Source organism: Onychostoma macrolepis, chromosome 07 (assembly GCF_012432095.1).
Source record: "Onychostoma macrolepis isolate SWU-2019 chromosome 07, ASM1243209v1, whole genome shotgun sequence".
Lineage (NCBI taxonomy): Eukaryota > Metazoa > Chordata > Actinopteri > Cypriniformes > Cyprinidae > Onychostoma > Onychostoma macrolepis.
The window spans coordinates 42123828-42412185 of record NC_081161.1 but is presented as its reverse complement, the minus strand read 5'-3'; the positions used below and the strand labels follow the sequence as shown (position 1 = coordinate 42412185).

General features: G+C 36.7%; 6 protein-coding genes and 4 non-coding genes across 13 annotated transcripts in view; 8 read left to right on the top strand and 2 right to left on the bottom strand.

Annotated features, from left to right (window-relative positions):
• Positions 1 to 16356, bottom strand: part of vax2 (ventral anterior homeobox 2) — a 19721-nt gene extending 3365 nt beyond the window's left edge. Inside the window, exons 1-3 of the mRNA XM_058783169.1 lie at positions 16223 to 16356; positions 14693 to 15159; positions 11086 to 11273 (exon numbers count right to left, since the gene is read on the bottom strand). Of these exons, the coding sequence (XP_058639152.1) occupies positions 11086 to 11273; positions 14693 to 14942 (438 nt within the window). The 5' untranslated portion in view covers positions 14943 to 15159; positions 16223 to 16356. The remainder of the gene's footprint in view (positions 1 to 11085; positions 11274 to 14692; positions 15160 to 16222) is intronic.
• Positions 16357 to 18229: 1873 nt separating this feature from the next.
• LOC131544757 (adipose secreted signaling protein) lies at positions 18230 to 38531 on the bottom strand. The gene is made up of 6 exons (XM_058783175.1): positions 38297 to 38531; positions 34752 to 34850; positions 26850 to 26989; positions 23606 to 23744; positions 21088 to 21213; positions 18230 to 19867 (listed from the first exon to the last, which is right to left on the bottom strand). Exons 2-6 carry the CDS (start codon positions 34768 to 34770, stop codon positions 19767 to 19769), a joined length of 525 nt encoding a protein of 174 aa, XP_058639158.1. The 5' UTR covers positions 34771 to 34850; positions 38297 to 38531; the 3' UTR covers positions 18230 to 19766.
• Positions 38532 to 49715: 11184 nt separating this feature from the next.
• On the top strand, positions 49716 to 49788 carry trnak-cuu (transfer RNA lysine (anticodon CUU)). The gene has a single exon. It is a non-coding gene; the product is annotated as a tRNA-Lys (tRNA).
• Positions 49789 to 49867: 79 nt separating this feature from the next.
• trnan-guu (transfer RNA asparagine (anticodon GUU)) lies at positions 49868 to 49941 on the top strand. Its single transcript has one exon. It is a non-coding gene; the product is annotated as a tRNA-Asn (tRNA).
• A 131-nt stretch (positions 49942 to 50072) lies between these two features.
• trnan-guu (transfer RNA asparagine (anticodon GUU)) lies at positions 50073 to 50146 on the top strand. Its single transcript has one exon. It is a non-coding gene; the product is annotated as a tRNA-Asn (tRNA).
• Positions 50147 to 64964: 14818 nt separating this feature from the next.
• Positions 64965 to 65037, top strand: trnak-cuu (transfer RNA lysine (anticodon CUU)). The gene has a single exon. It is a non-coding gene; the product is annotated as a tRNA-Lys (tRNA).
• A 662-nt stretch (positions 65038 to 65699) lies between these two features.
• helz2c (helicase with zinc finger 2c) lies at positions 65700 to 86556 on the top strand. 4 transcript variants are annotated; one of them, XM_058783166.1, is made up of 13 exons: positions 65700 to 66122; positions 72603 to 75687; positions 75764 to 75855; positions 78293 to 78421; positions 78723 to 78884; positions 79223 to 79367; positions 80144 to 80245; positions 80430 to 80622; positions 81563 to 81697; positions 81817 to 82029; positions 83113 to 83269; positions 83522 to 83692; positions 84761 to 86556. In XM_058783166.1, exons 2-13 carry the CDS (start codon positions 72626 to 72628, stop codon positions 84874 to 84876), a joined length of 4677 nt encoding a protein of 1558 aa, XP_058639149.1. In that variant the 5' UTR covers positions 65700 to 66122; positions 72603 to 72625; the 3' UTR covers positions 84877 to 86556. The 4 variants fall into 4 exon arrangements, with proteins under 4 accessions (XP_058639149.1, XP_058639148.1, XP_058639150.1 ...); XM_058783165.1 differs by lacking the exon at positions 65700 to 66122 and adding an exon at positions 71741 to 71877; XM_058783167.1 differs by lacking the exon at positions 65700 to 66122 and having other exon boundaries at positions 72307 to 75687; positions 83582 to 83692.
• Positions 86557 to 94624: 8068 nt separating this feature from the next.
• On the top strand, positions 94625 to 186363 carry pcsk6 (proprotein convertase subtilisin/kexin type 6). Its single transcript, XM_058781537.1, has 21 exons — positions 94625 to 95151; positions 101583 to 101687; positions 106884 to 106994; positions 109669 to 109812; positions 111137 to 111213; positions 116130 to 116218; positions 120909 to 121081; positions 121742 to 121954; positions 127017 to 127117; positions 128112 to 128215; positions 128978 to 129095; positions 145275 to 145463; positions 151608 to 151744; positions 152757 to 152939; positions 153981 to 154083; positions 155160 to 155356; positions 164565 to 164652; positions 166154 to 166257; positions 175258 to 175387; positions 180074 to 180186; positions 185716 to 186363. Exons 1-21 carry the CDS (start codon positions 94996 to 94998, stop codon positions 185814 to 185816), a joined length of 2736 nt encoding a protein of 911 aa, XP_058637520.1. The 5' UTR covers positions 94625 to 94995; the 3' UTR covers positions 185817 to 186363.
• Positions 186364 to 190436: 4073 nt separating this feature from the next.
• Positions 190437 to 198462, top strand: snrpa1 (small nuclear ribonucleoprotein polypeptide A'). The gene is made up of 9 exons (XM_058780475.1): positions 190437 to 190679; positions 190762 to 190909; positions 191545 to 191623; positions 191738 to 191784; positions 191872 to 191974; positions 193020 to 193099; positions 193407 to 193479; positions 197801 to 197894; positions 198216 to 198462. Exons 1-9 carry the CDS (start codon positions 190598 to 190600, stop codon positions 198359 to 198361), a joined length of 852 nt encoding a protein of 283 aa, XP_058636458.1. The 5' UTR covers positions 190437 to 190597; the 3' UTR covers positions 198362 to 198462.
• Positions 198463 to 201814: 3352 nt separating this feature from the next.
• On the top strand, positions 201815 to 275255 carry chsy1 (chondroitin sulfate synthase 1). Its single transcript, XM_058782004.1, has 3 exons — positions 201815 to 202564; positions 207143 to 207638; positions 272446 to 275255. The coding sequence occupies exons 1-3, from the start codon at positions 202251 to 202253 to the stop codon at positions 274042 to 274044; spliced, it is 2409 nt and encodes an 802-aa protein (XP_058637987.1). The 5' UTR covers positions 201815 to 202250; the 3' UTR covers positions 274045 to 275255.
• Positions 275256 to 288358: the final 13103 nt, after the last annotated feature.

The following is a 288358-nucleotide window of genomic DNA, read 5'->3' as shown; positions in this document are numbered from 1 at the left end:
CGACTGCATCTCTGGAGCTCAGCCACAGTGATCTTTGGGTTCTTCTTTACCTCTCTCACCAAGGCTCTTCTCCCCGATAGCTCAGTTTGGCGGACGGCCAGCTCTAGGAAGGGTTCTGGTCGTCCCAAACGTCTTCCATTTAAGGATTATGGAGGCCACTGTGCTCTTAGGAACCTTAAGTGCAGCAGAAATTTTTTTGTAACCTTGGCCAGATCTGTGCCTTGCCACAATTCTGTCTCTGAGCTCTTCAGGCAGTTCCTTTGACCTCATGATTCTCATTTGCTCTGACATGCACTGTGAGCTGTAAGGTCTTATATAGACAGGTGTGTGGCTTTCCTAATCAAGTCCAATCAGTATAATCAAACACAGCTGGACTCAAATAAAGGTGTAGAACCATCTCAAGGATGAGCAGAAGAAATGGACAGCAGCTGAGTTAAATATATGAGTGTCACAGCAAAGGGTCTGAATACTTAGGACCATGTGATATTTCAGTTTTCTTTTTAATAAATCTGCAAAATGTCAACAATTCTGTGTTTTTCTGTCAATATGGGGTGCTGTGTGTACATTAATGAGGGAAAAAAATGAACTTAAATGATTTTAGCAAATGGATGCAATATAACAAAGAGTGAAAAATTTAAGGGGGTCTGAATACTTTCCGTACCCACTGTATAGGTCAAGCTCTACTCATAAACATAAGAAGGTTGTTTCACCGTTTCAAGGATATTTAAAGTCCGTCACACAGTTTCAGTCCCTCTCATGGGAACAACATCTATTCATTAGGAGTCTCTAAGAACGTGTGACCCGGGACCTGTATTGTTTACGGGGATATGATGACCTCCATGACGACAGAAGCTTACAAACACACTCCAGAAATGAATTTCCGTCGTAAACCCAGTAAGACGCTAACAGCTGAATAAAACCTGGGTCAAACAATTTTGCAAGCTGAGGTCTGTAACACAGATCATGGACTCAACGTGGCCATTAGTGTGAGGATAATGAGATTGTGGAGTGATACCATGAAGCTTACGTGAGCATGCTGATGCTGTGTGTTCATGAACAGTATGTGTACAAAAGTATGCAAAGGATGTATTTACATGCTCAATATATTTAACACTTTTTTTTTTTAATACTTTAAGGCTGTAATCTATGTATTCATATTTCAGATTTTTTTACAGACCCTATAGTGGGCGGGGCTTACGGTTTTAGATTACAAAACTCAGCCATATTTCGACTTTACAGAAAGTAAAAGGGGGGAAAAAAATGAAAATATGGGAGTGAAAAGACGAAAGCAAATCTCTTCCATCGTACATCTACACTATTGGGATGAAATCCTCTTTAATGAGATCGAGGGTTCACCACTGGGGCAGAGATTACTAAACGCTGGATCTGCATGACCTGGATTTGCTCCCTGGCCCGCGGCATCCCAATCCACTCCGCTCTCGTTCTTCAGTGAACTCAGAATCAGCACAATGCACTGGTGCAGAACGAACTCCAGTACATCAATTCATCAGATACTTTTGCTATCCTACTGAAATTGTATCCGTTCTGCTGTAATTGGAGCCCCTATATTCTCCACCATAATCTTCTCTGTTTATGTAGTTTTTCTGTGCATGTAGTTATGAATGATGATGATGTAATGGTCTGTAGTCAAGGTAAATGGCAATTTGACATGACAATTAATTTGACAATTAAATTTGACATGAATGAAAATTAGGTTGCAAGTTTGTTTAGTGGGGTTCATTAAACGAGCGGAATGAACTTTCTAGAGCAAAGTTTGTCGAGACAATCTGTGAGTGTTCATTTGACAGTCTTTTTGGAAAGTGCTGGAAAAAAGACTTGCTAGCTAGAGATAGAGATAGATGGGTAAAATGATGGAAGGATAAACAATGAAGGATGGATGAATAGATGATAAAGATGGATGGATAGATGATAGAATGATGGAATAATGGATGGATGAATAGATGGATAAAAAGAACGAATGATGGAGGGACAGATGGATACATTTATAAATGAATGAATAGATATGATAAAGATGGATAATTGATGGATAGATGATAGAATAGTGAATAGAATGATGAAGAGAGATGGATAAATAGATGAAGAGGAAGATTGATAAATAGATCGCTAATAGAAACATGGATGATGGATGAATGGAATGATATATAAATAGATGATAGAACGATGGAAGGATGATAGATAGATAGATATATAGGCATTTGTCAATTCAGAATTGTGCACAACCCTAAACAACAAATTCTAGTGTGAGATGCTCGAGCACCTGACTTGTCTGCTGATCTTTTTGACACCTTTATTGACCCCGTCCAGAAGTAACATGGCCCGCTAGCTGCCATCTTGATCGCACACATGTGATAACACTGTTCAGCGCAATAAGGCATTCTGCTTATTCGGAGACCCCTCTGTGATCTCTCTTCTTTAAAGAGCTTGTCGGTCAATAATCTCATGCATCTTTCCTGAGGGATATTTGATTTAGCCGAGGCCCGAGTTGATGTCTTTAGAACCTCTCTAGGCGCACATGCCACAACATATGGTTTGATGTGAACATACTTGTGCTGTTATGTCCGGTCAGATGTTGTACACACATTCTGTAACACGCAGCTCACCTGTATTGTAATGTGTAAGGGAAAAGAGGGGAAGAAAGACCAGCGTTGCATGCATGCATGCATATGCAAATATAAAATTCTTTCTTTCTATTCCTATTACCTGATGATCAACTTACCCAATTACACCTGTTTATCCACTTTTCCTCATACCCTGACCCTTGTTCCTAGTTTTACCGAAGCACATGTTTGCGCAGGTTCAGCCAACGGTCAACCCTGTCTTACCGATGGCTGGTAGATAGGGCTCTATAATCCTCCTAACAGCAAAAGCATTTGGACTATTATTAGTTCCCTTCCCCCAGCACTACTGGATGACGCAGCCCATGTGCATATGTGATCGGGCAATTAGGCTTACAGTGTGTGGGCAGATACCAAGAAATTGTATCCTCCCATTGGATTAAAAGGCATCCCTGCTGAACCACAGCGCCTCTAGTGGTCGACATTCAACAGCACAGTCTCATAGAGATCTTCACTTTGATGATGCATTTCCACCTTCTGTATTTATTTATATATATATATATATATATATATATATATATATATATATATATATATAGATTTAAATTATTTAATGTACATTTATATACTAATATAATATTGCTATATTTGTTTTTGTTAGTAAATTATGTAAAGTACATCTAAAACTATGCCGTTTTATATATTAACATTGTTATTTATATATATTTTAAATATTTAATTTATATTTAAACACTATACATTGTTATATGGATATAATAATATTGTTATATTAATAAAAGGAAAGAAATCATCACTGATGTGAGGGGATTTCTAATACAGATGCTGAAGGAGGACTGTAAATATCTTTTTTTTTTTTTTTTTTCCACAGTCGTAATTCATCTCTGTTTTGTACCTCGTTTTAGTCAGTGTTCAGATCTGGGACTCTTAAAGCAGAGTTAAGTGTAGTAGTTTTCTGTTCTCTCTGATCCTATCAGATAATTGTATTACAATCTGGCTGACGAATTACAAACTGCAGATTTACATGCAAACACCACCCTTCAATCTCATCAACGTTTCCGCTCCTCTGAGGCCTGAAGTCCTGACTCATACTTTCTGCTCCTAAAGTTGTTTTCTCACATACGGCTGTCAGCAAAGCAAACTATAAGCTGCAAAATGAAAATGAAATTGACCTACTAACATTGTCCATTCTAAGTGCTCAGATTGTCTAAACTGGTGCCTTTCTTTCTTTGCCTCTTCTAGATCTCATCTCTTCTTTTCGTGTCAGACGTTACGTTTCTTTACACGCTGTCTGGGTGTAGAAGAGAACAATGAACAACGAAAGCGTTCGTTAGGTCACCAGCTCAGTGGCGGATGTACAGCAAGACACGATTATCTGTGAGTAAAAAGCAACCAGACGTTCTGTCTGTCTGTCTATATTTCACAGATATAACGATGTTACTAGGTTTTTCCTTCTAAAACTCTTGCTTCAATCACTTACACTTCCTATTTATTCATGGCTTACACAATCTTTCATCCGTTAAATCCATGGCTTTCTCATAGATGAACCGAAAGCAACAAAAGAATGGTACAATGTGTTAAGCAAAGCCCAGAAATCTTGGGAATAAAGACCACACAGCGGAGCCACCAGTTGCTACATTTAAGCGCATAATATTCAGACAAATAAAAGCCGCATTCAGCTCGTAAATGTTCATCTATACATTCTTAGGTGTTTTAATAATATCAAACACAAGTACATCAAATGCTTTCTCTGAATTGGCTACACAGTTAAGGTAATTACTCATTGGTCGTTCTCCTGTGTAAACAGAAAATAAAAAGTTGTCACATTATGCTGATCGGCATTGGTCTATTCTTCACCAAACAATGCATTCCCATTTTAAAACCAAGCAAAGCAGAATCTTTCTGTCCTTGACTGAGGTATTTCATTAAAAAAAAAAAAGACAAAGAAAAGAAAATTTAAAGACCCTGCTTGATTAACACAAAACCACTGAGAAAGACTTTGGAAAGTGTTGAAGTCAAAGACATCCCACTTTAATTAATGCAATATATTTCTAAGTGAAACAGGATGATTTTGTACCCAAAACATTACTATAAACCTTAAGGGAAAAGCACAAAAGGCTCAAAAGAATTAAAGTTCAACTCTAACAAAATTAACAAAAAAAAAAAAAATATATATATATATATATATATATATATGTATATATATATATATATATATATATATATATATATATATATATATATATATATAAAGGGTATTCTTATATCATAAGCTTTGTGTGTGTGTTTGAGTATGTCTGCTCATTGTGCTTTGCAACAACATGCAAAATAATTTCATATGTGGCAAGTAAGTGTCTTTCTGTCCTTGACAGAGATAGTTATTTAAGAAAGACAAAGAATCGAAAAATTGCAAGGCTTTTGCTTGTTTGACACAAAACCAGTAAAGAAGATATGGCCAGTGTTGAAGTCAACATCCTCAACTCACTTTAAATAAATGAACATATTTCTAGATGAAACAGGATGTTGGATATTTTGAGTCCAATCGACCCAAAACATTACTGTAAACCCGAATTTAATGGCATATTTTTTAAAAAAAGCTTCCATTAGGGGGTTTTCACAGCAATGCATTAAAAGAACCATTTTCTTTGAAAAACATTCTAAAAATCTGTAGAACCTTTTGTGGAATGGAAAGATTCCATGTATGTTAAAGGTTCTTCATGGAACCATAGACACCAATAAAGAACCTTTATTTTAAAGAGTGTAGAGACAAACACAAAAAAGTGAAACAGGATGTTTCTTCACCTGAAATATAACTGTAAACTCCAATTTCAAGGTAAAGAGAAACACAAACGACTCAAGAGTGAAAGATAAACTCTAACAAACAAAAAAATGACAAAAATGGAGTTAATGACATAAGAACACAAGACTTTGTGTGTATGAGATTCCGTCTGTGTGTCGTGCTTTGTGGCAACATGCTGCTGGCTGAATGGATAAAAAAGATTGCGCACACTGACTCACTCAAGGCTTTCAGAACTGCCCATTTAATTCTATTAAAGCTGCTTTTTATCACCACGAGGACCTGCGAATTCAGGAACTTTCAGATTTAATGTTTGCCAGCTTTGTTTGTATGTCAACCTCACCCCAAAACCCAAATATTTATACAATCAAACATATTTGTGGCCTGAAACTTGCTGTGAGAACCTTATAAATCATAATCTGACTGATGCCTTTCATCAAAGGGTCTAGGTTGAAGTCAAACCCTGCGTTCTGCTTATGTATGTTAAGGTCACACTGATAGAAGAGACTCATTGTGCTCAAATAGAGAAATGCTGAGGTGAACTGTCACTCACTCGGCTAATAAAAAGCTCTCACTTCAATAAACACAAGGAAACAAAGTGCTGCACAAAACCTGTTTATTTCCTCATGCTTTAAGCAAACAGGTCAGGAGACTGCGTCTCAAGATGTTCTTCAATTTATTTTTCCACGAGCCTTTATTTTGTGGTCTCTCATTCAGTGATGCCAAGCCATCAAAGCACAATTGAAATAAGGTTAACAGTTAAATCAAACCTGAATAAAGACTCCCGATTCAGTCTGTATATAAATTAACAGCAGTATCTCAGATAATAAATATCTAGCAGACATCGGATCTGCTTCACGATCAATGAGCCTCCGGGGCCTGAATACCCCATACAGTCATGTGCGGTTCGGATCCCTGCTGTGTTACGCTGGAGCGGGGAGCCATCTGCTGGGGACAGGGTCTGAGGAAAAACCCTTATTTTGATGTAAACAAACAGGGAAATCCTATAACTTTGAAATACTTCACATTTAGCCAATCATTTCCCCCATGCTTACACTCCAACCCAGACTAAACGGATCCTCTGAGAAGCTGCAGGGAAAAAAGTTGAGCTGCTTTTAAACCTCACAAGGTGAGTCATCTTCATCCATGACACTGAAATGCAGTTTATCAAAAGTAAAAATTTAATAATTGAATAAACTTCTTAACAGTTCATGATTGACCCCCATAAGAGTGGTTACCTATATACCATTACAAAAAAGTGCTATGGTAGTAAAGTGATGGTGTCATATGGTAATACTATGGTACAAAATTATTATAATATTCATGCAACATGCCATCCTGTCCAAACATCATTAAAATCTCCATCTATATCTATCTGTCTGTCTATCTGTCTATCTATCTGTCTATCTATCTATCTATCTATCTATCTATCTATCTATCTGTCTGTCTGTCTGTCTGTCTGTCTGTCCGTCTGTCTAATGCATTATTGTGAGAAAAATCTGTCTTACTATGGCTACTTCTCATTAATGTTACAGTTATTTCTTTGAAATTCAAGGGGAAAACGCTCAATCTCATGCCTTATCGTTAAATTCGATCCAATTTGAAGATAATTTAAAGCTCTATTCTCTGCTTTCAGAGACTGACCACTTTCTTTATTCTCATTAAATCTTCATGAGAGAACAAAATCAATTCTGCGTTGTATGATAGAGGTTGGACTTAATTATTTATTTCTAATTAAATCCGCAATTGACGTAAGAAATCACTGCAAAAAAAAAAAAGTCCTTGAGTCCATTTAGAACCACATTGATTGGGTTTGAAGCCAAGACGATCAAATACAGCCCTCTTCGTTTATTTTCGATAGATGTGAGTGTTTTTACCATGGACATTTTTATGATGTCTGTCATGACAAAGTTTCTTACGCGCACTTTGTCTCTCTGGAGAGAAGCACAAACGCAAAGACTGAAAAGTTAAAGATAAGGCTCTGGTCGTGTTATATGCCGAAATTCATAGGGAGTTCATAGCCATTGCAAATGTTGAGGCGCAACAAGTCGCGTGCGCGCGCCTGACGGGAGATGGGTTTTTTCCCCCAATTTTAACGCATATGTGTTTCTTGACTAGTATCAGATATACAAAGCAAGTCCAAAACTCGGGAGCGCGCGACTACATATTTATCAGTACAATAATAAATAATTAGTATTATTAGCTACTCTATGTTGAGCTAAATGGATTTCGATTAAGCTGCATAATATTGGAATAAATGATTGAATAGTGTAAAGTCTTTCAATAATATATTGTACCCGTAGAAACTTAGAAAAACCTACAGATGCCATAAAAAATGGCGCTTTAATTATATAAAAAAAAATGATTTAATTTCTATAGACACGTGATTATCCAAAGGTTTAAACCACTGCATGTGCATAACTGAAGACTCACTGGGTTAGGTTAGGTTAGCTCAATCTTGTGTTATTTTGCTTTCACATATATATAATTATATCAATAGATAAGCCTATATATTTACATAAATATTGCAGTGGAATAAACTGAAATGCACATATTTTCCAATCGCAATTTGCACGTCGCAATGGAAGCTGCTGCACCAAGATAATTGGTATGAGAATAAATGAATATGAATAAGTATTAGCACCCAATCTGTGTTATATATGTACATTTTAAAAGCAATTTCATTAAAGTGAAAATGGAAACGCTTTTTGTATTGAACATGATTTATTGTCTCCAAAGCCATCTTTTTTTTTTTTTTTCACTTTGGTGACCAGGTGGCTCACAGTTTTATAGATACAACGGATATGATTGCAGGAAAACTATCTTTTATTTAAGCTGTTTTGTTTTTTGAAGTTCCATTAAAACTTAATTAAAGTGGAATATGCGGATTATTTTTTAATAATGAAATCTTATACTGCGTCTGATGGTTTTTGGCTCTTTATTCATAAATTGGATTCGTCATATTTAAATGAAGAGTTTATGCTTCCTTAACAGAACATTTGACATGATTTAAAGACTTTGACCGCAAGTTCTTCAGACAAGCACGCATGGGGTTTTCAGGAAATTTCTTTTAGTTTTAATTTCAGTGTAGAAAAATATAGCCTAGTGCTCACAAGAAGTCTATAGAAAGATTACATACAATTATTTTGTTTCTATATGTAGCCTACTTTTACGAGAGCCAGTAAAATACACGGTTCAAAGCTGACTGAAAATTTCATTAATTGCATTCAGTTTTTAAATTGACGTATATCGTATTCATATTTTTTTTTTAATTCATCATCAAGATTAGGCTAATGCTTATCTAACTGGTCACTATTTCTCTTACGTTTTTCACCATTTTAATGACCTAGTTAATTTTGAATGGTCCTGCAATGTGGGGAAAAAACATGATTTAAGTACAAATATTTAATGTAATGGAATCTTAATTAATGAGCTAAAAAAAAAAAAAAAAAAAAAACCTGAATGCACGAGTTGTAGATGCTCTAGCAAGTCACACAGGCTTCAATCGTAGGCTTTTTCAAGTCAAATACCATTGTGTACTCGTCCAAAACTCAGAGAGCGCTCCTTTTATTTGTTGTAAGCATAATGGATCTTTAAAATTCTATGCGTGTATGGAAATATAACATCGTATCTTACAATTTCACTTATAATTGCAGCTGACATCAGTACAGCGCCCCTAGCGTCACATTCCTGCCACCAAACTATATATTTAAACTAAGATCATGTACACTGGTGGATTTTTTTTGTAATTTTTTTTAGGAAAACAGATTTAAATGTACATTATGCCGCTATGCAGATCTACAATAATTTGAAACAGGTGTATTATTAATTTATTAATTCGTTTCATTAATTCCTGAATTTCTAATTGGGTAGGCTAACAATAATATTTTATTTGGATTAGATTAAAGCAAAATATAACAGACGGTAGAGGCAAGGTTTGAAAACATGACTGCAAACATCAAAAATGGCTCCATTAACCTTTTAAAATTGGTTCGTTTTAATAAACCCTTGCAGGTGCCAGAAATGTGATGAAACCATTGTTTGAATCAAACCATGCCAATTTATTATTTACATTGCATTGAATCATCTTTTTCAGATGCAAGTTTATGGCGATCTAAGACCCGTGGTCTGTGCAGATAATATATTAAAATTGCTTTGAAATTACTACATCATTGTCTGCTATTTATAAAAAATACAGCATTAAACCAAAATTGAGTGTTTTGAAAATTGAGCTCTGAAGCAATCATGGATGTCCACATAATACCGTGCGTCTGAACACGATTCGGTGTGATTTATAGGATATTCACTGTGTGATAGTCTATTTTGAGAGCACGCGTCTGGTAAAGTTAGCCTGACCAATAGGTGGATCCGCGAGTAACGGATGAATTTTATAGTTGTTATTCGTTTTTTTTTTTTTTTAATCACTTGGATGATACCATTTAACTAAATCAAACTTTTAAATAAATAAAGTATTTTAAATTCCGACTACTTAGAAAATACAATAAATCTGAAGACGCAGTGCATGAATGACGACTGGACAATTGGGGCCCCCGGTTTTTTTTTTTTTTTTTTTTCTTACGTCTGAATAAAGAAATGCTCCTCCCACTAACGCCCACTGTGCGAATACTAATTATGAGTATTGTGTTTATAACAATGGAGGCTGACATGCAGCATTTGCAGACAGGAGATTGGCAACTCTAGCGCTCGATTTGACGTCTATACGTTACATTTTTGCCAGTTTGCTATACCATCTGACCAACCATTGACTGCTTTGACAAAACATTTATTTATTTATCCATTCGTTCATTAATTATTTTATTTATATTTACTTATTTCCTATTTTAGATCGATACATTCTCACTTTCAGATTCAAAGACATAACAGGTCAACGAAAACAGGTCGTTTTTATATTAGTTTTGTTGGGATACGAATAACTAACTAATTTAATTATTTATTTTCTATATCTATCTATCTATCTAGATCTATCTATCTATTTTTTTACATTTATTTATTTGTGTTAAAACGTTTTTATTTAAATAGGGTAATTTTATTTAAATTTAATAGGGTATTTAGTTGGCTATTTATTGTATTTTTGCATGGTATTATCATTGAGGATATTACATACGATTTCTTTAATTTTATAACCCAGTAAACATGTCTTGTACACTATAAAAATCAAGAAGAAGATCAATTTTAAAATAACAAGCAGTCACTAAATGAAATGTTTGGGTATTTTCGCGGACTTTTGCGGGGGGGAAAATGCATATCTGACGTAAATATGTATTTTTGACACTGCACTACACTTAATCTAATCGAATCTAATCTCCTTTACCGCGCTATACGACATGCACAGTGCCATAATAAAAATCAAACACTTGAAAGATCGAAGAAATAACTACGATGTCATCAAAACATATAACATGAAGAGGAATTCTGGAGAATTTACAGGGACAATCAAATTGCAAACAGAAATGTAATCAATATAATTTTAAAAATAGCCTATATATTGTTGTTTTGTATACAAAAAGTATAATAATAATAATGATAATAAGTACACCTACCATGCAACAAAATATTTTATAGGCAATTAAAATAGATATTTATATAGCTAGCCTATTGCATTGAAAAGCAGCATCTCATTCAAAAGCGAAGCTCACTATTATCATGTCTAACAAGCATGAATGCGTTGGGTACCTGAGTTTCTGAAAGATTGAGCTGCCTGGCGAGCTCCGTGCGCTCGCGTCCGACCACATACTGACATCGCTGGAACTCGAGCTCCAGCCGGTAGAGCTGCTCCGCCGTGAACGAGGTCCGCGTGCGCTTCGGCCGGTCGAGATCCAGGCCTTTTGGCAGAACAATCTCCCGAATAGTGCCCTTGGCGTCTGTTTAGCACACACATGCATTACACGATTTACCATTTGTTTGGAAATAAGCCAATTATCTTACATTATTAGGAGTGGGAGAAAACCTGACTGATTAATACGTTGTAACATATTTTAAAATACGGATATATGACAATAAGAGTGTGTACATGTACTTTAGATCATTTTGCATCACAGAAATAAAACTGAAAGAATTTGTACACATTGCCAGTTAAACAAACTATGAATTTAGCTCAATATAAAGATGCGTATTGCTTTCGATTTCTAAAGACGTTTGATTATTGATAGTGCCAGCTAGAAATGATTAATTTAGTGGCCTAATTGTTGAAAATTTGGCCACTGAGTAGTTTAATCGAGATTTGATTTTGTTTCACCATTACAGTATGCGAAATCTATATAGTACACAACACAAGTTTCCAAATGAGTTGCCCAAGAGGAGCTTTAATCCAGTATCCTGTCATTTTCCTTGATTGGTAATGAGATCTGCTTAAGTTGTGTTTAGTAGAAAACTCTCCAAAGGTGAGCACGCTTTTGGTCTATTTGTTGGATCAAATCATGAAAACATATTTACATTACAACATTTGTGTTCGTGTTCGTCCAGGCAGACCAAAGCAGCATAACAAGAATGTGCATATTGTAGTTTGCAGTCACTTGAAGATTATTTTTGTCAACATGAAACATGATTATCAACACGGTAAAACATTTTATTGATATCACGAATGGCATGCAACATCAAAAAACATAATATCAGATAATTATGTGATAAATATGGCATTATGTTAAACTCCATTATGCAACATCTGTCACCAAGATATGTCTTGGCTAATACATTTTGTAATCAAATGTAATAAATGTTTTGTTGTTAAAATGCAACATTTTTATTGAGCATTATATTTTTGATCTATACAATTCATTTTCCTGTCACTTTCTAAATAAATATCCAAGCGGTTTTGAGTCTTTGTGCTCAGTAAACAGCGCAAAAGTATTGATTAATTTCAATGTGTAGTAATTGAATTATACACAATTCTTCCTAGCATTGTCAGTTCTTATTCCACATTTCCCCAGAAACCAAACACACAGATATGATTGACAGATAATAAACAGAAATGTATATATTTGAACTCATTTTAAACTGGCCTGAAACTGAATATTACAACATACGCTGCAATTTTAATTTTTCATGTTGAGTGATGTCACCATCATTATACATTAGACAACATTTATTAGTAGATAAAAGTAAAGAAATACTAAGACTTGTGTCCCAAACCAAAATGTGCTCTATTTAAAAAAAAAAAAAAATGCTTTGGGGAAATAGTCATATTGCAGTGAGTCATATCTGTCAGGTTGTGACAACAAGAATATACTTAAATCCTAGCTGTGCTGATTTTTTTTTTTTTTTTTTCCCAGAACTTCAAAAATGGTAACGTTAAATCATATTAATGTGATATGTTATTAGAATGGGTTTAATTAGCTCTGTGTTAAAATTCTGTGGTAAAGTATTAATATTGAACATGACATTCTGTACGTCTATAGCTCCGCCTATTTTAATGTCTGCCTGGCAACCAAGCTCAGTATCTTATGATCACACTTGGTTGAACTATAATATCACAATACAATAATGGTATTTGTTGATACAAAGAGGTAGAATGTTAATGGCGAACCCTTCTTTAATTGCTTTTTCCTCATTGTTTCAAATCAACGCGAGCCTTTGGGCCTATGACACAGACCTGCTGACCTTTCAGTGACCCCGGTTCTCTCGAGGACTCGGGCGCATTCAATCGTCAGCTTTAAAAACAAATAGTGACACCGGGGATTGTGGGCTTACTGCGCCAAAACCACTCAGATCCCCTACAGCTGGTCCAATCACAACCCAAATAGTAGCTCGGCTTTCACTGCCACTATTGCAGGACTGCTCGGACAGTTTTGTGCATTGAATTTCATAAACCATATAGTGAAAGGGCATCTAAATGAAAAGCCTGGGTAGCATTTGAAATATTATAATTAAACAAGTATTTTCCTGTTGTATATATTACAACAAAATAAAACTCATAAAATAGTTATATTGAAAATATATAAATGCTTTGAATAGTGTTATAAGCATTGCAGATTCTAATTCGGCCAAAGATTGTCATTTTAAAATGTAATACAATGTTACATGGTGCAAACAATTCAGATGGTTGTCAAATATTTAGTGGATTGATATCTGTATTATTATAAAATCTGTATTATTATAGAAATATTAATGTCGTTTTTATTTTCAATTTTTGGCTACATTTTGGCTCGTGTTTTCCTCTTGTTTTTAAAAACGGAAATGGGAACACGAAAAATATGCATAGTAAACCTGAATTGTAATTTAAATCTTTTATATATCATGAGGTCGAATGGCTTTCACCTCCTGGTAGTAAATACCCTATATCACAAGAAATTTATTTCATTTTTCAACCACGTATTCCCTAAATTATGACTTTAAAAAATGGTATTTGCATGGACCTTATTTTTTACTTTTTGTTTTAACAGTTATTCCCTTTTCTCGTTTTTATAATGTGTTTATAAAGACTTTACCTCTGTAAATAAAGGGTGTTCTGCCAAAGAAAGTATATAGATTGTGTTTTGTTTTTTTTTGTTTGTTTTTTTTTTGTTTTTAAATAACCTACATTTAGAAGTGGGCTACGTTTTTAGATATTTTTCATAGATTTAAAGAACCGCTTTCGATTATGCCTAATGTTTGCATGTGGTGTTGTTTTACCTTTCTTAAACACTAACATTTAATGATACACACAAAATAAGCTCAACACTCATGTTTGATGGTTGTAGTTTGTATGACATGAAATACATAGTACCTTTCATAAATTGCAAACAATATAAAAAGACACGTCTCGAAAACACTTTTATTTCTCTCTCTCTCTCTCTCTCTCTCTATATATATACATATATATAAATTGCAACTATGCTGTTTTAAATATTTGTAAAGTGTCATTGATGATTTTTGCGTTGGTTTAATGAGCATCATTTTACGATTTTGTGTTGGCCTATTTGGAGCATACCTACAATTTTGTACATCTATTTTTGTAATAATGTTTGTCATGAATTGTCAATTGTAAATATTGTGAACTAATCTCAGCTATTTGTGGTGTGCATATTATAATAATCACGACCACTAGCTACAAGAACAAAATACACTAAACGAAGCAGAAAATATCGTGTAAAATGAAAGGGTGTCTGTTTGAGATATTAGTAAATTATTTTAGTTTTTTTTATTGAATGCCAATGAACTGAAAATGAAAGTGAGTCTGTTTGTGACATTAGTAAAATATTTTAGTTTCTAACTGAATTTTTTTTTACCAAATAGTTAATGAGAGTATTACTAAGAGTTAATTTTTTAGCTCCAGCACATTTACGATAAATATTCGCTCACTCACCTCTGACCAGAATCCTTCGGCAATAGTCCGGATCGACTCCTAAAAGTTTATCGTGTCCATCCTCGCTAGAGGAAGTCGGTGTGGACGCAGAAGTCCCCGGTGTGTCGGTAGAACTTTGCACAGGTGACCGGTTTCCCACTTCCGTCCGGCTTTTGGAATCTCTGCCGCGGCCACGGCACAACGAATTGGATCCACAGTGGTTTCGGTCTTCGGCGATTCCATCGCCCATACTCGTGGCTTGATCAAACATCTAATAATTTAACTGTTTTGTGTGTTCACTTAGTTTTCTTGAGCTGTTTCTGAGCTTGAATAAATAGTCAGCGTAAGTTCTTTCCTGTCAGAAATGGGGAGATTATTCCCAGCAAAACATCAAATTAGAATCCAGCCACAGACTGCAGCGAAGGAACCGAGCTTCTGCCCAAATATTTTAGCATGTTCCGGCATCGGGCGTCCATGTAGGAGGAGATCTATAAAGAAGGGAAGGAAGGTTGAGGTGGAGGGGGCCCTGTGGGCAAGTGGAAGGACCCTCCTCAGCTATAGGATCGCGCTCAACCCAAAATGCATTCTGCATATATGCGCTGGGTTTCAAGGTCTATGACCGAGGCACTGGGAGGCGCTTCACTGCTTAACCACGTATAAGTAATTCCACACAACAAACATGGATCCGAGCGGCGCAAACTTTCCCTTTTCTCCCCTTTTATGACTTGTTCAGTCGATTTACTCGTTGTCTACACTGGGTGTTTTTGTATCTGCTCTGTGCTTTACAGAAGCTCTGGAGAAAGAGCCAACGGATTTCAGGATTTCTTCGGGAGGAGGGGGAGGTCAGTTTTTACGCGGGACCAATTTAGGAGTATCCCATAATAGACAATAAAATACAAATGTGTGGGCATAATGTGGGTGCGATTAGAATATTTTGAACATAATCTGAAGGCTGCGGCCGTCATAATAACATATAATTTCCAGAGTTGAGTATGCATTTGTTACGTTGACTGACAGAAGCGACGTCACTTCCGGACTGTAATCCATCAATCGATTGGTAAACAGAAACGAGTAAAAGCACGAGGTGGTTTAAACGCCCTTTGGCGTTCAGCGAAATAAACAATAGCCTAAATAAATGTAATAGCCGAACGGCCAAGGCGAATGTGAACGGATGCGTTGTGATTAAATAGTAAGCGCCCAAAACTATAGACTAAAACACGATTATTTTATAGTTTTAAAAGTCTTTTTAACTAAATCTAAAAGTAGAGGAAACAACTAGGGTGTTTATTTTGTAGAAATAAGCGTAGATCAATCAACTATTCAATAATCGCTTTCGAACTAAACAAATTGTTAAGAAAAAGATTTTTAATAGCTTGACTTTTGCCCATTTTCCCTATTGCTTTGACACCGTTGTTTAATTCTTTACGTTTTTTAGACTCAATATTGATAAATGCTCAGCCAACTCCAGCACAACAAAGATGTAGGCTATTGTAGCCTACACATTCTGTGCGTTATTGTGTAAATATGAACGAGAGATTTATTTGTGTTTACCTTATAGTGCACGAACCGCAGGTGTTCATCTCATCATTGAACCGCTGCCATAATACACAACAACAAAATTAAAATCTTTTATCTGAGTGCGCAATCCCATTACGGAGGCCGCAATGACATAATTGCAGTTTTGCCACTTTCAGCAGTGTTTATCATTCAGTGCCGAAATGGCTCATTATTGAATTCAGCTGCTCAGCACAGATTAAACCGTGAACGGGATGAATGGAGCTGTCAGTCACTTCCTCAAACCAACAGTACAGTCAAGAGAGGTTTAATTGCCTCCACTGCTCTCTGGCCCCACAGTCTCACGCACGGGCCCTTTCCTCCAACACATCGCAAAACAGCAGATATACCATAAACACACCCTTCCCCCTCGATTTTTAGCTGACGTAACCCAGAACATCACGTCAATCAAAAAATAAATTCAGATTTAATTTGAACAAATGTTCAGTTACACAAATAGTAGCCCATGTTTTTACTGTAGCCGATAACTCTCATGAAGACAGATTGTAGTTTTTTATTTATTTATTTTTTTTCACACAAAAAAATAAAACCAGTATCATATTTTTGTAATAGGTGTAAGTAAACAACAAAAATAATCAAAATGTTGAGTTCTTGAGTGTAAAGCTAAAAGTTTATTAATTTGTTTATTAATGTATTTATTAACAGTCAATGCTTTAAGATTTGTGTCTACAGAAATGGACTTTCAAAAATAAAATCACCAGTCTAAAAAGTGGAACTAGCCCTGGTCTCCCGTTCTGCTTCTAAAAAAAAGTTCTGAAAAGTTAGTTGGATATTTTACCAGACATGTTTTGTGAAGTAAGATCAAATGAGGCTTCATTTGATTCAAGTCATAAATATCGTTTAATGTTACTCAACCTGGGCACATTAAGTTACAGTGCATTTAATTAATTTTTTGAGTCAAATCAAGACGTAACAATGTCAATATTATTCAATTACATTTTTCCTTATTAGTTGATGAGACACCATATATAGAAACAACCTTGAACGTTAGGCTATTTAAAAATGTGATCTTCCAATTGAACAATAATACAACTACGAAAACGTTTAAACCGGAACGACAAATCAAATAGAAAACTTTACATTAAAACATGGAAACTGCAATAAACTCGCAACAATTTAAGACGTCGTGAAAACTACTCAGACAGAACAGACTCAGTATCAAAAACAGAAATTAACGTATTTTATCGAAATAATAGGTTTCGTAAAAATGTAAGCTAATAGTAACTAATATATAACATATAATAGCTACACAAACACATAGCTTATTACAGTAATTTACAAATCAAACAGTTATAATAAAAACAATATCGATGCGACTTTGTGAATTTTACACGAAATAGCCTACACAGACGCGGTTTTTGCGATCTTATTTTCGCAAACACATTTAAGTAACCAAGAATAGCATGTTAATTAATGTAATGGACATTTATTTGCTTTTTTTTTTTTTTTTTTAAATCACTTTTTTTTTCCCCGACCGCAGCAATTTTCCATACCAACTTCCGTGGAAACTTGTTGTGTGCATCTGTTAAAGTTGTTAGTTTTGTGTTTTGTATCAATAAGAGTTTGAAAACACGCTGGCAGCTCAGTCAAACCAGCTGTAGAGCAGCTGCATCGCATGCTCTCACCATCTGTGAAGATGTGGCATTGTCATGAGGAAGCTGCCACATCTTCATAAAACTAAAATTATAGGAGTGTTCATTTGGCTTTGAGCAGAGTTTCCTGCTTCAGTCCATCAGTGTCAGATGTCGCAGTGACACACAAAGGTAGTGACACTCAGGCATAGAGACAATACTCTGCCCGGAGGAGGAGATCCTGACAATGAATGACTGACACACTAAACACAAACCGTGATGTGCTGATTTGGGATCGCTATAAAGTATGGAGCGCACTTTATCATTAAACAAGTGAAAATGAGATAGAACACGAGACAGAAGACAATACAATCTGTATTCAGATAGACTACGTTTATTTTCCTTGTATAATTAGGGTGTCAGATTTGCATAGCATGATAAAAAGAAAAAAAAAAATGACTACAACCACCTCTAGAAAGGCAGTAACCTTAAATTAATTTTGTGTTGTTACAGAAAAATTAAACTACCGCAAGATATGGATGAGGAATGCATGATGCATTTACATGTTTCATTTCATATACATTATGTAAATGCATGATGCTACATTTCAGAATTTGAAAATAGTTAGTTTCTTTAGAAATAATGTAAGATTTTGAACTACCTTTATAAAGAAATGAAATCTCACCTGTCAGATTACAATCACAAGGAAAACAAAAGTCAAACGTTTTTCTAAATTTCACCTCTTCTGCAAACACCTGTATTTTCTGTAGGAAAATGCATGAGTGGACCTTAATACATTTGTATATTCACAATTTACTTGATTATCAGGCATTATCAAACTCTGGTTTTATTGTACATTCATCAATATCCAACCCTTTATATTTCTGAAACTGTAAAGAGGTTCATTATTTTAGAGTACACTGACCACTAGTGGCTGTTCAATGCAATGATTCATAATTACTTTATGACACACAAATTACTATAAAAGCATTTTGAATCAACAAGTGAATTTTATTTGCTCGAGTAAAAAAATGTACAGTAAGAGACAAACAAACCGTCAACGGTGAAAACCGCGCTCTGGGAGATATTATTTTGAAATTCCGTTTGAAAAGACATATGAACTTTTAAGAGATCCAGACTTTGTAAAAGCAGTTATATGGACTTATGAATAGACATTCAATACTATGCTGGAATAAGGCTGCCAACATTCAATATGTAATGGCTCGATTTACATGCTGGCATCAATCAAATAAACTAACAATGTATATGATTTCAGGCACTTTGGCTCAACAAAACAGACCAATGTTACACACAGATGATGACTGAACAGCCCTTAAGGTGATAATCTCGTTAAAAAAAATCTATCAGGGCAGTCAAAATCTCCAACATTTGCTGGATCTAAAATGATTTTGAGTAAATTACTAATCAAATTCATTTCAGTAAACAAATCAAAACATTCAAACTTTAAAGCCAAGTTGCCAACAAAGTTCATGGTGAAACATGTAAGATTGATTTTGTGGTCAGCAGTGCCTCCTACTGGTACAAATAAGAGGCTGATTCACAGTGAGCACAAGAATCACTCATAGAATTAGTTTAAAAACCTTAGAATCACATTGCAGAAACACAGACATAAGAGCATATTCTATTTGTTTTTATCTAAAAGAAACATTGTCATAACACTGGAATTCAGTTAGAGCAAACACACACTATTTGATTGTTTTTTTTAACCAAACCTGAAAAACGACAAGTAACAGAGAGCTACAGTAAACGACAGATCATTCCTGCATTCCATTGTAACAGTACAAACAAGCTAGTAACCACAGTTTGTTTCCAAACGCTGCGAGCAGAAAGCAGAGACATTGACAACAGAATTCCAGAATCTGGAATATTCTGTCGCTGCCGACACGAGATATGTGGCACTGATTGGGAAGTCTGTGACGTTCAGGCGTTTAGTCAAAGCCTTGCCAGTCGCTTTGCTCGGAGTCGTACTCGAGTTCTGCTCCTATGCAGCGAACGCCTTCCAGCAGCATGGGAGTCCCGTGATGACGGTCTGACAGAGGAGAGGAGTCATTTACAGGACTATACACTCTATATGGACAGCACAGCATCGTCAGTACACAAAACACACTGTTTTAAAAGAATACTTCACCCAAAAATGAAAATTTGCTGAAAATGCACTCACCCTCAGACCATCCAAGATGAGTTTGCTTCTTATCGGGAACAGATTTAGAGAAATGTAGCATACATCACTTACTCACCAATGGAACCTCTGCAATGAATGGATCCACACCACTCCAGTCCATTAGTCAACATCTTATGAATCGTAAAGCTGTGTGTTTGTAAGAAACAAATCCATCAAGGCATTTTTAACCATCGCCTCTGGTCCATAATCCATAACAATGCTTTCTCCATTAAAAAAAGTGCATCCCCTGTTGTCAAAATCCGCCGAAATATTTGTTTAGAACTGTTTTGGACAGTTTTCATATGTAAATGGTGCTTGATCTGTGAATATTTCTCTCCTGATCCAGACAAGATTACTCACTGTAGAAAGCAATATTATACATAGAGGACTCATATTTAGCCAGAAGCAATTGTTTAAAGTTAAAAACATCTTAATGATGGATTTTGTTCTTACAAAAATGCAACTTTTCGCTTCACAGGACATTGATGTAATGGAGTGGTGTGGATTACTGTGTTTTTATCAGCTGTTTGGACTCTCATTCTGACGGCACCCATTCACTGCAGAGCATCCATTGGGGAGCAAGTGATGTAATGCTACACTTCTCCAAATCGGACATAGAAACAAACTCATCAACATCTTGGATGGCCTGAGGGCGAGTCAATTTTCAGCACATTTTCTTGCTTGGATGAACTATTCTTTTAACTTTTAAAATGCCATGATCAGTACAAGATCATCTAATGTCTATTACCACAAAATATTGTCTCTTTTCTTCCTTTTCTTTAAAAATTGCAAAAATCTGGGTTACAGTGAGATACTTATACAGTGGGACTGAAAAGAAACGAGGGACAAGTTGAAATTATTTTTGCAGGGATGAACATTATGCCACATGCTGCAGATGAGCTTACCTGAAATATTACTTTAAATCAGTTTTTACATAAGAACACCAGTGGAGGGCAGCAAATAACTTCACATCTGACTTCCTTAATTCCACATATCATTTAAAAGTGTACCTTAAACATTGCCCCCAAAATGTCTCAACTGTAACTCTCAGAAACCGCCAGGATAATGATAAATATGCTGTCACTTACCCATGACACGAGCATGGACTTTAACCTTCACACTTGCGTCCTCTTTGCTCTCACTAAGAATCTGCACCTCCTCACACATCACTCCCTCCTGATGGGCCATATATTCACAGGTCACCCTCAGACCTCCTGAAGACAGACGTAGTCAACAACAAAATGTATTTTATACCATCATCAACAGATTCATCAACAGCCATTATGAAAAAGTTAAAAAGAAGTCTTTATCTAACAGACAGAACGTTTGTTTAGCTGTAGGTCACACCAGTTTAGGAATGGACTCACACTCATGAGTTCAGCTAGACGTGAATCCATTCATGGGCACATCTCCTGTTTGATGCCTATATTTATCCAGAGTACATGCACGCAATCTATCACGGCAATGGAAAATGCCTTAAAGCTATTGTGAGCTATGTCACGAGTGAGTGGCATTATAATCGCAAACAGGTATAGCCCAGTCTCCAAACTAATGCTACTGAGCCAGAAGTTAATATATTGGGAGACACACAGTATGTAAACACCGTATTTAAACAATTCAGGGTGTCAAAGTAGGCTACCAATGGTTTAGCGGCCGTCCACGAAGAACACTTTCTGCATTCTATTGCGCTGCTTTCCTTTCTTTCTCCAACGTAAATTGAAGTAGATGAATATTGCTGATCGTGCGTTCGTGTCTCAGCGTCTGGACATGAGCGTTGCGTTTTTTTGAACGCCGTGAGAAGTTCAACCTCAAACGCGTTTGAGACTCCACTGCCTAGCGTTTTTAAACGCACAAACGCGTCCACTGTGTATTAAACGACAACATAAAATATTCACTGGAAATTACGCATTAAATTCCCCAGATGTCTCACAGAATGCATATAATAAGCCATTCAACTACGCACTGAATAATTCAAAAATGCTTTATTATTTTAATATATGTTAATAAACGAAACATGCATCAAAGCGGTTTAATTTCAGCACCACAAGTGGCATCATAAATAAATGCAATCAGCCCGGTCTCCAAACTAACGGTAGGCTATTGAGACATAACATGTTGGGAGTGGGACACTCACAGTGTAGTTAACATTAAATGAAGTCAACTTATTTAGCAAAGAACGCTTTTCTCATTCTACTGCGGTGCTCTTATATATGCGCTAGATAAAATTTGCTAATGCTGAGCTCGCATTTCAGCGCTGCGTTTCTTGAACACACAAGTTCAACATTTAAAAACGCGTCTTGAGAATCCAGTGCCATGTTTCTCGCATTTTTAAACCACTGATCTATATATCTAGGCCAGGGGCGTCAAACTCAGTTCCTGGAGGGCCGCAGCATTGCAGAGTTCTGTTCCAACCCTGCTCCACCACACAAACCATGCAGTTTTCAAATAAGCCTGAAGGACTTGATTAGTTGAATCAGGTGTGTTTAATTAGGGTCGGAGCTAAACTCTGCAGGGCTCCGTCCCTCCAGGAACTGAGTTTGACACCCCTGATCTAGGCTATATAGCCTATAATGTTCTTTATTATAGATCAGTGTTTTAAATGCACAAGCGCCTTCTCTGTACTTCGAGAACGGTATTCACTGAAAAATGACAAACTTAACCTTTAGATTCACTAGATGTCTCACAGAACACATAAACTACTCATCTGCACGTTAAATAAACCTTAAATCCTCTGTTATTTTAATGCACGTAAATAAATACCATATATGTATCTGTTTGTTTACTTGATCACGCCAATACTCTCAAATGAGCATCAGTTTAAAGAGTAAAGAGTGCTTTTTGTCAGCAGAGCCACAGCATTCAAAACGTCAGTGATTTGCGTATTCAGTAGCACTATGCGATGATTCACGCACGTTGAAGAAGCTTTTGTAAACCGGTGATCATTGAGCACGCGTTCATTTTTTCCACATTAAATAAACTCATAGAAATAACAGGTGGAAACCGGTTCACTGGAATATGCTGTATGGCTCTCAGAGGAGTTTTATTCTTAGGAGCACGTGAGGCTCGGCCATATTTGTGATCTGTATGTGCGAATGCCATTGTAACAGTCTCTTATAAAGAAAGTTTCCAAAAGGGGGTTTTCGCAACAACGCCAGGGGTAGCCTAGAACAGGGGTAGGCAACGTCGGTCCTGGAGTGCCGCTGTCCTGTAGAGTTTAGCTCCAACCCTAATCAAACACACCTGAACAAGCTAATCAAGGTCTTATAGGGCTACAGGCAGGTGAGGTTTTTTTCAGGGTTGGAGCTAAACTCTGCAGGACATCAGCACTCCAGGACCGATGTTCCCTACCCCTGGCCTAGAAGAACCATTTTCCATTTCTGTTCAACATCATTGCTAGAATAAACATCAACTAATTTCTACAATAGTATGTAATAGCAGCTAATATAAGGGTTTCAATATGACTAAAGGATTTGAACAGTTAAGGCAAACTTAAAAATGGGAAAGGAAATATTGTAGGTCAAAGGTGTTTGGCCGACAAAAAAACATTTGGGAATCACTGCAACAAGTCACACAACAGAGGGCTGAACCTCGAGCGATGGGACGTACCGTCTGAGGACGGCGTTATGTTAGTGATACGGAGGTGTGGATTGGGGATGGGGGCTGGACACACGTCTTTCCCGAGCTCTGGCACCTCTGGCAGTGTGAACACGATCTCATATCGGTGCTGTGTTTTCAGGAAGCCCACCTGAGGAGATGGAGAGAAGCAGAGAGTTCATGGTTGGGTGGTCAGCAGGTCTATGATGATATGAAATTTATGAGACACCAGAACTATGAGTCAATCTGTTGTTTGCACTTGATCTGAGATTATGTTTACTGTGATAAATGATGTTAATTTTAATGAAATATTATCTGAGATTAAATCATTGTATGAATTAGTTTACTTATGAATCCCTTGTTGACTTTAATTTATGAATCATAGTTCAAGATATCATGGTTAGCTGATTTCATTAATAAAATCAGCCTTGACTGACCAATGATGAAATCATAGTCAACTTAAATCAATGAATTTAGAGCCAAACAATAATTTATACAATCATAGTTGGCTTATTAACCCTCTAAAGCCTGACAAATGAAATAATATACATCTTTTTTTAAATAGAACAGTTGAACGTTTAAAGAAAATCTATCCAGAGGCCCAAACCGAGCAAAAATATGCAATGTGGTGCAGATGCTGATGTTAATATAAGATGAAACCCTGATAGCTTGTAATGTAAATAAATGACAATTTTAGGAGCATGAAAGACACGTTTTATAATCCATTATATGATGTAACTGGATGAAACTGCTTCACAGCCCTAAAAAAATCTGTCAGATATAATGTTCATTACTTAAAGATCTTACTAACCATAGAAAGGAAATCAGGGTGATATTTTGATACAATGGGAACTGGAAAAGTGGGAAAACAGTGACAGAACTCATGCCAGGAAACCGTCAAACTGCATCTGGGTCTCAGTGAAGGATGACAGAATCAAACATCTTATCTGACCGGAGCCCTCATCAAAAACACAATAATCAAACAGAACAGACACAGGTGTTTATATACTGCTCGACGGCGCTGCAGCTTGTCTCCATAGCAACACGGAGCAGTAACAGGGCAGTTTGAGAGAGACATCTGCAATGAAGAGTCAGAGAATATGACACCCGCTGCAGAGTGAACGCAAGCATGATTGTGTATCTTGTCTCTTAGATATTTGCGAGTAGGAGGATCGCAAACACTGAGACTCTGTGTGATCAAATATGTTCAAAAAGTCACTGTTCTCACAACAACAACAAGCAACTTGTGAGAGTGGAGCCTCAGTAAACTATTAAAAACATGTTAAGAATTGACATGATACGTATCAAAATAGACTCGGTTTACTTTCATAATACACATTCCTTTTTTTAATGAAAAACAAACACTGCTACAAACAATAACATTCTAGTAAACAAACAAAAAAAAAGATAGCAAATCAGAAAATACTAAATTAAAAAAAAAACTAACTAACTAAATACATAGTACATAAATTAAACTTTAAATGACTTATTTACTATAAGATTTATATTTGGAAGCTTAAAGCATAATGCTTAGATTACGCAATATGTTATAATTCTTTTAATTAATTATTTTTATTACTTTTTCCCCTATCGATCTATGCATGCATCCATCCATTCATCTATCGGTTTTATGGTTTAAGTTGTTGATTTAATTTGTTTTACTATTTTTTTATATGAGTGTCATCTTTTTATTGCGTTATTGAAGCACCTTGGTCAGTTGTTTTAGGGTGCTATGTGTGACCCTGGAGCACAAAACCAGTCATGCACCGGTATATTTGTAATAATAGCCGAAAATACATTGTATGGGTCAAAATTATCCATTTTTCTTTTATGCCAAAAATCATTAGGATATTAAGTAAAGATCATGTTCCATGAAGACATATTGTACATTTCCTAACATAAATATCAAAACATGTTTGATTATTAATATGCATTGCTGGCTTCATTTGGACAACTTTAAAGGCGATTTTCTCGATATTTTGATTTTCTTGCACCCTCAGATTCCAGATTTTCAAATAGTTGAATCTCAGCCAAATATTGTCCGATCCTAACAAACCATACATTAATGGAAAACGTATTTATTCAGCTCTCAGATGATGTATAAATCTCAATGTATAAAACTTCGCGGAGGCAACCACCCTCCGCTGCGTGTCGGGTGGTTCTTCGCCTCCACGTCGTGCATTCAAATCGTTTAATGCACAGCTAGCCGTTGATTATCCCTTACATATATCATCATTCTATCCTTCTATTGTTTTGTTCTATCCATCATCATATCCAGCCATCATTCTATCTATCCATCCATCCAACTATCTACCAGTCGTTTGTTCATCACATCCATCCATCTTTCGTTCGTTCGTTCATTCCATCCATCCATCGTTTGAACCATCCATCCAACATTCTATCCATCATCCATTGCTCGTTCCATTATATCCATCCATCGTTCCATCAATCCTTTGTTCTATCATCATTCTATACATTTAATCATCTATCATTCTTTGTGCATCCATTGTTCTATCATCGTTCCATCATCTATCCATCATTCTATCCATCCATCCTTCATTCTATTCATCAATCGTTTGTTCGTCACATCCATCCATCTTTCATTCATTCCATCCATCCATCCATCCATCCATCCATCCATCCACACACCCATCCTTCATTCTATCCATTGTTCCATCCATCCAGTGTTTGTTCGTCACATCCATCTATCCGTCTTTTGTTCATTCCATCCATCCATCCATCCTTCATTCTATCCATCCATCCTACTATTAATCAATCATTTGTTCGTCACATCCATCCATCCACCTTTCGTTCATGCCATTCATCCATCCATCCATCATTTGTTCTATCCATTGTTCCATCCACTCTTCCATCTATGCAAGGTGTTCTAAAAAAACTAAGCCTGATCACTTGGAAAAGTAACACCGCACCGCACATGCTCTGACATATTGACCTGTGCTGCTCATATGTAGGCGATGCAGTTCAAATCTGGCTTGTGTCGTTTCCTGATCCTGTTTATCCTCTTCAAATCCCAGATACAGCTGGAACGGCTCCTGGCATGAGTTCTGTCACTGTCTTTTCACATAATAACAAAGCTAGAAGTCAAGTAGAACATGCTGACCAAAGGAAAGAAGCTGAAGCCTTGATGTTATTGAGAAATACAATTATTTTCTTCCTGTAATATGAACTCATATTCATGATTGAAGACCTTCAAATGAAGCTAATGAATGACCCCAGCTATTTAATTCGCTCTCACCTTAACCAGGAAGTTCCCGTTTGATTCGGGTATCACCATGACGACGGAGTCGTGCAGTTTCTCGTCAAAATGCACATGAGAGTGAGCGACGGCCGCAGCGGGTTCCTCAGCGAAGCGAACGCCCCCCGTCTTAGACGCTGCTGCAGGAGGAACAAAAGCAAAGCGCTTACAGCTGTGCTAATTACACACCAACCGCAGGTTTACAGACATCCTGATTGTGAGTCGCTGAATGATAATATTCTGCAAGAAGCTTTTTAAGTTGAAATTATTCAAATCAATCTTGCCATCTGACACCTGAAAACTCTGAAAGACCTTCAGTCTAATATATCAGAGATCTATTCATTTCTTCATTACAAGAAAGTTATAGCAAAAGTGGGCTTTAGTCAGGTTGTGCATTGAATTTACCAGCTTAAATTTAAAAGGCATAAACTGCATTTAAGTCGATGAATATAAAAACAGATCAGTTTAAAACACTTAGATCAGTAGGAATAAAATTGATGTGTATAATCCCAATGTCTTCAAGGTCTTACATGCTTAAAAAAATCTGTTTTTAATTTAAAGGAATAGTTCAACCAAAAATTTAAATTTGCTGAAAATTTACTGACCCTCAGTCCATCCAAGAGGAGTTTGTTTCTTTGTCAGAACAGATTTGGAGAAATGTGGCATTGCATCACTTGCTCACCAGTGGATGCTCTGCAGTGAATGGGTGCCGTCAGAATGAGAGTCCAAACAGCTAATAAAAACATCACAATAATCTACAAGTAATCCACAAGACCCTAGTTCATCAGTTAAAGGGTTACTCCACCCCAAAATGAAAATTGTCATTAATCACTTACATCCATGTTGTTCCAAAGCCGTAAAAGCTTCGTTCATCTTCAGAACACAATTTAAGATATTTTGGATGAAAACAGGGAGGTTTGTGACTGTCCCATTGGCTGCCAAGTAAATACCACTGTCAAGGCCCAGAAAAGTATGAAAAGCATCGTCAGAATAGTCCATCTGCCATCAGTGGTTCAATCTGAATTTAATGAAGCAACGAGAACACTTTTTCTGCGCAGAGAAAAACAAAACAACGACTTTATTCAACAATTCGTCTCCTCTGGTTCAGCGTAGCGCCATTTTGGAGAATATCCGCTGGACACATACCGATACCGCATACGCTGTTTTCATTCAAATCAAAGTGTAAACAAACTTAGAAGATGTATCCTTGTGGCACGGCTGACACAGAAGAGCGTACGCTGCTTGTGTCCAGTGCATATTCTCCAGAATGGCGCCACGCTGAACCAGAGGAGACGAATTGTTGAATAAAGTCGTTGTTTTGTTTTCTTTGCGCAGAAAAAGTGTTCTCATCTCTTCATTAAATTCAGATTGAACCACTGATGGCAGATGGACTATTCTGACGATACTTTTCATACTTGACAGTGTTATTTACTTGGCAGTCAATGGGACAGTCACAAGCCTCCCGGTTTTCATCCAAAATATCTTAAACTGTGTTCCGAAGACGAACAAAGCTTTTACAGGTTTGGAACGACATGGGGGTAAGTGATTAATGACAAAATTTTAATTTTGGGGTGGAGTAACCCTTTAACATCATGTGAAGTGAAAAGCTGAGTGTTTGTTAGAATTAAATCCATCATTAAGGTGTTTTTAATTTCAATCTGTTGTTTCCTGCTAAAATACATGTCCTCTATAGATAATATTGCTTCCTCCAGTGAAAAAGTAATTTCATCTGAATCAGGAGAGAAATCTGCACAGATCAAGCACCATTTACAAGCCAAAACATACCAAAATAGCTCTAAACAAATATGTGGGTGCATTTTGATGTGAGAGACAGCAGATGATGGACTTTTTCACTGGAGGAAGCATAATTATGGATTATAGACTCATATTTTAGCCAAAACTGATGATTTGAACTTAAAAATGTCTTGATGCATTTAGTTCTTACAAACACACAGATGTTTACTTCACAAAACACTAACTGATGGACTGGAGTGGTGTGGATTCCTTGTGGATTATTGTGATGTTTTTATCAGGTGTTTGGACTCTCATTCTGACGGCACCCATTCACTGCAGAGGATCCGTTGCTGAGCAAGTGATGTAATGCTACATTTCTCCAAATCTGTTCTGATGAAGAACTCATCTTGGGTGGCCTGAGGGTCAGTACATTTTCATTTTTAAATGAACTATTCCTTTAAGCTTTGGATCAAAATGCATCTAAAAAAGAATAAAAAACTATGCAGACAACAGGATATGACCTTATGACTCAAGTATGCAGATATGAATGCTTGGCTAATGCAGAGCATGTTTTGGGCCTAACAAAACTGATATGGCTGTTTTATTTTTATAGTTTTCAAGTTTGTCTCAGTCTTTCTTTCCCACCGGATTTATTAGGACTGAAAAACTTGTTTTAGGTTCACTTGATGTGGATTTAGGGAAAGTTTATGTAAGATGTATTCAAAAACAACACAATAGAGCACAACAAAATGGAACAGGAATATAGGAGCCTTTTAAAAGTGGAATTATTTATTAAAAGATTGTATAGATTTTACTGTGAAAGCTGTCTTAACACCTACAATACATCCAAAGTGCTAAATAATGCACCGGCACTAAAAATATCAAAAACAAATAAATAAATAAAAGAAAGAATCTCTTGCAAATGTTCTTCCAGGCTCTTCTCTTTAACAGTCAGATTTAATAAAGCAAGTAATAAGGCCCTCAGGGGTACATTTCTCAGACACAGATCAAACCCCGTCTTGAACTAAAGTGCACGATCAATGCTAATTCTTCATTTAAAATCCATTTGTGGTGCAGGATCAGGGTACGTCTGTTAGAGAAACCACATATTAAGAGAGTACAGCTCTCAGTCTTCACGCACATACTCTACCCTTCAAAAGTTTGGGGATGTTTTTGAAACAAGTATCTTCTGCTCCCCAAGGCTGCATTTATTTGATGAAAAATACAATAAAAACAGTCATATTGTGAAATATTATTACAATTTCAAATAACTGTTTTGTGTGTGAATATACTGTAAAATTAAATGTATTTCTGTGATCAAAGCTGAATTTTGAGGGTCATTACTCCAGTCTTCAGCGTCACATGATCTTTCAGAAATCAATTCTAATATGCAGATTTGCTGCTAAAGAAACATTTCTGATTATTATCAATGCTGAAAAACAGTTGTGCTGCTTCATATGTTTGTGAAAACCTTGATATCTTTTTAACAAATAGAAAGTTCAAACAGCATTTATTTGAAATAGAAGTCTTACTGACCCCAAACATTTGAACAGTATCTAATCACTCACATCTGGACCAACGGAGCAAGTCCACTGTAATGAACATCAGCTGTGGTGATTTGTCCTTCATTTTCACTCTAAAATCCTCCATGTCTGATCAAAGCCTCTGCAAAAAACCCTGCTTTTATTGCATTTTGGAGATAAGATGTCACAAATAATTTCCCTTTTTGTGTGAACTTTTTCTTCTTCTTTAAATCTAAATTAAATGAGCATATAAAGATTTTACATTTTCTGAAGAAAACGTTCATGCTGATCGCTCACGCTAACTTTCATACAAGTGGAGGGCATTTGAGCTCCAGGCTTATCACCCTTCAAAGTCAAAAACTCATTTCCATGATATTCTAATATCTAGATATGACTCAAATAGTAATGTAACAGCTTGCCAAAAAGCCACATGATTGCACAGACACAACTGGTGCAGGATATGTGTTGAGAGTTTAGTCAGATCACTAAACCAAAATATAAACAACAATAACAGCGGCCAATGGCAGCCACAATAAGATTGTTATATTACAGACATTAGTTATAATGTTTTATCACTTATGCCTATCGCACTGTGTGTGTCAAATAAAGTCTGCTAATCCAGGGCGCAGCTTCGGCCCTGGGGACCAATCGCTTGAAATGAGCAGCCACTGACAGAACGACAGACTGCAGATTACATCAGGGACTCTTTAGATCCCTGCGCTATGAATAAAAATAAATGACATTTGAAATTCAGAGAACATTGTGTGAAAAGAACAAGTTATAAAAACAAATAAAAGATGAGAGTATTGCCAAGATATTTCATATTCACACTCAAAACTAGCTGCAATAAACATTGCATTTATTCATTTAGCAGATGCTTTCATCTAAAGCGTCCTTCAAATGAGGAGCATTACATTATAAAAGCCAACTATTTTTGCATTGTGCAATGCCAAGTGTAAATCATAAACTAGATTAGCGCATGCAATTTTAGGAATAGATTTTACAAATATGAGAATGATATGAGTCTGGATGGTCAGTGGTGACCCTGTTCGCCTGCAGCTCTATGTCATGTGGCACAGAGATAAAATTACACATAACGTAACACAAGCTGGGATGGGACGGCATTTGTAGCAGGAGTGTCTACATTATTGGCCTCATCGCAGAGGTTATGGGACTCCAACTGTTTGGCCAATTTAGAGCACTATAAACACTCTCACGCGTGACAGATAGACCTGCCAACCAGAGTCTCATGGTCTGGATGACCAACACAGAGACATCTGTACACTGTTAAAATACTCTCTGTCCTGGAGCAGATTGAACAGATTATTTATCACCACGCCAGCAGGGCCTGAAGAGTTTATGTATTTATGTTCATGACTTTCGGGTCTTTATGACACTCGCCTGAGCCCCAAACGCCTGAGAAATGCCACGAAAAGGCGCCACAAGACCGTAGACGTTTCACTAGTGATTATCCTGATATGCAATGTCAAAACAACATAATAAATAATAAGAAATATTGTATTACATGTTTTACCAGTGCCAGATTATTTGGCAAAAAGCATAATAATAAACTGTTTTTAAAGCAAGCTTCTCAGTGTGCTTACAGAGAAAACAAGAATATAAAAACATAACTAAATAATATAAAAATCTAAAATAAATAAATATGTAACTGATCAAAAAAGGAAATAATAAAGGCTCCAGCATCCTTGCAACTCTGCATAAGCCAATAGGCTAGAAAAACAAATGAAATTATTATTATTGCTATTATTATTATTATTATTATATATCCTTTTGCTTTAATTACTGCCTCAATTCGGCGTGGCATGGAGATGATCAGTTTGTGGCACTGCTGAGGTGGTATGGAAGCCCAGGTTTCTTTGACAGTGGCCTTCAGCTCATCTGCATTTTTTGGTCTCTTGTTTCTCATCTTCCTCTTGACAATACCCCATAGATTCTCAATGGGGTTCAGGTCTGGTGAGTTTGCTGGCCAGTCAAGCACACCAACACCATGGTCATTGAACCAGCTTTTGGCAAATTTCTTGGTAAACGGGTGCAGTGACTTTGGTTTTCAAAAAAACACAATGGACACAATGGCTATGAGCTTCTCCACCCTTCCTCCAGACTCTAGGACCTTGGTTTCCAAATGAAATACAAAACTTGCTCTCATCTGAAAAGAGGACTTTGGACCACTGGGCAACAGTCCAGTTCTTCTTCTCCTTAGCCCAGGTAAGATGCCTCTGACGTTGTCTGTGGTTCAGGAGTGGATTAACAAGAGGAATAAGACAACTGTAGCCAAATTCCTTGACATGTCTGTGTGTGGTGACTTTTGATGCCTTGACCCCAGCCTCAGTCCATTCCTTGTGAAGTTCACCCAAATTCTTGAATCGATTTTGCTTGACAATCCTCATAAGGCTGCGGTTCTCTCGGTTGGTTGTGCATCTTTTTCTTCTGTTAACATGCTTGGATACAGCACTCTGTGAACAGCCAGCTTCTTTGGCAATGAATGTTTGTGGCTTACCCTCCTTGTGAAGGGTGTCAATGATTGTCTTCTGGACAACTGTCAGATCAGCAGTCTTCCCATGATTGTGTAGCCTAGTGAACCAAACTGAGAGACCATTTTGAAGGCTCAGGAAACCTTTGCAGGTGTTTTGAGTTGATTAGCTGATTGGCATGTCACCATATTCTAATTTGTCGAGATTATTATCGTGAATTGGTGGGTTTTTGTTAAATGTGAGACAAAATCATCACAATTAAAAGAACCAAAGACTTAAACTACTTCAGTCTGTGTGCATTGAATTTATTTAATACACGAGTTTCACAATTTGAGTTGAATTACTGAAATAAATGAACTTTTCCACGACATTCTAATTTGAGATGCACCTGTATATATAATCAAGCTGATGTAAAGCTGCTTTGACACAATTTGCATTGTTAAAAGCGCTATACAAATAATAGTGACTTGACATTTATTTAGCCCTATATTAAATATATAATATTAAAAACAGCATATACAAACATACATATCAAAATAGCTAAATATTATCAAATAAAAGCTATCCTGAAAAAAATAAGATTAATATAAGATCTTAATTTAATATCTTTTTTTTTTTTTTTGACAAACTGTGTTTCTCTAACATCAGAGTGATCCAAAGTAAATTGCAAGTAAATTGAGTCATTAATATTTTCCATATGTGACTAGGATCTCCCCACCTCTTTGAGCTGAATCACATCTGAACCCAAAGCTGTTCTTTGTGTCGTTGTTCTATGAAACCAATCAGAAATGCTGCAATCTGGCTGGGACCAGAGATGGACGGGCTCTCTATTAAACGAATGCCCGGCGGTGCTGTAGAGGCACCGCATTTTATGAACCTCATCTAAAACTTCACACAGTCACCATGGCAACAACGAGAAATCTGGCCCTAAGAACTGGCCTATGGAAAGGAGCATTTCCAAAAAGCTGTTCTGGGGTCAGTTTCGTGCTTTAATATTCAAAGACAAAGCCAGTGATGGCAAGATGCTTTGTGAATGTTGCACAGCTGTCTGAGCTGAAGAAACCGTAGATGTTCTGGAGCTGCTGCAACAATACGCAGCATGACAACAGACCCTCTGCCTTCATCCAAAATGAAACTTTATCGCATTCGTAAGCAAAAACAAAATGGAGGCCATCTTTGTTCCTCCAGACAATAACTAGAGTTGCGAGAGACAGATTGATTACCACAATAAATAGTGGAATGAAAGAAGACAGACTATCTTACGGGAGTTTTTCCGACGTCTCTGGAAAGGCTTTTCAGACAGATGTGAAAACAGACACAAGCTCTTGCACATTTCCGGATGATAAAAAACAGCCCACTTGTTTTGCAACTGCTGAGTCACCACCGACTGAGCAAGAATTCATTATTGTTTTAGCTTTATTAAAATCACTCGAAGTCTCATTCCTGAGAATGAAAAAGCAGTTGGTTGTCAAAATTCATGATAAGCAGATTGACGTTCAAAGTCAGCGTGGTGGGATTATTATTAAAAAAAAAACAACAGCTTTATGTTTTGTTTTTTTTTTTTAAAGTTTGGGGTTGGTACGATTTTCTGATGTTTTTAAAAGTCTCTTCTGTTCACCGATGGTGCATTTATTTGTTTACAAATACAGTAAAAAGAGTAACATTGAACATATACAAAATCATTCTAATATGCTGATCTGCTCAGAAAAATATCTGATTATTATCAATGTTGAAAACAGTTGTGCTGCTTCATATTTTTGTGGAAACACTATAAATGTATAAATGTCTTTACTGTCACTTTTGATCAATTTAATGCATCCTCTCTGAATAAAAACAATCATTTCCATCAAAAAAATCTTACTGACCTTGGGGAAATAAATATATATATATATATATGATTTTCGGTAAGGTCAGTAGAACAATAGTAGTAAGTGATATTTGCCATATAAGCACCACAAATTATTAATGATAATATTCATGTCTATTATTCTGCAATAGTACAGTATATTGTATGGCATACAAAAGAAGCATGTTTCTTTACACAAAAAAGAAAAAGGAAACACTCACAGTTCATATTTCGACAATTATGCATCCAAAACCCCTACAAAATTATACACTTTTTTTTGTGAAGGGTGGAAAAGAGAGAAACGTACCTTTCTTAGCAGTGGCCATTCTGGCAACAATCAGGACCAAACTCAAGAAACGCTTCAGTTACGGCCTCATCGTAGATATCATCTGACCTCAAAACAACCCTGAGAAACAGAAAGAGAACCACAAAAAAGGAATCAATAAACAGAAGCTGAGAAGTGTGAGAAATACAGAGAGAGCGGATATAGAAAGAAAACAAGAATTGTAGAGAGGGGGAATATCATACTCTTTTAACACAGTTAAGAGGCTTTCATTGTTTTTGTTAAACCTGCCACATGTTGCCATGACACACAGTGAACAGAGCCAGCTGTACTGACCATAATGCAACAGGACAGAGAATTATGAAGAAGAAACACTCTGAAAGAGAGCTGGATTAAAATATCACTGAGTTTTTCTCAGGATTCTTCATCCATTTCTAAGTAACTTCTTTCATCAAAGCTGAAGTCAAGATGAGACCCTTATAGACCAATGCAAAACCCGGGCTATAGACCAATTGAGGCACAAGCAAAATAAGCATGAAAAGTGAATTATGAGTGCAACTTTCAAATTAAAGATATTTTGTCTTACACAAATGGTAAAAATTTTTACCTTTTGCAATATGTCCCCTCAAAATAAATAAATCCTATCTTGTTCTCTTTCTCTCTATGCATACAAATGCAATAACATTATTCCATAATAATAATAAAAAAAAAAAAACATTTGTGCACCAAATTCATCAACCCATTTTTTTGTGCACCAAATAGCTATTTTTGTGCATTAAATGCAATAGCTATTTTTCGTGCATCAAATGCAATAACTAATTGTTTATGCACCAAATAACTATTTTTGTGCATTAAATGCAATAGCTATTTTTCGTGCGTCAAATGCAATAACTAACTGTTGTGCACCAAATGCTATAACTATTTTATAACTATAACTATTTTTGTGCACCAAAAGAAATAACTATTTTTTGTGAATGAAAAGCAATAATTAATTTTTGTGCACCAAATGCTGCAACTAATTTTTTGTGCTTCAGATGTTAGAACAAATTTTTAGAACAGGCCTTGAGGTTTTATACACAATATAGGGAGATTCCTGCAAATGTTCTATAATGCTGAAGATAACATGCATGCAAGTGTTTGAGGTCATTATCAGCTTTAGTACACTGGAAATAGTGTCATAGACTATAAGCCGAGACCCAGATCCACAACAGGACACTGAGTAATGAGACCCACCAATACTAGACCCCATGAGACCAGACTAAGCCCAAGATTAGTCCGCTCAGGGCTCAAATCCAGACCTCAAACACTGCCCAGATGAAGGCATCTCAGTAGACGGGATGTTATGCATTCAGTGGATTCGGATATGCCTTAATGACTTCCAACTTTCAGGTGCTGTTTGAACAGTCAGCATTTTTAAGTTTCAGTCTTTGTCTTTTTATCACTCTCCCTTCTTCCTCTGGATGGTGACTGTACTTTTATCTGATCTCATCTTTCTGCAACTCATTAGAGAAGCGCTGACACTAGGATGAACGAATATGGAGGGACTTTCTAATTCACTCTGGAGCTAAAAAACACACATTCATACATGGGGCTCGCCTAATTACCAGCACCTACTGCAAGAGAGAGAGTCAATACGGTCTAGTATTGTTCAGTAAAGCCCATCCACTCTACTGTCAAATTAAAAATGAACTGCAAGAGCAGGGTGTCAGATGTTAAATGCACATCGGCGAGGAGAAAGCTTGATGACGTAATTAAGCGGCAGAGGGCTCAGATCATAGTCACAGCAGACATTCAGCACTGCAACATATAAGCAAAACATTCTCATTGCTATTCTGATTTCAACAGAACACTCAATAGTAGCTATTTGAGAACGATTGTCCCTGCCTGTTTATCCCAATAATGAAAGATAAGGAAAGTGCAGAATATATGCAGTACAACAGTCATAAGTGGTGCTTTAAAAGAGCATCACAATTTCTTTTGCTCGTGCTAGGGTTAGTGATCTGACGAACCCCTAATTGTAAGCATCAAGTCATGTGTATTGCTTTTCTAAGCAGTCAGACTTGCATACAGAAAGACAAAACCATCATAGAGACTTGTGGAAGGGCTCTTAATTTTGCACAGCAAGTAACCACCTAGCAACCACTCAGAATACCCTAGCAACACCCTGGTTCTATAGCAGTGGGTTTTGCACAGCCAAACACAATCACATTTTCTTCTGAACATATTCAAATTCAGTTAATGCATTGGTGCACACCCATAGATAAACTGTGTGCACTATAGGTGATTTTTTGCAATATGCAATAACTATATTTTATGCACTAATTGCCTAACTAAATTTGTGCACCAATAACTAATTTGCCCATTAAATGATATTACTATTTTTGTGTGCCAAATAAAAAAATAAAAAAAAAACATTTCTGCAATAAATAAATTGTGCACTGAATGCTACAACTATTTTTGTGCACCAAATGCAACAACGACTTTTTTTTGTGCTAAATGCATTTTTGTGCACCAAATGCAACTGCTGTGCATTAACTAATTTTGTGCACCAAATGCTATAACTAATATTTTGTGCATTAAATGTGGTTGAAAATTCCAAGTTGCACAAATACACTCAGTCCATTTTCTTTAATATTATACATTATAGCAGGAGTAACTGAAGCTTAAGATGTGAAGACTCAGGGGACAGTTGTAAAAAATATCCTGTTAATTTTACAGTAAAAACCTTGCAGCTGTGGTTGGGTGTGCCCTGAAAAACCCACACTTTCATTCTCTTTCTCAGTTCTGTTTACTTCCACAAAAGACTAAATACATTCAGAGTGGGAAGGGCGGAAATAATGCACAGATTCTCATGTAATAAATAATCCCTTCGTTTTTTCACTACATCATGACCAGAAATCGAATCTCTGTCAAACCACACAGATTCCCCTCCATCTCTACATCACACAGTTTGGCTGAAGTGACAACCGAAGTGGCGCAACAGATATGAACCAGTTCCAGTCTGTACTAACATGGCACAGAGAGAGATAAATCTGGGTCAACAAGGACATTTATGCTCATGTCATAATCCTGAAAACCACCTGGAAAAAACACAAATAATCTGCTGTGGCTTGTTGTCTTGCATTCTTCACTAATTGTACACTGTGATTTTCCTGAGGCAAGTGACTTGGAGAGGCATGAGCCCTAACCTGGATTGACAGATATTTCCCATGCAAGTGTTCTCATTTTAAATGCATCCTGTAAAGCTCTTTCCAGCTCCTTTACAGCCAATGCCATTCAGTCTGTTGCATTAAAAAGCGCTTGATGAAGCCTTCAAATCCTGCCTGGTGTTGAGAAAGCAATGCCTGCAGACTCTTCTATGGGATTTTAGACATGAGCGACTGTAGATCTATATTCCACAGACATTAAAACAATGAAATGCCGACTTCTAACGCGTTTAAAGCAGAGCCGGTGAAAAGAGACAGACAGAATGACACAATGCATTGATCTTCTCGAGTCCTCTTCTAACAGTCGTGCACAAACTTATGTAACATCGATCATTTTCAAAAGCAATGGCTTGAAATACTCACCTATTCGCACTGATAATGCGCTTCTGCTGTTGTAGATTTCAGTCTAGAATCGCGCGTTGAACCTCCCAAGTTGCTACAGAAATGAACCAGAACCAGAACCAGAAGCGCAAAACCTAAACCTCCAGTCAGAACAAGCCAGACGCTGCTCTGCGAGAGACTGCTGGACTTCACGTTCACTTAAGGGCTACAACTTCCGCGTTAATCACGTGGTTTCTGTTGCTGCACTACAACTGCATGTTTACAGCGCCTGCAAGGATCTTTTGAGTGTGTGGTTGGGACTTTTGATTCATCCCAGTAACTCGAGTCATTTGAGTCAGTTCACCAAAATGATTCGTTCACTGATTCTTCCTTTCGTTCAGTGGTCTTTTCTGCAGGATCCACCAGTGAGTGAATCATGATGAATTAGTCGTATCCTTTTTATTTTGCATGAATATAAATCGAGTAAGCATACGCGTTTTCCAGATAAATTACAACAAATACGTTTTGTTTGATTAAAAATAGTGTATAGTGTAAACTGTGGTGGCAGTGTTAGCCCTTTACACTAATATAACGTTAATGTTAAAACGCCTTTGTTTATATTTTCAAACTTTTCGGCAAGAGAAAGTCGCTGATGTCTGTATCTGTTCTCTTCTCAGCCATAAAGTGTCCCAATATAAGCAAAAATACTGTGTCTGAATGAACTCATAAATTACTGCGGTCAAGCCAGGGGCACTTTTTTATGTTTTTATTGCGCGTCTAATCGTGCACTTACGGTACGGGTGCTGAGCGCGGTCAGAATGGATGTAAAGCTGTCATACCGGCGTTTCCTTTACACTTTTGCTTTATTTAACTTTTATTTTGCCTTTATTTATTTTTATTTTGAGTACATAAACGTTTGTTGTGTACATTAAGTATCATAAATAATTTTTTTTAATGTTTTGTTTTATAATTTTAATGTTTGTCTGTGTGTGTGTGTGTGTGTGTGTGTGTGTGTGTGTGTATATGTATATATATGTATATGTATCTGTATGTGTATGTATGTATGTATGTGTGTCCCATTTTCAAACACTCATAAAAAGCTTTCCTTTATAGGTTAGGTCTGGTCTTTCTTTCAATTAATATTTGTTCAGAGTGATCCTGACTATCAATGTATTCATTTTACAGTCATTTTACTGTATAGTTTCAGAGAAAATTAAAGGCAACATCACCCCAAACAACAAAATGAGTCCTAGCACTTGCACTGTGTCCCATTTTCCAACACTCGTACAAAGTGTTCCTTTATAGGTTATCTCATTCTTTCAATTGATATGTATTCAGAGTGACCCTGAATATTACTGTATACATTTTCAAGGCATTTTACTGAATAGTTTTGGAGAAAACTAAAATCTGTTGCTCTTGAGTGAAGTCAGTTTTATTTTATATAGCTTTTTTTCAAAACACGTTTCATATGTTAAAAATAAAATTAAAAATGTCATTAAGATAACATTACAGAGGTAACAGTGTAAACATGAGTTAACTTTTATTTGACAATATATTTAAGACTGATCATGGCAATGCAATGCTTTTAACACTAAACCATGTGACTGCTTTAAAGCATTGAATAATAATACAATTATTGTTCTAATTGATTTAGAACAATATTTTATGTAGTGTAGTTGTATACTGTACATAGAAACTTTTTCCTGAGACATGATTCCTAAGCATGAATCAAATGTATGGTGGTTCCTCCTCGTAGCCCATACTGGCTCACTGGCTTGTTCACATCCAGCCATTTTCCTGAAGATAAATAAGGTTAGCAATTAATGATTTGCAGGCCCACTCATGGAACTACATAAAAGTTGTTAGTTGTTGCTTTTGTGGTTCATATTTCCATGTCAATCCATTTCATGACTCATTACAAATGACATGGCCTGCATCAGGTCAACCTCAAGAACAATGAATGAATGCTTTGTTTACCTTCATAAACCAGCGACATTTTCTCTGGTTTCTTCCCTGCCCTGTCACAGGCCTCCTTTAGTAAAACTGAGATGCTTTCCAGGGGGAACATGTCCACTTCCATGGTCTTTCCAGCACATTTTACAATGATGTTGATCTTGGAAATTTCATCAGGATCACTGAATGAGTTTGAGTACTGTGGCGGCATGTGTGGATGATCTGAAATAAGAGAGCAAAACAATGATTAAATAACATCAAGATCACAATCCAATGGGAACTGATTTTATAGGGTTAGAGTTATAAAGTAGGGGTTTCATACCATAATGACCTGAATGTGAGTTTACAGTGGTTTGTACAGGACTGCTCCCCTCCTGGACCTCAGACACCCGTGTTTGAGGAGGATTTGTGACTGGGATGTCATCTGAAAAGAGCAAGTGAATGCTTTTTGATTAAAGCCAAACTTGTTTTATGTGCATTAAAATACACTGGTGATTTGTGCACAGCATGACCATGAGTATTAACAAAGTAAAGAGTCAATTACAATTCCATGTTGACTAACTTCAATATTAAAGTTTCAGACTGCAATAAATGATAGATTGATTTCATACACTACTATTCAAAATCAAAAGATCTAAGGGTAATTTAATGAGAACAAATTCAGTTAAGTATCACCAAACATTTGACTGTATGAACAAAATAACCACTAAACATAATGAGCTAAGTGGATGAACTGGTATAAGTTGCATATTCACCATACTTTTGTTTGAGCTTTTTGATGGCTCTGTCTGACTCTGATTGGCTGTCGAACTGTTTGCAGGTGTTGAACTGCTGCTTGTCCACCATGAGATGATATTCTCCACCTTTGAAGCACATTACCAGTCAAAGATTTTTTTTTTAAGTAATATTACATTTACATTTACATTTAGTCATTTTGCAGGCGCTTTTATCCAAAGCGACTTACAATTTGGGGAACACATGAAGCGATTCATCTTGAAGAGGCAATTCGACAAAGGAAGTGCTTGTAACACCAAGTCTCAGGCATTGTTTAAATAAGTACAAGCTAGCAAGGGAAGGAATAAGTAAGGAGAAAGATTTTTTTTTTTTTTTTTTTATGTGTAGGTTGAAGTCAAGTAGTGTCGAAAGAGATGAGTTTTCAGCTGTTGCTTGAAGATTGACAGGGATCCAGTACTCCGAATATGGGTGGGAAGATCATTCCACCAGCCAGGAATGGTGAACGAGAATGTTCTGGAGAGTGATTTTGAGCCTCTTTGTGATGGTACCACGAGGCGTCGCTCACTAGCAGATCTCAGACTTCTGGAGGGATGTAGATTCTTAATAGTGAGTGCATGTAGGCGGGTGCTGAGCCTGTGGTTGTTCTATGAGCAAGCATCAGTGTCTTGAACTTGATGCGAGCTGCGATTGGTAGCCAATGCAATGAGATAAAGAGAGGTGTAACATGGGCTCTTTTGGGTTCCTTGAAGACCAGTCGTGCCGCGCATTCTGAATCATTTGTAGAGGTTTGACTGTGTTTGATGGAAGTCCAGCCAGAAGAGCATTGCAGTAGTCCAGCCTAGAAATGACAAGGGCCTGGACAAGAAGTTGTGCAGCATGCTCCGTCAGAAAGGGCCTGATCTTTCTGATGTTGTGTAGTGCAAACCTGCAAGATCGAGCAGTCTTTGCAATGTGGTCTTTGAAGGTCAGCTGGTCATCAAAGATTACACCAAGATTTCTGACCGAAGTTGATGGGGTAATTGTTGATGAACCTAACTGGATCGTGATGTCATGCTGTAGAGTTGGAGCGGCAGGAAAGACAAGAAGCTCAGTCTTTGCCAGGTTGAGCTGGAGGTGATGTTCTTTCATCCATGCCGAGATGTCTGACAGGCAACCTGAGATCCTTGCAGCTACCGTTGGATCATCTGGTTGAAAAGAGAGATAGAGCTGTGTGTCATCAGCATAGCAGTGGTAGGAGAATCCATGTGCCTGTATGATGGGACCCAGTGATGTAGTGTATGTGGAGAAGAGGAGAGGTCCAAGAACCGATCCCTGAGGAACCCCAGTGACCAGTGTATGTGCTTTGGATACCTCCCCTCCCCAGGCCACCCTGAAAGACCTACCAGTGAGATAGGATTCAAACCAGCGAAGTGGAATTCCAGCGATGCCCAGTGATGAGAGAGTGGAGAGGAGTATCTGATGATTGACAGTGTCAAAGCGGCAGATAGATCCAGCAGAATGAGGACTGATGATTTGGAATGGGCTTTTGCAATTCGCAGGGCTTCAGTGACCGAGAGAAGCGCAGTCTCAGTTGAATGGCCACTCCTGAAACCTGACTGTTTAGTGTCCAGTTTGTTGTTCTGTGAAAGAAACAATGAGACCTGGTTGAAGACAACACGTTCAAGTGTTTTCGCTATGAATGGAAGGAGAGAGACAGGTCTATAGTTTTCTATAAGAGAAGTGTTTAATGTAGGTTTTTTGAGCAGTGGGGTTACCCGAGCCTGCTTGAACGCAGTGGGGAAGATGCCTGTGAGGAGGGATGTGTTGATGATGTGTGTGAGTGTCGGTAAGAGCGTGGGAGAGATTGCTTGCAGAAGGTGCGAGGGGATTGGGTCAAGAGGACATGTTGTAGGATGGTTGGAGAGGAGAAGTTTGGATACTTCAGCCTCCGTCAGGGGACAGAAGGAGAAAATGGGAGGTTTAGCAGTGGAAGTGGTTGGTTGGGGGTCCTGTGTGCGTGGAGATGAGAACTGATTACTGATCGATCTAGTTTTGTCTGTAAAAAAAGTAGCAAAGTCATCAGCTGTAATAGAAGTGGTGGGAGGTGGTGGAGGAGGACAGAGGAGAGAATTAAATGTTCTGAAGAGATTACGCATGTCTGGAGCGCTGTTGATCTTGTTGTGGAAATGTGAGGATTTGGCAGTGTGGACATCAGCAGAGAAAGATGAGAGCAGAGACTGATACCTACTCAGGTCCGACGGGTTGTTTGATTTGTGCCATTTTCTCTCTGCCGCTCTGAGTTTAGTCCGATGTTCACGAAGAACATCAGATAACCAGGGGTTAGAAGGGGCAGTCCGTGCTGACCTAGAGGAGAGAGGACAAATGTCGTCTAGACAAGAAGTTAAGGTAGAGCATAAAGTTTCAGTAGCTGTGTTTACATCCAGAGATGAGAAATGGGTAGGTGAGGGAAGAGAGGAGGATACTACAGAGGAAAGATGGGAAGGAGAAAGGGAGCGCAGGTTTCGTCTAAAAGTAACCGGTAGGGGTTGGTGGCACACGGGTAGCAAAATGTAGTGTAAATGTAATGAAGAAATGGTCCGAGATATGTAGCGGTTGTACCAGAATGTTATCTGCAGTACAATTGCGTGTGTAAATTAAATCAAGTTGGTTGCCTGATTTGTGCGTGCTAGTAGTGGTAAGGCATTCATATTAATATGAATGAAAATGGTTCTAATCTAGCATAAAACAGGTTCATCACATCTTATTGGAGAAAGTACCGTATTGACCCGAATATAAGACGATGTTTTTTCCTTGGAAATACATCTGAAAAAACGCGGTCGTCTTATATTCAGGGTCTAGACATTGACATGTCAATAATACACCCACAACAATAGGTGGCGCCAAAAACGCATAAAACGAGTGTGCCATGAAATATGTAATGTTAATGTGTGTTGTAAAGATCGCGAATGAAAACAAATGAAAAAGAAAAGCTTACAGGAGTCGTGACTGTCATGTTAGCCTGATGGGACCAAACTTCCTCTGTAAGTGATTTTAAAACAGAAGACAGTACCCAGATTTGAAGACTACAATAAGATTTCACGTCTACTGATAATAACATTTTGGTAGGCTACTATGAGATGGATAGCCTAATTGTTATATAATTCAGATGGGCTACCTGTTATTTCAATGGTATATCAAAATTTTCAAATGTCATTGTTGGTACATTTTACCAGTATTTACCATACTTTCAAAACAAAAATTAGAATTGGAAAAATATGCAATATGAAAATATTGCATATATTGCAAAAAAAAAAAAAAAAGATTTGGTTTGGTTTTCAAAAAGCCTTTTTCCAACAGGTACATCTGGAAAAAGGGGGGTCGTCTTATAATCAGGGTCGTCTTATATTCGGGACAATACGGTATTACATTTACATTACATTTAGTCATTTTGCAGATGATTTTATCCAAAGCGACTTACAATTGGGGAAGTAATAACAGCACTTACAGCGATATCTATGGACTTTTAAGGTAATCATGTAACCTAGTCGTTTTCATTGTTGGCATTTTATTCAGTTTTAATATCAATATCTTTTAGTTATCAATCTGCATATGGACATCGGTTATGCGCATAACCCCAATTGTAGTATAGCGTTCATTAAATTCTATACATTCCCACAACTTGTGCATGCGACCTGTATTTATTTTTCCTTATTATACTGTAATTGCTGTAAGTTTGAAGATGTTTAAATATGGTTTTCATATTCTGTCATTTTCAATACTATTCACTATTAACTAGTTGCTTAGTAGTATGCATATAGCATATTGGCTGTTTATTAGTACTTATAAAGCACATATTAATGCCTTATTTGACTACCTTATTAATATCAATAAGCAGTTATTTGGAGTTTCCCTAATCTAAAGTGTTATGACTGTTGTTCCTCCAATATAGGTGTTATCACCTTAAGTTTGTTTTATTTTGTAAGTAAAAGGTCAAATGTTGTTGGCGCCGCCTCATCGGCAGCTACAAACCTTTCCCGATTCCATGCCTCTCTCTCTCCCACTTCCCTCCCTGTTCTCTCTACACTGTCCTATCAAGTTAAAGGCCCGAAATAAATCTTAAAATAAAAAGGTAAAATGTTAATATTTTTAGCTAATCTGATACCAATACATACTCTCAGTGCTGTTTTACACATTTTGCCATAGTTAAATCCAGTACAAAGAATACAGCACATTTTCAAGATTCAATTGGAGTAACTTACCAGAGGAGTGAAATACGCTAGAATGTCCATGTCTTGTCAGTAGTTTCCACAGTTGGCTTCTGATGCTCACTGCTTTGCATCTGCTGAATTATATACACTCTGCAGTTTACTTTTGCTTTCTTTCTCTCTCTCTGCACTTTCTCTTATATCAGCCAGTCACGTGCTTTCCCGTAAATACCCTACTTTGCACTAATAAAAACATATTTGAAGCAACGCTAAATCCCTAACAAACATATTGCACATATGCCCTAAAGAAAAGTCACTTGCTTGTATTTGTAGTTAGTTTTATTCATGCAGATCACATGTAAATGTCTTAAAGGAGTAGTTTGTCCGATATGATGCAATTTTAATTATAGGTTTCAAATGTGTCTGTATTCAATCTATAGGTTTGTCTGAGGAACAGGCCGACATTTTTTGTTGTAATTGTAATGAAGTCATTTCCAAATAATGCAGCTTTTACTAATAACTTGTATGCTTCACCTCCAGACATGCAGCAGCCATTTCCATTTCAATACATCACAGCCTGTTGCTTCTGTACAATCTCAGAAATAAAGGTACAAAAGCTGTCACTGGGGCGGTACCTTTTCAAAAGGTACACTTTTGTACCTATTAGGTTCAAATATGTACACTTTAAAGTACTAATATGTGCCTTTAAGGTACCAAAATGGACACTTTAGGTACAAACATGTACCTTTTGAAAAGGTACCGCCCCAGTGACAGCTTTTGTACCTTTATTTCTAAGAGTGTACCATAATATTGATCTTTTTGTTTTGTTATTTTAAACTTTAATGTTTGTTAAATGTTAATTGACAGCTTTAGGTGGTTGACCTGTATTTACTATAAGTATATACAACATAAAGTATATATATATTTACCTTAAAAACAGTCATTCTCTTTGATTTCCTTTCCTTTGACATGCTTTCTGCAGCAAAACGTTGATTCTTTCCAGTGTGAATATGTTGGCCTCCATGATTTTCCCATTAAATATCACAGATGTATCTTTTCATGTCGAGAATGATGTTGTCTAACCATGTATGGTGTCCCGTTGAAGAGTGTCTGAAATAAAGGATGATTAGAAACAGTTTTGTAATGTTTGAATGTCTTCACCCTTTTTTTATGTATTAAACATGAAGTTCTTAAACTGGAAGGTGTGTAAGGGTTTTTATATGTTAATATTTCTGTATATATATATATATATATATATATATATATATATATATATTGTAATATTTTAAATTCGTACAATGCCACCATGATAAAGAAGCTAATTTCTTTTGGTAAATTCATAATTCCTGTTTCAAAGGCTCTTGATGTGTGATATACGGAGACGTTGTGCCACTCACACGCAGTTGTCAAATAACGTGTATTTATACATTATTAAAATACAACAAAAACTTCAAAACATTATTCAACCTGTTTAACTGGGAGGGCATGACAGTCCTTTGGAAATCACCTGAGGTTTTGCTGGGAAAACACCTCAGGGGCCAGTCTTAAAACTACTGATTACTCATTTGGAAGACTAAGCCTTTTATGCAGCCAACAGCTTTTACTTTTACTTTTACTTTTACTTTGTTTTCTATGTGTTTTTAATAGCACTTCGGGGGCCGGTCTTAAAACAATAGGTTGTTTGTAATCACATGATTCTGATGACGCGCGAAATGCAGCTGGAAGTGATTATTCTCCATAGTAGCAGAAACTCAAAATTCCTGTGTTTTGCGTTGTTTAAGGACGCTTAAATCGGCCAAACCGAGAAACCACAAGGAGCTTTTATCGTGTAAGAAATTGTGTTGTTCGTAAAGAGGGGAAAAGTCAAGAAATTGACTGAAAAACATGAAAAAGTGGCTTGTAAAGCTGCGTCTGCGGTCGGGAGGAGCGAGTCGGATAATGCTCGTGTGTGCAAATGGTTAATATAATAAGATATAATAATATATTAAAATATTAATAAATATATAAATAGATTGGACTGCCACCTCTCGCGCATTCAGCGTGAGACGGTCAGAATTCACTCTGAACGCCACACACAGACACGAAGTAAATAAGATATCATTTGCAGTTGTAAGAGCTTCATATCACAGAACATCGTGGGATTGCGATAAATTGAAGTGAGTGACAGCTTTTTAGTGATTAACGTTATATATTAAAGCGCTATTTGCTCGCTTTCTAGGCTATAATTTATTCAGAATTTAAATAAGTTGTTTTAAGTGCTGCTAATAGGACCAACAGCCACATCCCAGATAGCAAAATACACTCGGGCCAGCTCCGGTTAGATTCTCACCTGCCGGAGACTTACCCCTCGGCCCAACTCCGTCTGCCGCACTCGGGCCGAGTTCACACCGCGCCATCAGAATCATGTGATTGCAAACAACCTATTGTTTTAAGACCGGCAGTTAAGAAGAAATTTCTTCTTAAGAATGTTTTGTGAATCCGGCCCCAGGACACCCAAGACTCTGTCTGTGTCAAGTTTCATGAGATTTTACTGTAGAATTTGGGAGAAAATGAATGCCAGTCTGACACAATGCATTATAGCACACCTTCACATTTAGACAGGCATTATTCAAATTCCTTCAGAGTTAACATGAAATTTTGAATGCATTCTTATTCGGGACACCCAGTACCAGCGTAATATTAACACCAAAATGTCAAGGGTCCAGAGCTCAACAAAAGGAAACACTGATCTCTTTGATGGTGATTTCAAACAAAACAATAAAGCATCTAAACCTCTGTTAATTCTCAATAAGAGCTTCTCTAGAAGTCTGACAGAAATAAAGTCAGTCTGGTCAATCTGATGCTGTTTGTGAAGCTGTTTAATCAGATCTTGAGAGATTTAATGTCTTCTTTTTTTTCAGTTGATTTCATCTTCGGCTGTGGCTGAAGTCAGTTGTAGTTCTTGTGTTTCTCTTTCCTTCGGTGATTCTTCTTGATAACAGCAGGTGTTCATCATTAATGATCAATCATCACATAATTATCTCCTTAACTCCAGCACTGCTTCAATTCTACTTGAACACTGTAGTGTGGAAACACATGAACACTGAGCAGTGTGGGGACTTTGCTGTGAATTATTACATAAATCGTACCTGTTTCATTCACGTATGACTGATGCATATGACTCACATTAAGTTTATTGATTTGTTTATGTTAAAACTATGTAATCTAAATGGATGGAAAATTGTTATGCAATTGAATTACATAAAATGTAAATTTAGACCCAATCATTTTTTTGAGTGTATACATCTCAAAGCTCATAAGGTCAGGCAGTTATAGCTGAGACAGCTTGCTGTTAAATAGAATAAATGATTAATAATGCATTATGCATATACATTTGAAATAAGTCAGAAATAATGAAATGTGCTTTTCAGTATGATGTCGGGACCACACAGATCATGGATAATTTCAGAACAACAATGAAGAGTGCACCACTTGACCTTAATGGTGATTCCAACACTTACTGCACACCAACATTCATTTCCCGTTTGACCAAATACTTCCTCCCGCATGCCGTTCTGTGGTCTGGAATGATGTTAGGTAGGTTTAAGTCAAGTTTAATTGATTCAAGAGAACTATTTATTAAACAATACATCAATACAGTATTTGTGTCCAGTACTTTTACAATGTTCTAATTGTCTTTAGGGGATCTAGAACGTCATGGGACAAGGCAAGCATACCAGAATTTGAGTAAGCTCTATAACAAAGTCAAACAATCAAAGAAACAGGTAAAGTGTTGCAAGAAGCATCTCATTTTTTCTAATTAAAGCATACTTTTTGATGGCCCTTATAATTTCAACAGATTACAGATGTACTTTAAATTTTCAGAACTTCACTGAAGATAACCGAACACAAGGCATCACGGAGAAGAGTCAGTGGGACCTAAAGCGAATTCGGCTCCAAAGAAGGCAGTTTACAAGACTGGATGACTTTGTTAGAGTATACCAAAAGATGCATGATGCACTGCTCCTTGAATATGGAGACATGGAAAGATGCAGGAAGAAAGTATGGGATACTTGTTTTTAATAAAGTCACTTCAGTGGCAGTATCTAAGTACCAAATAAGATGGCTGCTTTTTGCCTGATCACGTTTTAAAAACAATAGGCCTGTGTTTAACTTTGTATGTTTTTTCAAGTCCTTTCAAGTGGAAGAGGAAGTATGGCGAAAAACTCAGAAGCGTACAGGACTGTACGTGTCCCCTTTAGTGCTGGACCTGTCATTGAAAGTAATTATGAATGATTATTATTAAGAGGTTAATTATTATTAAGGGGTTTATTATTATTAAGAGGTTTGAAGTTACACTGAAGTACACTTGCATTTTGTAATTTTTACTATTGCTACATCCTATTGTAGTGCTTAGAATTTTTTTAAAGCAAATGTAACTAATTGAAACTGAAACTGATTAATGAACGACAGCATTCGTTTGGATGTTTACGTGCATTAGAAATGTAGACGTACGTTGAATGTTATAGGCTATAATAAGTCGGAGTAACGTAACGGTAAAAGTGTGCGATTTTTTTTTAACCATTTATTAACTTACTTGCGTGTCGCGAGCCCGGCTAGCTCAGTCGGTAGAGCATGAGACTCTTAATCTCAGGGTCGTGGGTTCGAGCCCCACGTTGGGCGCGCTTTTTTCCCACTTCATAACGCCTGAGCTGCAACATAAAGCATAAAAGGCTATGACGTCAGAGTGGTGCACAACTCCGTCTCTGTGGCGCAATCGGTTAGCGCGTTCGGCTGTTAACCGAAAGGTTGGTGGTTCGAGCCCACCCAGGGACGCGTATATTTATGCTTTATACCACTGCCACCTAGCGGCGTGAACCGACACAGAGACGAAAATCTGTACGCTTTATGCCACCGCCACCTAGTGGTATAATAAATGGACTACAATAAAAGCCCACGTCATCATCGTCTCTGTGGCGCAATCGGTTAGCGCGTTCGGCTGTTAACCGAAAGGTTGGTGGTTCGAGCCCACCCAGGGACGAAAAGAGCTTTTGCATTTACTTAAAAATTCAAGAATCGTTTTGGAAGCCCAAGTCTGTAAATGCTGTGAACAGCGATTCACAGGGCAAGTGATCCTAATCAAATAAACGTGCAAATCATCTAAACCCATTTGCTCTTAAATTTTGAAATATATATAAAAAGAATGCATGAGAGAAAATATTTGTTTACGGCAAATGTACATGTCACTGACTTGTTTTTCATGATGCTCACAAAGATGGATGGAGCAGAATAACAAAAAGGTAACAATATTAATAATAAACTGCTAACCATATTAAATGGAAATATTTCAGAATCTTCTTAAGCCAATATAACATTTAATGCTAACTAACTGCTATTATAATCCAGAAATATAACGTTCTGTTAAAATTATACAGTCAAAAGTTCAAAAGAGAAAGCGCTCTGAAATATTAGCACTCTGTGATATGTTTATGTTTCTGTCAACAATTTGCTTTCTCGCGTCACTAGTTTTAAATATGCAACTTTGCTGGCTAACCAACGCATAAACGCGACCAGCTTTATATAAACTAATGTAAATAGATGGAAACAATCGTGACATTAAACATTTGTGTCGGACCTGCGTATGTTTTTGTCACATCGGTCTAATGCTTGAGATGCTTCTAATGTTCGCGTCCTCTCAGCCTTGACCTACTGTTGTTCTAATCAACAACTTTATAATGATATGTAAACATATAATGTAATGTATACATGCCGTTTCGCTGGCGCATCTGAAGTTTCCAGCTCATTGCAGTACGTAGTCTCCTGCGTCATAACAAAAAACCCGAGGCGTGAGTGATTCGGCCTCTAGACGGCGCTCTCACACTGTATAATGACACCAGAGCCTTCTCAGCCGCTCCAGCAATGACATAAAACCCGGAAAAACTGTCTATCACCTCCAAATCTGAGGTGCTTACGTTATATAGTTTATTAAAGTACACTTGTAAAAGCTTGAAAAGTCCTTGAAAAGCCTTAAGACTTGAAAAGTCAAGTAAAAAGTCATTTAATTGTGCATTGTGCCAGTTAAAATGCTTTCCAAAAAACAAAAAAACACTGAGAAGGGGCATTTATTATTTTGTAAACAACAAACACAGGGTCACAACTAATACTTTGTTACTTTATGCGACTACTGCGTGGGCTCGAACCACCAACCTTTCGGTTAACAGCCCGTCCTTGGATCAGGATCGGCTGTCAATGTGAGATTGGACGAGAGCCAATCGCTGAGCTCGCTCTCCAATGGGAGATTGGACGAGAGCCAATCGCTGAGCTCGCTCTCCACTGAGAGATTGGACGAGAGCCAATCGCTGAGCTCGCTCTCCACTGAGAGATTGGACGAGAGCCAATCGCTGAGCTCGCTCTCCACTGAGAGATTGGACGAGAGCCAATCGCTGAGCTCGCTCTCCACTGAGAGATTGGACGAGAGCCAATCGCTGAGCTCGCTCTCCAATGGGAGATTGGATGACTGGTGAAGGAATCATTTCTAATCAGCGTGCAATAAAATCTAATCGAGCAATGTAAGTAATTTTTTTTTTTCGTTTACTTTGTACTTAATTGGTTGTTGTGCTGGGCAATATGATCTCGATGACTGTCCTTAGAGATGTAGCTTTATTGTTTATTTCGCTGTATGTATCATTACTACTAGGCCTAACCTAACTACTTAAAGCTACCTTACTGTGAACATGTAAGTTGTGAATGAATACAAATAAAGAGCGGAATATGCTTGATGTCAAATAAAGTTAAGCACATTAAGCACAGTATGCAGGGAATAAGAACACAGCTGAAGCACAGACAGCTTGTGATTGCAAATTCAGTTCTCTGTGGTAACATTAGTTTATTGCGCTTGAATGGTCAAATACACACACAGTTACGCCAAAATGCCCAACTGTGTTTACATGTATTTATGACTTTAAAAAAAAACAGTTGGGTGAAACCCAGATGTGTATCAGTATATTGGGTCTGTGCATTCAGTGCAAATTTACTCGCTGCTAACTGTCATTAATATTAATTAAACAACAAAACAGAGGAAAAAACACTCACTGCCGAATCAGTTTTGTATGTTTAAAAAGAAACAGTTCATATCTGAGACTGTGAAGACTATGCAGTGTTTTTACACTTTATGCGATTTCTGAAGTATTTGCCTTCTTAAAACGTATTTAAAACTGAAAAACGTATTTAATCTTTGTTCTACTGTATTTGTCCTATTGTTCGTAATTTACTTCTTTGTTCTCATTTGAATAAAAATAAAATAACAAAAATAACTATATTGAGATAAATATTATTGTGAAATAATTTAGAAAAACATTGTGAAATTTCTCAAACCATGAAATTAGATTTTGATCATAACACCCACCCTTTGAGTGACTTTTTTTTAAACAATCACTAATGCTAATCTAACATTACGTACATTTATTTATTTTAAAGTAGATTTTTGAATGAAGTCCATGTTTTTTCCATGTTATGTGTAGATGAGCACTATAAGCCAAAGAACCACAAGGCCGTGGGAGATGGCCAGGGCTTTGGCCTTCTGGAGGAGGTGATAGACCAGCCCCAAGGCAGCGGAAGTGGTATGACCTCTATCAGAAGGTAATGCAAAGTTACCTCTCATTATATACAACCCGAATTCCGGAAATGTTGGGACGTTTTTTTTAATAAAATGAAAACTAAAATAATTTCAAATGAGCCAATATTTTATTCACAATAGAACATACATAACATAACAAATGTTTAAACTGAGAAATGTAACAATTTTATGCACAAAATGATCTCATTTCATATTTGATTCCTGCTACGGGTATCAAAAAAGTTGGGACGGGGGCATGTTTACCATGGTGTATCATCTCTTCTTTTCAAAACAGTTTGAAGACGTCTGGGCATCGAGGTTATGAGCTTCTGGAGGTTTGGTGTTGGAATTTGGTCCCATTCTTGCCTGATATAGGTTTCCAGCTGCTGAAGAGTTCGTGGTCGTCTTTGATGTATTTTTCGTTTAATGATGCGCCAGATGTTTTCTATAGGTCTACTACGAAGCCATGCTGTAGTAATAGCTGCAGTATGTGGTTTTGCATTGTCCTGCTGAAATACACAAGGCCTTCCCTGTGCATATGTTGCTCTAAAACCTTTATATACCTTTCAGCATTCATAGTGCCTCCCAAAACATGCAAGCTGCCCATACCGTATGCACTTATGCACCCCCATACCATCAGAGATGCTGGCTTTTGAACTGTACGCTGATAACATGCTGGAAAGTCTCCCTCCTCTTTATCCCAGAGGACACGGCATCCGTGATTTCCAACAAGAATGTAAAATTTGGACTCGTCTGACCATAGAACACTCTTCCACTTTGAAACAGTCCATTTTAAATGAGCCTTGGCCCACAGGACACGACGGCGCTTCTGGACCATGTTCACATATGGCTTCCTTTTTGCATGATAGAGCTTTATTTGGCATCTGCAGATGGCACGGCGGATTGTGTTTACCAACAGTGGTTTCTGGAAGTATTCCTGGGCCTATTTAGTAATGTCAATAATAGAAACATGCCAATGAGTGATGCAGTGTCGTCTGAGGGCCCGAGGACCACGGGCATCCAACAAAGGTCTTCGGCCTTGTCCCGTACGTACAGAGATTTCTCCAGTTTCTCTGAATCTTTTGATGATGTTATGCACTGTAGATGATGAGATTTGCAAAGCCTTCGCAATTTGACATTGAGGAACGTTGATTTTAAAGTATTCCACAATCTTTTTACGAACTCTTTCACTCTTTTACTTCTGAGAGACTCTGCCTCTCTAAGACATCCCTTTTATAGCTAATCACGTTACAGACCTGATGTCAATTAACTTAATTAGTTGCTAGATGTTCTCCCAGCTGAATCTTTTTCAAAATGTCTTGCCCCCGTGCCTGTAGCAGGCATCAAATTTGAAATGAGCTCATTTAGTGGATAAAAGTGTAAAATTTATTATGTTCTCTGTTCTACTGTGAATAAAATATTGGCTCATGTGATTTGAAAGTCTTTTAGTTTTAATTTAATTCAAATTTTAAAAAATGTAGCAAAATTTCCGGAAATCAGGTTGTAGTGTGTAGTATGCAGGTCACCTGACCATGGTGCAGATAATATAATTAAACAATGATTCTTATCTTTTTAGATTGAGAAATGCCCCATGCAGGCCCATGAACAGACCACCCTCTTTGGAAGCTCCATGGCCTGCAATTGTTGATTCCACACCAATAAGGTAATCTATTTGAAAATGACATTTAATGTAGCATCACATGTCTGTTAAAATGCTGCTTCACTATATTTTATGCCCTTCAGTGATTTTTTTAACAGCCTGCCACTGCCACACAGTCTCCTGCTGCTTCTGCCCCACACTCATTCCTGAGGCCCCTTCTAAGTTTGTCTGTGGTGTATATTTTCTCTATAATTAATGTCTACTTGTTTGGTAGGTGCACAACAGATTTATACTCAGTGTAATATAAAATTTTGAAATGAAAATGCTGTATGTAACTTCCAATTTGCTTTTATGTATGCTTTAAATGTTGTATGTAACTTTTCCAACTTGCAATTAACTTTGTTTCTCTTTTTAGTTCACTAAGTCATGCTTTGGCGGGTCCAAGTCGACTTTGATAAAACTTTGGAGGACCTCCAGCCCCTCTCCTCCACAGTCTGCATCCTCTCCTTCTCTTCCCAGCCGCTCCTCCTTCCTCTGTGAGGACTCCATCCATGGCCTCTGTGAGGACACCCACCCCAGACACCAACACTTGACCGGTTCTTCACCCATCGGTTGATGGTGTGGATGCCCTACCACCTGTAAAAGGTGAGGGTACTGCTTGTGGCAAGAACCTGACAGGCTATGGTGTCCATGAGAGCTCGGAAGGTCTTGGACATCGACAGATATTATCTGATGGTGACAGAGACACTCAGGTGCACTGTGTGTTTGTTTAACTAGCTTGACCTGCCTTACCAGAAAATATTCTGGCTGATCCTGACCCACAAGTGAGTAAAACAGTGATTGTGAACCACTAGGGGTCGCTGTAATACGCTGTATAAGCATCAACTATGTTTATATAAACATCAACAATGTTTTTGTCTTAAAATAATGAGCAAAAATAATTCACCACACTGCATAGGATATATAATGCAATGACAAATTAATGTGCACAGTTTCACCTAATTACTTATTAATTTGTTTATTTAGATCATTTACAATTTGAATAAGAGAACAACACCAAAAAACCTGGGGTAATCATAAAAATGGTTTTATTCATTACATCATAAAACATTTTAATTTTTTTTTTTTTTGAAAATGAGCAGACTGGAATAAATAGCAACACAGTAGCGAACAATAAATTTACAAAAATGAATAATGCAAAGTTTGAACATTTTTAAAATGTAGGCTAAAACAAACTTTTTCAGTGCTTATTGTTCACTACTATGTTGCTATTTATTCTAGTCTGCCTGTTTCCTGGAAAAACAGACAAGCAGCTAGGCAGTTGCAGCCCCTGCATCACTACTGCATTGTCCTGCATTTTCACCCTCTTATTGTTCCACTGAAGCAGGGTGGTATGGCTCAGGTCCACCAGCTGCAGGATGGTCTGCTGCATAACAGTTGCATTGGCTAGAATGCACCGCCTAATCTTCTTGTAGTCCTCTAGGATAAGGTCCCATCTGGACACTGTGCCAGTCCCCTTCTTCTTGGGACTCTGGTGGATTACACAGAGCCTGACAAAAATGGTCTCAATCAGGCGACAATAATCTGGCTACTGGGCATGATATGTATGACAGGTTAAAGAGGGAAAGCAGAGAAAGCTGAATGTTCCTGACCTGCTGGTTGGTGACGGCCAGAGAGGGCTGGTTCCTAAGCTCCACAAGATACTCTGCAGGCTGTCCACTCTGTCCATGCCTGGCACACCAGTGTTGTCCACAGCCTGAAAAGAAAAATAGATAAGCAACAATATGGGGACAATCAAGACACAGATACATATAATAAGGTATTTACATACTGCAGACTCGTGAGGACATACTGAGGCACCTGAATGCAACAAGGAGCCAGGGAGGAGAAGAGAGGCTCAGAGGAGGGTAGAAAGCAGGAGGAGACAGAGAAGCTTGGGTCATCAGAGAGACTTGACACAGTAATGTCATGGTCTTCCCCGAAGCCCTCGTCTTATTCATCTTCGCCTTCATTTAAGTCCTCCAGCATGTGCTCTGTCTCCTCTGAGTCGGGGTCCACCGTCAGGGTCTGTTCAGTCAGACTCAGGAGGCAGTCAACACCAAGCAGAAAAAAACACATACATACACACATATAAATGACTAATTATATTCATAGATGCAACTGTAATCAGACTTTTATATTTGCAACTTAGTGTAATGGGAATAAAAGTGATGATTCACTCAACTCACATGATACTGGTTTTACAATATGATATTTTCACAATTTTTGTAACAATGAGATTTAAGACGGATTATAAAAAGTGTCCTTTTATTATTTCTCAGACAAAATGCTGCCGAGTTCTCTGAAATTTAAATATCTTTTATATAACTTTTTTTGTATCTTTTAAATAACTAAAATTGGAATTTTACAACAATTCACAATAATTAAATAAATGAATGATACAAATAAAATAAATATCTTCATATAGACAAACTAAGGCTTTGCCTCTGCTCTTTCGTAGCCTGGATTATTATTTTTATTTTTTTATTTACTTTTTTAAATTTTTTTATTTGACACAAAGACAGAATGGTCTGACTTAAGCTTTGTGAAATTGTAAGACATACAAGGTGTATTCAGCAGGTGGCCTGAAAGTTGGCACAAAAGCCCTGCCAAGCAATGCCAGGCTGTTAGTGTTGACACAGTGGGCCATGTCCCCAGAGTAGGTAAGAACAGATGCTGGCGTGCTGGTCACTACCGCAGTCCCCCGATCCTGATTCCACCAGTTCAATCAATCCAGGAGGTAGAGCTGGAAATTCAGTGCATTGGCACTGGTTCCTAGGAAAATAAAATTAAAATAAAAGGCTTATACCAATAAAATACAGATGCAGATGCAAAAAGATGCAGTTGCACTGAATATTATTTCCATTATCAACAGTTCCTTACAGACAAATTTAGTTCCATCCTATTTTAAACATGCAGTGGTTCATCCGCTGCTTAAGAAAGTAAATCTGGATCCAGCTGATTTTAACAATTATAGACCTATTTCGAAATTGCCATTCTTGTCAAAAGTATTGGAGAAAGCTGTTTTGAATCAGTTATCACCTTACCTAATTGAGAATAATATATTGGATCCCTTTCAGTCAGGTTTTAGATCTAAGCATAGTACTGAATCTGCTTTGTTAAGAGTGGTGAACGACTTGTTATTATTTGTGGATTCTGGAAATTGTGCAGTTTTGGTACTGTTGGATTTAAGTGCGGCTTTCGACACAGTAGATCACAATATTCTTTTAAACAGGTTAAAAACCGAGGTTGGTATTTGTGATTCAGCCTTAGCTTGGTTTGAATCCTATTTTACTGCAAGGAGTTTCTCTGTGGAGTTAGGTCAGTCTTATTCATCAACTGCTTCTGTTACTGGTGGGGTGCCACAGGGCACTATCTTGGGCCCTATTTTGTTTGCTTTATATATGCTCCCTCTTCGCTACATTTCTGAGTTTCACAAGGTCCCATATCACATTTATGCGGATGATACCCAGTTGTACATGTCAATCAAACCTGCTTCTAAGTCCTTATCAGCGTTGTTTGCTTGCGTACATGACATCAAAAGCTGGATGGGTGATAATTTTCTTCAGTTAAATGAGAACAAGACTGAAGCCGTTCTATTTGGCTCCCCTCATTTGGTTAACGCCCTGTCCTCTAGTTTAGGACCCTTGCAACCAAATATCCGTACTCACGTAAAGAACCTGGGTGTTGTTTTTGATTCAGAGTTGAAGTTCGACAAACAAATAAACTCTGTTGTGAGTGCTAGTTTTTTCCAGCTTAGGGGTTTACGTAAATTGAAATCTTTTCTATCTTTTGGTGATCTAGAGACAGTTATTCATGCCTTTGTTTCTACAAGGCTTGATTATTGTAATGCTTTATATGCTGGTGTCAACCAGTTTTCCCTTTCACTTTTGCAACTGATTCAAAATGCTGCAGCCCGTTTCTTAATGGGGAGGAAGAAGAGGGAGCATATCACCCCTATTTTAGTACATCTGCATTGGCTACCAGTTAAATTTAGAATTGAGTATAAGGTTTTAACTTTTGTATTTAAAGCTTTGCATGGTCTGGCTCCAGTTTACATCTCAGACCTTATTTGCCCATATTCACCTCGGAGATCTCTTAGATCTTCCTCTGATAATCTATTAACTGTTCCATTATCTCGCTTAAAATCTAAAGGTGACAGAGCCTTTTCTGTTTTTGCCCCTAAGCTGTGGAATTCATTACCTCAATCTGTTAGGTTATCTTCTTCCTTGTCTGGATTTAAATCATCATTGAAAATGCATCTTTTTTCTCAGGCCTATTCATAGTTGTTGGATTTGTTGGTCTTAGTGATGAAATTTCTTATTCTTGTTTTTTACTAGGTTTTATGTTGTTCTTTGAATTTTGATACTTTGTATTTGTTTCATCATTGTGCTTTGTTACTGTGAAACACCTTGGTCAGCATTTAATGTTGTTTAAAGATGCTATATAAATAAAAATGACCTTGAAAAAAGACATGCCTTTAAATCTGAATAATGCATAGAAATTATTTTTTAAAAATCACACGTGATACATCAACTTGGAATGAACCTGTTTAAGTGGCAATGGAAAGATTCCAGGGATGTGGACCCCCCGGCTCAGCGATACCTGGTCAGGATGACCCCCGCCTTCGTGGTGGTGCCTACCTCAGTGTAGAGAGGCACACCCGGCACGTCCTGGATGCACCTGACATGGCGTTTCTGTACATGCCAGATGTGCTCCATGCGCACCTCATCCAGAAGTGGAACACTCATAAGGTCCCTCCCATTCGTCCCCCCAAGCTCCTGGAGCAGTCTCTTAAAAGAGGCGTATGGTCACCTCCTCACTGCACATCAGTAAAGGCTCGGCTCCTTTTTACTGATGTTTCTGTCCACCAGGAGATCAGTAATTGCTGGTACACCCTCATGCATCAGCTGTTGCCTTTTTGCCTGCTGCAGCAGCCTGCTTTATTTGACATCAAGCATATTCCGCTCTTTATTTGTTTACTCTTACATTATGTGTCAATAACTTTAAGTAATGCTGATACATAAAGCATGTAGCTGACGCTGATAGGTCAGTTATGGGTTATGAATGACATTTTTGTGATTTCAAGGATTAATGTTTATATTGTTTGTATTTTCATGATTTCACGATTTAAGTGTGTATTTCTGTGTATGTGTCAATTTCATAATTTTGTTGGTATTGTATTTTATTTTCGTTGTACTCCCAGTTTGACTAAAATTAATGTCATGTGACCCTTCCTGATTAATTTAACCTGGAAGTATTGACTGAATGGCGAGATGTGAATTCAGAGACACATGTTAAAGCTCCTTACTATTCTACTGCTGGTTACCAGGCCAACACGGTAAAAGTGTTAATGTTTGTATTTCTTTATTTGCGTTGATGTCCTTCGAATTGTTGTGTGTAAAACTGTTTCTTTGTTTTTGTTTGTATGTAGTTTTCACAGTGTTCCATATCAGAAAAATAAAACATATGGACATCAGTATTTTGGAAGCGTGGACCATATTTTCTACCATGTTGCTTACATGATTTAATATGTATCATGTTTTAGCACATTACCAGCATGTTTCTAGCAAGTTTTAACACGTTTAGCCAGTTGTTAGCATGAATTCACATATTGCTAGCACATTTCTAACATGTTTTAGCATACCAATGGCATTTTTTTTTTTTTTTTTAATAAAATAAAAATCATCCTACATCGCTCTAGAAGTCCCAACCCTAGTGTTTACAAAGTGAACATGCAAAGACGGTCAAACGCCCTATACAAAATACAGTAAAACAGCGATGTAGGACGATTTTGAAGTTGGAGGAGTTCACACAGAGCTAGACAAGACGAGCGTTTGAGGTTAAAAAGTATATAAATTGTAAATTTTTACAAAAAGGGATCATTTAGAGCCCTTTGATGCTGCATTTAAACTGCATTTTCGAAGTTCAAACTCGGGGGCACCATAGAAGTCCATTATATGGAGAGAAATCCTGAAATGTTTTGCTCAAAAAACATAATTTCTTTACGACTGAAGAAAGAAAGACATGAACATCTTAGATGACAAGGGGGTGATCTGTAAATCACATTTACATTATCTGTAAATTTTTGTTCTGGAAGTGAACTACTCCTTTAAAGTGTTCTGGTATGAAGCTTAGACTGCCGCCGAACAAAAAACATAATTAAATCATTGTTTAACGGAAGACTGACTAAATATTTATGGCTGCATCAACTGGTGGTTGTATAATGTTCTACTTTATAAAGTGTTGCATTTGTAGTGCATATATTGATGTACCGCAGAGATCTGAATTGGGGCATCTTCAGTTGTGGAGGGAAAGGCTGGTGGATCATCAACGAATAGACTCACAGTCGGGTCAGTAGTGACATCTTCATTAAAGCCATCATCCTCCTCCCCTTCTTCATTTACATCCTCCATCACATATGGTCTCCTCAGCCTCTGGGTCCACCATTTGAGGTAGCTAGCAAATGAAATACCGGTACTAGTGTACAGAATACTTGTACAAACAAAAATAGCATGTAAATCAATATGCAATGCTAAACATTTTAAACATTGTTGACATAAACCACTGTTCAAACGTTAGGGGTTGGTAAGATATATTTTAAATGCTTTTGAAAGAACTCTCTTCTGCTCACCAAGGCTGCATTTATTTGATCAAAAATACAGTAAAAAACAGTAAAATTGTGAAATATTATTATAATTTAGGATAACTGTTTTCTAGTGGAATATATTTTAAAATGTAATTTTCTGTGATCAAAGCTGAATTTTCAGCATCATTACTCCAGTCTTCAGTGTCACATGAACCTTCAGAAATCTGAAATCTGATTTGCTGCTCAAGAAACATTTCTGATTATTATCAATGTTAAAAACAGGATTCTTTGATGAATAGAAAGTTCACAAGAACATAATTTATTTGAAATAGAATATTTGTAGCATGTCTTTAATGTCACTTTTGATCAATTTAATGCATCCTACATAAATGTGCATATATGGTGCACAAGTACAGATGCTGCCAATTGAGACAGCAAGGGCTTTACCGGTGAATTGTTCAGGCAGTGGGAAGGTGCACACAAACTTCCGGCCGAATAGCTGTAAGGCAGATGTTGTTGACGTAGTCCACTAACTCTCCTGCATATCTGAGCACAGATGAGGGTTTGGTGCCAAGTGACGTTGCTAACCGCTCCTGATTCCACTTGTGCAAGCCTTCCAGAAGATACAGCTGGAAGTTCAGGCTGTTAGCACTGTCACCTGTTAAGAACAAAGGATCTTCTTGAACTGTCAGAACTGACTAATTGTCAAACTGACTGTGCAACTCTAGGCATTTAAACAAGATTTATAAAGTGTCAACAAAGTAGAGTTAATTAATTCACAAATTTCAGAGTAGCAGTTTTATTATTTCACTTAAAAACATTATTTAGCATTTATTTAATAATAGATTTAATTGTGTTGTATTGTAATATTATTTTATATCATTTTTAGATTAATAATAATAATGATAATAAATGCATATACCTCATTAAAATTTGTGAATTCAATTTAATCAATAAAAGCACTGTCATTGAAGTAAGAAAAATGGATCAAAATATATTCTCTAAAAAGCAGTCAAATCAGTCATCTTATGCAACTTTGCTTCTCAATTTAGATTTACATTTTTTTCTGGTCTTAAATAATCTGCATCTCTAAGCATTTCAACAAGATTTTATTTATAAAGTGTCTTACCAAAGTATGCAGCATGCTAACCAATTTACTCATTACAGAAAATGATTTCTATTAATTCACTAGAAATGAGTTCTCTGACATGCATTTAAACTAATCCAACTCAAAATTATTTAAATTATTTTTTATATATATATATATTTCATGTAATTACATTTTAATATTTAAAGGTTTCTTTGCAATCTGAAATAAAAGACTGTGCATTGACAACATCAAAAACTTTTGCATCATTTTATTCTACATGCAAATTAAAAATACTGCAGGTGCACATAGAAATTCAACTTTAGAAAGTTGTATCTGTTAAATAAATTATAATTAGTAGACTTATAAAAGTCATGGAAATTATCACAAAATTGTAATAATTATGTTATGATAAAATTATATAGAAATAATATGGAATTTGTACAATTTTATGCATATTTGCTATATATTTTATTTGACATTCTGGTAAATAGTGTGTTATTGTTAACTAAAAATAAAACCATTATAAAACACTTTTTGTGTTTATTTACTGAAATAAAATATTTTTAAAAATTAGTTGCCAAAGCAACATTTCTCATTTTCATTTAGTTTAAGTTACTCTACTAAAATGTACTAGAACTAAAATAGACAAAAAAAAAAACCTATACTGACATGTTTTTAAAAAAAAAACAAAATAGAAAAAAAAAGAAATCGGAAATCAAAAAATGAAAAGGAAATCAAAATATTAATAAAAACTATAATAGTAACTAATTCCCATTTGCTACTTACTACTTTTGCTAGTCAGAATATGTTGTGTAGGGATATACAAAGCATACATATTCTGAGAGATATTTTGTCAACATTAAACTAGCACATATGCAGACTTGCGGGAAATTTTTTTAATTCTCTAAAAATGTACGAATACATTTGTGTCATTCCAAATCTGCATGACTTTCTTCTTTGGAACATAAAAAGACGATTTTCTGGAAAATATCTGTTTTTTTCTTTGTCTATACAATGTTTTTTGGACCATGAACTTTGTCGCAATATCTTATTTTGTGCTTTTGTGCTTGATTGTTTGGAACAAGGTGATTGAACGATTACAGGATTTTCATTTTGGCTTGAATTTGGACCAAAACTATTGCTGACTTTTTTACCCTGGAACAACACCTGCGCTGTTGAATGTAATGTTAAGATCAGTGTTGGGCACGTTACTTTAAAAAAGTAATTAGTTATAGTTACTAGTTACTTCTCACAAATAGTAACTGAGTTAGTAACTGAGTTACATCATTATAAAAGTAACTAATTACCAGGGAAAGTAACTATTGTATTACTTTTTAAAAAATGTTCAAATGTCAAATAACTTTGGATGCCCCCAATATTAAATATGTTAAATTAATGAAATGGACACTAAAAAGAATAAATTATTACTATAAAACATTGTACATTAATCTACACTATTTATCTACTGACACTTAGTATCAGTCAGTCAAGCATTATAATATAATATTATGATAATTTAATATTATATGATGATAGAACTTTAGTAATTAGAATAACCAAGTATGAATGCATATTTGTCATCAATATAAAACGCACTAAGGATTAATGAGCTGCTGGGTTCATGAATATTAATCACGTTGTCTGCGTTCGCTCAAATTGATTTGCTGAAATCAAAACAGGGATGATAATAGGTGAGCACCAGCCAATGAGATTGTCGCTTGCGCATTAGTTCCGCCCACTACTAGAGAACCCGGCAGTTCTTAAAAGCTGAAGAATTCCAAAGGAACTCCTTTATTTTGACAGGAAAATACAACAAAGAATATCGTTTACATGTAGCGCGTCAATTCTGCATGTTATGAAAGACTCTTGCTCTGTATCTTTCTTCGCGTGCGTGTATGTGAGAGAAAGCGACGGCGAGTCGTGCGCTTCACACTAGAGTTTATGGTACATCAAATACAGCTACACTGCGCATCCATTCAGATGAACTGAAAAATTAAATTCTAATAATACAATATAGTAACGCCACATTTTATTGTCAGTAATGGTAACGGCATTGTAACGGGGAAACAGTAATTCGTTTGATTACTCGTTACTGAAAAAAATAACGCCGTTAGTAACGCCGTTTATTTATAACGCCGTTATTCCCATCACTGGTTAAGATAGACCCATATTTTGAGGTGATGCTGGCCTTTATGTGCTCCAGCCAACTGATGATATCCTGGCCGTAAACAGACACAAGCCACTGGCTATTAGGGACGTCGATGGGCTCCGGTGGCTCTGGTGACAAAGTCGGCACATGTTAGTGCAACTCCTGTGTGTCCTGGTTTGATACTTTAACAAGCTTTTCATCGATTACAAGCTGAACAACTACAACTAGAAAAAAACTAAATCTGTATACAATCATGTTAGTCGGTCAACATGCATTGACCCATCACTAATTCGGACATATAGTAAAGATATTACTGAATGTGTGTATAATCTAACATGACTAAAATCAAAAATGTGCGAATGCACTGCAAGTAACCTGTTACCTGGGCTAAGTAAATTCGGGTCCCTCAAAAATGGACAACATGAACTCCAGCAGCGCGCAACTAGTGATTGAAAGAAAAGAAAAAGAGACGAATTCAGATTCTGAAGCTTTGCTGAAAAGCAGGCGTCTTGTGATTGAGTTGCAAAGAAAGGAAGTTAATGTTTTGTTTTACATACGCGATACACGAGGCTAACGTTACCCCAATAGTAATTTCATGCACTGATTTATATAACGTTAAAATGAGGAACTCACTGGGTCTTTTCTTTCTGAGTATGTAATGTTTGAGCGTAAATGTTAAATGGATAAATTACATGTAGATCTTCATGTAGATCTGAGAACATATACATCACTACAGTAATACTGAAAAGGGCTCAGATCGCGCCTTTTTTCTCCATAGCCCGGCTAGCTCAGTCGGTAGAGCATGAGACTCTTAATCTCAGGGTCGTGGGTTCGAGCCCCACGTTGGGCGATGCATTTTAATTTTAAAGACTCTTGTGTAAATTAAATAAAGGTCGAGACAAATGAAAGAAAGGATTAAGTCTAGATTTACTAACCCAGATTTTGTCATTAATCCACCATACAATAAACTCTGATAATGTAGACTACCATTTCAATAGTTATGGCATGATTTATATAGGCTGCTACATTTGTACATAATGTTCGACATTTCCACCACAACCAACAATACCCGGTAAAGTTTTTAGTGTACTTGGATACCAAGGAAACAACAGCGCCAACAAAGCACGTGCTTGATACCTGTGGTGTGTGAAGAAGAAGAATCAAGGTACAAAATGAATGTGTCTTTAGAGATATGATGGAAATTAAATTTGTTTGATCAGGAAGAAAAGACAGTGGTGCTGGTTCTGTTCTGTTCTTTTTCCGTCAGACTGTGCAACAAAAAAGAAAGTGTAGCTAGTCCTAGCTAACAGAAACCAGCGCATTTTCATTCAAATGTTAACTTTAGGAGTGTGTTATGGACGGAATAACGCATTTGTCTCATTGATTGTCATCAATGGTGGCATTAAGACTGATTCTGGCTTGTAATTTAACAGCCATAAAGTTATAAAGTACATGGCTATTCCAACTAAATTGTTGTTTTTCATAGCGGATGTAATTTTTTAGGCTACTACACAAGTAGGCTAAACTTGAAAAAAAACAGTGATTGTGTTTAGTTGGAAACCAAACACAATCAAACACATTAAGATTCGCGAGTGACTTTCACTTCAGTGAAAACTAGATTTACGATGCCTATAAGGTTTCGACTCTCCTCCAGTTGTGGTAAGCAGTTAAACTTGGACCCTAAAACCACACAATAAAAACACTGCTGTTATGACAACGTCAGTGTAAGAGGACCCACCTTCCCTTTATTAGTTGTTGACCGAGAGAGCAGGAAATACACCTGAGCTGAGTTTCCTTACAGGCATCGATCCCATGAGCACAGCATCACTGTCACTGCATTTCTGATCTCTCAACACCACGTTTGCCTATAATTTATAAAATAATATAAAGCCTCTACGCGGCGCGTCGACACGGCTCCTTCTCCGTGCAGAAAAGGTACGTTTTAATTATCTCCGATTTATTAAGTTGGATAACTTTTCAATTGGACTGTGTGTGTAAATCAAGGTTAAAGTGCGTAAACCAAGCATTCTGTCCCTGTCGATATTTAAAATCCTAATGTTGTTTTCTCTGTAAGAAATTAATTTTACCGTTCACAAATCGGAACGACGCACAAAGGTAAATTCATATGCTTGTATTTACCTGTATGGCTCAGTCCTACGAACATATTTAGGGCTATGAAAGACGAAGAGCCAGTACATGCGGGGCGGAGCGACAGTCAACAGTAATGACAGTATGCAATCTAGCTGAAACATGAAAAATGTTATTCTCACATAGATGCCTCGTTTTAGTTCTAAATATTAAGGTTTTATCAGAAAATACTGATTTACTGATGTTTCTTAAAAGTTCTAAAAAGGTTGTCACATACATATTTCTATTCTTAAAAATTCTAAAAATAAAAACCGGTTGTATAGCCAATAGAGGCCCCTGCACCCACATGTTTTTTCTTCTGTTAAATGCATTCCACACATACTTTTAACATCTTGGTCATCACACCTGTCCTATTCAGGTACAGTATGACATCATGTTAATTCTATAAAACAGGTTTCTGACTAATTTTGTCAGGGGAGGTTTATCAGATCAACAAGTGACGTGTCTTTGTGTTTGAGCCTTCCATTGTGTATGTATAATAAATACAGGTGTTGATTTAATGTCAGTTCAAAATGTACAAAATGAGAGGCCAGTACTATGTTTACATGCATTGAACTTGTGCATCCTTTTTATATGCCTTGCAAACATTTGGTTTTCTGTTGATTTGTTGGAAATTCTTTAGATAACGGTGGAACTGACTTGATAGCATCAGTACAAATATGTTGAAAACTACAACATCAGAACAAGTTACTTGTGCAGTTGAATAGTTGTAATGGCATGTTTCAAATTTATAAAGGGGGGGGAAAAAACTATAATTTTAGTAAAAAAAAAAATGTTTTTAATTTATTTTCATATGCAACATGATAACATCCATTCAAAACAAACAAAACAAAAGACATAATCAATAATTTAAAAGTCCAGTCAAAAAGGAGAGAGAGAGGGAGGGAAAAAATTGTATAATTGAGTATGATAAAGAAAAAAACCCTGCCTATAGTATCAATAATAGAGGGCTTGGCCCCATTATAGATCCAATATGTTTTTCCACACATTGTCATGACAGAGACTCGGAAACAATCTGCAAGTAACTCAGTTTATTGGTAAGGTGAAAATGATAAATATTACAGTCCAGAAATAGATACAGGTTTGTGGCGCAGGGACTTTGATGGTCAGATGAGTCCGTGAAGAGAAGTGTTGACGTGATGTGACGAATCCAGATAACATCCACAGAACACGAACAGGAACAGGAACGAAGACGGCATAAACTGGAACGAAGACGAGACCAAACACAACCGGGACTCAAAAACAACGATCTGACAAAGGAGATGAGAATTGGGTGAGTATTTATAGGTGGTGTGATGAGCTGCAGCTGGTGATGGTGATTGAATCAGCTGGAGCGTGATCAGCGCCGATGAGTCGGCACGCCCACACACACATAAACAACGAGCACGAGACGAGGAAGCATAGGATTTCTGAACCATGACAGTACCCCTCCCCCTAGAAACGCCTCCTGGCGTTCCCAGGCTCCCTTACCTGTCGATTGTAATCAAGGATAAGGGTGTGGTCCAGGATGTCCCTAGCCGGAACCCAACTTCTCTCCTCCGGACCGTAACCTTCCCAGTCCACCAAGTACTGAAATCCGCGCCCCCTCCGTCTTGAGTCCAGAATACGATTGACCGAATAAGTCGGTTCCCCATCTACGAGTCGCGGCGGGGGGGGGAACCGGGGCCGGCGGATTAATGTGTGAATGAAAAACGGGCTTTATTTTAGATACATGAAAGACGGGATGAATTCTCCTGTACACTGGAGGGAGGTTGAGGCGGACTGTCACCGGACTAATGATCTTGGTGACAGTGAACGGGCCAATGAATTTGGGTGCAAGTTTATTAGACACGGAGCGGAGAGGAATGTTCTTGGTAGAAAGCCACACTTTTTGACCAGCGACGTATACGGGAGGCCTAGACCGGTGGCGCTGTCTCCTTGGCTGAGGGTAATTTGGGCAAGGGAATGAAATGGGCCGCCTTCGAGAACCGGTCCACCACGGTCAAAACTACCGTGTGACCCTGGGAGGGTGGGAGGCGGTGACAAAATCTAGCGCAATGTGGGACCAGGGTCTTGAAGGAACCGGCAGCGGTTGGAGTAACCCATCTGGGGGTCGATTGGAAGACTTGCCAGTGGCACAAACCGAGCAAGCCAAGACAAAACTGTGAACGTCATGGGCCATGAGAGGCCACCAGAATCGTTGCTTGACTAAAAATTTAGTACGACTGACTCCTGGATGACAAGCCACATTGGAACAATGTCCCCACTGAATAACGCTGGACCGTAACCCCTCAGGCACAAATAAACGGTTCGGTGGGCAACGGGCCGGAGGCGTTACCCCTTCTAAGGCCGCTTTGACCTTCGATTCGACCTCCCATGTGAGCGTAGAGACAAATAGGGTCTCAGGTAAAATGCGCTCGGGAGTAGACGGGCGTTCGGAACGGTCAAAAATACGCGATAAAGAATCGGGTTTGATGTTCTTGGAACCCGGGCGGTACGAGAGAGTAAAATCAAAACGACCGAAAAAAAGAGCCCACCGAGCCTGCCTGGAGTTTAATCTTTTAGCCGTTCTAATATATTCCAAGTTCTTATGATCGGTCCAGACGATAAAAGGTACCCCCGACCCTTCTAACCAGTGGCGCCATTCCTCCAATGCTAACTTAACTGCCAACAACTCTCTGTTACCAATGTCATAATTGCGTTCTGCTGGGGATAGATGATGAGACAAAAACGCGCAAGGGTGCATCTTGTCGTCTGAGAGAGAACGCTGGGATAGCACTGCACCTACCCCCACCTCTGACGCATCGACCTCCACCATGAACTGACGTGAAGGATCAGGGGTAATAAGGATGGGGGCTGAAACGAAGCAACCTTTCAGTTTGGTAAACGCAGCCTCGGCTGCGTCTGACCACCTGAACGTTGTTCTGGGAGAGGTCAAGGCAGTCAGAGGCGCGGCTAGTTGGCTGAAGTTGCGAATGAAACGCCGGTAGAAATTGGCGAATCCCAGAAACCTCTGTAGGGCCTTACGGGAATCTGGGATTGGCCATTCCACCACAGCCTTAATCTTCTCAGGATCCATACACACTCCCTCAACCGACACGATGTAACCTAAAAAAGGAACAGACTGTGCATGAAAATCGCATTTCTCCGCCTTGACAAAAGCCCATTCTCTAGCAACCTCTGGAGCACTTGTCGGACATGCTGCACGTGTTCCTGGAGACGCAGAAAAATCAATATGTCATCCAGGTAGACATATATGAACTGATCGACCATGTCTCGCAGCACGTCGTTGACAAGTGCTTGGAAGACCGCTGGAGAGTTGGAAAGCCCGAAGGGCATAACCAAGTATTCAAAGTGCCCCCTGGGAGTGTTAAAGGCGGTCTTCCATTCATCCCCCTCCCTGATGCGAACCAAATGATAAGCATTCCGTAAATCCAACTTTGTGAAGACAGAGGCTCCCTGCAACCTCTCGAAGGCTGAAGACATCAACGGCAAAGGATAAGTATTCTTTACCGTGATGTTGTTCAACCCCCGGTAGTCAATACAAGGTCGCAGAGACCCGTCCTTCTTCCCCACAAAAAAGAACCCCGCCCCCGCTGGAGAAGAGGAAGGACGGATGAAGCCGGTTGCTAGAGAATCAGAAATATATTTCTCCATAGCCTCCCTCTCTGGAACCGAGAGTGAATATAACTTGCCTTTCGGCGGAGATGTACCTGGCAGTAACTCTATCGCACAGTCATAGGGACGATGTGGAGGAAGAGAAGCAGCCCGAGACTTACTGAACACCTCCTTCAGGTCCAGGTACTCCGCGGGCACGTTAGACAAATCCACTGCCTCCTCCTGAAACACAGGGACAGAAACAGACGGACAGGCAGACACTAGACAAGACTTATGACAATAATTGCTCCATGCCGACACAGACTTAGCTTTCCAGTCCACTTTGGGGTTGTGGCGAGTGAGCCAGGGGTGACCAAGGACGATGGGTGCAAGGGGGGTGTCCAGTATGTAAAAGGAAATAGTCTCTGTGTGATTGCCTGATGTGATGAGGGTGATGTCCTCTGTGATGAATGAGATGGTGGGGAGTTCCTGGCCGTTAAGAGCGTGTACTGCGATCTTGTGTGTGAGGGGTCTGAGGGGAACTTGGAGTTTGAGTGCGAATGTGTGATCCATGAAATTACCTTCTGCCCCAGAATCCAGAAGTGCTCGACAGTCGTGAAGGTGAGTTGACCATCTCAGTCTTACCGGAAGGAGAGTAGATGTGGATGAGGTCTTCTCGGCTAAGATCCCACCTGATAGTAGCCTCATATTTACTATCGGGCTGGGCCTTTAACGGGCAGTTGTAGGCGAAATGTCCCGCTCCTCCACAGTACATACAGAGGCCCTGGGACCTCCGCCTCCTTCTCCTCCCGGGAAAGCCGAGCTCGCCCCACCTGCATAGGCTCGTGATCGTAGACAGGGCTGACCGTGTCCCCGCCTCCAAACCGCTGGCTCTCCGTCCCTCCGGTGGCACGACTGGGCTGTGTGCGGCGATCCATGCGCGACAAACGCGCGTCCACCCTGAGTGCCAGGGCGATCAGGTCGTTGAGCGAGGTGGGAAGGTCCATGGCGTAGATCTCTTTCTGGACACGGTCAGCCAGCCCATGCAGGAACATGTCCCACTGCGCCTCCTCGTTCCACTGGCTCTCCGCCGCTAGGGTCCGAAACTCGATCGAAAAATCAGATACGGATCTCTCTCCTTGTCGTAAATCGGCCAACATCCTAGCTGCCTCTCTACCAGCCACGGCCCGATCAAAAACCCGTCTCATTTCGGCGGAGAGATCCTGGAACGAAGCACAGCAAGGATCTTGATTCTCCCACACCGCCGTTCCCCAGAGTGCTGCTCTCCCAGTCAGCAACGTCAACACGAAAGCGACCTTGGCTCGCTCAGTATTGAATGTTCTGGGTTGGAGAGAAAAATGCATGGAACATCGTGTAAGAAATGCTCGACAGTAGTTGGGTTCACCTGCGTATGACTCAGGGACTGGTAGGCGGGGTTCCGACTGGGAGGGGTTATCCGGTGGTGGTGGGGGAACCGGCGGTGTGGAGGGCGCAGTGGAAACTCGTAGATGTTGAAGCTGTTGGGTGAGCTCGGACACCTGCGCCACTAGAACCTGAACAGCGCGTGCTGTGTCGCTGAGGTTCCTCTCCTGGGAATCCATGCGAAGTCTGTTACTGTTCACAAAGTCCTCCAGCGATCCGGTAGAGCTACTCGCTGCTTCCATCAGGTGGTCAGATCGTTCTGTCATGACAGAGACTCGGAAACAATCTGCAAGTAACTCAGTTTATTGGTAAGGTGAAAATGATAAATATTACAGTCCAGAAATAGATACAGGTTTGTGGCGCAGGGACTTTGATGGTCAGATGAGTCCGTGAAGAGAAGTGTTGACGTGATGTGACGAATCCAGATAACATCCACAGAACACGAACAGGAACAGGAACGAAGACGGCATAAACTGGAATGAAGACGAGACCAAACACAACCGGGACTCACAAACAACGATCTGACAAAGGAGATGAGAATTGGGTGAGTATTTATAGGTGGTGTGATGAGCTGCAGCTGGTGATGGTGATTGAATCAGCTGGAGCGTGATCAGCGCCGATGAGTCGGCACGCCCACACACTCTCACACACACATAAACAACGAGCACGAGACAAGGAGGAAGCATAGGATTTCTGAACCGTGACACACATGTGCGGTGTAAACCAGTTCTGTATTCACCAGTCTTCTTCGCAGCCGTAAAACCAGCAAACAACATTCTCTTTTGTATTAAGCTTATACAGAGACCAGAATCATCATTAAGAAGACAATTTTAGTTAATTTTTTAAGGAAGTTTAGCATTTAATAAAAATTCAAAATGTTTCTAATAAATTTAAAAATGTCTCCTTGTCTTTAAAGTTGCAATAAAACAGAAGTAGCAACAGATGTTTTCTTGTGCATTGTGGCATTGTACATCTGAGTGTAACAGATTATTGAAAAAGAAAATATGTATGACAGGACTTGTTTTTATGCATCCAGTGTTAATAGGATTTTGAGCTGTGGGTGTTGCACTCAAAAACTGAGGCAGATGATGGTGAGATTACATGGGGCAGAGTTTAGGGATTAAATGATTGGAGAAGTTTGGCATATGTCACCAGAGAGAAGTCTGATGTTTCACAGGAAGTTCCAGTTATGACATTTACAAAACAAATAAGGTACATTTTAATTTCATGCCGACATTAAGTACCTAATGTCTCAATATGTGTTTGCAGGTGCAAATCCAAACAGAAAGTACATGGAGACCTCTGTATCAGAAGAGAGTGACTCTGCTAGCAGCAGCAACGCAGAGGACAATCACTCCAAGACCGTTTGCAAAACCCTCTTTGAAACCACAAGTCTGCACTCTGACTCTGAATTTGATCAAGAACTCTGCAAGAAAGATATTGAAAAACTTTTGAATACCAATCCAGATGTTTTCAAACGCTGTAAACTTGTAATGGAAAGACACGATCAGGCGTGTGCCAGGCCTCTCGATGAACCAACGCTCTGCATCAAAATCTGTGGAAGAGAACATGTGGGCAGATCTTTTCCTGAAGATGAAGTCTGTGTAAAGATCTTGGACCGAGAGCAGTGTCCGCAGGAAGGAGAAGTGTTAAAAGGGAGGGTTGTTGGACTAATAAATAGAGATGAAAATTCTCTAACCTTCATCTGTAAGATGGTGGGAGACAACCCAAAACTTGTTGCACCTCTCAACAAACACATGACCAGAATACGAACAGTTCAAACAAAGCCTGACATGGTTGAAATACGACAATACAAGAATGGGCGCTGGGTGAGAAAGGAATTTGTAAAGATTGCTGAGAATCAAATGTTATTAATCAAGGTTATAAAATGGGAAAATGGGAAAACATACCCTCTTGGAGTGGTCACAAAAATAATTCCAGAGTGTGATGCTTTGGATGAAATGCTAGGCATTGAACTTGGCTGTAAAGACACACCTCCACCATTCAAACTACAAGAACCTGAAGATGACAAGACTTTATACAGGACACAATTGTGTGGCATTATCACTTTCACCATTGACCCACCTACAGCTGAAGACCTGGATGATGCCATTAGTGTGAGGGAAATTAACTGTGATAGCTATCAGATTGGTATTCACATTACAGACGTTGCAAATGTCATTCCCAAAGATAGCGAGCAAGACAATTTCGCTAGACTGCGCGGCAAAACAATTTACACTCCAGAGAAGGGAGACGTGAATTTCATGTTCTCAAGAGAGCTGAGCAATGACCACTTGAGTTTGTTGCCTAATAAGATTCGGAAAGCCATATCCTTGCTGGTAGACATTGACAAGAAAACAAGCAAAATACTAAACATAGAGTTTGATCAAACCCAAATTAAGTCTAACAGACGGATGTCATATGAAGAGGCAGACGAAATTATTCAGAAGTACTGCTTGGATGACACTGAGCCTCTGCAGTTCTCTTGCGTGGAGGATTGTTTAGCTGTCGCTTGCCGTTTCTCAGAAGTGCACAGAAAACACAGGCTGGAAGGTGGATGGCCGTTTGGGAGGCAGGCAGGGCAAAGTCGCTCTCATGCCATGGTGGAGGAGCTAATGAATCTCTACAATAGTGCCACAGCCGAAAAACTCATATCTACAGACGTCACAAGACATCTCACTCCACTGAGGTGCCACAGGGAGCCGGACCCAGAACAACTGTCTCATTTTAAGGAGAAATATGCTGAGCTAATTCCCATGTCGCCTTACTTTTCAAATGTTTGTGAAGTAGATACTCATAGTGAAGAGCAAGTTTGGCCCAATCCACAATATGAAAATATGGAGCACAATGGCATATCATTTAATATATTCACGTCCATATTTCAAAAGATGGAAGAGTTTGCACAGAGCAAAGATTATTATAATCTGATGCAGTTAATTTTTTCGGATGAAATCCATCCCACTCTTATCCCTATGGTGCAGGAGTTTCGTGACATTCAGAAGAAAGCCGTCATCCTTCGGTCATGTTCCTCAGTGGATTCCAGGTTGGGTCACCATGATTTACGGCTGAACGCCTACACCTGTGCATCATCTCCTATGAGGAGTTATCTGGACCTTATCTTGCAGAGACATCTGCACACCATGCTGTCTAAGGAGATCCTAAAGCAAGCTGACTACACTCAAGTTGAAATCAATGGGTTCTGCCAATCTGGAATGGATGCAGAAGAGAAGCATGATGCTCTGGTGTTGAAACTAAAAACGTTTCAGTTTCAACCCAAAGATGTGGTTAAGCTTGCAGTGGTGGACCAGCTCACTCCACAAGGGCATGAATTCACAATATCGTTCCCACTACATTCTAAATTAGGCGTCATCACCATCATGTACAAGCATCTTAAAGTTGTGGATCAGCCAAGCTACAACAAGGAAGATAACTCCATGACTCTTCGTTGGAAGAGAAGAGTGTATTCTTTCAGAAAATTGTTCAAGAGTTCGTATCCATCAAATCCCATAAAGAATGTGACACCAGTGTCAAGTAACTTGTGGAAAAGGCTGCTATATGCAATGAAACAGCAGGATTGGATTAAGATTGAGCAATGCCTCCAAGACATGAAAAAATCTGAGAATGAAGAAAAGGAAAGAAGTACAAGTGAGGCTTGTTCAACAGAACAACGCCATTATAAGGAACTAACCATGGAGCTGAAGTTAGGAGCAGTTGTTCAGGTGCAGCTTGGGAATGAACTCAAAGATGGCTTTCCAGTTCCTGTAGTTCAACTGCTCAGTGTTAATCAATGTTTTGAGATCTGTTTGGAGCACACAAGAAACCCTATTGATTGTTTTTCCAAAACAGTATGCAATTCATCGAAGCCTTTCTATGAGAGCTACGAGGAGTACCAGAACATCTGGAGCCAACTATGCCAGATAGACACCGCTTACAATGCTTTGGAAGAAAATGACAGCGTCATCTTAGAGGGTGTGCGTATAACGTGGACTGGAGATGAAACAAATCTCCAAGGGTTCTTTAATCTGACAAAGACTCAGAAAAAACAGTGGTCTCTGGAGTTTGATCTTAGCAACTGTTTCTTGTGCATCAGACTAAGAGATCAGAAACTGAAGAAGGATGAGAGTGATGCAGAACATCTGGATAGTTCAGAAATTTTAGACCTGCAGGGTTCACTACCTTTTACATGGGTTGCACATGCAGTAACCACAAAACCAAAGAAACAGAAGAATGGAGACAATCAAAACAAAATTAAATTTCAGATCACAAAAAAATCTATGAGTTACATCCCACCCAAGGTTTTTGAACGGGGAACAAACTTCACTGTTGAGGTCATTCCCAAAAAAATTCCATATTTGTAAGTGATGTTCATCCTGCTGCTGCATTTCAGATTTATACACAATTAAACATATACTAATGCAGCCTTTTTGCAGGCTCAGGGAAAATGTGATTAAAAACTTAAAACGGGCGAATAATCTGGTGAAGAATGTTGCCACTAACCAACAACTTGAAGAACCGAATGCCAGTAAGTGCAGCAACATGGCAGCTAAGGCATGGACGATATGCCCAAAAATCATATTTCACAAAATGAGTCATTTCATTTCACAATAAGGATATATATTCACAATCTAGTTATTTTCTAGTTATTTCTAGTTATTGCTTTATAAGAAGCAAATTACAAACAATGTTGTATTCATCAAGACTTCAATTATTACACTTAGTACTACAGTTACCACACCTCATAACAAAAATGTGTCCAGGAGTAAGTTCAGTCAACTTGGAGTAAGACAAAGATGCTGTTCCTCTGGTGAAAGCTGTGTTTGTTGTCGGTCACGGATTTGGAGATGGACTTCAGCCCCTGATTGTGCTGCCAGCGGTAGTATCCCTCCCCCAGGGCTGTTGGGCAACTGTTTAAGATGTGCTCAAGGGAACCCCTCTCAGGGCGTAGATGACATGCTGGTGAATTGTCCTTTCCCAGATAAAAAGATTTGCTGGGCTAGAAAGAATATCATAGTCCACTCGGACCAAGAACTTGTTCAGGAGATCATCATCTCCAGTGCTCACTCCCACCTCGTCCATGCTCCCTGCTAGCTGGAGGCGATCCCTACCATGGGCTTTATCATAGTGGGGTTGTGAGTTGGTGCCTAACACTGCCTGACTCGTAGCTACCGTGCCCACCAAAGCTCTATGTCTGAAGTGGGGACTCAGCAATTTCCAGGTCTTCCTTTGCTCTCCACTTCCTGCCTGTCTGCACAGTGATGCCTCCGATGACACCCTCAAGTCCTTGGAGTCCCAATAGAGTGGTGCTTCTCTGGTGTGAGAGACCTTGAACTCCTTTATATATATATATATATACAGTGCCCTCCACTAATATTGGTACCCTTAGTAAATATGAGCAAAGGCGGCTGTGAAAATAAATCTGCATCGTTGATCTTTTTTATCTTTCATTCCAAAAAATTCACAAAAATTCGAACCTTTCATTGAAGTAAAACAATTGAAATAAATGTTTTTCTACAAGGCATGTTGGCCACAATTATTGGCACCCCTAGAAATTCTTATGAATAAAATATCTCTGAAGTATATTCCCATTCATATTTACATCTTTTAGCGCACCAGGGTGATTAAGAGCATGAAATTGTCCAGCTATGACTACCTGTTCCACAAGATTATAAATATGAGGAACACAAATGCCAAATTGCCTTAATCATCCATCACAAGGAGTAAAACCTAATAATAGAGTTCTGATGTGCAGAACAAGATTGTTGAGCATCACAAAATAGAAAGTGGCTGTAAGAAAAGAGCATTGAAAATCCCCATTTCCACCATCAGGGCAATAATTAAGTGGTTCCAATCAACTAAAGATATTACAAATCTGCCTGGAAGAGGACGTGTGTCTATATTGTCCTAATGCACGTTGAGGAGGAGAGTTTGAGTGGCTAAAGACTCTCCAAGCATTTATTTCACAATGAGATTTTTCCCCCACTTTCAATTGTTTTACTTCAATATTAGGTTAAAATTTTTGGAATTTCTTGAATGAAAGATCAATAGGATAAACAATGCAGATTTATTTTCACAGCCACCTTTGCTCATATTTACCAAGGGTGCCAATATTAGTGGAGGGCACTGTATATTTATATATCTGTCAAACCCGCTGGAGTCTCGTCAATAGTGACAGAAAGTGACGTGACATGTCGTGTATTATGCTGTTCCATACTTGGAATTTGTGCTCTGCATTTCACCATGAACACACAGTTGTGAACACACACCCAGAGCAGTGTGCAGCCATTTTTTGCTGTGGTGGTTTGGTGCCTTGCTCAAGGGTCTCACCTTGGGTGGAAGAGAGTGCTAGTCATTCATTTCCCCCATCTACAATCCCTGCTTGTATGGAGACTCAAACTCACAACCTTTTGGTTATAAGTCTGATTCTATAGCCATTAGGCCACGACTGCCCCAATAGGTCGTGCATACGTTGAGGTCTGCAGAGCAGGTTATGTTCAGAGAATAAGTTGCTATGGCTACTTACAGTACATACCCTGAAAAATACCTCCATTTTTGGCACCGAAAGCTGAATTTATCCACTTACACATACCCGGGTATGTCAAATAACTTGCTTTCTGGAATACCGCCCAGATGTTTCATTGCAAGTCATTTATCAAATTTTTGTAGGCTGTAAGGAAGCTTGAAATTAATAATTTGGCAAATTGTAACACAGACAGGCCTGCCTGTGACTACTTTTGAAAAATGAAACTGAACTAAATGCATAAGAGTAAAAATTAGCTGAACTAAATACATGAGTAAAATGTAAAGGTAACTGCAATACAAATTCTGCCAACAATTTCTTTACAAAATCTACTATTAAAATTGGAATGAATGAAAACCCCTACAATACTGCTTTTTTTGGTCTGCTCAATGGATATCTTATGTAACTGTTATTTTAATGTGCTGAAACCCTCTTGTTTTAGAGGCATATCAAAATATCAACTTGGACAATGTGGATGAAAGCCTGAACCTGCCACGTCTGAATGACAGCCAGCAGAAAGCTGTTGAGGAGGCTGTGAAGAAACCTTTCACAGTGATCCAGGGCCCACCAGGTACTGTATGTAGTAATAATATAGTTGCTTTTGTAATTAGCTGTAGAACTTTGTAAGGTCACTTTTTTAGTTTCAGTATTAAGCAATTCACTAAATGTCACAAACCTTCCAAACTGATGTTTAATTTCACAGATTTGTCTATTGATTGTCTCATTTTGTTCACTGTTGTGAGTAGGGTCAGAAAATGCAAAAATCTATAATAATCAGACTGATTTGCAGTCTTGGGAATGGAAATGTCTTATGGAAAATGCTGAAGAAATTTTATTAATATGCCAAACACTGTACAATATTTCATCAACAGGTACAGGGAAAACAGTGGTTGGTATTCACATTGTTTATTGGTTTTTCAAGAAGAACCAAGACTTTCTGGCCTCTTCCAAATCAACCCCTGATGAGAAACCCCCAAAAAAGCCTGCCATCCTCTACTGTGGACCTTCCAACAAATCTGTTGACATTGTTGCAGGTGAATTGCGTTTGGTGGTCTTTTTTAATATATAGCGTATACCATAGTCTGATTGTGTATACAATTGTAGAATTACTGAGTTTTTACAAGGAAGCCAGAGACTTACTGTATACAAGTATGCAGGCACAAATGTTTGGTCAATGCAGTTCCATCATTCTTGCTTTATCCTGTAGTGATAATGAAACTCAGTTCCTAAGGGTATGATTGCACAAAGTGCAATGACGAATAAAATCAAATTTGTTTGAAGCATTGGCATTTTGATGAGTGCATAGAGTATTTTTCAGGCTCTGTTTTACCTGATAAACTGTACTTACATGATCCCACTGATCTTCAACCAGAGCAATTGTTGAAACTCAAAGGAGTCCTAAAGCCTCTGAGAATCTACTGTGACCAGATGGAAATGCGTGAATATCCATATACAGACAGCGACCTAAAGCTTTGTCGCAAATCCCTCCGTGATGAAAAACCAAATGAGGAGCTCAAGTAAGAGCCACTATTTTCTAGACAGGTGCAAAAAAATTGGAGCCAAATTACATGGCGGTAAATGACTTTAGAAAGATGGTAGCACCATTATTTATTTATTTATTATTTATTATTAGTCAAATCTGTTAGAAATCTGTTTCAGCAATCCTTGTCGTATAATATGCCAATGGTGACCATTCAAAAATGGAAAAAACACTTTTTGTGTTCTTTTTCCAAAGTTGGCATGCCTGTAACTCAAGAAATATTAAAGATATCTCAATATCCTTTTAGATCCTTTTAATTTAGTGTCTTCATTTTTAAGACCATATATAGTTCAATCCCAGATATACGGGGATCTCAATCTGGCTTCACGTGCAAATTGTTGAATTTTACCCATTTTTGGTTATATGGATTATATATATATATATATATATATATATATATATATATATATATAATACTTGCATATATACAGTACTTATCATTATCAAAGACGCACATCTGTAGAACAAATAATGTTGAAACTAGAAATGTACCTTGTATATATTCAAAAAAATATATTGATTTTTGAGAGGCTAAATATTCATTTCTATTGAATAAGGAAAACACTATTTAGATGGTGCAATAATTTTATTTCACTTTTGGGTTTTAGAAATGTACATCTACAAAAACGGCATAAATTATCTTTGAGTGTGAAAGTGATACTGTCTACCAGTGGTGGACCTTTGGACCCACATTACAGACATAACAACAAATAGTGTGTGAATATACCCATTTAACATCTGATTTTGTTGCAGGAATATTACACTCATGTACCTTGTTCGTAAACCTGAGAATCCTTTTTCGGTACAAATTAAAAACTTTGAAAGGCAAAAATTATCAGAGGATCAAGTAGACATGTGAGTAAAATTTAAAAATATACTTTTGCAAGGCACTGTATGTGTGTGTGTGTGTGTGTGTGTGTGTGTGTATTTATATAAAGTGAGAGCATTGAATTGATCCTATATGAGCTGTTTCTCTAAAACCCAGTGTTTCTGTCAATGCCATCATCATTCTGGTAATGTGGTAAGTGTGTCTTTGCAGCTACAGGAAACAGTTGAAGGAAGCTCACAAGCATGAGATTCAGAAGTATGATGTCGTGTTGTGCACCTGCTCATCAGCACTGAAACCTGAAATCCTTGCAGTCATGGATTTCCGGCAGATACTCATTGATGAATGTGCTATGGCAACAGAACCAGAGGCCTTCATCCCTTTAGTTTCCTACAATCCAAAGCAGGTGAGTGCTGGGATGACATTATCATCATCAGTATTCAAACAAAAAGAGATTCTGTCAGATGGAAAAGACTTGGAAGTGCCATTTACAGCAGGTTGTCTCAAAATCTCAAAAATTGGCCTCTGTTCCCTAGTATGTAGTGCCCTTAGCCATTTTGTCCAATTTTTTGTGAAAAATTTTGGTAACACTTTATTTTAGGGTCTCTTAACTAGTGGCTTATTAGCATGCATATTACTAGAATATTAGCCATTTATTAGTAGTAATTAAGCACATATTAATGCCTTATTCTACATGACCTTACTCTACGTCCCTAATCCTACCCAGTAGCTAAACTTAACAGCTACCTTACTAACTATTAAAAAGCAGAAAATTAGGAGTTTATTGAGGGAAAAGTCGTAGTTAATAGTGAATAAGTGTTCCCTATTCTAAAGTGTTGCCAAAATTTAATTCCCTATATAGTTCTGAAATATTGACAGCAACCTTTAATGTGTCTTTCTTGACAAATCATTGGTTCGGATAAAAAAGAAGCAAAATAAATGTTTTAATTTCTGAGATCCAAGAGTTAAACATGCACATAATGAGATCCAACAAGAAAGCACCATATTACCATTTCTAACATTTTTTGCATAATGCATTTCACACATTTTTAAAACTAGTCAGCAATCAACACAGTATTAGTATATTGTGCAATTTTCAGTAAAGATCAGAATGAGTTTTTATTCACCAGGTGTGCACAAGCAACAAGGAAGTTTTTACTTTAAAAAAAAAAAAAGAAGAAAAGGAAAGGAAATATACGTCCAGATGCAGTAAGCAGAATACTTATGGACAGATGTGCACACTAATCCATACTGTGTAAGACAGTGTACAGTGTATAGCCACATTAGGAATGGAAGACGTGCATCTTTACAAATGAAAAGTCATTATGTCCCTCTTTTTTTTCCAGATTGTTTTGCTGGGCGATCACCAACAGATACGGCCGATAGTGCAGTGTGCCCTCGTGAAAAAGATGGGCATGCAACAGTCTCTGTTTGAACGCTACATGGATCTGGCCATAATGCTGGACACACAGTACAGAATGGTAAAATAACAGAAAAATGCATCAAGATCTTCTCTCAAATAATAATTGAAAACAATCTGTACAAAGCCTAATAACTTTTTATTTTGCTTTGATGTTTAACAAATGCACATGTATGTTAGCATGAGGCAATTTGCAGGTTTCCTTCAAAAGAGTTTTATAAAGGAATATTGAAAACTGGAGCTGAACGAGGACCCTGCTACTTGCTTAACAAGTACGAACTGCCAACGGCGATCCTGTTTGGCCACGTGCAAGGAAAAGAAGACAGTTTAGTGGTATCTACAAAAGAAGGCAATGAGAGCTCAGTGGCCAACACTGAGGAGGCAGAGCAGGCTGTAAGTCAGATCCTCATGCTGCCTTCAGTTCACCTCAGAATTATACAAGCAGGGGCGTAGCAGCCATTTTAAAATAATACATATTAATTAAATTCACTGTATGAATTAAATATAGATTAATCCTTATTAAAGCTACAAAAGTCATTCAATCAAGAAAACTGAGCAAGTTTCTCGTTCTGTAAAACAATGTTCTGTCTAATGTCAACAATACGAAATAAGAGTTTTGAACATAGCTTTATCCAGTGTTCAGATTTCTATCCTGGAAATGTATGCAATTAGCACATATTTAATTATATAATCCCTCATTTGCATATTTAAAAAGCAATTTAAAAATCTTTTAAATTAAAACAGTTTTGTAAATCTGAATGCAAGTAATCAACTGGAGGAATTCTGGTGATTGGAAGTCTTGTGGTTTTGTGGTGTTTTACCCTGTTCACCTGTGGTGTGTTGATAATTAATTATGGTGGAAGCAGGATGAACATTATTCTGACTTTTTAATCATGACAGTAAACTAAATTTGTACAGTTGATGAAGAACATAAATTCTGAGGCTACATGCTTGTGTGACAAAATTTATATACAGTCATAAGATTGCAAGATAAAACATAAATGGCATATCCATATTGCTGAAAACAGGTTAAAAAGTGGATATGAAATTTGCAAAACATTATTATTATTATTATTACATCGTAAGCAGGAATTTCTTAGGAGAATACCAGATTAATCGCATCCAAAATAAAAGTTTTTGTTTACATAATATATGTGTGTATACTGTGTATATTTATTATGTATATATAAATTCACACACATGCATTTATATATTTCAGAAAATATATTATGTTTATATATGAAATATATTCATAACATAAATGATATGAATATAAATATATGCATGTAAATGTTTTCAAAATATATGCTGTATGTGTGTGTATTTATATATACATAATAAATATACACAGTACACATACATATATTATGTAAACAAACTTTTATTTTGGATGCGATTAATCGTTTGACAGCACTAATATATATATATATATATATATATATATATATTTAAAAAAAAATATTATTTTTTCCCCAGGTCCGTGTGGCAGATATGTTGATTAATCAGTCTGGTGTGCCACCTGAGCATATTGCAATTCTGACCCCTTACAACGCACAGGTGTCAGAGATCAAAAAGACAGCAGAGAAGAGGGGTATTGAAAATGTCACTGTTTGCACAATAATGAAAAGCCAAGGTGTGTTATTCTGATTATTCACCTTATTCAGTCTTTAATTACATTTTATCATATTATTATTATTATTATTTTTTTTTCATTTTATTATTATTATGCATGTTTATTTTAGTTTTAACTGGTTTTCTGTTCCCTGTGTAAGTGCCTTTACTGGATTTGAGACTCCTTCCCACTCTTAACCTTTGTTACTGTAAATAATGACTGGAAAAACAGAACAGAAAGTTTAAAGCTCTGAATGTAAATTGCTGTGTACAGGAAGTGAGTGGCCGTATGTGATCGTATCTACTGTGCGCTCCTGCTCCATATCTGATATAGAAAGTGACAGACCAAGTAAATCCTGGCTTGGAAAAAGACTCGGATTCATCACTGATCCAAATCAGGTCAATGTTGCCATAACTCGTGCACAGGATGGGCTGTGCATTCTGGGTAAGCAGTGAATTTTACTTTTTTTTTAAAGATTTATTTTTGGTGTTTTGCCTTTATTTAGATAGGACAGTGTAATGACGGGAAGCAAAGTGGGACAGGGGGATTGGGAAAGGTCCACAAACCAAGATTCAAACTCGGGATGCCCTTAGTGCAACGGCGCTGTATGTTGGTGTGCTGCCCACAAGGCAATCGGCGCCAACAAGCAACTGTGAAATTTCTTTACACAGTGACCATAAAAATCCACATTAAAAAATGTAATTGTTTTATGAATTAAATGATCAAATATTGAATTCTAGATCTTTCCTCACAACTGCAAGCATGTTCTATTAAAGGAATACTTCATCCAAAAATGAAATTTACTAAAAGTTTGTTTCTTAATCAACAGATTTGGAGAAATTTAGCATTACATCACTGTCTCAGCAATGTATCCTCTGCAGTGAATGGGTGCCGTCAGAATGAGAGTCCAAACAGCTGATAAAAACATCACAATAATCCACAAGTAATCATGGATTTGTTTCTTTCAAACACAAATGTTGGCTTTATAGATGTTAACTGATGGACTGGAGTGGATTACATGTGGATTATTGTGAGCTGTTTGGACTCTCATTCTGACGGCACCCATTCACTGCAGAGGATCCATTGATGAGCAAGTGATGTAATGCTACATTTCTCCAAATCTGATGAAGAAACAAACTCTTCTACATCTTGGATGGCCTGAGGGTGAGTAAATATTCTGGAAATTTCCATTTTGGGTGAACTATTCCTTTGATGTTTTACAAACAAAAAGCAAACCAATACTTTTTTCTTCATTTTTAAACCTAAATCTATTGTTTTTATCATTTCAAACAAGCTTTTTTAAGTCAATGTTTTGCTCTAAAAGTTTGCCTGTGTTATGCTTCTTTCAAATGAATGTCATTTGGTTTGCTATCTCATTATTTAATGCAATGACATTCAGTCATTTTTACATGTCAGCCAAAGTGTCCAGAGGTCCTGTGTATGTTGGTTCTAAATTTCCATGCCAGCACTTATGTGCACATATGTAATGTCCCCTTTTTTGTTATCTCTTAGGTAATAGTACTCTGTTGAGATGCTGTGAACTTTGGAAAAGACTCCTAGATCACTATTACAGAGCACACTGTGTGGTGAATCCGGCTAGTGACATTAAGGTCCAAAGCAGAGAGTGACGAGTGGCAGTCCTTACTGAATGTGCTTCACAAGGAGCAGGTGTCTGGTAGAGCCTTGCTGTCCCGTTTGCAGACTAGCTTCTCTGGCCTTCATCTCCCCCTCGTGGTGGCCTTTGTGTAGCACATGCTTATGTTTTACCATGCGGAAGCACTTGTTTTTATAGGTCAATACACTATTCAACAATTAAAATACAAGCACTCAGTTGTGCACCATTCAAAACCCAAACTGAGAATGCTTAATGTCAATCAATTTGTAAATCTAAATGGAATTCAAACTGAAGTTGCTAACAGAATGCAGAAATGCAATTACAATTTTAATTTAAAGAAGTAAATTAAGTGAAGTACATCTAAATGATGGTTTGATTATTTATTTATTTATTTGATTTAATTATTGATGGTTTGATTATTTAGAATGAAAAAAAATAGCTTTCATTATATGGACCAGCGTGGAAGACTTTTCACTATAATGTCATTACCTATTGCATTTCTTTGAATATTAATTGAGTACATTTCAAATTTGAATATGTACTGCATGTTACTTAAATGTGAGCATGTTTATCTCTGACATAATATACTTTACTTACATTAGCCCTTTTGTGGTGTTCATATTTTTGTTACTCAGCCAGTGTTCGTGGGTCTGGTGGACCCGCTGCTTTTTTGGGTTTTTAATTCAGCGCATTCAAAAAAATTGTATGTTAAAATACTCGACAGATGTTTACTTCATCCAAATTACAAGCAATATAAACAGTAAATATGGTTGATATTTGCCCTGTACCTTTGTTAGATCACATTTATGAATTAAAGTGCTACAACCTTGTGTGGGAATGGCAGGGGCAGAAACACAAAACTCACACTTACACTCACTCTCAGAGACTCTCTCTCACACACACACACGCACATACACACACACACACATGTTGGTTTATGTGGTTTACGGGGACTCTCCATAGGCGTAATGATTTTTATACTGTACAAACTGTATGTGCTATTGCCCTACTACACCAACCCTACACCTAAACCTACCCCTTACAGAAGACTGTCTGCATTTTTAGATTTAAAAAAAAACACCATTTAGTATGTTTTTTAAGCCTTTTGATTTACGGGGACATAGGCAGTGTCCTCATAAACCACCTTCAAATTGTAATACCTCTGTCATACCCATGTTATTATACAAATTTGTGTCCCCGTAAACCACATAAACATGCACAGATAAACACGCACATACTAATAGCAGGCCCAGACAACAGAAGGACTGAGTGAAGGTACACAGGACCTAAAATTCCCATTCTTTTATTACCCTCGGGTCCAGTGGATACTGGAATAGGATGGGTGTACAATGTGTGATCACTGAAAATTTGTTCTGATATATGTTCTTCACGGAAAATGAACCAAGGCCAATGAGTATGAGTTTGAAAAAATAATGAATCGTTTCATTTTTCTATTTTTCTATCATTTTTCTATTGACAAAAACGGGTCCCACAGACCCGAACACCATACAAGGGTTAGGCTATTGACAATAATTTGGAGTAATTTATCTGTGCTTTATTGAGTGGGATCTGTTTTGCATTTCTGCACCATTCAGTAAAAAAAAGCAATTTTTCTATGACCAAACATGTTGTTACTTGTGCAAAACAATTACTATAGGTCATATTAAAGAAAAATAATTCTGTATGGCTGTGGCATGTTTGGAGTGTTTTTCCCAAAACTTGTTGCTTTTATACATTTAAGCTGTGTTTTTTAAGTCTTATATAGTTTAAAAAGATGTTATTTATTGTTCAAACCCCTTTAAATGTGTTGCAGTTTAGCTACAGAGGGTCTGTGATGCTTAATGTCTGATACTCTGCCAGTGTGTATAGGGGAACCAATACTGCGTCCTCAAGCAGGTCGGTATCCTCCACTCCATGCCAAAACGCATCAATCACAAGCCACTCTTCTCTGTGCCTAAGAACACTCCTTATCTGTGGTATAATCTCTTTAACGTTTGCCTCTGATGGCTTTTTGCTTTATTTTATGTTCATCTTGCTTTGCTTTGCTCTTCATTTTGGCCTGATTTACATGGTCTCATGATCTCTCTCTCTCTGTCCATCTTTCTCTCCGTGAGTCAGATAGTATCATTGAGATGCAGTGAGTGGCTCTCTCTGGCAGACTCTGTAATTGGGCTGTCATACGGCTGATGCTCTGTGGAATCGGTCTCTGTGAGTGTGCACATTATACATTGAGCTGAGAAATGCTGTCTTGATCTCACTGAAGCATCTCTGAAAAAAAACGGGCTCTGTGGAGGTGAACGTGAAGCGCTGGCCCGGCCCACCCACACTCTGCCAAAATACTTAACAAAATGAAACTTTAGGACTGGGCAATAGACTTTAGCTAAAAGATTACAGGATCTTGCTGTTTGTTTTTTTTTATGACTTAAGCTATTGACAAAATACCTTTTTTGCTCGTGAATTTTGCTAATCTGACCGCATCTTAAATGACTTTGGATAAATTATCTGGAAAATGCATAAATGCTTGCCATCATATACAGTGGGGCAAAAAAGTATTTAGTCAGCCACCAATTGTGCAAGTTCTCCCACTTAAAAAGATGAGAGAGGCCTGTAATTTTCATCATAGGTATACCTCAACTATGAGAGACAAAATGAGAAAAAAAAAAATCCAGAAAATCACATTGTAGGATTTGTAAAGAATTTATTTGCAAATTATGGTGGAAAATAAGTATTTGGTCAATAACAAAATTTCATCTCAATACTTTGTTATATACCCTTTGTTGGCAATGACAGAGGTCAAACGTTTTCTGTAAGTCTTCACAAGGTTTTCACACACTGTTGCTGGTATTTTGGCCCATTCCTCCATGCAGATCTCCTCTAGAGCAGTAATGTTTTGGGGCTGTCGCTGAGCAACACGGACTTTCAACTCCCTCCAAAGATTTTCGATGGGGTTGAGATCTGGAGACTGGCTAGGCCACTCCAGGACCTTGAAATGCTTCTTACGAAGCCAATCCTTCATTGCCCGGGCGGTGTGTTTGGGATCATTGTCATGCTGAAAGACCCAGCCACGTTTCATCTTCAATGCCCTTGCTGATGGAAGGAGGTTTTCACTCAAAATCTCACGATACATGGCCCCATTCATTCTTTCGTTTACACTGATCAGTCGTCCTGGTCCCTTTGCAGAAAAACAGCCCCAAAGCATGATGTTTCCACCCCCATGCTTCACAGTAGGTATGGTGTTCTTTGGATGCAACTCAGCATTCTTTCTCCTCTATTTTACCAAAAAGTTCTATTTTGGTTTCATCTGACCATATGACATTCTCCCAATCCTCTTCTGGATCATCCAAATGCTCTCTAGCAAACTTCAGGCGGGCGGACATGTACTGGCTTAAGCAGGGGACACGTCTGGCACTGCAGGATTTGAGTCCCTGGCGCAGTGTGTTACTGATGGTAGCCTTTGTTACTTTGGTCCCAGCTCTCTGCAGGTCATTCACTAGGTCCCCCGTGTGGTTCTGGGATTTTGCTCACAGTTCTTGTGATCATTTTGACCCCACGGGTGAGATCTTGCGTGGAGCCCCAGATCGAGGGAGATTATCAGTGGTCTTGTATGTCTTCCATTTTCTAATAATTTCTCCCACAGTTGATTTCTTCACACCAAGCTGCTTACCTATTGCAGATTCAGTCTTCCCAGCCTGATGCAGGTCTACAATTTTGTTTCTGGTGTCCTTTGACAGCTCTTTGGTCTTGGCCATGGTGGAGTTTGGAGTTGGACTGTTTGAGGTTGTGGACAGGTGTCTTTTATACTGATAACGAGTTCAAACAGATGCCATTAATACAGGTAACGAGTGGAGGACAGAGGAGCCTCTTAAAGAAGAAGTTACATGTCTGTGAGAGCCAGAAATATTGCTTGTTTGTAGGTGACCAAATACTTATTTTACCAAGGAATTTACAAATTAATTCTTTAAAAATCCTACAATGTGATTTTCTGGATTTTTTTTTTTCTCATTTTGTCTCTCATAGTTGAGGTATACCTATGATGAAAATTACAGGCCTCTCTCATCTTTTTAAGTGGGAGAACTTGCACAATTGGTGGCTGACTAAATACCTTTTTGCCCTACTGTACTTCACTGAAACATTTCAATGTAAAAACACATTGTGATTTGCTTCTGGCCAACCTTGTATTAAAATATGTTTGTATGACCCATTTGTAGCTACATGTAAATAATCAGGCAATACACTCTCGGGGGGAAAAAAGTAGGCTACAAAACTGTCACTGGGGTGGTACCCTTTCACAAAGTACTAATATGTACTATCTAGTATACAAAGATGTACCTTTTAGCTTTTGTATCTTAGAGTAGTGATAGCTTTGTACTTTTTTTCTGAGAGTGTGTATGCTGATTTCAAGACTTAAGAACAGTGACCTTCAAATATTCACCATGAACTTTAGTCATAAATCATGATCAGTCAACACATTGTTTAATACGCATATGAAAATAAAGAAATGTTTAACGAGGTCTGGACATGTGTTCAGAGTTCTGGAAGGGTGCGAACAAAACAAAAACAAGGGTTTGATTCTTTAGCCAGTTTGGCCGTGTTCAAACTGTTGAAGACATGATGGGTTGAATCCCAAAATCATGATGGTTGGAAACAGATAGATCGCTTGAACCTATTAGTATATTTGTCTTGATTTATTCTGGCCTCGGGTCCCAACACAAGGGCCAACAGATTTCACCTACCTGGGCACTGCTCAAGAGACTCTCTGTTACTGAAGGCTTGTTTGTACCGTTGCCCAGACAAACTACAAATAAGTTTAAAGAGGGTCCAAGGAGCAGGAGCCTTCCAGAAAAGAAAAAAAATCTCCAGCAGTGTTTCACATTGCGTGAGATTGCTCTGAGGACCAAACACTTGTCACAAGTGCTCAGTGCTTGGCTTGCTTACAAATTTGTAGACTTTTATTCTCAAACTCATGTCCATTATAATCACTGATTGACCTTGCTTGACATTTCCTATGGATTTTCCCCTCGTTTGCGGGAGTTAATTAACTTGCGGAAAGCCCTCTGGTGATGTTGTGCTGCGTTCTTCTCGCTGCAACTTCATTCAGGACTAATCTGTATAAAATGGGCGGTTTGTGCCAAGAAAGGCTCAAGGTTGTGCTGGGATTTCACCAACCTGATGCCAGTGCTATGCAACGCATTGCAAATGACTCCAATCAAAAGAAAGCTGGGACGAATTTTAGCAAGACAAATAGGTCTCGGATTCATGGAAGGCAAGTCTTACTTGGGACAGAGCAATGTACGCTATTAACTAGGGAAAAATTAATCATGTTTATCTAAATCTAAAGGGACATCTGTGGATTTAAACAGATGTCTGTGAGATTGCAGGACTGACTTCATTTTATGACATTGACTCATTTGGGACATTTGCCTGAAATGCTATTATAATTACGTGCAAAATAGAATTATGTAATCATAATTACACACACACACACAGCTGTAATAAGCACAATAATGTATAAAAATATATATGACGTTAATCACTTGTTTTTTTACTTTAGTGAGTTTCATTAATACGTTCAAACTGTAGGTGGCAGCATTCTCATAATTACAACCGGATTTCCTGAAAAAATGATCAAATTCTGTATCAGAAGCATTTCTATTGCAATAGAATAGAAGACACATGTGTAATCAGACTTATTCCAATAATTTACAATACATCCAGAACTAATTTTAGAACTGTATACAGATTTTTGCAATATATAATATAAATGTATATTATTTATATCATATATATGTATATAGAATAAATTTTATATGTGTAAGTTTACATTTATATTTGATATGAATATAGAAAGATTTTATAATAATATAATATATAAAAGTATATTTTTAAACAACATTTTTCCTTTAATATTCTTTTAGATGCATATTAAATATTATATAATATTTTCTACTGTGTCTGTTATTTATGTTTTAATAATATGAGATACTTTTCTTTCACTCCCTAGAAGGTGAATTAATTTAGCTTTTAAAGGCCCCGTTTACTATCATGGTGCATTTCCTAAAAGCATCGTTAGCCAACTATTGTCTTAAGTTCCGTTGAACTCTATTGGTAACGACAGAACTTGTGACCATAGTTGCTTTTGGGAAACGCACCCCTGATCAGTGGGAGAGAATCACTGATAGTAGTTTTTAGTTGAGCGGATTCTTCCGTGTCTTTCTGAAAGTACACTTTGGCATCAAGACATCTCAAGTTTCTGCATTTTTCATCAAGATGTACAACAGATGTGAGATGCTGTTAGATGTGACATAACACAGGTCTCTATTTAGTCAAACCACAGGCAAATCCAGCACGCTAAATTGGATCTAATTTTTAATCTTATAATGCCAAAATAAAAAGTAGCCTTGCGAAGTTGTGATGACCACAAGCTTTATGCAGAAAAATATCCAACTGTGCAAAGAGCACTGTGATAAACAGGTTAGTGACAGACTGACATATCCACCTGTTAACCTCTAACACTAACATACCTGCCAGCACTGAAGAAATCATGAGAAATTCAGCTGGCCAAGATCTCTGGAGCAATGCACAAGCCAACTCTACCTGCCAAAATCTGCTCTGTGGGCAGCAAAACAAACAACCAAAAAAAAACATTATGCAACCACCCCATTTGGAGTTTAAAGTGATTTTGGAGGAAAATGATACAGGATAAAGATGTGCTTGCATTTAAATTGCAGCACGTACAATATGGACCTCGAGCACAAGGTTAGAAAAACGGTGAATCCTAAAGCCTGTGGCTTTCCACCCAACATATGGTGTCTATATAAGTTATTCTAGTTATATTTTACAGCTGTCTTTCTTGACTTAAAGGAATAGTTGACCCAAAAATGAAAATTTGCTGAAAATGTACACACCTTCAGGCCATCCAAGATGGAGATGAGTTTCTTTCTTCATCAACAGATTGGAGAAATGTAGCATTACATCACTTGCTCAGCAATGGATCCTCTGCAGTGAATGGGTGCCGTCAGAATGAGAGTCCAAACAGCTGATAAAAACATCACATCACAATTATGCTGCCTTCTAAGACACATCATTTGGCATCCCTTTCCAAACAAGCAATCCCATAATGCACCACAAAATCTTAGTAAAAAAAAGAACTCTACACAAAATGGTGGATAAGTCATAAATTATAACGAGACTAATAAACATGCACAGCCTGAACCTCTGTGTTTTGTAACATTGTAGGCTATATTGCAGCATTTCTCATGTTACGGCCTCCTCAAGATGTATCGCACGTTTTCCTCATTTTTAAGTCACTCTGGATAAAAGTGTCTGCTGAATGAATAACTGTAAATGAAATGTCATACGAGCCTCATTTCAGATCACAAAGGACACCTGGGTAAAGGTGACAGCGTGGTGCTTTCCCTCCGAGATAAAGTTTAACTTTAAGAATGAACACGACAGCACGCTTCAAATGACATAATGCTCAATTATTCCCCTTCATTGCTCAGGATGATCAAGTAAAAACTTGCTCAGTGCCAGCGCTAAAAGCCACGGCGATATTTCACTCTCTGCCAAATGATCGGCTTGAAGAATCAAATGAGCTCGACTCTGAATACCTCAGACTCACGACACGACGCCGTTTTTCACGAGAAACTTACGTTTCTATTTTCAGGGAGGCCAAACGAAGAGCTCGGCTGATCAGGCGTGCATAATACCCATGAAATAAATCCAGACTGTGAAATGTTTTCCTTTAAAGCACAGCTTTCAGCGCAGATAATGCTCAACAATATTTCAAGGAGGATTGCGCCCCGCTGTTATCCTATAAACGTCTTCTGAGGTTATGAGGTTTAACGACAGCTATGAATATATACAGCCGAGCGCTATAGAGCTGATAATGTTTTAAAATGGGCTCCTGCTACTTAACAGAATCTCATTTCATGTCATCTGTTGTTTTATTAGTGATGTTTGCTGAGGCGAGCATCACTATTACTGTAAGCGTGTAACTCATCACGTATTGTTTGTGACACTTCAAATCTTGCAGCTTGTTGAGGAGAGGCGTGTTATTCCTTTTCCAAACAGTCAGACCTTGCTTGATGAATAATAAAATAGGCAAAAAAACAAACAAACAAACAACAACAACACCAACATCGACAACAAAAAATCCTTAGACTTGCATTGAAAGGAAGAGACATAAGAAGACATAACAGTTGGCTCTTTTGGATATCGTGGTTGTAAGCTATGTTTTGTAAAAATTTAGCTGTGTTGACACTGAATCTGGCGATTGGCGTCTAAATTTAGACTATTGGTGTTGTTTCTCATAAACAGAGATATTCTGATCGTTTACAAGGGGAAAACGCAGTGCTTTTTCTAACTCCACAGGGGAGGCACAGATGGTACAGTTAGAAGTAGAAAAAGAGAATTATATCACCGTTTTTTGAAACAGAACTTGGCTTAGAATTCACTTTGTATCAGTGCTGTTATGCAGCTTGAGTTAATAAAACAGAGAAAACAAAGAAGGACGTAACAGACTAATCTTTTGCATGAGCATTACAACTGCAGCCATCATGCAGATCATTTACAGTGGGATCTAAAGTCTGAGAACACCAGTGAAAATGCTTCTGTTTTGCATTTTCTAATTTAAATAAAGGAATAGCTCACCCCAAAATGAACATTTGCTGAGAAATCACCTCCAGGCAACCTACATTGGTGATGGATTTTTATTTTTTATTTATTTATTATTATTATTTTCTTTTTTTTTTTGCAAAAATGCAGCTTTTTACTTCGCAACATATTAACTGATGGACTGGAGTGGTGTGGATTATTGTGATGTTTTTGTCAGCTGTTTGGACTCTCATTCTGACGGCACCCATTCACTGCAGAGGATCCACTGGTGAGACAGTGATGTAATGCTACATTTCTCCAAATCTGTTCCAATGAAGAAACTAACTCATCTACATCTTGGATGGCCTGAGGATGACTTAAAATAACTTCTTAGTATTTGGATCGATTTCATTATAGCAGCACTCAAGCTGACAACAAAACTTTTATTTTCAGGACTAGATGGGAAAAAAAAAATCTCAGATTTTTTATGTGGTCTTTTGGATCCTGTATGTGTTTGTTCATCAGTTTGGTTACGATGTGCTCTATTTTCATCAGATATGAATATTGACAAAAGGACAGCTCTTGAAACACCTCTAGATTCAGAGCATTTCTCCTGTCGTTCCAAACAATCTCAGCGTAATTACAGTGACTAAATGCAATTATCATTTTCATATCTTTTTTTTTTTTTTACATTTATTTATTTAAAAAAAAATTATGTGTGAGTTGGTGTGTAAAGTGAGATGCTAATGAAAAGTTGAAAATCACACTTTATTATCTAATGCATTTAACTTGTTGCAAATCATTTTGGGGCTGTTGGATCCAGTTCTCACATATCCAGGTCATATTTTATGCATAAATGAAAAGTAAACAAATTACAAAATCTATCTATCTATCTATCTATCTATCAAGAGAGAAGTCGTGATGGCTGTAAAATTAAGATTATTATAATTCTGTCTTTCTTTTCAATTTGGGTTGAACACGGTCTTGACAGGTGTCATGATTCATCTCTAAACAGTTAGAAATATAGGCTGCTTGTACTTCTGTTCAGTCATTATGAGAATTACCTGTGAGGTGTGAATCTGCATGCCAGCTCCAAGGAAACGATATGCATGCCTCATACAGTTACTTGCACGCCACTTGTCTGGATAAAAACGCCTTTATTGGGTGTATGTGAAACACTCTGCCAAGTGAAGCGCGCAAACACTAGCCATCAGCTCGTGCTGCTAACCTCAATAGTAGCGCGCACTCGTTCTGCCATAGGCTTACATGACAACACTTATATCGGCTGGCGTGCCATCTGTCGAGAAACGGGACAATTTCAGGTTTTCTGAACTAGAGCTCCCAAATGAAGCGATAAGAAGGGATGCGGCGCAGTGAAGGGAGAGAATAATGCGGGAGTAACTCAGGGATGTATTGCGTGCCAGGACTGAAGGTTTGATGCCCATCTACAGGCTCGTGTTTTGATGAGTTTGGAGGCGATCGCTCCTGCGTGAATCATTTACCGCAAAGTTAACCGGCTGGACTATCGACGAGCAATATGCGGCTGTTGGTTGGTTTTGTTTTGTCAACTTTTTGGCTTTGGGAAACGTCGCTTTCTCGCGTTTACACCAATCACTGGGCTGTTCGGATCCCTGAAGGACCAGTGGAAGCTGATAAACTCGCTTCAAAATATGGCTTTACTAATTTGGGTCAGGTAAGCATATTTTTGTTTCTCTAATTTATTTTCCTGGTTACTATAAATGATGAGAAACGCATCTGTCTGTTACATGTCCAAGAGAACACAGCATCACTGGTATGGGACCATTATCAAAAACTGACAAGTTAGGTCATGCGTAAATTACGCAAATGTTTACGCACTAAAATGCTCTGCTCAGGGCTTTCATACTTCGCACGCAGCGGTACGCAGGTGTATTTTTAAAACTGGTAGGCAGCGAAAAATCGTCGTGTCAAAATGTAAACAACACAGTGCTAGACTGATACTGTGAGTTGCAGAGGTGGAAAGTAACGAATTACATTTACTCGCGTTACTGTAATTGAGTAGCTTTTTTGTGTACTTCTACTTTTTAAAGTAATTTTTAAAATCTGTAATTTTACTTTTAAGTATATTTTGTTTGAAGTATTGTACTTCGCTACATTTTAAAACACATTAATTACTGAGTAAAAATAAATAAAAAATCGCTCTCTGGAAACTACTGCAGTAAATAATGGGCAGGAGAACAAACTGGTGCTAAATAAAATCACAAGAAAGATTCAGACGGACATGACAGGCGTTATGGTGCAGACCCAGCTGAAAACCAAACCCCGCTGTATTCGGCTGAAGTTGAACTCGAACCCCTGGCCATGTTTATGCTCTATTATGCAGTGTAAGCTGTGTTTGCCTAGGGAGACCAAACTGGCAGCTTATAAAATCTCGACATCACCCCTTAGCAAGCATGTAGAGGAAAGGTAAATACTTGCATCGTTGCATTGGTGGTTAAAGTGAAGCTTTGACAGTTTAGCAAAAGGTTTTGCACAAATTAGCCAAAAAGACTGTGGTGCAGGGTGCGATATCGTCTGCGATAATATCGTAATTGTTGTTTTAACGATGTGCGATTTGACATTATCAGTATTTTGCCAAAAACCAAACAAAACTCTCCTTGAGTGCCGTGAAGTCTAGTAGATTAGACTAGTGTGCGCGCGCGCATTTAGAGTGCGTTCTTTCACTGCCTGATTCAGTCTGTTAAAATGCATTTCGAATGATCACAAAATTGAAGATATATATTTATATATTTATATCATTTCATATAGTAAATCAATATCACACGAAGAGTGCCGGTTTTTTCTCCAAAAAGCGGCATGATTTCATATAGATTTTTTACAATAGTTCAAAAAACAAGAAGTTAATTAAGAGACTTGCGTTTTAGACACCATATTGCCTGTTTTTGCTCTATTTCGACAACAAAAATAATTCCAAACACAGCCACCATAGCACAGTTTTGCGTCTCTGAGCAATGACGGTATTTCGTTCCTGAATGAATCAACTGTTTAAATGATTCGGTTCACTCGCAATGACTCACTTATTAACAGTGACTTGCTGACACCTACTGGCGGTTTTAATTTCACATTTAAAGTGTCTTTAGATTTTTTAATATAATTTCAACATTTTATGTCTTATTTATCAAAACATTATTTCTGCATTTGTATCTGCAGGTTAAATGCATTCATGTCCTGCATTAAACAGTGTGTAAATACATCTAAATGCCACGTCAGATGAAGCTTCTGTGTTTCCTCTGCATTGCAAAGATGAATTTTGTTGATACTGATTTAATTTGCCTGGTAACAGCCCAAATGTCTTATTATTCTATATAACCGATTCCTTTAATTAAAAACAACTAGTTTGAGATTTATAGGCCTGTCCCAGGGGTGTCAAACTCAGTTTCTGGAGGGCCACAGCCCTGCCGAGTTTAGTTCCAACCCTGCTCCAACACACATACCATGTAGTTTTCAAATAAGCCTAAATGATTAGATTAGCTGGATCAGATGTGCTTAATTAGTGTTATAGCTATACTGTGTAGGGCTGTGGCCCTCCAGGAACTGAGTTTAACACCCTTGGCCTATTCCAGTTTTGCGTCCCTCCCACTATTAAAAAGTAATTTTTACTCTGAGTAAATTTTAAATGAGCTACTTTTTACTTTTACTTTTAAGTAAAATTTCATTGATGTAATGGTACTTTTACTTGAGTACACTCTCAGAAATAAAGGTACAAAAGCTGTCACTGGGGCGGTACCTTTTCAAAAGGTACACTTTTGTACCTATTAGGTTCAAATATGTACACTTTAAGTACTAATATGTACCTTTAAGGTACCAAAATGGACCCTTTAGGTACAAACATATACCTTTTGAAAAGGTACCGCCCCAGTGACAGCTTTTGTACCTTTATTTCTGAGAGTGTAGAATATTTTCGTACTCTTTCCACCTCTGGTGAGTTGTTTGGCAACAGTCAACGAATCATTAACTGTTTTAGCGCTTGGTTAATTAAATATTCATGAGCAGCGAGGTAATTGCTCAAAATGTCAAACAGTAATGTGAAACAAGTTCATTCGAGTGATGAAGAGACGATTATTTTTACAATTTTGTTGATCCAAGGCTAAGACGAACAGAGCAGACATGCTGATGATACCAATACAGGTTGTCTGCTGTTGCCAATCAACCTCATAAATGCAAATGAAAAGGTTTCCCAAGGGTTTACAGAAGTTTTTTTGGAAATCTGCAGGATTGCTTAATAACTCAGTAATGAAACAAGATAACTCAGAATGGTTAAAAATGCTTTTAAACAAATGGTTCTCAGCTGGTTGTGCTTCAGGACCCATGTTTTACAATAAAGTTGGGGCCCAACACAACAAAACTGTTCATTGCACAAAAGTTAACTTAACTAAACACTGAAATGTATTAATATTACCATGAACTGCATAGATTTAACAATATGTAAAAATATTACATGTTGACATTGGCTGAAAATTCACATTTGTGTTTTGATGGTTTTTCATTGTTGTGGCAGCCAATAATAAATTGCGAATTGTTTGGTGATTGGCCCAAATCATGCAAGTGAAGCTGTATTTAATGCAACTTGCTAATCCTTTGTATAGTTTTCGTCATGTGTTTTCAAGTAGAGGAGAGCAAACAAACTCTATCTGGAACCATGTAGTCATTTTGCTAACGAGTGTGAAAATTTCCCTCCTTCTACTTGAAAATAGTTGACTTGTATAGTGGGGGGAGATTGTTCAGCCAGTCAATGAGAAGCAAACATTGATCTAGTTTCTAATACTGACTACTCTAATGTAACGTTCCATTGGTTATTTTCAAATGAAGGTGGGGGAATTCGGAGTTCCGAATGTTTGGAATGCTCTGGAAGAATGGAAATGGGAAATTTCAGCTTGAGTGTTCCCACTTCCGACTTGTCTGGATCACAGCATTACCTGCTAAATTAGACCACCCACACTTGCCTTCTATAAAACTACAACCTCTAAAAACATGTGAACCAACAAACCTGACAACTTGATTGGCTAATACCTGTTTTTGTTGTGTTTTAAAGAGTCCAGACATATCTCAAAGCATAAAGTTCAATGACATGCTGATTTTATGTGTGATATTACAAAAACTGTATGCGGTGCCTTTAACAATTTCAAGTATGAAAAAGCCACTAGGATTTCCAAATACTGGAAGAGTCTTTGGGTTACCCTTGGTCGACGGCTGTATTGCTTCATATTCTTGCAGTATGTCCAGAATTGCCCATCTATCCTTAAATAAACTCTTCTTAACCATGTTTACATCGTGAGAACTTGAGAAATCATACTGTGGATTGTTAGAACACGTTGTTCAGCTCTTGTTCCCCAAGTCAACCACACTCTATGGAATGCACCTCTCTCTTAAAGAGCCTTAGGACATCCGGAGGTTGTGTTTGCTCAAATTAACACTGTCTACGCTAATAGTATGCCTTGAATTTGGTGTCTGTGAATTCACTTTTGTCCAAGGCTTCAAGATGATCTCTTCAAGCTAACCTCTGAAGTCTGTGAAGCTTTGGTTTGAGAGGATTGCTTGCTCATTGTCCCATCATAGTGGCAGATCTCTTGTATTTCTTTGTTAAAAGTACAAAGTTGTCTCTCAAGGTTATTTTAAGTCCACATTGTCTCCTAATGCATACATCTCAGTTCTGCTCAGTGTGTTCTGACAGCAAGGAGAATCAATGTGAGTGAGCAAAAAAAAAAAAAAAACCTGACAGGCTTCCTGAAAGATAAACACATGTGCATAGATTCTTCTCCACATTTTTGGCAAAGGTATATTCAATATTACACCCTCTCATATGTTACAAAAGAAAACCTTGTTTTCAAGATTAAATACTCTGCTCAGTGTGTCCTGACAGCAAGGAGAATCAATATGAGTGAGCAAAGAAACGTAGAGTTCATTTACATACAGGCATCCTGAAAGATAAACACATGTGCATTAATTCTTCTCCATATTTTTGGCAAAGGCATATTCAATAATGTTAGAAAAGAAAACCTTATTTCCAAGATTAAATACTTAAATGATAAGTTCACGTACTTGTTTCTCAAAAAACAAACAAACAAACAAAAAGCTACAGCCAGTTATTCTACTTTGAAATGTGTGATCTGTGTCAGTATGTCTGTTTTTGTTTTGGTCTGTGTGACTCCACCCACTGCCAATTTACCCAATAATATTTTGACACCCTGGGTTGTCAGTTGGAGGAAAACATAGCCATGGAAGCCAGCAATCGAGCTGGGTCAGAGATCACAGATTCTACTTGACCTATAAAGCATCTTCATCCATCTAAATATCTCTTTGAGCAGAATCATATTAAAACAGAAAAATTAACTCATCAACTTTCCAGTTTAAGATGCATTCCTGTTGTGCGTCCTCAATCTGGCAACCTGCGTGAACACTCTTAAAATTCGACTGCACTACCCATTTCAACTGCAAGCTGTCATTATCACATACTGCACCTTTAAAATAAATATAAATAAATAGTTCACCCCAAATGATAATCTCTTCATTTTTTACTCAGCCTTATGTTGTACCAAACCCGTTTGACATTCTTTCAATGACAAACCAAACGAAAGAAAATAGTTTACACAACACTTTTTCTATACAATGACCATTCTTAATGATGTCAGCTGTCGAAAATACCATTATAGCAAAATACCTTTTTTTGGGACTTTGGAGCCCCCAACAGTTATAGATACCAAATCTACCATCGGTGAAAGTGCAACGGTGAACTTGGATCACATGCCTTTATAACCAATCACATCACGGCCTTGACATCATTGAATGTCTGTAAGAGTTGTGGGACAATCAATCATTGTTTGCAGATGCCATTGAAATTAATAAGAAGTACTGTAAAATTAATCTTACCTGTTGCAAATTGTCTATGACTTCTCTTATAGAACAGCTTTTTTTTGTTTGCGTAAACGCTAAAAACAGATAAATCCAAAACCTGTGTTTGATGTTGGTGTTGACGATTATCTGATAGGCTGTCAATTCATTAAACACTGTTTTTCCATGCATTTGTTGCTACTGTAAAGTAATCCAGTATTTTTACTGGCATCTTCAGTAAACATACATACTCCCACACTCTCAGGAAAAAAAGGTACAAAAAGCTGTCACTGGGGCAGTATCTTTTCAAAAGGTACACCTTTGTACCTAAAGGATGCATATACAGTAGGTACCTTTTAAAGTATATATTAGTACCTAAAGTGTACATAATAATACTATAGAGGTACAAAAGTGAACCTTTTGAAAAGGTACCACCCCAGTGACAGCTTTTGCACTTTTTTTCTGAGAGTGCAGAACAGACATTTGTTTAGAGCGTGGGAAATAAACAGAAGTCATTTGCCTTACTAGAAGTCAGTGTACCATATAACTGATATTTCAAGCTAAAAAAAAAGTTGTAACAACTTGTGCGCTATATATTCTGTCTTTAATCATTGAAATGTTCCATCAAGGTTCTAAAATTCCGATTAAAAAATGACATCATTCCAAGTTTGATGTCATGAACACTAAAGTGCATTTGGAACATTGCAGTTGTGATGTGACAATTTAAATATGATGGAATGAGAATGCCATTTGCAATTATGATATTTAAATAATTACATTTGAGTCTGTTCCTTGTGCAAAGGAAAATTATGGACTCTCATTGACAAAATAACAGCATGCAGGTTTGGAACAACATGAGTGAGTAAATACTAAACTATCCCTTTAACTGTTTGTCTTAGAAGTGGTGGTGTGTGTGTGATAGATGTGCTGCTTATCACAGTCGGATCTTGAGGGCAGTAGGCATGTGCCAGCTAGACTTCGCCTTCCATGGCACCCCCCACTGTGTGCCATATGTCCATTCTACAGAGATTCACTTTGGCGAAAACACTTTTTATGAGGTTGGAACAGCGATCCATGTGCATGAAGCTTTTACACTGGAGTCTGTGTTGATGATATTGGTTCCTTTTGGGTAGGATAGCCCCTGCCAAGATGCAATTTCTGCCCACCAAAGCTGTCTGATAAAAGTTCATTTCATGGCTTTCTCAAATGTGTGACCGTGATTTCCCATGCTTTTTTTCATGGTTGTTTGTTCTGTAGATCGGAGGACTGGAGCACCATTACCATTTCCATCACAGCAGGGTGGTCCGCAGATCCACCTTTGCCACCAGAGGCGCTCACAGCTTCATTCACATGGACCCGAAGGTAAGCCTTCCCTCCTGTGGCCACATTACCATCACCAAACCCTCCACCGATGACAAGAATGACACTTGAAATGCTTGCAAGTTGATGGAATAGTTCACTTAAAAATGAAAATTTAATGAAAATGTACTTATCCTCAAGATATCCAGGATGTAGATGAGTTTGTTTCTTCAGATTTGGAGAAATGCAGCATTACATCACTTGTTCCTCTGCAGTGAATGGGTGCCGTCAGAATGAGAGTCCAAACAGCTGATAAAAACATCACAATAATCCACAAGTAATCCACACCACTCCAGTCCATCAGTTAACATCTTATGAAGAGAAAAGCTGCGTGTTTGTAATAAACAAAAACATCAAGATGTTTTTAACTTCAGACTGTGGCTTCCATGTGAAAAATGGGTCCTCTATTCATAATATTGCTTCCTCCAGTGAAAAAGTCATCTTGTCTGAATCAGGGGAGAAATATGCACAGATCAAGCACTGTTACAAGTGAAATGAACAAACTGACTAAAACAGACAAATGTCTAGACAAATATGGAATTTGATGTGAGAGGACATCGGGAAATGGACTTTCTCACAGCAGGAAGCATTATTATTGATTATGGATATTTTGGCCAGAAGTGACAGTTTAAAGTTAAAAAGCTTTAATGATGGATTTGTTTCTTACAAACACATGGCTTTTTTATTTATTTTTTTGGCTTCACAAGACATTAACTGATGGACCTGGAGTGGTGTGGATTATTGTGATGTTTTTATCAGCTGTTTGGACTCTGATCATTCTGACGGCACCCATTCACTGCAGAGAATCTATTGGTGAGCAAATGATGCAATGCTACATTTCTCCAAATCTGATGAAGAAACAAACTCATCCACATCAAATAATTGTAGTCTCGGTGAGCATAAGAGACTTTTTTTTTTAAAAAGACATTAAAAAATCATACCGACCCTAAGCTTGTAAATGATAGTGTATGTTAACAAAAACAAAAGTTAAAATGGGAGTTTGCAGCTGTTGTCTTCATTAAAAGTCTCATTTAGTTGATCTAAATGGCCTCAAACAAACCTACTGAATATATTTAAAAAAATTTATGCATAAACTTGGCCCTGTGCAGGCCATCTGACACACGATCTGAGTCTATGCTGCTGAATCATAAACACCAGCTGATGCTGGAGGGATGGTAGTTAAAATTTACAGCTAAATATGGCAGCAGTGGTGCATTTATAGCATGTTTCATTGTCCGCATGTCCTGCAGTATGCTGTGTTGTGGTGAATCTGAAAAAAAAAAAGAATCTTTTTTCATCATGAAGCTTTGATGGCATGATTTTCAGTACAGTGCGGTTTCTGATACGTTGTATGTGTCATCACGGACAGAAGGAACAATGTGTCATAAGGAATGAAACCGATTAAAACTAAAGATGTGGATGAGTATTCAAGTAGTCATGTAAACATTTCACAAATTCAGTTTAGCTATTATCTAAGAGGCCTCAGTTTTAATTTTGGGGTGGGTTATGGCATAATTTTTCTTGTTACATAGCATTTTTAATGGTATCTTGCAGTCAAATTTTTTTTCAGCACTGTACAGGGTGACTTTCAGCCTGGGGTGGTAAAAGCACTCAATGCTCAATATTGCATAATTAAGCAGTAGCACAGATGGACCCCCTCCCACCACCATGTACAATGACCAAAATTCACAATGTAAATCTCTATCTGAATCTTTATGGAAAGTAAAAAAAAAAAAAAGTATATGTGTGTGTGTATTCACACTTTTTTAAAATACTTTTTTTCACCATTTAATGCTCATCTTTGCAGGACTTATCACTGATTTTTGTAGCCCAAAATGACTGAATTTGCTGCAACTTTTTTCAACTTTGTCTCATAAATCCATTTTGTATTACGAATATCACTTATTCTTTGATTAATTGCTTTATTCCTCTTTTGTAAGTTGCTTTGGATTAAAGCATCTGCTAAATGCATTAATGTAAAAGTAACTGGCCGAATTTGCATTGCAGTCGCAAGATCGCAAAAACTATTAAAACTTTCACAACTATAATAACCTGTAGCAACCTTTATATGGGGGACACTTTTTAGGAAATAATTCTATTTTTAGACTTTACTAAGGGCAAAAAAAAGTTAGTCACACATACAAAATATTTTAATGAATTTAAATTATTATTTTTTTTACAATCCTACTATATCTAGTGCCTATTTACCATTGTTTTTGCCTTTCAGCAAATCAGGTAGGAGTACCAGGACTGCTGTTGAATATTAATTATGGCTATCCAATGAATATTCATGAGCCAAGCTGCTAAGTTCTGTTACAATTGTGTCCTCCCTACTTTTCACATGGCCATTCAGCCTCTCCATCTTACACGTTAAATCACATCGGTCCCGGATGCATTTAATATGACGAGCAGCCGTGTTTGTCCAAGACTTCATTTGACAGAGCAGCCAGGCATTCAAAGTCAAGCTGTTTCCAGGGTTTGGGAAGCGGCCCTCTCCTGCTAAGATTATCTTCTCCCGACAGCCGGCATCTCGGGAGTAATAAAACAGTCCAGGTCTATTGGAGGGCATCTGACGGAGGGCCTCTGATCATATCCTGCCCCGGGCCATGTGTACAAATGGTGCGGCGTGGCAAATGCCCAATAACCCATTTCATCAGTGTCAGGCCACAGGCAGAGGCCATGCGAGGCAGTGAGAAATGCTTTGTAACCGCAAGCAAAGAGCTGTCAAGCCTGAAAAGAACATAAAAAAACAGCTCTTCCAATAGATGTGTTGTTGTCCTCACAAAAGCAAACAGATTTTTTTTTTATCTTTCATATCTGACATGCAGTGTTCAACCTGCTGTTGTTGCATTGAGATAAAAAAAAAAACCCCCACCTGTGTTCAATAAGTAATTACACTACCGTTCAAAATTGTGGGGTCAGTATGATTTTTTTAAAAGAAATGAATGCTTTCGTTCAACAAAGATGCATTACATTTATGTTAAAAAAGATTTTTGTTTCAAATAAATGCTGTTCTTTTGAACTTACTATTCATCAAAACAACCTGTTTCCAAATAAATAAATAAATATGAGCAGCACAACTGTTTTCAACATTGATAATAAAAATAAATGTTTATTGAGCAGCAAATCAGCATATTAGAATGATTTCTGAAGAATCATGTGACACTGAAGACCGGAGTAATGATGCTGAAAATTTAGCTTTGATCACAGAAATAAATTACATTTTACAATATATTCATATAGAAAACAGTTATTTTAAATTGTAATAATATTTCACAATATTACTGTATTTTTGACTTTATAAATGTAAACTTGAGCAGAAGAGACTTCAAAAACATATTTAAACTTACTAACTTCAATGTTTTAAATGGTAGAGTAATAATTCTTTAGTCTAGTAATATAGTTCATGAAACCAAAGATCATTCTATAAATTGTGCAACTCGATGCATTAATGCAGAATGTGCATTTACAGATGTTTATACAGTATATACTTCAAATCAAGTGAAATGCATAGTCTTTTGTTGTTATTCAGTACATGAGTTGTTGAACTGGTGTGTGACATACTTGATATAAATCCACTTTAAACAGCCTGAACAACTAATTTTGATGTTTTCATTTTTGTATAACAATAATACATGCCCTTTTTATGAAGTCATATTTATTGAGACACTACTTTTTATGTTTTTAATGTGTCTTTTGGTGCTTTATATATCCTAACTAGCTTATACTGTATATCTGAACAAGTTAATAACCGATTCTTCTGAATCAGTGATTGAATGAGTGAGTCATCATTAGACCGATTCAACCTAGTGCAGAAACTCATATTTTTGAGTCTTTTTGGCTAATTCATTCAAAAGAACAGCTCATAGGAGTCATTTGTACATCAGTTGCCTGATTCAACAATGGCCAGTTGCAGTTGGCCATGCAGGTTGTTTAGATTTTTTTTTTTTTCTTTCTTCTTTTTTTCATCTCATCACATTCAGTTCAAACTCGCTGGAGATTCATTAGTGGTTCAGCAGGTTTTCCAGTATGATTCAAACATTCAAGATTAATTTATGCAACCAAATGTCATGAAAATAATTTGGTTCTGTTGATTTATTTATTTACTGCATGAAACTGATTTTGAATAAGAATGTGTACTTGATTCCTGACCCATCCATGCATTTATAGCACTGGGACTGTAACAGAGAAAAACCTAATTATTGCAGTATGTGATTTTCATTACATTTCCCTCTGGACATTTTTAATGAAAGCAAGAAAGCGTAGTGCGCTAGTGATTCTAAAGTTAAGCTCTTCTGAGGGGAACCACAAATTCGGGCATTGCCGCAGGACAGATAAATCTACAGGCATGGCTGGGTGACTTTTCTAATTAGAAGACTAGTGTGCATCCCTTATTTACAACAGATGATGCATTTCAAGGGAAGGATACAGAGATCTAGATAGATCTGGATGTGCTCAGTGCTGCGCTAATCGATATGAAACGCACATTTTTTAGACACACACATTCATTGTTGGTTTTATATTAAGTATTCAAGGTGAAATATGATTCCACTAAGCAAATGTAATAATTATAAATGAAATAGATCATACTTGGCAGAGCAAACTCCTTCACTACTGTTAAAAAAAGTTTGGGGTTAGTAAGGAAATAATGCTTTTTTTATTCATGCAATCGAATTGAAAAAGTGGCAGTAAAGACTTTTACGAAAATATATTTGATGTAAATAAAGTATTTTTTTTGTTTTTTTTTGTTTTTTAAAATCATGGTTTCCACAGAAATATGAAGCAACACAACTGTTTCAACATTGGTATTAATCATAAATGTTTCTTGAGCAGCATATCACAATGATTTCTCAAGAATCATGCTGGAGTAATGATGCAGAAAATTCAGCTTTGCATCACAGAAATAAATTACATTTTTCTAATTGAACAGACGTTTCATAAAATGGAATTATTAAGAAAGTCTCTCAATGTGACTGTATTTTTTCCTCAGGCTGGATTTGAGGAAGCATGTCTCAGAGTACTGTATTCTCATTTGTTTCTCCTCAGAATCCAGTGACTTCATAAGCTTCGTGTAATGGAAAAGCTAGAGCGTGACTAAATACAGGCCGCGTGTTTCACAGCCGTGTTTATGTGCATGAAGGTGAGCCGAAACTGTTTAGTCTTTGATGTGAGTCAGTGTAACCTGGGCTCTTTCTGCAGGTTGACTGGGCGCAGCAGCAGGTGGTGAAGACACGAGTCAAACGCCACGCCAGGAGCGACCCGAGCTACATCCACTTCAACGATCCCAAATGGTCCAACATGTGGTACATTGTTAGTAGATATTTCACACATTCAATCCTGTATTTCATATCTGTGCTGTCTTTACTTTTGACCCTTTTTTCTAATGAAGTTATTTAGGAAATCGTTGCCATTTCCAGTGACTTCTAGAGAAAAGGGCCAGTGATTTGCGCTTCATTAAACCAGGTCGTTTGTGAAGCTCCCGTTGTTTTATTTGTTTTATAGCAGGGCTGTTTCCGCTACCCTTGCCTCATAAAAACCGAACTGTGCGAAAGCAGTGTATGTGCACCAGTTTGTTTCCCTAACAAGCTTGATGCTGTTGAATTACAAATGAATTTATGTTGTGGGTTCCGTGATGTCGGGAGGAAATTAACGAACTATAATGCTAACGCTGGCACCCATCAGGCCAAATTACAGTCATAAGCATCCATTTTACATAGCTGTTCAAGAATCAAGAATTCCCTCAACAAGCCAGTGTTATTCCAGAATATAAGCTCTGTGACCAAACATAGTTTATGATTTTTTAAAGTTTTGTTTGTCAAGAGCATCTTCATAAATGAACGAATTTTGAAGCCTAAATACAACCGTCAGAAGTAAAAAGCTAAAGTTAGGTTATTATTGCATGGCTTTTACATCACCAGACAACAGCTTCTGATAACGCTTTCAATCTTTATTTAAAGAACACGTTTCCTGTTTCCACCTGTTTCCAAGCTTGTTTCCATCTTGGGATAAAAATGTAATTGCAACTTTTTCTCTTTTTATGTTATCAATTATTTTATCATACTGAAAAAGTAAGAATTGTGAGATTTAAATGCAGAATTGTGAGATATAAACTTGCAATTGTGAAAAAATATAATAGTGAGATAAAGTCACAACTACTTTTTGTATTTTTTTATTCTGTGGAGGAAACAAAAAATAGAATTGCAAGATATAAACTCACAATCACAAGATATAAAATCAGAATTGCAGGATATACAGAATTCTGAGACAAAAAGTCAGAATTGTGAGATATAAACTCAGAATTATGAGATATAAACTTAGAATTAAGAATTAATTCAATTTTATTTATATAGCACATTTAAAAACAACCATGGTTGACCAAAGTGCTTAACAATGAGATATAAATTCAGATATAAATATAAATTCAGAATTATGAGATATAAACAGAATTCTGAGACAAAAAGTCAGAATTGTGAGATATAAATTCAGAATTATGAGATCCACTGCACTTTTTTTGTACTATTGTGGACGAATGTGATTGCGTTATTATGTTGCATTATTTTGAAGCAAATTCAGTTTGTGTATGCATGCATCTCTTTTGGATAGGTTTTCTTTGTGGTAAAAAGATACAGTGTTCAAGAATTTGAAAAAAGTTTGAAGAATTTGTGTTTTTTGATAAATGCACCTCCTGGAACTTTAAAGCTTTAAAATCCATCTCACTGTTTGATATATATTAAACATATGTTTTTGTTCTACAATTTGAAAAACACTGCAGTTGGTAAATACTATAAATATAAAAAGTTTGATTTATAGCTTGCAAGAGTGCGAATATGAACACAGCTAGTTTGTAAATGTGGACTAGTGAGTAGATGAGTTTACATCAGAATAATGTCAAGTTAGAATTGCAACACAGCCCTCTGAATTCTTCCTTTTTCTGTTGCTTGTCTTCATTCTGTGCTGTTTACTCTTTGTGAGTCCGGTTTGAGAGCAAACAGGTAAAAAAAAAAAAGAGAAGAAAATCTGTGAATCAGTTCTGATTCAGCGAATCGACTCAAACTCAGATTCAATGATTGGTTTATGTCATATTGGAGATTGCATCTGCTCTATGATGATCCAGGAAGCAAGATGGGGGTTAAATGATTCATAAAATAAGAAAGCAGAGGCCGAACAGTCTGTTTACTGAATATAAATCATTTCTCTTTGAATCTGAGCTTTCCAAGTCAAGCCCTAAAAGGAAACACACACACACACACTGTTACAGGCAAAAGTAGCTTCATGAATTGTCCTTCTTCACTCTATAATGATTGTTTATGTTTGCGCTGTACTTCTGCTCCTATTTCATCAAGCTTCACATTGATTACTGATTGAAGAGTCGTCTTGAAAAAAACCCTGCAAAAATGTGTTGCTCTGTTTATTTTTCCCCTCCAAAGTGTCTTCGAAAAACTGTAGACCTTGTCAATTTTATGCAAATCCTTTTGTTCTCCATATATCAGTATCAAACACTAGACGATTAATGGTTAATCCATTAGAGCTGATGTTTTCAGACATTATTAAAGGATATTCTGTGTTTATTTGCACTCGTACGATTAATATTCCGGCACAAAGAAATCTGAGACTGTTTTCAATCCGTCCTCTGAAGTTGACTTCACACTGGGACGTCTTTGTTGATCGTGTCCTCAAAGACGGCGTTGAAAAGAATCATAAATGAGACCCTCAAGGACACGCAAACCTCTGCTGCTGAATAAACATGAATCTTCCCATTTAATTTACAGGTTCACTTGGCCGCTTGTTGTGACATATTTCTTCAGAGACAGATTGAATCATAAGGTTACTCAAGTAATAAAGGCTTGTGTTTCTGGAGAGCCGAGAATATCACTTCGGACCAATTGTCATCCAATGTTTCCTGTTTTCAAAGACAAATGCGTGTGCCTGAAACTGATTGCAAGTGAAGGCATGTTGATGTTGATGACTTTTCACTGTTTTCCAGCACTGTAGTGATAAAAACAGCCGCTGCCGTTCAGAAATGAATATCCTTGCGGCCTGGCAGAGAGGCTACACCGGTCGAAATGTGGTCGTCACCATCTTGGACGATGGTATTGAGAGGAACCATCCGGATCTGGCACAGAATTATGTGAGATTATCTTGATCTCCTGTTGCAGATCATTGATTATTGCTGTAAATGCATTTTATCAAGGCAAGACACTACAGGCAGAAATATAGTTTTTTTCTGTAACTGGTCAATTGTTGAGATTTTGGGTTTTTCATAACTTTTCTTCTTTCAGACTAGTAACACACAAACAAAACGAAACAAGAATTTTAAATCTGGCTTTATCCAATGTTCAGATTTCTGTTCTGGAGATGTATGCAAATACATATTTAAACAGATAATGCCTCATTTGTATATTTAAACATAACATTTAAGAAAACTTGTAATAAAAAATGTTTGCAATTCTTGATGAAATCAATCAACTGTGGAAGATTGTGATTAAGTTCATTTATTTATTATTATTAATTGATTAGTAGTTAATTTTTATTTATTATACATTTTTAGTTTTACCTTGGGGTGTCTTGACTTAAGTGTTATTTTAATATCATAAATATAGTATAATAGTTTTATTTATTAATATTTTCATGCTTTATTTTACATCGAATTTAATGTCTATTTTTTTTTTTTTTTTTTCAGTTTTAGTTTTGTTATTTTCTGTTTCAGCTTTAACTTAAACTAAACAAAAATTTGAAATATTTCCTTGGCAACTACACTGTAAAATAGATTTTTTTAAAGTTGTAAATAAGACAGGTTTTACAAGAAAATACTATTTCACTATTTTTTCTTCTAAATTTAAATTCAGTTAATTTAATTCAATGCGTTACTTGCTGTTTTTTTGTTGTTGTAATTTTTATACCAATTATTCAATATTTTTAATTAAAATTTTTCACATTTAATTTAGTGTTACTTGCTATTTTTTGTAATTATTGGTGAAATTTACTAGCAAATTTTAAACCAATTTTTGTTGAGTCTAATATTTACTGACAGTGTAACTGAAAGCTTTTATTTCAGTTAAAAGCTTTGGTCCCACTTTATATTGGGTGGCCTTAACTACTGTGTACTTACATTTAAATTAATAATTTGATACAATGCACTTATTGTGTACGTACATGTTTTTACATTGTACTTATATTTTTAAAAATACCTATATGTAATTACATCTGTAATTAATTTCTGTAATTACATTTATAATTACACTGTTGACCCATCCCTTACAGCTTAACTCACCGTTAAACTTACCCATACCACCAAACCTGTCCCTAACCTTACCCGTATCCCACCTCAATAGCAGCAAAAGTGTTTTGCAATAGAATATGACCACAATAAGTACATTGTACTTATTTTTTGATGTAAGTACATTGTAGTTAAGGCCAGATGATTTATTCGATGTGTTTTGTGCGTCATTTAGGACCAGCTGGCGAGCTACGATGTGAATGGAAACGACTATGACCCGACCCCAAGATACGACTCCAGCAACGAGAACAAGTGAGTCTTGATGTCCTCAAAACTACACTTGTGTTAAACACACCTCATTTGCTGCAAACAGGTGCGTGTCTCGCTTTGAGTGATCATGCGGTAGGTAAATGAAAGCATCACATCCTTTAAGCAGTGAGATTATCTAATAAACCCAGTGAGACTTCATAATGATCTCGTGTGGAAGAAAGTGAGCTCTGAACATCTCAGCGTTATTTTTGAACTTTGAAGGTGAAGATGCGTTTCATTTCCGTGCCAGCAGCAGACTGGAAATATTTTGATATTGGAAAGTTGCTTTGACACAATCTGTATTGTTAAAAGCGCTATATAAATAAAGGTGACTTGACTTGACTTGGAAATGTTGACTTCAGAGTCTCACCTGCAAGCTGAAAAATCTTGAAGACTGATTAGAAGTTTGAAGGTCATTAGCTTTGTGTAGGTTAAATAACTTGTTAATGTGAAAAAAGATTTGAAATTTTGTAGGTGTATCAGTAGGGGTCACGATATATCGGTACACGATTAACCAGTAGAAATTTGTCTAAATCTAGCTACTGGGGTGCCTCAGGGCTCAGTTCTTGGACCACTTCTCTTCTCTGTCTATGACATCACTGTCATTCAGAAACATGGCTTTTCATATCACTGCTATGCTGATGAGACTCAACTCTACCTCTCATTCCATCCTGATGATCCGACGATAGCTACTCGCCTCTCAGCATGTCTAACAGACATTTCTTGCTGGATGAAGGACCATCACCTTCAACTCAGCCTACCTTAGACAGAACTGCTTGTAGTTTCAGCAAACCCATCACTTCATCACAATTTCACCTTCCAGTTAGGCTCATCAACCATAATTCCTTCAAAAACAGCCAGAAACCTTGGAGTTATGATCAGCTGACTTTCTCAGACCACATTGCTAAAACTGCCCAGTCCTGCAGATTTGCTTTATACAATATTAGGAAGATCAGGCCCTTTCTTTCAGAACATGTTTCACAACTCCTTGTTCAAGCTGTTGTTCTGTCCAGACTTGACTATTGCAATGCTCTTTTGGCAGGTTTTCCAGCCAATTCCATCAAACCTCTACAATTAATCCAAAATGCCGCTGCAAGATTAATCTTTAATGAGCCGAAAAGAACACACGTCACACCTCTGTTCATCAATTTGCACTGGCTACCAATAGCTGCTTGCATAAAATTCAAGGCATTAATGTTTGCCTACAAAACCACCTCTGGCTCTGCACCCCTTTACCTAAATTCAGTACTTCAGACTTATGTGCCTCTCGAAGCTTGCGTTCTGCAAGTGAAAGTCGCTTTATTGTTCATCCCAAAGAGGCACAAAATCACAATCCGAGCAGCTGAATCCTCACCCATCTTCAAGAAATGGCTAAAAACACATCTCTTCCATCTTCATGTGACCCTCTAACTCTAGCACTCTCTATTCTAATTCTATTTTATCTATCTGTCTTCTTTTTATTTAAAAAACACACACACACACTTGACCTGCTATCAGTTGCATATGTGACCCTGTACCACAAAACCTGTCTTAAGTGTCAATTTTTCAAAATTAAGATTTATACATCATCTGAAAGCTGAATAAATAAGCTTTCCATTGATGTATGGTTTGTTAGGATATATTTGGCAGAGATACAACTATTTGAAAATCTGGAATCTGAGGGTGCAAAAAAATCGAAATATTGAGAAAATCGCCTTTAAAGTTGTCCAAATTAAGTTCTTAGCAATGCATATTACTAATCAAAAATGAAGTTTTGATGTATTTATGGTACGAAATTTACAAAATATCTTCATGGAACATGATCTTTACTTAATATCCTAATGATTTTAGGCGTAAAAGAAAAATCCATAATTTTGACCCATACAATGTATTTAGTAAAAAACACTAAGTTTCTTTTTTTCTATATTCTATCTACTTGTTTTCTAGGAAAAAAAAAACAAAAAAACCTTTTGCTACGTGTACTGCGTTAGGCTAACCAAGACTTGTCATAGCACTTGCATGTTGTTGCTCTTTTGTTGGTTTTGATTGCTTCTATTGTCCTCATTTGTAAGTCACTTTGGATAAAAGCGTCTGCTAAATGACTTTAATGTATGCTCGCACTGAGAGGCGCGCACATGCAAATATGCTGCTCATAGAGCATGGGAGGATTGAACTTATTTTTGCCACTTTATAGGCCTTGAACGGTTAAATACACACACTATATGTGTCAAAATGCTCGTCTTTGCAAGCATCCTCGTAAACAAGCACAGTAATTTAGGTCTTAAGTGAAAGCAAACAGCTGAGAAAGAAAACACATATAAAAGTATATTGGATCCAGGCAGCTCTTAAAGTTACAGCAGTCTAATATTCCTGCTGTCTGTCATTAATGTTAATCAAACAACAAAAGAAGAAAATCTCTCACTGCTCTTGACTAAATCACTTTTGTAGCTAGTGAATAATATGCAGTGTTTTTATACATTTCATTACTTAATACAATATATGTAGCATTTCTTATTTATTTGTTCTACTGTAATTTTTGTTCTATTGCTTGTAAGTAGATTCTTATTCTTATTTAATTGCTGACTGTTTACTTGTCTTCAGTTTTTTTTTTTTTTTTTTTAAATTAAGGCTATTATTAGTTGTTTGTGATATTGACACTGGTGACACAAATTCTGAAATTTCTATTCAAAAATTTTGATATCTCATAAAGGCTTAATTTAAAGCAAAAATAACTATACCGTGATATATCGTCACAGCAAAATAAGATTACTCATATCATGATATAAGATTTTGGTCATATCGCCCACCCCTATTTATCAGTCTTGCTAGGCAGTTGCTGGGGTGTTCTGGGTAGTTGTTAGCAGTGTTGGGGGTAATGAATTAACTACAAGTAACGCGAGTTACATAATCAGATTACATTTTTCAACTAGTATGTTTTATTGCTGAAGTAAGAGTGTTGAATTTTCATTCCCTGCATCCTATTCTTCTGCAAACCCTTTGAGCTGAGTCATTTCAGTTTCGGTGTAAAGGCACTTTTGCATTTGCCAAAAATAGATCTTTTTATATTAAAAACAAACAAGCAAGCCCTGGCCAGATGAGGAAAAAGTAATGCGAAATTAATGTAACGCATTACTTTCCATAAATAGTAGCCAAGTAATGCAATTAGTTAATTTTTTGGGGGGTAGCACAGTATTGTAATGCTATGATTAATAGAGCAATGTTTTTAAAATCTGGCATCTTCAAGAACTGTGATATTTGGGGCCATGCAAATAAAGGCGTAACGACGGACTCGTGTGGCGTGTCAACAGAATGAAGAGGCTTTCTTTTGTTGTGAAGCACTGAAACCAATCCAATCCTGTGGGATTGAGGCTGGTGTGGATTTAATTGAAAACGTCTCTGTCTTTGATGAGCACCTGATTTAATGCTTGTTCTCTGCTCACGCTGCATGTTTACCAATGAACTCTGCCAAGAGCTCAGACAAAACTTCAAAGCGCTGTTTTGTTAATACTCATCAGGACATTTGAAACCGGAAAACAATGCGACGTTCAATTCATTTCTGAAGTGCAGAACGTGCCTCCCGGTGCAGAAACTTAATTGAGTGAGGACATAAAAAAAAAAAAAAAACTATTGAAAGAGACTTTGGTAAAGAAGTGCACCGAGCGAACGAGAGCGAGTGAACAATGCACAAGATAAAAATGCAATTAATGCATTTCTAATGCAGCCGGCAGCGATCTTGTGCTCCTGTATCCATTTTGACAGCGGTGGAAGTAGGACTGACTCAATATCTGTTATAAAATGTGTCTTCGGAGTCCAAAAGTGTTTTTTTGCTTTTGGTTACCAAAATGAAATCAAAAGTTTACCCTATTTACTTTCTTGCACGATCAGGTGACACTGAAGACTGGAGTAATGGTGCTGAAAATTCAGCTTGCATCACAGGAATAAATTACATTTAAAAATATATTCAAATATAAAACTATTATTTTATATTGTAATAATTATTTTACTAATGATTACTGTATATTTTTTATATTTATTGTATTTAAAAATGCAGCCTGGATGAGCATAAGAAACTTCTTCTAAAAAAAAATATATATATGAAATATATATAGCATATAATATACTTGTCAGACCTGTGTCCTGACTTGTCTTGGGGTTTTCTGTCTCGTGCTCCCCTTGACTTAGTTTTCCCTCATGTATGCCCATATTTGGTCCATCCTATTTCCTGTTCTCGTTTAGTTCTCATTATGTTCCTTTGATTCAGCTGTGTTTAATTAATCACCTAGTGTATTTTAGCCCTGTGTTTCCGTCTCGTGGATCTGGTATTAATGTTGATGTCTTGTTCCTGTGTGTCTCTGCCCTACCTTGTTTACCTCCTTTTGGATTTGTTGGATTAAAGACTGTTATTTTGAGTTACTCCTCGTCTCCTTGCTTCCCTTGTGTGCTTATCGTGACAATACTAGGGGTGGATGATATGACCAAATTTGTTATTTTATGATGTGAGAAATTTTACTTCTACAGTAATGATATGTATAACAATATTTTTATTTAATTATTATAAATAATTTTAACCAGTGTTAGTTTAGTATCATTGGGATACTTTTATATATTTAGAATATCTAACATTTCGAGTTAGTTTTTTAAAAATATTTTCCATATAATTTTTTTTTTTTACATTTTCAAAATCATTAAAAAATCTTACCAACCCCAAACTTTTGAATGTAGGCCATAGACAATGAGGCAAATCCCTATGGCTTGAATCAGAGGCAGTGTCTTAGTGTATTTTTTTGGCCTTTAGCAGTGTGAACAGGACAGAATAAAATAAGGAGATAACAGATAAGAAAGACTCCCGTTGTTCAAAATTCTGATCAAACTCAAGCTCAAACACATGCTAACATTTTAATTCTTTGTGTGACTTATGATTGTATTTATTTTCTTTCCAGACACGGGACACGATGCGCAGGTGAAGTCGCTGCTGTAGCCAACAACTCGCACTGCATTGTGGGCATAGCCTACAACGCCCGCATAGGAGGTACGCATGAGTCTGTTTACAGTCTGCTTACTTCCCCGCTCGCCTTATTTTCTCAGAAATGTCAGATGCTATTTCAGTTTCAGACCTGCCGCAGCCGGCTCTCAACACACACACAGATGAGCAAAACTGACCAATTGCCGCAAGTGGCTAAACCCTGATCGAGCAACAGGTTTCAGACGCAGTCGGAGCAGATAAGACAGGATTATTCCGCATGTGTGCACAGGATTAAAGCGGCGAGATGCCCGCGCTCCTGTCCGCCTCTACTCGGAGAGTTCATTAATTTAGTGGACAGCGAACCGCCCGACATTCATGCGCTCATAAGCAATTAATCCTATGAAAAGGCCGATCAGTTTTAATCAAAAAGCGGATTTCATGATATGCCATCAGCCATCTGGGGCCGTTTTGTTCAGGCCCACAGCTGTGCTGAAAGACACAAATATTTCTTTATTGTACTCGCAGGTGGCAGGACTGACAAATGCATCCTTTGCTCGGACTTGGCGGGATTTCTGTCCGTCTTGTTCCAGTTGCACCATATGCCAAACGCATAAAGTTTAGCAATGCAACTGCGAGTCCAGGATAGGGCAGCATATGCAAGGCTTTTTATTAGGAGCCAAGTGAGAGTTCCATTCATTTGCTTTCATTCATTTTACCAGTTGGTATTGGAGCCTGTGGCAGCAGTTTGTAGAAGAATTATAAAATGTGACACTTACACCAGAGTTCCTCAGAATTGAATAATTTCATAACCCACACTGTTTGTGGACCCACTTCAACAATATTAAAATCCACAACAGATGAGATATTAAGAGTGTTTGTTAAGCCGGTGCTAAAATATTATAAATTTTTCTAACAAACTAATATTTGTAAGCACTAATTTGGGCTGTTGAACACTCTAAAAAATTATGTGTTAATAGAGTCAATGTAATGTTTACATTCATTTAGTCTCTTCAGCACAAACCACAAAAACTTCTGCATAACAGAAAATCTTTTAAATATCAAACATAACAGCATTAAACACTAGCAGGTGCTTCCCTTTACTAGAAAACACTATTTCAACATTTACTCTCATTATCCAAAGCATATGGAAACAAAAAATCCACTGACCAGTTTCCAAGTTAACAAGGCAATTTGATTAAGTAACTACAACTTAATGCACAATTTTAAGTTTACATTCCACACAATATTAAGCTAATGTAACTAAAAAGGTTTAATTAAGTGAATAAAATAGAATTTTTAACTTGCATTTATTTAGATCCCTGATTTATTTTTCATTGGATGCCAGTTAAAGTCAATAATTTAGCAGTCAGTACTTCTCCTTCTATAATTTACTGTATTTTGAACAGTTTTAAAAGTATAGCCTTTGCTGGTTGATTCACTCGATTGGTCAAAATCTTGGATGCTCCACCTAGTGATCACATTGTTTTTTCGCTACTCCTCCTGCGCAATTTCTCATCAAATTTGGATCTGATGTCAATGATGGACAAAAGCTGTTAAATTGATTTTTTTTTTAAAGCATCCGAAGTTTCTTAGCTTTTGTATTTGGGCTCAAATTGTGGTTCTTTGGTAGTTTTCACAATTGTGGCAGTGTGGTACAGTCACTAAATTTTGGTGATTAATATGTTCTTGGCGTGAAGTTTTTCCAAGTGAAACACCTTCTTGTCTCTTAATGTTGCTTGCATTAGTATGTTTAGTATGTAATATTTTTCCCAGGTCAAAACAGCCCTATTGTTTCTCATACTGTATGAGAGAACCGAGGTGTTTATTTACTACACAAAAATATGGTGTAGTATTTTCTTTGAAACAATTTTCACTCAGGATTTGTGAGTAAATTTCACAAATAATTAAAAAGAAGTGGCATATAACATTGAATTAAACATTAAATTCTAAAGTAGAAAGAAATGGTAGAATGAAATAGTATTTCTTGTAAAACCAATAACCTTTCAAGTTATGTCACCTTTATTACGATTATATTATTTTTTGTGCTCTCAAACGATTAATCGCGATTAATTTACATAATATATGTGTGAGTACTGTGTGTATTTATTATGTGTATATAAAGACACACACATACAGCATATATTTTGAAAATATTTACGTGTATTTGCATGTATTCATATCAATATTTATATTCATATCAATTATATCATATATAAATATATTTAATATATAAACATAACATATTTTTCTTAAATATATACATGCATATACATGCAATACATAATAAATATGCACAGTACACACACATATTATGTAAACAAAACTTTTATTTTAAGATTAATCTGGAATAGCATTTTTATTTTCAATGAAATACAGAAACTAATTTTTAAAATCTGATTAATCAAAGAAATACCAACACATTAAACGATTACCAAAATAATCATTAGTTGCACCTGTTGTGTTTATTGTATACAAGGATAGAAAATAGTTTGTTGACTAGATTAGCAACGTTTTGCATAATTTATCATCTGCCAGGTAAACATTTTTGAAGTCTGTTTTCCTCAATAAGCTGCATGATCTGAGGATTTTAGGGTTAAATGCCATTAATAACCACATTTTGAAGTGGACAGATGATTGACTCGTTCTTCATCGAAATGCTGGCTGCACATCTCATAATATATCTCAATTGCAAAGTCCTGCCAGCAAAATATTCCTCTTAAGAATTGCGGAGTGATGTTTGGTGATTTTTCCAAACCAGATACAGACAGATTAGCACAATGAAAGACGTGCTTTAAGTCTTTTGGCTCAGCAGTTGACGTTTTTCCCTGCTTAATCACTGAAACGCCGCCAAAGCTAATACGTGTCAGATTCAAGCCAATGACTTCATCGCCTTCTAATGACATTTCTAATCTGAGCGGCCTCGCTTTGGTTGCTGTGTAGAACTTCACGTCCTTTAACCGTAATTAGAAATGTAGAAATGATTAGTTCTCCTGCTCTGCGGTTCAGAAAAGTGTTTACTCGGTGCTGTTTGAGAAGTCGAGGAATCAATTTAAGGTGTAATGCAGCTTGTTAGAAGTGAGAGGAATGATAGAGAAGTGTTGTGCCTCCTGCGTTTCCTCAGAGGTGATTCAAGGAAGGAAAACTCTGTCACGTACAGCGTGTTGTACATATGGTGTTAGAAATAATAATGCACGCACACACATTCTCACACTATAGCACATTGAGCGCATTGGAAAACAAACACATGTTTGTTATTATATTATGGCAGACTTATTGACTGAATCTGAATTAAGGTGTCTAAGAAGTTGTAGGTTTGAACCCAAACTATTACCATTGTGCCGTTAGGCAAAGCACATAAAACTACACCAAAAAAAATTTTTCAAAGTTGTAAACAAAGATCATTGGAGTATGTTTTACAAGAAAATACAATTTCAGTCTTTCTACTTACAAATATCTTGTTTAATTCATTGTGTTACTTATGGAAGTTTATTTATGCCACAAAATAATTCAAAATTCTGAGTTTTTTCCTTATAGTGTTCTGAGTAATTATTTTGTTTTTTTGTTTCCACCACAAAATAAAAAAATAAAAAGAGGTATTTTTTTACTCTTTATCTCACAATTCAGACTTTCCTCCTAAGAATTGTGTTTATTTCTCAAAATTGCAAGTTAATGTCTGCTAGTTTTTTGTTTATATCTCCCATTTCTGTTTTTTCTTAGAATTGCAAGGAAATAAGTCTTAATTGTTATATAAAGATTCAGAATTGTGTGCAAAAAAAAGTAAATTGTTGTATTAAAAAAATCTAAATTGCAAGCAAAAAAGTCTGAATTGTAAGGAAAAAAAACCACTCAGAATTTCTAGCAAACAAGTCTGAATTATGAGATGATGAATTGCAATTACTCTCTTTAATTTTTTATCCCGTGGTGGAAACAAGCTGCAATAGTTCATTTTCAAGTTCATTTCTTTATAATTATTTGTGAGATGTACTAGAATTTTCTGAGTAAAAATAGTTTCAAAGGAAATCCTACAAATGTAATAAGTAAAAGGTTTACTGTAGAGGCTTTGGATAACATTTTCAGCTTAATGACTTGCATAGACATTTTTTTAACACCTATTCTCTCAAGTTATAAAAAAAAAATACAAAGGCTTTCTTCTTTGAGAGTAAAGAGCAAGAAAAGGAAATGAAGCTGTAGTTCAATAATGGAATGAGGAGAAAGACAGCAGATTGTCAAGGCGTTTGGAAACATCTCATTGCAGTAGAGTACAATAGACTTTAATTGCAAATTTTGTGTTCGTTAGTGAACATATGGCATATGATTCTGTGTGGGTTTGTGTGTCAGTCTCCATTTGCTCCGATGCATACATAAAAAATGACACTTTTAGACGAGTCACGCCAGGTTTAAAGCCCAAACACTGTTGGTTCTTGCAATTTGGACACCTAATGGCATGTTTTGAATACCTGAATAGCATTTATCTTTGTAAGAGGTCAGTCTGGGAATTCAGTTCATACAAAACTATAATATGGCTCAATGACACTTGGATTCTACTAGACTACTTTTATGTCACTTTCATGGTGCATTTTGGATCTTGGCAGTGTAAATCACCATCTGTTTACGTTGCATGCAAGCTTGGATCTCATTCCTAGCATCTCAATTTTGAGTTTCACAGAGAAAAGAAAATAATACAGGTTTGGAATGACATTGGCTTGATTATACAATGACTGTATTTGTTCGTTTTTGGATGAACTTTTTCTCGAAGGTGTCCGAATGCTTGATGGAGACGTGACTGATGTGGTGGAGGCCAAGTCTCTGGGAATAAGGCCAGACTACATCGACATTTACAGTGCCAGCTGGGGCCCCGACGATGACGGGAAGACCGTGGATGGGCCGGGGCCTCTGGCCAAACAAGCCTTTGAACTGGGAATTAAAAAGGTTGTTGTCTCAAACTCGCACACAAATGGGAATTTAGCATTGAGTAACTGTCATTGTCTGGTTTGTTAAATTTAAGACTTAATTGAAACCACAACATTTGAAAGCGAGATATTGCCTAAAGCTGATCTGGACTAGTATGTTATAATGGTTTTGTCAGAGTCTTATGAGTCATTTTTTTTTATTACTGTAACAGTGAAAATATCATCATATTGTTTTTTTGTTTTTTGGAAAATTGCCATTGCCATTATTTTTGAAATTCAATATAAAATGCTTTAAAGTACAAACTAACCATGGACCAATGTCTGTTTTTCCAAAATTCCAAAAATTAAATGTTTTAACATGTTAAAAAAAGTTCACGAAAAAATAAATAAATAAATAAATTAAAATAAAATTTGGATATAAATGGAAGTGCAAAAATTTCTAATACTAAAATAAAAAGCTAAATATAAATATTAAAAGCAAAATTAATAAAATCTAAAAACAATAATAACGATAAAAGCTCATTAACCAAATTGCAAAAACCAACAAATCAATAAATTGAACATTAAAATGAAAAGTGGAAATATAAAAATGAAAGTTAATTCAAAATATTAATGCATATATATTAATAGTAAATAAATAATGCTAAATTAACACTCGTGTTTTCATGTGTCTGTGCAGGGCCGTAAGGGTCTCGGCTCCATCTTTGTTTGGGCGTCTGGTAACGGGGGCCGGCAGGGCGATCACTGCTCCTGCGACGGCTACACCAACAGCATCTACACCATCTCCGTCAGCAGCAGCACAGAAAACGGCAACAAGCCCTGGTACCTGGAGGTCTGTTCCTCCACCCTCGCCACCACGTACAGCAGCGGAGAGTTCTACGACCGCAAAATAGTTAAGTCAAGTCACGTAGACATCTGTTAGACCTCCACAAGAAAGTTCATATGTTCCTGAAAATCACTTATAATGTTAATCAAGTTTTTTTTTTAACATTTAATAGAGTATTTCCATATTTCGTTAAGGTTAAGACTCTTGCTCACCAAGGCTGCATTTATTTGTTCAAAAGTACAGTAAAAAAAAACTAATATTCTTAAATATTTTTACAATTCAAAAGAACATTTTGTATTTGAATAATTCAAAAGTATTTTTGAATTTGTATTTCAAAGCTGTATTTTCAGCATCATTACTCCAGTCTTCAGTGTCACATGATCCTTCAGAAATCATTCTAATATGCTGATTTGCTGCTGAAGAACATTTCTTAATATTATCAATGATGAAAATATTTAGTTAGGGTTTTTTTGCAATAGCATTCATTTGCAATAGAGTTATTAACTGACAAAGTCGTTACTGTAATTTTTGATCAGTTTAAAGCGTCCTTGCTGAATAAAATTATTAATTTATTGACTTAATTCTTCTTATTATTGACTGTGACAGACTTAATTACTCAGTTTTCCTATTCAGCCTCTTTCATAATATTTTGCATATTGTTTGGCCTGTGCATCTCATGGTAATCAGTAAAATACTGCAACTCAATAATATTTAGGACATTTTGTTTACTTTTATACAATAATCAATTTTGCTGCTCTATTGTGATGCTTCTTGTGCCTTGAGGCAAAACCGGTTGAGATGCACTGGAACAGATTGAGCTTTTCAATTTCAGAAGAGCACAAGAAAAAGTTGTTTTCCAAGATATGACCTCTTTAAGCGTGTATCTCTGTGTACTCCATTTGTCTTCTCCATATGTCATCTACTCAACCTTTTGTCCTCGTCTTGCTTTCGGCCTCGTAAGTATGTTCTCTGCTTTATTGGGTCATTTGTTCTCTTGATGCCACATATTGTGTCCTACAATTCATCTCAATTATTTCTGACACATTCTCCTTTCTTTCCTCCTTCACCTCTTTTTTTTAAAGTATTAAACATCTGACCATTTGTCCAAATAGATGTTCTGTTAGATTTATAAACATTCAAACGTGGGGTTTTTTGCCTTATGGGTGTAAAAAGGGTTGAGAAATCCCAACACTGACGCAGAGCTCTATCATCTTTTGACCAGAAATGTTGTTGTATATGCATGTTACTAGCAATCTGCCAAAACTCAGTCATCTTCTATAGATCTTCTGTCCCAGATCCTGTTGCTCATCCTGCTAATACAGCTGAGCTCTTGTTGTTTGGCTCTTTCCACAAATATCTATTGATGAAATGAGACGGTTGGAAAAAAGACTGGGGCTAAATGTTTGGTCTGGCACCCATACGCAGGGAAAACCGCAGGGTGCTATCAAGAGGATAAAGAGAATCATTTTTTGTGTGTGTGTGTGAATTTGCGTTCTCTTCCAGCAGCACAGATTATGACATTATCCTTAAGAATGACTACTGTGGGTTTTTGCTTTTCTTTTGGTGTTTGGTTAGTAGTTGAGGGTTTAAGAGCTCATTTACAAATCCATGACAGGATTCTTCTTCTTTTCTCTCACATAAATTTTGTTTAGTGATAGAAACGATTTAGTAAAAATAAATGTTTTTATATAAGGTTTAAAGCATGAATGCTGTAGTTTTATTTGTGGAGCTGCTAAAGCAAGCATCACTATTATTATTACTCATGCTAAAAGTTTACTTTAGAAAAACTTCAGTATGGAAATCATCCCAAACTGCCTTGTGATATTTTTAATTATTTTGCGGGCTGTATGTTATGCATTTCTTAAAGGGGTCATATGATGCTTTTTTTAAAGATCATTATTTTGTGTATTTGGTGTAACAGAATATGATAACATGCTTTAATGTTCAAAAAACACATTATTTTTCAAATACTGTACATTATTGTAGGTCCTCTATGCCTCACCTCTCTCAAACGCTTCATTTTCTACAAAGCCCCTCCTTCCGACAAGCGCAGTCTTCTCTGATTGGCCAACTGACCCAGTGCATTGTGACTGGCCGAACATCACAAGCACGCGTCGGAAATGTAATGCCCCTTTCCATAATCACTAGCTTCATCTTTCAAAATAAATGTAAAGACAGTTAATAATGTCCTTAGTTTTACCATCAGTTCAAGCCTGAGAGAGGAACAGAGTCGCGTGACAGACACAGTGATGAAGCTCGTATGTGTTTGCACACAAGCCGCGATTAAGAAAGCTGACTCCACTGTGATGTGACCCTCTCTCTCTCTCTCTCTCTCTCACACACACACACACACACGACGCGCAAAACTCCGCATTTGAACAGTCAATAGCAAATACTTAAACTAATAACAAAACATATTTACAGTCGCTGATTCAGAAGCGCCAGATTGTCATAGCAAAGTCAGAATTACCTCCTCTCCTAGGTTCACGAAACGGTCGTCCTTAAAATGCGTTGTGATAACATCTGGGTTGTGCTGTTCTGTTGTAAGTAATCTTAATGATTCCTAAATGCATCTACTTCCGGAAGGCCAAATAAAGTGCTTTTGCTTTCGCCTAGAAACACCGTCTCCCTGACACAGCTGCATCAACACTACTGCGGTTACTGAAACCACGCCTTCTTTCTTTGCGTGAACATTTGGGCGGCATTACGCAAATATTTCCACATCGTGACGTAGACATGTGGGGGCGTGTTTGAACGAGCCGTTTTAGGGGAGCGTGGTCGAGTCTTAACTTTGATAAAGAATATCTCTTTGGTTTTGAGACTTTAGTCTTTGCAACTTCAGGGGCCAGTTGCATAAACGTAGCCACCATGTTAAGACTGTGTCTTAAGACCTAGTTTGACCAAATAGCAGTTGCCAAGGGGTAATCAGTCTTACTTTTCCAATACAAATAAGAACAATCTACCTTTTCATAAATTAATCAAAAAAGTTATGACCAGTCTTGAAGAGAAAAAATTAGGTGACTAACTTTTTAAGACTAGTCTAAACAGTTTATGCAACCGGCCCTTATCTATGCACAATCAGCTTGTAACACTCCAAAGAGAAAGAAAAACTTGAAATCGCATCATATGACCCCTTTAAATTCACAAATATGATAGGGATGTAGTTTTGCCCTGACTTATTTAGTTTGTGCATGAAACATATTTAATATACTATAAAACAACTGCTATTTGATCAGAATGATTTAATCTATTCCAGTATGCAACACTCACATCTTACAATTCAGTCAAAATATGATTGTTTACCTTTAGTCTTCTTGTTAGATAAGCCATTATATATATTGGGTATCAATATATATATTTATATATATATATCCAATGGTAATTCAGAGTGCTTTACATAAATTAACGGTAGAATTATCATAGAAAATGATTACGAAATCAAAGAAGAAATAAGATGTATTTAAAAATAAAACAAATATTTAAAATATAATAGTATTTATATGTCAAGATCAGGATGTGTAGATTTTTTCAAGCTTCAGATGATTCAATTATAAATTTCCCTGTTAAAAACTTACTTTTCAATGATTTTAATGACTTTTGAATTATTTGTATTGACTTTTTAATGATAATTCATCTTTGATTTCTTAATGTCTTAAATTACTTTTTTTTTTTTTTTGCAGTCTTAAAAACCTTTCATTAAGCATGCAGATGAAGTGGTTAACGAGAAGTCTGTTAATACTTTTCCCACATGTCTTCAGAAAATGTAAAAGTCTAGTATGGTCTTGTTTGTTTCCTAACCACTGTTTTTAAACACAGACATAAAGCCCCGACACGCACACATATTGTACAAGAGCATGTGTCTCCAATCTCAGCATCTTTCTCGGGACCCCGTTGGTGGCACTGACCCTATTCATGTTTGTCCTTTTAAAAAACGCCAGTGTAATCAAGCTCGTGTTTGATTGAAGACACACTCAAGCGCTCGCTCTCTCTGCCTGCGGGCTACCAGAGCAGCTCTGTGGGTGACCCGCTGTTTCCCAGAAAACCAGAACGCCGAAATATTTACAGAGCACTTTGCAGAAAACCGCTCGTCCCGTCACAGTCACGGAAGCGCATTCTTTCAAAGGATAGCTGAAAGCTTTAAAGGAATAGTTCACCCAGAAGTTACAATTTACTGAACATTTACTCACCCTCAGGACATGTAGATGTAGATGAGTTTGTTTCTTCATCAGGACAGATTTTGAAGAAATGTAGCATTACATCACTTGCTCACCAATGGATGCTCTGCAGTGAATGGGTGCCGTCAGAATGAAAGTCCAAACATCACAATAATCCAAGTAATCCACACCACTCTAGTCCATCAATTAACATCCTGTGAAGTGAAAAGCTGCGTCTTTGTAAGAAATAAATCATTCATTAAGATGTTTTAAACTTTAAACCATTGCTTCTAGCTAAAATATAAATCCTTAATTCACAATATTGCTTTCTCCAGAGAAAAAGTAGTCTCGTCTGAATCAGGAGAGAAATATGCACATCAAGCACTGTTTACAAGCAAAAACAGTTCAAAACAAATATGTGGGTGGATTTTGATGTGAGAGGACAACCGGAGGTGGATGTTTTCACTGGAGGAACTGTTATTATGGATTATGGACTTACATTTTGGCCAGAAGTGGCGGTTTAAAGATAAAAACATCTTAATGATGGATTTGTTTCTTATAAACATGCAGCTTTTCACGCGATGTTAACTGATGGACTGGAGTGGTGTGGATTACTTGTGGATTATTGTGATGTTTTGATCAGCTGTTTGGACTCTCATTCTGACGGCACCCATTCGGATAAATTGGTGAGCAAATGATAAAATGCTACATTTCTCCAAAATCTGTTCTAATGAAAAAGCAAACTCATCTACATCTTGGATGGCCTGAGGGTGAGTACATTTTCAGCAAATTTTAATTTTATTAAGGAGGACTTGACCTTTTGCCTGAACAGAAGACATGCAAATCTAGAAGACCTGCTGTACCTGTTAATAAGATTTAAAGGACAAAATTTGAAAATCCATGTCCACTTTGCTGCATCTGAACTGAAGTTGTTAACTCTTTCATGCTCTGTATTCATGTGTTTCTGGTACCAGGTGACCACAGACCTGCGGCAGAGATGTACTGATGGACACACAGGCACCTCTGTATCTGCACCGATGGTGGCGGGTATCATCGCTCTCGCTCTGGAGGCAAAGTCAGTTTTCCGCTACTCTTCATCGCATTATTTTTCCATAAAACAGATGCAGAAAGCTGCACTGCTTCTTTATATTCAATTTTTGCAATGGGGTCCAATTTTGTTAACTTTATTTCTGTAGTGCTTTATACAATACTTATTGTTTCATTATACAATTCATCTGTCTGGCTGGATTTATTGTGTGCATCTTTGATCATGACGTTTAAAATCAAAAGGCTTTTGCTTAAATGCTTCAATTTAAGTTTGTAGACAAATATATTATTTTTATGACACTCTAGCAACTGCCTTACAACATTTACATTTATGCATTTGCAATGCCCTTATAAAAAGGAAGAACCTTTCATGCTTATTTGAAATTCAGTCTTTTTCATAAATGTTTTTCATCTGCAAGAGTAAAGTAAAACAAAATATCAAGGAAATCGAATTTGAATTGAATTTTCCATTGGATTCCTCTGTCTGGATTCTCTGCTTGTAAAGGCTTTCAGGACTGTAATTCAATTTAGCATAATCATGTGTGTGTATATTGTGGTTTCAACTCTCAAAACTATATTTACATTTGAGGCATGATGTGTGTATTTTATATTGTTGAACAAAACTTCATGTAATGTTAGCCACAGATTTTCAAAACCACTAATCTATATAAAAAGTATCACACAAGCAGGAGTGCTGCTGTTGAACTTACTGACGTGATCTTTCCACGTATTTATCTGTGCATGAGACTGATGACAGCAGAAGAGGATTACAGCGACGTGTAGCATAGAGAGCTGCCGGGATAAAGTTACCTGCTAGGATGCAATCGTTACACTAAAATGAATGTCCCAAAAGCCCCTACAAACAGAGCCTCTCAGATGGGAAGCAAAAATGGGACTCAATCCAAAACTCCCTTAACATTTGAAATACGAAACAGACAAAACAAAATGAAATAGCTGTACTTTTCAATAGAGCAATAAAACTCGAAAGGCTCATAAAAAGTCTTCGTCATTTCATCTTTCAGTCCTCTGATAACCTGGAGGGATGTCCAGCATCTTCTCGTGAAGACGTCCAGACAGGCTCACCTGAAAGCCAGCGACTGGAAAACCAATGCAGCCGGACACAAAGGTGAACACAACAGAAATGACATTTCTGCATGATTTTTACACTGTTTAAATGTAGATGCGTGGTGTATTATAATTTCTTCTTCTTTTCACTCATAATGTGATAGAGTAGTGAAGTGTCATATGATACGTTTGATTCTATATGGTACATTTCTGACACATGTCCAATGCATGGTAATATCATGGAACTCTTTTATTTTTTATTTTTAGTGGAATAGAACATCAAGTTCTAGTAAAAATTTCAAAATTCATTTAAGAAATATTTGTTTATTTATTTTGTTAGTTATTGTGTAAGATAATAAGACTTGAAGGGATAGTTCACCCAAAAATGAAAATCATTTACTCACCCTCATATTGTTCCAAACCTGTATAATTTTCTTTCTTCTGTTGACCACAAAAATATTAAGAAAAGAAGAAAAAACATGAAAAAGCACAAAATATTTGTTGAATGTTGATGTAACTAAACAGACATTGACTTCCGTAGTATTGAAAAAATGTACTATGGAAGTCAATGACTTGACGAAAGAAAGAAACTCATAGTTTTGTAACAACTTGTGGTTGAGTAAATGATGAAAGAATATCTTTAATATTATCTTTCTTCGTTGGCAAATTGTTTAAGGGTAAATTTTGTTTAAAATATCGAAAAAACTGCCAGTGGCTTAAGGAAAATAAACTTAATTTAAGTCATATTCTCTGTATAGACATTCTGCTGTCTGTGACGTCCGTACCTGGTTAATATTTGGTGTGTGTGTGTGTGTGGTTGTAGTCAGTCATCTGTATGGCTTTGGTTTGGTGGATGCCGAGGCCATGGTGGTGGAAGCCAAGAAGTGGAGAAACGTTCCTCCTCAGCACACCTGCAGCAAGACCTCTGACCGCAGAACCCGGTGAGGAGATACTCACTTCAGCTTTCACACAAACAAATAAAATACTTTGAAAGCAATTGATACTTATACTTGTCAAGGATGCATTAAATGAATCAAAAGTGACATTAACAACATTTATAATGTTCCAAAAAAAGAAATTGTTTCCTGTACAAATGTTGATATACCCAAAAAAACAACAATTTGTTTATTTATAAAGCACATTTTCAACATTGATACTGAAGACTGGAGTAATGATGCTGAAAATTCAGCTTTGCATCACAGGAATCAATTACATTTTAAAACGCATTCAAATAGAAAAGAGTTTAAATTGTAATAATATATCACAATTTTCTAGTATACTGCATTTCTGATCAAATAAATGCAGCCTTGGTGAGCAGAAGATATCTATCTATCTGTCTATCTGTTTGTTTGTCTATCTATCTATCTATCCATTCATCTGAATATTCCAGTGAATCACATACTTCACAAATGAAAGGTGCTTCATCTCATTTGATTATTTTCTCCTTCGATTTGTGCAAACTTAAATGTGGTTATGCATAGCGGGGTCTTAAAAAGGTCTTAAAACTCATTTTCTGCTCTCTACACATTTACATTTAGAGAATACTTATAGTGACATTGTGTTTCCTTTAATTTGGTCCTTAGATTTTCTTTACTTGGTCTTAAAAGAAGTCTTAAACTAACCTTCATAAAACCTGCAGAAACCAAAATGAATGATCAAAATGCTATAAAACCTGCATTAAAAACAAAGGACTCAACATTATGAAACCGTATGTATACTATCGTACCACCCATCCCAGTTACTGTCTCATCTCATTTATTTAAAGCACCTTTAATAATGTGGAAAACATCCCCAATCTACTGATCCGTTTTCAGACGCCATCCTCACACGTGACCCAATTGATTCTGGACATCTCTGCAGCAAATCCTGCTTTTTCATTTCCAGTGATGTCTGATTCTGATGGGAATAATTAGAGGCATTTATTTCCATCAGGAGGGCAGTGGTGGGAACTGGAGCATGTCTAAGCGTTATTAGCTCGTAACGTGAATCATCATCTGGCCTCAGAGAGGGACGGCGAAGAGCGATGTACAATCAGCAGACGCGTCGAGACAGTCCACTTTAGCACCATGAATCACTTACGCATTCCGTGCAACACTTCAATTCTCAATTCAAATCCCCGCGATATAACCTGTAAGAGCTCTGAATTACTGAGATATTGTGGCAAGCTACTGGGCTTTATGACAAAGTGTCCATATTTCCAGGAATATCTCAATTTGTCTGTGCCGCTGTGCTGTTGCATATTGAGCAGTCGCCTCCTGCATACAAAGGAGGTATAGAGATGTTTTCTGCAAAAAAACTCATTTTACTCATTTTTGTTTGGTCAAACTTGTCTTTGATCCAGTACTACTTCTAAGCTAGTTTAGGGAAGTAACTAAAAGTATTGACACGGTTTTATTTTTATACAGTTTTATTTATACTATTCATTAATATTTTGAATGAACATTTATTGTTATATATTTTTTTATTATTATTTATTTGTTTTTAATTTTAGTATTTCTTGTGTACATTTGTCATTTTTATGATTTTTTTTTAAAGTCTATATAACTCTAATTTAGTTTTCTTTTTTTTTTTTTTTTCTAGTAATTTTATTAATTAAACTTATTTTGTTTCAGTTACTTGCCAGGGAATATTTCTAATTTTATTTACAGTGCCTTGCGAAAGTATTCATACCCCTTCATTTTTTTCACGTTTTGTTGTTTCTGCTTTATGTTAAACAGCTTTAAATTACTTTTTTTCCACAAAATCTACACTCCATACCCCATATTGACAAAGTAAAAACAGAATTGTACATAAGTACATTGCATAATTATTCATACCCTTAAATAAATATTTAGCTGAAGCACCTTTACAGCCTCAAGTCTTTTTTTGTTTGATGCGACAAGCTTTGCACATCAATTATTTGGCAATTATCTGCCATTCTTCTCCTCATCTCTTCACCTCTCAAGCTCTGTCAGGTTAGATGGGGGCAGATGCACATTTTCAGGTTGCTCCAGAAATATTTGACTGGGTTTAATCTCAGGCTCTGGCTGGGCCACTCAAGGACATTCACAGAGTTGTCTATAAGCCACTCTTGCTGTGTTCTTAGGGTCATTGTCCTGTTGGAAGGTAAATCTTCGGCCCGGTCTGAGGTTGTGAATGCTCTGGACTAGGTTTTCATTAAGGCTATCTCTATATTTTGATGCATTGAGCTTTTCTTCTACTCTGACGAGTCCCTCAGTCCCTGCCGCTGAAAAACAGCCCCACAGCATGAGGCTGCACACTTTACTTTTGGGATGCTACTCTGCAGGTGATGAGCAGAGCTGGTTCCCTTCAAACATGATGCTTAGAATTGAGGTTCATCAGACCAGAGAATCTTGTTTCTCAGAGTCTGAGGGTCCTTTAGGTGCTTTTTTGTCAATTCCAAGTGTGTTTTCACTGAGAAGAGGATTGAGTTTGGCCACACCAGCATAAAGCCCAGATCGGTGGAGTGTCGCAGTGATGTTTGTCCTTCTGTAGGTTTCTCCTATCTCCACATATGATCATGGAGCTCAACTAGAGTGACCATCAGGTTCTTGGTCACCACTCTAACCAAAGCCCTTCTCCATCAGTTGCTCAGTTTGGCCAGGAGTCCAGCTCTAGGAAGAGTCCTGGTTGTTTCAAACTTCTTCCATTAAGAGTAACAGAGATTATATGCTTCTGTGACCCTTCATTTTTTCTGAACTCTTCCCCAGATGTGTGGCTTAATGCAAACCTGTTTCTGAGCTCCACAGGCAGTTCTTTTGGCAGTTCTTTTCAGGGCTTGGTTTTTGCTCTGATATGCATCATCAGCTGTTAGACCTTTTGTTAAGATGTGTGTGCCTTTCCAAATCAAACCCATTCAATTGAATTTGCCACAGGTTAGCTTCACTCAAAGTGCAGTAACATCTACAAGCAATATGAATGCTCCTGAGCTAAAATTCAATTGTCCCACAAAAGGGTATGAATACTTATGCAGTGGAATCATTGAAGTTTTTTATTTTTAATAAATTTGCAAAGATGTTAAAAAACTTTTTTTTTTTTTTGCTTTACCATTATGGTGTATGGAGTGTAGATTGATGTGGAAAAAAGTAATCTAAAGCAGTTTAACATAAGGCAGCAACATAACAAAACGTGGAAAAAAGGCACTGTAAGTTCATGTTTTTCATCTAATATTTATATTTTATTTTATTTTAGCTTTAATTCAAGTAATGAAAATGTTTTTAATAGTTTATTTTAATTAACAATAACAATAAAATGTATATTTCCTATCTAGTATATAGTTTTTATTTGTATGCTATCATAGTATTTATTATTATTTTGAAATGAACTTTTTATATTTTCAGTTTTAATTTGAGTTTTTAGTCATTTTCTATATGCTTTTGTCATTTTTAGTATTATTATTATTTTTTTTTTTATAGGATTTAATTTTTAATTATAGTTTTAGTAATTTTAGTACTTCATTTCAGTTAGATTCCAAGGTGATATTTCAGTTGTTTTGTTTTGTCTTTTAAGTCTTTTAAGTTTGTTTTTCATCTAATATTTATATTTTAGCTTCATTTAAACAAATGAAAATGTGCTTTAATACATTTAGTGAACAATAACAACTTTTATCACTGTAGTTATTGTTTTTTATTTCTATTATTTCTAATATTTATAATTGACTTATTCCTTTATATTTATTTCAGTTTTAGTTTGAGTAATTGAAATATTTCAGTTAGTTGTTACGTACTGCATGTAGTTACGTGTTAGTCTTCCTGTTTGCACGAACTGTTTTCGCCTCTGTGTTTTGGATGGTTGTATTCTTTCACGCAAACACAAGCGTGCCACACTGACACAGCAGCATCACCGTGTCAGCACAGAGCCGGCAGATCGCAGCCCGAGCGGGAATGTGTCGGTCACACGGATCCCGGAATGTTTGGCGCCGTTTGCTGCAGCATTGTTCCGAAACAGAGTTTGAATGCGCGACTGTTCTGTGTGGCCTAATTTGAACTGTGATGTCTCACACTGGCACGTCCAACTACTGATGTATATTGAAAGGGATTTTCTCTCCTTTCATATCTGGCCTCAGAGGATATGCTGTCACTGCATTGAAAGGCAGATTATGGTGGTGATCTGTTGAAGGGCATGATGAAACACTGTGACCTTGAAGCTTTATGCTGTTTTGTTTTAGTACAGTCAGAGAAAATATAAGCTGCATTTTCCTTTCTGGCTTAATGCATGGCGTATTTCCTTTAATAATGAATGTAATTAATAAAATTGTTACTCCTGGTGTTTCATCCCTATCAGCAGCAAGTACAAACTTGATTATTTGTGAAATCTAATTTAAATAATATGGGGGTGGAACACATTTGCATTCAAATGGTAATTAATTTGCACGGAGTTTGACCCCAAAGCGCTGCTATTAACTGCTTGATCAGCTGAATTCGATTTTGTGAAAGGGTTTGTGTAAGACAATTTAAAAAAAAATCTCTTCTGCTCACCAAGGTTGTGTTTATTTGATTAAAAATAAAGTAAAAACAGTTATATTTAAAATAACATTTTCTATTTAAATATATTGTAAAATGCAATTTATTCCTGTGATGCAAAGCTAAATTTTCTGCATACATTACTTCAGTGTCACATGATCCTTAATAATAATATGCTGATTTGCTGCATAAGAAAAAATTCTTATTATTATATTATATTATTATCAACAATGTTGAAAACATTGTGTTTCTTATATTTTTAAGCTCAGAAGAACAGCTTTTATTTAAAAAAAAAAAATGTAACAAATGTCTTTACTGTCATTTTTCAAAATAATTTAATGCAGCATTGCTAAATAAGAATATTTATTTATTTTATTTTTTCAATAATAATTTCATTTCAATTGTACATATTCAAAAAATTAAATGTAATGCATTTTGATTAAATATAGTTGGATATAATGCAACATTTACTTTTGGCCCACTGCCTTGTTTGTTTATGACACAAACTGCTAGTAATAATCAGAACATACTGGATGCTGAATATACTGTTGTGTAGATGCATTTCACTGAACTCTGCAGTGGTTAATCAGTGCATTAATCTTGTGTAGTATCAACACATTCAAATTTGCATTCAAACCAGGGCATTAACTGATGCATATTCACATTTTGATGTATGTCTTTAATGCATTGTGCCGATGACGTAATCTGTCCTCTATCAAGGACGCCACATGGCTTGATTTCTCTTCCTCTGTATCCAAGTTCACATAATTTGCAATGTGCGTTGAAAGAAATCGATCATCAAAACGAAGCAGCAGCTATTGATCGTCTCTGGGCCTCGTGTCTGAGCCGGCTGATGGGATTAAAGACCTGTCAGCGCATCTCTCAATAAACTCTTTAGACACATGCCAAAAATGTTGACACTTGCCAGGAATTGCCCCGGGTTGGACAGGTAGTTGTTTTTATTTGCCGGTTGGTGCTCGAAGTGTTTAAAGTTCTGGCTGATAGCAGAAAGGTTTGGATTGAATCTGGCAGGAGGCGATGGATCGCTGTGTATATAAATGTTATTTTACTCATCCTAATGCTTGAGGAAGTTATGAACAACATGAACTTACAATTTTTGTCAACATTATTGATTGTCAATTTAACCCTAAGTGTTGAACATTGGTGCTTGACATCATACTGTTTTTTTACGATTTGACAATAAAACTTAAAAACTGCAAATATGCTGAGAATGTACTCATTATTAGACCATTCACGATGTAGATTAGTATGGTTTTTTTCATGGGAAGTGAATGGGTGCCGTCAGAATGAGAGTTCAAACTGCTGATAAAAACATCACAATAATCCACAAGTAGTCCACACCACTCCAGACCATCAGGTAATGATTTGTGAAGCGACAAGATGCATGTTTGTATGAAACATTCATCATTAAGGCATTTTAACTTTTAAAGTGTCTTTTATGGCCATGTTTCCACCAGTGAAAAAGTCCATTTCCTGTTGTCTTCTCACATCAAAATCCACCCATATATTTGTTAAAAAAAAGTTTTTTGACTGTTTTGGCTTGTAAATGGAGCTTGATCTGTGCACAGTTCTCTCCTGATTCAGACAAAATTACATTTCCACTGGATGAAGTGTTATTATGGATTATAGACTCATATTTTGGCCAGAAGCAGCAGAATACAGTTAAAAATGTCTTAATGATAGATTTGTTTCTTACAAACACACAGCTTTTCACTTCACGAGATGTTAACTGATGGACTGAAGTGGTGTGGATAATTTGTGGATTATTGTGATGGTTTTTATCAGCTGTTTGAACACTCATTCTGACGGCACCCATTCACTGCAGAACATCCATTTGCTGAGCAAGTGATGTAATGCTACATTTCTCCAAATCTGTTCAGATGAAGATATAAACTCATCTAAATCTTGAATGTCCTGAGGGTGAGTTAAACTTCCAGCAAATTTTCATTTTTGGGTAAACTGTTCCTTCAAGTTAACTCTTCCTTCAATAAGTCTTACTTTTATGAATAAATAATTGATTTAAAGCATTTCCACTTTAGCAGGTCCTATTTCTTAAAAAACTCCACTCTCTCCTGCATTCACCTCGTCACACATCTTTCCTTTCTGTTGCAGAAAACACTTGTTCTGAATACATTCAGATGGAGTACACCTTTAAAAACAGGCTGGAAGATTGTATAACTGGAATAAATCATTGTAAATAGTCTCTGTTTGAATGGTATGGGCTTGGAAGGGCCCAAATATTTGGGTTAGACCAAGATGACCAGATGACCATGATAAAAAAACCAGGACAGGTCAAAGATGTTCTGTTGATTTTCATTGCTTTATTAATGCACAGTAATTCAACATTTGAAATCTAACACAGATTTCTAAAAGTGAGCATGCTGTCGAAAGTTTAAGATAGTTTAAATGAATCTGTCAGATGGCCAATAAAACGCAAGCATGCATTTCATGAACACAAATGTCGTCATGTGCGTAATTACTCAGATGCACGGCAGATGTTTTCTTACCTCTCCAGATTCAGAGGAAGCATCAGCTGTAGTAGGAACTGTTCTGTGAACAGGTCAAAAACTACAGGCCACCCGCGCTTGTTAACTTTAAAGGAGCCGTTCACCTCGAAATTTAAACTGCCATCATTTACTCTCCCTCATGTCTTTCCAAACCCAAATGGCTTTCTTTTTTTCTGTTGAACACCAGAGAAAAAAAAAAAAAAAAGCATAAATCTACATAAATGTTGTTTACACAACATGTACACTACATTCAGAGCCTTCTGGTAGTGATATGAGCATTTTGTATGAGGAATAGACTGAAAATGAAGTAGTTATTCATGGAAAATCAGCTGTGGTTACCATTCACATTTACAGTGCTATATTAGCATTATTTAAAAAAAAAAAAAAAAACTATTATAATATTTATTCATATTAGGGTTGTGACAGTGAGGAAATTTTCCCACCAGGGTGGGGGAGGTTCATTAGAGTTTTCCCTCTTTTCCTCGCTTTTATTTGCTTTGAAATAGCAAAGTTATTTGAGTTCTGCGTCAATTGATTGAATGGACAACAACAAAACAGTACAATGACAAAAACTAACTTATATTACACATAGAATGTTTCATTTGTTAACAAAACGAATAAAAATACACCATCCTATAGGCCTAATATTAAATAACAAATAACTTACACAAAGTTTAAATATAAAAAAAAAAAAAATCATATACTGTAATGCTAAAAAACAGCTTCCAAAATCAGCTTAAATATATGGTAAAAGTCAACAGGTTTTTCAAAATCAAAAATATTTTTAAATATTTTTTTTCATTTCGAAACTACATTTTTTGCCATCATTTCTCTTTCATCTTTTCTCACTCTCCTCTCATGATAAATGAAATCTGACTCCTGCTACTGATCTGTGATACGACTGTTGTTGGGCACGCTGCATTGAGCAGCCGCGTTCAGTTCTTACTCGTAGTGTCTGTAGTCTAACTCAACTAAATGATTTTTATTACTATAAAAATCAAAATGACAGCGGGGGGCGATGCCGCGTTGGACAAGTGATGTAAGCGACACCAACTATCGCAGCCTAATTCATATTTTTATATATTTTATCATTTGTTTGATATATTTTTAGTTTATTTTATGTGCTTTTATATTTTTAGTATATATTTTAAGTTAGTTGTCAAGGCAACAGTTCACATTTCCATCTCAGGTTTTTATCTAATATTTAAATTTTATTCCAACTTTATTTAATGAAAAAAATTATAATAATAATTTATAGTTGTAGTTTAGTTAACAATTACAACATTATTTAGTGCAACTAATGAATTATACCCTATATAACATTTTATATTATTTTAATATTTTTAAGGAATTCATTGTTATTATTTTTATTCAAAACTTTTACTTTAACTTGAATTGGTTTTATTTCACTTAGTTAGCTTTCATGTATATTTATTACAAATTCAGTCATAGTTGTTTTAATGCTAAAATTTTTGTTAGTTTCCAAGACATTTCTAATTTTCTTTAGTTCCTTAAAGTTTAAGTTTTTATCTACTGTTTATACTTCATTTTATACCAGCTTTATTTCAATTAACAAAAAATAAAACAACAATATATAGTTTTAGTTAACAATTACAATGAAATCTATTTTTAATATTGTAAATATATATTTAAACCTTGATATGGCATATTACAGAACTGCATTAACTATTTTACAGAAATAAGAAAGTAATACATGTTTGAAATATACTGTGTTTTAGGTTAAACAGCACAAATCACAGCAAAGCACATTTAAAATGTTTACTTTTAGCAACTAAATTAACACTAAGGCTAATAATGAAGACAAACTCTGTTCTGACTGTATGTAACTTGATCAGGACACGGGATGTGGCTTGTAAATTCATGACATCTGGTCACTGGACACAACAGAAGAACATGTTGTTTTAGCAAGTTCATCTAAACATGCTTTCCAGCAATAGCTGTTTTTGCTCTTTGTTTTGGGGGTTGATCGATGAACTTGATTAAGCAGTGGGGAGTAAATGAGAAGTCCACCCTGTCTAAACGTGTTTGTGTTGTAAAGATGTCAGTCTTTTTGTTTTCCAGCCGTTTCTCTGAGAGCGTCGCCCTTAAAGCAGCAGTTGTGATGTTGATATGTTGAAAAGTTTCATTTAGTTTTGCCAAAAAGTAAAATATTGTCCTGTCTAACACACATTTTTAGCCTCCCCACATCTGTCCCATAAAATCTGGTTATTAAATTAATAACTGTATCGTATACGCTACGAACTTTCAGTATTATTTTAGTAATGTTGATGCAGTATTATAGTATTTATTACTATTGTGAATTAGCTTACATTTTTATATTTTCATTTTCATTTGAGTTTGTTTTAGTGATTTTGTTCCATGATCTCTTTTTTTCCATTTTTTTAGATTTCTATTTAGCTTTATATTTATTTCAGTAGGCTTATCAAAAAAATTTTTTTTTTACTTAATTTTTCCTTTTTTTTTTTTTTCATTTAGACATTTTGTCATTTTTGTTTGTTTTTAACTTATATTTATATTTAATTTCATTCCAGTTTTATTTCAATTAACGAACAATTTTTAGTAGTTGTAGTTTTAGTTACAACACTCTACAGAACGCACTTAATGAAATATTATTTTTTACATTTTTTTAATATATTTCATTTAAACATTGAAATGTCAAAATATATTTCAAAATAAACTTTAAGGTGCGAGAAAACACATTTCCAATGTTAAAATAAATTTTGGGTAGATGCCAAAAAATATCTGTATTAATTTTGGTAACACTTTACAATAAGGTTCATTAGTTAACATTAGTTACCAACATTAGTAAACATGAACTAAGAATGAACAAGATTTCAACAGCATTTATTAATCTTAGTTAATGTTAATTTCAGCATTTACTAATGCATTATTAAAATCACAAGTTGTGTTTGTTAACATTAGATAATGCACTGTGAACTAACATGAATAAACAACGAACAACTGTATTTTCATTAACTAACATTAACTAAGATTAATAAATAGTGTAATAAATGCATTGTTCATGTTAGTTTATACATTAACTAATGTTAACAAATGACACCTTATTGTAAAGTGTTACCTTAATTTTTATATACATGTTAACAGTAAAAGAACATTTTAGTTTGGGTGTAAAGTAAAACATTCTCCTGACCAACAAGCACTTTCCCAAATGTATCCCCTGAAATCCAGTTATTAAATTAATTAAATTCATTGCAGTTTTATTGCAGTTAGTACCTTTAAAATGACTACTTGCAATAAAATGTTGAAAGTGTGTATCATTTTCCTTAAGTTGGTTCTTGCTGTCCTTTGATTTTGTTCATCAGAAAATTAGACAAACAGCCTGATAGCATTGAATAGCAAGTGTCATGGAAGGGAAATTCAGATTCATGGCTTTGTTTGCTGATAAGAATCCAGTCTCCTGCTGCGCCGGCTGTCTTTAAAACACCTCTGGTCTATGTGTGTGTGTGTGTGTGTGTGTTAGAGATGCGCGGATGAGCTCAAACGTCACCTGAATCCGCTGCTTCAAATAGATTATCCGCCCGCCACCCACCCGCACCTATATTTTTCTCTGATTTAGATAACCGACCCGACCCGCACCCTATCGTCACATTACAACGATTCTAATTAGACTAATTCTTAGTTTTGCACGATGATATAATGAATGGATGGTTCATTTTAACAGCAGATTCAGTGATGTGAGAGCTGATCTGTGCATTACGGCTCCGACGCGGCCACCGGAGCTGATGACAGTCAATGCTTGTGTTTATACCCATAGATATATATATACTGTATATTATACCAGCCATGCCGTGGCACGTTTCAGAAGCATCCCAGAATCTCGTGGTCTTGTGAATCCAGTTGCTTCACTCCTGGTGTGATTTGGCACCGCGTGGAGGACGGAACAAAACGTCGTCGGAGCCGTAATGGGTAACGGTAACAGGCTAATACAATGATAATAGGCTGCTTTTAAATGAACATTTAATTAAAAAACAAAAGTTCTTCTTTGGCCAGATTATAGTCTACACTTTCTTAATAGCATAAACACACGCTTTACTCCATTCAGACTTTATCTGGAATGCCACTGTATCTGTCACTGCAACTTCCCGAACAGGTGAACACACACAAAAATGAAATCTGTGTCTGTCTGCCTGATGAAAAAAATGAATTTAAAACACGTTCATATTTTAGAGAATATTTGCATCACTAATGATTTATCTCATCCACCTGCAGCCCACCCGCAATTAATTAGAATGTATTTTTTTATTACTTGACCCACCCGACCCGCGGATACAACCGCCATCTGTGCATGTGTGTGTGTGTGTGTGTGGTGCTGGCTGTGTGCTTGACCACTGATATCGATCATAGATTGGGTTTTATTTATAGCATCTCGCGCTCGGATGGCTATTGAGAGGGAGTTAGCCTGAGCTTCCAGTCTCATTAGCTTGGCTGCCATCTATCGATTTACAGTCTCATTCCTTTGGCTCTATGAAGTGAGAAATGTAATGGCTGATGGCTCCCGTGCTTGATGAGTAGATGCATTGTTTGCACTTTTCTCTCAGAGTTGTTCGGTCGAACTGATCAGTTATATAAAATGATATATTAAAAATGCAAAAAAAAATCAAAATAATTTATTAATTATTAATTTATTAATATTTTTAATATATAATAATTATATATTCAATTATTTTTATAATAATTTAATACTATTAATATTTTATTATGAATATAATTTTATTAAATGGTTTTTGTAAATGATTAAATTATTATTTATTTTGCATTTAAACCCAGGGAAATGTGTGGTCTATGGATGGCGTTTCTCCCCAGGTCTCAGCTGAAAGTTTCACCGCAAGCTGTCGTGTTAAATTGAAGAGGTGCAACCTTCTGTTTTAAGCGTGTTTTCCTTTGAATGTCAGTCACAAGATTGAAACGAGGCTGTAGCACAATCTCCAGCGAGTGTATTTCTGGGCGATGCTGCTTCTGAACGTGTGCTAAATAATGGCTCAGACCTCAAGTGACTAATTTTGTTGCCATCTGTGCACTGTTGTTTATCAGCACAGCCATAAAATGCTGCAGATGCCATTATAAAGCCGTTGAAAGGGTGTCGCTCCCGAGGAAAAAAGTCTTTAATATCCAAAACAAGCTTCTGGATTGACCGAATAGATGATCCCGCAGCTTAATGAGCCACGAAACGGCATTGTGGAAGAGTAAATATGACAATGTGTGTGCTTGGTTTATTATTTTTCACACTATTAAGGCCAAGGTTATGTGTCATGCAGACACTCTGATGCTTACGATGTGATTCAAATTATTTGGGTTGGAATAAAATGAACAGGTCAGGCAATTTAATACTTTTTTTATTGTTTTTTTTAGCTTAACGATCCCTGTTAGGGATGTGAATGATTGCTCCAGCTGAACAAAGGATTATGGGAAATGTAGTTTAGTCATATAAACCTGTCGCTTCATAAACCAGTAGTGCTGTTTTTCCAATTTGGTTGCTATTCTTCATAAAAAGTACACAAAATATATTAAAATCTATATAAATATTTATATAATATATAGGTTTTTTTATTAAATGTCTTTAAAATACATACATAATATGCTTACAACTATTAAATATAAAAATGATGTAATATGTAATGTATATAATTTTGTATGTATGTCTGTGTGTATATATATATATATATGTGTGTGTGTGTGTGTGTGTGTGTGTGTACACTTACAACTGTACAATATAAAAATGATATGTGACCCTGGACCACAAAACCAGTCATAATGGTACATTTTTAGAAATTGAGATTTAGACATCAACATAAGCTTTCCATTGATGTATGGTTTGTTAGGATCGGACAATATTTGGCCGAGATACAACTATTTGAAAATCTGGAGTCTGAGGTTGCAAAAAAATCGAAATATTGAGAAAATCGCCTTTAAAGTTGTCCAAATGAAGTTCTTAGCAATGCATATTACTAATTAAAAATTTAGTTTTTATATATTTACTGTAGGAAAATATTAGTAAACAAAATATTTTCATGAAACATGATCTTTACTTAATATCCTAATGATTTTTGGCACAAAAGAAAAATCAATCATTTTGACCCATACAATGTATTTTTGGCTATTGCTACAAACATACCCCAGCGACTTAAGACTGGTTTTGTGCTCCAGGGTCATATATATTTATAGTATATCATAATATACTATGTGTGTGTATTTATTTATTTATTTATTTATTTATTTATTTGTTAAATATATAAAAACATATAAATATACTTCTAAATTTAAAATATAAAAAATATTTATATATTGTAATATGTAAATTAAAATGATAAATAATTTAAATAGTTTTATATATAAACTGAATTTATATATTATAATTCTACAAATACATTTTCCTATCCAAGTATATTATTTATTTATTTAAGGATGATGGGAAATGTTATTTAGTCATGCAAACCTGTCATTTTGTAAACCATTAGTGTTGTTTATCTAGTTTTATTGCTATTATTCACAAACAATAAAATTAAAAAGCATTTAGCCTTCATTATTAATCTTTAATTAGCATCTCCAATTTGCGAAGTTGGGTTTAGCAGATTAAAATTGATCATTATGATATTGTGGTGTTGTTTATGTCTGCTCATCTTGCAAATATGATCACTCTGTCTGACATGCCTTCATTGCAGCAGTGATTTTGTTTGCTACAATAAGGGATGTAAATAAAGTCATGCGGTCTTTGACAGTGACTCAAAGGAGGCAGGACTTTCCCAGAAGACCACTTGTCCTCAGAACACACTGCTCGCCTTGAGTTCAGCCATTTATCTTGTTAAGAGGCATTTTGTCTCTGTTTGTTTCATAATGCGAGTCCCTTTACTCCAGATATGTTTGAGGACAGCCGGGAAAACTGGGAGATTTTTAGGCAAGCGGTTACAGAAAGCAGCCATCATTTACATCACACGCGTCATGCTGAAAATGCATTTTCTGCATTACAAGTTATCATTTACTCACCCTCATATCATTCTGATTATTTTCCTTCTGTGAAACATTAAATGTTATTCTGATCTGCTCTTTTTCATACTTTGAATGTCGATGTTGATGGTCATTGCCAATCTGTATAAAAGAACAAAAATACAGCATAAAAGTATCATCAGGTAGCTATAAAGGAGGTCATATGGAGTTTAATGAACATACATTTCAGCTTGTTTCTCACACAAAACTATAATTTGACTTTGAATATTTGGAATAGAGCACAAGAGTTTTAAGGACTAGTTTTATTCCAGTGTTATTTTATAAAATAACAATCAATCAATAAATAAAGTATAATTGAGATTATAGATTATAGTTTATATAATATTTTTAGTTTGTTTTCATTTTTATATTTTTGATTTCATTTTAATTTTTAGCTTGTTATACATATACATATATTTATAACTATAAAAACCCTGATGTTTTGTATTTAAGTTTCTTTTATTTAAAGTTTCTTTTAGTTCTTTTTTTCAAGTTTATTTCAAGTTAAGTGGCATTTATCTGTTTGTTTGTTTGTTTGTTTGTTTGTTTATTTATATTATCTATAATAACCTTGGTTTATGGTGTTATTTTACCTTTTTGACAGTATGGTGCTGGTCATATAATTAGAATATCATCAAAAAGTTGATTTATTTCACTAATTCCATTCAAAAAGTGAAACTTGTATATTATATTCATTCATTACACACAGACTGATATATTTCAAATGTTTATTTCTTTTAATTTTGATGATTATAACTGACAACTAAGGAAAATCCCAAATTCAGTATCTCAGAAAATTTGAATATTACTTAAGACCAATACAAAGAAAGGATTTTTAGAAATCTTGGCCAACTGAAAAGTATGAAAATGAAAAGTATGAGCATGTACAGCACTCAATACTTAGTTGGGGCTCCTTTTGCCTGAATTACTGCAGCAATGCGGCGTGGCATGGAGTCGATCAGTCTGTGGCACTGCTCAGGTGTTATGAGAGCCCAGGTTGCTCTGATAGTGGCCTTCAGCTCATCTGCATTGTTGGGTCTGGTGTCTCTCATCTTCCTCTTGACATAGATTCTCTATGGGGTTCAGGTCAGGAGAGTTTGCTGGCCAATCAAGCACAGTAACACTATGGTCATTGAACCAGCTTTTGGTACCTTTGGCAGTGTGGGCAGGTGCCAAGTCCTGCTGGAAAATGAAATCAGCCTCTCCATAAAGCTTGTCAACAGAAGGAAGCATGAAGTGCTCTAAAATTTCCTGGTAGATGGCTGCGTTGACTGTGGACTTCAGAAAACACAGTGGACCAACACCAGCAGATGACATGGCAGCCCAAATCATCACTGACTGTGGAAACTTCACACTGGACTTCAAGCAACATGGATTCTGTGCCTCTCCACTCTTCCTCCAGACTCTGGGACCTTGATTTCCAAATGAAATGTAAAATTTACTTTCATCTGAAAAGAGGACTTTGGACCACTGAGCAACAGTCCAGTTCTTTTTCTCCACAGCCCAGTTAAGACGCTTCTGATGTTGTCTCTGGTTCAGAAGTGGCTTGGTAGCCCTTTTCCTGAAGACGTCTGAGCGTGGCGACTCTTGATGCACTGACTCCAGCTTCAGTTCTATCCTTGTGAAGCTCTCCCAAGTGTTTGAATCGGCTTTGCTTGACTGTATTCTCATGCTGATTTTTGACTTTCATGAGCTGTAAGCTCTAATCATCAAAATTAAAAGAAATAAACATTTGAAATATATCAGTCTGTGTGTAATGAATGAATATAATATACAAGTTTCACTTTTTGAATGGAATTAGTGAAATAAATCAACTTTTTGATGATATTCTAATTATATGACCAGCACCTGTATATGACCCTTCACTTTTTCATGATTCCCTAATTACATTACCATCTGTCATTCATGTAAAAGACATCAAGTGTCTAAAAGCTTTTTACAATGTTTTTTATTTATTTATTTATTTTAAATAACTATTTATTAAATATACTCTCACATAAGTTTTTAAAATCTGTTTCATATGATCACTCATGTTGGGTCGATGAACACAGATCTTCGTTTCACATTCGCACCTGTTCTCCACTGACCCCCTTGGATCCTCCTGCAGGTACATTCGAGCAGATCAGAAGCTGAACGCCAGCATCTCGAGCAGTGGCTGCAGCGATCAGCCGGATCAGCAGGTGGTGTTTCTGGAGCACGTGGTGGTGCGCGTCCTCATCGTCCACCCGCGCAGAGGAGACCTGGAGATCAGCCTCGTATCGCCCTCAGGGACGCGGTCACGGCTGCTGGCTCAGAGGTGATGCAGAACACACCAGCACATCTGACAGAGCTCAACTTATAACAACTCTCCATTAGAGCTTTACAGTTTTAGTGGTTTCTGCTTTTTCTTGGCTGGATAGTGGAAATGATTAAAGGTCTTGCATCATCCGCATGAGCGCTGCAGCTCACTGCAATAGAGAAAGTGCGCAGACCACCAGACCAACTTATATCTGTTTTCTATAAAGTTGTTGTTCAAAGAAAATGCATTAAAGGAAAATGCAAAAATAAACTGTCTGTTTATAAATATTTATATGAAATTATTTAATTAAATGTTTTTAAGACATATAAATAATATAATATTTTTAATAATATAATATAATATAATAACAAAACAATATAATGTACATTAAATAGAGTAATTAGAGTAGAACAGACAGACAGACAGATAGATAGATAAATGGATGCTATTTTGTATTCTAATAAATAAGCATATATGAAACCAAAATTTTATATTCCAGTTAAATTTTACAGTTCATGATTCCAATTTTGATACAGCAAGAACTACTAGACTAACAAATATAAAGTTCAAATATTATTAAAGACAAGTGAACAGTCAGCTATCTATCTATCCATCTATCCATCTATCCATCTATCTATCTATCTATCTATCTATCTATCTATCTATCTCTCAATATCGTGCACGCACAGGCTGTTTAGATGACTTTTATGGTGCTTTCATCCTTTTTTTCTTTTTGGGGAGCTTGACAGATGTGGTCACCTTAAGCTGTTGTTGTATGGAAAAGAGCTGTGTGAAGATTCTTCAACACTTCTGAGCTAGAAAACAAATCAAAGTTTGTGTTTTGTCTCTCTTCTATACTTTTCAGTATCCAAAACTTGGGTTTCCTTCGTACAAACACATGCACACTAGCGTGGTAATGTGCTGCTTTTACCGTAGTGTATTCTGTAGGGGTCCGCAGGAGCTGACGGGGTCTGATCTGGCTGCTCTGGTTTCTGTCACACCGGAAGCTTCTTGCTGTCAATCACGCAGCGGTTTGATGTCCTCTCTGTTGGTCTTGGTGCTCTGCTCTTTCCAAAATCTCTCTCCTCTCAGCTTCAGCATGGTTTAGTATTCTCTCAGCGGTTTATCCCGCATGGTTATGAGCACTGAGAGATCCTGAGCATCATTCTCATAACCCTCATGAATAAAACTCTCTCGCTCTCAGCTGCTTCTGCTTCAGCACCCAGATCTTACAGAGGACCAGAACTGAATATCGTACATAAGTAAACAAAAGTGTCAATAAAATTAAATATATTTAAAATAATTCATAGTTTAGTAGTATGAAGCTACAACATAAAAAGAAATGACAAAAATAAAGGGATCTGAATAATTGTATTTATTTATTATGACTAAATCTTATGTAGAAGATTATAAAAAGTTATAAAAATGCCACTAAAATCAAACATATGCAGTACGTAAGGCTTTAAATTATTTTATAAGATTACAGCATAACAAAATATGAAAAAATAGACTTTCTGAATGGATTTTTTAAAATTATTATTTTAAATCTTGCATTTCTCCCAACCTTTGGGGAAAATATGACTCCTCAGGCATTTACATGGCAAAAAAGTCAAATATATATAATAAATTATATAAATATATAATATATATCAAATATTTTAGCATAATGTTACATCATAAAATGTGATTAAAATTATAAGGTCTTAGTACTATGTGAATTTATTTATTTATTTAAATCTTGCATATTTTTGTTCTTGGTTTTGGTATTCACACAACTCAAAATTTTCACAACTGCAAAATAACAAAATTAAGTTTTTTTTTCTTGGATTATTAGGATATTACACATCTTTTATTGGGGTGGGGGAAACGTGGCTTTTCAGACATTTAAATGGCAAAAATGTTGTTAAAATCAAATATATAAAATAATAAATAAAGCATTTTAGCATAAGTCTGCAACATAAAATCTGGGGGAAAAAATTAAGTTCTGAATACTTTGAATACACAGTATTTAATTAATTAATTTATAAAAATCTTGCATAGTTTTGTTCATAGTTTGGAGGATGTCACAACTTCTATTGAAGGTAATGTGTCTCTTCAAACATTAAATGCCAAAAATGTTTGGGAAAACCAAAATGCCACAGCCATCTTTTCTGTCGGTAACAATGTTCATCACTCTCGTTTGTCTACGTGAACGTCCCTCCATTCTCACTTCTCCACAGAAAGCTTATTGTTTTGACGTTCCACGTCTTATTTACCGCATTGAGACGGAAGAGCTGTCAAAATCCGCCCCTGCACAAACATCTCCCACCGCGCATCTGCTTCTCTGATAACAGACATGACAGCCTAATGGGGCTTCCCGCGTTCAGAGAGTATTTATTAACGGCCACCGGTCGCCCCACACTGCTCTCTCACCCCGGCCATTCAGCGCTGAGAGTGGTATTGTGGAGTCGATGGAGAGTCATTCATATGACGCCTGCGAATTGCCAGGAAAGACATTTGCCTTGAATTATGGAGAGGGATGCTGTGGGACCTCCCTTCAGCTCATTTATTCAACATGCACGCTGCCAGGGCTAAACGTAGTTCAGATTTACCGTCTCCGTACAGCGCAGATGCCTCATTTGGTGGCTGGAGAAGAAAGCGCGCAGACGTAATGTGTGAAATGCCGTCCAAGCCTGTTAACACGGGGGCATGAGAGGGCCAAGTTCAGAAACGCCGGCTTTGCTAAGCTCTCATTAGTAATGTGATTGTGGATGGAGCTCGAGGGGGAAGTGTTTTTATCAGTATGAGTTCAGTTCAAAACGAGCGCTAGTGGTCTTGAGAGCGCAGAGGGGGAGAGCTGCACTTTTGTTGATGCCTGACGCTTCGAGTTCATGCTGCTCAAAAGTAGCAATAAGAATCACAAATGACTGGAAGCGAATGGCTTGGTTCTGTTAATGCTTCTTAAATGTGCTACGACTCTTAAACGACTTTGCTTTTCAGATGACATCACTCAGGCCCCACAGGCTATCAACTAATCTTAAAGGGATCGTTCACCTAAAAATAAAAATTGCCCCGAGAATTACTCACCCTCAAGTTATCCTAGGTGCATATGACTTTCTTCTTTCAGATGAATGCAATTGGAGTTATATTTAAAAATGTGGTAATACTTTACAATAAGGTGTCATTTGTTAACATTAGTTAATGTATTAACTAACATGAATGATCAATGAAAAATACATTTTATTACACTTTTTGTTAATCTTTGTTAATATTAGTTAATAAAAATACATTGTTCATTGTTTTTTCATGTTAGTTCACAATGCATTAACTAGTGATAACAAATACAACTTGTGATTTTAATAATGCATTAGTAAATGCTGAAATTAACATTAAAGGGCACCTATTATGCCCCTTTTTACTAGATGTAATATTGGTCTTGGGTGTCCCCAGAATGTGTCTGTGAAGCTTCAGCCCAAAATTCCCCACAGATCATTTATTATAACAGCTGGAAAATGTCATTTTTGGGGTGTGTCTAAAAAAAGTGCTGTTTTGGAGTGTATCGCTTTAAATGCAAATGAGCTGCATATTCCCGCCCCGTCTCCAGAAGAGGGCGTCGCGTATATGTCTCTCTGCATTGCACATCTACAGCAATAAACAGCCAGTAGAAGCAACATAACCGAGAGCGAGAGAATTGGTGTTTAGCCATACATATGGGAAGCCAAATGCACTGAAAGTGGGACAAAACAGCGCGATGTTACAGAGCTCGCGCCGCGCTGATCAATGGACCGAGCCGAACGACCGCGCTACCGAACGAATCTCACGCTACAGAGCGCAAACTAATCTCACAAGCGCGGCGCTGATCAGTTAAAAATACTTAATGTACGCACACAAATACGGTTAACGCTAAGCAATATAACGGCATGACATTCACAAAGGAGTCTGGAGTGATACATGTATTTTGAGGCGCATTACCTTGAAAAATTTAAGTAATTCACAGCGTTCTCAGCAGCTCGGATGTTGGGAGAAAATGAAGATTCTTATTTTCAGTCTTACATCCAAACACAGAGCTTGCTTGCGAGACATTGTTGACGTTACAGCTGCTCGAGAGTGGAGAAAAAGGAGGACTGCGTACAACCGCTGAGGATGGAAACTGTAGCAATGCAGGGCTGTCAATCAACCCCCGTGGCCCGGCCCTATGCAATGTGACTTCATACTGCGACAGAATCAAAACGGCAGGCCTAGTGAGACTGGCTTGGTTTAAAGGGGATTAAAAAATGAGTAGTGGGATTTTTGAAGCAAAATAAAGTGCATAAATCCATCATAAAAATACTCCACACGGCTCCGGGGGTTAATAAAGGCCTTCTGAAGCATCCCAGCGAATGCCGTAGGGTGTAGGGCGTAGGCGTAGCGTAATCTCCGGTGGGAAGTGACAAATGCGGAAGCACAGAGGAGAGAGCAAAACAAAGCACCGGTCACGAATCATAAGTACAAAATGAGGATTTGTAAAGAAAAATGTTGGAGGGTTTCGATATAAGCCAAGAGGAGAGACTGGTTTTCCTTTGCTGTAAACAAAACTTGGCTTTTGCGAGACTAATATATTCTTACCAGAGCTTTCGCTAAGCCTACGTCATCCGCTGGAATACCACTCGATTGCTATCGGTTCACTTCAGAAGGCCTTTATTAACCCCCGGAGCTATGTGGGGCTCTTTTTATGATGGATGGAAGCACTTTTTGGGCTTCAAAATCTCAACGACCATTCACCGCCATTATAAAGCTGGAAAGAGCCAGGACATTTTTTTTATATAACTCCGATTGTATTCGTCTGAAAGAAGGAAGTCTTTTACACCTAGGATGGCTTGAGGGTGAGTAAATCATTTTAATTTTTGGGTGAACTAACCCTTTAACCCAGGGGTCATCAAACTTGATCCTGGAGGGCCGGTGTCCTGCAGAGTTTAGCTCAAAATTGCCTCAACACACCTGCCTGGAAGTTTCAAGTACACCTAGAAAGACCTTGATTAGCTGCTTCAGGTGTGTTTGATTAGGGTTGGAGCTAAACTCTGCAGGACACCGGCCCTCCAGGACCGAACCTGGTGACCCCTGCTTTAATCAGTTGTGAGCCCCTCCCCCCAAAGAACGAGATGGGGCCCCTCCCACCAGCAGTGATGTCATGTATGAAAATTTATTGTGCACCTGCTGCAACATACAACTGAGTCCATCTCCCTAATTTACATAACTGATTTAACAGTAATGAATGTGGTGAATTATCATTGCATTGATGTTATATTGACTATATAATGTATTGATTTTGATATCGCTTTTTAGTCAGATCTCTGCGGGAATAAATATTTTGTTTGTGAATGTGGAGGCAAAACTAAATTTAAGGGAGGGTAAGAACAGGTACAAATAGCTTTTTAACATAGCAATTGCATGTTACCACTTTTTACAGTTGGAGGTAAACGCCTAACGTAAAACTTCATATTCTTCATATTCTTCATCTTCCTCATATTCACCATGATTACGGTGCCATTGTGTTGCAAGTATAGTGTTTATGCCAAGTGTGCTCCAAATGTGAGAGAAAATTGATTTGTCCTGGTTGTTGTTTTAGAACATTAAGCCACGTTAATGAGTTTTTCACGAAGGGGCTGTGTCCCGTACACCAACGACGTTAACCTAAATATAGGTTTTAGTCATTTTTCTGTTACTGTTGTAGGTGATGCAATGTCAGTTACTGGAATTAAGGTTACAGAAATAATCGCAGACAGAAACTGTTATGCATTTATCTTGTTATTGCTCTTGTGTCGTTTTATACACAATAATTTGGTGCAGTTGGTTGTGAAGATTTTGTTTTGTTTTGTTTTTTTTTAGAAAAATCTGTATAGTTAATGCTCTACAAATCATATGTAAATATGAATTATGTATATATGGTTCTGTTGTTTATTTGTTTTTCTCTTTTTTTGCCTTATTGAATATCACTTTAGTTTGCTGCTAAAGTTTCACTCTTTTGTTTGCACTTTAGTTTATTTCATTCATAATTGAGGAGGTTCAGATCTTTTTGCGTGATCTTCACTGTGAATAATGAGCAGTTACTAGTGATGCAGCGTATCAGATGACTTTGTGTTTTCTTATCTCCTTATTTTCATTATACTCTCTGAAACGTTGACCTCTGTTTCTTCTGTCTTCCAGATTGTTTGATAACTCCAACGAGGGCTTCAGGAACTGGGAGTTCATGACGGTTCATTGCTGGGGTGAGAGAGCGGAGGGCACGTGGACGCTGGAGATTTCAGACTCGCCGTCTCAGCTGCGTAACCCTGAGGTGTTGGGTAAGCAACGGAGGGATAAGCTTCAGACCAACATGACATGAGCATCAGACAACCTAAAGTCAGTGTGCTGTGATCCCAGTCATGTCCAGACTAAACACAGTATAATCCTAAAACATCTGACTCTTCCCAAATTTGGAGCCTAATTCTAGTATTGTTTACACACCTGCTTTTTTTGCTCAGATATGAAGCTGAATTTGATTGCCCTTCAGTACTAGTTTGCTTTCACACTGCTTTATGTTGATTCGTACCATTGTGCCCCGTGTGAAATACTTTCACCTTTCCCAACTTGTTATAAAAATAGTATTTTTTATTTTATTATTATTTTTAATATTTTTATATGATTATGAATTAATTTCTTTCATTATTATTTTATATTTCGTTTTTTGTAATTATTATGCTTTTCATTTTTATTTCATTTTATTATTTTGAATTGAATTTTATTTTATTTTATAATATCTATTTTATATTTTTAATTTTATTTTTATATTGTATTATTTTTATTGTTTTGCTCTTTTATCTTTCATTTTTAATATTTTAATTTTATATCTCATTTTTTTATATATTTAATTTTGTTTTATTTTTATATTTTATTTTGGAAATGACTTTGGCTCTCAGTACTAATTGTAGCTTTACTTTTAGCATTATGTTTTGCAAAGAAGGAACCAATAAAACATTTCACATATTACATTGGCTGTGTTCTTAAAACCTAGCAATATAGCTTGCTTTCTACGTAGGCAGCTGATTTCTAAGTTCGCATCCTAATTAAAGTGAATTCTCATAAGCAGACCTAGATGGATTTCTTAATTTGCTTATTTGGAATTGTTTGCGTTCATGTACTTCCATCAGATGTGTTGCTTTCTTGAATGAATGACATTTTTCTTTGAGCCCTGCTGCAGATTAAAGTCGTCCTGTCCTCTTTCTCGTCAGGATTGATGTGATTCATTGCAATGCATAACAGAACTTTCATTGTCCCTCCTCATGGCTTTGTCTCCTGCTCTCTCTTCTCTGTCAGGTAAGCTGAAGGAGTGGACACTAATCCTTCACGGCACAGCTAAGCACCCCTACCAATCCCAGGGTTCCCAGCACTCGCGCTCCAGGATGCTGGAGATTCCCACAGCAGGCAAGGAGCTGAAAAACACAGATTCTGTGCCAGGAGCCCCTGAGCATGAAGAGGAGGAAGAGGAGGAATATAATGGTACTCGGTTTTTTAATCTTATGCGCACTAAGCCTGCATTTATTTGATCAAAAATACATTAAAAACAGTGAAATATGAATACAGTTTAAAATAACTGTTTACTATTTGAATATATATTTTACAATGTAATTTATTCCTGTGATGCAAAGCTAATTTTTCAGCATCATTACTCCAGTCTTCAGTGTCACGTGATCCTTCAGAAATCATTCTAATATGCTGAATTGCTGCTCAAGAAACATTTCTGATTATTATCAATGTTCAAAACCGTTGTGCTGCTTCATATTTTTGTGTGAAATAGAAATCTTTTGTAACTATACAATTGTCTTTACTGTTAGTTTTGATCAATTTAATGCATCCTTGCTAAATGAAAATGCTTATTTTATTAAAAACAAAATCAAAACCCCAAACGTATATATAAAGATTAATTTTAAACTCTTTAAAAATGCAACAAAATAAGGAAAAACATGTATTCAGGTGATGTATTCTGAACCTTTTGTTTATTATTGGTTTAAAAATAAAAGTCAAATAAATATAAGCTTTATAAAAAACATATTTGCCACTGCATTAATGCTGTAACAAAATTGATTGCTTCAAAAAAGATTCAAAAACATTTTCCTTTTTTTTTGATGTGACTTATATTTAATAAATAGTATGATCATATTATTATGCATCATATATACATATGATGGTATATCTTTAAACTGGCAACTATGTAAACGACTCAAACATAAACGTACACAAGATGTATATTACTTTCTGCTAAAACGTGGACATAATTTCTTTGCTTTAATGGGCTTTTGTCTTTTGTGATAAAATGAACGATTCCTAGTCCAAAAATGATCCTCTATATGGGATTTATTGTTGTAATAAACCTGGCATTGCATACTATGAATACTGTTGACTCTGTGGGGACTTGCTTCTTATGTTCCTCATTCGTAAGTCTGTTTGAATAAAAGCATCTGTTAAATGGCCAAATGTAATGTTATCTACTGCATCTGTGGATGAGTTTGCTGGAGCTGCTGGTTTGTGACTGTATTTCAGGTCCGTGTCATCCTGAATGTGGAGATCAGGGCTGCGACGGGCCGGATGCCGATCACTGCCTCAATTGCATTCACTTCAGTCTGGGCAGCCTCAAGATCGGCAGGTAAAGAGATCACATAGAAAGACAGAAATTATATCTAAAGAGAGTGGAAATTGTAGGATTTGTAGGAAATTGTAGGAACGCTCGTAGGATTGTTGTAGTTAACTAAAACTAAAATAAAAAAATAAATAAAAAAACATTTTCATTACTTAAAATAAAAACAATACAGACATATTTTTAAAAATTTATGTATACAAAAGTGAAAAGGTATACAAATGACAGAATTTCTGAAAAAAGTACTTTAAAGGGGTCATGAACTTGAGAAACCAAAATTCCCTTGATCTTTTGACATATAAGAGGCCATTGTACTATAAAAGTTTAAGTTTCAGCTTATATTGAAGGACCTTGCGCTTAGATCGTTAAAATAGGGCCCTATGATGTAATAGTGTGGATAAGCACTGCCTCCGCAGAAGAAGATCAACGCCTGCTTCTACATCACTATCTGTTTAGCCCCGCCCACCAATTTGTGCATGTAGTGTTTACGAGAGAGGTGAACTTGCAGGTCTACACAGAAACCAAACGATAAAGATGCTCTGAAGACAACAAGATGCAGGGCAGTGCCTTGACAGTAATGTCACAACACAAGTGTGAGGAACTGTTTTTATTACATGGTCACTATTGCTTTGTCTGTTAAACAGATTGTTTGATATGTATTGAGATACTTATGCGTTTTTGACCTAAATCACAGCAGCGTCCATCTATGAGGAATGTGTGCTGTCAAACATACACAACAGCCAATCATAGCAGTGGGCGTTTACTTCCGAGTCAACAATCTGCCACGCCTATTCAAACAGAGCGATCTAATGAGGAGTCAAAAACAGGACAGAAAATAGACTATTACTTCTAGATGTTTATTATATAAAAATCTTTATAACATTATAAGTGGACCTCAGAGAACAGTACAAAATAAAAACAAAGGCAGTTCACGACCCCTTTAAAATTCAAATGAAAAATATACAAACTAATTCAAAATATTAATAAAAATCTATAAAACAGTGACAGCATGTTGAATTAAGTCTTATTTGTTTTCCTCATTGTCAAACAGATTGATGCTGCTTTTGTTCTTGTCCTCCTCACAGGACGTGTGTTAGTCACTGTCCGCTGGGTTATTTTGAGGACGTAGAGGCCCGCAGATGTCGCCGCTGTCACAGAGGCTGTGAGAAGTGTGTGGCTCGCGGGCCGAACGAGTGCCGCTCCTGCCGGAGAGGGCTTTACTTCTACTCGAAGGAGAGCACCTGTGTGGAGACCTGTCCCGCTGGCTACTTCCACGACGACGGTGAGTCCGACAGAGATCAGACGTCCACTGATACATTTCACTTATGAGCTTATTGAGCTGAAGTTTCTATACAACCATATGTGTCCAGTAAATACCAAACTGAGGTCTGTCGCTTTAGGCTTTTAATAAGGAGCAGTAATTTTTTTTTTTTTTGCATTTAAAAGTAATGCAGTATATCATATATTCATTTACTTCTTTTACTGATATTTATTTCTATCATTATTTCTATTTATTTCTATTTAATTATTATTTTACTCATTTAACAGGTGCTGTTAACCAAAGCAACTTATAAATGTTGAACGTCATAAGAGATTTATCATAGAAGAGCCAACAGTACTTGCAGTTCTGCTAAGTTTTATGATTAATTTCAAGCAAATGAACCAGTTAATTAAAATAAATTCATAAATTATGGGTTTAATAGATTTGGCTATCCTCGTACTACTAAGCTAGTGATGTGGTTCTCTAATAAGCATAAAAACACATAACACATGAACACTGTACTGTGTAAATGTTAAAATAGTCATTAATGTTATTAAAAATTATATTAAAGGTGCCATAGAATGGAAAACTGTATTTACCTTGGCATAGTTGAATAATAACAGTTCTGTACATGGAAATGACATACCGTGAGCCTCAAACACCATTGTTTCCTCCTTATGTAAATCTTGTGAATGCAAAACACCACTGAAAAATAGGCAAATCAGAACATAACACCAACTATGACGTTACAGTTGGGATCATTAATAATTACGCCCCCAACATTTGCATATACCCGCCCATGTTCTAGGCCAGCCGCCAGCCAAATCATCAAAAGTTCTGCAGGTAATGTGAAGAAACAAGCAAGGACAACAGCGAAAATGGCAGATCATGGAAATAAATGTTATGTTCCAGGCTGTGCAGGGGATGTGAAGTGCAGGGATGGGTTGGTGTCTGTATTCAGAAAGGCATGGAAAACAAATAACGCGTTCTAATAAAATAAGGCGAGCCACTAAAGGGACATGGTTAGCTCCTTGCTAGCGGTAGCCTGTTACATTACAGTACATAAGATTTCACTTACCACATAAACAGAGTAAGGAGAGATGACTGAGGATGATGGTGAATGATTTGCAGATCCTGAGCACCACTGACAAGCATCTGATCTTGTAAAATGTGTGGTAAGTACTGCCGCTCCATAGTAAAAACAGAGTTTGTGCGATCACGAATCTCGAATGCGAAAGTGAAACTAAAAAGCGATCGTGCATTTGAAAGCAGTTTCAATGCCCAGCATATTAATAGTGGCTCCCTAATGCCCGCATTTTATTTACAGTATAATTATCCAACAATATAACTGTGCGAGAAAGTATTGAAATATATATTTTCCCTGTTTCCTTCCTGTGAGCTACTGAAATGAGCCACACTGTGAGACAGCCAATCAGAGCAGAGCTCAACATTGAGCCTCACTGTGAAACGGCCAATCAGAGCAGAGCTCAACATTATTATTCATGACCCTTCCAAATAAGCCAATAACAGACCGTTTCATTCTAGGGAGAAATCCTAGGGTTGTAAATGGACATGTAAAACCATTTCTGGAGAATTTTTGCCCTTACCTAGGCCACATACCTTCTATGTAGATCTATCTATCTCTCTCTCTCTATATATATATAGAGAGAGAGAGAGAGAGAGAGAGATATGCCTTAAAGGAATAGTTCCTCTAAACATGAAAATAATGTCATTGTTTACAATGTTTTTTTGTCCTTTTTGAAAACAGTTGTGTGGAAAAGAACTGCAGCCATTCTTCTACTTTTGTGTTTCCCAGAAAATAACATCATACAGGTGTGGAACGTCATGAGGGTGAATAAATAGTAAATAGTGTCAGAATTTTTATTTATGGCTTTAACTTTTCTTTTAAAAAACTGCCTATTTAATCACAGAACAGAGTGTATTTGTTTAGTCAGCGGTGAAGCGTGGCACACATGTGCGCAGAGCAGAAGAAGCCAGTGCTTTCAGTGATTCTGCTTCATGCTGTGGCTTTATTGTCCCTCGTTGTTTCCGTCTTGTTGACAACAGCTGCTGGGATGGAGATGAGCTCTAGTTATCTCCACAAATCAGACTAATGATTGAGCGTCTTTCACAGTCCGCCTGCGACGCGTACGAGGACAGAGAGTTTGAGTTGGTTTATGGTTGTTTGCGCGCTCGTCCTCAGCTGCTGAACACATGCGGAGCCGTGCGTCTGGAACAGATGTGTTTAGTAGCAGCATGAATGGATGAAATTTGCACATACCCAAATATGAATTGCATCCAGATGCCCAGATATTTCACTCACTGCTGATCGGTGCAAATTAGAGGTAATATAAAACTCAAAGGTCTAAATTTGTCTCTCCCTCTCTCTCTTTGTCTGTCTCAGTGGACAGCCCTGGTAATAAAGCACTGCAAAAAATGCAGTGATGACATCATGCATATGTGTTTTGTTTTTGTTTTTTTCTGAGACAAATTGAGTATTTTTATCTTGGGTTTATCTTGGGTACTTTTGTCTATTTGTCTGCTAGTATTTTCTGTTCTTTCTAGGTTTCTGTCATTTAGAGTCTGTAAATCTGGTGGGAAACAGCTGTTACAACCCGAATTCCAGAAATGTTGGAATGTTTTTTTTAAATTTGAATAAAATGGAAACTAAAAGACTTTCAAATGACATCAGCCAATATTTTATTCACAATAGAACATAGAGAATATAACAATTGTTTAAACGGAGAAATTTTACACTTTTATCCACTAAATGAGCTCATTTAAAATTTGATGCCTGCAGGTCTCAAAAAAGTTAGCACAGGGGCAACAAAGGCAAGAAATTTTGAAAATATTCAGCTGGGAGAACATCTAGCAACTAATTAAGTTAATTGACATCAGGTCTGTAACGTAATTAGCTATAAAAGGGATGTCTTAGAGAGGCAGAGTCTCTCAGAAGTAAAGATGGGCAGAGGCTCTCCAATCTGTGAAAGAGTGCGCAAAAAGATTGTGGAATACTTTAAAAACAACGTTCCTCAACGTCAAATTGCAAAGGCTTTGCAAAACACATCTTCTACAGTGCATAACATCATCAAAAGATTCAGAGAAACTGGAGAAATCTCTGTGTGCAAGGGACAAGGCAGAAGACCTTTGTTGGATGCCCGTGGTCTTCGGACGACACTGCATCACTCATCGGCATGATTCTGTCATTGACATTACTAAATGGGCCTAGGAATACTTCCAGAAACCACTGTTGGTAAACACAATCCACCGTGCCATCTGCAGATGCCAACTAAAGCTCTATCATGCAAAAAGGAAGCCATATGTGAACATGGTCCAGAAGCGCCGTTGTGTCCTGTGGGCCAAGGCTCATTTAAAATGGACTGTTTCAAAGTGGAAAAGTGTTCTATGGTCAGACGAGTTCAAATTTGATATTCTTGTTGGAAATCACGGACGTTGTGTCCTCCGGGCTAAAGAGGAGGGAGACCTTCCAGTGTGTCATCAGTGTTCAGTTCAAAAGCCAGCATCTCTGATGGTATGGGGGTGCATAAGTGCATACGGTATGGGCAGCTTGCATGTTTTGGAAGGCACTATGAATGCTGAAAGGTATATAAAGGTTTTAGAGCAACATATGCTCCCCTCCAGACGACGTCTATTCCAGGGAAGGCCTTGTGTATTTCAGCAGGACAATGCAAAAACACATACTGCAGCTAGTACAACAGCATGGCTTCGTAGTAGAAGAGTCCGGGTGCTGAATTGGCCTGCCTGCAGTCCATATTTTTCACCTATAGAGAACATTTGGCGCATCATTAAACGTAAAATACGTCAAAGACGACCACAAACTCTTCAGCAGCTGGAAACCTATATCAGGCAAGAATGGGACCAAATTCCAACACCAAAACTCCAGAAACTCATAACCTTAATGCCCAGACGTCTTCAAACTGTTTTGAAAAGTAGAGGAGATGCTACACCATGGTAAACATGCCCCCGTCCAAACTATTTTGAGACCTGTAGCAGACATCAAATTTGAAATGTGCTCATTTTGTGCATAAAATTGTTAAATTTCTCAGTTTAAACATTTGTTATGTTATCTATGTTGAAGTTCTATTGTGAATAAAATATTGGCTCATGTGATTTGAAATTCTTTTAGTTTTCATTTTATTCAAAATTAAAAAACGTCCCAGCATTTCCAGAATTCGGGTTGTATTACAGGCTGGCAATTTTAAAATATAATCATTCAGTAAACAAGTAAGGCTCTTTACAGCACTTTCATGTCAGTCAGTGCACATGCATTCAGTCCATTTGCACGTGAGTCAGTTATCAGTGTTTTGAGTTTGTGTGATACATGTGATTGTCATTGACACACTGTCTTTATAAACACACAATGTACAGTGAGGAAAATAAGTATTTGAACACCCTGCTATTTTGCAAGTTCTCCCACTTAGAAATCATGGAGGGTCTGAAATTGTCATCGTAGGTGCATGTCCACTGTGAGAGACATAATCTAAAAAAAATCCAGAAATCACAATGTATGATTTTTAACTATTTATTTGTATGATACAGCTGCAAATAAGTATTTGAACACCTGAGAAAATCAATGTTAATATTTGGTACAGTAGCCTTTGTTTGCAATTACAGAGGTCAAACGTTTCCTGTAGTTTTTCACCAGGTTTGCACACACTGCAGGAGGGATTTTGGCCCACCTCCACACAGATCTTCTCTAGATCAGTCAGGTTTCTGGCCTGTCGCTGAGAAACACAGAGAATCTCCTCCAAAGATTCTCTATTGGGTTTAGGTCTGGAGACTGGCTAGGCCACGCCAGAACCTTGATATGCTTCTTACAGAGCCACTCCTTGGTTATCCTGGCTGTGTGCTTCGGGTCATTGTCATGTTGGAAGACCCAGCCTCGACCCATCTTCAATGCTCTAACTGAGGGAAGGAGGTTGTTCCCCAAAATCTCGCAATACATGGCCCCGGTCATCCTCTCCTTAATACAGTGCAGTCGCCCGTCCCATGTGCAGAAAAACACCCCCAAAGCATGATGCTACCACCCCATGCTTCACAGTAGGGATGGTGTTCTTGGGATGGTACTCATCATTCTTCTTCCTCCAAACACGTTTAGTGGAATTATGACCAAAAGTTCTATTTTGGTCTCATCTGACCACATGACTTTCTCCCATGACTCCTCTGGATCATCCAAATGGTCATTGGCAAACTTAAGTCAGGCCTGGACATGTGCTGGTTTAAGCAGGGGAACCTTCCGTGCCATGCATGATTTCAAACCATGACGCCTTAGTGTATTACCAACAGTAACCTTGGAAACGGTGGTCCCAGCTCTTTTCAGGTCATTGACCAGCTCCTCCCGTGTAGTTCTGGGCTGATTTCTCACCTTTCTTAGGATCATTGAGACCCCACGAGGTGAGATCTTGCATGGAGCCCCAGTCCGAGGGAGATTGACAGTCATGTTTAGCTTCTTCCATTTTCTAATGATTGCTCCAACAGTGGACCTTTTTCACCAAGCTGCTTGGCAATTCCCCGTAGCCCTTTCCAGCCTTGTGGAGGTGTACAATTTTGTCTCTAGTGTCTTTGGACAGCTCTTTGGTCTTGGCCATGTTAGTAGCTGGATTCTTACTGATTGTATGGGGTGGACAGGTGTCTTTATGCAGCTAACGACCTCAAACAGGTGCATCTAATTTAGGATAATAAATGGAGTGGAGGTGGACATTTTAAAGGCAGACTAACAGGTCTTTGAGGGTCAGAATTCTAGCTGATAGACAGGTGTTCAAATACTTATTTGCAGCTGTATCATACAAATAAATAGTTAAAAAAATCATACATTGTGATTTCTGGATTTTTTTTTAGATTATGTCTCTCACAGTGGACATGCACCTACGATGACAATTTCAGACCCCTCCATGATCTCTAAGTGGGAGAACTTGCAAAATAGCAGGGTGTTCAAATACTTATTTTCCTCACTGTATTTACTGCTTTAATTTGCCGTCTATGCTGAGTAAAAGTGCTCTAAATAGGAAAATGTAACCATAATCGGTTCATGAGGCTATAGATTCCAGTTTGTTTGCAGCTTGAAATTTAAAAAAAAATGAAACTAAAAACTTAACTTCTTTCAGTTAGTTACTAAGGCAACATTTCTTTATTTTTTATTTAGTGTAACTTAGTAAAATAATTAAAACTGAGATAAAAACATTTTTTAACTATATAGGTGCACATTTATGACTAAAACTAATAAAAATGATAAACAAAGTAAACTAAGTAAAATTTTACCTGAGATTTAAATAAATAAATTTAAAATATTAATAAAACCACTGTATTTAAAACTACAAGCCTGCTAAGGCCACCTTTCTAAAAAAAAAGGATAATAAAAATAATAAAAAATATTAAAGGTGCTGTATGTACAATGGGGCAAAAAAAGTATTTAGTCAGCCACCAATTGTGTAAGTTCTCCCACTTAAAAAGATGAGAGAGGCCTGTAATTTTCATCATAGGTATACCTCAACTATGAGAGACAAAATGAGAAAAAAAAATCCAGAAAATCACACTGTAGGACTTTTAAAGAATTAATTGGTAAATTCCTCGGTAAAATAAGTATTTGGTCACCTACAAACAAGCAAGATTTCTGGCTCTCACAGACCTGTAACTTCTTCTTTAAGAGGCTCCTCTGTCCTCCACTCGTTACCTGTATTAATGGCATCTGTTTGAACTCGTTATCAGTATAAAAGACACCTGTCCACAACCTCAAACAGTCCAACTCCAAACTCCACCATGGCCAAGACCAAAGAGCTGTCAAAGGACACCAGAAACAAAATTGTAGACCTGCACCAGGCTGGGAAGACTGAATCTGCAATAGGTAAGCAGCTTGGTGTGAAGAAATCAACTGTGGGAGCAATTATTAGAAAATGGAAGACCACTGATAATCTCCCTCGATCTGGGGCTCCACGCAAGATCTCACCCCGTGGGGTCAAAATGATCACAAGAACTGTGAGCAAAAATCCCAGAACCACACGGGGGGACCTAGTGAATGACCTGCAGAGAGCTGGGACCAAAGTAACAAAGGCTACCATCAGTAACACACTGCGCCGCCAGGGACTCAAATCCTGCAGTGCCAGACGTGTCCCCCTGCTTAAGTTACATGTCCGGGCCCGTCTGAAGTTTGCTAGAGAGCATTTGGATGATCCAGAAGAGGATTGGGAGAATGTCATATGGTCAGATGAAACCAAAATAGAACTTTTGGTAAAAACTCAACTTGTCGTGCTTGGAGGAAAAGAATGCTGAGTTGCATCCAAAGAACACCATACCTACTGTGAAGCATGGGGGTGGAAACATCATGCTTTGGGGCTGTTTTTCTGCAAAGGGACCAGGACGACTGATCCGTGTAAACGAAAGAATGAATGGGGCCATGTATCGTGAGATTTTGAGTGAAAACCTCCTTCCATCAGCAAGGGCATTGAAGATGAAACGTGGCTGGGTCTTTCAGCATGACAATGATCCCAAACACACCGCCCGGGCAACGAAGGAGTGGCTTCATAAGAAGCATTTCAAGGTCCTGGAGTGGCCTAGCCAGTCTCCAGATCTCAACCCCATCGAAAATCTTTGGAGTCCGTGTTGCCCAGCGACAGCCCCAAAACATTACTGCTCTAGAGGAGATCTGCATGGAGGAATGGGCCAAAATACCAGCAACAGTGTGTGAAAACCTTGTGAAGACTTACAGAAAACGTTTGATCTCTGTCATTGCCAACAAAGGGTATATAACAAAGTATTGAGATGAAATTTTGTTATTGACCAAATACTTATTTTCCACCATAATTTGCAAATAAATTCTTTAAAAATCCTACAATGTGATTTTCTGGATTTTTTTTCTCATTTTGTCTCTCACAGTTGAGGTATACCTATGATGAAAATTACAGGCCTCTCTCATCTTTTTAAGTGGGAGAACTTGCACAATTGGTGGCTGACTAAATACTTTTTTGCCCCACTGTATGTTTTTAACTCTTCTAAAGCCAAAAAGAACATAATATGTTTGTAGATATTTAGGAAACAAGTTATGTTTACATAGCTGTTTCTCTGAAAAATAATGCAGTAATTCTACTCTGAAATGTGCATTTTGGGCAGATTCGGACCGAAATTGCAGTACCCATTTCAACTGCTAGCTGGCAATATTACATACTGCACCTTTAATCTGTATGATCCTGCCCGCTTCCAGTTGTTGGAAAACACAGCGTATTGCTGTCAAGGAATCATGTTATGTTTACATAGCTGTTTCTCTGAAAAATAATGTTATAGCCAGTAATTTTACTCTGAGATGTGCGTTCCGGGGCAGAATGCCTTTGTTTTTGCAGTACCCATTTCAACTTCTAGCTGTCAATCTTTCTTACTGCACCTTTTAGAAGGCTTATTTCGAAAAATGTAATTGTTTGTTTTTGTGCGTGTTGGTTACAATGTGATCTTGTAAATAATGTATTATTTTCTTAAAGCGTTAATAAAATAATGCACATAATACTATTCCGAATATTAAAATACTTATTTATTTTTTAGTATTTAATGGGACTTTCTCTTTGTAATAATAATAACAGTAAAACATCTTGTTGTTTTTGTTTACTATTATCAAATATATTGCAACTGCATATTTTGTTTTACTCTTGATGTGAATAGTTTGCAGTTAGTTTACATGTTTGCTGTGACAATTCTGACATATTATCTGTTGATTATCAAACAAATAATAAAAATCAACGAATTAATTTATTTGAAATCAAGGGTAGTGTTAGTTCTACCTATTGGAATCCGACACCTCCCACTACATCCTTATATAATGTCCATTCAGTATTATTCAGCAGCTTATCGCGTTGCTCAGAAGCTAATTACCCTCCTCCATCCCCAGCTTCTCCTATCGCCCACAGTCAGGACTTGACCTTCTGATATTCCTCATTGATTCAGACTCCTTTATCCTGAATTATTTATGTTGTTACATTATATTATCATTAAGAACATCAATGATATCTGCTACATTTATGTTGGTTCTGTTCTGTTAACCCTAAGGGGGTTATCGCTGCTCTCCCTGCTCTTGTCCATGCTAGGCTGCATGGATGGACAGTGAGCTTTTCCCAATCCAAACTGTTTTGTCAATCATCTTTGACTATAGTGGTCCTGACAGAGCTACTTTTATGTTCATGCCGTCCTTGTCTGTGTGATCTTCACCTCACATTTTCTTTTTTTCCAGGCCAGAGATGTTGTCTGAAGTGTCACGAGAACTGTTTGAAATGCTTGCGAGATGCAGACAGATGCACAGCCTGTAAAGATGGCTTCAGGTAATACTAATAAACATCAAAACTGTTCAAGTTTCAACTGTTAAGCATTTGCACAAAAGGACCTGATGAGAATGAAGTGCGCAGCTTCATGTCCCATGTTGAACCGCTGCTCTCAGAGTGTGGCAGTTGAGATGCGGCCCAAGAACATTTGATAATCCTCGCTGGATTGTTGTTTGATTGCTGCATAAATAAAACCAAATGTTTGCGGCTATTGAGCATTTAAACGTCTCTTGCAGCCGATCGAGTTTAATGAGCGTTGACCCCTCTTTGCACTCCATGCACGATATATACAGAGTTCTGAATTCTCATGACGTCTGTAGCCTCGTGCTGGTGCGGATGAAATAGCGTAAGAAGTCTGGCTTTGGGGTTTTGTGTGGGTTCAGGACATCTATGGTACATCTGGTCATCTTTATGCATGCTGTCTTTGCTGTGGTTTAGACGAGCCGTACTGAGACAGACCGGGCTTTAGTTCTTGAAAGGCAGTCTGGTCTTGTGAAGGGTAAAACGCAGCACGCTTTGCGCCGTGACCTCTCAACGGCGTTTAATCTGTCAGGGTTATATATCGTGATGTGCTGTGTTTTGAAGCACAGATCGAGAGTGAATGCCTGGAATCTTTTAGATTCACATTGTCTGCGTCACACTTGCTCGAATGATTATTGAAACGCCTGTCATTTTACCGCTTACCCACAATACCCCACTTCCATAACAAAACAGCTCTTTTAGCCAGGACTAGATCAACCCACCGTGAAGAAGACTGCAGAGTTGTTTTCTCAGACGCACATTAACTCAAGTCTTGGACTGAGAATCATTGGCTACTCTGATTTGTTTGAAAATATAATTTCGTTTGAGTCTGGTTTTAGTCTATGCCACATTTAGAGCACTAAAAGCTTAAAGGAGCCTCACATACAGATTCAGGTATAAAGCTGTTACAATTATGACAGTTATGTTTGCTGTGACAATCATGACATTTTGATGGTTGATTATTTATCAAACTAATACTAACAATTGACAGTTTGATTTATCTATTTTTGTGTATGTGTATCAGTGAGAATTTCAAAATAATCTATAATTTGCATTAACGGTTGGTAAAAGATGCACATACATAAAGTGACATACTGTAAATATACTATTCCAAGTATTCAAATATTATTTATTTCTTTAACATAATGGAAAGTCCACTGTTGTTATAGTAATAACAATAATTAATATTAATATTAATTCATATATTAATGTTTTTTTGCAATTATAAAAACAATATATAAAATGACCTATTATTATTTTTATTATTATTATTATTATTTTGTCTTGCTCTTGGTGTGAATAAGCCTTAAGTTGCATAAAAGTTATGTAAATATAGGCAGTCATATGTTGCAGATAGTTTTGCTATTTTACTGATGTTTTTGCTTTACACAATGTTTGCTCTTTAAATCTGTGGAAATATTGCAGTGAACTGCTGTATGGGTTTAATCTTTTCTTCTTTTTCTCCTTTTCCTGATTAAAGTCTGGCAGGAATGACCTGCGTTCCAGAATGTGCCAATGGAACTTTTTTTAACCTGGAAGAAATGAAGTGCAGCCCTTGCCACATCTCCTGCTCCATATGCACAGGTCACATTCTATTCTATTCTATTCTATTCTATTCTATTCTATTCTATTCTATTCTATTCTATTCTATTCTATTCTATTCTATTCTATTCTGTCCCATCCCATCCCATCATGTCCTACACTATCCTATACCCTCCCAACCCATCCCTTTCTATTCTATTCTATTCTATTCTATTCTATTCTGTCCCGTCCCATCCTATCCTATCCTATCCTATCCTATCCTATCCTATCCTATCAAATCATATCATATCCAATCCCATCTCATTCCATTTAATTCCATTCTATTCCATCCCATTCCATTCTATCCCATTCTGTCCCATCCCATTCCATTCTATTCTATTCTATCCCATCCCATCCCATCCAGTTTCATTCCATTCTATCCCATTACATTCCCTTTCCATTCCATTCCATTCCATTCTATCTCATTCATCCCATTACATTCTATTCTATTCTATCCCATCCCATCCCATTCCATCCCATCATGTTCCATTCCAATCAATTCTTTTCCATTCCATCTCATCTCGTCTCGTCTCGTCTCGTCTCGTCTCGTCCCATTCCATTCTTTTCTATCCCATCCCATCCCATTTCCATCCCATTCCATCCCGTCCAGTTCCATTCCATTCCATCCTGTTCAATTCCATTCTATCTCATCCCATCATGTTCCATCATGTTCAAGGTCGTCAGGATTACTATAAACTGTCAGACATGTAAACTGTAGCAGACCTTGAGTCGAGAAATCAGTGCAATACACTCACAGGACATCATGGATGTGAGCTGACTCAAGTAATTCTCACAGAATATGAAATGAATGCAAAAGCAGACGAATGAGATCAGATATCTTCTTTAACTTACTTACCAATCAGTTCTGAGCGAGAAACTGAAGAGTAAAGCGATTGTATTGTTTTGAGGACAGCAGGAGTGAATGAGCCGCTGCCAGTCCTGTATCACTACTGCTGCTCAGCCATAGAACCTAATTAACTTACTTCATTACACCAACTCACCAGAGACGCCTGATAAGCCCTGAGTTGTTTGCTTTCCAAGTTCGCTGAAATGTGGAGAGCTGATGTTATAGACACAGCGGGACGGAGAGAAATAATTGACAGATTAACTTGAATGAATGTGTGTCTGTTTCCACCTCCATTAACATGGGCTCAGTTTCAAACCCTGGTGAGACGTCTTTATAGGCAACATTTTAAGACACAAAAAAGCAAACATAAGTATATAATTTTTCTTTGCCAAATACTTAAGCAGCATGGCATGCATAATTTATGGAGACGATAGTCTCACAATGCACTGCAACATACTCCATCTAAACTGGTGGGTGGAAAAAGAGTTATGTATTTTACACAGTTGTATTATTGATATACTATTATAGTTTTTGGTAATTGTAAAAAAGGCTATAAGTTTCTACTATTCTAATATCTCTCTTTTAAATCTCTCCCTCCTGCATGTTGAGTGACACGCACACACAGACCACTTCACCTGAGCCAATCAGTGTTCAGAAACCGTGACCACGTGATCTCCCCCGCCCTTGCAGAGACTGTAGTTGAGTGCAGCGGCATGCGGAGACGGACGTTTAAGTTTCTGCGACATCATAGTTTACGGACTGTTTAAAGATCACCTTTTGGACAAAGTGTTGTGCGTGAATGCAAAAAAAAACCACAACTACATAACATCACAGCCTCGACTACAGTCTGTTGAGTGATGACAATAAATGGGTTATTCTCATAAGACGAGTGCATCTTTGCTTTGTCTCTAATCGGACAGTCTTTGGTGGATCAGTACCCTGAACCGGCAAATAATTATATGGTGAATAGCTACTAAAGCTAACCATTTTTCATGGTCCTTCGAGCCGGAATCTGGACTTGCCAAAGAAATAGAAGATGTCTCAGCAGGCAGAGGAGGAGTCAACTGTGCGCGTCAGAAGGAAGGCGGTCCTTCCCGTGCGTTATGAGAATGCGATCTCACTGGATTCACCACTAAGCCTGTTACCCAACCCATGTCACCACTCATCCATTCGACCAGACTGGCTGAAGGCGATCAAGCAGAGGAAGGCGCAACTGGCTTTACTCCACTGCTACCAGGTGATGAAGCTGACAGTCCGCTACAGTGGTCCGACGAAGAGTATGAATCTGCATCAGACATCATAAGGAGAAAATGAGGATCTCCGCATTGCCTTGCAGATGATACAGCAGGAAAGAGACTCATTCCAGAACGTAAATGACAAATATGCAGAGGAGCTTTCTCAGCTCAAGCAACAGATGAAGCAGCTACAAATTCAGATGGATCAGCAACGTCCTAGAAGTCAGCCCCTTCACCTGTTGCCCCTCCGAGGCAACATAGCTCCAGTCGTCCTATACCTGCACCACGCGTCCAGTCACTGGTACGTCCTGTTGAAATGAGCTTCAAACCTGTACCAGCTCAACGCCACAGAATACAAACGGAGCCTCAGACTGAGGACAAGTTTCGAAGTCCATCACATAGTCCAACTCCAGCATCCGCTCCTCTTACCAAACAGACCTCCTCCTATCATTATATGCCACAAAAGGGTCAGAGATCAGGCGTGTACTATTCCCAGAAACAGGACTCTTCCAGTTCTCCATACAGGGACTCTCAAGACCCTGCCAGGCATCCACAACCACGGTCACTCACTCCATCTCCTCCACCTGATCAAGAACTGATGTATCGAGGTCCAACTCCTCGGTCCCTGACTTCATACATCCCAACCCAAGAGAGTTCTCGCTAAAATTGCTCTGGAGAATGTCCTCCCAGCTAATGCGACAGAAAGGTTCAAATTTCAGATACTGATGGACCATCTGAAGTTAGAGGAGGCTTTACTAATCGCTGACTCATACTGCCATTCCCAACATCCTTACACAAGGACAATGGCTGCTTTAGACCAACAGTATGGCCAGCCACATCAACTGGCTCTCCAGCGGATTGCAGAGTTAATGGATGGCCCCTGTATAGCTAGTGGAGACCAGAAGGCATTTCGTCTTTTCGCTCTTAAAGTCCGTTCACTGGTTGGCATGCTGGAGCAATTAGGCAGGAAGGGCACTTTCGAGTTACAGTGTGGTTCTCATGTGTCTCGGCTGCTTGGGAAGCTTCCCCACGACCTAAGATCAGGGTTTCGGAGATTTGCGCATCCACATTATGTGCCTATCCCTACTCTTCTGAATTTTGCAGAATGGCTGGAGTTCGAAATTGAAGTTCAAGAGGACACTACCAGGTTTGTAAGCAATCAGCGCAGAGGGCCCTCGACACGAACAAGAGAGACTATCAGAGACTCTAAGTCAGCCACGAAGGCACCACAATCTTCCTGGGTACTGAGAAGGCGATTCCTGAGTCTACACCACCTGCTCCACCTTCAAGGAGTTCTATGAGACCGTACTGCCCGTACTGTGACAACAGTAAGCACTCCCTCAACAACTGCAGCAACTTCAAACAGCTTACTAAAGAGCAAAAACGAAGCTGGGTCAAAGACAACAATAGATGCTGGCGTTGTGGCAGAACCCATAAGTCAGCAGAATGTAACCTGAAGATGCGTTGCAGACAGTGCAGTAGCCGACACCTTATGGCTCTGCATGACATCAGTGCTGGGAAAACAGAGAATCCAAAGCTCGTCCAAGATGAAACTGCTGATTCCAACAGCTGTCTGTTCAACACTATGAATGAGATTCTTCTGATTCATAAACCACCTACCAGCAGGAAGGTTCTGCTTAAGATCAGTAAAGTGATTCTCAGAAATGGAAAGAGGAGGATGAATGCATACGCAATCCAGGATGATGGATCAGAGAGAACTATCCTCCTCCACAGTGCAGCTCAGCAGTTGGGCCTCAAAGGTCAGCCTGAAGACCTCCCACTCCGAACAATCAGGCAGGAGTTACAAGTTCTCAGAGGAGCAGCAGTCTCATTTGTGATCTCGCCAATTGCTCAGCCGACTAAAAGGTATCATATCAAAGGTGCCTTCACTGCTCAACAGCTAAGCTTAGCAGAACATTCACACCCAGTGAAGAATCTGAGAGAGAGATATCAGCACCTCAAAGGGCTCCCACTGCAAGACTTTGAAGCGGTCTCTCCTGTGTTGCTCATTGGATCAGATAATCCCCATCTGATCACTCCTGTGGAGCCAATCAGGTTGGGGCCTCCAGGTGGACCAGCTGCCGTAAACACTCGTCTTGGCTGGACATTACAGGGTCCGGTCCAACACTTATGGAAGGACATGACCGAACAACACTGTCTCTTCACCTCAGTCTCATTCCCGGAATCTGATCTCTACAAGCAAGTAGAGAAATTATGGCAGGTGGATGTACTTCCCTGGTGCAACGAAAAGATGTGCATCAGATCCAAACATGACCAAGAGGCGGTAGAACTTCTGGAAAGGAAGACCATAAGGGTTGAGGTGGATGGTGTCAGGCGATATGCAACCCCTCTCTTGCGTGTCAAGAACATGCCCGAACTCAAAGCACCTAAAGAGGCCGTCTTATCGCAGCTGAGGGCCACTGAAAGGAGACTGGTCAAAAATCCGCAACAAGCAGCCGCTTATACCACAGAGATTGCAAAACTGGAACAAGCAGGTTATGTTAACAAGTTGCCACTAAATGCTGTGACAGACTCATCCTGCTCCTGGTACATCCCTCATCACATGGTGCATCACAACGGGAAAAACAGGATAGTTTTCAACTGCTCGTTCCAATATCATGGACAAAACCTGAATGAGCTTCTGCTCCCAGGACCAGCGTTGGGGCCATCCCTACTTGCGGTGCTACTCAGATTTAGGGAACATTCAGTGGCGGTCAGCAGCGACATCAAGGGGATGTTCCACCAAGTTAGACTGCTCCCAGAGGACAAATCACTCCTGCTCTTCCTCTGGAGAGATCTAAATGTACAGGACCTACCCAGCGTGTACGAGTGGCAGGTCCTCCCTTTCGGCACCACCTGCAGCCCCTGCTGCGCCATCTTTGCACTCCAGAAACACGTCCTTGACCATAGCCAGCCCGGAGATGATGTCTACAATTCTGTGCTGAAGTCCTTTTATGTAGACAACTGCCTACAAAGTTTCACTTCAGTAGAAGAAGCAAAATGCTTCGTTGACAGAATCAGGAACCTGCTGACAGATGGCGGGTTTGAATTGAGGCAGTGGTCGAGCAATGCCCCATCAACGATTAGTCACCTGTCCCACAATTCCATATCAGACAGTGCAGAGCTCTGGATTTCACAAGGCCGAACAGACGTCCAGGAATCGACATTGGGGCTCCTCTGGAACCATCAGTCTGACACAATCTCCTACAAATACCGTGCCAAGAACAGTTGTGAAACCACCATGCGCAACATATATAGAGTACTGGCTAGCCAGTACGACCCGTTGAACTATCTCATCCCTTATACCACCCGTGCCAAGATTCTTGTACAACGCCTGTGGGATAAAAACGGGATTGGGATGATCCACACTTGCCAGCAGATCTGTTACAAACCTGGACTGAGTGGGAGGAGGAGCTACCAGCCCTACAAAATATTGTTCTTCCTCGGTGTTACTGTAGCCCCATCAAAGACACCGCAACGAGTCTAAGAGACATACACGTTTTCTGTGATGCCTCCGAGCGTGCGTATGGCTCTGTGGCATATCTTCGAACGGAGGACCAACATGGGCAAACGGAGATGGCTTTCCTAACCGCCAGATCTCGTGTAGCACCAAAAAAACAACAATCTGTTCCCCGACTGGAACTATGCGCTGCACTGACTGGAGCTCAACTTGCCAAAGTACTCCAAACTGAGTTGAATCTGCCCATACGTCAGACAATCTTGTGGACTGACTCAACCACCGTCCTCACATGGTTACAATCTGACTCATGTCGATTTAAAGTGTTTGTGGGGACTCGGGTCGCATGAGATCCAGGATCTCACAGATAAACACAGCTGGCGATATGTACCCTCCGCAAGTAATCCAGCAGATCACATTACTAGGGAAAGAGTCTCTGTGAGCTTGGCCCGGAAAGCCGCTGGTGCCAAGGACCCCTCTTCCTGAGAGAGCCACCCAATCTATGGCCTGAATGCCCCATTCCAGAGGAACCAAATGATAAAGAACTTCGTAAAGTTGGTACCTGTACTCTTGTCTGCTTCACTTTTTCTGATTTCAGTCAGTTTAAGACTCTCGAGGAGCTAATCGAGTCCACGGCTCTTCAAGGGGCGGCCGATGGTAAGCCCACAGCCAGCGACTACAGAAGTGCTGAGATTAATGTTTTGCAGCAAGCACAGCGGAATGCTTCCCATCAGACTTGGAACAATTGAAGGCTGGTAAACCACTTTCGTGCAACAGCCGACTAAGAGCACTGGCCCCGAACTCGATGGAGAATCCAAATTAATCCGAGTCGGCGGACGTTTACGACATAGCACTTACCTGGAGACCGACAACATGCACCCTATTGTACTGGATCCAAAGCACCCCATCACAAAACTTATCATCCAAACCTATGATTCTAAACTTTGTCATCCAGGCCCTGAGAGGGTGTTCGCTGAACTCCGCCGTAAATACTGGATCCTGCGTGGAAGAGAGGCCATCAAGAGTTTGCAGCGAGTGTGTCCAGTGTCAGAAATGGAGAAAAAACCCAGAGGTACCTAAAATGGCGGACCTCCCCCCCGCCAGGCTGCGTCTTTTCAAGCCCACCTTTTACTCCACTGGCGTAGACTGCTTTGGTCCCTATGCTGTCAGAACGGGTCGGCGCAGTGAGAAGAAATGGGGAATAATCTTCAAATGCCTCACCACCAGAGCAGTATATATCGACATTCTCCATAGTCTGGAAACCGATTCCTTCCTTATGGCACTCAGGCGGTTCATGGCTAGACGAGGAAAACCCCATGAACTCTTGTCAGACCAAGGCACAAATTTCAGAGGGGGTGAAAGAGAGCTAAGAGAAGCCTTTACAGCTCTTGCCCCAGATCTGCAGAGACAATTAGCAAAACAGCAGATTGAATTCCATTTCAATCCCCCTAACTCACCACACTTCGGAGGCTGTTGGGAGCGAGAAATTCGTTCTTTGAAAAATGCACTGATGGTTACTCTAGGAACTCAATCTGTGACCTTTGAGGTCCTGCAAACTGTACTGGTGGAGATTGAAGGAATTTTGAACTCCAAACCATTGGGATATACGTCATCCGATGCTTCCGATCCTGACCCCATTACTCCAAATTGTTTCCTAATGGGCGGCCAGATGCTTCACTCCCCTGACAGTATACCCTCAGTCTGAGATGGTCAGTCGGCGTCGATGGCGCCATAGCCAAATCCTTGCGGACCAATTTTGGAGACATTACCTCAAATTCTACCTCCCGGGTCTTCAAAGTCGTCAAAAATGGCAAAGGGACACTCCAGACATCCAGGTTGGCACTACGGTGCTGATCATTGACCCGCAACTGCCCAGAGCTCTCTGGCCCGTGGGAAAGGTGTCAGAAGTATACCCTGGAGCTGACACTAAAGTGAGGACAGCCAAGGTTCAGGTGGGAAACAAGGCTTACACCCGACCAGTTGTCGCCTCATACAATTACCTGCCATTCCTGATTAAAGTAATTGTAAATCCCACAGTAGAATAGAAGCCTTTAGTACATGTACATATTTCCTTATGGAAATCTGGGGGCGGCTGTAAAAAAGGCTATAAGTTTCTACTATTCTAATATCTCTCTTTTAAATCTCTCCCTCCTGCATGTTGAGTGACACGCACACACAGACCACTTCACCTGAGCCAATCAGTGTTCAGAAACCGTGACCACGTGATCTCCCCGCCCTTGCAGAGACTGTAGTTGAGTGCAGCGGCATGCGGAGACGGACGTTTAAGTTTCTGCGACATCATAGTTTACGGACTGTTTAAAGATCACCTTTTGGACAAAGTGTTGTGCGTGAATGCAAAAAACCACAACTACATAACATCACAGCCTCGACTACAGTCTGTTGAGTGATGACAATAAATGGGTTATTCTCATAAGACGAGTGCATCTTTGCTTTGTCTCTAATCGGACAGTCTTTGGTGGATCAGTACCCTGAACCGGCAAATAATTATATGGTGAATAGCTACTAAAGCTAACCATTTTTTCAGTAATATTTTGAGTTAGATTTGATTTTTCTATTTTCTATTTAATTTGAGCCTTTTTTGATAATTTTGTTGTGTGTTTGTCATTTTTTTATTATTGTTATTATTATTATTTTTTTATTATGTCTAAATAGATTCATTTTATTAATTTTTTTATGTTTTATTTTAGTTCATGTTTATTTTAAGCAAGGAAAATGCATTAATTCATTAATGAAGTGCATTTATTTGATGAAAAATACAGTAAAAAATATAATATTGTGAAATATTATTACAATTTCAAATAACTGGTTTCTATTTGAATATATTTTAAAATGTAATTTATTGCTGTGATCAACGCTGAATTGTCAGCATCATTACTCCAGTCTTCAGTGTCACATGATCCTTCAGAAATCATTCTAATATGCTGATTTGCTGTACAAGAAACATTTCTAATTATTATCAATTTTGAAAACAGTTGTGCTGCTTCATATTTTTGTGGAAACCATATGTTATTTTACAGGATTCTTTGATGAATAAGAAGTTCAAAAGAACAGCATTTATTTGAAATATAATCTTTTGTAACATCATAAATGACTTTGCTGTCACTTTTAATCAATTAAATGCATTCTTGCTGAATAAAAGAACCTTTTATTCACCTCTGTAAGAGATTACATGGTTGACCTGCTGTAAGAGAAAGTCTCTTGTAACGCTGCTTTAATCTTAGAGATGGGCTGATCAGGCCAGATAGCTGGAAGTAGACAAGAAAGTCATCTTTCTGTGATCTTCAGCTGATGGTACATTGTTTTAGGTCACTGTACTCATACTGATTATTGATCACATTGCTCTGTTTACATCATGCCTCTGTCACCAGCCGTCCCAAACATGCCTCAGGTGAAGATTACAAATGTAATGGAGAATCGAGCTAACAGTGTGCTTGTGTTTGCAGGTCCAGAACTGGAGGAGTGCATTCAGTGTGCGTCGGACTACTTGCAGCAGGAGTGGCGGTGCGTCCGAAACTGTGCTCCCGGATACTACAGAGGAGAGGCGGCGGGATTCACACAGAGGATGTGCCGCAAGTGAGTCCTGCACGCATCTCACATGACCACTGTACACTGTACTGCTGCATTCAGACACAAACTGTCACCAGTTCTTGGGTTATGAATATGCATTTTAGATGCTTTAAAATGCAGATGCATTTCATTAAACATTTTTCTTAAGATGTTTCAAATTAAAGGGGTTTCATATTTAAATTGGTGGGATGGTCCTCTTTGTCTCAAAGGAGGAAAATGCACAATCTGTTGTTTATTGCTAAGGCATTGTTAGGTAAATTACCAATTTATATCTGTAATCGTTTATCTTTTTATACCTGTAATTATAGCACTAGAGGTTATAGTCAGAGCTTGGCAAAACTGCCTTCTCTTTTTTTGCTCCATTGTTATGGAACGAGCTGCAGAGTGTTATAATGCTGGAAACTCTCCCCTCTTGAAAAGTTTTTAAAAATCTCGTATGGACTACTCTAAAGGAAACATGTACTTGCTTTAAGTCATTTTTAGATTTTTTTATCACATGAGTGCAGGGCTAAATGTTGTTAGTTTTGTGTGTTTGTAACTTGTTTTATTTTAAAACTTTCTGTGCTGCCATTTTGGCCAGGACTCACTGGAAGAAGAGATTTTGCATTTCAGTGGGACTATCCTGGTAAAATAAAGGCTAAATTAAAAATAATAATAATATTAAAATAAAGGTAACATTACAGTTCTCATAAGAATGTACAGTTAAAATTCTTGCAGAACACAATTTTAAGTCCTAAGGGTGCTTTCACACCTGCCTCATTGAGTTCGGTTGAATCGTTCGTTTGGGCAGGTGTGAATGCAGCAGTCACACTCGGGTGCGCACCAAAAGCGGACCAAACGAGCATACCGAGACCTCCCTGAAGAGGTGGTCTTGGCCCGATTGCAAACGGACTCTGGAGCGGTTCGCTCGTGGTGAGAAAGCAATCCGACCCAACGAACCAAGCGGTATCATAATTCATAACGGGAAATATGTTATATAAAAAACAGCAGTCAGTGTCTTTTGTGAGTGTGAGTGAGAATTTGTGAGAAACTGTGATTTTGTGAGTGAGAATATGCATTTTATTATATATACAGTGTATATATATATATATATATATATATATATATATATATATAGTGAAAATATATTTAAATATAATTATATATAGATAGATATATTAGAGCGGAATGATGGCTACATTTGTTTTGCGTTTGCTAGGACCACTATAAAGTTTAAGTATAAGCCCGCAGAGCGAACTTGTCAATCCATCTTGATGAATGACGCAGAGGAACGTAAACAGGTGAACACTGACCAATTAGAGGACAGCTTTACTCACATGTGACTTGCATAAACACAGTTTGGTACACTTACGTTTGTGCACACACACACACGTTTATGGGGACTCTCCATAGGCGTAATGGGTTTTATACTGTACAAATAGTATTTTCTATTGCACTACACCAACCCTGCACCTAAACCGACCCCTTACAGGAAACTTTGTGCATTCTTAGATTTTCAAAAAAAAAAAAAAACACCATTTAGTGAGTTTTTTAAGCCTTTTGAATTATGGGGACACAGAAAGTGTTCTCACAAATCACCTTCACATTGAAAAATATTTATTTTATATTCATAGGCAAGTTATATATTCCTATATTATAGAATTCTATAAATATATATTGTCTATGTAAGCTATATTTAAGTTATTTTTTAGTTTATGCTTGCTCTTTTTTTTATCTGTATAGTGATCGATAAGCAATAGGTTTTTCCGATAAACCAGAGAGAACCAGCAGAGGAAAGTGCAGCACAGATCTTTCATGTATGGTTGAGATTTACAGCTCCATCACAACATTTTAGATTCCTGTAATGTGCAGCATAAGGGCAGCGGGAGAGAATACGCCTCTGCACTCCTCAATTTATAAATCAACAGTCTTTTGCTTTATGAATGCTGTCTAAAGCAAATAGAGGCTTTTATGAAGGTCACGGATGGTGATTGCAGTAGAGACGGGTCCTTCTCCGAGTCCGGTTGAGCTTCACTGGAGGCAAATAGATCAGACAGCCGTAAAACAGAGGTAAAGTGCGGCCCTGAGGTAACCAATCCACACTGGAAGACATTCAGTTTAAACTCATATACCAGCAAATGACAAAGTACATATAGTAAATACTGTATAAGAGCACAGAGGTCACACACACAGTGTCAAGGACGGTTTTACAGCTGTTCTTAGACTCTACAGCTGTTATGGACGACCTTAGGGGATGTCATATTTATGTCAATCAGAGCTTGTGTATTTTATAATGATAAAGTAGCTCCCTTCAAATTCTAATGGGCTTAGGCCTGTATAAAAGATGTTCTTTGTGTTTTAACTGGTTTTGAGAACAGCACCCTTGGTTTACTTGAAGATTCATTGACATTAAAACGAGCATAAGAACTTGTTTTGTACGTTCACAACTGTTGTTTTCTGTACACGTACACTACTGTTTAAACTTATGAGGTCAGTAAGAGTTTTTTTCAGTTTAATTCAGCAGGCATGCATTAAAGTGGTAAAAAGTGACAGGGAAGACATTTATAATGCTATAAGGTTTCCTTTTTGAAATAAATGCTGTTCTTTTTTACTTCATATTTATCAAAGAATCCTGTTTTCAACGTTGATAAGAATAATAAATGCTTCTTGAGCAGCAAATCAGCATATCAGAATGATTTCTGAAGGATCATGTGACACTGAAAACTGGAGTAATGATGCTGACAATTCAGCTTTGATCACAGGAATGAATTACATATTAATATATATATTCAAATAGAAAACAGTTATTTGAAATTGTAAAAAATATTTCACAATATTACTGTTTTTACTGTCATTTTGATCAAATAAATGCAGCCTTGGTGAGCATACTTCTTTCAAAATTTCAGTCGTCGATATAAAATCAGATACCACATTAAAGGAGCAGTTCACTCAAAATGTAAATTTTGTCATTTACTCCATTTTGGCCACATGACAACTAGTTGTTAATGACATTATTTATCCACGTGTCAGAGTTGCAACACAAGAAATCACAGTAAACAAGGTACATTTTGACTCACAGGGTTGCCAGATCTTGATATAAAACTGCAAATAAGAACAAGGCCATAATAAATCCAAACTTTGGAAATATGCCACATACTGAAATATCATGCCCTGCATGTGCCTACTTTATGAACTCCATAAACTGGATTGCTTTATTAGCCGAGCACATACAATAAGCGACTTAATAAGTGGTCATGGCAACCCTTCAAGAGAGCGCTGTGCAAAGCAGCCTTCTAAACAACGGTGACGGTCAACGGTGGAAAGGTTATAATTGTGGGACACAGTGAATCTTTGGTTGCTGTAATATTACTTACTTTAGTCAAAAATAGTGTATACCAAACATGCAAGATGACAAAACATTGCTACAATGGTGTCAGCCATCACAGTTTTGAGAGTGAGCTCTGTTCCATATGCACACGAAAGATGGGATTCACTTGTTAATATACTGTACATATTAGGTTAATAAGTAAACAGTCATGTTTGTCAGATGTAGAAGCAGCATCAATACCAACTCATTGTGTGAATGAGACACGCACTTAATGAGCAATTAATTGTAATTCAGAGTGAACGCTCTGAGCCGTCAGTTACTCTTTCAAAACGAATGACCTGGACTAGTAGATGCAGAGCGCTGAGGTGCTGATATGGGTGGTTAAATTAACAAGCTCTAAAATAACTTTAGTGCCATAAACATGAGCTCAATGTTCCTCCGCCAGGATCAGTTTTATGGCACAGTTTGTATCCTGCTCTTGATTAGAATAAGAGTTTACTAAAGTAACTAACGCTAAAAAGTACTACAGAGTTTCTGCGGGTCTTAAAAAGGTATTAGACGTCTTAATTTGCCCTTCCACAAATGATGGCCTAAAAGGTCTTAAATCAATGCATCTAGACATCTAAACATAAATCAAGAAAAATTTACTTGAGATACAGATTGAACATACAAAGTCTGGTTTTCTGAGAAATTCAACAGAATTAAGTGAAGTCAGTGAGTTGATGCTTTTAGCAACATTTAGCAATTTTACTGCAACATAATTTTGCTTCTCAAGTAAATGGTTTTTATAAATATGCACTGGAAAACAAGGCAATCTTTCAACCTTTGAAGCATTGCTAATACAAGACATTTGTATTTAGAGACCATATTGCCATTTTGTTCCATTCAGATAATTCCTTACATTTTCTTTACTTGTTCTTAAAAAGGTCTTAAATTTGCCTTCATAAAAATTTGAAGCAAAAAGCAGCACTTTGTAATTGACGGCTGTCATTCACTGGCATAGATGCATCAGATGCATCAGCTGATGTAGATACACTGTAAAAAGTGAAAGTTGACTTAACTTAAAAAATTTAGGAAACCCGTTGCCTTAAAATTATTAAGTACATAATAATAAAAAAAAAAAAGTTAAGTGAACTTGAAAATTCAATTAACTTTTTTTTTTGATTACCATTTACTTAAAATTTTTAAGGTAACGGGTTTCCTCAATTTTTTTAAGTTAAGTCAACTTAGCACTTTTTACAGTGTATTCATTTAATGATGCTTCTGTTCTGATCGCCTGGTTTCCCTCATGTTTTCAGGAAATCTGTCTCTATCATTTATCAAAACTGAGTCTTTATAGACATAAAAAGCTGAAGCTGATGTATCGTTCTGCTGTGTATTTTCAGGTGTGAGGAGCACTGTTTGAGCTGTCAGGGTCCTGGAACCAGCTGCACGCAGTGTAAGGACGGATACAGCCTCATCAGCCGGACCTGCATCGTGAACGCCACCTGTAACAACGGTACGTGCCTTCAGCCAGCCGGCATACACAGACCCATCAGCAGATCACTTGAGCAGCTGGAATGATTCACGTCTCACTTAATCTCTCACCCTCAAACGTCAGAGTCTTAATTGCTGAAATGAATTTAGATCATCTACTTAATTATCTAATTCATCTTTCTCTCTCTTAAGATCAAGATGTGAATAATTACACTCATTTGTTTTTTAATCAGGCTAATAATTAATCAATTATTTTGTGTATTTATATTTATACATATGAACACATACACATTTTATTGTGTTTGTATTTTTAATATTAAATTAGTGCTGTCAATTGATTAAAAAAATTAGCTAATTAATCGCAAATTTTTTTCTGAAATTAATCCCACCTAACATTAAAGTTTTTATGTTTTTAAACATTAAAATATACTTTTATATTGCAATAATTTCACGTTCAATCTTCAAATTAATGTACAAACAACATATTTTTAATATTTGTTTAATGGCATCTTTTTTATGACTGGAGGCCAGTATCACTGATACCAAGTAATACTGATTTCCCTATAAAAAACTTTCCCCTGTAATATTTAACCACTGACTATTAGACATTTCATTATAATTAAGATATATCAATTTTAACATTTATTAGACTTTAAAAATAACTTCTAATTTAAGTGAACTTAAAACAAGCTTCACATTAACCCATTATAATAAATGTTATATTTAGCTAGGCTACCTGTGCTCCTCTGCAGAAATATACAGAAATGGAATAAAGTTATCAAACACTAAATTCTAAACTAAATAAATATTTACAGCTATATAAAAGTTATTGATTTCCTATTTTTTCTTTATTCTTGATGAACAGACATCACAGCAGCTGGTTATTAGGTTGTTTTAGGCTCAACTCTCATCACCTTTTCTGACCCATTTCAGTCTCTACTAATGAGCTGACGAGTTGAATCAGGTGTGTATTATATGAGGGAGACACTACTGCTCCAGCCAGAGGTGGAAAGTAACAAATTACATTTACTCGCATTACTGTAATTGAGTAGCTTTTTTTGTGTACTTCGCAACATTTAAAAAAAAAAAAACCTCCCTGGAAACTACTGCAGTAAATAATGGGCAGGCCCAGCTGAAAACCAAACCCCGCTGTATTCGGCTGAAGTTGAACTCGAACCCCTGGCCATGTTTATGCTCTATTATGCAGTGTAAGCTGTGTTTGCCTAGGGAGACCAAACTGGCAGCTTATAAAATCTCGACATCACCCCTTCGCAAGCATGTAGAGGAAAGGTAAATACATGCATCGTTGCATTGGTGGTTAAAGTGAAGCTTTGACAGTTTAGCAAAAGGTTTTGCACAAATTAGCCAAAAAGACTGTGGTGCAGGGTGCGATATATATATCGTCTGCGATAATATCGTAATTGTTGTTTTAACGATGTGCGATTTGACATTATCAGTATTTTGCCAAAAACCAAACAAAACTCTCCTTGAGTGCCGTGAAGTCTAGTAGATTAGACTAGTGTGCGCGCGCGCATTTAGAGTGCGTTCTTTCACTGCCTGATTCAGTCTGTTAAAATGCATTTCGAATGATCACAAAATTGAAGATATAGGGGCAGAAAATTTATATATTTATATCATTTCATATAGTAAATCAATATCACACGAAGAGTGCCGGTTTTTTCTCCAAAAATCGGCATGATTTCATATAGATTTTTTACAATAGTTCAAAAAACAAGAAGTTGATTAAGAGATTTGCGTTTTAGACACCATATTGCCTGTTTTTGCTCTATTTCGACAACAAAAATAATTCCAAACACAGCCACCAAAGCACAGTTTTGCGTCTCTGAGCAATGACGGTATTTCGTTCCTGAATGAATCAACTGTTTAAATGATTCGGTTCACTCGCAATGACTCACTTATTAACAGTGACTTGCTGACACCTACTGGCGGTTTTAATTTCACATTTAAAGTGTCTTTTGATTTTTTTTTTTTTTTAATATAATTTCAAACACGTATTCAACATTTTATGTCTTATTTATCAAAACATTATTTCTGCATTTGTATCTGCAGGTTAAGTGCATTCATGTCCTGCATTAAACAGTGTGTAAATACATCTAAATGCCACGTCAGATGAAGCTTCTATGTTTTCTCTGCATTGCAAAGATGAATTTTGTTGATACTGATTTAATTTACCTGGTAACAGCCCAAATGTCTTATTATTCTAAATAACTGATTCCTTTAATTAAAAACAAATAGTTTGAGATTTATAGGCCTGTCCCAGGGGTGTCAAACTCAGTTTCTGGAGGGCCACAGCCCTGCAGAGTTTAGTTCCAGCCCTGTTTTCAAATAAGCCTAAATGATTAGATTAGCTGGATCAGATGTGTTTAATTAGTGTTATATCTATACTGTGTAGGGCTGTGGCCCTCCAGGAACTGAGTTTGACACCCTTGGCCTATTCCAGTTTTGCGTCCCTCCCACCGTTAAAATGTAACTAAGTAATTTTTACTCTGAGTAAATTTTAAATGAGCTACTTTTTACTTGAGTAGAATATTTTCGTACTCTTTCCACCTCTGGCTCCAGGACAGTTTTGAAAACCATTTCAGAGACGTTCTTAATGTAACTCATAACATATAACATGCACGCAGTTTTAAGGCAGCTTTAATCGCCTTTTTGGTAACTTCATGCCTTAACTGACCACGATATTGCATACACGTAGTTTATTTCGCACTTTGATAAGAATTGATAATAGCACGAGCCTGTTTCCGCGCTTGTTTGACTCGCGCCTGCAGCTGAAGTGAAGTTGAAGCGTGCGTCTGAAACGTCTCTGGATTTATGTGATCATAAAGACATTCTGCGACTGAATAAATGCACTTCTTGTCGAGAAAAAACAGACAGAAACAGCAGTTATGAGTGGGGTGTTCAACCCTAGGCTCCGCTCCTGCGTTAACAGCATTAAATAATTTTAATACATTAAACTGAAAAAAAAAATCGCCTGCGTTAACGCGCTAATTTTAACAGCACTATATTAAATGTATGTTTTAATGTATTTTATTAAATATTGTATCTATTTTCATTTAATTGATTAAAATTACTTTAGACAATCTAAATACCACTGCGATCAAGTCTCAGATAAGACCAGAGTGGATGAACGATTAGATGATGATCTGTTTAATTATGTTTAACTGCGCTCTGTCATATGACCAAGCAGTCAGTAATTATGCTGATTTGCATCTAATGAGCTACAAGTACACATACAGTCATGACTCGTGAATTTTAGACTGATTCATGAGCTGATTCATTGAATCAGTTCCGGCTTATAAGAGTCATTTGATTGTGAATCAGGCTGCACTGGTTACGCTGGATGTTTACTGCAGTTTGACCAATGCAATAGAAAACATTTGTATTACTATGCAACGCCAAAACTTTCTCTTAACACAACTCAATTTAGTGTACAAACTCACAACTCGCATGAAACATCATCGATTTAGCCATGGCACTGTAGATTCAGTGATGGGCGTGCAAAGAACTGCTAACTGAATAAAACATGATGAGAATGATTGGATTCCCACAGTTGCAGTTCACAGGTATTCGACTCGTCTGCTCATGTTATGCAGGAGGTGAGATGTGGTTTATTGTGTTGTATCAGATTCCTGTAAATGATTTAGAGTGATTGAGTGAGTTCTGTGAGGAGTGTGTGTGCTGTTGAAAACATTAGTGTGAGAGAGCGTGTGTGTGCATGAGAAGTTTTCCTTCATTCTTCTGTATTGATGCATAGGAGAATAAGAGCAGTGCTTTTCGACTGCTTTCTCTGTGAGAACATTATACAAATTCTGTCATTATTTTTTCCCTCATATTTCAAACATGAATGATTTTCTGTATTCTAAGGGGGAAAAGGAGATGTTAGGCACTTAAATTTTGGGTCTTTTTATTTCCAAACAGTTTGTTTGACTTCAAAAGAGGTGATTTTTTTTTTTTTTTTTTGAAGCTTAACATTTAAAATCCACATTGACAAGAGTCGCTGAGACATTGTCAAACGTCTCATTTTGCATTTGACAAAAGTCAAAATTCAATTCAAATGAATTTTTAAATTCTATTTTATGTTTCTCTGTCACGAGTCAATAATTATGCTGATTTGCATCTCATGAGCATTAAATAATATAGTTTAAGACCGATTCGTGAGCTGCTGTTGATTCATTGAACTGAACCAGTTTTGTTTGTAAATCAGGCTAATAATTAACAATTTAAAAATAAATATTTCAAAAAATATATAAAAATAAATATTAATCATTAAAAATATAGCATTTACTTCCCTTATATTCCAAACCCTGATTCTGTGTAGGGAAAAAAAGCTTCACTGAGACTTTCTGTTGAACATCTGATTTTGTGTTTGATGTAAATGATGACAGGAGTTTGGCTTTTGGATAAACTGTCCCTTTAAAGTATAATAAGTTGGTTTTATTTTGTTAAAGAGCAAGCAAAAGCACACACATAAATCTCAATTGGGTGCTCGACTAAAAAACAAGTAGAAAAAATCTTTTAAATGTAAAATCGGCGACACCAAAGCTCCAAAAGTATCAAAAATGTATTTAAAAACTTTTAAAAAATTTAAATCGATTTTTGATACTTTTGGAGCTTTGGTGTTGCTGACTTTACATTTAAAAGATGGTTTTATATTGTTGCAAAGAAGTTTGGACAAAAAACTTGGTCAGCTTTTATGAGACTTGTTGCTTATTTCTAAAGCCAAAAACTTTCATATGTATTCACTGACTTCCATTTGACCTTGTTTGTTTATTTATTTATTATTTTTTCATAAAGTTTTGCAAGGTGCTTTTTGTTATTATAATCCCATGGAGTAATTCATAAGGATAATGTCACGTCAAACTGACCTGACCCGGGTGTTTACGAGGCTTTCAGACTTCAAATCATCTCTAACACTGTTTGTTGTTGCACAGCTATAAACGCTGACGCTAGAGAGAGAAGAAAGGAACACAATGAGTAAAAAGATGAGAGTGACGTACAGAGAGAAGATGAAAGGGAAGAACAGGGCTTGTTGTAAACGGCGGTTATGTGAGTGAGGCAGAGCTTTGGCAGGACAGCAACAATGCTTTCACCGGGATCCACTGCCCCTCGTTCCTCTGGAACATTCTGTCTGTCCAAACTTACATAAGGTGACTGTGAGATCACCCAGAGAGGAGAAAGATGGACAGAAGATGGTCCGCTTCTGTCAGTGGCACTTCTGATTCAAGTGTAGGCCATTTGGGTTTCATCCTACACTCTTAAAAATAAAGCTTCTTTATTGGCATATAGATGGTTCCATGAAGAACCGAGAACATTCTTCAAATGCAGAAAAGGTTTTTTAGACGATTGTTCTATCATCACATCACTAAACAGCCTTTATTGAGTGTGTTTGAGGAACATAATAGACTCGCTTTGAGGCAAACGTAAGAAACTCTGGAACATGACATACAAACTCGCCAGGATCATTCCGATCTGTGAGGAGTTTGATAAATAGACATGAGTGAGATCTGAACTTTCTCTTTTTCTTTCCCAGCGGATGAAGTGTTCTGCGAGATGGTCAAGTCGAACCGATTATGTGAGAAGAAGCTCTTCCGTCAGTTCTGCTGCCGGACGTGTTTGATGACGGCTGGATGACAGTAAGAGAAGAGGCCGATGGACTGACCTCCTCTTTCTTTGGTTGTATTATCTAATGTACATTTTAAACTAGTTATACTGTGATTATTAAAGGAATAGTTCACAAAAAATGAAAATTTGCTGAAAATATAATCGTCCTCAGGCCACCCAAGATAAGTTTCTTTCTTCATCTAAAAAGACCTGGAGAAATGTAGCATTAATTCACTTGCTCACCAACCATCAGTTAACTTCTTGTAAAATGAAAAGAAACAAATCAATCATTAAAGCACTTTAACTTTAAAACGCCACTTTCAGCTAAAATGTGAGTGCTCTATCCATAATATTGCAATAATTATAATAATATTTCCAATGAAAAAGTCATCTTGTCAGAAATATGCACAGTTTACAAGCAAAAACAGTCTAAAAAGGTTAGTATGGATTATGGACTCGTATTTTTCCCAAAGCGATGATTTAAAGTTAAAATGTCTTAATGATACGCGGCTTTTAGCTTCACAAGACACACTGTAAAAAGTGATAAGTTGACTTAACTTTTAAAAATTTAGGAAACCCGTTGCCTTAAAATTTGTAAGTAAATTATAATTAAAAAAATTAAGTTAAGTGAATTGTCAAGTTCACTTAACTTTTTTTAAAAATATATTATTTACTTAATCATTTTAAGGCAACGGGTTTCCTAAATTTTTTTAAAGTTAAGTCAACTTATCACTTTTTACAGTGCATTAATTGATGAACTGGTTGCTATTTTGATGTTGTTATCAGCTGTTTGGACTCTCATTCTGACGGCACCCATTCACTGCAGAACAAGTGATGTAATGCTACATTTCTCCAAATCTGTTCTGATGAAGAAACCAACTCATCTACATCTTGGATGGCCTGTGGTTGACTACATTTTCAGCAAATATTAATTTTTGGGTGAACTATTCCTTTAATAACAGAAATAATACTCCTCATTTCAAGAAACCCTGTTAGGGTGCTATTTGATTTAAACAAGATATATTTTTAAGATTGTCTGTTTTTTAAACATGCAGTACATGTATAAATTGCTTCTTTTTTATTCAAAGACATCACTCTGAACTACGATATAACTGTATATGAGAGAAGCCGTTCTCATAACTGTGATGTGATCATGTGATTTCTAGTGAGAGTGAGTACGTTGGAGAATGCCAGATAACAATTGGAGTGAAACTGCAATGTTAAGAGAGACATTAAGCTTTTAAATCACAAGAATGATCGAGAATAATGACACTGTACATTTTAAACTATGTATCTAATGGTGTTTTAAATATTTGAAGGTGGAATAAGTCCATCAAAGCTCTGAAATATAAACCTTTCCTTGATGAAAATGTGTGGCCAAGTCTCTTTTTTCCCACAGTGAGGATGCATGTGCCTGGTGGTCTGCGTTTAAACTCTAATGATCATTTGTTTGTTAAGATTTTCCAGTGTTTTTCCATGTTCTGAAATAAGAGCTTATAAATATTTAGATTGGGCTCGACTATTTGCAATGCATCTTGGTGAACTGTCTGAGTCTGACCCGCAGTGACCTGGTGATGCTTTGACTGCAACGTCCTGAAGGGCAATTGATACACACACGCACACTGATCATTGCAGTGAAGTTTCACAGCTGCTCTTAATACCATCCGCACACAGTCGAACCCGTGACACATGTTCCTCATTGTGATGTTACAAAACTCTTCAAGCTTCAATGAATTTCTTTAATGATTCTGACTTTGTGTGAAAACACCACAGGACTGATAATAACTAGTATCATGCATAACATAATGCTTTATTAATGAGCCCTGAACTATGATGATACTGTGCTGTTTGATCATTATTGTTCATTATTATCATTATCATTGCATTTTAACGCTTTAGATTAGAGAACACCACTCACTCTTAACTAGTTGCTTAGTAGCATGCATATTGCCAGAATATTGGCTGTTTATTAGTTCTTATAAAGCACATCTTGATGTCTTATTCTGCATGACCATCTTGATCACTTCATATTCTAACTACTACAACTACTAGTTTATTGAGGGAAATCTCTGTTAATGGTGAATATGTAGTTACCCAGGTATTATTTAAAGATTAAATGTGTGCATTTGATTGCTCTGATGATGTTTATGAATTCTTAGTTAAGTCTTATGCATATCTGCCTGATAATGTGTTTTTGATCTATTGATCATCGACTGTTCATTGAATGTTGTTTGGGTTTAGATTGAGAGACATGAGGGTTATTATTTGATATTTTATGATTAACATTGATATTGTTTAGATGGTTATGCAGTTATTTTTCATGCCTAACTATCATCTTTCTCTCAGATGTTTCTCTTGAAATTCCTCAGAAGAAAAAAAAATGAATCCATTGTTGTCACGCAGTAAGAGTATAAAGATGTAATGAATATGGACAGCAGTTCAGATTATCCGGTCAAGGAAGAATTTGATGAGAAACAGTTGAGTTTCTCTGAATCCCTGGAGAACACATGTGAGATTACTGGGGTCTTTTTCACAGAGAAAGATCATTTTAGGTTTGATTGAACCCTAAAATGCAAATCCTGTTATCATGTGCTCAACCTCATCATTATAAACCTGTGAAACACAGAGCAATTACATTAACTCTATTAGATTTAATTTCTAAGGCCTCTAAATTGTCAAAATGATCAAAAGTTTGTTGAAAACCTGTTGCACGCAATCTACATGCCTTCTGTCGTCTGACTATACATTTTTAGCAAGTAAAAGCTATATTTTAGTTATAATGGTATACATCCACCCTCATGTTTTACTTTTTTCTTTTTTGCTGTGAAATCTTTACTGATTCATGAAGTAATCTAAGAATAACTTTTAGCAATACTTCAAGATGAGTGTGACCATCAGGCTTTTGTACATCTCTCAATCATTATTGTATTTATTTCATTGTATGCATTTTTTTTAAACTATAGAGCTTTGATCATAAAACTAAGCATTTAAATATCATCTTACTAAGACATTATTGGGAGATATAGAGTGACAGCTGATATTTATATGTATTTTATAGAAAGACCTCACTGATTAACATTACAAGCATCAGAAGTCTGACCACCCTAAAGAAGGAGTTGCCATATTTCTGAAGATTTGCAATATAGCTGATTATATGGTGTTAATGTTAAAACAAAAAGTAGGCTACAAACAGGCCTGCTGCATATATTATACTTTACCACATCTTCATCGGTTATTTTTTTTTGCTATACTTCATCTGATGATACACAGACTGTCATACTGAAAACATCTGCTGAACTTTATCAACCTGTCATTTCTTAAAATCTCCAGAAACAAAACCACCCTCCACATCTGGACAGTGTGTCAGATGCAGCGCTGTATTTAGAAATGAAAGATGTTGAGATGACTGTTTCAGCAGAGGAATGAAGTAAATCACACCATCTGTGGTTTTCTTTTACACACCGACAGTTTATTTTATACAACTTCAACACATTTAAATGAGGAACAGGAGAAACTGGCTTAGACTAGCAGGACTGTGCTGCACTCTGGTGGACTCGTGAGGGAGCGTTGGAGATGTTATGTTCCTTTTTTAAGGTTTTCATTTAGTATGGCAGCCCGGAATTAAAAATAATAATAATAATAATAATAAAGGTAATTTTCCTGATTTTGTTTATGTCTCGCATTTCTCTCAATTTTCCCACTTCTTCTTTTTTTTTTTTTTTTCCTCCAAGGAATAAAATATAAAGGCCTGGTTTCACAGACAGGGCTTAGACTAAGCCAGGATTAGGCTATAGTTCAATTAGGATATTTAAGTATTTTTTTTTATAAATGTGCATTAGAAAAAAGAAAAGAAAAAAAACATTACTGGTGTGCATATTGAGACAAAACCAAGGCACTGATAAAAGAAGAAGAAGAAGAAGTAGTCCAAATTGGGCGATACTAACGATGAGAGAATAAAAGTCTAAAGACAGAAAGGCCCAATTACATTTAAAAAAAAATAATAATTAATTACATTTTTTAATGTATTTATTTATTTAAATTAAATTTAACCAGTGGCATAAACAAGCTTCAGTCATTTCAAGTTCAGTATGTTTTTTCAAATTGTGTTACAAATTTAACTAATTAAATGCATAATAGCCAAAAATAATTACTGTGCTATCTTGAGAGAACGTTCAAGATGAAATGTTAAGATGTTATGAAAGGCTAAAAAAAAAAAAGGAAAATTATAAACTGAACATTTCTTACATTTAGAATTTTCATTTATTTTATTTACACGGCAAATAACATCTGCTGAGGTGGATATGTCGAGTATTGTGCTATTCTAGATTTTCATAGTTTGTATTTTATTTTTAATCTGTTTAAACCTTTGGATTAGAGGTAAAAAATAATAGGCTAAACCTTACGATATAATAATTATATTTTATTAATTATATATACTATATTATAATAACATTATAATGTTTATGTATATATTTAAATTTTGAACTTAACTACTATATACAATTGCTTTTTTCTAAATACATATCTGCTGAAAGTTTAGTTTGATTTTTACACTTTACACCTTTTGTGTTTATCTGTGTGCAGTACTGGCGCTAATAGTCTGTGCGCTGCAGCGCATTTCTCCTCCAGTCCGCCTGGTGGCGCTGCAGTTTTCTTGCAAACGTGGCGTTTGTCTCGAGAAGAACAAAACAGACGCTTCCGTTGACGGCAGCGTGTGTGCGAATGCTAGACGTTCGTAATAAAGTTTTGATAAAACTCATTTCTCGCGGCTCAAACTCATTCCTCACAGATCGTTCCTCTCAGCGGCTGACATGGTGAAGCTGACGGCGGAGTTAATCGAGCAGGCGGCGCAGTACACCAACCCTGTGCGGGACAGAGAGCTCGACCTGCGCGGTGAGTCCAGCGCCATCGCTCGTACGCGAATCACTCATTTATGTGCGTTATGTGCGAATAACTCCAGATCGTGTGTTTGTAGGCTATAAGATCCCTGTGCTGGAGAATCTGGGCGCCACACTCGATCAGTTTGATACCGTTGATCTGTCCGATAATGAGATCAGAAAACTGGATGGGTTCCCGCTGCTGAAGAGACTCAAAACACTGCTACTGAACAACAACCGGATCTGGTGAGGGAACCAGACTGATATTTATCATATTGGCGCATGTTATACGCTGTTTATCGTCATATGTGACCCTGGACCACAAAACCAGTCAATTATTTTGAAATTGCGATTTATAAGTTACATCATAAATAAGCTTTCCGTTGATGTATGGTCTGTTAGGTTCGGACAATATTTGGCTGAGATACAACTATTTGAAAATCTGGAATCTGAGGGTGCAAAAAAATCTAAATATTGAGAAAATCGCCTTTAAAGTTGTCCAAATTAAATCCTTAGCAATTCATATTACTAATCAAAAATAATTTTTTTCATGTATTTACGGTAGGAGGTTTGCAAAACATCTTCATGGAACGTGATCTTTATTTAATATCCTAATGATTTTTGGCATAAAATAATAATTTTGACCCATACAATGTATTGTTGGCTATTGCTACAAATATACCCCAGCGACTTAAGACTGGTTTTGTGCTCCACGGTCATATATGGACACGTTGTACACTGTTTATCGTAATATCATGGTATGCTGCTCAGCACTGTTCTTGCAAACAGACATTAATCGTATTCCTTTGTTGCACATCTTATGAAACGGAGTTAAAAAATCTTGAAAGTTATGGTTTTTGTTTTTGTCTCGCTCGTTGCAGTCGTATTGGAGAGAACCTGGAGCAGTCTTTACCAAGCCTGAAGGAGCTCATTCTCACAAGCAACAACATTCAAGAACTGGTGAGTCCAACCTTAGATCTGCATTTATGCACAATTATCAATCAATCGATCTTTGAGCTTTAAAGTTTGGTTTAATTGAATTGTGATCAAGTGGTTGTTTCTGGTTCTCAACAGGGTGATTTGGATCCTCTTGCAACTGTGAAGTCACTGACCCTCCTCAGGTACCTGCTGAATAAACAGCATGTGTTTATTAAATGTGTTTTAATGATTTAACTTGAGATCAAATGAGCTGTTTTTCTGTTCTATAGTCTCCTCAGGAATCCAGTTACCAACAAGAAACATTACAGATTATATGTCATCAATAAAATTCCACAGATCCGAGTTCTGGACTTCCAGAAGGTCAAACTGAAGGTGTGATTAAATTATTATTATTATTATTTTTTAACTACACTACCATTCAGAAGATTTTTCAAAATAAATGAATCCTTTTTATTCATCAAGGATGCATTAAATTGGTCAAAAAAGATACAAAATGCTGTTCTTTTGAACTTATTCATCTCTATTCATTCAGAATCCTGAATTAAATGTATCATGATTTTCACAAAAATATAAAGCAGCACAATTGTTTTCAACATTGTTAATAATAAGAAATGATTTCTGAAGATCATGTGACACTGAAGACTGGAGTAAAATTCAGCTTTCCATCACAGGAATAAATTACATTTTAAAATATTTTCACTTAGAAAATGGTGATTTTGAAATTGTAAAAATATTTCTCAATTATCGTTTTTACTGTATTTTGATCAAATAAATGCAGCCTTGGTGAGCAGAAGAGACTTAAACCTTTTGAAAAGTTTGGACTTTTGAATGGTGGTCTACATCATGTTTTAAATAAACAATATATTTCAGGGGAAAAATAAATATTTTTATAACAAGTTCATGTTTTTGTTCAAATTTAGGACTGTTTATTCTTAGCAGATTGTTTCTGCTAAAATGTCTAATGCTCATCTATTTAGAATAAATAATAGAGAGCGTTTGTTGATCAATATCGGTGAAGGAGATATTAATCTTGTTAAATATTGTACGATGCAAATACATTTTACTTTACACTTATGCAATGTGGCTTAAATATTGGTTACTAATATTTTTGTATTGAATTTATTCTTTTAATTTGTTATTTAACAATTAACAAACTGACTGATAATGCATACTGTTTCCTTTGGACAGATTATTTCTGGAAGACTTATTTATCACTGTAGTGTCACTCTGGGCCCTGTTCTTCATACTTTGCATAGTACATCTGATATTATAGTCATCATTTGTTTTTTAAATGCACATGTGGACTGAATTGGTTCGGTTGAGATCATTCATTAATGCACGTATGAAGAACGGGGTCGTGGTCCATGTCATGGTCTGTTGTGAACGTCTGCTTTAACTCTTTGATGTATCACTGTAGGAACGGCAGGAGGCTGAAAAAATGTTCAAAGGCAAACGAGGTGCTCAGCTTGCAAAGGATATTGCCAAGCAAACCAAAACGTAAGATGAAACTCCTTGATCAAGCACAGCTCTCCTGAATTACTGGACTGTGGTAGTTCTGAACCCAGCAGCTCAGAGAATGAAAACTGACACTCAATTGGCTGTTAAAACCTAAATGCCCATGTCAAACTTCAGCAGTGTTTCTCAGGGGAGCTGGTTCAAGGCTTTTCTGTCTCGTATCAGTCTATTCACATTGATAAGATACTCCAGATACTACACTGATTGTGGGAACAGCGGTTGAAGGGCTGCAGAGGCACATAAACGCGGTTACATTGTCTCAACACCAAATGTCCTCTCTTGCTCTCAGGTTTACTCCAGGAGCAGCACTTCAGACTGAGAAGAAAACTGGGCCGACGGCTGCAGATGTTGAAGCCATCAAGGTATGCAAGAACTGAGTTAACACACACACACGCACATATACAGGTTCTGGTCATATAATTAGATTATCATCAAAAAGTTGATTTATTTCACTAATTCCATTCAAAAAGTGAAACTTGTATATTATATTCATTCATTACACACAGACTGATATATTTCAAATGTTTATTTCTTTTAATTTTGATGATTAGAGCTTACAGCTCATGAAAGTCAAAAATCAGTATCTCAAAATATTAGAATATTTACATTTGAGTTTGAATAAATGACCATCCCTACAGTATAAATTCTGGGTATATCTTGTTCTTTGAAACCACAATAATGGGGAAGACTGCTGACTTGGCAATGATCCAGAAGACGAACATTGACACCCTCCACAAAGAGGGTAAGTCACAGAAGGTCATTACTGAAAGGTGTGGCTGTTTACAGAGTGCTGTATCAAAGCATATTAAATGCAAAGTTGACTGGAAGGAAGAATTTGGGTAGGAAAAGGTGCACAAGCAACAGGGATGACCGCAAGCTTGAGAATACAGTCAAGCAAAGCCGATTCAAACACTTGTGAGAGCTTCACAAGGATAGAACTGAAGCTGGAGTCAGTGCATCAAGAGTCACCACGCTCAGACGTCTTCAGGAAAAGGGCTACCAAGCCACTTCTGAACCAGAGACAACGTCAGAAGCGTCTTACCTGGGCTGTGGAGAAAAAGAACTGGACTGTTGCTCAGTGGTCCAAAGTCCTCTTTTCAGATGAAAGTAAATTTTACATTTCATTTGGAAATCACGGTCCCAGAGTCTGAAGGAAGAGTGGAGAGGCACAGAATCCATGTTGCTTGAAGTCCAGTGTGAAGTTTCCACAGTCAGTGATGATTTGGGCTGCCATGTCATCTGCTGGTGTTGGTCCACTGTGTTTTCTGAAGTCCACAGTCAACGCAGCCATCTACCAGGAGATTTTAGAGCACTTCATGCTTCCTTCTGTTGACAAGCTTTATGGAGATGCTGATTTCATTTTCCAGCAGGACTTGGCACCTGCCCACACTGCCAAAGGTACCAAAAGCTGGTTCAATGACCATAGTGTTACTGTGCTTGATTGGCCAGCAAACTCTCCTGACCTGAACCCCATAGAGAATCTATGTCAAGAGGAAGATGAGAGACACCAGACCCAACAATGCAGATGAGCTGAAGGCCACTATCAGAGCAACCTGGGCTCATAACACCTGAGCAGTGCCACAGACTGATCGACTCCATGCCACGCCGCATTGCTGCAGTAATTCAGGCAAAGGAGCCCCAACTAAGTATTGAGTGCTGTACATGCTCATACTTTTCATTTTCATACTTTTCAGTTGGCCAAGATTTCTAAAAATCCTTTCTTTGTATTGGTCTTAAGTAATATTCTAATATTTTGAGATACTGATTTTTGACTTTCATGAGCTGTAAGCTCTAATCATCAAAATTAAAAGAAATAAACATTTGAAATATATCAGTCTGTGTGTAATGAACGAATATAATATACAAGTTTCACTTTTTGAATGGAATTAGTGAAATGAATCAACTTTTTGATGATATTCTAATTATATGACCAGCACCTGTATATAGGTGTGTACTCACTTTTGTGCCCAGTGGTTTAGACATTAATGACTGTGTTGAGTTATTTTGAGGGGATAGCAAATTTACACTGTTATACAAGCTGTACACTCACTACTTTACATTGTAGCAAAGTGTCATTTCTTCAGTGTTGTCACATAAAAAGATATAATAAAATATTTACAAAAATGTGAGGGGTGTACTCACTACTTTGAGATACTCTATATACATACATGCTTATATAAACACTCAAGAGTTTCCACTTTAAATATATTTTTGGAATATATCTATATTCTATAATATATGAATCCCTTGTGTGTGTTCGTACATATGTTCTACACAAACATTGGGATTTTAAATTCTAGAATATATATTCTATAATATATGAATCCCTTGTGTGTGTTCGTACATATGTTCTACACAAACATTGGGATTTTAAATTCTAGAATATATATTCTATAATATATGAATCCCTTGTGTGTGTTCGTACATATGTTCTACACAAACATTGGGATTTTAAATTCTAGAATATATATTCTATAATATATGAATCCCTTGTGTGTGTTCGTACATATGTTCTACACAAACATTGGGATTTTAAATTCTAGAATATATATTCTATAATATATGAATCCCTTGTGTGTGTTCGTACATATGTTCTACACAAACATTGGGATTTTAAATTCTAGAATATATATTCTATAATATATGAATCCCTTGTGTGTGTTCGTACATATGTTCTACACAAACATTGGGATTTTAAATTCTAGAATATATATTCTATAATATATGAATCCCTTGTGTGTGTTCGTACATATGTTCTACACAAACATTGGGATTTTAAATTCTAGAATATATATTCTATAATATATGAATCCCTTGTGTGTGTTCGTACATATGTTCTACACAAACATTGGGATTTTAAATTCTAGAATATATATTCTATAATATATGAATCCCTTGTGTGTGTTCGTACATATGTTCTACACAAACATTGGGATTTTAAATTCTAGAATATATATTCTATAATATATGAATCCCTTGTGTGTGTTCGTACATATGTTCTACACAAACATTGGGATTTTAAATTCTAGAATATATATTCTATAATATATGAATCCCTTGTGTGTGTTCGTACATATGTTCTACACAAACATTGGGATTTTAAATTCTAGAATATATATTCTATAATATATGAATCCCTTGTGTGTGTTCGTACATATGTTCTACACAAACATTGGGATTTTAAATTCTAGAATATATATTCTATAATATATGAATCCCTTGTGTGTGTTCGTACATATGTTCTACACAAACATTGGGATTTTAAATTCTAGAATATATATTCTATAATATATGAATCCCTTGTGTGTGTTCGTACATATGTTCTACACAAACATTGGGATTTTAAATTCTAGAATATATATTCTATAATATATGAATCCCTTGTGTGTGTTCGTACATATGTTCTACACAAACATTGGGATTTTAAATTCTAGAATATATATTCTATAATATATGAATCCCTTGTGTGTGTTCGTACATATGTTCTACACAAACATTGGGATTTTAAATTCTAGAATATATATTCTATAATATATGAATCCCTTGTGTGTGTTCGTACATATGTTCTACACAAACATTGGGATTTTAAATTCTAGAATATATATTCTATAATATATGAATCCCTTGTGTGTGTTCGTACATATGTTCTACACAAACATTGGGATTTTAAATTCTAGAATATATATTCTATAATATATGAATCCCTTGTGTGTGTTCGTACATATGTTCTACACAAACATTGGGATTTTAAATTCTAGAATATATATTCTATAATATATGAATCCCTTGTGTGTGTTCGTACATATGTTCTACACAAACATTGGGATTTTAAATTCTAGAATATATATTCTATAATATATGAATCCCTTGTGTGTGTTCGTACATATGTTCTACACAAACATTGGGATTTTAAATTCTAGAATATATATTCTATAATATATGAATCCCTTGTGTGTGTTCGTACATATGTTCTACACAAACATTGGGATTTTAAATTCTAGAATATATATTCTATAATATATGAATCCCTTGTGTGTGTTCGTACATATGTTCTACACAAACATTGGGATTTTAAATTCTAGAATATATATTCTATAATATTAATATATATTTAATACAATATACACAATGTAATGTATACTCTATGTGAGGTTTTTTTTTTTTTTAGATATTTATTTTTCATATATTTTTGTTTTAAAAGAAGTCTCTTATGCTTACCAAGGCTGCAGTAAAACAGTAATATTGTGAAATATTTCATTTTAAAATATCTTTTCTATTTTACTGTATTTTAAATTGTAATTTATTCCTGTGATGCAAAGCTGAATTTTACTCCAGTCTTCAGTGTCACATGATCTTTCAGAAATTATTCTAATTTGCTGATTTGCTGCTCAAGAAACATTCCTTATTATTATCAATGTTGAAAAAAGTTCTTAATAATTTTGTGGAAACCTGATACATTTTTATTCAGGATGTTTTGATGAATAGAGGCTTGGAAAGAACAGCATCTATGTGAAATGGAAATGAAATACTGTCACTTTTGATCTATTTAATGCATGCTTGCTGAATTATAGTATACATAGTATAGTATTTATATACAGTATATATAAATGTCAATTTATTGTGTACTTCATATAGGTTGATGTCCTGATATAATATTGTGTCACTTATGTTGTTTGCGTGTAGAATGCTATTGCTAATGCCACTTCACTGGCTGAAGTTGAGCGGCTGAAGGGACTCCTGCAGTCCGGACAGATCCCGGGCCGAGAGCTGAGATCAGGTATTACTTTTAATATGCACTTACACAAACATATTATTTAGTAATCACAAATGATGGGAAGAGTGATGGAAGTTCACTAGTAAGGAGTGGGGACCCTGTGGGTAGCTCAGTTTAGCTGAAATCTGTACCTCTGATGCAGTGAACTTCTTGCAAATAAAAAGTATAGCTCACTTGAGTCTCAGACTGAGGCTTTTCTGAAAAGCTGATTTGCATTTTGTTCAATCAAACAACTTTTAATAAGCAATGGGACATATTTGGTTTCCTTATAAGGATTAAAAAAACGATTAAGCTTCTCACATGTCTTTTGTTTGCCTTTTTCAGGAGCATCTGACATGGTAGAGGAAGAGGAGGAGGTCCAGGAGGAGATGCAGGAGTCTGGGCCCATGTATGAGGACATGCAGGGAGCGGAGGGAGAAAATGGAGGCGATGACGACATGCAGGAAGATATTCATATGAATGGATCGTAGATATGTTCGCTCGTTGTCAATGTTTCAGATTCGTTCATACTTTGTTTTGACGCTTTGACAGCACTTGTTTCAATAAGTGGTTTTTTTTTTTTTTTTTTTTTTTTTTTTTTTTTTTTTTTTTGTAAATTAAAGTACATTAAACATTTGTTTTTTTTTATTAACAATGATGTGAACTTTTTTCCCCTCTCTCTTCATGTATATCTGAATGTGGTCAAGAATTTTGTCTGTTTATTTGCTGTTTTCTAATATTTTGTAAACCGAAACTTTTGACCAACATCAAAGACTAGAAATTAAAATATATTCATTCATAATGATTGTTTACAGTTTGTTCAGTGTTCTCACTCTGAAAGCATGGCACAGTTCTTGCCTAATTATTTTCCACAAGTTTTGAAAACAGTTAGCAAATCGACAATATGATATAGGACTCGGGGTTTTTTCTTCAGGTTTTTATATATATATATATATATATATATATATATATATATATATATAATATAAATTAAATGAAAACCTCATAATTTATTCATCCTCATGTTGTTTTGAATTTTTCTAATTCACCCATTCATTTAATTTGTTTGTTTGTTTATGTATTTATTTGTGCCATCGCCATTTTTAAATGCACTAATCCCAAAACATGTACTAGTTTTCCGGTATGTTCCAGTATTTCACAGGAAAGAATTATTATTGTTGGTTAATTGCACATAATATTCATAATATTCAGTCTTTATTTTTTACTGTACTTTCTTTATTTAATATTGTTATAGAAGTAAATTGAAATAAATAATGAATAATGAATCGCATTTTGAAGTATGATATATATATATATATATATATATATACACCATGGCACACATGTATTTATATATGTATATGTTGTTGTTGTTGTTTGACTAAAGTGTGTGTGTGTGTGTGTGTGTGTGTGTGTGTGTGTTGTAGGATACAGTCCTCTGTCTGGAGACGGAGGAGGAACGTGCTCCTGGAGACCCGGGAGGAGAGGCCCGTCCGCGGGTGGATGAGGTTAAAGTGCGGTCAGACTGACCTCTGACCCCTTGACCCTCCATAGGAACACACAAATATTATCTGAATGAAGCTATCATTTCTCATCACAGGACAATAGCAAATATGGTTGTATTACACAAGGGTCTTCGTGCACACTTTAATTTCTTCTGGTGACAGGCTAATAGACTTATGCATTGTCTTTCTAACATGCACTCATGTCGTTCCAGTCCTGTATGCTGTTACTTTTTTCAATGCAACAGTACTATTGTATGAACTCAGAAGACTTAAAATATTGTGTAGTGCACAGGTTGATTGGACAATTTTCTACGTCTTTTACGGGGTTTTTTTGGTGCATTTGCAGTCAGAATAACATGAGGGTGAGTCAAGAAGGGCAACATTTCTACTTTTTGACTGTTCTTTTAACTTGTGTGTTTTAAACACTTTCATGCACATTATGATTAAGAAGCTATTGCCTGTTTGTATGATTGACAGCTTCTAATGACGCCTCCTCATCAAAGGTATTAATACTCCTGGGGCGGGCTGATGATTTTCAGTAATAATCGTGTTCCTGTTTTTAGCTTTTTGCACTTATGAAGGCTGTGCTAAATAAACACCTAGAGAGAGTAAATGCAAAGTGCTATGTTTATATCATTGAAATGTTTGTATTCTGTTGCAAAAAAGGTTTGTGACAGATCCATCGATGCAGTGGTTAGTGATGTGTAATAGCAGCCTGCTGTATGTGGTGTGAGGTCTTTGCTATTTCTTTAGGAATGACGTATCAAAGTCATTGTATTGTTCTCGCTTTATAGTTTCTCAGAATAAAAATGCATACTTACTCCGTGTTTGTCTGTCTTATTTGTCAGGACTACACAATTCACTGTATTATCCTGTTTCAGGACCATCAAAGTAGCAATGTGTACTTTTCAATAAATAAGAAATAGGAAAGAGATTTTTAGGACGTAGAGAAAGGGAAAACAATTTTTTTCAAAACACATTACAGATTTTTAGTATTTCATGATAGCAGGATTATTATAGTTAACTAAACCGTTTTAAAAAAACATTTTCATAAACTAACTTAAAAAAACCCAACTTGTTTTATTTCAGTTAGTTGCCTAAGCAACACTTCGTTTTCATTTATTTTAACTGATTTACTAAAATAAAATAAAATAATAAAAAAGAGCAAATATTTATAAAAACTATAGACATCTTTAAAAAACAAATAAGTGACAAAAACGGAATTACTATTATATTATTCAAATATATATATAAACAATGTTATCTTGATACTAAAATAACACTCTATAGAAGTCAGTCAGTAGAAGTTATCAGTAGAAAATCACATCCATGCAGTGTAGTGAAATTTACATTTAGCAGAGGCTTTTATCCAAATTATTCAAATTTACCCTAATGCTCAGTTAATTATGACATTTAAAAAATAATAATAATAAAATAAAAATAATATGTCCATCTTGTTATATATTTTATCCATATACGTCGTTGCGACATGAAAACACTGCAGAAGAGGAAGGACCTGACTAAAATACAAACTATGATCTCGCGAGGACACACTTTATCCACTAGGTGGCGAGATTAGCACGTGATTTAGAACATAACGGTTTCCGTCACAGTTCTATAAAAGCGAGGAATTCCGTTACAAAATTATAGAATTATGATTAGGAAATCATCATCTGACTATTAAATATGAAATATAAATATAGAATTATTATATTGAATTTTAAATATAAAAAACTGAGCTTGACCTGATTAAACTTATTATATTGCAGTATCAAAAATATATTTATGGTGAGAAAATATTTAAATAAGCCTCGAGGTGATTGCTAAATTTTGTTAACAATTAAAATAAATATATTTAAATTTTTTTTGTCTAGCTTTTTGAGAGATAGGCAAGAGAAATAAACATTTTGTGATGAAATGGAAAAGGCAGGTTGCACCTAAAAAAAGATGAATACCTCTGAAAATGTTGAAAAGGTTACTCCAGAATAATTCATAGATACAAAAACTTTTCTTTTGTCCAGTTTTATACCTGTTTTGTCTGAAAAACCCTCTTATTTTTTATTTTATTTATTTATTATTATTTGTTCTCTTCGGAAGTAAATGTGCATCATCAACAACGTTTTATACTGAGACTTAAATCTAGTTTTAAAGTTCTATAATTCTGTAAAAGCAAATAGACAAATGGCTTCTGGTTTGACAAAATGTACCTTTATTACATACATGATACGATTAATTAAATCAAATTCCATTGTATGTTTTTTTGAAAATAAACAACAGATTTTTTTCTAAATAAATAAAACTGACTACAGTTTTTTGGTGAATCTTACAAAAGAAGTTTCAGTTCACGCGAAAAACGACCCACCGCTTTTCCCATGCATGGAACGTCATCAGCCAACTGTGCTCAGCCACTCCGCTCGGCCAATCAGCGACGAGCTACGGCGCCTCCAGCGTGTCAAAAACCCTCGACGGCTAAGCCGCGTTGCCGCAGACGCGTTTCAAGCGCTCGCGCTCACTCACAATGGCGAGATAGTCGCGAGAACGAGGATGCAGCCGCACTTCTCGAGACAGCAGACCGTTCATTTTTCCTGACTAATCACCGATTTAGGCGCGAAGCGACGGAGATACGTTCACGAAGCCGATCGTGGCTCGCGAGGAGCGGATAGTCGGCGATTAGATGGCAGTGGCTGGTGATCTACGGGGATTGGAGCGCTGCAACGTACTCAGCAGCGGCGGTAAACGGTGATCAGCGGTGACCATGCTCGGACCCAAACCCAGCGTTCTGGACGGGACTGCAGCAGCGGGTGGCATTTAAAAAAACCGAAGGCGTGAAGACATAAAAGCCCCGAGCGAACCGGAGGTGTGAGCGTACGCTGAAATGGCAGGCAGAAGCCGCAGGTCGTGGTTCAGCGTGCTGCTGGGGCTGGTGGTCGGGTTCACACTGGCGTCCAGGCTCATCCTGCCCCGGGCCACCGAGCTGAAGAAAGCGGGTCACAAGCGGCGGGCGAGCGGCGGAGGCACGGGTGGCTGCGGAGGAGGAGCGGGGATGATGATGATGATGAAGAAGGAGTACGGAGGGGCGCTGATGCCCGGCACGGAGAAGCCCGCGGTGCCCCGGTCCAGCAGTTTCCTGTTCGTGGGCGTTATGACCGCGCAGAAGTACCTCAACAACCGCGCCGTGGCAGCGTACAGGTAATTCAACGCGTCTGCGTACGAGAAATCACCATGGTAACCGTACTTTCCGCCCAAATACGGCAGAGTTGCGACGTAGTTACTGTGTTAGTTGCCACAGATTTATCGTTGTAACTAGTAGTAAAGTAACGATAACATTCATGTTTTTTGTTTCAAGGTAAATCATGGTAAGGATGGAGAAAATACTGTGTAAACTATGCTGTAGATATTTTATTTCAGCTTTTTAGACTGCAGTATGTGTGTAAAAAAACAACAACGTGTGGGTGGGGGGAGAATATTCGTCAGTGTAGGAGAAATCACCATGGTAACCGTAGTTTCTGCCGAAATGTCAGTTAGTTTTTACTTAGATGTCAGGGATAGATATTTAATTTCAGCTTTTTAGTTAACTTGGTAGTATTGTTTCGTATGCGGGAAAATATTCGTAATTCAACGCGTTTCAAATTCAAATACGGCAGAGTTACGACGTAGTTACTGTGCTAGTTGCCACAGATTTAGTGTAAGGTTAGTAGTAATGATGAGATTCTTTTTTTTTTTTGGCGTAAATCATGGTAAGAATGGAGAAAAGTCAGGGCTATGCTGGATATATTTTATTTCAGCTTTTTAGACAGTGGTATTTGTGTTAAAAAATAATAATAATAATTTGTCCATGTATGAGAAATCGCCATGGTAACCGTAGTTTCTGCCGAAATGTCATTTTAGCATTTTACTTCTGTAAAGTTGAAATGATTGAATACGATTTGTATTTTAAAAAGAAAATGGGGGGAAAAGTTTTATTGTCGTAGTAACTCTTGGCGGAGAAAGTGGTTACCACGGTAAATTATGGTAAGGATATAGAGAAGTCGGGGATAGGTATTTTATTTTGATGCGTATGAGAAATCGCCATGGTAACCGTAATTTCCGCCCAAATACGGCAGAGTTACAACGTAGTTACTGTGCTGGTTGCCACAGATTTATCGTTGTAACGTAGTAGTAACGATAATATTCGTGTTTTTTGGGGGGGGTTTGGTGTAGACAGTGGTTACCAAGATAAATCATGGTAAGGATGGAGCAAAGTCAGGGCTATGCTGGAGATATTTTATTTCAGCTTTTTAGACCGTGGTATTTGTGTAAAAAAACAAATAGAATATGCGTGTGTTGACGGGGAAAATATTCGTCTGTGTACAAGAAATCACCATGGAAACCGTAATTTCTGCCGAAATGTCAGTTAGTTTTTACTTCTGTAAAGTAGAAATAATTGAATACGGGATCTTATTTAAAATAAATTTTGGGGAAAAAATAGTTTTGTTGTCGTAGTAACTTTTGGCAGAGAAAGTGGGTACCTCAGTAAATTATGGTAGGGATGTAGAAAAGTTTTATTTCAGCTTTTTAGGTAGTTTATTATTGTTTTGTGTGCGTGTATGCGGGGAAAATATTCATAATTCAGCACCATACCGTAATTGCTGCCGAAATGGCATAGTTAATTTGTACTTCTGTAAAGTCTAAATAATTTAATACATAATCTTTAAAAAAAAAAAAAAAAAAAAAAATGACAGTAAAATTACAATAACAGTAATTTTATGATAATTTGGTGGAGACAGTGGTTACCATGGTAAATTATGTTAAGGATGGAGAGAGACCAAGGTTATGCTGAAATATTTTTTTCTTTTTTTTTTTGCTATTATTTCTTTTGTCTGGTGTAAGGGAATTATATGTAATTAAATGCATCCATGTACAAGAAATCACCATAGTAATCTTTTTTTTTTTTCTTTCTTTTTTTTAACTTGCGTAAAGTCAAAATAATTTATAGCATCTTTCTCAAAAAATAATTGACATATTTTTACAAAAATATTTTTACAAACAAAAATACACACTTTTATTGTAGTTGTAAAAGTAATTGTATGGTTTTTGATAGAGACAGTAGGTACCATGGTAAATTCTTGTCCTAGCTTTTACTAATTTGAAAGATGACTCAAACCTTGTATAGCAGGCACTTCTCGTGTTTATTGCCATCTTATGGTAAATCACTCATCTGCCAAATGAATAAATGTAAATTATGGTATGGATGGAGAGAAGTTATGCTGAATCATTTTATTTCAGCTGTTTAATCAGCATTATAATTAAATAAATTCATGTACGAAGAATCATAGTAACCATCATTTCCTCCAAGGTGTCATAGTTGTGTAATTTTACTTCTGTACTTGTAGTAATTTCATACATGGTCTTTCTCAAACTGGAAAGAGAGAACGGGGTTTATGCCGAATCATTTTAAGTCAGCTTTATTTCCTCTTTTTGGGTTTATAGAAACAAAGAATCACCATGATTACTGTAGTTTCTGCCACGGTGTTATAGTTACTACATAATGTTAGTTCTGTAAAGTCATAATAATTTAATATTAAATCTTCAAGTATATGAAGCCTTCACTATCTTCCTCTCATTTTTAATGGCACTTTTGACTAATGCCAGGTTACCACATTATTATTATTATTATTATTATTATTATTATTATTATTATTATAGGAGTAGTATTTGTGTGGTGCTTTGGCAGAGACTGTGGTGGTTACCATGGTAATTTGTATAAGGATGGAGAGGACAGAGATGTGCTGAAGCAAGCATTTATGTCATGCGTTTAATCAGCAGTAATTCCTCACCGGAGAGGTTTTTCGTGGTGAATTGCCGGGGCTGGCCTTGGTGGAAAAGCCAGAGCATCATGGGAGTATTTATGATGGCTAATTCTCTTGTTGCTGTATTTCCTGCAGTTATAGTTCTGCACAGGAGCGATTTGAAGATGCTCTCAAAACCACATTACTTCCCCTGGTCTGCAGTCTCCGTTATTTCATTGCATTGTTTGATTTGCGTATGTAAGCAAGATGCATGCATATTTCATGCAAGAAAATGAACAAGGTTGTCTTTCAAAGCAGATCTTGGCAGTTTCTCCGGTTTTGAGTGCTGAATGTCAGACTGACACCATGTCTGCACTGCAGAAGTGTGCGAAAGGTTAACACGGTATCTCTGGGTTCCCCTTTAGTTTGCAGAGAACAGGAAGTAGGGTTTTGGTTAACTGTGATGTTGGCAAGCAGAGTGGATATTATCTGAAGGAAAACAGTGCAGCTTTTCCACGTGCTGACATGCGGGACACTGAGTGTATTTCAGAGGCTCGTGCTCGCTTGTCTGCAGTGTTAAACCGTGTGCATCTCCTGAAGCTCTGCTGAATTGATTTAGCTGCTGTGAGCGTCCTCCTACAGGGTCATGACAGTATTTGGCATTTTATCCTCGTGTTGAGTGCTGCATTTAGTTTATCGGTTTTCTTTCCACATGTTTATAGTGAATCAACTTGGGACTTTTGTTTTTAAACCATGTCAGTCATCCTAATGCTACTCCTTGCTTAATCTTTTAATCAATCTGATAATAACTTGTGGTGTTACTTCTACTCCAAATAGCATTTAACCAAGGTTTTTGTTTGTTTGTTTTTAAATGATTGATGCTGAAATTTACAGTACACAATTAGGATTTTCCATATTTATATGGATTTCTGTATTTTCGGACCTGAAGTGTGACCAAATCCCTGAGTGATGTGTGGCACTGTGTTCATTTACACGTGAGCAGCTCATGGTCTGGTGTTTTCAGTGTCTCACAGTAAAAGCTGCACTCTGCAAGCAGTGTGAGTTTGCTCGTGTACGTTGGGTGTTAACGTGCATTTGAAATCCCAACATGCGCAGCCATCTTCACAAATTTGTAATGAGACTTGTTTATAAATTTGTTGTCACCAAAAGAGAACCTTTAAGATCTTGGTTTTACGGTTTCCACCAAAATAAAAAGCTCTGTTTTAATGTTTAAGAGCAAAGAAATTAAGACATAAATATTAGTATTGTAATTTTACATTAGTATTATTTTTATTTTATTTTATAGCGCAATAGTATTATTGCAACAATAAATTAGTATTGTAATTTTACTATTATTGTTTTTTTTATTTTACAGTATATAACGGTATTATTGCAACAATAATATATTTATTTTTTCTTAATTTGTATAATGTCTAATAAAATATAAAATAAAAATAATTTAGATGACTAATAATTTGATTGTTGTTGTTGTTCAGTCATATTCAGTGACAAAAACAAAACCGTTTTTCCTACACATGCCTTATAATACTTTTTAATGATGATTTGAGAATTTTTACGCAAAATTGCTGGAAAAAAATCATATAAAATATTTAATATGGCCAAAGTTACTTTTAACATTTAAAAGCACAGTTTTCAGAAGATTTTGGCATCGATAAGAAGAGTAACATTTTATTATTTATTTATTTAAATGAATAATAGTACCTTGAAGATTCTTTCAAGAATTATTTGAATCACTAGAGTACTGAAAAAGAGACATTAGTGTTTTGTTGGGTACTATATAAAACATTTTGGGGTTGAATATCCAGCACAAGTAATTATATTGTGATATACGGGTAACATAATGGTCATTATATATTGGTTGATCACTAATTTGAACTATTTAGTGAATCATCTCCTTTGTATTACAGTGCTCACACACACTTCTCCCTTTTTTTTGTTTTTTTAATAATTTTTAATTAATTTTTTTTGCATTATGTAGGACCTGGGCCAACACCATCCCGGGCAAGGTGGAGTTTTTCTCCAGTGAGGGTTCAGACACGACGATCCCCATCCCCATCGTGGCTCTGCAAAATGTGGACGACTCGTACCCTCCACAGAAGAAATCCTTCATGATGCTCAAGTACATGCATGACCACTATCTGGACCAGTTCGAGTGGTTCATGCGAGCCGACGACGACGTCTACATCAAAAGCGAGAAGTTGGAGAGCTTCCTGAGGAGTCTCAACAGCAGCGAGGCCATCTTCCTCGGCCAGACGGGCATGGGCGCCCGTGACGAACTGGGCAAGCTGGCCTTGGAGCCGGGCGAGAACTTTTGCATGGGCGGCCCTGGCGTGATCATGAGCCGCGAGGTGCTGCGCAGGATGGTGCCCCACATCCGCCAGTGCCTGCAGGAGATGTACACCACCCACGAGGACGTGGAGGTGGGCCGCTGCGTGCGCCGATTTGCCGGCGTCCAATGCGTCTGGTCCTATGAGGTAAGAACGTGCAATACACCTGGATACGCTTGTAAAATTACAGGGCCAAACGATGGCGATCACGTGACCATTTGCATAATTATTAGTGTGGTATATTTCCTGCAGCTCAGGCTCGAGGTTTCTAATGCATATTGTTTGAAATCAGCCTCTTCATTGAACTCGCAGAGCTGCAATTTTCCGGTCCTGGAAATTATAGGTTGTAGCGAATCAAAAAAGGCCTGCGTTCTTTTCACCATCAAAACTCCCAGGCGGCTTTGATCTTTCAAAGGGTTTCGCCGATACCTGACCAGGTATTACAGAGAGAGCCGGGCAATAGTGGAGCACAGCCCGTCGCTGCTGTCCAGGGATGGTGGGTCTAGATCAGCTGTTTTATCAGAGCTGTTATGGGGTGACTCATAGGAAATGAAGCTTTGGACAGTGACTTTTTTGAAAGGGTGACCTCTGACCTTGGAGAGATGGGATGAGTCATCGTCTCTTCAATGGATGGAGTTCATAATCTGCTGTGATGGCCTCTTTCTCCCCTTCAATTTTTGTGAACATGAAAAGACTGAGAAATGCTTTGTAAAAAGGAGTCATTTGCATCCAAGTGAATCTCTGCACTGTCCAGAGAACATGCCCGTCATATTTTACACAAAAACTAAAACATTTTACAATTTAACAATTACAAATTTGACATCATTTTCCAGATGTTTCCAGCAGTTTATTAAGACCTAGTTCTCATTACCATGATGCTTTCATTTAGAATTTCTTCTGTGATTGTGGTGATTTTTCTTCTTCTTCCTTTTTTTTTTTTTTTTTTTTAAGATTCTTATAAATTTTCATCCAGGTTTTTTTCCATTTCATTACATGGTAAAAAATTATAATAAGGTTCCATTAGTTAACATTAGTAATTGCAATAAGTAACAATGAGCAATACATCTTTGTTAACATTAGTTAATAAAAATACAACTCTTTATTGTTAGGTCATGTCAGGTCCATTAAATGATATTAACAGACAGACTTTTGATTTTAATAATTTAGTTAAATAATGTTAACAAATGTAATCCTTTTGTAAAGTGTTACAAAATTACATTTAATAAAGTACATTATAAAATATAACGATATAATTGATATTTATGAAAATTAAGAACGTTTGCTACCATCAGTTCTCATTACTCCAAAAATCATTTTTATTACTATATATTAATTTATATATATATATTTATATTTATATTTGAATGATTATTAATCTGATTTGAATTAAATCAAGTCTTTACAGTTATTTAGATGTAATGGAGTAAAAACTACTGTTTTGCAGTGTTGAAAATGTATCGAGAATGACTGACTGTTGTAAGTAAAAAGATCTGGATGCATTGCGGTTAATTTGCTTCATTTTCATGAGAATCATTTTTACAATGCAAAAAGTCATCATGGTTCTAAAATAGTCTTTATCCTGCAGAAATATGATTTGATTTTGGAGTGAGATGTGACCCGAGCATGTTGCTCCATCTACATCTTCAGGTGTTTACTATGGAAAAGGGAAAGGAAACTGATATTTAGTGTGGCTCTTTTATGTTTTATCTGGATTTCCTTCTTTTTCTTTCAAATAGACTTTGGATTCAGTCAGACGACGTGAAGCGGCTCCTTCCCATTTTCTGCTAGTTTTGAGTAAAGCGCTTTGCATTTTTCTCCAACATCTCGAATAAGTCTTTGCATATCGTTTAGTCTACTAAGACCATCCGTCAAGGCGAGATGACCTTTTTTCCATCTGCTCCCGATGAAGGAGCCACATGCGCAATCCGTCACCGTAAATGTGACATCGCTTTTCACAAATTTGCAGAACGGAAAAATTAAAGGGTTGGAAAGTTATCAGAGGTGCTCCATGAGTCTTTTTGGGCTTGTGGAATGGGGCGGAATTGGAACCTCTGAGTCTTAACGAGTCTCCCCCGTGACTGGGGCCGCTGGGATTTTAATGCGCATTTGATGTGTGCTTTAATTACAGCCATGCAGGATTAGTTAGAGACGGCACAGCTGGGCAACCTGCTATTAATGTTGGAGCGTTCGGCCTCTGGTTCTTTATGGACCTACTGCACTGCAAGTCTCGACGGGCCCCGCGAGTAAAGTGACCTCAAGGACCTCCAGGCTCAAAATGGCAGCCTTAAATACTGATATTAAGCGTCTTTGTCTGTTTGGAGCTCCTCAGATGTGTATCTGTCTGTGCTGCCGCTCAACTTCTGTTTGTTTATGGCCAGAGCGCAAACAGTCTCATCTGAGCTCTGCTTTGGGCTCGCAGCTACTTGAGATGATTCCTGTGCGCAGTTTAAGTGGCTGTAACAAAACGGACACGTTTTCTCTGAATTGCACACTTAGGTCTAATTTGACTGTAGAGTTACACAAATGATTCCTCAGTTGAACACAGGACTCGAGCTGTATCCAGAGGCCAGGATATCACAGTGACGTGTGGGTGTTTTGCACGGACAGACAGTCTTTTATCTAATCTTTTACACTTCAGCAGACTGATATCAAACCTTCGCAGTGCTCAGCCCGGAGCTTGTCACCTGTGCCATATTAAAGCTGTCGATCTGGGATACGTCTCACAGCTGCTCTGGTGTCTCTCACATGCTGACCTTGTCTTGCCCTCATCGCTGCCTTCCACATTTTAGTGTCTAAACATAACTGTTTTGTCTTTGCCACTCCTGCTGAAGTGTGCGTTTGATGGGCAGGGCCTCTGGCTGGTGGTGACGGATATATAAAATCACCTATTTGGTGATATACATCCGAATCTGCTTATCGATTCCAGTATGACCAAAAAAAAAAAGTCTATTCTGTCTCTTTTTGCAAAACATTTAATTGCTGCTAATACCATGAACAAAAATCAGCCGGCTACATAAAAATTGGACTCGATTAAGAGCTATTTGTGTGCAAAATAGAGCTGCACAATTCTGGATAAATAGATTTTAAAAAAAATTTTTTTTTTTAAACGGAGGTTGTTCTCTCATAATTCTGAAGAAAAAAATATAAGACAACTAAACAAAATCTCATGGAATTTATGAATGGAATGATTCAATGACTCACTCAAGATTTCATTACTGGATGAATCTCTTGAATAAATGAATGAATCAATCAAAGACAAATACATTTTTAACAGCCCCTTTTCGCCACCTAAATAAAAGATGCGCACACAGGAATTGATAGGTGGAATTTAAATTTTAATGTTACAACAAGTATCCAATTCTGGAATTGGAATTGATTTTTGACTCCCAACCCTAGATATACACTACTCCTTCCATATTTTGGGATCCATAAGATTTTTAATGTGTTTGAAAAGAAGATTTTTAGGCTTGCCAAGGCTCCATTTTATTTGTTAAAAATACAATAAATTATTATTATTATTATTATTATATTTTCTTATAATAATAAATATTTTATTATTAATTAGTATTATTGTTTTTATTATTGATGGTATTATTATTATTATTATTATTATTATTAAAGACCCATTTTGTCTCTTTAATAATATACAAATGTATTACATTTTAACATTAATCTTTAAAAATAAATATTTTAAATATTATTAGTAACAATAGTATTTGTTTTCATTTAAAAATGGTAAAATTTTGAAGTTGAATTAGAACATTTTAAAATATGAATTATACATGTGTATATAATAAAAAGAATAAGAATTAAGTTTTATATAGAGCATTTATAATAATATTCAATCGTTCTAATATGCTGATTGGAAGGAATGAAGAAACATTTCTTATTATCAGTGTTAAATACAGTTGTGCTGTGGTTTTTGGAAACCCTGATACAGTGTCTTTTTTTTTTTTTAATTCTTTGATAACGTTTTAAGAGCTGCATTTCTTTGAAATCTTTTGTAACATTATAAATGTTTACTGTCAGTTTTGACCCAACTGTAGTGTCATTTCTGAGAACGTCCATCCTTAGCTCATGCTGTTGTGAATGCATCTTAAAGTTTGCATCTTTGTGCTTTTTAGTAAAACATAGAAAGTTGTTGTGTAACATACTCTCAGGGAAAGTCCTTAAAAATCCTTTTTCTGAAGAGATAGATGCACTGAATGCAGAAGTGAAGGCGTCTTGTTCAGCAGAGCAGTTTGGCTAATCTTTACACCAATTACATTGTCACAGATGTTCCGTCTGAACGACGTGTGGGACTTCAACTCGCAAATTACAACCGAAATAAGAGCTGTCTTAGTTATTCCAAACAAATGTGCCAATTAGGAGCGTTATAAAGTGGTAGTTAGTTCCATTTGAAAATAGTGAACAGGCCTCGAGCAAGAACAATGCAAGATGCTCCTCGCTTGCCGCGTCGTACGCGTTTTGTCTCCAGTCATGTGACTGAGTGATCGCTCCCATTCTGATTGATATTGACAAGCCGTTCTTCACCCATTATTTAGCTGTCAGCCCATCTGTTTGCTCAGAAAACCGCCGTAAATGGCGACACAAAGAATGGAAGCTGAAAGCCAATATTGGGCTCCACATTTTTTTCCATCTGCGCCCCTTGATTTATGACTCTATTGTCACTAAACTGTCAGTGCATTTATTTGGTCAGGTCGTTGTTTTGCTAGAATAGATAGACCCTCTCAGAATGGTGCACAGTAAGGCCAGGGACATTTTTATTGATCAAGTAAATTGCAAAAAAGAAATGAATACTTTTATTCAGCAAAGATGCATTAAGAGACATCTTTCTATTTCTCAAGGATTCCTGAAAAAAAATGTATCTCAGTTTTCACAAAACGCAACTGTTTTCAACATTGATAATAATAAGTAGCAAATCAGCATATTAGAATGATTTCTGAAGGATCATGTGACACTGAAGACTGGAGTAATGATGCTGAAAATTCAGCTTTACATCACAAGAAAAAATATATTAAAACAGAAGCCAGCTATTTCAAGTTGTAGTAATCTATCACAATGTTACTGTTTTTACCATATTTTTGATCAAATAAATGCAGCCTTGGTGAGTAGAAGAGACCTGGGTCGGGTGTGTTTTGATTTGCCGTTGTCTTTGACTCTTTTCTCCTTCACACAGAGTGTGTAACGGATACGTCTCGTCTGGCCTGCAGCCAGGCCCTCAAGCCATTTTGACATCTATCCTCATGTTGGCGTCGTGCCATGACTTTATCTGCTTCCGGTTCCCGTGTAATGATGATTGCATCTATCTGTGAGTTTTCAATTACGGGTGCTCTCACGCATGATTCAGCTCCCTGTACGAACTCAGCAGAAGTGAAACTTGCCTTTTCAAACGCGCATCTGTGTCAGTGTGACCACAGATCTGTATCATAAAGGTCATAGACCTTCACCGAGTTGCTATTTGGCCATTGAATTTGAGTTGCTGTTAGTTAATGTTATTCAATATGATTTCGATAAACATTTTGCTTAAATATGGAACAATTTTTGACGATTGAATTGTGTTGGAGCACAAAATAAGTAGGGTCAGTTTTGTTTTCATTTTGGCTTTTGTTTGTTTGAAATGATGGTTCCTGTGATTGGGGAAAAAATGCTTTTTGTGTCAATTAATAGCAGATACTCAAAATATTGAGTTGTGTTTTAAACACTGTCATATGGCTGAAGTATGTCCATGTTGTTTTAGTTTTCTCTGCTACTTAAAGCGCTTCATGATCCAGACCTCCTTTCTCACCTTCTCTATGTGTCACATAGTGTGTCAATAAGACTTGAGTTTCTTTTTCTGCTCAGACATCCACAGGAAGTCAGCCTCCCACACGCATATTCTGTTCTTCGAGCTCTAACAAACAAACGCCTGTAGTCGCGTCTATTTCTTGCCACTCGGAGAAGCCCGGAATTATACTGCCATGCAGTCCTGTATTTTGTGGCCATTTTCATGGAATCTTTTTTGGAGATCTATGCGAGATGGGTCATTATTGCGCTCAGTTATAGTGTTTTGAGGATTGGTGGCGGTGCGCAGATATGTGAAGCTTTTCTCAAAAGCTCAAATAGTTTGTACTGGAACTTCACCCGCAATGTTTGTCCACCATAATAAAACAATTCTTGGGTTATTTTATTTTCATGCATCGCTGTGGCATTATAACAATGGATGGAATTTTGTTTTCTATTATATTTTATCAGTTTTCTTTTTTATATATATATATTCTGTTCACTTCTAAAGAAACATGGTATTTTAATGGATTAGACTCTCCCAGAATGCTCTGCAATACTCTTGGCAAAAACAAAGTGGTAGATATTTTAATTCAGCAAGGATGCATTAAACTGATCTAAAGTGAGACATTTATGATACAAAAGATATTTATTTATTTATTTTTCATTCATCAAAGAATCCTGAAAAAATAGATCATGGTTTCTGTTTTGAACTTTGATAATAATCGGAAATGTTTCTTGAGCAGCAAATCGGCATACTAGAATGATTTCTGAAGGATCATGTGACACTGAAGACTGGAGTAATGATGCAGAAAATTCAGCTTTGCATCAAAGGAATAAATTACATTTTAGCATCTGTTACAATTCAAAACAGTTATTTGAAACTGCAATAATATTTCACAATTTTACTGTATTTTTAATTAAATAAATGCAGCCTTGGTGAGCAGAAGAGACTTCTTCCAAAAACATTCAATCTTACCGACTAGAAACTTTTGAATCGTAGTGTATACTAGTCTTTATTTTACACTGACAAGTCCTAAATGAATTAGAAATGATCTGTTTTACCCAACATTTATGTGTGCTATGTATTGCATGTGAAGTTGCTCCAAACTGGCCACTTATTTCAGTTTAGATGGCAGTAGAAAGCTAGATGTAGTTTGAAACACTTGATTGTTCATGTTTGGGTTGAAGCCCAGTTGACCTCGACAGCTCTCAAGTACTCAATCATATTACACATTCCCAATGATCTGATGCTCTGAGCTTGATTCGATTTAGCCTGTTAAAGTTACAATATTAGCTATTCATAGCTTTGCTCTCCTGCTTCTACGGGGTTTGACCCAGCATAGCTTCTTCTTTAGCTCTGGTAAAAGCATCAGATGGGTTCACCGTTGGTCTTTTTTCCAAGTCGTGACCTTTATTATTTACCCTTTAATTAGGTTTTACAAGTTCTGATGCTATCTTTCCCCAGACAAGCGTTCACGCAGTCTCCAGCTTTCTTTGCACGTTTTTAATTTGTCTGTCTAACGAGGAGCAACCGTACGTGACGTGTAGATCTTCACATTCAGAATTTAAAGATTGAGGCGTCTCTGTCTCTCTGGCTCACAACTTATTCGAGTTCTTCGCAGCAGACTGCCGTGTATGTGGCAAACCTCGTGTATTTTCAGACATCCTGTGGCCACTGGACTTCTCTGTGTGTTATTCTGTTGCTTCTCGGCGCTCCCGAGCAGGATGCTAAAATTATAGCTGCAATGAGCAAATAAATGTTTACTAGCTTCGTTTAAAAATACATGCAAACAGAGGCTAAAGGGTTTTGCTGGAGCATGAAAGCCAGCGAGCTTGAAACGCTCCTTCTGTAGAGTAACAGCTGTAAATATCTCTCCAGCTGTTTGCGTACAGATACGATTGCACCAGTCATTGGCGATCATGTAGCGTGCTTTATCAGTCATATTGCTTACTGATTCAAGCTTGTTCAAGCTTTGAGTGGACAAACTCCATTGTTTTGCGATACTTTGGTCTACTGAGTCGTATTGCGCTCATGGTTTGCTTATAGCTTTAAAGACTTCGCTTTGTTTGTATTTTGTCTTCAATTTCATTTTAGTTGTTTGAGTTCTTACTTGGATTTAGTTTTCATCCATCAAAACATTAGTCGACCCCTTCCTAATTGATTATTTTTGACAGTCTAAAAATAATATCCTTGACATTTGTGCAGTTTCCTTAAGGAGTAATTTTTTTTTGGCTGTCTATGCAGTGAAACGACCGGTCTTTCCATCCATGGGATTATTATTATCATCATTCAGTTCTTTATCATTTCATTGCGAAACTGAATGAAAGGGGTTTTTCCACAAGCTCAGCAGCTTTCCACTTTCGCCGTGTCTCTATTCTCTTGTACATTATAGATCCATCAGTCATTGCAAATGTTACTCTCTCATGTCATTATCTTTTCAATACACGTTTTTCGTTTGTCGATTACAATAATTTCTTGGAAGTAGATTGATGGATCAATTAAAAATGTCCCTTTTCCCTTCTTAATACACTTTGCAAAGAATGTCATGTTTGTCTTATCTTTCATCAAAAAATAACTTGATCCTCATTTGAAATGGCTTTACTTAAATGACACTGATCAAAAGTACAGTAAAAACTGTAATATTGTGGAATATTATTGCAATTTAAAATAATATATTCTATAATGTCATTTTTATTTTTGTGACGCAAAACTGAATTTTCAGCATCATTACTCCAGTCTTCAGTGTCACATGATCCTTCAGAAATTATTCTAATATGCTGATTACTTATTATTATTATTATTATTATTATTATTATTATCAATGCTGGAAACAGTGAATATTTTTGTGGAAACTGTGATGCTTTTTTTAATGAGTCTTTGATTTAACTTTTGTAATAGTTTTGCATCAAAACCCTGTCTGTTGGAGTAAAGCAGGATTTGTATGCAGCACTAAGCGCACGGACGGCTCTGCGTGGCTTGAGTGGAGTTCTTGTGGTTTTGGCGTCATTTCCATGCCAACAGGCAAACATGCCAAAGCACAGCTAATGCGAATGAAAATCAACAGCATCTGTTTCCTACAGGTCTGACACTCTGAGAGATGCTGACTCGCACCTGCGCTATCTTTATAAGTGTGTCTCTATGTCTCTCGCTCTTTTGCCCTCCATGTTTTCATCGAGAAACCCTCGAACAAGAGCGTCTTTGTGGAACTGCCTCCAATCTATTTTTACCTAACCAATGTTCTTCGCTGTCAACCGCTGCTTTTATTCAGTTAGTTTGAGGGTTTTAAAGTCAGTGTGTTTTTTGTTCTTCAGCTGTTTCACGTGTGATCTTTGAGGGTAAAGTCATCAGGTGATGCAGTCAATGCGCTGCTGTAAAAAATGGCTCTTGTTTGCAAAGGGCAGTTTTTGCACTTGAGGCTGACACATTGAACTGAAGAGGAAGCATGATGTGACTCATACTTCACTTCGATTGGACGCCTGGAGGAATGACTTCTGTGCCTCATTTCTTTGGCAATGTTGTTGCATTTAGCGTTTTAATGTTTTTTTTTTGTATTGGTTGTATCTTCTAAAATCTACTTGTATTGGTACGTACAAGTGTTCACATAATACTAAAATTCAGTAGTTGATACAAATATCAGCAAAATTGATTAATAATCCAAGTGTGCCATTTAGGTTTTGCATGAATTATCTGTTATCTTTATGTGGACAGATAGCACCGTTTAAAGGAATAGTTAACTTAAAAAAGAAAATTTGCTGAAAATGTGCTCACCCTCTGGCCATCCAAGCTGTAGATAAGTTTTTTTTTTTTTTTTTGTTTGGTTTGTTTGTTTGTTTGTTTAATTGGAATAGATCTGGAGAAATGTAGCATTACATCACTGTCTCACCAATGGATGCTCTGCAGTGAATGGGTGCCGTCAGAATAAGAGTCCAGACAGCTGATAAAAACATCACAAGAATCCACAAGTAATCCACACCACTCCAGTACATCAATTAGTGTTTTGTGAAGAGAAAAGCTGTGTAAGGCGTTTTAACTTTAAACAGTTGCTTCTGGCCAAAATATGAGTCCATAATCCATAATAATGCTCTCACATCAAAATCCACCCACATATTTGATTAGAGCTGTTTTGAACTCTTTTTTCACTTGTAAGTTTGAAGTTCAAAATGCCTTAATGATGGATTTGTTTCTTAAAAACATGCGGCTTTTCACTTCACAAGACAGTAATTGATGGACTGGAGCGGTGTGGATTATTTGTGGATGATTGTGATGTTTTTATCAGCTGTTTGGACTCTCATTCTGACGGCACCCATTCACTGCAGAGCATCTATTGCTGAGCAAGTGATGAATGCTATTTTTCTCCAAATTGATTATCAAGAAGAAACAAACTCATTTACATCTTAGATGGCCTGAGGGAGAGAACATTTACAGAAAGTTTTCATAATTGACAGTTCTCAAAGAGCTTGATTGACAGGCGATCTGACCAATCATAATACCGATTCCGCCATCTTGCCCAACAACCAAATCAGACAGGAGAGTAGATTAACGTCGGTGGACTTCAACTTGAAAAACTGTGCGTATTGACGTATTTCCGCGGTTGAAATAAAATACATTCTGATGTTCATTCATGTTTATTTCATGTTTTATGTAAAGACTATCGATTCACGCTCTGCTTGAACTGAGGCTATACAGTGATCTGTCACGATACATTAAAGAGCCACAAAACCGTATTTATTGTTTGAATTGTCTTGTCTGTCCGCGTGTTGTCAGTTTCACTGTGTGAGAACGTGTAGTGTGAGAGAGGCATGGATTGTCAGACATAGCAACAGTAACTAAGGAGCACAGGTTTTTGTGAAGGGTCAATTGTGGCAGAAAAATGGTCGCAATCAACTAAATTTTGACTGTTTGGTGTAAGAAACCATGAATGCTGATGCCACAGAAGTTTCAGACGTGGCCCCTTTAAATTCCCAAACTTCATGTCTCTTCTCTGTTTCTCTCCCACAGCGAGTTCAGTGTGTGCCGCTTCAGGAATGCTGAAGGGAATGACTGGCTCGCTGCTAGCTGCCGACTGATCGCCTCGTGCTTTAAAATCCCTCAACCTTACAGCCTCAATTATACACTCAGATGTTTGTCTTTGAAGCCTGTCTACCTCGCAGGAAACTGGCCTGTTGTTGATGATTATGCACAGGCTCTCTCTAGATTTGAACATGACTTGGCATTGGCATGAATCCCTCTTTCTCCATGCTATAGTACATGATTATGTAGCAATGGTTCATGTAGCTTCAGACATTAGGAAGTTCTTGTGAAATACAGCCGTTTTGAGTTTGTAAGAGTTTGGAAAGATATGTTGTGATATTATATTGTACGTTTTAAACGGTTAATAATTGACACTTCCCTAAAGACCCTCTTTAAAAGAGGAAGTGACAGTTATTTTGTTGACTGAGACGACCACAGTGAAGAGTGTATTGATGAAATATACAAAAATAATTGTTTTAATTGTTGTGCAGGGATGTGGAAAACTACTGGAATTATTTATTTATTTAGTTTATTTATTTATTTAATTAAAAAAAATCTGTTCTGGTCTTATTTCTTTTTTAGTTATTTACTTGGGCTATTAAAAATGTATTATTAAATATTAATTTATTTAATAATAGTATTTTTATATATATATATATATATATATATTAGGGGTCGACCGATTATCGGCGCCGATATTAAGCATTTTTATGATTATCGGTATCGGTCATTTTCAAAACCAATGTGCCGATAAAATTAATTTAATTTTGAAACGCGCTATTTGGCTCTGATGCAGCCTGTCAGAACTCACCACTCTGTGGCCTCGAGCAGTCTCCGCCCACCGTGCATCTGATTTGTTGGGAGTCACGAGTCAGACCAATCAATGTGGAAGACTAAGGCACTCTCACACTGAAAGCGCTTGCTACAGCTTCAGTGATCACGCATCAGTTGTCTCTCAAAGGCAGCAGCAGACGTTGCTCAAGTTGCAATGAATCACAATCCACTACACTGAAGTTACAAAACACCTCAATATTGTCTATTTATGGTTCCCGCGATGGGGAAAACGCAGACGGAATCGCAGAATCCAGTCATATAAAGGGAATTTACTGTATAATTCGGAGTCACAGAGTTCGTCAAAGTTTGGATGAATTAATCAAAAGTAGGTCAGTACACTTAAATCGACTCGCGCTATGGACTAGTATCTGTAAATATTAAGCTGCAAAAAGACTTGAATTCTGCATGTTCTGCGTGTCTCTGTATATGTGAATGGCACAGACGCGCGGTTTTGATTATACACACACACTGAAGTGCGCGATGCTCGCAGTGTTTTCATCATCTGCCGTCTCACTAAATGAGAACTGCTCTGAGAGTTGCTTCATGAGCATTTGACCGTTTCATTTGAGTAAAACGATCGTCATATCATATACATAGGCTATACAGAAACTTAAGAGGTCCTCATGGCAACCTGTCAAAATAAAAGTTCGGTTTATCTACTAATACTACTACAACAACTTTTGTTTAAAAGAATAATCACAATACGCTATTTGTTCCATGTTTTAATTTTAATGGTAAACCCATTTGTTTGCCAAAAAATTTAGTTTAACACTCATTTGATTAAAAGACAACTGAAATTAATGTTTTATGGCTTCATTTGCACTGCACTGTAAATTAAAACTAATCGAAATTACTGTCACATAGCCCAAGATTAGGACAACATAAATTGTGACATTTCAATAGGCTATTGAACCAAGTGTGCCTATAACAGGCTATTAGTGTTATAGTTTAATTAAAATAGTTGCAGTCTTCACAACTTCTACAATGGATCTATGAAGACAATACAATTATTTACACTTATTATATTATAATTATGAGAGGTTATGCTATTACACATACATTTCTAACATGTAAATTATTGAAGCCAAATACTTACATTTCCCCAAGCTGTTTAGCTGTAGTACAGTATTCATAGGCTTAATCATGAAGCATGCAGTGGCCCCACTTTTAACTCTCTTTATATTACCCTTATTGTAGATGGATGCATGGAGGACGACAAGAGTAAGAAGTGCAATCAACACCAGGGAAGGCAGTTTTTGTCAGAGCCCTTGTTATTCTTAATTTTGACATTAATTTTCATTTTTACATCAGACATAATATATCGGTTAAAAATATCGGTTATCGGTCCACTTGGTCTGTAATAATCAGTATCTGCATCGGCCCTGAAAAATACATATCGGTCGACCCCCATATATATATATATATATATATATTAGTTAAAATATTGCATTTATTATACTATTAAAAATATTTAATAACATTTATTTGTTAAAATATTTATTTTTATTCATTAAACAATTATAAAATATTTATTTATTAAAAAAAGAAAATTTAAGGATCAGATTTTTAAGCTTATGTATCAATTACGTCTTATGTATCAATTAAGGCTTATTTCTGATGCCGAGTCAATGTTTGTAAAGTCCTTGTTCAGATTCTCGTTTGCTCATAGTGAGAGCAATTACAGTGTCGTCAGATATCCATAGCAGGAGATAACGCTTCATTGGCAGTCTCTTTGTGTTCCCTGGCTTCAGTGGGTGGTTTGTTGGCCGTGTTTGCCGTCGTTTGTTGCCGTTTGACACTTTCCTTCAGAGGAAGTCCATTAGCGTGCCATTTGAACCCCTCATTTCCACCAGCAGGCTTATTAAGAGCTTCTGCTTCTTTCTCCAAAGGCAATCCAGGAGCTACCTTTTCCTTTATGGGCTGGTTTTTTCCCCTTTGGCACGATCGCTTTGTCTCACTTTTTTTTTTTTGTCCTGGTTTGTCCAGTCCGAGGCAGACTAAACTCTACCTTTAAATGCACAATCTGTGATGCAGATTTGCTGAACTTTTATTTTGTCAATCTCTCCCGCCTGAAGAGCTTTTGGCCAACGCCGTGAGTTACTACCAAAGCAATTAAACGAGTCTCAGCGTTCACTTGAAGAATTTCAGACCACTTAAAACTCACAATAGGGATTCTGGAGGGCCATTAATATTTGATTGCACTGAAAGCTGCTGTTTTTCTTTTCAAAGCGGATCATTAAATGGGATAAAAGAGCCGTTGATCAACGTGTCAACAGTAGTTTTATAAAATTGAAAAGGATGCTGCCTCTGTTTTTTGGTTCAAAATGACTATTTCATCATAAACGGCAAGCACAATCACATCTCCTCCACATTAGTCTGAGGGCTTGTGCAGATACTTGTTTTTACTAGTTGACTGGTTGGTGGGTCAGTGTTTACCTCATGCAAATGACTCACACAGCGGCCTTCGCAATGTTTTGGCAGGTTGAATGCTGCGCTGAAGGCCATTGTGAGCAGAAAGAACGTCCTTGCAGCCGAGATGACGCTAGCGAGGAACAAAAGCATGCGCATATCCAGATTCATGCTGCTTGTATTGTCCTAAATTGTGCAAGAAGAGTCATGTCACACTCTATTATGGTTTCTCTCAGCTTTTGGGTGCATTTAGATTGGTTTCAGTGCTGTTTGCAAGGTTTTTGGCTTGTTTGTGAACACTCTAAATGAACTCCGAACATCTCCTGTCCGCAAAACCAGTGTGTTTCAATTATAATTTCACTTCAGTTGCGTAACTGAATGTTTTTGGTCATTACAGTGACAAAGCAAATGTCATGCAGCTACACTGGGATGCAGCTTGTTGACACACAAAAACGGCACAACTGAAGTCGCACTTTTAGGCCCAAATGTGGCGATTTCTTTGCCTGTCATTCATATGTGCAGTTTTATGTATCCATTGCATATTTATTTATTCATTTATTTATGGGATTTTCTGCCCAATTTGATATCCTAAGGTATTCAACTTGGCTCTTTCTTTGTATTCTTCTAAAATCTGTGCAACAATTGACATTGTGAATATTAATGCTATTGTATATAATGTATACGTGTTAATATTAGCAAATATGAACTAAATCTAATAATTAAAATACATTCATTCGTTAGCTATTCTAGTTAATATAAACAAATTAGATGTTATTGTAAATTTTACTGTATATATATATGTAATATGTATGCCATTGTATTTTATATAATTATTTATTATATTAATATTTATATATAATTATATAAAATGCATGCATGCATGCATACATAAATTAAATTTAATACATTTTATTAAATTTAATATATATCAAATTTAATTTTACTGTTGTTATTACATTGTATATTAAAATACATTTAAACGAATTTCAGTGAAATTTTAAACGAATTACTGTAAACAATGTTTATTACAAGTCAGTCCAAGTGATTTAAAAACTTTATGACGTTTTTGTCCTTCTAGTATGATTCATTTGTTTCAAACTTTCATATTATGTTTCACAGTTGAGAAGTTTGTGAATAAGTCACACTGTTAGCGAGATGGTTTGGCGACGCTGCTGGTTTTGTGAATGGGCTTCATTGAGCAGTGGATATTTAGATCACGTCTGATCTGTTGAGGACCAGACAGAATCTGTCATTCCTGTCAGACAGAGGAATGTGAACGAAATGAGGATAAGGGAGACCGAGGCGGTTTAGAAGAACTCGAGAGAAGCAAAAGAAGTTATGGAAATCATAGGGAAGAATTAGCAACAAAGAGCAGAATCAAAGAGATGAGAACGGAGCAAAAAGCGAAGGATCTTGCAGCAGGAGAGGGAAAAGAAACGGGCACGGCAGAGGAGATGCTGATGTCAGCACATGTCTCGGCTCTGTCCGTGTTTAGTGAGACCAAACAGCTCCCAGACACACCCTCTTCCTCTTTTAGGAGTCGGTGTTCTCCACCAAAATGCCAGCAGTTCTTTCCTTGCGCCGTTCTGCCCATGGCGGCCGGAGCGGATGGGAATTGTTAGGATGCACCATTTGTTTCCGGTCTGTCGGATTCAGCTGAAAGTGGAGCATTAAAGCAATATTTCAGCCAGAAATTAAATTATGTAATCATTTCCTCATACTTGTGTCATTCCAGACCCATATGACTTCATGCAGTTTTTGAAGATGGTATTAGTTACTTTCTGCAGTTGCAGTGATCAGGGGTTGAAGCTTTTAAGCTTCACAAAGCATGCAAAAGCATCATATCAGTCTGTAAGACTGACTTTTGTCTTCTAAGACATGCACACCCAATTAACAACTAATAATACATTTAAATGTATTCTATCTTTCTATAAGTGTAATTTTTATACATTTATAAAAGTCTAACACTAGTAGCAATTGTGAATTTTTAAATTAGGATTTAACATTTTCATAAGCAGAGGTAAAGATTGCACATCCAAGCAAGTAAATATGCAAATTTACTTTCATTTTCTGAAGCAGTGAGGAAATGTCATGCATAATCATGTGCTGCGATGAAATGACATTGTGTCCATCATGCATGCTTGTTTACAGACTCTTTATCTGAAGGAAATGACAGTTTGATGTTCTTGCAGAAGAATTACTTTGAAATTTCTTGGTTTATCGTGAGATTTAAGCGGTTTGATATTGCACTGAACCAGCAGTCTGTCAAAGCTTTCCTGCTGCTTTTGCACCTGCTGTTTTTCCAAGAGGAAATTCTCCAAATATGAAATGGAAATGTTGTCGGCGCGCCATTTCTTGAGACCGTTGATCAGGATATTGCCATTTGTCCAGCTGTGAAGTAGGTCTTTGTATTGACTTTCACGTCAGACCTTCTCAGCTTCCTGTGTTGGTGGCTATCAGGTTCGCTCCGATGGCTCTGCGCAAGCCGTGTGTGTTTAAAGGACATACGGGTGTCATCTTGCCCGAGACTGTTTAAGCTGGTGAAGAGATTAGGGAGAGCCTGGATTAGTTTTAAAGGGCAGAATAGAAGCTCACTGATGTTTTAGATTCTCACTGTATCTCCTCTGAACCTGATCTGTAAGGTGCTAGTTCTCTCACGGTTCCCTGTGGTAGCTGGTTTAGGGCCCTATGAAATCCTTTTTTAATTTTTTATAAATATTAAATATTATTAATTTTTTTTTATTAATATTAATTGTTTTCTTAAATTAAATGATTAACAAGTTTTCTCTTTTTTTTTTTTTTTTTTTTTTTTTTTAACTGGATTCTATTTTAATAGTTTAATTAAATAGCCCCAAAAAAAGCATGTCTAATCAATTGAATTTAAAAATTAAAACGGAATCCAGAAACATTAAAACAGAAAAGACAGAAATTAGGAAATAGAATGAATTTTAAATCAATTTTTCATGTTAATGAATTAATAAATTATAAAAAATTTGGCAAACTAAATATTTTAGTTAATTTTTTTGGCAAACAAAATACTGCACAATAGAAGTTTATTACCGTTTAAATTAAAACTGACAATTTTTTTTTAATGATATTCTATACATTTAAAAAAAAAAATTATTATACTTTGAGATATCGCTATTGTACAAGTGAATGTATAATAATAATAATATACTACTTTTGTACAATTTAATGTGTAGCTCAGAGTATTATTAATAACAATAATTTTAAGATATATTATGAGATGTACATTCTGCTTTACAAAAGTAATACATTTGTCATAATTTCTTCAAGTTAATCCAAACTTTTATTTTGGTGGGTTGTAGTAAAAACCTTGAGTTTTTGTGTGTATTTGATGACCGTATTCTCAAATGAAATGGTGCAATGCTCATGAAGTGACTCTCAGAGCAGCTCTGGAGATGAAGTTTTTTTTTGTTCATGTTTTCATATAGTGAGACAGCAGATGCTAAAAACACCACAAGCATCAAATGTTCTTGAACATGTAGTAGACAAAACTACACCGCTCGTTCACACAGAGACGCGCAGAACATTATATTTAAATCGCCTTTTTGCAGTTTAATATTCAGACACTACTCCAGTGGCTCTACTTTTGATTGATTTATCTAAAATGTGCAAAATTCCACTTTTCCATTTTTATAAATTCCATTTTTATGCCTGTATTCCGTGGAGATCATAGGTTCCCTACAGATAGCATGGCCTAGATCTGCAAGGGAGCAAAGCCTCAGGAAACAGGAGCCCAACTCGGATTACCACTAAATCTAATGTGCCTCTTGGCTCGCAGCTCCATCACAGAACTATAGCTCTGCTAATCGCCGCCCACTTTGCTGCTTCGCCCTCCCGTCGAGGTCGCTGCCATTCCAGAGCTGACTTTGTTTTCATGTCTTTTTTTCTTCCCTCATGCACAACAAACAGTTGGAACAAAAAGGCCAGAGAGAGTTTCGCAGCTGGAGGTGGCCTGCAAAAAACTGCATGTTGCAGTCGAGATTAATTCGGACCAGGTGAAAACGTCCATTTGTTAAGGATTAAAACGTCTTGTGCCGCGGAGCCCGGTCTCTACCAGCGCTGGCTGGCTGACTGAGCAAACAGCTTAAAGTATTACTTGTATTTTTCTAGCATGGAGATAAATATGTTGAGCGTTTACTTTGGGTTCGCCGTTTAATTTTTCGCAAAACCGCACGTCTCAGATGTGCCGCGCTGTCCAGACGGCCATGCATGATTTCAGCCGCGTCTCATCCCGGGACAAACCATCCCCTATCGCTGAAAGATTCACTGGCAAAACCTCTGATTCTTCTCGAGCATTTCAAAGTTGCTTGGTTGTCTCTTTTCCTTGGTAAATATGTTTTGAAGGTGCAGAAAAGTTTGGCTGGTTGGCAGAAGCGTCTGTCCTGGCACCTCGGTGGACATATTCCTGACACATCCCAGCCATGGCCTCATTTCTCCTGTCCGCCATTGCGTACGCCCTTTTTTCCGTGTCTAGCTGGCAATTTTGTGCTTATTACACATAGGAAAGTGAAAGATGAGGAAGAAATGCCCTCCAGCCTTCAAGAAATGCCCTATTTCCCCATATAACGTTTTTATTTGCGTGTGATTTCATTCGCTGGAAAAATCTGCCAACTTATTTTATAAGATGGTGATTTCAGCGTTAGGAACTCTGAGCCCGGCGGGCCTGTGTTGGGTCTGATGAGTAGATTGTGTTAAATAGGGCCGTTTGAGTTTTGGCCCAGTTCCCTTTGGTGCACCATCTGCTTGAGCGTCTATAGTAGTGGCCTTAACTTACCCGCAAATACTGTGCTGATTCAATTACTGCTGATCGGCACTGCTGCGGTCGTGTGGTGATGGAATGCTTTTGGACATGTTATTGATGACCTGTCTGTTTGCTGAATTATGTATTGCTAGTTAGTAGGTCCATCCTGAATCTGAATCCACAAAAAGCTCCAAAGATTCCCACAGAATTGGAGTGACCTTCATCCTCATCCCTTGTTAAGTGTCATGATGGTTGACTAATTGACTCCAGCAATTCTACTTTTTACATTTTAGAGTACCTTAGTTGTCATCTAACATTTACTTTTAAATTAAGTCTTTAAAATTATAATTTAGTAACCCTGTAAATTAAAAATCTTAAATCTCAGAACGAGTATCCATTTTTCTTTTTTGGATTAAATTCACTTGTAGCATTTAACATTTTGATTAATTATAGTGCTGTCAAACAATTAATCGTGACTTATCGCATCCAAAATAAAAAATTTTGTTTACATGTTTGTACTGTGTATATTTATTATGTGTATATATAAAGACACACACACACACAGAGCATATATTTTGAAAATATATACACGTAAATATTTATATTCATATAAATTATATTATATAAATATATAAACATAACATATTTTTCTTAAATGCATGCATGTGTGTGTATTTATATATACATAATAAATATACACCGTACACACACACATTACGTAAACAAAAACTTATTTTGGATGTGATTTAATTGCGATTAATCGTTTGAAAGCACTAATTCTTTTTATTTATTTAGATAAAACATTTATCAAATATTATTTGATAAATGTTTATCAAAATATATTGTTTTTCAGTATTAATGTACTAACTCTTAATTATTTATATATATATATATATAATTTATTTATTTATTTTTTAATTTGTACCTACTACATTTCAGTCACACTCCCTAGTCTTTAACAACTAGTCTACGTTATCACTTAAACCTTCAGGTGTCATGATTTTGTATAGCTTCCTGAATTTCATGTGTATATACTGTTCTCTAGATGATTTATTGGATGATTTATTGCAGAGTGCCAGCGTTCCCGCTGCCGTCTGCGATGGCAACTGACTGCCAATGACTCACTTACTGAGATCATCAATAGCGAGAGCTCTGAAATGCAAATGCTCTGCATTCTCCACCGCTTCCCTGTGGGAGCATTACGCGGCCCGTCCACCTGCTTCGTGATCTAATAGGCAGAGATGGTTGTGTTTAAATTTGTCGATGCCGGCTCGAGCGCCAGGCAGTGATGGAGGGGCCGCTGCTCCGTCAGTCTGTACATCTGTGGGACGATACCGACACTACATCTGGTGCCTGGTGGCAGCAGACGAACATGCCGTTGAGGGAGTGTGTCGTCAGTCCTGGTGTATGTGCCATCTGTGTTACCCTTCATCTGTGGAACGCCAGTCCTTGGATTGAAACGAACAAGCTCGGAGGGGATTGAATTAGATAGTGGTGACATCCTGCGTGGTTTCTTTCAGCTTCGGGGCTCTGTTTGTAGGTGTGCGACCACGCTGCTCCGTCTCCGACTAGGCAGGGGGCCTGCGGAGATGTTGGGGAAAGTGAGCTCGCGCTTCGCCAGCGCGGCCCTGAGAGCCTTTGTTCTTGTAAAACTCATTTCTTTCCTTCTTCCCACCGCTCCACTTGTGTGTGTTGCTGTTGGACAAACAAGAAAGAGATCGATTTTTGTGGAAAGAGACTCCGGATGCTCATTAGAATAAAGCCAAGGAAGCTCAGTGTGCCGCCTGCTTTGATGTATTTTTATCTGTTAATTTTTTTTTTACAGTCATTTTATTCACATCAATTCAATTGAAGATTCATTTCAGAAAAAGATCTTTTGTCATTTTGACGGATAAAAAACAAGGTCTCGTCTATTGCGTTTTGCTCCTCCAGGAACATTCCCACAGTTAAGGGATGCTAATTTAGCTCAAGTAAAATGAGAGGAAATAAAGTTTTTTAGACTGGGAGAGAGACACAAATGTGGATTTGAGGGGGAGAAACAAGATTCTCAGTGAGGTCCAGTGGGATATTGTTCATTAAATACAATGTCTTTTTCTCATTGCAAGGGCAGAAAGAAAGAAAAGGCCAAAAGCTTGATAAGCTTGTTTTTTTCCCACCCGTTTTATTTACTGCCAAGTCCAATCTCTTAAAGTAATAATGCACCTCTCCTCAATAAGCTACGTGATTTGAGGAATCATTCTGGAGCACAGATGGGTTATTTGCTGTACTTTAATTTTTAAGCCCAAAGTATACTTCAGTTTTGATGCAAACACTTAGCATGTGCATACAGCATACACTAAGCAGCTAGAAATCTTCATTAAAGAAATGGGTCTGTGCTGTTTCTCTTCAGAAGTTATGAATGATGAAAATGTCTTTGTACTTAAGAGTTGCATTTCTCATCAATGTGTCTGTCTATTGTTGTTGTTTCGTCTCTTTCGTTTGTTTTATGACTAACGTGTCAGTTTTGCCACCTTGTGGACCAACTAGTTATAGCTCAAAAAATTCAAGCCGCATAATTATAAAAAAATCTGACTGCGCGCACAGTGTGTAACGAAATTTGCATTACATACTGTACGCAATCCCTAGGTGTAAAAACAAAGGTTGTTATTGTTAACGTAACAAAGGTTGTTATTGTTAAAAAAAAAAAACTATTGTTAATTGAAATAAAGCTGAAATAAAATGAAATATGAATATTAGATGAAAAATGGAACCAACTGGAAAAAAAAATAGTATGCTAAAATAAGTTGAAGCACTGAAATAAACTTTAAAAAATAAAACTGAAGTAAAAAATAAATAAAACTCAAATAGAAAAAATTATATGAATGACAAAAGCATAAAAAAACCAAATTCAAAATGTTAATAAAAACTATTATATAGTATACGGCTAAAATAACACTGGTAAAAGTATGCTTTGGGATTTAGGGTTTACTTCACCTGAAGTATCGAACCTGAAGATAGTAATCGTGATGCTTGCTGCAATGAACGCCACCGAAAAGCACATTGTTGCTTATTGCTTGTCAGATTTTTGTGGTTTTCTCACTTTTAAAGATGGCTAGAGTTCTACAGCTTTTGTTTTATTTGCTGCTGTTGGTTCTTACTGGTTAGTCGTACTGGTTTACTTAAGTATGTTTGCTCAAGGTGAACAAGAACTCTTTGATTTCTGCTTGTTTTGAATGTTTGCAGACTCTCATAAAGAAACACTTTGTGCATTAGGAATTTTAATAAGCCAACAGGAACGTTATTTTTACGTATAATCTCATTAGCATCGACAGTAAGATTGAGACTGTCTTCTCAAAATCTTAAAATGAACATGTTTTTTTCCATTAAGACTCCACATTTTCTTTCAATAATAAACCGTTTCTGCTGCCGGCCAGCATTTTGTACCATCACTCACATGATCCCTAGAGGCTTTATAGTGACTATAAAGGCAGGCCTGTCTGCAACCAGCGCGGGAGAGCGTAATTCATTTATGTAAAGGAAGAACATGAAACAGCGTGATTGTTAGTGAATACTTCAGCTTAAGCCTTTGTGTTCTTTGAAACGCTGTAATCTTAAGAAAATCAACCCTTCAAACATGTTTATTCAAGTAAGCAAAGGTAGGATGTCTGACTGTAGTTTTGGGAACATTTAAGCAGGTTTTATAATCTGTCAGTAATGCATCCAAATGATGCTTGTTAGTTTGAAACTTTAGTGTTTCTACTTCATGGCAGCTTAGTGAAGAGGTTTGGAGGACTGGACCGGTAACTGATCCCCACAGTGTCGTCTGAAGGTGTCGAGATCCAAACAGAAGTTGGACAGATGGTGCATATATGTAAATCATTCCAGTCCAGCCATAAAAAAAAAAAATAAGATGCGTAGCCAGGTTGTAGTGTGTCTGTGTCTTAAAATTAAAGGTCCTAAAAAGTGGTTTGAACCTTTCAATGACCAGTTCTTGAAAGAACCTTTTTTTCTTTCTTGGTATAAAGAAAATGGTTCTTTTACACTCTTAAAAATAAAGGTTCTTTATTGATGGTTTCATGAAGAACCTTGAACATTCATGGGAACTTTCCATTTCACAAAAAGTTCTTCATAGTGAAAAAAAGGTACTTTAGATTGTTAATTTTTCAAATTTGAATGGTTCTTTTAAGAACTGTTCTCTGAAAGGTTCTTTTGGGAAACCACAAAATTCTTAAAAAATAAATAAAAGAAAAAGAAAATATAACCTTTTTCCACTATAGAACCTCTTGTGGAATGGAAGATTCCATGCATGTTCAAGGTTCTTCATGGAATCATCAGTGCCAATAAACTTTATTTTAAGAACCATTTTTGGTTCTCCGAGCAGCCTTTCGGTGAACAGTTCTTCAGAGAACCATTTTAACTTAGTGTGAACGTTTTATTAATCTCAAGAAGGTTTTTCCACTATAAAGAGCATTTTTTTGAATGGAAAGATTCCATGGATGGTAAAGGTTCTTCATGGAACCATCAACGCTAATACATGTATTTTATTTAGAGTGTAGGCTGCTGTAGTGTGGGAAATGGACTCTGGGCCAGAGATGCGGCTTGTCTTTTGGTGTCACAGTGGTTGAAGGACAGCCTTTGGGAATGATGTAGTGTCTCTGCAGTGACTGCAAAGGGACTCCCTTGAAAAACACACTCGCTGGCATGTGAGAAATATTTGTTCCCCAATGATCTGTTTCAATGGAATCTTGAAGATTGGGAATTAGAGGACTAGTCAAATTCATGCGTTACATTCTTTATAGATGAATATTTGAGCTAAAAACGTAAATCCTGTCTACTCAACCCCATGTCAATAATTGTCATGCAAATTAACAGTGACAATCCAAAAAAGGCCATTAGGCCACCATAAAAGTGGTTTATTTGAGTTATGAATTATTCAAAGTCACTTTGATACTTTTGCATGAAGAAAAAAATTATATTTAAGAATAGTCCTCTCTAAGATCTCATTCAAAATCAGGTTCAGATTCAAAAATGGCATCGTCACAGCAATTTGAATGGAGCAATGCGGCAAAAGAAATGATTTTCCATAAAAAATTACTTCATTTCGGTCAGTTCCATACACAATTCTATCATATCATATCATCTTAAAAAAGCACATGGGTTTGGAACAACATGAGGGTGAGGTTTTAAATTTATCCCTTTAAGGATGATATGCACAAAACAGTAGCTTTCTCTTTTCTTCCAAAGAGCTGTAGGACATTTTTAGCATGCGTTGACCACTTCAAAATCTTAGCGCAGAGTTAAAACCGGGTTCGTTTGCAGTGCATTCTAATTACGCTAATGGAGAATTCCATGTAATTCCATTTTGATGGATGTCTGGTCTGTAATAAGTCTCATGTGGATACGGCTGCGTCCTCGTGCTTCTTTCCCAGTGAAACATTCTGAGGACATTCTCCAGCACTTCATCCCCTGCCTGCGCTCGTCAGCTCATCATCCCCTCACGGCCGTCTGTTTACAGGTTTGGTGAACAAGACGAGGTCGAGTCGGCGGTCAGACCGCCTTCAGATGAAGCTCGTCTGCAGGGCTGTCCTTTGACGTCAGACGGACCGGCTGCTTAATCGCACGGCCTTGTACAGATGAGTCTGCCTGTATTTCACCTCGGCCTGTCGCCGTCTTGTGAATCTCAGCAGTAATTGCCCCTGCCGCAGGACAAACACAAGCCGGCGACGGCATTGTTCCACCTTTCTGCCGAATATCCCACGTCCTGCGGCAGCGGAGGAAGAGGAGGAGGTGCTGCGACTGCTTCTCATTCCCTGTTTTGGCACAGGGACAGATGGGCAGTCCGGTTTCTTGCTGCACAATATGCTTCACCCGAGTGCCAGTCTTTTTTTGTTGATGTGGAACGGAAAAATGTCCCCTGAGGCTGTTTTATTCTTCCACTGTAGACGAAACGCTCACTTCTACATGCAGGGGTTGTGCATCTTTCAGCATTGAATTGAGAATGCATATTCAAATTCTACATTATTTCATTTTAATGGAGGAAGTACAATTTAAAATGGACTGAAATTCAATATTTGAACTAGAAAAGCAAGTTTGTCAGGTTGATCTGAATGTTGGCTTGACAAAGCCTTGTTTGAAAGCTTTGAAACGAAGTTTAACAACACTTGGAAGATTTATAGATATTGATACAAGATATAGAATATATAGCCTAGTTATAGGGCATATAGAATATACATTTTAGATCTAGATTATAAAATAAAACATATAGAATATTAGATCTAGAATATAGATACTGGACATGGATATAAAGTGTTGATGTTAAATACAGGGAATAGGATATAGCATGTAGAAAACAGCATATAAGATATAGATAAAAATATAGGTATAGGATAAAGAATATAGCATATAAAATATTGGATGTGGAATTCTGATATTAGATCTAGAATATTGTATTTGGATTATCGATAGGCTATAGTGTGTATATATATATATATATATATAAAATACACAAACAGGACATGGACATAGATATTAGATGCATGAAATAGAATATTGGATGTTGAATACTGGTATTAGAAACAGAAGATTGGATATGGAATATAGATACGGGATATAGAATATAGCATATAAATATTGGATGTGGAATTCTGATGTTAGATATTAGATATAGAATATTGGAAATGGAATATAGATAAGATATAGAGTATAGAAACAAGACATGGGCATCGATATTAGATATGTGTAATAGAATACAGCATATAGAATATTGGATGTAGAATACAGAATATGGAATATTGGATGTTGAATAGAGATTTTAGATACAGGACATAGATGTACAATAGAATATTGGATATAGAATATAGCATACAGAATGCTGGCTATAGAATCGATATAGGGTATAGAGAAGGAATATAGGATACAGAATAGCACATTGGATATAGATATGGGAGAGCATTTCCAGAATGTAATTCAAATGTAGTTCATTGTAAATCAAATTTCACTCCAACTTCCTGTTCAACTTCCAGCTCATGATTCTTCAGTTCTGATTTCTGCACAACCCTGACATACTCATAGTCCAGCTTAATTGCACATCTTAATCTTTTTAGCTTCAGAGCCTCGTAATGTCAGCTTGTCTGCTTGGAGGACGTCAGTGTGTCACCAGTGAATGACCTCTGTGATGGGCTGCACTCAAATCATTCGGCTCATGACCCCGCTGTTGTAGAATGAATGACCCCTTGGCCGCCGTCAGCTGTCATTGCCATGCATCCTCACCCATTCTCAACCATGTTTATGCATGACCACCGTCCAAGCCACCGTTTGACCGATTGTTGGGACTGTTAATAGCGGGACTAGTTGAGTTTGAATGTTGCTCGGCTGGGATGTTCATGGGTGGCGATCACAGCGGAGCTGCTAAAGCCTCTATCCTATTAAACGGGATTACCCTGTAAGAGTCTTACAGCATGAGTGCCTGTTGTCCAGGTGTCTACCATACAGATTGCTGAATGCACAATGCATGAACCACCCTAAACAGTCTCATTAGGCTGAGAGCGGAGCAGTGCACAGCGCTCCAAAGGTCTCTACGCTTTTATCGACGTGTGGGTTCAGCTGTCCGTCCAGCATCCGCTCGAGTGTGAACGATCAAGACTTTGTTTTCAAGCATGCACTCAAGCGTGTAAAAGCCAACACGGCCTTGTCCGTTCATTAGGATTCACGTCAATGCAGAGACTCTAACACAGATTTATCACATTCAGACTGTTCATTTTTAAAGTTTTTTGGTTTATTTTCTTTTATTTTAGTCATAGTTTCTCTTTTGACACACAAATGCTTTACTTTGTCAATATTTTGTCATGTCTATTTATCAATTTTACTGGCATCTAAATGAAGTATAATATAATTTAATTAAATTTAAATTATTGCAAAATAAAATTGTTTCAATTATTTTAAGTTAAATTTAAAAATATATAATTTAACACATTCTGTGAAAATATTTATAATAGAAAATATATCATTTTAGATAAATTTGTGTGTGTGTGTGTGTGTATATATATATATATATATATATATATATATATATATATATATATATATATATATATATATATATATATATATATATATATATATATATATATATATATATATATATATATATATATATATATATATATATATATATATATATATATATATATATATACATTTTATCATTTTGTTTTCTGTTTTCATATTGTTATACGTTTTGCATAATATATCTTTAGAACATATTTATTAAATGTTATTAAATAATTTATAATATGTTGTTCATTTGAAAAATATGAACTTGTATTAAAAGAAAAATTGTTCACAGTATGTCCTGTCCTCATTATTACTGGCAAAACAAATTCTCGTTTTCTTGAGTAATGTCATTGACGTTGGATCTAAACTAAATTTGTGGCACAGTTCAAGGCAGATCACAGCATCAGCTGTATCGGTGTCTCTGATGTTAGGATGTGGTAGGTCTGCTGTCATTGTGGGTGGCTAACTGGGACGGCTGAAATGAAAGGCCCTGCTGCTCTTTGTGTACCTTCCCAGGGTTCGCTTTGTTTTCTTAACTTTTGACCCCACAGTTCCATCTGTAACCTCACGCCTCTGACTTGTCGAAGGACAATGCCAGCCTGAATTTCCTCAATAGGTCTGCGCACACAACTCAAACAACAAGCCCGATTGTAGTCGGCTTGCATCAAAAAGACCAATGAAGAAAATCTGCAGTCCTGAGGAATACAGAATCAGTCGTGGATCAAACGCCCAGGTCCGAAAAACAAATGTAAAGCCTCTAATTCCTTGTCGTCATTAACCGGCTCTGTTTACACTGCCCTTCAGTGTCTATAGATGTATTGGTATTCGCAAACTGAATATATACTAAACATAACAATATTAAACAAGAACAGTATTATACAATATTTTAGACATATAGTTAATAAAAAAAAAAAAAAATTAATGTAAAGCAGTATCTACATCTATTGTCTATTGTGCAATTGGCTCACAATTAAGTTAAACACCTTAAACACGTGTTGTCTTTTTTCTTTGAGGGACTGTTAAGGAAAAAGTGAACAGAATAATGACTTGCACAACCGTTTCATTGTTTGTGGGTGATTTTATTGACTTGCCTTCTAAATGTTATGATTACATTTCACCGGAATGACTCTACGCTATTGCTTCCCGAGCTTAGCTACGCTGTTTTTGTTAGTTGCATGGACCGTGGCCGTCCCTGCTGTGAAGCGGCTTCCCGGAGTCTCTGTTTATCCTTAAGTTCCTGTTTTAGATTAGCTTCAGTCTTATCAGAGCTGACGCGGGATAACCTTGTCTGGTGTGTGTGTGTGTTTGGCAGGGAGATACTGGCGGCATGACGGCACAGCATGGTGTCACACTCTCTCACCACAGACCTTCTTAATTGCGATTGGTGCTAATGGGTCTGATGATGGAGCTGTCATTTATCTGCATGAACCCACTGCACGCTTATGTTAATTACTGATCTAAAACAAACACTTTTGATATGCAATTTTTTCATTTTGAAAACATGTCATACATTAGCCATTTAAAGGGCAGTGTTCAGCTCCAGCAATTCTTAGAGTATTGGCTGAACACAAGACTGTTTGATGTGCAACTGAAGCATTTGCCTTTTACAAACTGCTGCATGCATCTTCTAAATGGATGAATGTGATTTAAACAAACAAATACATATATATACATATACATACGCACACACACACACACACACACACACACACACATATATATATATATATATATATATATATATATACACATACTGTACGTGTGTGTATAAGTTTCTATTATGTTTTGTGTATAAATATTTAATATTTATTTATTTGCCATCATATTGCTATAGACACTATACAAACTAAAACATTGCAATATCCGCTATCATATTGTTATAAATATTACAAACTAAAGCATTGAAGAGTATTTTATTTTAGCAATATTTGCCATCATATTATAACAGACATTACTAACAAAAAATGCATTGTTTCTTTATTTAGCAATATTCACTATAATTTTGCAATACAAACTAAAACATTGCAGAGTATTTTACTTATTTTAGCCATATTTACCATTGTCTTGCAATAGACACCACAGAGTAAAACATTGCAGTGTTATGAATTAAATTAACTTATTTAACTTGTATACCTTTTTTTGCAGTATATTCAGTCATGTTGCAATAGGCACCACCAACTAAAACATGGCAAAGTATGTTATTTATTTATTTGTCAATCAATATTCATCATATTTTGCAGTATTCACCATCATGTTTCAATAGACACTGCAAACTAACACATTGCAGAGTATGTGATTTACTCTTAAAAGAGCCACTGGGTCAGTAAGTGCAGTGTTTTCTTTCCACCCATTGTGTGAGTTCAGACAGATTCAGTGTCTGATGCTCAGAAGCCTGAGTGACTGACTACTTCAGACTCCGTCTGTGTGCTTTATTGCTAACCAAACTGAAGGACACATGAAAGCGCGTGACGGAGCGCTGCTTATTGACGGAATAGTGATGTTCATTATGTTGTCTGTCTCTGGTTCTCTTCAATGACACCAGGACGATTCATCACACTTCCTCACTGTCGCTCTCCACAAAAGAACACGACACTGGAGTGAAAAGCCGTCTTTGTCTGCCGAGCCTTTTCCTTGTCACGTGCTGCCGGTTACCGCAGGAAACATCCTTGAATGCAATAAAGCCAATTATGATCCAGACTGTAAACTGCTCACGCTCGGAGTTCAGCGAGGTTAATAAATCTGTGTCTAGCCACTTCAGACGCACTGAAATATTAACATCATCAGAGTGGCTGTGTATTTAAATAATGAAAGGGTCTGGAAGCGGTGTGTCATGATGTCTGGTGTGCCAGCATGGCACCTGTCGAGTGCTGGACAAGTCTCCAGGAATAACAGCGCAACTCCAGGCCGCTGTCCTTTTCCAAGAGGGAAAGCCTCGTCTGTCCTCAGCAGCGCCTCGCTCACTTTTTCCAGCCTTTTCTCATCCGCCCCGCTGGAAAGTGCCGTCTCACCAAATCCCACTGGATGTAATGAAGCGGCGCTCGACACTCGAAACCGTCTAAGAATTTAGGACACCCCGTAGTATAATTTCCTTAATACACTTTTGGGAGCGCAAGAGGCAAAGATGGCATGGGCAATTCAGGTTTTCCTTAAAGGGATATTTCGCCCAGAAATAATAAAATAAGGTTGTCATTTACTCACTCTCATGTCGGTCCAAACCTTAAAACTGGAAGAACTTTCTTTGCATGGACTGAGGGGAAAAAAGTATATTTTGTGCGGCAGAGAAGAAAGTTAGTTACACAGGTTTAGATCGATATGAGGGTGAGAAAAGTATGACAGAATTTACGGTTTTGAGTGAACTATCACTTTAAAATGTAACACCTGTAAATCTGTGTTATAAAACGGTTGGCATCTAAATTATAATGGGATGAGGCACATTTGAAGCTATTTTAGGATAAATGGACACTTTATTTAACCCTGTAAAACCTGACATATGAAATGATAGACCAAAAAATATAAATGCTTGATCATGTTATTTAGGCCTTTGAAATTTGCGTATCAATATGATATGGTGGGCCTGTAATTAATAACCTGTAATGTTACATTAAGCTGATGAACAGACAACTTGCATGAACTAAATTAAGTGCTAGAATTGTTTATGATGATTAATTTTTAAGAAATGTAACTACATTAAACATGTATCTTCTATATCGCTGCCTATGCAGTTTTATAAAAGCTGTTTTTTTTCCTCTGCTTCATGACGCCTAAAAATATTAGACATGTACATACATTTTCCTGAATTTTTTTTTAATTTATTTTTTTATAAATTTATTTATTTAATATTTTATTCTGATTTAGTATGAGATTTCAGCTTTCACTTTTGCCCAAAATTGTTAATAATCAAACATGTTATGGCATTTTCAGCCTAAAGTGGAAAAAAAAGGAACAAAAACTTTGTACATGTACAGTAACATTTACAGGAAAAGCACCATGCACATGTCATGGTCAGTGCTGGTTGATGATATGATTTAAAAACACATGAATAATGTATAATGTGCATAATATGGAGAAATCCAGATGGACAATTTTCAAAAACCACCTGTAATTTCATGTAAAACAATATAGAGCTGTTTTGGGCTGTATATGTTTATATTTAGGTTGTTCTAATTTTGGGTGGTTTTGTTTTTTTAACTTCTATTTGGGCAGTTTTGAGATTTGAGTCTTGGGGAAGCCTGTTTTTAAGTCTCGTTCCTGATTGCATCCTACCAGAGAGCAATGACTCGTAACGGGCCTCTCCTATATGAGGGAAAGTTTCCAGAGTTCTTTATCAAAGCATTTGGAATAAGAAGGGAAAAAAACATAAATTTGTGGTAATGTGCATCTGCTCATACATCAAATGTGGCACGTTTTTCATGTCCCCTGTAATCTACAAGTTCACCAACAGAATGCGTTTACTGTGGTATTTTGATAGTCTAACATTTTGTGATTTTAGAAACTTTGTGATCTGTTGGTCGTTTTCTGCCAGCTTTGAGTGGAACTGATAATGACTCAAATATTTATCTCTTCAGGCCGAGCTGCTTTCTTTTTAGGAGTATAATCAAATTTAGTTGCTGCTCATTCCTGCTATGCACATTTTTCATACATATCTCTATCGTACATGTCTCTAATATATTGAATAAGATATTCAACTCAGCATTTTTAAAGATGGAAATCAAATAAGTTAGTTTCTTTTATCACAACTGAATGAACATGGGGTGAATTAAGTGATTTTACTGCTCTGGTTTGAGTGCTATATTTTCCTATTTTATTAAGAAATCTTCCAGTTGCGTTATCATTTTTTGCCTCATATCTTTTTCTCTAATGGAAATGTTTCAAGCAGAGTTTTCTTAGGAATACAGCTAAGGAAGTGTTTAATAGAAATTACAACACAAGCGTAGAAGTCACTGAGTTCAGAGGGTGCAGAAGAGGAAGGCTCTGTGTTTAGTATGTTCTGTTTTTTTTTCCTCAAGCGTCCAGTCTGTGGATGTTCTCTAATAGTGTCAGACAGCCAGTGATATTTTCATCTCTTTTGGACCGTGGAGACTTTGGTTTCTTTTTTCTGTTTCCGATTCATTGTTGAAATGACTTAGCCAAACTGTAAAAGTAGGCCAAAATGACTGGTAACTGATTCATGGCACTTCTGAGACTCTAAAAAAAGAGGTTCAGTCAAATAAAGCCAAGGGAATGTTTTGGGATCCAACGTGGTTCCATTTGAACTACATAAAATTTTTTTTCCTTTTTGATTCATCTGGACTGTATAAATGTGTATATGTAAATAAATATTTTTTGATATTATACATTAAACATATTGTACTGTTATAAAAGCATTATACATGCATATATTTAAAATATATACAATTTTAAAATTATAAATGATAAAAAATAAATGTATTTATATATATTATAGTGTATACATTTATTTACATGCGCACACACATTTGTATGTTATATTTGTGTGTGTGTGTGTAAATGTATATACTAAATACATTTTTATATTTGTTAAATTTATATTATTTAAATTTTTAGTATAAAATAAATGCACACACACTATATATCTATATATATATATAAGTCGTGGAATTGAAGGTGGAGAAGCGCCGGTTATTCACTACCCCCACCTCCAATCCCTGCCGGACCTGCGACTCGAACCCGTGACCTTCGGGTTACAAGTCCAACTCTCTAACCATTAGGCCACGACTGCCCCCAATAACAATAACGAATAGTATTAACAATAGTAGAATATAAAGTTAACAATAGTAGTACTAATAATAAAATATGTATGCAAATAAATATTTTATACACTATATAATATTGTGCTCATAAGATGTGCAAAATGGCACAAAACTATCACTTAACTTTTTCTTTTGTTATTCATGAGTTATGCATATTTTGTGCTTTAGATTTCTAATCTTTTATTACTGCAAAAAAAATTTTTTTAATCCCTTACTTTGTATTTCACATTTTTGACCTTGTCTTTTTTTGTTTTGCCTTACTGAATTTGTAAGTGTCATTTGTAGTCTTGTATTTGTTGATTTGTGAGGGTGAATCTGAGCCCAGCGTAAATGCGTTTATCTCTGATAGACGTGGTGTTATCGGAGTCCTGGCACAGATCCGCAGCCGTGTGGAATGTTCTGGGCTCGTACTGCTGGGCTCCTGGAGAGCTAATTGAAGTAACGTGATGAGAGAGAGCCCAGCAGAGCCAATGACCTCTGCAGATTCACTCCTAAAGCCAAGAGTGACGTTTTATTTAATAATACTACACTTGCTCCTGCTGCGGTTTATTGTGCAGCTAGAGCTTTACAGAAGCTGATTGTAGTTTGCCTGGACCATTTTAACACTGTTATTTTGTGTCATTTTCATAATATTGCTCTAAAAATATTCGGCTGAACTTCTGACTCAGCTGTCATGGGTGTTTGCAAGCAATTTTACTTTTATATCTACCATAATTTACAATTGAAACAGGATATTTAATGAGGAAAAAAATGTGGGACGGGACTTTATTTATTCATTTGGGAATTAAGTGGATTGTGGAAAGTGGGCGTTACATAATGGAGTCAGATGGTTAAAGTGTAGAGAAAATGAGAGGGATTCATGGCATATAAAGTAGGATATGTTAGTATATCCAGCTTTGCACACACATACATGCAGTATAGTATAGTCACATAAATCTATATTTATATAATATGTATATGGCAATCTGAATTGCTTTGTTTATATTGTTGCAAAATGTATACTATTGCACAGCTGTTTTCTGCTAAAGCAACTATGAGGCCTAAAGATATTATAAATGTTAACATCATGATTTTCTGGAAAGCTGCTTTGAAACAATGTATATTAGATATTTTATACATAAAACATATTTTTAATATATTTAAATTTTTCATATCTTAATGTGTATTTATTTTATATATATATATATATATATATATATATATATATATATATATATATATATATATATATATATATATATATATATATATATATAAATTCACAATTAAATTCCTTTTGATATTTATTTTTTAACTTTTTTCTCTTTTTAGAATTTATTGGTTGAGAAAAAAAATATATATATATATATATATTAGACAAAAACATTCATTACTTTTTTTTTTTTTTTACACATTTCCTTTTTTACTTTTTATTTTTCACTTGTCTCTTGCCATGACCATAGCAGTAGTAGCTAGTATGGCATTATATTATAAATAAACAAACAAAACAAAGCACTAATAAATAAAGTAAATGGGGTAAATTTGATTCTATGCTGATTAGAATGATTATTCTTTGTTTCAGATCAGTTTTAGAGTCTGTCTGACCCATGGCCTACTGCTTAGATCATGTGTATGAATATGTTTGAATCCAGCTTGTGAAGTTTCTGCTGTCTGTTTCATTTCCCGGATCTTCACAATCTCAGTTCAGCGTGTCAGAAGCTGAAAAAAAAAAATACAAAATGAGTCCCCAGAGTCTTCTGAAGACAAATGTGTGTTTTATTTGACGGTTCAGCAGACAGTCTCAGCATCTGAAGTTCAAGGTCCTCTCAACAGACGTGATGTCAAATAACGTTACAGCCTGAGCTCAGCGCCTCTCTCTGTTTCTGAGCATGTTACGAGCATGTTATTCGATTTCTGCGTGTGGAGAGACTGCGGCGTCTGTGTCCTGACAGCAAGATGGATGTGTGATGCCCGTCCACCTCTCCTGGGCCGCATCCAAATGGGTTTCTGCTCCGTTCGAGAGCGCCGGCCCAGACAGATTGAAAAAGGCTCGGCGTGTCCCTCGGCTAATTCATGGCGCGTGCCGAGATAGACAGCTCTGTTTTTTGGATCACTCCGGCTTATTGGCAAACTGTTTTACTAAAACAAGCGAGCCAAGCAGATCTCGCTACTGTATCTCTCTCTGGACGCATGAGGATGTTTGGAGGGTTTTAAAAGCTAATGGTTCTCAGTTGCTCTTCGAGTCCAGTTACTTATCGGTCATCCAGCCTCGTAATGTGTTGTTTCTTAATCCACTGCCAGGATCTCTTCAAATATGATGTTTTAGAGTTAACCAAAGGCAGTTGAGTCTCTTCCATTGGGAATGAATCAGGATGGACTAGACGTGTATTTGTTAAAGGTACTGTATGTCATTTTTGTTTTTTGACTGTTCTAAAGCATAAAACACCAGAAAAACAAAGCCGAAAAACAAAGCTACAGCCAGTTATGCAATTTTGAAATGTGCGTTCTGTGTCAGAATGTCTGTTTTTGTTTTGGTCTGTGTGACTCCACCCACTGCCAGTTTACCCAATAGATTTTCAACACTCCGGGTTGCCAGTTAGTGGAAAACACAGCATACTACAGCTATGGAAGCAAGCAAACGAAGTGAATTAGAGATTGCAGATTCTACCCAACCTAAAAAGCCTCGGCATCCAAAAGCTCTATGACCGGAGGCATATAAATCAACTTATATTGTAAGGCTTGTTGCCTTCCTGTTGCGCGTCCTCAATCTGGCAACCTATGTCTGCAGTACCCATTTCAACCACTAGCTGTCTTTATTACAGTACTGCACCTTTAAGTTGGTTGATATTTAGATTTCTGTTGTTTAGAGAAACTGTTCAAGCTTTGTTTATCAAGCTGATACAACAGACCAAAGCACGGCATGCTGAAATCCTCTCTGAGGAGTTGCGTCTCTTAATTCGTCGTCTTTAAAGCATCGCCGCTGCAGCCATCAAAGCACCGCGTGTGTAACGGATCCACCGCCTTCAACAAGGCAATTACTGGTGGACTTCACATCGCCCGCTGGGAGCAATTTACACATTATTATACATACTTGCTCTTGTGTTTTTGTGTGGACTGATAGTGTATTGTGATTTAATAGATACTGAGGCAATTTATCTGTTGAATCTCTGTCATAAAAAGCTGCAGTCTGTGCTTTTTGTAACATGTCTACAGAGAGATGTCTTTTAAAGGAAATGAATAGTTTTATTCAGCAAGGATGCATTCAGTTGATTAAAGACATCTATAATGTTACAAATGATTTCTGTTTTATAAATGCTGTTCTTTTGAACTTTTATTCATGAAAGAATCTAAAAAATGCATAATTGCAACTGTTTTTAGCATTGATAATGATAAATGTTTTTGAGCTGCAAAACAGCATATTAGAATGATTTCTGAAGGATCATGTGACACTTTGATCACAGGAATAAATTACATTTTTAATATGTATTCAAAGAAAAAAGTTATTTTAAATTGCAATAATATTGCACAATATTGCTGTTTAGAGTAGATCTCAGTGCACGTGTGAAGGTTTATTACTGTATGTGACAATGTGCCATCCTAATTCATGTCATGCTAGAGAACCCAAGTGTGTGCTTCAGAGTTTTTACTTATTTAAACCTGCTTGATTGAAAAAAAACCTCTGTATTTGCTCAAAAGAATATGGAATATTTTAAAATTTAAAATCAGTATCAAACAAATACTAAAAAAAGAACAAGTATTTGTTTACCTGCATTTTTTTTCTGGCTATTAACCAACATCAGAAAACGTGATTAACAATCTAAGGAGGTACTTTTAGTTCAAGGGGCTTCGACTGACAAAAAAGTTTGGTAGATTATGAAAAAAATGCACGTCTTCGTGTTTGATTAAATGTCAAAATGTCAGCACCTCGTTTCTCTCTGAACGAGTTAATGGTGTTTTGACAGCACATCTATATTCTTTCTTCCTCCGTAGGAAGCTGGAAGCTCATTCCAGCATGTTTCCATTGTTACAGTCGGTTTCTTCAGCGTGCATGACTTCCAGTCGCTAACGATCGCTTTCCTCTCTCGTGGTCTGGGACTCTGAGTTCACTGCTTGGGAATGGTTTGGAAAGAGGTCGGGAGCTGTTTAAAATATGAGAAGTCCTGCATCCGGCAGAGTCTGATAACACACAGCTGTGACCAAAACTCCCAGCGTACCTCTGGCCAACTACACGCCTGTCTTCTGTTGCGCGTGGCCCCTTAAAATTCACCGGCCTCTGTTACAACAAATTAAATTTGCAATTACCCTCCCCGGGAGGTCAGAAGAGGGCACGCAGAGAGGAAAGAAGCTTATCTCACGTCGTGCCAAAGCCTTTGCCGGTTCTTCGTCAGGCACAGCGAGGGTCTCATTGTGCTGCGTACGGCCGAGGCTCACATGAACGCCGATAAACACGATTAATTAGGCTTTGCTTTTGAACCACAAGGATCCAGTGGAGCGCAGTCAGTCATGCAGCCTTATTAATTTCCCCTTTTTATTTTCATGTGAAGAAAACTTGCTTCTGCTTGTGATTTTTGAATCAAGTCTAGCTTGTAGTAAAAGGTGTTTTTTTTTTTTTTTTAAACCAGTAATTTTTTTGGTCAATTGATAAAGATGGGACGGAAATTAAAATTTCTACAATTATTTTTTTAATTAAAAATTAATTTAAATGATTCTAGTTTAATAATAAAATACACAAAAGAAAAAGGTTTTTAAAAATTATTATAAAATATGGCCTACATTTTCTATATTTTTATATTAAGAGTAGATGTGTATATATAGTTTAATAAATAAATATTATTTATTATTATTATTATTATATATAAAATACAGTATATAGTTATATTTATTCTTTAATATATTATATAGTTATATTTATTTATAAAAGTTTACATGTTTAATAAAAATAAAGATGAAAATGTTTTTATATTTGAATAAATACATTATATTATATATTAATAATACATTATATTATAAATAATTTATATTCTATTATTATTTAATATTATATAATATAGTTTATTTATAAAAGTTTGCATGTTTAATAAAAATAACTGAAGATTCGAATATAAATACTATATTATATATTATATATTATAATTTTCACAATTTATTCTGTTGATTTATAATATGATTGACACCCCTTGATTCCGACTGAAATTGCTTGCTTTATAATAAATAACCATACTAGTCGTGTGAATCATTCACATATTGGACGGCATGTTATGTGTTGAGGGAAGGGAAAGAATAGATGAAAATGACTGTTATTGTGTGATTTTGCTGATCCCAGTCACAGTCTTTCTCTCGTCACAGCTTAACTGTAATATATAGAGCTAAAATAAATTCAACTGCTTCTGAATAGCAGTGCAGGCAGCCTTGCCAGTTTGTCAGGTTCTGATTTTGTTGTTCATGCACCGTAGTTTTGCATATTGCCGGTGTTTTTTGGAGGGGAAGTGTTGACAGAATGTGTTTGTGTGAGAGGGACAGTCATGTAAATACATCGCTGGCAACGAGACCTCCATGTCCTCATCTTCCACTATTACCATCATCATTTCTAACAGCTGCCACCATCTGCAGCCTTTCCCAGAAACTCCTCCTTGTTTTCTGAAGACCATTATCATTTCTTTCACACATGCATCATGCATAATTTCTTTTCTCACATTTTTTTAAACCATCTTGTTCTAAAGAAGAAATGTTCAGAATTAACAGCAATAATGTGAACTATTTTTACAGTTTAAAATAACTCTCTACTATTTGAATATGTTTTAAAATGTAATTTATTCTTGTGATGCAAAGCTGAATTTTCAGCATCATTACTCCAGTCTTTAGTGTCACATGATCCTTCAGAAATCATTCTAATATGCTGATTTGCTGCTCAAGAATCATTTCCTATAATTATCAATGTTGAAAACAGTTGTGCTGCTTCATATTTTTGTGGAAACCGTGATACATCTTTTTTTCTTCAGGATTCTTTGAAAAGTTCAAAAGAACAGCATTTATTTGAACTAGAAATGCTCCAAGAGTTCTTTGACTGAATCAAACTGATGAGTTTGATTCATTAGAACTGGCTCTTAAGAATCATTCATTTGCAAGTTGGACTACAATGTATTACTGTATGGCACCTCGTTTTTCTCTCTCATCACATTCGGTTCACACTAGTAGACCCAGATGCTAAAATGATGAATCATGGCTTTGGTTTTCTGTGCAGCTTGTATAAGAGTTTCCATAATCCCGAACACTTTTGCATTGGTGAATCATGAACCGACTCGTTGTCAGGCTGCAGACGGAGATCAAATTTTCCCTGCAGCAACGTCAGCGACACCTGCGCATCTGTTGAGTTGTTCTGCAGCTGTTTTTCTCGGATTACAGCAGCTTTTCATTAAGAAGTTCCCGGCCAAAACAGTCAAAGCAAAACCTTTGACATCCCATCATCCTGTGTCTGTCTGATCTGTGGCCTGTCTGCACTCTTACCTCTACAGTAAGCCAGTTCCTGCGCAGCTGTATGACATACGCTGAAAAACATGAGTGTAGGATTTAGATTGAAACTGCTAGTAAATTTCACAAATAAATAGACAGAGATGGCAAGTAACACTTTGAATTAAACGTGACATTTTGAAGTAATACGACTGAAATAGCTTTTCTTGTAAAACATACACGATACATTTTTTTATTATTATTATTTTTTTTTTTTTTTAACTTAAAAAAAAATTTAATCAGCTGATGCTTTTGAATTAAACTCTTTTTGTATCAGAAGAAAGGAGAATTCAGGTCTGAATCATTCATCTTGCGTTTGCAAGTATTGATTTTGCCCATATTAACATGTTGCAACATTCAATAAACACGTTATTTCTGCTGAACTCAGCGGAAAATGCAGTCGAAATGCATTTATAAATGTAAACTCACGCACACGCACGCACACACACACACACACACACACACATATACATGTATGTGTGTTTATTTTTATATATATGTATATATATATGTGTATGTATGTCATAATGTGTATATATTCAAATAATATAAATAAACTGTAGTGATAATATACGTTATGGTAAACACATTTAATATCTTTAGTTAATAACTTTGAAATCTTTAGTACAATCATTTTCATAAAAGTTTCAACAGTCAATAGTTTGATACCAAACCGCAAAATGCTGTCTTTTTTCATTGTAAATTAATTATCATTTGGATGCAAATGTGATCCTTTGTATGCAAACTAAACTTCACAATGATGAAGTTTGTACAAGGTCTCAGTAGCTCACATCCAAATTCTGTTTTATAATAATTGTCTGTTATTAATGAAATACTTTGGTAGCTCAGAAATGAGTTGGTTTTCTGTTATGAAGCAGAAGCGCTGTCAGCGTTTCAGGCTGCAGATGCAGGGTGTGTGAAACAGGCCTTTCTGTCTCCTGACATGTGGGTTTGGTGAGAGGAATCAGCTCAGCACATGTTCATGGTTTCAATCAAGCCTCTGTTTCCATTTCATTATACAACTAGCCAGTAATATGCAGCAGCAGCAGAAGTGGTTCTTGTTACTTGTAAAGTTTAACTTAAATCTAAGGCTTAAGTCTAGTGGTTTTATATGAAAATATTTTTTTGAAGTATTTAATCAACCTGACACAAGTCCAACACAGCAGTGCTTCAACCAATGACATGAGTTTGGGGGCGGGACTATCTGTTTGTTCAACCAGTGGCACATCTGGGAAACCTGTTTGAAAACATGCGGTCATTATTTTTGTGGCATAGAAATGACATGATAATGAGTGTATTCTGTTTTTGGAAATCTAATTTCTGTTTTTGACACGTCGCAGTTGACAGCTCAGTGATTATCTCAGGTACTAATTATGTGTTTTGTATTATTAAAAAATGGTTTAATTTGGTCCACTTTGCATGCTTTAATAGCCATGATGAGGCACAAGGGTGGAACTGAAATTTCAGGGAACAAGAACAAATGAACCGGTTATCCTGTGACAAATTATACTCACTGATTGTGAGCTTTAAGTAAATGATACAATTTTAGTTAGAATATTGGCGCTTTTCCACTGCGTGGTACGACTCTGCTCGGCACGGTTCAGAACGGCACGGCACGGCTCAGTTCGGCTCGGTTTGCGTTTCCACTGCAGTTTAGTACCGCTTTAGAGTGGGCGGGATTATTTACGTGTCGTTATAGTCGCACCGCCTCTACTGCCCTGACTCCTGAAAAACGTTTTAATTCCGCGTCGCTCCATTACGCTCTCGCTGGATCCGCTCCTCGGCTATCAATGAGAGGACAGTCTGTACTTCCTCGACTGACAACGAAACAGACGTTTTTTGGTTGTTAAAAGAAAGGTGCGCTCATTCAAAACAGTCGCGTTCGATCCTTCGCTGGCTGCTGATTTAAATCTAACGGGTCTGTTGTGTCTAGTGCCGCAAGTTCAATGACGCAGGCAGTGACGATTTTCTCCGGCCAATCAGTGATCAGCAGAGTTCACACGTCACGTTTTGGTAACGGTACGGTTCGCTTGGAACCTCGGCCAAGGTGGTATTAAAAAAAGTACCCGGTACCAGGTACTGTACCCAGTGGAAAACCCCCCAAAAGTGAGCCGTACTGAACCGTACCGTGCCGTACCATGCAGTGGAAAAGCACCATATGTGACCCTGGACCACAAAACCAGTCTAAAGTGTCAATTTTTCGAAATTGAGATTTATACATGATCTGAAAGCGGAATAAATGAGCTTTACATTGATGTATGGTTTGTTAGGTTTGTATCTGACAATATTTGGCCGAGATACAATTATTTGAAAATCTGGAGTCTGAGGGTGCAAAAAAATCAAAATATTGAGAAAATCACCTTTAAAGTTGTCCAAATGAAGTTCTTAGCAATGCATATTACTAATTAAAAATGACATTTTTATACATTTACGGTAAGAAATTTACAAAATATCTTCATGGAACATGATCTTTACTTAATGTCCTAATGATTTTTGGCATAAACATTTTTTTATAATTTTGACCCATACAAAGTATTTTTGGCTATTACTACAAATATACCCCAGCAACTTAAGACTGGTTTTGTGCTCCAGGGTCACATATCATTGTGTGTGGATTTAATAGCGACAATGGATAATTGACTTCAGATATTGAAAACAAATTATATTAAACAAGTATTTCTTTTGAATAGTTTTGAAAGCGTTTAATTTCGATTATGTACTTAGCCATTGTTGTGAGTACAAGACAGCACTGCTCCAGTGTTATTTTACAATTATTTGTATTATAGTATTGAACAATATTTTGAATTAGCTTGCATTTTTAGTTTTATTCATTCAATCATTTTTGAAGTTAATCATTGTGTGCTTTTGTCATTTTGTAGCTTTTTAATATTTCTTTTTAGCTTTATTTCAATTTTAGTATTGTTTTTGTTCAGCTTAAACTTATTTCAGTAAGTTTGTTTTTCATTTAATATATGTTTTTTTATAAATATACGTATATTTAATATTTTTTTTTCTGCTTAAACGTGTTTTTTTTTTTTTTTTTTAGTTTTTCATTAAATATTTATATATTATTTCAGATTTACTTCAATTAACAACAAATTATTAATAAAAAAATAATGAATCATTTTGATAGATTTAGTAAACAATAAAACCCCTGCAGTTCGCTTCCACACTCTCTTCCCATTGGGGAATGTGTGATTTGATGTTGTCTCTTCTCGTAGTCTTGTCACGTCTGGTGTCAGACAAATTTCTCATGTCCACCCCAGACGAGGAACTGAAACTGTTTGATTTCACCATCTTTTTATCGAAGGATCCAGGTTGTCGCAGGGCACATATAGCCGAATGTGAAGCTGTATTTGTGACAAGTTTTCCTCAGCCCTTCACACTCCAGTGTGTGTGTGTGTGTCAGTAAGTGACAGCTATAATCTTCCAGCTTTGTCCAGCTTGCAGCTTTATATAAACACAGCTTCCATTTGTGGTGGTCCTCCCATGGTTTACACTTCCATTCTATAAACTTAGCGCTGGGCTTTCCAAAACAACGCTTTCTGATTGTGGGAGTTTGGGAGTTGTTTAGGTCAGAGACACACTTAAACAGATTATATGTAATTGGGTCTCTTTTTTAACTCCATTTCCCTCTTTGTTTCGCTTTAATCATTTCAGTTCTCCCAGAAACTTCTGTCTAAACACCCACAATCCAGTTCCTGTCCCCGTTTCCCCCACCTTCCCATGGGCGGCACCTCTCGAGCGAAGCTAACAGAGCGCCAGTGTGCCACAGGCTTGCCGCAACTTTCCCGGAGACTGTAATTACTACCCTCAATAAAATAAAAAAAAAAGGACAGACAATATCAGCTATAGCTTGAACATGTCGTTTGAGGGTGGCTTTTGTATCCTGCTCTTCGCTGGAAGGTTTGAATGAGGTTTTATTGGTGTGTGCCACCCAGCTATAAAAGGAGAAGCGACGTGAATTCACTTCTCACTCGTCTCTGAATTATATAACGGATAGTTTCGGTCCTGGATGCTGATTGGTCAGAACACCGGTTCATGACATCCGTAGAGAGCAACGATCAACTTTGGTAATCTACTAGTTGGAAGGATGACACTTAATGAGCATTTTGTGTCTATAATATTTGAAAGCAATAAGGCTGTGCTACATGGTTAAAGTTTCTATTCATAGTTATCCGAATCTGAATTAGATGCGATGAGATAAAAAGACTGTGTACTGTAAAATAGTCAAGAAAACATGACATTCTGCTGAACTGATTTTGTGAGCATATGGCTCTTACGAGACGGTTCTTTTGAATCAGAACCACACAGTGCCACCAGATTCAAATGACCTGATTCTTTTCAGTGAATCAAAACCATACAGCTTAATCAGTTTAGTCTGATTCATGAGACCTGTGAGCTGCTGCTTTTTAGTGAATCAGAGCCACGCAGCACAAGTATTTTAGTCTGACGTTTATGAGCCAGTTCTTTCCAGTGAATCAAAAACCATGAATCTGAACTAATTTAATCCAATTCACGAACAATGACTCTCATGAGCCAGTTCTTTTCAGTGACTAAAACCCATGCAGCTTTAATCAATTTAGTCTGATTCACTAACAAATGACTCTTATGAGCCGTTTCTTTGAATGAATCGCTAAAAAAGACTCACACGCTGACAAGTTACCAGTTGAATGACTGAATCAATATCCGACTCACTTTCTGAACTGCAGGCTATCATTACTTTCAGTGATGTCAGACTGAAATTGAACTGTTTTGTGTGCTTAAGGTTTGTGAAACTTAAATCACTATCATTACTGAGTGGTTGTTCATATGACAATGTGCAGTTAAAGAATTGGATTTTAAATGATAATTTAATAAAACACATGTTTATGCCATATTTACATTTTACTGTATTCAGAATACAGCTGCGCCTCTTGACCTTTATACTTACTTAGATTATCAGAGCTTTACAAAGTTAGTTGGCATTTTAGACAGTGAGATCTTTTGTGAATTATTGCCAAAGAGACACAACCTGACATTTGTTCCTGATTGTACGAGCTCCTCACCCAACACTGTTCATTTGGTCACAGCAATTGACGATATGTGTCTTGTGCAAACACTTGAGAGCAGCAACAACAAAAGGTTAATGCGTCATATTCGGCACACAGAGGTGTTCCTGCAGGTTTATGGCTGTATCTTCCCTCGGTCTGTTTGTCGAAAGCACTTAAGCTTCATCAGAGCTGTGAGGAACAAAAGGGATTTCAGGTTATTGAATAGCGTGTCTTTGCGCAGTGGGCGTGTGGGTTTAAGGCTCACGGACAGTCCTGCATTGGACTGTAATGCAGCTTACGTTTGTGAGCTTGGCTTTATTGCAGAGTTCACTGTGATCCACAGCATCCTGTGCCCTGTATACTCACATATGGACAAATATGAGATGTACCTCTTCCTCTGCCAGGCTGATTTTGCCTTGTTGATTTGGCACACTTGCTCCGTTCCCAAACTTGTGAACTAAAGTTGCTAATTTTCAATGAGAGGTGAAGTGAGGCAGGATTTATGTAGCTTTATGCACTCAATCAATCAGTTTATGTATGAGAAAAGGTGTATATTATTAAATTAAATTATTAAATGTTATACAAATATATATTAGTTTTTTTTACATTTTCAATCTAGCTTTATTTCTATTCCGTTTTAGTAATCGTAGTACTTCAACTTCAACTTATTTTCAGTTTCCCAGTTTGATGAAAAAACTTCAAAACTATTTTTCCCTCATACATACAGTTAGGTCCATATGTATTTGGACACTGGCAGTTTTCAAAATTTCGGCTCTAAATGCCACCAGAACAGAATTCAAATAAAACAATCAAGATGAAATTGCAATGCAAACTAAGCTTTAATTCAAGGGGTTGAACAAAAATATAACATGAAATGCTTAGGAATTACAACCATTTTTATACACGGTCCCCACATTTTCAGGGGCTCAAATCTAATTGGACAACTATAAATAAAATCTGCAAAGTCTAATCAAGCTTTGTGGTTAACCCTCTGTATTTGCTCTGGTGAAGTCTTCTCTTGATTGTAGACTTTCACAGTGATAGGTCTACCTCCTGGAGAGTGTTCTTCTCTTGGCTGGATGTTGTGGAAGGGTTTTTCTTTACCATGGAGAGGATCCTCCGATCATCCACCACTGTTGTCCTCCGTGGCTGTCCAGGCCTTTTTATGTTGCTGAGCTCATCAGTGCGTTTTTTCTTTCTTTTACCTGCTTAATTGATATAGAAATAACGAAGGAATAGCCCACTGTCCATGAAATGGCTTTTAAGTCAATTGTCCAATTACTTATGGCTTCTTGAAAAACGGGGGAGGTACATATAAAAGAGCTGTAATTCCTTAACCTTTCCTCCAATTTTGATTAGAATAAATTAAAGCTCAGAGTGTGCACTTTAAGACCATATTATATATGTTTTGGTCAGCAGCTAAAATAATAAAAATGGTTGGTTGGTAGGTAGGTAGGTTTGTTTTGTTTGTTTGTTTCAATTGCTGAAAACTGGTTAATAGTTTTACTTTAGAATATACACATGTACATACTTAATATAGTATTTAGTAATATTTTTAATTAGCTTTTATTTTTATATTTTGAGTTTTCAGTTTAATTTTAAAGGTAAAAATTAAACTTTAAGTACTTCATTAGTTTTTATACATTAACATTTTATATATATTATATTATATTTGATTAGAAAGGTTCTTGTTGATTTAAGATCATGACAGGTTTTCCCCTCTTCCTCTTCTCACATGTCGAGTGATCTGACTTATAAACCTCAGACCCCACCTAACCAGATTTCATTAATTTTTCTGCTCGTCACAAACGAGCCTCCATGATGAACAAGCCAGGAATGAAACAGCGGCTTTGGGACGCTCCAGCTTGCGGTCGGTGAAAGAATTTCCTCATCTCTATCGCTGTCTCTGGAGCGGAGGTGTCAGCCGTGAGTTAACATGCCGCAGGCTAAAAGAGAAACACAGACAGTTAAATCAGGAAGTTCATCTGTATGGTGAAAAAAAGAAAAAAGAATGCGAGTCGTTGCCAAACGCTTTCATAAATCTAGTTTGATCTGTTGAGTTTATTGCATGGCGCCTTGGCCCACCATGAAATGTAGATGTAATGCACCATTGCACAGTGTTATCTCATTTCCTGCGTCGACTCTCTGAGGTTTAATGTGTCCATATTGTGCTGAGTTGTAAGTGATAGGCCATTTATGTCTGAATAATTCCTACCAAGCAGACTAAACGTGATCTGCTCTGTTTGAATAGGAATATTACTGTCAATTTGCACTTTCACTCCTTCGGCTCTTTCATCATGGTCAGATACACTCCTTCATGAATTTTCAGTTTCATTTCAAGATAGGACTGGGCAGTATATGCATTAATATAGATGGATTTTTTTTTTGGAGAGCTCTTAAAAGCATTAAAAAAAAAAAAAAATTCTAATTCTAATTAAAATTTAGCCATGAAATTAATTAAATGAAGATGGGAATGGTTAAAACTATATGCAAAGACTGCAATACCTCTATCCAGTATTCAGTGGATTCTCCAAAAAATAGACATTGTTACTTGATTATGTAATATAAACCTTTTTTGGGGTGGGTTTCCAGTATGAAAAATAACTATATTGTGATGTAAAGCATTATTACCCTTGCTCTGATAAGATTTTGCTCATAGCTCCCATCCTTTCAAATGAAATCTCATTCTGTCTCTATCTGAATTTTTCATCCTCTCATCTACAGTTGTTTATGAAATACAGCTTTGATATTCAAAATTCCTCTATAGGGGAGAGAATCATTTAGAATTTTTTTTAATAGAAGTCTCTTATGTTCGCCAAAGCTGCATTGTTTTTTTTAAATCTAAAGTTACAGTAAAACTATTGTAAAATATAAAATATTATTACTATATAAAATAAAATAACTTGGTTTATGTAAATGTAATTTATTCCTGTGATCATTACTCCAGTTTTCAGTGTCACATGATCCTTCAGAAATCATTAATATGCTGATTTGCTGCTCAAGAAATAAGAATTTTTGCTCACATTGTAATACAGATATTTTGGAGAATTGCCAGTAAAATTATGTACATTTGTTTTCTAAAGATTAGCAAAAATGATTAAATGAAGCCTTTTCCCAATGCTAGATGTTTTCTAAGGCTATATAGATGTTTCCTTCCAATGTTAATTAATAGAAGACATTGTGAAATAATAATTAGCAGATTTTGTTTTACCTTTATCTCACTTGTCCTTTGCTAGAGGACAGCGGAAGTAAAAATTGGCACATCTTGCCCCGCTCTCTCCTGTGCTTGGCCGTGGACATTGACTATTCAGTGTTTTATGACTTATGCGGCTGCTCTTGTTTGCAATTTTTCACACTGAGCTTGGCATCTGGTATATTGGCTTTGCTGTTCGGTGTGACCGTGCGGAACCGAATGACTTCAGATAGTGTCTGATTAAAAGCGTAAACAGAGCTGCATTCGAGCTCTTATACACGAGGCACTGATATTTATTAAACAATAAGCTGCAGGAGGTGAAGCGTTACAGCAGTTTTACCACGGCTCAGGGCGAGCAGGGCAGTAAAACCACTGTAATGCGTCGCCTCCTGTGGCGTATTGCTGTTATTAAACAGCAGCAACAGCAATGTGAGTTCATTTACAGAAATAGTTGAAAATTTGCTGAAAATGTACTCACCCTCAGGCCATCCAAGATGTTTGTTTCTTCATCAGAACAGATTTGGATAAATGTAGCATTACATCACTGTCTCACCAATGGATGCTCTTCAGTGAATGGGTGCCGTCAGAATGAGTCCAAACGGCTGATAAAAACATAACGATAATCTACACCACTCCAGTCCATCAGTTAACATCTTGTGAAGTGAAAAGCTGTGTGTTTGTAAAAAACAAATTCATCATTAAGGTGTTTTAACTTTAAAACTTCGCTTCTGGTCAAAATATGAGTCTATAATCCATAATAACGCTTCCTCCATCTCCTGTTGCCCTCTCACATCAAAATCCAACAACATATCTGTTCAGAACTGTTTTTGGCTTGCTTGCTTGATCTGTGCATGTTTCTCTCGAGTCAGACAAGATGACTTTTTCACTGGACAAATCAATATTATAAATAAAGTTTAAAAGTTAAATCTCTTAATGATAGATTTGTTTCTTACAAACATGTAGCTTTTCACTTCACAAGACGTTAACTGATGGACTGGAGTGGTGTGGATTGCTTGTGGATTATTGTGATGTTTTTATCAGCTGTTTGGACTCTCATTCTGACGGCACCCATTCACTGCAGAGCATCCATTGGTGAGACAGTGATGGAATGCTGCATTTCTCAAAATCTGTTCAGATGAAGAAACAAACTCATCTACATCTTGGGTGGCCTGAGAGCGAGTACATTTACAGCAACTCTTCATTTTTAGGTGAACTATTCCTTTAACCTAATTGTAGGACGATTGTTAGCATGACACACAGTGCTTTGAATGTAGAAGCTTTAAACGTGGCTTATCCGGTCACGTTTTAAAGCTGGAACAATTTGATTTATGAGTATTACACGGCTCTCTTGATTCTGATTTGACCACTTAACTGCATAATTGACTGTTGCTGATGTTTCAATTTCAACTCATCAGTATTTCATGTCCATGCATTTATTTATTTATTCAGATGCATGTAATAAACGTGAAAATGTACAATCATTATCGCAAAATGAAATCACTTCTGGGTGATACAAGACCCTTGTTCTTCACGTCAGGGTTCGTTTTGATGGATAACTGTACATTATCCCTGCATGTTTATTGTTATTTTTATGCATATGTGCTCTTTAGTATCTCCCTGTGTTTTTGAGCCAGTGTAGCTGAGTTGCTGTGTCACATCTGGATGGAAGCCACTTCAAATAGAGATTTGACATTGAGATGCGTGTGCAGCAGCACAAGCTCTTTTCTCGAAGCCTCTGGGCTTTCAGATGTGAAGAGCTGCTGCTTCATGCTTTCAGTTTGACCGGCTCTTTCAGAGAGCAGATTTGGGCTTCAGGGTTCCTCAGCACGTCACTGTGTCTTAGCATGGCTTCAATAAAGAAGGTTTCTCTCGAGCGTTTCTGCACCAGAATTTGTATGCTGACTTTTATAGCCCATTTAAAGTCGACATGAAATCAAAACCTGATGGTATTTATACTGTACTTTCTTTATGCATATTTCTGGTCTTTTCACTGACTTCAAACACCTGCTTCTACCCTGCTATCAGTTCCCAATAATTTCACACATTTGTTTTTTTTTTTTCTTTGAAAATTTATCCTCATAAGTGTGTCCCAGTAAAGAAGTCAAATGGATTGCAAATAGAGTTTCATATTGACTTCTAACTAGTCATTTCATTTCCTTTTTGATATTGTGCTTAACTTTTGGTATATTGTTCAGATCATGCAACTATAACATTATTATTAGTGGTTGGTGTTTAAATTAAAATAGTTCACGGTATTTTATCTATCTGGCTGTCTATCTTCTTATTAAACTATTTATATATAAATTTATTGATGAAAAGATTATATTTTAATATTATTCACAATGTAGGGAATATTTTATTATGATTTTCTTTTTATTCAAATTTAATATATATAATTTTTTGTTGTTGTTGTTGTTGTTGTTTTTTGCATTTCATCATTAAAATAGAATTGTTACAAATAATGTAATATAATCTTTATTTGACCAAAATGCCAAAAAAAAAAAAATCTTTGAAGCCATCATAAACCATTTTTCTCTGCTGTTTTGCTTTCCTTTGTTTTGGTCTGAACCTGGCCTGATTTATACGCTGAAATCCACATCAGGAACGAGTTTATTTTCTTTATTCATTTTCTAATTACAGACTGTTTTTGAACAATGTTGGCCGCCACAAAGCAGGTAGCTCCTCTTCTCCCTCTACTTCCTGTCCTACTTTGTGGTTCAATCCTAGCCTCGTGTTGATATGGAATTTCCTCTATTCATAAGTCAGATTTTCCAAAGTTGTGCTTTTTCTTATTTTAATGTCATCTCCCTTTACTCCCGCAGTCTATTAGATTTACTGTTCTCTCTGCGACTGCCAGGGATGGAAATCTGACTTTGTAGGGGTATGGCTTACTGCACCATCCCACCAAGGGACAGGCCTGGTTATTACAAATTGAAGAGCTTTGTAACTCAATTACCCAAAAACAAAAAGGACAGCCTAAGTATACTTTCTATCAGCGGACGGGATGGCAGGTTTCTTTGTATTATAGTCATTTGGAATTGAATTGGAATGGCACTGTCGCTGCAGACGCAATTTCACTAAGCGCAGAATGAAAAGCCTCCATAATAAAGTAATGCAGAAGAAAATTGAACAAAGAGACACTCGGGTCTGTGACTGAATAGATGAGGTCTTGGGTTTAAGTGGCCCGATGCGACTAGACGACAAGATGGCCCTCTCCAGTAATGATGGTTTAACGTCACCACTTTGGAAGGCCATAACATAAATTCTTCTCGCGGTTCAGAGCAGATTTAGGACGCTCTGATACAGACCGGAGTATGGCTGATGTCAGAGTTTGATTTGGTTAGAGACTGACTTTTCTTTTGGGGAAAATGTGCTTAATTGTAACTGTCACACACACAAAAATAAATAAATAAATACAAATAAATAAAATAATTAAATTAATTAATTACAATTATCTTTAATTTCGAATTTGTCAATGGCAGATAATATAAATGTCATTTTAAAAAAATTTTGGAAAGATATTTTTTTTAATGATTACTTTTATTCTGCTAGAATGCATTAAATTGATCAAAAGTGTCAGCAAAATTGTTTTCAACACTGATAATCAGAAATGTGTCTTGCAGATCAGTATATTAGAATGATTTCTGAAGAATCATGTGACACTGAAGACTGGAGTAATGATGCTGAAAAAACAGCTTTAAATCACAGGAATGAGTTTACATTTTACAACGTTAAAATAGAATAGAATAGAATTTGAATAGAATAGTTAGTTTAAATTGAAAAATATTGCTTTATTTTGCATAGATGGGGGGGAAAAAATGATTTTGGCATTTGTTGATGTCCCACGATGCCTCCCAGAGTTCAGCTGTAGTTTATTTTATTATTTATTTTTCATTTGTGTATTATTTTATTTGATATTATTTTAAAACTTACTGTTATTGACTATCCGTACAATAACACTTTTACTTTTTATTTATTGTTTTTATTTGATTATTTAATAATAAAATGTAGTATATTATTTTATATATATATATATATATATATATTTTTTTATATTTTACTTTTATGTATATTTATTTATCTTGCATATAAAAACATCTTGTTTGTGTGTATATACACCGTAATATATATTCACTAAAAATAGAAAGAAAAAAAAAGAAAAGAAAAAAAAAACAATTATATATATATATATATATATATATATATATATATATATATATATATATATATATATATATATATATATATATATAATTTTTTTTTTTTTCACTTACTAGATTATTTTTAATTTTATTATTTGTTTTGATCAGTACATTCTGGAGTTGACATTACAGGAAACAATGTTAATTAATGAATTGGTCATACAGAGTATTGGTCTATTAATGGGTCTGAAGTTTAATTTCTTATATCTCGTTGTACTAGGTTGTTTTCACACTACAGCTTTAGTGTGGTCTTGAGTCCGTTTGAGACTCTCTTCTCTTCTCGAGTCAATATCTCCATTAGTAAACATCTGCTGTAATACTCACGCTGCTGCTGTAAAAGACCAAAGCAATTAAACCAAGTGTGAAAACACTCCGATAGCAAACTTTTTTTGGGTTGTGGCTAATGTTGGGTCGTCATTACGGCCTGTTTGGGTTTCCTATCTGAACAGGATGCAGTGCCAGACATTATCAGTGTGTTTTACAGGAATCTCAGGCCGAATGCTCCGAATCGTCCTGGGCTGCACTTTAACCCACAGCTGTAATAGTTTCCGTGAGTGTGTGTGTGTGTGTGTGTGTGTGTAGCGTGGCTCGAGCACTTCAGGAGGCTCTTCTCAGCGCTCTCTCTCTCTCTCTCTCTTATCTCTGCTGATTGTATTGTATTCACTGTATTCTCTAGATAAGCGCTGTGGAGCAAGATAAGAGTTTGATTGATTTTGTTTTCCTATCCATCGAACGCCAATCTGGCCTGTTTTAATATCAGACGTGTTTCACAAAGACATCGGATTCATGTCGTCTGGCATCTTCAGATCTAGATTTAAAAACTGACACATGTTTGTGAGAAAGCAGTGGCAAAAAATACTCCATATAATAGATTAAGGCGGCAGGAATATAGTCTTAGATCATGGTATGAGGAGATTTTTTTTTTTACATATTTACGCTGGGAATTTATATGTGCATATTTTGGATAAGCCAGTCAATGAAGTGGTATTAAAAGATGATTCATTGTTTTGTTTATTTTTGTTTTTCTAATTAATTTTCTAAACACGATGTAGGCGGTATGATTAAAGTCTTACATCACCACGAGAAGTTTTAGTTATTTTTGCTGGAAATTCAATGGGAAAAAAGGTTCATCTATTAAATAATCATGATGTAAGGCTATTTTTAGATAATCCAGTGAATCAAATATCAATGAAAAATGCATAAACTTTTTTCTTATTGAATTTATTTTATTTAATTTTTAGCTAGATGTACACAAACAAAGCAACAATAACATAAGACAAGTTTGGCATCAGTATGAAAACATTATCTTTTCATAACACTTCAGTTAAAAGCAAAGGCTGTAATCCTGTGAATTAAATATATCTTGTTCTTTTATGATTATTTTTCTCTGTTATTTTGGAACTAGATATACACAAACAAACAAGAAAAATTATTAATAACCAATTAACCACAAAGTGGCAAGAAAACAGATTGGTAATGCTTCAGTTTAAAAAAAAAAAAAAAGACTATGAAAGTGTTTTTATAACATTTCTGACTCTAAATTCTGGTTGGATGAGCCACATTGAGATTTTATGATGCAGAATAAACGGACTGTCCTTGATCTTAACAGATCAGTAAACCCTGTTTGTATGCTATAAACTGGCAACTTTATGATCTTTTATTGAGTTGTTATGTGTTGTACATGTCCATCATCCGTGCAATGACCTGAAAAGTTGCTTCCTTATGATCGCTGATTAGATATGCATATAGTTTGTGGGAAGAGAAGGACCTTTTATTGTGGATTTTAATTAGAAATTAAGGGAGAAAAAACACTCATCTTGGATTCCTGTCATCACTGTAATGAGAGCTGCTTTCATATGATGGCCGATGACTGATTTCATCTTTGTCCTTTGTTCATGTGCACTTATGCATCTACATCTGTTTTGGTTACAGTAGAATTAGTCCGTATTAAATAAATGTGATTTTGATGAAAGATGCTTGAATGTAGTTAGAAGTTGCTCAGTGTTTTGTACTTCCTAACGTTCAAGTCTCATATCTTTGCCACCGAGTGTTTCGACCACACCATCTTTCTTAAAAATGTCTGAATGACGAGTTGAGCTCCAGCGTTTATTTATTATATTCATAGGTACAATAGTATTTATTTATTTGTTTGCTTTTTTATTTATTTTGCAAGAAACATTGTTTATCTTTTGATGTTCCATGATGCATCCCAGAGTGTAGTTTTTTTTTATTTGGGTTTTTTTTTTTATTTATTATTTTAGTAGACATTAACTTATTTACTATCTCGTAGGTATGGTAGTATTTTATTTATTATTATTTGAATAATATTATTTTATGTTCATAGGTAATTTTATAGCTAGTTATTTATTTTATTTATTTATTTATTTTTTATCTTATTAGCGTAGTAAAAAAAAATTTGTCCAATGAGGCTTTCAGAGTTCAGCTCCAGCTAATTTAATTTTATTTAATTTTATTTTTATTTGTTAAAAAGACAAGACATCTACTGTTATTTACCATTTCATAGGTATGATATTTTATTCATTTGTTATTATTTATTTTTGTTTATTTTAGTAATAGTAGTTTATTATTTATTTAATATAATATGAATTTACTGTTATTTCATAGGTACGGTAACATTTTATTTACATTTTATTCGTTTTATTATTATTTTAATAATAGAAATTTTGCATGTCACTTATTATTTCAGTATTCTCAGTTGCAATTATTTTTATTTTCTATAAATTTACTAAATTTACTTCATAGTTAACATTTTATTTACTTGGTTTTTTATTTTATTTACTATTGATTTACTAGTAAATTAATTTCATTTACTAGTGGTTTACTACTTTCATTTACTTTCATTCACTTTACTATTTTATTTTAGATGGTAAAGAACCTCATTTTGGCTTCTTTTGAGGTCCCGTGATGAGAGTTCAGCTGGACATGCGTGTTTGTCTTGAGGGAGGTCAGAGAGCGTCTGACAGCGCTGAAGTCTCAGCTTTGATTAGTCTCTGAGTGCGTCAGCAGATGTTAATGAGGAGACCTTGACCGGCTGCCTGGGCTCCCAGAATCCAGCGCCATTAGCGTCCCGCTCCGGTGCTCTTTCTTCTCTGCGTGGAGCCGCTCAGCTGACAGGTGTTGGATGAGGCCGTCAATTATCAGAGCTGAATATCTGTGTCAAGCTCCATGAATCGATCCAATAAAGAGGGCAGTGACAGAAGCATCCACCTCCGCTCACCTTCATTACCTGCTGAGAGCGTCCTTTGTGACAGACCCCCGCTGCCCCTCAATGGGGCCAATTATTGACCGGAATGATCCGATCCGCAGGCATTGATGGACAAATCGTTGGCTTTTTATTAAAACTCAGAGGTTTGGTTTCTGAGGAGCGTTTGAGGTGAAAGAATTTTGTACGGTTTCTCCTGTTGGAATATATTTCCATTTATTTAATATGCTTATTGAATTTTAACAAGTGGTCATTTATTAAATGTAACTCGTTCTTTTCAGTGTAAACCCTGGATAGATTGGGACTTTTTTTATATAGAGCCTTGTGAAACGGTTTAAGTCTTTTTTAAATTCCATTTTAATTTTCTCAAATTCCATTTTTTCCATTTTAATTTTTCTGGATTCCGTTTTAATAGTTTAATTTTAGTAATAAAAAAGTATGTACATAACAAAAGTTTATTAATAGTTTAACAAAAGTTACATTTCTAGGGACCTGTGAAAGCAGGGTTTTTAAAAAAAAAATTTGTTGTTGTTACTACTAGGGGTTGCACCAACTAATCGACTAGTCGACTTTAATGCTCTGCCATGATGCTTTAAGCTTGACGTCGACTAGTCGCTGGCCCTATGGAGGGCACAATAATATAAGAAATCTCTGAAGGACTTCCACATTTAAGCTCCGTTTCCAAACAGTTAAAATGACAAATAAATGCATACTCTGAAAGCGCTCCACAAGACATGTGTGATTATATTACTGGATGCTTGAAATTGAACGGGAGAATGCACGTTTTAAACAGCTTATAGTACAGGTCAGTTAATCGCCATTCTAATATAATGCGCTGCTGCTCTGTAACGCGCACACATAGGCTTCAGACAGTAGCGCGTACATCACGCGCAGATCGCGCGTGCACAGAATCGTTCAGCGTGGAAATGTATTGTCAACACTGTTCTGCGATTTATCAATAAAATAGCTTAGAAACTGAAACGTTCAAGCATATATTTCTTATTAACTAAATCCCACAGCTTCATTACTAGTAGAGAGTAGCTGCCAGGTAGAATTAATTCACACACGCAATTGCTCTCTAATGCATTCAATTCTAATAATCAGCGACTAGTCGACTTTGAATCGACTTTCTTCACATAAAAGTCGACTTTAAAAAATCAGAAGTCGTTCAACCCCTAGTTACTACTACTACTAATTTCCTTTTTTTAATTACATTTTTTTCCCCTTTTTTTTCAGTTAATTTTTCTGGATTTCTTTTGAATTGTTTAATTCAATTCTAATAATCAAAAAAACATATCTAATTAACTAAAATTGTGAAACTTATGCAGTATTGATAATAAAAAAAAAATTGTCCTTAAAGTTTTATTAAATTCAGTTTTTTGTGCATCATCATTTTTCTGCATTCAATAAAAACATCTTATTAATTGAAATAGTAAATCCTATTGATTTATGTTTGTGTTTTTGTTTTGTTTTTTTTTTTTTTTTTACAATAAAGGGGCCCGAAATCTTTTCTTTTTTTTTTTCTTTTGCATTTTTCTGGATTTAAGGTTAAATAAAAATTAACTATCAATCAACAACAGAGTTTTGATTAAACGGGATGTTTATATACCTTTTTTATAAATCGTGCCAGCAGTAATTCATCAAATGATGTTTTTTGCATGATGCCGATTGCATTCAGCACTGGCATTCACACATTACCTGATTTTCATGATGATTTTTTTTTTGGGACCTCGTCACTTTCTGGCCGAATGCATGCGCTCTTTTCTGCTGATGAGACCCGTTGACCTCCAGAAACAGACGGGTGATCCTTTGGCACATCCTCACGCTCTCATTCTGCTTCAAGAACGTTTCTTGTTCTCAATCAACAAGGCTTTTTCACAGTGATACAGAGGACGCAGCTTCATCTGCGTCATTGTGAGTGTTGCATAATGCTGATTTTGAATGTGGCACGCTGAAGTGTTTTCATGCGGCGAGAGAAAGCGTGCCAGTTCAGGCCCAGACCAGAGACGTCCATCATTAAGCGACAGCGGCGCTGAAATCTCCATTATTCAGGTTCCTCTTGCGAGCAGCCAGCAGATGACTCTCTGAACTGAGCCAAATGAGCTATTCACCGTTTTATGATGTTAGGAATAAACCTTTTAATATTGTTAGAAATGTGAGAGGTGTGACTTCTCAAACTAAATTATCTTTACTCTTCACTTTGCTTTAGATGATAGTAATGTATTTTGTCTGCACATTTGTTTTGTTTTTATTGGGGTTTTTTATTGTTTATTGCTTTCGAAAAGGCAAACAACCAAACTACGTTTTTGAAAAGAAATTTAGTTTGAGGAAGAATATTTTTTCTTTAAAATGAACGATGTTTTTAATAATAAAAATTTGTAAGTTATTTAGTATTTCATAGGTACGATTACATATTTATTTATTATTTTAATAGAAATTTACTTTGTTATTTAGTATCTCAGGCAGCATTACAATTTAGTTACTTTATTTTATTTTTATTTTATTTACCATATTTTAATAGTATACATTTGATGTCATTTAGCATTTCATAGGTAAGATTACATCGATTTACTTTTAATACTTTTATTTTTTTTATCTTGTTATTATTTTAATAGAAATTTACTGTAATGTATTATCTCAGATATTATAACATCTTTATTTACTTTTTTTTTTACATTTTATTCACCATTTTATTAGGTTTTTTTTAACTATTTGAGTTTTTCTTAGGTACAATTTATTTAATTTATTTAGCATAGTAAAAACATCTTTTGGCTATGATTTGTTCATTTTCAACCTTTTTTATATTTAGCATTTTTCAGTAAATGGCAAGTAATTAAGTTTTCTGTTTATGGCTGCTTGACTGTTACGACGTCTTTTCTGGAGATGGCTGTTAGAAAGAGGATTTGACCATGATTACATAGTGATTTAGATTTAATTTACATAATGTTTCATCTTTTTTATTTATTTATTTTTTTACTTAATGCATTTATAAACAAATGTTTCGGTCCAGTCCTGTGCCATCACGCATAAGATATTAGAGAGAAAGTCTCCATCTGTTTTTGATGCTCACCAGCAGTGTGAAGAGTTCGGCCATCAAATCAGCCCTGACAGATGTTTAACACCAGGAGGAATCACTTCCCATTAAATAGTGGAAAGAATTACCGTTGTTTTACTTCACAGTCCTTTGAGTTAACAACGCTGGCAAATGTTCCAGCACAAATGGATGCTTTTAATTCTCTGTCTGGGATCTGTAGGGAAGGACTCACACATATATGACTTTGATTCAGGCTGAGCTGTGATGCTGCTTATTCATGAGCAGATAAATCTCACTCGCTCTGATGGGTTTAAGACGCTCTCTCCGGTCAGACGCTGATTAATCTAATCACATCACAGGAACAACAACACCTCACGTCACTGTCCGGCCCTGCGCTTCACTGACACTATGATATTAACATGCAAAAAAAGTATTTTATAAAATAATATAAATGTATGCATTATATAAAACTTGTGATGCATGAAAAAACTTGATGTAATAAACCCTTATTTTATGGAGTATAAATTCACCACAAAATATTTGAATTTACTCCAAATTCACTGGAAAGAAAAATGAAAGCGAATGTAAAATATTATATAAATATGATATTATAAATATAGTATTATAAAAATAATGCATCAAAATATTTACTTAAATCACCACTTACTATTTGAAAACAGCAAATGTGTTTTAACTTATTGTTGACAAGGCTGCTTTTTTTTTTTTTTTGGTATTGACACACTTATATTAATTGGCTAAATGGGAACAGTTATCAGTCGATGCATTAATCTTAAAATGCACATTTGCATATGCATATAGCAGCTGGTATACTGCTTTATCAAAGCTGTTTCTGTGTTTTCAGCTTAGAGATTAATACAGCGTCTAATTGAAAGTGAGTTTTAATATCTTATGCACTACATTAATCTTCTTTTAAGGATATTGAAAGCATGTTTACTCCCAACCAAGCCAAATGAACGGTGAATGTGCTTGAGTTAGGCCTTATATGACTTTAAATGAGGGAGCAGCTTATTAGCAGATCACTCCTTTACATGTTAGAAAAAGGAGAAATAAGTCACGTTATCTCAGCAGCTGCAATCTGAAGCCAGTAAGTCAAGCGTGGCTTGTTATCGGAGCTGTGGACGGATTGAATCTGAGCTGTAATCTCACATCACATGCTCCAGCGGCGGGATGTGCTTCTCCATGTCAGATTTCATTCCCACGCTAATTACCATCCCGAACAAATCTGCCAGTCAACCAACACTGTCATAATAACGGAGAAGAAGTCATGAGAATCAGCTGTACGTCACAATCAATCAGTGCTGGTAAAGAATAAAAGATGGAAAAAGCTCCGCATTCACAACACATTTGACTAACAGGATATTCAACTGAACGATTCATTAGGAGCGTAAATGGGGTCAATTATGACAACATGTTGACTTTAACATAGGCTCCCGTGCCAAGCAACTCTCCCGCTGTGTTTGAAGGGAAACAGGGCGCAGGAGAAGTCAAACATTCATCTGTGAGTCGCTTTACTCTGATCCCGGCGTCTGCGTGTCACATTAGGACTCGCTCTGGTTTTGTGCACTGTTAATGCTTTTTTCTCTAGCTTTTTGTCAACAATTCAAGCTTTACTTTTGCTTAGGGCTAAAAGTGACTGCTTTCAATGTGCATCACATGACAGGGACTCGTTTGCTAAATGTAATTCAGTGATTTGGCTTACAGTGTAGAGATGGGTTCATGATGCAGTATATGGAGCAGCTGATACTTGGCCTTTGTGAGATTACTGTCATCAGCTGATGATCATTCACAGATTATAGAATTAACTGAGCTTTGCTATGGCCAATTAATATTGTGTAATATTGTATAAATTAACATTTCTTCTGGGGATGGATGGATGGATGGATAGATAGATAAATAGATTATAGAATTGCTAGAATTAATTGAGCATGTCTCCTTGCCAATAAATGTTCATTCCTCTTGTGTAAATTCCAAAATTTTTATTTTTAAATATGTTAATAAATAAAACACCACATAATATTGAGTAAATATTATGTAATTTTTATTTAATTTTTTTTATATTATGTAATGCATTTCAGCAGTCTCATTTAGCATTAACAAATTGTCATTTCCAAAAATGTGTATTATTTATTCATTTATTGGAAATTTTAAACATTCTCTAAAATATACATGTGTGTGTGTGTGTATATATATATATATATATAAGTAGATAGGTTTGATTTGATTGATTGATTTACAGGCTTGTTTATTGGCTTCTTGTGTAGCTTGAATGATTATTATTGTTCTCATATGTAGAGCATTTTGTTGTGGTTTACTGGACTAATTCTCATGAGCGCGAGTGAATGATGACAGAATTTCAGTCTTTTGGATGAGCTGTTCTTTTAAGGTTTTCTCGTTCGAACCTTCTCGCTTTAGCTTCCTGTTATGGGCTGTAATGGAAAGCCGTCGAGTCCTAACAGAAAGCAGACTGATGCTGTCATACAGTCGTGTGCATTTATCTGTGGGAATGAAGTGATTGTTTTGTTGTAATGTATTTGTTTAGGCTCGAGGACGTCGTGTGATTGCGCGATTGCAGCTTGAGTTCATTTCTCTGGCATCCTCCATTACAGGGACACGTCTGCTATCTGAATGTCAGCGCAGTCTAAATGTTTTCATTTGTGTCAACTGCCGTACGCAGAGCTGCAGATGGGAAAAGGGCATTGTGGGGGAAATGAGTAAATCCATCTCATGACCTAATTGGTGGCGTGTTTTTAGTAGCTTAAAAAGTCTCACATTGCACAGTAACCTCTCAGAACACCTATAATACCTGTATTTATAGCCCACAGTCATGAAAAACCTGTAGACATATCTGGGAATTTCCTAAATGGAAATAGCTTTCCTGTAGCTCAAATAGTAGAGCATGGCGCTAGCAACGCCAAGATCATGGGTTCGATTCCCAGGGAAAGCAAGAGCTGATAAAATGTAAAAACTGTAACTTGAATGCAATGTAAGTCGCTTTGGATAAAAGCGTCTGCTAAATGCATAAATGTAAATGTAAATGTAAATGTAGGCCTGGAGGAGTCATTTCTGTGAGCTTAAATTGAAAGTCACGGAAACTTTAACTTTTTGTGAGTGCAATCGCATCCAGTGTATATATATGTGTGTGTGTGTGTATATATATATATATGTATGTATGTGTATATATATATATATATATATATATATATATATATATATATATATATATATATATATATATATATATATATATATATATATATATATATATATATTTGTAAATATAATATTTAACTATTACTTCTCAATAGAAACAACAACATATATGCAACGTAGTGATGTAACGATTACCGGTTTGACGATAAATCATGATAAAATTCCCCACGATTAGTATTACCGTTTCATTTAAAACCGTATTAATTATCATTTAAAACCGTATTCGATTACCGCGATTTGAACAACTCCCAATAAATAAATACTATTCAGCATAAAGCACCGTTTTAAGTAACAGTCTCACGTGCGCACAGCACGCAGAGTAGTTTCATTTTGAGTGAAAATAGGGCGGAAAAGCTGGGATGTTTTAAAAGAGTGCTAAGGGAATTATACATATGAATGAATTAATTATATGAATGTACCTCTGAAGGTTCTGACTGTCTTCAGAAACGATTCAATGGCATTTTGTTTTCATCGTCTCTCCATGTAATACCTAAAGGAAGTGTTCTTAATCGTTATACTGCTTTGTCCACGGAGTTTACAGGAAACTGCTGTAATTCAGCTTTTCCATAAGCGCCACCTGCTGTCAGAGAGTGGATTTACAGAGACTTATATTTACATTCAGTCTGTGTGCAGTTTCTGTCTGGCCAAAAACGGACCGAGTTTGCATGCCCCGCTGTAAATTTTGACCGATTGATGGAAAACAAGTTTATGTGGATTCTACACATTTAAACAATTCAGATAAGTTATCTAGAATTATTTATGGAGCAGATAAAATGCATATAATTTATTAATCAATTATCATTTTGACTTAACACCTTTTCTTTATTTAGCCTACAGGCTGAAACTTTTTCAAAGCTTTATTAAACTGTTGTTAGTCAAATTGTCGTTTAAAATAGGCAGTGGCTATTTACACTAAGTGAAAATGGCAGTATTTTTAGTGATATGCTATTTATACTAAGTGCAAATAGCTATAGATTCTGTTTACACTGTTAAAATAGCAGGATTTTCTGCTATTTATACTACTTATTGCAAATAGTGGCAATGATCTGCACCTCAGTATAGTAAAACATTATAAAACAGTACGCAATAATAACGTATTGAGTGTTAATTTTCATTTTAATTCATATTAAATGGATGCCACCTTATTGGGACAAAAGCCCTCCCTACACCTACCCTAACCCTACCCCATACTTTATTTTCAACTTTTTGATTATTTCCTTCATTTTTATTAAAAATAAATGCTTTTCTGATGTGATCTGAAATTTGAAAAGGGAGAAAAAAAGTTTGCCAAAAAGCGGATTTGAAACTGGGTCGATCAGGTCAAAAGGAGTAGGACACACGCTTTACCATCTGCGCTACTGGAGCTGATGATTGGTACCCGTCTTTTGTAATGTTGACTAGCCCAGTCACACGTTGGTGTAAATAGCTTCTGCCAACAAGGCGGGCGACACTCCATTTAAGATCCGAACATCATTGGTAACGTTATTGGTTTAGTGATTATGCAAACAAAAAGTCATTTTATTTGTTGATTTTTAAATATAAAACTTGAAGTGATTTAGCCTATGTGTCGTTACTTTTTGAACATCTCCAGCACATTTTAACAATACCGTGATAATTTTGGTCATTATAATCGTGATAAGAAATTTTCATATCGTTACATCCCTAATGCAATGCTGTTCTATTATATATGAAATAATTTTTTTAAATAATAATTATATAGATTGGTTTGTATACATTATTCATACATTGGCTATAAATTATTTATAATTAGCATGGCAACCACTACATTTTATTTTTTTATTATTATTATTTATCTAATTTTTTTTGAAAATCTGGGAATCTAGTACCTGTAATACTGGCCATGTAGTATTTATTTATTTATTTGTTTATTCAAACCCCCTCAGAACGCTTTAAATACCCTACCAATGGTACCATTTTTATAGCCCACAGTCATGAAAAATCTGGAAATATCTGTGAATTTTAAGAAACGCAGCCTTGAAAGAGTCATTTCTGAGAGCCAAAATTGAAAGTCATGGAAATTTCTAGAGCGAACTGCATTTTTCTTGGCTCTTTGAGAGTGCAATCTTATCCCGTATTCACATGCTTCAATTATCCAGTAATCAAAGTGGGAAAGTTATGGAAATTCGTCGGTCAAAAGGTTTGGGAAGCCTCTATAATAAAGATGCGCTTTGAGTGGTTTTGAATGAGAGCCTCTGCTTAAAGACTAAATGTAAGTGGTTGCTTTGGGGCAGAGAGATGCTCTTGTAATTTCGTTAATAACACTGATGCACCTCGTCCTGGCATGTGAGGACCAATTTTGAGTTTGAACCGACCTTCAGTTCCTCTCCAAGTTTTACTTCTCTAATTCTGCCTCTATTCGTAGACGCCACTCATTATTATTGGTATTTAACTCCAAACGCTAATGAACGGCCTGGAATTTTTATAATGAATCATAAAGTGCCTTAAGAATAAAGAAGTGACCCGGAGTTGGGATAATTACGGTCTGGCTAATGATGAAGTGTTCCCACAATCCTGACTGCTGTGGAGAAGCGTTCTCAGGCTTTCTCAGGTCAACCTAACCTGCTTATTGGCACCGTGTTCCTCTCACACCCTTATTACCCTTTCAGCCAGAGCCAGCAGAGCTGCAGTTTGGAGCACCTGGTTTTGTCTTCAATGATTGCAGGTTATTACTTGGTCCACAAATGATTCGACAGACTTGTGGGATATTGAATCTGAGAACGTAACTGGTACTGAGTTGTTGCTGTCTTTGTGGTGTCCTTCATGCCAACTTTACGCCTTTTAAAGCACAATATATATTCAATGTAATTTAATGGCAGCAACAGATGGCATGAAAGTAGCACTTGTTATTCTCAGAATGGACAAATATCAACTGATCTATCATTACTTACATTGACTTAAGAGCAATATTTTTAGACTTTTAGACTTTGATAATATATCAGACTTACAGGATATATTGGACACCCAGCACTGGAGTTATAAGAGCATAATTTTATTATCTATCTTTTTATTTCACCAAGTATTTTTAAAATAATACATATTTTTATATGTTTGAAAGTATAAATGATTTTTATACTAAATTTTATTTTCATTTTTTGTTGCTCTTGCTCTTTTACACTTTACAGGACTGGCTAGAAATGGGTTCGTCAGGTCTTATGACTAGATGAAATGAAAGTAGTGCTTACACTTGTTATTTATCTCAAAATGGACAAATATTAACTGATCTATCATTATCACTAGTCGTCTCAAGTCATACTGTAAGTAGAGTGATATTTTTAGACATTTCAGATATTTTTAGTAATGTTACAATATATTGGACATTGTCCACTCAGCACTGTAGTTTTCAGGAACAGCTTCTTTTTTTTAATTCATTATTTTATTTACTTAAAGTAGTATTTTCAAATTACATAATGTTTTTATTATTATTTAATATTTTTATTTGTCCATTTATTTATTTATTTATTTATATATATATATATATATATATATATATATATATATATATATATACATTTTAAGAAGAAGAAATTGCTTTATAATAATAATTGTTGTTGTTGTTGTTCTTGTACTTTTGCCCTTGTGTATATATATGTGCGAACCACATTACAGGACTGGCCTAGAAATGGGTTAGTTGGGTCATGTGACTCTGTGCTAGTGATGGTATCACCTTCCAGACTCCTCAGACAGGTCTTGTTCTGTAATCTTACCCATGTCACGGTATCGCTTTTGATTCCATGATTGGTCTGTGGGACACTTTCCAACCTTCTCCTGTGTCTTAAGGCAAACTCGCTTGTTTGCGTTTCAGTTTGGCCTTTAATTTGAAAATAAGTGTGCATTCTACCCATTCTTGTTTTTCGTTTCCAAGCTTTTAATGATCTGTCTTCATTGCACAGTTCAGCCGTAACGATGTCCAATCCACTCATCAATACCCATTTTCTCTCTTTCAGATGCAGCAGCTGTTCTATGAGAATTACGAGCCTAACAAGAAGGGTTACATCCGTGACCTCCACAACAGCAAGATCCACCGGGCCATAACCCTTCACCCCAACAAGAACCCGCCGTACCAGTATCGCCTGCACAGCTACATGTTGAGCCGCAAGATTGCGGAGCTGCGCCACCGTACCATCCAGCTCCACCGTGAGATCGTGCAGATGAGCCGCTACAGCAACACCGAGGTGCACAAGGAAGACCTCCAGCTGGGCATGCCTCCGTCCTTCATGCGCTTTCATCCCCACCAACGTGAGGAGGTGCTAGAATGGGAGTTCCTCACGGGCAAGTACATTTTCTCATCCTCGGACGGGCAGCCTCCGCGTCGGGGCATCGACTCCTCGCAGAAGATGGCGCTGGACGACATCATCATGCAGGTTATGGAGATGATTAATGCCAACGCCAAGACACGAGGAAGAGTCATCGACTTCAAAGAGATCCAGTACGGCTACCGAAGGGTCAACCCCATGTATGGGGCCGAGTACGTACTGGATCTCCTGCTGCTCTACAAGAAGCACAAGGGGAAGACCATGACGGTGCCCGTAAGGAGGCACGCCTATCTCCAACAGACCTTCAGTAAGATCCAGTTCCTGGAAGACGAGGAGATGGACGCGCGAGTCCTGGCTGCCAGGATCAACCAAGACTCAGACTCGCTGTCTTTCCTGTCCAACTCTCTCAAGATGCTCGTCCCATTCAAGCTGAGCAGCCAAGCCGGCCTCGAACAACAAGAACCCAAAGAGAAGAAGATCAACATCCTCGTGCCCCTGGCGGGACGCTACGAGATCTTCGTGCGCTTCATGGCCAACTTTGAGAAGATCTGCTTGATTCCCAACCAGAACGTCAAGTTGCTGATTCTGCTCTTTAGCACGGACAACAACACGGAGCGCATCAAGCAAATCGAGCTCATGAGGGAGTACCACATGAAGTATCCCAAAGCCGACATGGAGATCAAACCGGTTTCTGGACCCTTCTCCCGTGCTCTGGCCCTGGAGGTCGGCTCGGCCCATTTTACCAATGATTCCTTGCTCTTCTACTGTGATGTGGACTTACTGTTTACTCCCGACTTCTTGAGCAGATGTCGCGGGAACACCATACTTGGAGAGCAGACGTACTTTCCCATCATCTTCAGCCAGTACGACCCAAAGGTTGTCTATGCGGGCAAGGTGCCCAGTGACAACCACTACGTGTTCACCTCCAAAACGGGCTTGTGGAGACACTACGGTTTCGGGATCGTCTGCGTCTACAAAGGAGACTTGGCCAAAGCGGGTGGCTTTGACGTCTCCATCCAAGGTTGGGGACTGGAGGACGTGGACCTCTTTAACAAATTCGTCCAGTCCGGGATCAAGCTTTTTCGCAGCACGGACACCGGCATCGTGCACGTCCACCACCCCGTGGTTTGCGACCCCAACCTCGATCCCAAGCAATACAAAATGTGCCTGGGATCCAAAGCGTCCTCGCACGGCTCCACGCAGCAACTGGCGGAGCTGTGGTTGGAGAAGAACGACCACGGCTTCCGAAAGATCTCGAACTCTAATAACGATTCAATGAGGACAGAATAGACCCGGCAAGCGCACACAACCCACCCGTCTGTCTTCCTCTTTATGGTGTTTTTTAACTACCTTATTTATTTTTTACAGAAAAGACTTCTGTGGATATATTTTGAAATAAGAACTCGTTTTGTAAACTGTACAGGAGCAGCGCGACACTTTCAGACTCGGATCTTTTTTTTAGCAGCGTAAGGAACATTGATCTATTTTACCAATCCAATACTGAGCATTATATTTATGGCACCTCACGTACAGACTGCTGTGGACCTCGCCGGAAAATGCGTCATGATGGAAGAGGGAGTTTGGACACGGACATGTGGTGTCTGGCAAACGGTAAATGTTTATTTGTGAATGTTTACAGAGAGCTATGAACAAGTGATTCATCCTTGGAAAAGGGGATCTATAAAATAACAATCTTAATTGTGACAATTAAGGGCCATTGATCAAAAGTTGCTCCCTTTTTTTTTGACTTTTGGTTTGTTTTTCCAGTTTATTTGTCTGGGGGATCCATTGTAACACTGTTTTGTTTCCATTGATTTTGATTTAATTTTTATTGACTTCTGTGAATGAAACTGCTGGATGTAGATCTTTCCAACTCATTCCCACTGTCTAATTTATTGAACGTTCAGTCTCGTACGATATCGGGCTGAGGTTGTGTATATTAGAGATTGTATAACCGTATCAGTCATGGATAGTGTTTTTGTTCCTCTACATTTTCCTCTCTCTATCTCGAATTGCTTTGATTACCAAAGACTTTTTTTGCACAGTTGCTGTAGGTGATTTTTGTTTGAGCGTGCTTGTGTATGTGTGCGTGTGGATGTCCGAATGCAAGATGGAGCGGGAAAAACGTTTGAATTGTACTGTAGGATGGCGGTACCGATGACCAGATTTCTATTCTACACGGCTTTATGAACGTTTGTCGACAACAAGCCACTTTGCGATCTATTTTCTTTTGTTTCATTTGCTCCTGTTCATTATTTAATATTTGATACGGTTGCATACAGGCCATTCTCCTGTGATTTGAGCCATACACTCCACAGAGGGAATCGGCCCAAACCGCTGCCTCGCCTTCTGAAACAATGACCGATCTCCCACAGTAGTCTGTTTCTTTGGTTTTTGTTCTTTTCTGGGGCATTTTCATACTTCAGTTCTCTGTTAGCCCACATACAACTGGGACAAAACTTTTATATTTAATAAAATGGAAAAATGTCTATCAAAATGCATCATGTTTTGATTTCTGTGTCCAAAATATGCCATGCCTTAAGGCCATTTTGTTTGCCTTTAAATTGCTTGTTAGAGCATCACAATGCACACTTTTAAAGGAACGTTCCAGATTCTAAACAAGTTGAGAACTCCCAAACAGATGTTTACTGTAGTGCATTATGGATGTATATGTGACACAAATTTCAATGCAGAAAGTGCCTGCATGAATTATTTAATGCAAAAATGTGTTATTGGATGTGTGACATCATCTAAATCATCCTTTTAGCGGCGAAACAGCTTTTTAGTAGATGCTTTAATCCGAAGCGACTTTTATGCAAGGATAAAAAATACATCAGTGAGCGTTTTTCCTGGGAATCTAACCTCTGACACTAGTAAGCATGTTTGTGCAATTCTTGAGTTTTCTTAAGTAATTTACTGGTATCAATGCCAGTATCTTGCGAAACTTGCCAAGTTTACCAGCTCTATGTCGTCATGACAGGACAGAACGATTGGATTTAACTTTGCATAAACAAGGTTAGTAAACAGTCTTTCACACAACCTAAAATATTATGACGTCCATTGTGGAACATGACTGTTTTTATGAGTTGTGAAATGATGCTTTCAATGGCTCAACTTGCATTAAACTCAGAAAACAACTAGAGTATCTGTTCAATCTCATGTTGTGTTGCAAGCATTTAGACCCAGAGAGGATTTTCTTCTTCCCGAAAAAAGTGCTAATCACACTGGACTAAAACCAAATAAATGTTGATTTTTTTTTTTTTTTTACTTTTTGGGGGATTTTTTTTCCGCCATCTGTTACACTTGTGGTATTTCCGTTCAAAAATGATCATACAAAAAAATGCTTAATTTCTTATGATATATTATTACCGAATGTCGAACTTGTTTTCTTTCAATTAGCACAGGTTTTGAGTTTCCTTTTGGAACCGACTGATCGTAGAGTTTATGCACCTCAGGTTTTGAGTGAATTTGCCCAAGTTATTCACAAATAATGTTTTTTTTTCCCCTTCCAAAACTAAGGTATATTGACTCGGATCAATGAGGCCTATGATCAATCAGTTCCAAAAAGAAACACAAAACCTGTGCTAATTACAAGAAAAAAAGTTGACAGTGAGATTGAATTCAAGATTTTGTGATATCACATCATTTTTGACCTGGAACACCAAATTAGAAAATGATTTTCAGCACAACACAAGAGTTCATAAGTCCGAGTGAAATTACATTTTAAAAATGAAATGGTCTTAAAAAGTCTGATTGTTAAAAGCTTCTCAAGTTGTGACCTGGTAGAAGAGTTCAGAAGCGAGGAATGGATGGCGACCGGCAAACATTCCAGGTAATTATAGGAGGCCCCAAAACTGCAGCGGCCAACAAGCATCACCTTCATGAAACGCAAGTCTTCACGCACACATGTGGAGAAACTCCCACGTAAGCAAAAGCCAAGACCTGAATCGATTCACCTTTCCTGCCGTTGACCGTCACTCAATTTAAAACAAATAAGCTATACCATTTTCTCCGCGCCACAAAATCAATGCAATCGAGAGATCTTATTCCGTTCTGTACTAGTTCTGTTCCAAAACCTTGTAGGCTGCCTACACGGACTGCATTTTAATGTGCTTTCATTAAGATACCTTAAACATACACTGCATGTATCTTAAATAGAAAACGTTTTCCCAGTGCAACAAACTTAATGAAAAATCAATGCAAGATGGCAGATGAGCTGAGAGAAATGTACTAGTTATAAGTATGATAAATAGAAATATTTTTATGCTTTTCGAGATGACTCTAATCTCATTATATGTCTATTCTGAGGACTGAAAAGGTCTCTTATATCAGATTCGTGGTGCCTCAGTAGGCAGAGAGCAGCTTGCTAGGTTTTGGAACGGAGCCCATGTCTACCATTTTCCTCCAGTGTTCCTGCCCTGAGAGTGGATTCTTATCTGTTTCTGGTTGTGTTTTTTCCTGTTTAACTGCACCTTTTGACGACAGCCCTGTTCGATTGTGCAATTTCCTTTATACGGGATTATGATTCAGCAGATATCTCGCATTTGACATGAGCAGCCTGTGTTTCGTATGACCCACTGCTCCTGATATTCCACACACACACCTTTAAAATAACATTCCTTGTGTGTGAAACGGGGCACTTGAGGAATGAGCAGGTTTAGAGGTTTTGCTTGAGAGACTGAGAGGCCTTTTTGTCTGTACTTGAATATCTGTGGTTTTCTTAGCGAGTAAACCGTGCTCATTTAAATACGTTTATTTTCTTTCTCAACATTTAGCTAAATCCAACACGGTAATACCACACTGAGGATAAAATTACCCCTTTTTTTTCTTCCCCTAGTTATACTTTTAATAAAGTGCTAGATTAAAAGTCAATTAGAATTTCAAAAAGGAAATACACCCTAAGATGCCATGCATTTGCATTACCAAAAATATATCAGGGTTATGAATGAAATAACTTATTTTTATCTTTTTAACATTAACTTGTAGTACTAAATCTTATATAATCTTAAAAAGTAATATTAAATACAAAACATAAAAATGCAACAAATGCACTAAAACTAATTAAAAGTGGTCAATAGAGAATAAAACCTAATTCATACCATGTGTGTGCGTGTATCTGTTTTATTTTAAATAAATATTTTAGTATAATTTAATATAAATTTTATATATTTATAAATAATATATTAAAATTGATGATAACTTATAATATATTTTATTTTATATAAATAATTAGATTTATATGTTATAAATTATTATAAAATATCTGCGCTTTCTAAATAGATATTTATTTATTTGTTTAGCTAGCATTTCTGGTCTCAGATAAATAACCCAGAGCCAAAACCATAATCGACACTGATTTTAGACCCAGAAATGTAATAGTGGTCTGTTAACATGAGTTTTTAATTTTTAGACACTCCCAGAATTAAATACTTGGTTACATTTTTGATTGTAACCACAGAGGCTTGAATGTATAAACATCCATTTAACCCTACAAAATACAATAAATACTTAAAGTAGATCTTCAGCGCAACCACATCATATAAAAGAGTTTCTGATGTTTTTTTTGAGGAACATCCTGACGTTAAACAGCTGATAAGCTTTAGACTTCATGGAACAAACTCCTGCTTTATCAATAAGCACATCGACTGCCATGCAAAACACAAACTTATTTACAAGTAAGATGGAAACAAACATGTCAGGACCAAAACAGAATGCCGCCTTTGTTAGGCTGCCATCTCATTTATTTGCATGAACATGAATTTTCAGTTTTCTGATGTTCATAGTTGATCTGCTGACCAGTGTGAAACTGAATGTTCTGGTTTAATGTGTTTTAGTTGTGATCTGACTGGCCAGAAGAGCTGAAAGCAGATTAATAATGGTGGCTGGAGCTTGTTGAGTCTCGCTTGAACAGCAGGCAATTGGTTTTAATGTTAAACAGTGCTGTGTCATCACCTGGCTTTCAAAAGACCAAATATTACCCAGCCATGATTTTTCCTGGCACCTTGCTGCCAGTCTTTGGCTTGAATCTCTCAGGCTTGGTTTATGGCTTCTGCTGTGAGGTGGATGTGTTTAAAAGAACAGCTAAATTACTAGTTTCTGAAGTCCTTTACTGACACAGCTGCTTCTGATCCGTATCAGACTAAGATTTTAATTTCTTTGGTGGACGATGTGGCCAAGTGGTTAAAGTTCTAGCTCAGTGAAAAATGACAAATGTTCCTCACACATAGGGAGACCTTCCTCTTTTTCCCTCTAAATTGCCTAAAATGTCCAGGTTTTGGCTTAGTTTTCTTATTGTTTTCATACTGGCTGATAGTAAAGACTGAATTTAATTTGACCAATAGCATGCAGGCATTGCACACAGTTGGCCAATCGTGGCATGCGAGAAGGCGGGATCTACAGAGAACTTTCAAAACAATTAAACGTATAAATTGAAACTATGAGGACTGTGGTGGACAGCACATCAACAGGTAAATAAAGACAAAACCCGGACATTTTGGGGAATTTAAAAATCTCGGCCAAAAACCTTTGAATAATAATATCTGGTGAATTAGTAATTGTTAATTAGTGTTCAGTTGAAATTCAAAGTTTTTCAGTTCAACGTTAAAATAAAATAGAATTGTGAAAGAAAAAGTCGCTTTATTTTGAGTTTAAATCTAAAAAAAGTCACACTCAGAAATCTTACTGTTTTTCTTGCAATTTTGTTTATGTAGCAATTTTTTTATTGCAACTCCTCAATTCTGACTCTTTCTCGCAATTTTGACTTTTTCTCTGAATTCTGAGTTTACATCTGGCTATTATTATTATTATTGTTGTTGTTTTGTCTTTTTATCACAATTCTGACTTCATACATTGCAATTTTGACTTCTTTCTTATAAATTGCGAGAAAAAAAGTCAGAATTGTGAGAGAAAAAAGAAGCCACAATTACCTTTTTATTTTTTTTATTTTAGCCTATTACTTTTTTCTTTTCCAGTTTGACTATTTGTTCACGCGCGAACAAAAGAGGCGGGTTTTGTTTTTTGAAATCATATTGGCAGCATAATCAGCCAATCACAGCACAGATTGAGGCACGTGAGTCTGATGTTTGATGCACGCAGCTTTAGTCATCAAAAAGACGTAATATTTGGTCTAATGTTTATGTTTTCACCATTTCTTTCAGGGATATGCTCGGGGTTCGGAGAAGAGCCGACCAGGCTGTTGTCTGTGAAGCGCAGGTCACGCATCTGTCGGCTGCGGGGTTCAGTAACAGTGTTCCCGCGCTGAAAGCGATATGAACACACCGCAGAGCCGGCTGTTGTTCCGCTCTGAATAAGTAATAAGAGCCGCCTCTCTCAGTTTGGCCCGAACCTCCGCTGTTTCCATTAACTCGGCAGTTAAAGCTCCTGTCATGTATTTGTGTGACATCTACTGTATTGTTGGAGAGCAGAACGGATGATTCCTTGCAGGCACTGAAGCGTGTCTCTCTTCCTCCCACATCTAACGATTCCTCAGACTCCAGACTCCAGACTCCAGATAAGACCCGTTTGGTGACCTGATGTCGGGATGTGGACAGATGCAAGGCCGGTCGACTAACAAAGTTAATATATTTATACACACACAGACATTTTTGGTATATTATTTTGTATGTGTTTTTATTTTACATGTATACATATTCCATATTTAAATGTGTGTGTGTGTGTATACAATATACATTTTTTGTATATCATTTATTTTATTTTAGATTTAATTTTTATTCTAAAATCCAGTATTCAGTAAATTTGGTACCAAAAATGTTATGACACTTTGACCTGACCATGTTTTGTTACATACCTTTCAATCAAAGTTATCTGACATTATCAAGATGAATTGAAACAGTTTAACTCTTGAGTTCTTGTCATATTTTATTACCATTTTCTAAACTATAGCAAACAAACTGATAATGTGAGAAATGTTGAAGGTGTCTGAATAAATTTTGGTTTGACTGTGTATACACACACACACACACACACACACATAGTGTATGAATAGGAAAAAAATGTATCTATTATGATTTTATTTATTTTTTTAAAACAATCACAAAAATAATGCTGTAAATGTAAAATACATATATGTTCTGATAGGAAATGGGACGTTTTCATCATGACAAATTTTAGAAACGTCATTATCCACATGAAAACACATTGAATAGATGTGTCTAAAAGAGGATTGGAAGATGTTTTATATTTTAAAAATATAAATTTTTATATGAAGCCTTTAAGCAGTTTTTTTTCCCATTTGTTTGTTTGTACAGTTTGATTTGTATCTGTTTTCTGCTAAATGTTGCTCAGTCTTCCTCAGAACGCTGTGGTTGTTGTTTTGGTGAAGTTCTGGTGAGATGTGCTGTATAATCTCTCAGGAAAGATGAGTCACTGCTCTTTTCCCCCTGACCCAGACAGCTCTGAATTCAAAGTTGTTCAGCTTTTAAAAGCAAATGAAATCAAGTGAACAAAGTCGTTCCAAACTATACGACCAGCCGTCCATTCAGAGATGGAGTGAGTGGAGCTCAAGCACTTGAATCATTTTATCATGCTCTGCTTTCAAAGAAAACGACGTTTAAAAAGCAACATGCTAACAAGACAATCATGAGCTCTCGAGAGCATCTGCCATGCTGCTGTGGGTTTTGGGGAAGGTGATTAGCATCCATGAAGCGCTTGCCCATCCGTGTGCCAGCCAAACTTCCCCCACATTATACCGCCGAACAACACCGCCATTGTTCCTGGCCAAGGAAATGCAAAGATGTGCTTTATTTATGTGGCTTAAAGCTCCTGCGAATCAGCACTTTTGAGCGTCTCTGTGTGAAACATTTCCTGTTCATTCTCAAACCAAATTCTAATGCCGAATTAAAGGGATCAGGTCTCCCAGAATTCAAATTCTGTACTTTACTCTATAGTGCCTATAGTGTCATTCAAAACCTTTATAACTTCTCATAATGAAAGTGAACGAGGAATGAATATTAAATCTCTTTCTCACACATGTGACTTGGAATATACTGTAGCTCTTGGACTACTTTTATTATTTACTTACACATTTGAATATATCAATGGGAAATGTGTAAAATATAACCACAAAAAAATAAAAAAAATTATGAAATAAAATCACACTTGATTATTGATGACTGATGATGAGTAAACAGCTTACAAATGAATGAGTACTCAGATGAAAACATGTTACATAGATACATTTTTTTTATTTTATATATTATACATTTTTACATATAAAAATAATCAGGAAAAAAATTGTAAATGTAAAATATGTATAAAAAATTATCACATAAAATGTTATATTTAAAACAAATACATAAAAATCACAAAGTTTGAGCTAGTTTTACTTTTAATTAAAATACATGAAAATAATAAAAAAAACCATTTTGTAAAAATAATCACAAAAATTGTAAATATTTATGAATTAGTGAATTAAAAAAAAATACAAATGAAAATGTTTTGACAGGAAATATATGCAGTGTTTTATGACTTTATTCATGATGATAAGCAAAATATATACTGAAAATGTAAAAAAAAAAAAACATTTTAATCAAAAATAATGTGGAAACATTTCATCAAGATCATAAGCAAACACAAAAACTATAAATGACATTATACAGATGAAAACATTTAATAGTTATATATTTTTTTAATATATTCTAATTTTAGATATTCTGCATATTCTTTTAGAAATTCTGTATAGTTATTAGCACATAAAAAATAAGAATAGAGAAAAAATTGAAAATGAATCAAAATAATGTAACAGTCACAAAATTAAATGTTCTGATTCATGATGATGATGAAAAACTTTACAATTGACATTATCCAGATGAAAAGACACTGAATAGTCTTCGATCACTAGTTACACAACTGCAGTCACAGAGGGCATGAATATTCAAGAACACTTCATCTTATCAGCCGTGTTAATGTGAAACACATGTTTGTAATTGCGGAGATATCTGTGTCCAATCGATTCGTGGCAGGGTTCTGTCTGTGGGGGACGTGGTGATAAAGACTCAATTGTTTGCGTGTGTGGTGGCAGGACGAGCGGCGCTTTCTGAAGTTTCTCTTGCGTAATAATCTGCATGTGTCATCGTTTGAGCTGGTGCGTGCCAGAAAACACCAGGAAAACCAGCTTTGCCAGGGAACTGATTCACGGGAAATAAACCCGGACAAAAAGCAGAGTGGGTTTTGTTACACACTGAAGGGTTTAAGTTGGAATTATCCAATTTTCTGTTCAAATTTGGCATTTAAACTTGAATTTCAAGTTCTTGATGTAATTCTGGTGCACAATGAAGTCCAGAAGGTTGTTTTTCGGAATCAGTGGTTCCACAAAGAATCTTTAACATCCACCCTTAAAATGCAGAAAAGGTTCTTTAGATCATAAAAACACTAAAATTTACTCATCCTCAGGCCATCCAAGATGTATATGAATTTGTTTCATCATCAGAACAGATTTTGAAGAAATGTAGCATTATATCTCTGTCTTACCAATGGATGCTCTGCAGTGAATGGGTGCCGTCAGAATGAGCGTCCAAACAGCGGATAAAATTTATTATTACCCTTTTATTCAGTACTTTTTGAAACCTCCATTTGCCAGTTTAACAGCTCTAAATGTTCTCCTATAATGCCTGATGAGGTTAGAGAACACCTGACAAGAGATCAGAGACCATTCCTTCATCCAGAATCACTCCAGACCCTTTAGATTCACAGCTCCATGTTGGTGCTTCTTCTCTTCAGTTCACCACTCATTTTCTGCAGGGTTCAGGTCAGAGGACTGGAATGGCCAGCAGAAGCTTGGTTTTGTGCTCAGTGACCAGTGCTCAGTTTTGTGATTTTTTTATCTGTTGGTATTTGATAGAATCCATGATGCCATGTGTCTAAACAAGATGTCCAGGACCTCCAGCAGAAATATAGGCCCACAACATCAAAAATACAGCAGTATATTTCATTGTACACATGGGGTACTTTTTATCCCTGTGTTCACCAAACCCATCTTGAGTGTTTGCTGCTAAAAAGCTCATTTTTTAGTTTCATCTGACCATAGAAACCAGTCCCATTTGAAGTTCCAGTTGTGTCCTCGGAGTCTTTAGCCACTGAAACTCTCCTCCTCACCGTGCATTAGGAAGATATAGACACACGTCCTCTTCCAGGCAGTTTCCTAACATTTTATGTTGATGGGAAATTCTTAATTATTGCCCTGATGGTGGAAATGGGAATTTTCACTGCTCTTGCTCTTTTCTTAAAGCCACTTCACTAATTTGTGAAGCTCAATTATCTTTTGCTGCACATCAGAAATATATTCTTTGGTTTTTCTCATTGTGATGGATGATTAAGGGAATTTGGGCTTTGTTTTCCCTCCTGTTTATATTTCTGTGAAAGAGGAAGCCATGGCTGGATAATTTCATGTTCATAATCACCCTGGAGTGCTCAAAATTGTGAATATGAATGGAATATACTTCAGAGATATTTTACTAGAAATTTCTAGGGGTGCCAGTAATTGTGTCCAACATGTATTTGAGAAAAACATTTATTCCATAATGATATTTCCCCCCATTTTACATTTACATTTACATTTAGTCATTTAGCAGACGCTTTTATCCAAAGCGACTTACAATTGGGGAATACATAGAGCGATTAATCTTGAAGAGGCAATCAGACATACGAAGTGCTTGCAACACCAAGTCTCAGGCATTGTTCAAATAAATACAAACTACCAAAGGAAGGAATAAGTAAAGATAATTTTATTTATTTATTTTTTTTTTTTTAAGTTTAGGATGAAGTCAAGTGCTGTCGAAAGAGATGAGTTTTCAGTTGTTGCTTGAAGATTGACAGGGATCCAGGCGTCGCTCACTAGCAGATCTTTTAAATTGTTTTAGTTCAATGAAAGGTTAGATTTGTGTGTTGTATATTTTCTATACAACACTGAATCACAATTTCTTTAATGAAACACTCACTATTTTTAATTTTTTTAATAAATTACAAGACCCATGATTCATTTTTTACAGTTTCTGACCATGTGTGTACATATTGGATGTCCTGAGGGTGAGTAAACTTTCAGTTAATTCTCATTTTTGGTGAACTATTTCTTTAAGAACTCTTCACTGGAAGGTTATATCTATGGCATCGCTGCAAAAAACCTTTTTAGGAGCTTTATTTTTTTTTTAAAAGTGCAGTTGCACCAAAGCAGCTTAAGTTTTTTTTTTTTCCTCCATGACTGGCTGCCACCTGGTCTCCATTACTGCCCTGTTCGGATCCTCCACCCCCTCTCGGCAGCGAGAAAAACCTCTGCGCTGCAATTATACGACAGAAACGAGCTGAGTGAAGGGAATGGTAATGAGTTTTCCGCTGCAGCGGCGGGTCAGTGGGGTAGTGGGACTCCAGCCGTCAGGACTCACTGCATTCGGGATGTTTTGCTTTTGATGCTAATGGATCAGATGGTAGAGTAGCTACTAAGTAGTGGAATGAAAATCAAATGTCGTTCAATCTCAGTCACTTGGTGAGATGGAAACGATGGGACAATTTGCAGCGTAGCTGGATGGAGATTTAAAGTGGAATTATTCATAATTTGAATTGATTTAGGAATCTGATATCGGATTTGAGCGTCTTCATACTTTAAAAGGCTTTTTGCTCTTAAAGACAATTTCATCTAACTTCATTATGGTATATAATATCAACAAAGTCCGGTCTAAAGTCCTGGCCACATCTATATTGAATATATATATAACTGAATATATATCCTATTATGATTGGAAATGTCACATTTCTAAAGTAAAATGTTTCACACTTTTGAAAGTGGGTTAGAACCGTTTTTTTAACTAAGTTATAAAGACCAGTTTTTAAAATTGTGGTGCTAGATGTAATGTATTTCAATATTCATAAGCTTAATACAATCACACAAACTACCTTCAAAGGTTTCAGGTCAGTAAGATTTTTTTGTTTTGTTTTGTTTTGTTTTTAAAGCTGACAAATACTTTTATCCAGCAAGGATGCAATAAATTGCTCAAAATGACAGTAAAGATTTATGTTACAAAAGATTTATATTTCAAATAAATGCTGTTCTTCAAAACTTTCTATTTATCAAAGAATCCTGAAAAGATAAACGTATTGCAGTTTACGCAAAAACATTAACTGTTTTAAACATTGATAATAATCAGAAATGTTTCTTGAGCAGCAAATCAGTATATTAGAATGATTTCTGAAGGATCATGTGACACTGAAGACTGGAGTAATGATGCTGAAAATTCAGCTCTGATCACAGGAATAAATTACATTTTTTTAAATATTAGAAAAGTGTTATTATAAATTGTAATTTTACTGTTTTTACTGTATTTTTAGATAAATCAGATAAATGTAGGTGAGCATGAGAACGTTTTAAATATATATTTTTTAATTTAAATAAAATAAAAAAAATAAAAATGTACCTCAAAAGCGTGTAGAGTTTCACATTGATGTACACAATGCTCTTTATCCCAAATCTTGACCTTCTATGGACAGAAATGCATTAGGGTCTTTCCTTATCAACTCAACCAGAGGTCCCTGGCTCAAATTTTCACACAAAAACTTGTGTGTGTCAAGTTTTCTCCTCCAAAGTTTGCAGGCCTGTAACTCAAAAAGTATTAAAGATATCTTAATGCCCTTTTAGACATTGGGTCTTAACAAACTTTCCTTTTGGCATCTTCATTTTTAAGGCCCTATATGGTTTGGTTCCAGTGATACTGGAATTTCAATATGGCTCCAGGAGTAAATTGTACATATTTTTCAAAGTTTGCCTGCCTATACCTCAAGAAATACTAAAGACATGGCAATATGATTTTAGATGCTAGCTCTTAGCTCTTCATTTTCAAGACCCTACATCGTTCAGTCCCAGAGATATGGGGGTCTCGATGCGGTATCAACACAACATCAGTGCAGCATCACGATGTGTGATTGAGATCTAAAAATCCCCTCGGCCTGTCTGTCCCGTATCAAACTTTCCCCAAAAAGAAACGCCACTGCGCTTTCGGGACATCCTGAGGGTGCTGAAGTTTGGAGAGTTAATAATCCAATAGATCACACCAAACTAATTCCCATCATGCGAAAGGAAACAGAGGAACATTCATCCAGCTTGAAATTTCTAGGCCACCATGTCGAGTGTTGACTAAACCTCTGGCTCCGGATCCAGCTGCGTGTTTACAAAGAACCAGGAAAAGTCCCTCTCCTCTCAGATCAGATGCTGTCCAGATTATTTTATAATGTTACCAGTATTTTCCCATAAACTGGTGCTGTGTTGATCCCAGTAACTGGTCTTGATTAAAGCCTTTAGATGAGGCTAACTTTGGATCGACGTACAAAACTGTCAAATATTATCCTTACATTGTAATAATTACCTCTTGCTTACTGAATACATGATGTTTACTAACCACAACATAACGTATTATATCATCCACCTTATTTCGCTTCCGCTTTATTAGTCGCTAAAGGTCAATAACTAGAATATAACTGCAGTAAAGTGTAGAACTTTTTGTGCTACAAACCATTATGTTTTTGATTAATATAATATTAAAAAAATCCCAGTTGGCAATATAAAACAGCTTAACGGTAAAATACCGGAAGCGAATGACACCGGAAGCCTCGCACATTCAAGTTACAAATGCTCCTACATTGAAAGTAATGTTGATAGCTGAATATTATTTCAATACGGAGATTAGTTTTTCAATCCCTTCTCTGACTGATAGCATTACTTCCCGCTTCTAACATTGAAACATGCATTTTCTGTGAAGCTGCTGTCAATATGTTTTGTGGAAAGAGCTGCACAGATAAAGTCAAATAAAAAAAACGAAAGATTCGTATATTTTGAAATGCATCATTTAAGTAGTTCATATGACTTTTTTTTTTGAACAGATTGAATTTATTTCACTGTTAGTCATCCTCTCCATCATAACACACATTCAAAAGTTGCAGCCTCAAGTTACGACAGGTTTGATGCCAGTGTTCGTCATGTGAATGATTGCAACACGTCAGATTCTTCTGAACTTTCCATTCATCAAAGAATGGAGAAGAAAAAAAAAGCAGCAAACATCAAATAGCTAATGAAATCAATATCTTCCAAAAAATATTGGGCAGCACAACTGTCTTCAAAATTCATAATAATCAGAAATGTTTCTTGAGCAGCAAATCAGCATATTAGTATGATTTCTGACGGAACGTTCAGTTCAGTTAGTTTATTTGTATATCACTTTTCATGATACAAATCGGTGCAAAGCAGCTTTACAGAAAATTAAGGTTTCTACATTATATTTAGGAGTAGCTTATCAGTGGTGACCGTATCATGCAGTTAGTTAATGACATGCAATCAAACAAGACGGTGAACACTACACTGAAGACTGGAGTAATGAAGCTGAAAATTCAGTTTTGATGACAGGAATAAATTGCATTTTAAAATATATTCAAATAGAAAACAGCTATTTTAAATTGTAATAATATGTCATAATATTACAGGTTTTAATTTTTATTTTTTTTCAAAGAAATGCAGCCTTGGTGAACATAAGAGGCTTCTTTTAAGAACAATCTTGTGACCCAAACTTTTTAACTGTAGTGTACAACATGCAATAATGTAATTGCACTA

Coding starts and splice junctions, on each gene's coding strand:
- LOC131544757 (XM_058783175.1), bottom strand. Junction 21,214..23,605: donor CATAACGCCGTCCTCAGACG/GTACGTCCCATC, acceptor GTCTGTCTTCAG/GAGGTCTGAGGGTGACCTGT. Junction 19,868..21,087: donor AGTCCATGCTCGTGTCATGG/GTAAGTGACAGC, acceptor CTCCTCTGTCAG/ACCGTCATCACGGGACTCCC.
- helz2c (XM_058783164.1), top strand. CDS start 72,581: ATGTCTCAATATGTGTTTGCAGGTGCAAATCCAAACAGAAAGTACATG. Junction 75,688..75,763: donor CCCAAAAAAATTCCATATTT/GTAAGTGATGTT, acceptor GCCTTTTTGCAG/GCTCAGGGAAAATGTGATTA. Junction 82,030..83,112: donor CTGAGGAGGCAGAGCAGGCT/GTAAGTCAGATC, acceptor TTTTTTCCCCAG/GTCCGTGTGGCAGATATGTT.
- pcsk6 (XM_058781537.1), top strand. CDS start 94,996: ATGCGGCTGTTGGTTGGTTTTGTTTTGTCAACTTTTTGGCTTTGGGAA. Junction 101,688..106,883: donor TCATTCACATGGACCCGAAG/GTAAGCCTTCCC, acceptor CTCTTTCTGCAG/GTTGACTGGGCGCAGCAGCA. Junction 166,258..175,257: donor CTCCTGCTCCATATGCACAG/GTCACATTCTAT, acceptor TTGTGTTTGCAG/GTCCAGAACTGGAGGAGTGC.
- snrpa1 (XM_058780475.1), top strand. CDS start 190,598: ATGGTGAAGCTGACGGCGGAGTTAATCGAGCAGGCGGCGCAGTACACC. Junction 190,680..190,761: donor CAGAGAGCTCGACCTGCGCG/GTGAGTCCAGCG, acceptor GTGTGTTTGTAG/GCTATAAGATCCCTGTGCTG. Junction 191,975..193,019: donor TCCAGAAGGTCAAACTGAAG/GTGTGATTAAAT, acceptor GTATCACTGTAG/GAACGGCAGGAGGCTGAAAA.
- chsy1 (XM_058782004.1), top strand. CDS start 202,251: ATGGCAGGCAGAAGCCGCAGGTCGTGGTTCAGCGTGCTGCTGGGGCTG. Junction 202,565..207,142: donor CGCGCCGTGGCAGCGTACAG/GTAATTCAACGC, acceptor TGCATTATGTAG/GACCTGGGCCAACACCATCC. Junction 207,639..272,445: donor AATGCGTCTGGTCCTATGAG/GTAAGAACGTGC, acceptor TCTCTCTTTCAG/ATGCAGCAGCTGTTCTATGA.